Genomic DNA, 264,663 nt, shown 5'->3' with positions numbered 1-264,663 from the left:
TGAGTAGGGACATGATAAACGGTGTTGCATAAGCCGTAACTAGATTTCAGAGTCACTTGGACGTTAGGTAATTCAAAAAAAAAAAATTGACAAAACAACAATAAAAGTTAAGTAGAAGGTTTTGTCCACTTCCATATTGTAGTGGTTAGCGCGGAGAGGGTCAAAATGAATATTAGTGATTTTTCAGTCTAATATTTATTTAATATCACCCTGAAGGACTGGCACCTGAAGCGCAAGGTTGATCACCTCTTGTATTTAACGATCAAGATAACACTGCTTCTATATGATACAGTGCCCTATGCACCATTGAGTGCGGAAAAGGTTAGGAAGAGAAGGTTATCTTTCCTTTGGGTACAGCGTCAGATTGCCTGGCACATCTCGCTCGGGACCGCATAGCCATCGAATGCACTTTTAATATTAACGAGGATAATTAATATTTTGAGAAATTATATTATAAAGGATATTATTAGCTAAAAGCCTTTTTCACTAAAACTAATGATAAAGTTATTTAGAAAAATATTTAGTATTTTTTTTTTAACCGGAGTGTTACTTTTATTTATTATATAGCTGAGCGGTTAAAAAATTACTGACATATAGAACTACGCCAGTCAGGAACACATAATTATATTATATTTAACAAACTATGCAAAATATTAATGCAAAGGAAAATGTTTAATTGCATCTGTTATTATAATTCAATAAACGCTGTGATTACTGAGAAAACAATTTTTTGAATAAATTGACATTATACTGAATGTGAAAATATTTTAACTATTTTATTAAAAAAAATAATTCGGTAAAAACGGGATATTGATTTTATCGGTTTCGACTATTCCAAATTAGGTCTTGTATTATGTAGAAGAATATTAAAATGATTTCAACATTTTTTAATGGTGAAAAGTGGTATTCATGAGTGAAAAATTGTACGGAAGATCAAAAGCCGGGTTTATTTTCAAGACACGTTTCAATAACAATTATTCATCTGTACGATAATATTATTCCAATCAGATGTCCGCGTGTAATGTAATAAATATAGTAAATGGTTCATTACTTATTGAAGTTGGTTACGATTATAAAGGATTCAATACTACAATATGTAATTACTCATTGTTTTAACGTGTTATATTCAACTAAGAAAATAAACAAGAACGCTGAATGATATAAAATTATGATCGTAAGAATAGTTGCCATATATGTATAAATACGTACACACATGTACATATACACACACACACACACACACACACACATATATATATATATATATATATATATATATATATATATATATATATATATATATATATATATATATATATATATATATATATATAATATTAATTTCTGAATAAAACATCTTGATATACTCCCAAGAAATATCATACAAATATTGTAGAATATATAAATGTAATGAAAAAAAACCTTATTATGCATGAGAAAATAATATTGTATTTTTTGTTGTTTTTGTTTTGAGGTCAAGGGATCTTGCATCCCTTATGTCACCGCGACCATATTAGGTCTATTGTGACCTCCCTCTATATTACAGCTCACTCCCAAGAACTACGCGAGTCATATAACTCACGACCTGTCTTGGTGGTAGGAGCTTCACCTTTTTGGAGCCCAGTAGAGGTCCTCCAAGGATTTGACTTCGTTTGCGAGCGAGTATTGTATTACATATTTAATTAAATTTTAAAACATGTTGAAATAAATCCATTCTCAAGCAATTAGCTTTTTGTTTGGAAAGGCACTGCGTAACTAGAAAAATATTTTTTTAAAAAACTAGAAATGTCTCTTAATAAAGTAATAATTTCTGTAACAATATTAAAACAATATGTACGTACACAAGTCTGTAAAGATAAATAAAATATTTAATTTAATTTGAATGTATTTATGCTGATTATTATGAAGATATATGATTTTTAGTTTCGGCGCTGCAGAACGGCGTTTATTCATATAAAACGTAACGTGAATGGTCCTTGTGTTAAATTTTTAAGTGTGCTGTTAGTAAATTTTCATATTAATTTGACAATGGGTCTATTTATCTCTTCAAAAAACGATCTGAAATATCATACTTTGCGTCGTTTCGATGCGGATGCTGCCATAAATGGTCCATCGTCTGTAAATAGGCGTCGGAATATGTATTTTTAAAAATAATATTCAAGATGAAAAAATAAACCGAGATTTGAATTATTGTTAAAAATATGTATTTTTAAAAATAATATTCAAGATGAAAAAATAAACCGAGATTTGAAAATCAAAATTCTCAAAAAACATTTTTTCGTTGTTCTACTGTACTTACCAAGTCGTTAATTGCGACAGTAAATAAAAATATGGTGCAATTTTTTTTGTAATTTAAAATAAATTGACATTCTTTTTTTACAGGTGTCGACGAATGTACAAAAATGTGAGACGTACAACATTTTATTAGGTTGGAATGTTAAACGTTGTAAAAACAAATAAGAATTAATTGTTAATGTACAGCTGTAAATAAAGATATGTAAACATAACCTCTAGTATTTTCTTGTTGTTGACATCTCATCAAAGAAGAAGAAGAACATGGAAGTCTGGGCATTTACGGGGCTGACGATCGTCGTAGGCTGGTTTAAATGATCACTCTACACACGTGTAATATTCACCTATTCTACCCATTATTGACAACCACACTACTCAAATTCTTGGAAATTCTATATACATGAACCAATTTTGAAACATTGTTCTTGAATCACTAGAACTTAACTAAAGACATCTATTGGTGAGATGAAAAGAAGCTTTTTACTGAGCAGAAACCCTTTTATTAGTATTTGAGGTCCGAATCCTGGATTAAAATCACACACATGAGAAACGCCAGAAAATATCATTTTCATTTTTATTATTTAAGCTTATAATTTGACCAGTTAATTTTTGAGATGTCAAAAAATAATATGAAAAATAACTCCTATAATTGGAGATAATCCAGATTTGTGAACAAGTATTTGGACACACTCAAAATGTTGACATACTATTTTTACAGGTGTCGCCGAATGTACAAAAATGTGTGACGTACAACATTTTATTAGGTTGGAATGTTAAACGTTGTAAAAACAAATAAGAATTAATTATTAATATACAGCTGCAAATAAAGATATGTAAACATAACTTCTCGTAAAATCATTGTGAATACAGAATTTATATGTTTTTGGAATGCGTTTAATATTGTGCATTGTTTAGTACCTACGTGTTGTTGGCTGAAATGTCAATACAGTTACCTACCTGTAGATAGTAGGGATATTTACATATACAAGTCACTAACCTTTAAAGACGTAAGGTTGTTTACTGTTTATACTATGTAACTAACTAACTAACCGTCGCAGGAGTAGGCAGAGAGAACAGAACGCCGCACCAATCTGACTTAGCAAACAATCATCGCCTGTTCTACATACATTCATCCATCTCCACATACATACCGACCGATCATTCCAATACCTGACTTTCAAGTATTTGAAGTACTTGATCATGCCAAGTCTTCCACTGTCTTCCTTTGGTTTTATAACCAACTACATTTGTCCGCCTCCATAGTGTAATGGTCAGCTCGCTCGGTTACCGTTCTGGAGGTCCCAGGTTCAATTCCCAGAGGAATATAAAATAAATATAAGTGATTTTTGCACTCTAATATTTATTCAATATTACCCTGGTTGGACTGGTACCTGAAACGGAGGGCTGATCACTTTTCCTTCATGTTTTAACGATCAATATAACACCGGGTTTGTATGATGCAGTGCCCTATGCACCATCGGGTGAGAATGAGGGTTTGAAGAAGAATGAAGACATTTGTCTCATAAATTTGTTTTAATATTCATTCATCACTCATTCTATACATATGCCCAAAGCATCTCAACACACCTTTCTTGATTGTATCGATAATGCTATCTCAGCCTTGCATTCTTTCCTTAAATCCTATCATACAACGTTTTTCTGCACATTTATCTGAGAGAACGCATTTCGAATGTATTCAAATAACTTTCATCTTTCTTTAATGAACGATGTGCTTTATGGAATATAAAAAAATATAATCAATTAATCAATATTGCATATTCGTACTCGTATAATCTTGATTTTTTTCAAACTTATATATGTTCAGGGTTGAGATCTGTCAATATTTCCACAATGGTCTTGGGGGGATAAATTACAGATTTGATTTATTTCAAAATATTTGTGGATGCGAAACTGATTGTAATATTTTTTTTGTTCTATCCTTCATTCGGAGATTTAAAAAAAATAGTTATATGTCCCAATATTGCACAGTAAAAAAATGGTAGAAAAGCGAAATGTGTGAAAAATAAAAAAATAAAAAATAAATAATGACAATTTAAAACATTTTCAAAACGATTTCTCAGTTTCGTCAGTTGTGACTCGAGGATTTGAATAAACCTATACAAACTGTATTGTACAAAGTAGTAATTGATTACTATGATTATACTTATGCAAGTTATACGGAGCATGCAAAATTTAACAAAACATACCATACAAGGAATGTATCATTTTTCAAATATTGAGTGAGGCAAAGAAGCCTATTAATGGCTCTTAACGGAGGTTGGTTCAGTTAGTATTGATTTTCATCTAAACCATTCATCATATCAAGATAATTATTGATTTTATGCCACATAATGCTCAGTTTTTTTTAAATGGATATTTAACACTTTAAGATTTGAAAAAAGGTTAATCTGTTATGACCTGCGCAGACGATGCTATACTTATACAAAATAGAGGAAGACCAGCAAAAAAATATATTGTTCTCCTTACCATACAATTATATGTACAAGATTGCAATATTAAGTTCAAAGCTAGATGTGTCACGTTCTCCATAAACCCAGTGAAGTGCTAGCTTCTTCACGATATAACCAATAACACCAATAAAGCAAGTTGGGTAATTTATGTACCTAGGGTGGATCTGTTCGGCTACCAAAACCTCCGAAAGGAAATCAAAGGCTAAGTATAAGAAACAGCTAACTCTGGATATTTAAATATGGATATTTATAAAAGAATAAATAAATTAAGGCAACGGAGTAAAATAAAAAATTGTCATGTGTTCGGCGCATAATGAAGTAAGGAATTCAAACACGGGCGGAGACACGGAGGACTAAATTATTACTTATGTTCTAGGTTATAAATATCGAGAGTTCCATATCAAGAAACACAAAAAAGGACAGAGTTAGAATCAAAGAAATACTAGCAAATTGTGAAGTACAGGATAGAGTCAGATAAGGGATAGAAATAATAAAAAAAACTGGGATGTACATGTGCAAAAAAATGAGGAATGAAAGGCTCGAAGAATCAGTGAAGCACCTCAAACTCGTCCACCGCCTTACGGGACGTCTCGCCAAGAGATAGAAGGATAATTGGGAAACCTTCTTCGAGGAGGCACTATCGTCTGAGGACGCAACAGACAACCCTCTCTAAACCAAGAAGAAGTAGACAAATAAGAGACTAAAATAATATTTTAACTAGTAAATGGTGTTACACAAAGCAAACAATCGATGATAAGGAGTGTTTTTTTTAAATATTTTTTAAATTAGTTGTTGGTCTAGTAAAAACCGTAAAATTGTAAATTTTGAAATACTCAAACATTTTTATTTGGTTGATTATATGGTAAAATAACATGTTTCCAAATTTGTGAAAAGCTATAATATTGAGATAGATTACATTAAATTAGGAAAAAAAATATCCAAAAAAATGTAAATAAGTTTCGAAGACATGTGCGTGCGTTAACTCAACTAGCAGAAGCTATCAGACAAATCATTATTGCCGATCGACATATTATTTTTGCAGCTTTTATTAACATTTAAAATTTTTTATGCTTAAAGTTTCAATACATCATGCCTTTTCAATGATTTTTCTTACTCGAAACAACGAAACGAAAACACGATTGAGATAACGTTACATTTTATTCAGTACTCTAACAACACAATAACAGGTGCGGATAAGGGAAAAGGTGAGAGCTTGTTTACAGTCATGTATCTGTAAAGTGGTGTGCATTCATCGATTAAATAATACCAAAATATTGATTGCTTATGTCCTCCCTAGTTGAAGCATATGGAAGAACTATTTATGTTGACAGAGTTATCAACGTACGAAAACTTACAAGTAAAATTTTAATAAATGTATTATGTTATGCTTATAAAATTTTGATGAATAACCATTTAATTTGACAGAGTTATAAACAGCAAAACTTACAGGTTCAATTTGAATGCATATGTATTGTTTTGTATTAAAAAAATTTGGAATCAAAATAATTATGCGAAAAAATTTACGATGAAATTTTCGTAGCGCTGGCTTATTAGAAAAATAATATAAATATCATCATTGTAAAAAGATTTCAATTGGCAATGATATCGTTAATTGTTTTTACATAACTAAATATTAAAAGTAAATATCAACAAAAATAAATAATATTGTGCGGGAAATACGTCATAAAAGGAAATAGAACAAAAAACATTTGTGACGTCTCTAATATGCATATCGAGTACAAAAACAACTTACCAAAAAAAACTTATTACGATCAACACAAAATACAGCACTCCGTCAGGGATAGTTCAGTGAGAAATAAGGAAACGACTTCGTAAAGGGAAGAGCGAGAGTGCGAGCGGCTTGATAAGAGTGCATCGACTATACTATACACAGCCGTAACATAAACAAAGTGCATTTTCCAAACAAAAACGTATTTTTATTATCACAACACGAACTAGCGTTTGTACTCAAACTGTCAACCTTGTACACCGACAATGTTATTTCACCGAACTAAATTAATTCCGGACCACTTAGCGACACTAGAGCGACACTCGCTACGCAGACGACCTCAGCGGTACTGTCGATCGCGCGAACGTTTGTCATGCTTATATGAAAATACGACCGCAGTCGGTTTTCTTTGCGATATTTTAGTAGTGAAACGAATTTTCACACGTGCGTTTGCGTAATTCGCAACGTTTTATTACGAGTAGGGAACTCAATCTCGAAGGTCTCTTGCAGTCTTGGGATTTTGGTAATATGAAAATTCAAACCCGAATTCCCGCGACTGAGCAAGGACGATTTCAGCATTACTTTTTTTCTCTTTAACAAAATGCTAATTTACAACGTTTTGAGTGTGTGCAAAACAATTAAACCAGCCTATGATGGTCGTCAGCCCCGTAAATTCCCAGACTTCCATATTCTTCTTCATCTTTGATGAGATGTCAAAAAAGAATATGAAATGCTAATTTTGTTAAAATTATCTTCTTGTAACCCACATCCGCACCCAACGATGCATAGGGCACTGCATCGTATTGACGCAGTGCATCTTCATGTAAGTCTTGATTGTTACTTACATGAAGGCAAGATGATTACTCCTGCGCTTCAGGGACCAGTCCAGGGTAATATTAAATAAATATTAAGGTAATATTAAATAAATATTAAATCACGAATATTTTTTTTACGCCCCGCCCTGGGAATCGATCCCAGAACTTCCAGCACGGTAGCTAAACACCCTAACCATTACCCACAGAGGTGGATTAAATAATAATGGCAAGCGTACAAATATTTTATAAACGAAATTCAAAACTTTTATTACTAACGATTTACTTACTAAAAAAGTGCTAATATGATATTAAAATAAATGACGAAACATTCACCTTTGTTACTTCATTGGTGTATTAGAGTCATAAGAAATTATTTAAATTTTGTTTTTGTAAGTATCTTTCTTCTTCTTCATCTTGTAGGCCTTGTGGCCTGTTTTTAAGAGGGATTAGCCTCCTGCGATGTCGATTCCCAGCTATCGATCCATCTCTTTGGTGGTCAGCCCGGTATTTAATTATTAAAATTACAAATGTCTCAAAATTAACAACAGAAATAGTAGACATGTCATCGCTCACCTGTGTCGTAAGTTACGACTAGCAACTGACATTTTTCCAAATAGAAACACTTAGAAACTAAGAGTACATGTATCACCGTTCAATCGGTATCGAGTATTCAAATATTTTTTCTACGTTTTCTTAAGTTAAATGTTAGTTTATTTGACTATAGAAATATGGATAAATAAAGACAAAATAAACGCTGAATAAATAGACCATCTAAATCTAACGCGTGATCTTGCTATGGACATCTTGTTATGGACGCGTGATCTTGTTATTTTTTCCCCAATTCATTCACAGTGAAGCGCCCTTGAGGTAGTATTTTACGAAAATGGCGCTATATGTATAAATTATCCAAATTTATTATTATTATTACCTTGTTATTTTCTGGTTTTAATTTGAATAAGTAATGTTAATTTTCCCTATTATGGCATTTCGTAATGTGGAGTGTTTTGATTCAACATGTAAAAAGCGTGCATAAAAAAAATTCCCGTTTACCCGGAAAATCCCGAGGTTCTATGAACCACGTGGCTTAAAAACCTCCGGGATGTCGGGATAGCATTACCAAATTACTAGCGATAAGACATATCTCGAAGGTATTTCTTTCACTTTTTCATTTTCTTGGTTTGACACGATGGGATTTACGTATCAGTAAATCGTTAAAAGAAAAAAAAAAAAAAAAATATATATATGTATATATATATATATATATATATATATATATATATATATATATATAAATATATATATATATATATATATAAATATATATATATATATATATATATATATATATATATATATATATATATATATATATGTATATATATATATATAAATATATATATATATATATATATATATATATATATATATATATATATATATATATATATATATATATATATATATATATATATTTATATATATATATATATATATATATATATATATATATATATATATATATATATATATATATATATATATATATATATATAAATACATATATATTTTTTTTGTAAATAAATTATCTGGTCAAATTATAAGCTAAAATGATAAAAATGAAAATAATATTTTCTGGCGTTTCTCATGTGTGTGAACGCAATCCAGGATTCGGACCTCACATACAAATAAAAGAGTTTCTGTTCAATAAAAAGCTTCTTTTCATCTCACCAATAGATGTCTCTAGTGAAGTTCAAGTGATTTAAGAATAATGTTTCAAAATTGTAAATTATATATCATAACATCAAAGATGAAGAAAAATATGAAAGTCTGGGCATTTACGGGGCTGACTACCGTCATAGGCTGGTTTAAGTGATCACTTTATACACGTGTAACATTCACCAATTCTACTCATTATTGACAACCACACTACTCAAATTGTTGGAAGTTATATATATATATATATATATATATATATATATATATATATATATATATATATATATATATATATATATATATATATATATATATATATATATATATATATATATATGTATATATATATATATATATATATATATATATGTATATATATATATATATATATATATATATATATATATATATATATATATATATATATATATATATATATATATATATATATATATATATATATATATATATATATATATAACTTCCAACAATTTGAGTAGTGTGGTTGTCAATAATGAGTAGAATTGGTGAATGTTACACGTGTATAAAGTGATCACTTAAACCAGCCTATGACGGTAGTCAGCCCCGTAAATGCCCAGACTTTCATATTTTTCTTCATCTTTGATGAGATGTCAAAAAATAATATGAAAATAATTAATTTGGCACAGGTACAATACTTTTCTAACTGAAAAACAAAGACTGTTTGTCTACTTGTTTTACAACTTAAAGAATTAAATACTTTGCAAGATTAAATTTTGCTGTATGCTGATTTGCCTGATTTCCATAATCACATAAATACATATATGTGTTACATTACTTTTTGACACATCAACACAGACGAAGAAGAATATGAAGGTCCGGGCATTTACAGGGCTTACGATCGCCATAGGTTGTTTCAAATGATTACTTATACACGTGTAGAATATGGAAGTCCGGGTAGTTACAGGGCTTACGACCGTCATAGCTTGGTTCAAGTGATCACTTTACACACGTGTAACATTAAATTAAATTACAATTCTACCCATGATCAACAACCACACTATCCAGATTCTTGGAACTTCTAAATATATTGATTAAACTCGAAATACAGTCCTTGAATTCAATAGACTTCACTAGAGACATCTGTGGTGGGGTGAGGCAAGCTTTTTATTAAGCAGAAACTCTTACATTAGTATGTGAGGTCCGAATTCTGGATTATATTCGCTTACTTGAGAAACGCAAGAAGTTATACATTCATAATATGTATGTATTTACCGCTGGTGAAAAGATGCACAAATAAAGAAAAAAACATTAGAATATAAAGGATGAAAATAGACTGAACACAATTGAAATTCGCTTCCTGAAGCGAATGTGCGGAAAATCATTGAACAGTTTTTTTGAAAAATGAAAAATATTTTTGTTTTTATTATTTACACAATTTTTCGATATCCTACTATTTCTGTGAGCCCAGCGGCTCATTATTACAAATAGGTATCAAATTATTGTAGAGTGGGTCCGAACCGAGAAACTCTGACTTAAGAGTCCGCGACACTAACCACGGGACCGCAACCCGACGACAGTTGAAAACGAAGATATTAGAATGGAATGTAAGGCTGAACTAGACATGATTGAAAATATTATGAGGAGTTTTTCAAGGTGGTATGGACATGTGGAGCGAATGGATGGCGAGAGAATGACCAAGAAAGTATATGTGACGAATGTGAGCGGGAGAACAGAACGAGGACGGCCGAAAAAGACTTGGCACGATCAGATCAACCAGAACCTAAAATCTGTTGGTGTCAAAGTCTGCGTATTCGGAGGGCATATATGACTAGATGTATGGATGTGAAGGAGTGTATGTCGGGACAGAAGAGTGTGGCGTTCCATCCTCTCTGCCTACTCCTGCGGGGAAACGGCGTAATAATAGTAATAGATAATACTAACAGACATAATAGATACTAGCTGAACTCGGTCATGGTTACTAATTGTGAAGTGGAATACGTATAATATTATGACGGTATTTTAGACTCGTACGAAGACTAGGAAAGTCGCCAAATTATACTTCTACAAATGCCAGATCTATGATAGTATGCAAGTCTCATAAAGATGAAAGATAATAAATAATCTAGAATCTAAAGCAATTTGCCTGCAAAAATAACAAAAAATAAACACTTACATCCAAAATCACGATTTATTATCAAAATAATAGTGACCACTTTCAAGAAAACATTTTATAATTAAGTAAGTATTTCAAATTTATCAGATTTTTAATGCATTTTTCGCTCAAGTTAGAAGTGGATAAGTTTATATTTGAAAAAGAAAATTGTGTTTTTGAATGTTTTATATAGTTTTAATTTATGATTTTATAAACCATTAATTTTAATTCATAAAATAAACTATAAAAAAGATTAACCATTTTGAAGTTAAAGATAATGTTATAAAAAGTTAGTTTCTAAATAAATATTTTAAAAACATTTTTAGATTAAGCTGTACTGTTTATGAGAGTTTTTATGTTAATTCTTTCGCGAGTGTTTTTGCCTAAAATTTTCACTCATGAATTACAAGAAATTATAGTAACTTTAAACATAAAGAGTAAATCCACTCATAAGTAGGCATAGGCTATGAAACTTATAAAGTTGAAGCCTGAGTAGGGACATGATAAACGGTGTTGCATAAGCCGTAGATATTTCAGAGTCACTTGGACGTTAGGTAATTTAAGGTTGATTCTTTGAGTTTCACCTCTTCGTAAATAAAACGTGAACAATATTATTTTAGATAATAAATAAAAATATAAGAAATATGAACAAAAAATCATTCATACATCATATCAAATCGTACTTTTTAAACTATAATTTCAAGCAATTATTCTGGTTATGCATGTATCCATTAAATTATTATATAGTTAGTTATGTACATGCATAAAAACCTATATACATAATGCAAAGAAAAGGTATTTAAAGTTAATAAAATAGAAAAATATTCACCAATAATTTATTTGTTTAAATGTTTCCTTATTTAAAATATGAAAATAACGGCCAGCAATGGTCAGCACGCTCGGCTACCGTTCTGGAGGTCCCGGGTTCGATTCCCAGAGGGGGGGGTCAAATAAATATAAATGATTTTTTCACTGTCATATTTATTCAATATTATCCTGGACTGTTAACTGAAGCGGAGGGCGGAGGGCTGATGAGGAGGAAAGGTTCCTTCATGTGTAAAACGATCAAGATAACACTGCGTTTATATGAAGCAGTGCCCTATGCACCATTGGGTGCGGATAAGGTTTTAAAAAAAATATAAATAACTGATTTGGAAATTCAGAGTAAAATAAATTTCATCATAATTTTACGTATTCACATAAACATAGAAATTCCTTGTGTCAGTTTTCGCGAGGCGGTCTATTTTTAATACCACTAAAAAACATCCGAGCTGAGAGCAAAATACAATCTATTATTGGATAAAAATAGACAGATAAGTAATTTACTACGCGAAAAATATGAACAGGTAGCTACTTGTTCAAACATAAATATTACGATGATCACGTTAAACAGTGAAAATAGATACATCAAATAAATAAAACGTTCAGAGGGCAAACCAATAAATATACCTACATTATAAATTCAATAAAAAGTGAATCGAGTGTTTTTGCAAAGAATTTTCACTCATTAATTACATGAAATTATAGTAACTTTAAACATAAAGAGTAAACCCACCTACAAGAAGGAATAGACTATAAAATATTAAGGAGGAATAGACTATAAAGTTGAAGCCTATATAATAATAAACGGTGTTGCACAAGCCGCAACTAGATTTCAGAGTCACTTAGACGTTAGGTAACTCAAGTACGCGGCGTTCAGAGGGCATCGATTACATACGGAAGTTAAAGTTTTTACTGCGCAGTAAAAATTATCTGCACCGCGTCCATGTAAGTCGTCATTTTTAACATGAATACATCGGGATTTATATTGCAAACGAATTAAGGATTTCAAACCCAAATTTTTAATCAGTATTGTCAGGAAGTTTATGGTTTTAAAAATTCAATTGATGCACATCCGTTTGTTTGTCTGTTGTTATTTTTTTATTTAGTTTCGGTTTGTTTGTTTTTATACCTAATAGAATAATGTTAAAGTCTTTTAAACTAAATAGATATTAACTATCACGTGTAATTTATGCCTAGACGTTACTTAAATCACGTACACGATAACCCTTTTACTGCCAGATAAAATTCATTGCGTGTTTAAAAACAAAAAAAAAAATATTTAAAGGCTCTATAAATTTATTTTCTCGAAATTTATAAATAAAATTCATAAAATCATTTAAAACCTGACAATGTTTTGAGTTAAGTAACATAAATACATGTTTTCATTATCTACTTTGAACTTGCGACCCATAACATGCATTATTATCTGCAATAACTAGTAATTATTAGTTCTGGCTTATGAAAAGTACCAAGGGATATGCAAGTGCGTAGTTTCGTAATGCACAAAAATATGCGTGTATTGCATTAATTTAATGCAAGAACATGTAAACGTATTGAGTCGCACAAATCAAGGTAAAGGATGATTGAGGCATATTTTTTTAAACCCAAAACTATTCTCAAGATATGTCGATATAAATAAATCAAATAAACTCATTAAATAACATATAAAAAGTCAATGGAAGCCACACCATAATAATAAGCTAGGGGTCTTGTTTTTTCTTACTTATCGACTAACTTGTTATGTTTCAAATAACGTCGAAACCCTACAAACATAAAAAAAATCATTGTATTTTACCAAATTCTTAAAACATTAAATTTAATGAAAGTTTATGGCCCTGGAGGTGGACTCTGTAATGTGGTCCAAAATGTATGCAAGGATAAGAAAACTCGCATGCCCATAGCCCGAAAAATATTAATAAATCAGAAGGTACCTAAGTATCGCGATTGATGCGGAAATGTTACGACAAATTGAATATTTAAATACCTTATTTCAGTGTTTACTTCTTGCATTGAGTCAGATTGTGGTGTGTGGCAGTGTTGTTGGCTTCTGATCTGAGATCCTCGGTTCAATATCCAACTTAGCGACATTTTGATTATTATTTTCCACAAAAGTGTTCTCATTTACAACTTACTAGTATTTACAAGTAAGAACGCGCGCCACTGACTGCTGCTTACATATTTACGATATAACTTACGCTAAAATAACCGTAATGATTATTATCACATTTAATTTCATGTCGGTATGGATATTTAAAAATCGAATTCGATTAAAAAAAGATATATTGTTTTTTCTTTCGGTAAATTTAGTTCCGACAGATATTATCCAACAAACCGAAAACACAATATAATTCATTGTTTTGAAAAAACCCAGTTTACCGGTGAAAAACAATTTGGTATATTTATAAGCATGTATGTCAAATACAATCATACGTTTATCCACATATAAACTACATTTTCATCATAAAGTATGTATTGTTTCTGGGTAAATACTTTCGTGTTTTTCAAACTGCACCATGTATTAATTCTCTTGTTTACATATGTAACTGCGGTAGAAATTATACGGCCTTATTCGAGGATAATAACATAAAATCATATTCTTGTATAAATCACGCTGAGCAAACTACAATATAACACACATTATATTTATTCTTAAAAGATGGAGGTATTAGGTTAGTAAACATTAAACGCGGAAAATGTAAACATAGAACATCACAACATTATAAAAATTGTCACAAGGGCCGCAGATTGGGAGCACTGACCCGCGAATATAAATAAACACACTTTAGTTTAATTTAGTTACTAGAATGCGAGCATTTTTTAAGGAACAAAAATATTCGAAATCTATTAATTACAATCAAGACGTCACAAACCGTTTTCAAGTAGCTATCTATAGAAGAAAATAAAATTACACTCACACAATATGAAGAAAAACACATACCTATGGTAGATATACAGGTATATAGATGATTTTATTAACACCAACTCCACTGATTGATAACTGAGGTGCAATAAAATTAATTTAAAATTCACCTACCTACTTCATTTTCGGATACATAACTTTATTAAATATATATATATAAATATGTATATATATATATATATATATATATTGTATATATATATATATATATATATATATATATATATATATATATATATATATATATATATATATATATATATGTATATATATATATATATATATAAATATATATATGTACATATATTATTAAATTCATAAACATGTATTTATTTTGCAAACGGCAGTTTAACTAAATTCAGATTTTCCGGACTCTAACCCTGTTGTGTTAGCAGCCATATTGAATTTTTGTATGATTTGGTGCTTAAAATAATCCGTCCATTTTGAAATAAATTTTCAATTATTAAAATTTTCATCAAACATTTTTTACAACATGCAAAATTATCGTTTTTTTCTCAAAAGACAAAATACATATTAACTTGGAAAAAGAAGTGAAATATCTCGATTCTTTTCAACTTCAGTGTATACTTATATGTATATGATAATAAACTAAATTGCAGAATCAAATTTCCGATAATTTTGATAAGTACTCAGTTTTTTCTCTTTATATTCAATATTCCCGGGTTCCGGGTTCGATTCCCAGGGGGGTTTAATAAATATAAGTGATTTTTTTTTTTTCACTCTAATATTTATTCAATATTACACTGGACTGGTATCTGAAGTGGAGGGCTGATCACCTTTCCTTCATGTGCAATCGATCGAGATAACACCGCCTTTAAATGAAGCAGTGCCCTATGCACCATTGGGGTGCGGTAAGGGTTTTAAAAAAAAAAAAAAAATATTCAATATTAGTTTGAATACCATATACTAGCACAGAAGTTTCCAACCCCGTGCCCGCGGGCACCATGGCACCATAATATATTGACTTGTTAAAAATTACTAACTGCATTGATGTTTATTTTCTTGCCAAGCAAAAGTGACTTAAATGGCTCTCCTAAACATTCTACATATTGTTAGTTGGTCACTTTCTCCTGTACGACTACAATATGTTCATTTATATCTTAGATAAATTTTTTTGAGTGCCTAGTTTTATTAAATGACAGTACTTAAAAAAGTCGATTAAAAATAGGTGGTGTCCGCTGTAGAGTACAAAAAAGTTGGGAACCACTGTAGTAGCATATTAAATTTAAAAACTGTCCTTGAAATCATAATTTAGCAAAGACTGTCCCGAAATTAGAGTCCTGATATTCGCGATGAAATATCTGAGAATATAATTTGGCTGGATAAATTAAAAAAGAAAAAAAACAGCTATTAAGATTGAGAGATTTTCGAGGTATTTCTTGCTTTAGGATAAGATAAGCTGTTTACAACTGCATAATTAAGATATGTAAGAGAATTTTCAGTTAAAAAACTTTCTTCCCAGTAAATAAAAAAAATAATGATCGTATTTAATGTCGGGAGAAAAGAGCTATAAAGCATTTATTTTCATTTCAAAACTAAACGAAATATTTTGTGTAATAAGAAGAGTAATTTTTTTGGCATCTGTGAGTTCATCATTATCATTATTCAAGAGAAATATTTTCGAAAATTAAATGTATTTATAACACAAGACATTTTAACATAACACGTGTACATACATATGGGGACCCAAAAGTAATGGGACTTCCGATCTAGAAATAAAGTCCCCGTCGCAAATCTTCTCCCTACTTACCTACTTAATGATCGGTTTGTGAGTTTACATTTGTTGTCACAGTCTAGCGTTGGTGATGATAAGATATGGTCGGGTCAGATTTTGATATACATACTTTATAAATGGATATTCAACCACTGAAGATGAACTAGAACTATTTAGTGCATTGCCATCAGATCACCTATGTGCCTCCGTAGTGCAGTGGAAAGCGAGGTCCCAGGTTTGATTTCCAGGTGGGTTCAAAACAAATAACAGTGATTTTTCACTGTAATATTTGTTTAATATCACCCTGGATTGGTTTGTGCCTAAAACGCAGAGGTGGATCACCTTGTCGTTATGTAATTAATGATCATGAAAATATTGTGTCGATGAGATGCAGTGCTCTATGCACCATTAATTAGGTGGGGTCTAGGATTATAAGAAAATGATAAAATCTGAGAAAAAGTAACATAACATAACATAAAATATTAGAAGGTACTGAGTAAATAAGAATTGATTTTGGCAGGAAATTCGATAATGAAACTATTTTCAGCAAAGTTTCGATGAGGGTCTTACTGGCATTTAGCTGAGGAATTTCGGAAGTGATTCCAGCAATGGAAAAAAAATTGGTTTAATAGCAAAGATATTAAGAATATAGAATTTAAGGGTACTAAAACATTTTATGTATTGTTTTTTATAAATACCCTGAACTAAAAATGCCATTACTTTTGTGTCCCCCATGTATTTGTGATTTATAACCCGGTGCAATTGATGAAGTTATTTTTAAAAATTGTACTAGAAATACCTCATTTTGTACACAAGTGTCGGATTGTGGAGTAAATGGATGACGAGAGAATGACTAAGTGAGTATATTTAACATATGTGAACGGAAGAACAGAAGGACAGCCAAGAAAGTTTTGGCACTATCAAATATGAGAACCTGAAATGTGCTCGGATCAAAAGTCTACTTATGTAGAGGTTTATCTGGAGGTTTATTACTAGATTAAAACACTACTTTTTCTTCAAAATGCAAAAACAACACTTTCTACCCTGTAGCGGGTAAATATTAGGTTAAAAATATGCCACTTTTGCTGGGATATAGTACATTTTCTAGGCATTCCGAAAACATGCATAACTGAAAATTGAGGTTTTTTTTTATATATATGACGTTGTTGAAAGGAGTAAGCGATATGTGATATCTGTATAATTATTTGATTGTCGATTATATTATTGAGTTGATGATATAAATCATAATAAATATAATGCACTAAAAATAAATAAAGAAGAATATGGAAATCTGGGCATTTACGGGGCTGACGACCGTCATAGGCTGGTTTAAGTGATCACTTTACACACGTGTAACATTCACCAATTCTACCCATTATTGACAACCACACTACTCAAATTCTTGGAAGTTCTGTATATATGAACCAATTTAGAAACCTTGTTCTTGAATCACGAGAACTTCACTAGAGACATCTATTGGTGAGATGTAATGAGATGTAATGAGATGTAATGTAGATGATGTGAGATGTATCTATCGGTCGTCAGCCCCGTAAATGCCCAGACTTCCATATTCTTCTTCATATTTGATGAGATGTCAAAAAATAATATGAAAATAACTCCTGTAATTGGAGATAATTCAGATTTTGTGAACAAGTATTTGGACACACTCAAAATGTTGTAAAAATAAATAAAATATAATAACTACCTATATAAAATATCAAATGAACTTTTTATTATAACATGCACAACTGAAATTAACGATTTTTGATATATGACGTTTTTTGAAAGGAGTGAGCGATATGTCAGGAGAAATGAGTGTGGCATTTTAATTGCAGTCAGCAACGTGATGGTACAAGTTGTAGTTAGTTATAAAGGTGGGGACTGACGGGAGCATTTCATCGTCACGTCGCTCGAGGCGAGCATCCGACTATGGATGGAGCGCTCGGCTCTGTGTACTGACTGCCTGAATGCTCGCATCGTAACGTGTTACCTTACGACGAAATGGCTCCGGTCAGTCCCCACCTTAACAGTTTAGAATGGTAATAAAAAAATCATTAAATAATAAATTAACATTTATTACATTATATAATTTGTCATAATATAACAGAGAATATAATCAATAAATAAACTTAAAATGATGATCATAAATTCTTAGAAAAATAATGGTTAAACCCTTTATATAAATAGGTCAGTCTTTATTACGAAGCACAATACAATGTCATTAAGTAAGCATTATTGGTAAAATGCATGATGAAGAATAATCTATTGTATTCATTTAAAACACAATATTTAACATGAATAAAATCAAGCGGTATATTCATACAATACTTTGTTTTAGTAATTTGAAATGCATTAAAATAATGTAAAATAAAAGTACAGTGCAAAAAATGCATTAAGTTTAACTGTTAAATTAAATAATATTAATATAAATAATAAAACCCTTATCCGCACCCAATGGTGAATAGGGCACTGCGTCATATAAACGCAGTGTTATCTTGATCGTTTACACATGAAGGAAAGGTGATCAGCCCTCCGCTTCAGGTACCAGTCCAGGGTACGTAAATGAAATTTGATTCATGGTAATGTATAAAATTTTTTCAACACTTTTGTGTATCCAATGTCATTTTTCTGGATCCAATGTCAACATAAAAAAGAGTTTATGGTAGAAGAAATGTGTATAAAAATACTATGTTGCGAAACCTTTAATTCGCAGTGTTACTAGTTCTATAAATGCTAATTAGGAATAAGCTCTCAAGTATAAGGATGTGAGCAGAACATGATTATTTAGATAGAGTAATGTGAAATACTTCTACAATCTAATAGATGTATGTATTTATTTATTGAAAAATCAGGATCCTTAAGCTTTTAAGGTAATATTAACACATTAGTTACGGCAATGTTTTGATAAAACTGTATCTTGAGGCGGGCGACATTAGACAGCTGTCCGGAAATATAAAATATGTCAGTGAACTTCATATTTTGAACTTGAGGTTGAACTCGAAAACAATACAAAAACGGTTAAATGGTCTCTAACGTCTCAAAATAAAATCATGTTAGTCCACAAATCACAAAAGTAAAAAAAATGTTAAAAACACTAATAAAATATTAGAAAATAACAACACAGTTTAACAACCGCCGAAAACTCAAAATCTGCGAATAAAAAATGATTTATGGGCTTTCCCCACACGCGTTTATTGCTTTGTAAGTACCAAGTGCCGACTTAAGTTAAAAAATAAACTTTTTCTTCTAATAATAAATAAATATTTTATTGTTTATTATTGAAATGCTTTATTTTATACAAGGTTTCTGAAACGCACAAATATGTGCCACCACACAAGGTTTCTGAAACGCACAAATATGTGCACACCGTACACAATGTGTTAAAGTAAATTTTCTCAAAATACATTTTATAACATCTTCTTCATCTTGTTGTAGGCTTGTGGCCTGTTTTTACGAGGGATTAGCCTCCTGCGGTGTCGATTCCCAGCTATTGACCCATCTCTTTGGTGGTCTGCCCGGGAGTCGTCTACCATGGGGTTGGTCGTACAGTGCGATGTGGGGAGTCTGGATGATTCCATTCTTCTCACATGCGCATACCATTGTCTCCTTCGTAGCCTTCCCCACCTAACGACATCTTCGATCTCGCATATATCCCTGATCCTGGCGTTTCTTATTTTATCTCGAAGATTATATATATATATATTATGATTACGTATATATAAGAGTTAAAGTACCTTTCATTTAAATATTATTTGAGTTTGGATTCTGAACAGTAAATACTTAACTTGTAGGCAATCAAGTTCTAATTAATATTATTGAAAAAAAATATGATCGAAAATTAATCCAGTTGCCAAAACAAAGAGGCATTTTATAAAAATTTAATTTGTAATGTCGGTATTCTAATGTAATTTATAAAGTTGAATAAAGTAACTATACGAAGTACACAGATGTCATTACGAGTCTTATGAAAAAATAAATTTGACGGCCCTTGAATTATAAGTGTGAATGCCACATTTTCATCTATTCTACTTTGGGAATAATTTTGTTCGGACGAAATAGTTTCTCCATACATTCTGAGAGTTAAGTACCGGGGGTGTATTAATTTACACAATAAATAAGACTAAAATATCAATTTTGAAAGACTTTAAATACAATATCAAGCATTAATATGATTCTGTATTGTAGTATTCTATTTTAGTTACAAGCCAATAAAAATAAACTAAAAAAAATAAACAAGAATAAACATATAATTTGGTAGTATAACAAAAATAATAAATATATTATATCATGTAAAACCAATTATACCTACACATAATAATAGAGTTGCAATAGTTGAAACAATTGCAGGTAGGCATAAATCACGAATATGACATTAGAGGTAAGAAAATTATTATTACTATCATTGATAAAAAAATTGATCATAGTGTTTGCATTAAAATAATGCATCTAATATATAATTTTTCATATTTATTAATATAAGAATTACATAATTAATTTAATATGTATAAAAATAATACTGATTAAATTCAACAGATCAAAATCATATGAATCAAAAAGTGGATGCCGATCTAAAAAAACAAGTAAAAGGAAATACAGATTTCTTTTTAGAACAGAGTGTTGATTCCAAAGCGTAGATAACTCTTAAACTATTAGTACAGATAACTTTGACTTTCCTTCATTCCGCAATAAACAAATACTTATTTAAAAAAAATTGGTAATTTTAATTACCTGAAAAAAATGGATTGACGATTAGTTTAAGGATGCCTAAGTTGTTAGAAATAAAAGTTTAAAAGTTAAGATAAAGTTATCTACACGTCGTAGCTATTGCGTTGTCCATCCACTGCAATCGACCACCAGTACTGTGTGGTAAAAAGTACAAAGTGAGAGTCAAAATCTAAAATACCATTTTGCTAATTTGCTGCAAAAACATAACAATTTAAAAAAAATATTTTCAGGAGAGTAATTTTAAATTGCAACCTGTAATATAAAAACAAGGCAGCCATAATAAAACTTACATCCTCTTGGCAGAGAGATATGAATATAATGGTATATCAGTGTCGCAGTTAATATACACATAATTACCAGTCTCATTATAGCAAATGACCAAGTTATTAATGGCATTGGACAAAATAAATTATGAATATTGATTTGTACACAATAATTCATCAAGTGAATTTCAACTTGCCATTCCGATTATTAAATATTTAAAATTATTTTAAAATATTAAGAATTTAAAACAATATGTTTACATTTTGTGAGTCATGATGTAATACCGAGAGTAAGTAATCCGATACACATTGTAACATTGTGTGGTTTCGTTTAAAGCTTGGGTGAATTTAGCAGGAAGCGTGAGATGATGCGAAACAGTGTCTTTGTGAATAGGGCGACTAAATGAAGGTTAAACCCGGTCAAATACAGCAGCGCACGCTGTGCGGGCTCACAAGACAGGTCCATAAGTAGGGATAAACAGCTAAAATTGCTAGCTCTGCTAGAGTATGTTACTTCGATGTTTGTGACCGGCTTTACATCGCAGAGATTCAAAATCTGGAAGCTATTCCTCCTCCCCTGCTATCAGAATGAGAGGAGAGAGAGTCTCCAATCTGCTGGACGGCATTACACGTAGGATAAGGTTCTGGGGCAGCTGTTAGATCTGGACTCAAGCCGGTTAGTGCTTGGATAACAACATCTCCGAAGTGAGTATTATGATTTCCTAAAAACAAAAAACAAAATGCCCATGAATTAAAATGAGATGTCTCGCGAGCCGCTTTCCAATTTTTACTGACCCTAATTTGCTGAATCTAATTCAACATTGTTAACTTGAACAACTTTTCAGACAGACCCAATTCTATGAAGATTCTAATATCTATGGGTAGAGAGTATCTCCTAGTCTAGGACAGCATGCAGATAAATCATGGTTAGATCTCATTTGTCTACTGTTTTTTAATGCATTTTATTTTATTATTAATTAAAACATAGTTTACTTTTGTGTGACTTAAGTTTTGAGTCATTATTTTTGTTCATAAGTTTTGTATATCTGAATTTTGCGGCCTCTGTTCATACATCCTCCTCCCCCCCCCCTTATTAATCCGCATATTTTTTATTTCTTAAGAATATTATGAACATTGTCCTCTATGCTGACTAGGCTGTGAGCTTACAAAGAGTCCTCCAGGACTCTATAACTGCTGCGGGTGGGTTTAGAAAAAAAAAAGACAAATCGTTGTGGAAAACATTAGAAACATATCCTTCAAAATATGTAAATGGATAACTATTTGATAAATTATTTAAATAAATATTTTCGACATCTTTATATACATATGTAGATTTTAAAAAAAAATAAAGGAACAACCCGCAAAGCGTCTATTTAACATGCTTGTCTGCAGGTTGGATAGTAAGGATAGGGAAGGTAAACGTGAAAAATACATTACAAATACCCATAACAATTGAAAATAAAACTAACTAACTAACCATCACGCCGCTTCTCCGCAGGGGTACGCAGAGAGAATCGAACACCACACCACTCTGTCTTTGCAAACATTCTTCGCCTCTTCTACATTCATAAATCTCCTCATACATACCTGACGATTATTACGACTACTGACCTGGCCGCTTTCAAGTATTTGACATACCTGATTGTGCCACGTTTTCCTCGGTCTTCTTCTGCTTCTTTTTCCAGCTACATTCGCCTCATAAATTTGTTTTAACCATTCTTTCTTCGCTCTTACGTTCCACACGTCCAAACCATCTTAACACACCTTTCTTAATTTTTTATATAATGGTTATCTCAGCCTTACATTCTTTCCTTATTTCATCATTCGAAGATCTATCAAACATGGTTTTGCCACACATTCATCTGAGGGATCGCATTTCAACTGCATTCAGTCTGCTTTCATCCTTCTTTTGCCAACTCCATGCTTCGCTTCCATACATAAGGGTTAGAACCAGAACTCTGTAACTATTTGCAGTTTAAATTATCTTACTTTCAAATGCGAGTGTCTGGATGTTCAATAGCCGAAGCCGTGGATTTTCTAAAGCAGAAACTAGTTGGCTGGCTGAATGCTGACTCTGTTCCAGGAGTGATTCAATCACTTGGAGGGCACCCGACATCTCACCGCAGCTCAATACGATTCGCTGCCCTGTTGATTTCAAAGCAGTTTAATGTAGATAGGAACCATCATGAAAATAATGAATAAAGTTACAGGTCATTCTCCTTATCATCCATTGTTTACTTTGTAAAAAGCAAAAAGTAAACAATGGGTGAAAAAGAGAGTGTTTTATTACCATACCACAAAGTGATCAATGCTTTTAATACACAAAAAATAAAGTTACAGATATTCAAATCTGTTAAAAATGAAATTCTAAATTACAAATTTATAATGCAATTAGCAAATACAGATTTCAAAGGTTGCAGAATGCAGATTTTAGTTAACCTGTTAACCGGGCAGTCCGCTGTCCAATTACGCAACTTGTAACGGGCGCGAATACTGATTCACTCCGTGTCTTAAATTCATGTCGAGACATGTATGGATGACTAATACCTTTGTTGTTCGATAAATATACGTCCATATATATGGTATATTAAAAATATATTTCAAGGACGTATTCATATGTCCTACCCGTACCCGATATTGTTTACATTTGATATATTTATGCGTCCCGCCCGGTTAACAGGTTAATAAGTAAAAAAGTTTTGAAGGTTGAAAAGCAACATCACAACATGTATATTAGGAGTATCAAGAAATTATTAACAGGAAATTGACCTTACCGCATGTATAGTGCTGTGTTATGATAACAGGCAAAAAGCTGCTCATTAATTTTAAAGAAGGTACAGATGCTGGTTCATTCAAGATATAACCATCTGGAGAACGGCGTTGAGATCCAAGCAGCACATGCAATCCCCTAGAAATTAAAAAAAATATATACTACGCATGTTTTTAGAGATAGTGGGCTTTTATTTATATTGATAATATGTATCTATAAATTTAAGAATATAAAGGACGCTAGCTGAATGACATGTAAAAAAATGTTGTAAAATGGTAAATTTCATAAGATTCAATTGTACAATGATTAAAGAAAACACTTTGTTTTATACCACTTAGAAATAAAAAAAAAAACCTAAATTCTAATAATAATTTATTAAATAATATATTGTTTCAAAATTCTTCACCTTTGCTTTCCATTTTTCCTTTGTTTTCAAACTCCGTCCCTTGACTAACCCCTTCCCCTAACTTTCCCCTCTCCTTATTTATAGAACAATTTTATATTTTATATTTTAGTTATTATACAGACCTGAATGATGGAAGTTTAACTTCTGAAACATGTAGTTTATAATAAAACTCAAGTGGTAAAAAACGAAGTGTTTTCTTTAATCATTGTAACATGTCTTACCACAAAGTTAATGCCGAAACAATAAATAAAAGATTCAATTGTGTTGTCATAAAAAATGAGAAAGAATAACAAAACACCAAGTATATAGCCAATTGTCACAACACGTTTAACACGTTGACCGCCAACTACGAGATAACTCATAGATTGCGTTTGCTAGGATGCCGACTACGAGATATCTCATAGTGTGTTTACTTGTCATATTCGTCCACCTATGATAAAATTTGTAGTATATCAGTGCTAATATGGATAGATGGCGCATGGGAAAAGAACAAAAATCAATGCTGGCTTACATGAACAGAAAATATAATTATGTAATATAATTGAGTTTTTATTGATATAATATGATTTAAACCGGAATTCTATAAATTGTCGTAGCAGTCAATGTGTTAGATAATTATGTTTCAATTTAAAGATAAATATAATACACGAACCCCTGATGATTTTAAAAAATAAAATTCTGTATAAATGATCATAATAAAAATGGTTAATGTATTCACTATGAAACAATAATTCTAAAACAATGACATAACCTTGTGCAGTGTTCCCTTCCATGAACTATGAGCTCGAACATCAATAATACTTTATTATTATGATTTATTTCATTATTATGATAAAACTGATGTAAATAAACATTAAGAGTCTTAAATGGTTTGAGCACTGTTGAACATGTATTCACCATCAATGAGTAACAATCTTTCGGTTAGTTATTCATTTGTCTCAACAACAAACTTAATAATTTCAGAGTGATACAATAGATGTCACTAGTATATAGATTTGAGATGTTTTTAGAGAAATTTATTTATTTTATTGTAACTTATTTTACCAATGACTAGGTTCCATCACAAGTGACATTGTCAAATCTATTAAAAAATGTTAGCAGACAATCTGAATATAGTAAACAATGTGGTCGTCGTACGAATAGGCATTTGGTGGAACAGTCGTTCAATACAGTCTTTACATAATTGTTTATAAACGCCCTACAAGTTGCAGCAATGTTATATGTATTCATTTATAGAATTTGAGAAGCTGGTGAGAGAAAGATGACTATGTTACTAATACTTACGTTATTAGTGAAACATAGAAGTCATCCTTATCAATAATTGCAACATTTGAAGTTGGTGCAGAAGACAAATTGTTTCCTAATATTGTCTTAAGATTCTGAGCCCTCCTGTAAATATGAACATTAACTTATTATTTTAAGAAAAAGGTATTAATAGTAAATAATTTAAATTGTAGATGTGTAAATATAGAGAATCTTGCGCAAAGACCATACCTTATGATTAATTCTGGGTTGTTGTAACTTTCTGAAGTGCTATTTTCTCTCTGTGGGATTCTTAAATACTTAAACATTGTTGAAGATGTCTCCATGGAAGGCGTATAAATGATAAACTCCTCAATGGCTAAAAAAGACGCCTCGCTTGTGTGGATATCCGAATAGTTCCCATCTGGATAGTATGCTGAAAGAAAATATTGTTGAAATTAGTTTACAGACTAAGTTAGCCATACATGTTAAGGAATAGAGTTAGAAGATTTGATTTCATTGATTGATTCGGCAGTCACTTTGTGGAAATCTACCCATTTTTAATTAAATTTTTGAAACATTAAATAGAAGACTTGATTCTGGTTGTCATTCCATGGCTGTTCACACTGAGTATGAGGTTATAGGTTTGTTTAAAATGTGAAAAAAACATCATCAGATTTTTTTGTATGAATTAGAAGTCTGTCACAGTACCACAGGATAACAAGCTGAATCCAATTTATTTTAACACATTGTTGGCGGGTGGTTTCATCAACTCCGACCCTAATTAGTATGTTAATTAAAATCGGATACTAACACAAGTAACTACAAACCCAACTCCGATCAATACAATGTTTTTTTGATGTCTCGCGCTGTACCGAAAGTAAGCAAATAGAACACTCATAGGCGTCTCCCGCTCTCTACCGATAGTTTTGAAGTTTCCCGCAAACAATTCTGTTTTTTTTAGAAATGATGTAATTTTACCTGAAGCATTTCCGTCAGCAATTTTTTCTAAGTAAGATGCCAGTTGTGGGATAGTGAAATTGTGTCCAGGTTCAATGGATGGGAATAATTCTGTCGCATCCGTAGCTTCTATAGCTGCTACTAATGATGTCGGAACACTGAATCCAAATCTACAAAAATTAAAATCATTAATGACAATAAAACTACACTATGTTATAGAAAATCAAAGACCAAGTTTAAGGGTATGTTACCTGGCAAGCTGGATTGCAGGTTCTATAAGCTCACTCCATGCCATTCTACCAAACTTGTCGTGAATAAACGCCATTCCTTTAACAAGTTGAGGGATTTTCGATGGTACCATGGCTCTAGAAAAGTCTACAATAATCGGCGGGGGAGGATTGTTACCTATTGATCTTGAGTTTTTATAATTGTACATCATTATTACGCCTCCGCTAGAACAAAACAAAAATGTATAACAATAACAGAAGCCAAGAAGTATTCGGATGGATGTATTTGAATAAATGTGTCTGTGAAGAAAATTTTAATCGATTGTTGTTTATTAATGGTAGAGAGATGTCAGTCCTGCCACAAAAGATAATATATTTAAAAAAAAGTGAATGAAGATGTAATAAATACAATTCATCAGAAGTAGAAGAATGTACAATGTACATCAAGGGTGGCCAACCTCCGGCCCGCGGGCCGCATGCGGCCCGTCAGGTGTCTACTTGCGGCCCGCGGAGCAAACCACACATTTTTTCCTTTTTGGCGTCAAGTTGTAAAGACGTTGGACTAAAGAAGAGAAGAGTAACAGACGAACTGAGAAGTTTTTAAGACAAATGAACTATAAACTATTTTTTTGTGAATTTTAAAACAAAGCCAACATGCCTGATATGCAATGATTCTTGTCAATCTTGTTTGCTTTGAATAATAAAATAAATTTTGTTTTACAGCCCGGTAGGATATCTCATTTCTAAAATCTGGCCCGGCTACAGAAAATGTTGGCCACCCATGATGTACATGGATTAATATTTGGTTCTTCTGATATTCTATGTTTTGTAGGACTTGTAAAGGTATAAAAAAATTGATAAAATAGAACATACGCATCAAGGCCTGTAGTGTGCTGATTTATAACAGATAAACAAAAAGCAGCTGCAATTGCTGCATCAACAGCATTTCCACCATATTTGAGAGTATCTGTACCGATTCTGGAACATTCTTGACTATCGGTAGCCACCGACCCATGTGGAACAATCTTTAAAATAAAACACACAGAACTAATATAAAATGAACAATTTATCAAGATTTCATTGGTATCTCAACATGTATAATAAAGAATTTTAAAGAAAAGGAGTCTGGGTATTTACAGGGCTTGCAACCTGTTTTTGCTGGTAAAAATGATCACATATACACTAATACGGTGATCATTTAAACCGGTCAACGAGATTCTTAAGCTCTACAAATACTTCCTTATTTTCATCTCAATGCATATCTTCAACTATTTTGATTTGATAACAATTTGAATACGAAAATAAGTGGCGTATCACTACGAATTTGTGAATGATGAATTTAACACAGTCAAAATTTTCAATTTATATTTAGTAAAGTTCTACCAATACAAGATATTTGTACTGAATATAAAAATTTAAGGAGTTTATAAAACTGAACACGATATAATTGCATGCTCATTCGTTTAGTTATTATTCTTATGTAATTTACAAAAACCGGTCATACAGATTGTATTGTACCAGTGTTGATAATGTGTGTCTAGTTTGTGACGGGTTCTAAAGTATTTATTACGTTTTCTATAGATCCGTCATTTAATTTATATAAAGATTGATATATAATGTGTATTAAATAAAATATATCTCTTTATATTGCAAAAGTGTCACTTGTCATATTGGTGCCCTAAGAAGCTATCTCATTGTGTAGGAGCTAGCACTAGCACTAGCACTATGTGTCGCAAATTATGTATGATTATTAGTGAAATCATAAGAAAACTCACCTCAAAGTCTCCATAATAGATTTGAGTGGCCAATGCAACTGTTACGGCAATTGACAGAATACCGAAGGCTGCGATTATTAACCGTATTCCTCCAAATTTATGAGATAATCCAGATGAGTCATTAGGTCTTAATGGAATATCTTCACGCAATTCTCCTGCAATGAAATTTTTATTGCTTTGAATGCGGTTGAGTAAAACATAAATACACGTAAAAAAATAAAAGAAAGATCTGTATTTACAATGACTAAATCAACGAATGAAGTACCAAGGTATTATATTTAATGCTACATAATTGCTTAGTTTTATAACACCATTAGTTTAATACATAATATCTAAGAACATCAGTCGGAAAGATATTATGTGAGGTTAAGGGTCTAACAATTTAACTTTTCAAACAGCTCCAAATTGTTTGATTTTAAATAAAAATATTGAAGGATAATTGATTTATTGAAGGATAAACGTTGTACACAAAAATATTTACGGAGGAATATCACGATAACAGATAAATCGTAAGAAACTTACCAGGATTTGCAGGCTCGTCAGTTGACATTTCACTATTGTTGCTAATTGCTAATACCTATTTAAAACTTTATCAATTTGAATAAAGTATGTTATTCACTAAAATAAAAATACATCCTGTATAATAAACAATATTTCTACAAAAAAACTAACAGAAACTCATCACAAGAGAGAAATTTTGTTAACAAAAATGACAACTGCCGCACAAGCGGCATGTAGGTATTTCAAAACTTCAAACTTTAAAAACAATGTCTGCGTGTGCAAGATGGACACGAGTCATACTTCTTATGCTTGATGAACTACTTTCTATAGAATTTGACTCATAAGTAAAAAAGACAAACCTTGCATTGCTGTAATGGTTGGTAGATGTACCTTATGAAATACTTTTTATGTGAATACGTTGCTTTTATACTCCAATACCGTTCTAAAATAAGTTCGCGATATTATGTTCTTTCGTAGCGCAAAAGTGCAATACCGTTATAAGAGATAATTATTGTAAAATATTATTCAAACTGTGCTTCATAGTTCATGGACTGACATAATGATTAATACGATTCGTATTAGCAATTGAAAATAGCACTCTCATTCAAATTGTGCCGTTAAGAATAATTACATTGAAATTCACTTAATGATACTAATTTTCCATTTTTTATTCCACTTTTCAATATTGTCGATTGAGGTTTAGAAAAAAACACCTATTTATTCTTTTGTTGACTTCTGCAAAAAATATCAACAAATTCTCTATGTTTTCAGGCCTATGGTTGGATTTTAGGAATAAATGTTTAAACAAATATTAAATATGACTAACAAACTAACCATCACGCCGCTTTCTCGCAGGGGTAGGCAGAGAGAATAGAGCGCCATACCACCCTGTTTTTGCAAACATTCTTCGCCCCTTCCACATTCATGCATCTCCTCATACAATTCGACTCCTGACCCGAGATTGTGCCAAGTTTTCCTCGGTCTTCCTCTGCCTCTTTTTCCATCTACTTTAGCCTCACTCATACGTTCCATAAGTTCAAAACATCTCAATACACCTTTCTTAATTTTATCGAAAATGCTTATCTCAGCCTTGCATTCTTTCCTCGTTTCACCATTCGAACATCTATCAAAAATCGTTATGCCGCACATTCGTATGAGGGATCGCATTTCAACTGCATTAAGTCTGTTTTCATCCTTCTATTGCCAACTACATGCTTCAGGTTGGAATCAGGACTCCGTTGTGTACATGCTGAAAGTTTAAATGCCGAATTTCACCCTTTTTTTTAGTTTTCGAGATAAAGGCGTCGTCGTAAAAATATCGTTTTCCGTTTTCGATCCTCGAGGGATTGCGTTTCCGAAAATTGACAAGCGACATTTTGAAATGAAAATGTTGATCGTTCTAGATTCAGAGAGTACATATCTCACAAAATGCCTTTACATGTGGACTACGTAAAATACGATATTCCCGCGAGTGACGATAGGCTTACGATGCCGTTGACGAAATACGACGTCAAAGAAATCGATCGATGCGTTGGTTTTTCATCAACGTAGGTTAATTTTTGTGACATTTTCACATTGAATTATCCTGGATTGCGAAATCATCTAAACTAAAGTGAGACACAACTTAAGTATTGGAAAGACGGTTTAGAAACCATAAGAAGTAACTATTCTTGTGATGATGTTTTGAAAAAGAATGTCAGGTATAATCTCCTTGCACATAACGTTATTATTATTATGTATTTATCTGCTTTGCACAGTAGCTAGGTATATATATATATATATATATAAATATATATATATAAATATATATATATATATATATATATATATATATATATATATATATATATATATATATATATATATATATATATATATATATATATATATATATATATATATATGTGTGATTTCTCATTCAATATGTAATAAATACTACCCTGGACTGGAACTTAAAGCGCAAGGCTGGTTACATTTCCTTTATATTATATGTTATATGTGTTATGAAATATAATTTGTAATGGCACATATAATAATTAATATCAATAAATAAATGTTGGCGTGATTCACTATTACATTAAGAGAGTTAAAAACTATTTTTAATTATTTTTTTACGTAGTAAATACCACTATTTCTTAAAATCTACTGTGACACGTGTTTCGATGCATTCCGCATCATTTTCAAACACCGTATCATGCGGAATGCATCAAAACACGTGTCACAGTAGATTTTTAGAAATAGTGGTATTTACTAAGTAAAACATTAATTAAAAATGCATAGATTTTACCACAAAGTGACTGCCAAATCAATTTTTTAAAAAGTATTTTTAAAAAAAGGGAACAATTATTTATTTGTAAAATTTAATGCATGAGACTAGGTAAATAGACATAGAAAAAAAATGTAAAATTGAAAACGTTTAAAATTGTTTGATTTGTTTTATTTGTATTATTTTATTGTTAATTCTTATAAAAAATAACTAATCAATACGTTCCATTTGTTTAATCATTGCTCACTTGTATTTTAGGATATAAAGAACGGAAATATAGTTGTATCTGAGAGAAATTTATAATACGAAATCAGTTTAATTAATCAGTCTATTGAAATACACCGGAACTAATTGGGTAGATAAACATTATTGTATTACTCATACTGAGAATTGAAGTTCATAATTTCGTCACGTGTAAAATGAACGTCTGCATAGCATGTATAAATATATTGTAAAAGCCGAGTAAATGTCACAGAAAAAATAATTTAACAAGATTACTGTGGCATTAGAAGCCAAACAAGGACTGAGCTTTATATATAGCAAAATTCGTTCAGTGGTTCGATCAGTCGACATCATACTGTCACTCTAAATATTTACTGTGTTTTGTCGTGGTTTATTATAACAATTATTATAATAATAATCGAGTCTAATAATATCATTTACGTGTTACCGGAAAAGTTGCCAAAATGGTGTATAATTTCAAAGTGTTCAAAAAGTGCTCGCCTAATGGAAAACTCACCCTTTACTTGGGAAAGAGGGATTTTGTAGATTATATCTCGGCCGTGGAGCCTATCGGTGGGTTCATTTACTAATAATACATTAGATAAATTGGAAAAAAAGTAGTCCAAATCTGTTTCAATGGGATTGAAATGAATGAAAATATCAATATAACATCTAGATTTAAAAAAAATAGTAATGATCAAATGAAAATATTAGAAACTACATAGTTGCAAAACGTAACGTAAAAACTGCACTTTTTCTGATTAATTTAAAGAAATATTTTTTGGAATTGGATTTAAAATACCAAAGGTGTAAAAGTTATCTAAGGTTGTTGAAATAAATAATATTTCTGAATTTCATATATATTATTTTTTGTAATTAAATTTTATTAATATATATAATAAAACCCTTATCCGCACCCCAATGGTGCATAGGGCACTGCTTCATATAAACGCCGTGTTATCTTGATCGTTTACACACGAAGGAAATGTGATCAGCCCTCCGCTTCAGGTACCAGTCTATGGTAATATTGAATAAATATTACAGTGAAAAAATCACTTGTATTTATTTTACTCCCCTTAGGAATCGAACCCGGGACCTTCAGTACGGTAGCCGAGCGTGCTGACTATTACAGTACGGAGGCGGACAGTTAAATTTTATAAATTTTTATTCCTTGAGATATTTTTGAAAATCGTTGTTTATTATTGTATATTAAGATAAAGTGATTATAAGTAAAATATAAATGTATATATTTTCAAAAAGCATTGAGAACATCGAACCAGAAAAAATAAGTAAAATATGTCCCTAAGAGAAACTGGAGAAACCTCCGGAGAAACTCAGATTTGTGAACGAGTATTTGAACGCACTCAAAATATTACCCTTATCAATAACGGCGTGTGTGTAAGTGATAAATAAAAAGAATATACATCAATATTGACGGATTGAAAGTACAAGTATTGCGCCTAGTAATTTAATAGTCCGTCTCCGTGGTGTAATGGTAAGCGTGTTTAGCTACAGTGCTGGAGGTCCCAGGCTCAATTCCCAGGGGGGCGAGAATAAATATTAGTGATATTACTCTCTAATATTTATTTAATATTACTCTGGACTGGTCCCTGAAGCGCAGGAGATCACCTTGCCTTCATATAATTAACGAACAAGATAAAATTGCGCCAATACGATGCAGTGCCATATGCACTATTGGGTGCGGATAAGGGTTAGAAGAAGAAGAAGAATTTAATAATGTGTCGGGTTGTGGTCCCGTAGTTAGTGTCGCGGACTCTTTTAAGTCGTTCAGTTCCTCGGTTCGAACCCACTCTACCACAATTTGATACCTATTTCTAATAATGTGCCGCTTAGGCTCACAAAATAGTATGAAATTGAAATATTTGTGTAAATAAAAAACACATAAATATTCATCTTTTTAAATACAAAAAGTATATAATAAAATTGAAGTTTGAAATTCTGAGTTCGACATCTTCTTGTCTACATTTAGCTTTCTAGTAATATTACAGTTTCACATTTAACGTCAAATAAATAAGATTTTATTTTAATCAATACAGTTTGAAGGCAAAAGACAAACTCTAATAACGTAATTACAAGTTATACAGTGGTAATTAAATGAGAGTGTAGGGAAGTTGAAGTCTGGCTTTATTGTGCTAATGAAAGAGATATTTACCGAAACCTAATGCGAATGGAAAAATTTGATATCTCATAAATTTCCGAACAATTTTCTGTTTTCTTTTCGTTAAGGTATTACGTTACGGAAAAATAATACGTAATTTATGTTATTATGTTTCCTTATCATGAAATCCAGTGGTTAGACCTCTACTTTGTGAGCTTGTGGCCTGGTATAATTGGGAGTAATGTTTCCTTAATTAAGTATATCATTATTAAAATAAGATTGAATTCGATGACCTGAAAAAGTTTTCCAAAGACAGAGTGTTCATTTTTCAAGTAGAATACGGTGTTTCATAAGTTTTTTCCAAATACAAAATTTAAAGGTTGATTTCAATTATACTATCCACATTAATAAAAATGTAAATGTTAGTTTGTTCTTAATCTGAAATCTTCTAAAATAATTCACTTATCATTTTGAAATTTTCACATAATGTTGCATTCAAATAAGTGCGTATACCTATATTTTTATGTGAAAGGTGTTTTTACCTGTGACGGGTAAAACATATAAAAAAAAACAGTAATATGACCGCAATGGCAGAGCCATCTGTTGAGCGTAACAGCAATATACGCAGTGCTTAACATTGGTCATGGCTGAGAGCTTGTTTCTTAACACCTGCTAAAATATTGTGTTCCTACAATCATTGTGAAATTAAACATGTTAGAAATACGTACTTTCTTTTCATTTAAGTTAACTAAGCTACAGGAACACGTAACCGGTAGTATAATAGAAGATTTAACGTAAAACTAAATTTCCTAAAAATACAATTTTAATATTTGAATATAATAACTTTATTAAATTCTTATTACTGAAACGAATTTATTACAAACAATATACAATAATTCATACTGGTTATAAGTATTTGAAAATTTTACGCGTGTAAAGTACTACACACATATGATATAAACCAACATGGGGATGTATAATTAAATTAATATGTAACGATAATAAGTAAGGTGTTTAAATTATGAAATTACCATAGCTGTGAGTACCTACTAAATAAAAATTTTAATATTTATTTATTATAATGTTTGCAATTGGTCACCAGATGGCGTCCTTTTGTTGGACGAAGAGTATACCAAGGGTCGTAAGGTGTTTGGGCAGGTCATTTGCACATTCCGGTATGGCCGCGAGGAGGACGAGGTCATGGGGCTGAACTTCCACAAAGAGCTGTTCCTGGCCTCCGAGCAACTATATCCGCCAGCTGAAAAGCGGACTGAAAACCTTACCAAACTGCAGGTGATATCCTATTTTTCACTCAAAACATGTATAGGTTCTGATAAATTATAGCATATTGCCAGTGTGGTACTTGCGTTGTATTTTTTATCATCCTCATGATTTCATTCTTCGAATGTCATTACCATCTGACCAAGATATAATCAACACTGACTAAATACATAGAATACATGGCAGTAATGACTGAAGCAACACTGGTTGCCTCAGTCAATACTGCTATGTATTCTCCTATTTCTACACACACACTACAAACATATAGTAGAAGTCCTTCATCCTTATCTTCTTCTCTGTGTTCTATCACATATCGCACACTCCTTTCAAGAACATCAAAAATCAAAAATCGACAATTTTCGGTTGTTCATGTTTTCGGAATGCCCAGAAATTGTACTATATCCCAGCAAAAGGGGCATATTTTTAACTTAATATTTAGCCGCTACAGAGCAGAAAATGTTGTTTTTGCATTTTGAAGAAAAGGTATTGTTTAATTATTTTTTTAAATATATGAAATATTTTTAAAATGGAGAAAAAACCTTCAGGTTTAACCTAAAAAGATCTGTTGCACAGAAAAAAAGTTCAATAAGTGGTTTGATAATTATTTTTAATACATTGTGTTATTTTTTTAAACTTTAAAAACGTTCTCCTGAAAAATCAAGTTTTTTGATTTATGACGTTCTTGAAAAGAGTGAGCGATATACACTACTCAAGATCCATAAATCAAGGGACAGGATCTTGCCTTCATTTAAATGATACATTCACACCGCAATTCGATGCGGTACTCTATGTATCATATTATTTATTTAAACTTCATGTACAGAAAATAAATATGTATATTGGTGAGCTTATTGCTTAAAAGCAATATCTTCCTACCAACCAAAACAGACTAGAGATATTGATTAAAAAACGTTTGGTACCTTTAATACTATATGTAGCTGTTTGCAATCAGAGGGTAGATAGTGCTTAAACATAAAAAAGATAAATTAAAAATTACTACTTTCTATTTTATTAAATATTTATGAAAATAACAAATTGATGATAACAAGGAAGGCAAAGGAAAAGGGAAGTTAAGGGAAGGAGGTAGAGGGTATTAGCTATTATTAAAGAGATATTAGGGTGTGAATAGGAGTTAACAAAAGTATGTAAAATATTTTTAATAAAAATTGTATGTCATAATATCTTTAATACTAAGTTAGAATTATTTAACATTATATCCAGTCAATTAAAAAAAACTAATCTTAAGTTAGTAAGATGACCCAGATATTTTCATATAGTCGTTAAGCAAGATTGGTGAACGTTGTTTGATATGTTAGTTGCTAATGTGACTATTTGTATTGGACTTTGACATGTTTTTACAGGAGCGTTTGATGAAAAAGTTGGGTCCTAATGCTGTCCCATTCACCTTCCAATTGCCAGCTGGTTCTCCTGGCTCAGTCACCCTGCAGCCTGGCATTGAGGACGAGGGAGAACCCTGCGGCGTCCAGTACTACGTAAAGGTGTTTGTTGGAGAGAGCGAAATCGACAGGACCCACAGGAGGTGAGAATATAGAGTTAGTGATCATCATCCAGGATTCGGACCTCACATACAATTAATAGAGTTTCTTTCATCTCACCAATAGATGTCTCTAGTGAAATTCTAGTGATTCAAGCACAATGTTTAAAATTTGGATCATATATATGGTTATTTACTAGATAAATGATAGTTTTTACTGGACAGGTGGTGTCCTCACCTTTTATTGAGACCTTTTATATTTTTGGAATGAGTTTTCGTTACAAGATAAAATATCAACAGGATTTGTTAACATGTACTTCCAAGAATTTGAGTAGTGTGGTTGTCAGTCATAGGTAGAATTGGTGAACGTAACGTGTTTAAAATGATCACTTAAACCAGCCTATGACGGTCGTAAGCCCCGTAAATGCCCAGACTTCCATATTATTTTTCATCTACGTTGAGATGTCAATAAATTATATAAAGGACAAAGTGTGTTTTTAGAAGGAATTTCTCGAACAAAAGACTTTCCTTCGATATAATGATGTTTTTTGAAAATTTTTGAGCATTTGTGAAAACATTATAAAAAGTGTTGATTTTTATTCGTTTTTAAATGAACTATTCAATTCAGAAGTTAAGACGTCGCGTTGGTGCCACCTTTATTATTTAAAGTCGAAACACGATTGGGGGTAAAACGTTACTAACATTTTTATCAAGCTAGACGCAAGGGTCAAACTAGTGTAATTTAGGTCAAATATATGAAAATGAACATTGTCTTACAGTATAAACTTCGGGTTGTCGTGGCTTAGTATTTTCTTTTTTATGTAAACTCTACACTTATGAATTATATATTTCTGAAAATTTGTTATTATCTTTCACCATTGTTTATGCTCACAATTGTATTCAAACAACTTAAGACTAAAGGTTAGAATTCCTACGCTTTCGAAGCACTGTAATCATTTTTAAAACATATAATTATATAAATATATTTTAAGATAAATATATTTAAATAGTTTTTACTAAAATAAATACGTATAAAAATATTGCGTTGCCATTCCCTTTGACCTAAAAGACCTAAAAATCATATAAATTGTCTTTATATTATCCACTGACACTTCGTGATGGAATTGCATTTTTAATTTATTATTAGATTAAAACCAATATTTTTAGCTTTTCCACTTTTTTATTTGACCAGCGACCGGGTTTCGTTGTTACCGACATCATCAGACCAGTCTGATGATGTCGGTAACGACGAAACCCGGTCGCTGGTCAAATAAAAAAGTGGAAAAGCTAAAAATATTGGTTTTAATCTAATAATTAAAAAAAATATATAAATTGTCGTCTCTTTCGACATCGACATATGTACATATATAATCCATACCACAAAAAAATAGCAAATGTCAAAAAATTATACTTTAAAAAATCGAGAATAATTAGTATTTTTATCATATTTTCTCTGTAAAGCCTTCATGATTCTAAAATAAACTCACTTCCTAAGTAAAATCAAGAATTAAAATCAAACACCTAAGTAATTTCACTGCTAACTTAGAATCAATGAAATGTATAAACTCATTCCTCTAGCGAGATAGCGAGTTTTATTTGCCTAGAGTTTTCACTCATGAATTACATGAAATTATAGTAACTTTAAATATAAAGAGTAAATCCACTATAAAACTTAAAAAGTTGAATCCTGAGTAGGGTTATGATAAGCGGTGTTGCATAAGCCGTAGCTAGATTTCGGAGCCACTTATACGTTAGGTAATTAAAAAAAAATCTTTAATAAAATAAAAGATTTGTATAATAGTTACGTAAGCTATAATTTTTCTTCGTTTCGGTGATTTATCGATTGTTTGCTTTGACCTGGAAGAGCGAACTGAAACATATTATTTTTGCATGCTTATTGCCAAGTATATCCATCTGTCCGCTATAAATCAGCGATTGTTGAACCTCTTACTCGATCCCCGCAAATAACCTTTTGTTTGCACAACTTCATAACAGGGCGTGGTAGATTGCGTGACCCGTTTCGTAGAGCAAGGTTCATACGGTGCCTACCATAATAGATTGATGATTCTTTTATCATTGATTAATGGAAATCTAAATTTCAGTTTCGCTGCCATTGAATTATGTAATGTAGTTTCAGTTCTTAGTATTAATCAATACAAGAACAAAGGTTTTACTGTTGTTTTGTCCGTCGATAAATTTATGTAATAATCAACAAGTAAAATAAGTTTTTAATTTTTTATTATTATTTATTTGGCAGTCACCCAGTGAAAGGATGTTTCTGCCAGTTATAAACAAAAAATAATAGAAAATAATAATAATATTAAAAACAGAATTTCATAGTTTAAATGCGTTTATTTACAACATTTTGAGTGTGTCCAAATACTTGTTCACAAAATCTGGATTATCTCCAATTACAGGAGTTATTTTTGAGTAGTGTGGTTGTCAATAATGGGTAGAATTGGTGAATGTTACACGTGTGTAAAGTGATCACTTAAACCAGCCTATGACGGTCGTCAGCCCCGTAAATGCCCAGACTTCCATATTCTTCTTCATCTTTGATGAGATGTCAAAAAATAATATAAATGCGTTTAACTTAATAATTTATAAATTATGCCCGTAATTCTAAAATTAGGTTCAGAAAGAAGGGTGGATACTGGATTGAAGGGTAGGGAGATGGATTCCTGCCCTTATTAAGCTATTTAGAAAGTTCTCTTTCTCTGTTGTCAGCGGGCACTGAAAAAACGTATGGTTTGCATCCCCTATATCTTGTCCACATTCGCAATATGGTGATGTAACGCACTTAATCTTATAGAGATGCCAAGGCAGTGAGCAGTGCAAATAAGTTATTTTAACTACATGTTTATCCAGAAACATAGATGAAGAAGTACATTGGGATGAGAATATTTGTGATCTATGATTGTCTGGTTTAAGTGATCACTTTATAAACTGTGTAACATTTACCCTTCAACACACGAATGGCAGCCACCTTACTCAAATTTAAACTGTGTATAAACCATATTGTCCGCCCCCTTAGTGTAATGGTCAGCACGCTGGGCTACCGTACTGGAGGTCCCGGGTTCGATTCCCAGGAGGGGTAAAAAAAAGGTGATATTTTCACTATAATATTTATTCAATATTACACTGGACTGGTACCTGAATTATGGTTTATATGATGCAGTGCCCTATGCACCATCGGGTGCGGATACGGGTTCGAAGATAAACCATATATCTCTTATATGCATGTGAGACTCTTCCAAATTATTTCACACACTAGGAAACGCCTGAAAATATAATATTTGAGTTAACACATATACTTTTTAGACCAGTTATCTTATTCACTTTACTTTAAATATGACCGTATCTTTATTTACAAATTCTGGATTTTATCCCGACCACAAACTTAAAAAAAAAGTATTTATTTATTGTTTAAGTTTATTCTGATAAAAGCTCTAGGGCATTATTTGCAACTTATAAACAGTTGAAATTAGAATATTGTTGTTGTCAGTCGTGGATAGAATATTAAATGCCATACACTGCATATAGTGATCACTAAAACAACCGATTGCAACATTCACATTCCCATTTCAATACAAATCTTCATCTATTCTACATCGAGATATCAATAAATCGTGATAAAAATGTATTGTTCACCCTATGGATAATATATCAATATTTTAAGTTGAGAGATCTCAAGTTGAAATAACTATAATATAAAAAAAATCTATTTAGTGGGTCTAACCTGTAATTTGTAAACAAAGATTTGGACGCACTCAAAGTTATGAGAATATATTTATGTATCTATTCAACTTATATTATTTATTTAAATTTGACTTCATTTTTCACTGAATTTTTTTAATTGAAACTGACTTTTCAACAGGAGCACCGTCGCTTTGGGGATTCGTAAAATCCAGTATGCCCCGAGCAAACAAGGAAACCAACCTTGCACTGTTGTTCGCAAGGACTTCCTGTTGAGTCCTGGAGAATTGGAACTAGAAATGACCCTGGATAAACAAGTAAGTTGACGAAAATTTTGATCATGTATTTCTCGCCATAACATTAACCATCATTTTTACTGTTAAGATAGTAATTATTGGCTACAGATGAACCTTTTTAAAAGAAGCAGCCTTTCCGTAATGTCACCTTCTCACTACGTCCACGGTTACCAGGTTGCAATTCTGAAAGTACCGAGTGATCAGCCATATGAATTCGTGAAGTCATTCGTGTGTTTGTAGCGATTATAAATGTGAATATAATAACAATAATAAATAACTAAATTTGCTGATTGATTATTATTTTTGGTTAGTTATACCTTCACGGGGAACAGATAGCAGTGAACATCTGTGTCAGGAACCACAGTAATAAGCCCGTGAAGAAGTTGAAGGCTTCAATACATCAAGGAGTAGACGTGGTCTTGTTCCAGAATGGACAGTACAGAAATGTTGTCTCCAGTGTTGAAACTCAGTAAGTATTGTGCAGTATCTACAGTAAGCTAGGGATAATAGAACGAGATAATGATAAAAGGGATTATTTTAGTGATATTTTGTTTCTGGAAAACGGTGATATCCAAGGTAAAAAATAATGTATTACATAAAACAATTCTCGCTGTTAATATTTCGCTCTTTATAGCTCTTTATTCTACTCTATTTACTAAACCACTTTTCCCGGATAGTGCTAAGTGCTAACCAACGGAAGATATTATCTAATATCCCGTCTCTAATAACGTAAAATACTAAAATTACCTTCGTCAATATTTAATCTCGCTTTCAAAATCTAATCTAATAGTTATGATTAAGATTAAAATATTATTTTCAGAGATGGATGTCCTATTCAGCCTGGATCTAATCTCCAGAAAGTTCTGTTCCTGAAGCCCGTCTTGGGGAGCAACAGGGATAGACGTGGAATAGCTCTTGATGGGCAATTGAAGCGTCAGGACACAAGTTTGGCCTCCACAACCTTGTGAGTATTTTTAAAAATACATATTTTTGATTTTTATTTGTTAATTTGGCGTTTAATTTGTAGGAATCCGTTTTAATTTATGTTTTAATTGTCAAATCAAATACAGATTTCTTGAGTCTACTTAGTTTTATTTTATTGTTAAAAAACAAAAAATTAAACAATTGTCACAATATTAATCAAAGACTCAAAACATCTGTGTTCGATTAAACAATTCATACATAAATATTTTTGAATTTGAATAGAAATTTTATTCTAAAATTCCTTCACAGATTTAGATTATTTTACATTATTTTAGAGCAGAGTTACGAAAAAATGAAATATCGAAGGTATAAGAAACCTAACAGAGACATAAAAGCACCGGCTTTTTTTTGCGATAGCGTGGTTTCATATAATATTGTTTTATTACTATGAGTCGCAATGATTTATTATGCTGTAACCCTTAAATTACACTTGTAACTTAAATGATATCGCTCAAGAACGTTACTAATAATAAAAATAGAAGAATTTAGTATTTTTCAAATTAAATTCAATAAAAATCCAGTGCTTTAAATTGAACAATAAATCACTTATATGAGACCGCTTTTCGAGTTTATTAACGTAAACACGACTAGTTTCGAGTACAGGTGAAAATACAAAAATAATGTTTTTCTTTGTATTTTCACCTGTTGAGAACATTCGGAGTTTCTGAAACAAGTCTGTTTACATTAACTAACTCAAAAAGTGGTCTTGTACAAGAGATTTATATTGAAATTTTTAAATCATCATGTATTCCACAAAGTTAATGCCAAATAAATACATAGTGTAAAATCCAGTGACTCCGTAAAAAATACAAATATTTTAATGTTATACTTGTTATGCAAAAAATTATTTATACTACACTCTTATTAAATTTAAACTAAATTCACAATGCAGTTTCATAAAAGGATGAAGCCGCCAAAGTGCAATGGAAAATTTTACGATTTTTTTCTTTGTTCTCAAGTATATTATGTATATTATTAAAAAAATCTATAAAGAAATAACGGAGACATAAAGAAATCTGTATTTATTTTGATTTGCAAGAGAAGCGAAGAGTTCATTATCAAGTGTCACGTCATTAGTTATTTTCAATAAAAAAATACTAAACAAGTTTCCCTAAATCTAAACAATGAACTAAAATACAAACATTGTTACGTGGACTATACTCACCCTGTTCGCGAATTGAGTACCGCACGCGGAGAAGTGACCCTTGTGGGAATTTTTACGCACCTGCTACATAATATGTGTTTTACGCACTAGTTTTAACGCCCGCCGGCGCCGTTGCTACCAACTTTACAAAGCCACATATTTGCGTGATGATGCAATATGTTACCAATTACTAAAACGGTATATTTTGATAAGCGATTTTTTTCAAATGAAAATGGTAAATGTAATGCTTGATATTCCGGATTGATATAAATATAAACCAAATTCAAAAAACCTTTTTAGTATATTAAATCCAAATTTCCACCATAGTGAAAATAGCCCAAAAAACGTTACGTACGTCCTCGCTTAAACGTAATTTTATATATTTTTATTAATTATATTTCAGTTGATTTAATTTTGAATAATTAAAACGTATTATTTTGCACATTGAAAGCGATATTTTTGATTGAAAGAGATATGTACTTGACGTGCTTCATTAACAGAGTTTTTAATTACATCAACGTTATGCTCATTCCAAAATAATATGAATTCATTTCCTTTTTGAAATATGTCACGTAAATTTGATTAACAGTACGCAGCATAATATTTTTATTTTAAACACGATGGCCTTAATTAAAAAACTAGCTATAAAATAAAATGTGCAAAATAATATTGGAATGATATTTATAAAGAAGAAAATTATACTTTTGTTTGATTCAGAAAATCCCCAAAGAGTTATTCATGAATAATTATCTGTACCCGGACACGCATTGCTATGACTTATTCGGTTAAATGGAAAATAAATAATATAAAAAGCACATATTATTTTATTTGACGATCTTATGAAGCAATGAAATTATTAAAAATCTATGAAGCAACAATGCAATCGAAAAGATAGAAAATGCTTAATGACGGTAACTGTCAAGATGCACGCTATCTACAACGACCAACGTTAAGTAGTTTGTTGCTGTAATTTTTTTCAGATGGCGTTGTCATTGCAGCAAAAAAGTTGTTGAAAAATGTCGTAAAAACACCTGTCGCAGGAAAAACACCTGTCACAAGTGTCTATAACCACACGCGTATTTCAATGCGAATTGAATTTCTTAAGGAGATTTTTGATTTTGAACAAATGAAAATTTACGTTTACTTTTATAAAGATGAGTCCGTCCCAGTCCGCCTCCGTAGTGTAATGGTCAACACGCTCGGCTACCGTTCTGGAGGTCCCGGGTTCGATTCCCAAGGGGGGTAAAATAAATATAAGTGATTTTTTCACTGTCATATTTATTCAATATTACCTTGGACTGGTACCTGAAGCGGAGGGCTGATCACCTTTCCTTCATGTGTAAACGATCAAGATAACATTGCGTTTATATGACGCAGTGCCCTATGCACCATTGGGGTGCGGATAAGGGTTTTATTATTATTATTATTTATAAAGATGAAAAAAAAAACATTCTTTTCTTTAAAAATTTTTTTTTTAGAAATAACTTACAAATGGCACTATTTTTTTAATGATTTGAATGCAAAACGAAAGTAAGTGCCACAATACGTAATTTTTATTTTATTTTCATCGAATTGAAAATAAATCAGAAATTAAATTTTTTATGTCCTTGTGTATTATTCAAAGCATTATAAATCACTAATATTTTATTATTTTGTAAATATATTTTTTTATGTGAAAAATTGTTCCATAAACGTTTTTACGGTTTCGATTTATTAATTTTTATTAAAAAAGCTTTACAGCTGATTTTGAAACTAAGCTCCACGCACGGTGAAAGTAAAAAATAAAATTCTGTCATACCACAATACAATTTGGTTAGGATATATTATTTTATCATCAGACAGTGTTCGCAAGTGGGACTCAGATGGAGCGTGATGTGCGATTATGTACGCGTACCTAAGTAGTATCTGCGAAGCCTGACAATATACCATCATCTTTATTTTCATCTGCAATACAAGGCTCCCTCAATATCCTGGAAATTTGTGTAGGGAGGGATGTACACAACATTACACCTACGATATTTGTGGCTGTCATTACGTCACAAGATAACGATTCAGCGATTTAGCAAAGATGATGACGAAACTCGAGCCATAATCATTTACTCACCCTTTTGGAATGAAAATTCCGCTTATTTTTGGAAAAGCATCAAATGAAAATTTAATACTGTCAAGATTTTGTTTATATCTCAACGTAGTAGTGAAAGGGTTTATTGAGATGGAAGTATGAAGGTCTGCTTATTTACAAGACTTACATCCTGTTATTATTGGCTGGTCGTAAGACTTATAAATAAAGGGAAAGAATCTCATATCAATAATAATGGTTTCTGCCAACATACTAATTTCAACCATATTTATTTATTTATCTTTATTCTAAACCTTAAAGTAAAGAGTGGAAGCCTCTAAGGTTCATACATGATTTAAAATGCAACGAAAATATATTACATAATTTTTTTTAAACCCTTATCCGTACCCCAATGGTGCATTGGGCACTGCATTATATAAACACAATGTTATATAATGCAGTGCCCAATGTTGATCGTCAACACACAAAGGAAAGGTGATCAGCCCTCCGCTTCAGGTACCAGTCCAGTGTGATATTGAATAAATATTAGAGTGAAAAAATCACTTATATTTATTTGACCCCTCCCTGGGAATCGAACTCGGGACCTCCAGAACGGTAGCCGAGTGTGCTGACCATTACACTACGGAGGCTGACATACATAATTATTTAAATATTACGGATATTACATAATTAATTAAACTTTAATCGGTATATTTTCCAATCAAACGACATCTTACAATATGTAAATTTCCGTTAGTAAGGACTTAAAGCTGTATATAAAAGACATTGATTTAGCCAATTTGTAGTACAGAGGGCGTCATGATTTGGATGAATTTCCGAATAAAGATGTCGCCTATAAAGTTTTCACAGAATATGTGAATGCTGTCACATGAAGAATTTATAAATTTTTTCTAAATTTTAATTGTCAATTATGGGTAAAATGGTGAGTATTACACAGTGTATAAAGTGATCACGTAAACTATCCAAATACCCTGATTTCCATATTATCATCTCAATAAAAAAAACATTTCGTCTATGTTGATAGATAAATAAATTCTTGATACCAATACCTGTATCTACGGGACCAAATGGGTTAGTTGTGAAAAAATATTTGAACATGTATTATTTTTACCCAATTCATATTTATCGGAAAGGTCTAGTACGTTTTGCTTTAAAATAAATATAAATGAGTACATCATAAATATTGGAAAAATAATAACGGTCGCAGTGGTAAGGGATGTTTATTTGGGGCGCAGAATAAACAGTTTTACTTTAGAAGGAATTCCTAATTCACCACAGTAAATGGAATGTCCTTTGTTTAGGCGTACTTATCTCTTGTGCGGTCTCCGTGATGCGGCACTTTTAATGCTGTCTTCCCTCCACGGCGACCTACTCACAAAGTACCCGGCTCACCTACTCATAGTGGCGCCATTCCTAAGATGCCATTTTAATTTCTTAGTTTTACTATGCCCTCTCTGCCGCCGCATATTTCAGTAATTGCTGCCGACTGCTCAGAGGAGGGACTCGATCTGATAATGGCAGTCTGAAAAATATTTCCCTTATATTTTTTCATTCAAATCTCGCTAAAATATTTCGTTAATCGCGTCATCTGCTTGCTTTCATGGTGATTTTCAAATTTCCCAGAGAAAAAATTCCTTTAATTTTCATCCATCGAATTTCTTGCTTCCTTTTTAAAAATACCATTTAAAATATTGTGAGGGTTGTAATATCAAAACCATCCAAGTCCATCTAAGTTTTTATGATGAAATGAGACAAAAAAATACTTTAACATAAAATAATTTAGATGTTTATTTTATGAATTTGTATATGTTAAATAAGAATTCTCACTTTTATAAAAAACGAATCAGTTTTGAAATCAGCGTGTTTCCACCGGATGACTTTTCGAACTCGCATATAAATTGATTCTTGTAATGTAACATTTATGTTTGAAAAATAAAATTATTGTGGATGCTCAATTGTGAGCAGGAGACTGATTATAACACTTTGTACAAATTGATTACTTTAGCCAGCCAACAATATACATCATGAGAACTGAAAATATCGAACTTACATAGTCTTCCCAAATGAATTATTCATCTTTGTTGAGATATGTATTATAAGTATCATTGAAAACGAAATTGATCATGTGTTTATATATTTTTTGGATTAAAACTTGTTATCCTGATTTATGTAAGTACCTTCGAAAAGAGTATGAAATTTAAATATATGTGTAAATATATAATAGAAATACAAATATTAATACTTTTCTCAGAAAATATATTTGGAATTTTATATCTCAAAATGTTTAGTAAAATTGTCCCGTTTCGGAATTGCTAAAAAATCTACATACATATTCCAACAAAAGCACAAATAAAACTTTAAGTGCCATTGAAATATCTATTAAAAGCAAGTTTTTCTTATCAAATAAAGGTATAACAAGTTTTCCATCACTCCTCCATAAATTTTCCAAACAAAGGATTCTGTGAGTAAGTTACGTCACATTTGTCTTCATAGTTAGATCCTGGATCTTGAAGTAAAAGAGGGTCGCGGTGTTCCTTCGTCAATCATGACCGGAACTGTCAATAGTGGGTGGCGAGTATTCAATTTCTCCTTACGCTCATTGACAGCTCTCAGTTTATACTCGTTGGAAAAATGGCGATTTATTTATAATAGAAAATGTTTGCCCAAGGTTAATGGATCCTGAGCAGAGAGACGCTTTCGGCATCATCGTGAGTTACACGGTAAAGGTGAAACTATACTTGGGAGCTCTCAACGGAGAACTTGCAGCGGAACTTCCCTTCATTCTCATGCACCCAAAGGTAAATATTTATACGTGTACAAATTATATAGGAAATACACAGATTAATCAGTTCTCTGATTATACCGAGCGTAACTCGGCTAAGGATTTAGTATTGCATTTGACGAGCCCGAGCACTGCTCGGGTAAATCGTATTTTGACTCGTCGGTCCTGCTTTGCCAGAGTCAAATATTGACCCATGTGTTTTTATTGAATGACCCGAGCGGTGTTCGGACAGTCTTATTTCGACTTGTTGACGATTTCTTGCACCGGCAAATTTTCTCGCCAAAATTCGTCAGTTAAGTGATCAATCACCCAATACAATAGACCCACATCTGTATTTTGTTGTAATTTGAGATTCTTTGTTTTTATCATAAAGTCTAAAAAATATACTGTTTTATTTGAAAGTGCTGGAATAAAACAAAATACTACATTTTTAAACTTTTTACAAATTCTAAATCTTTAACCTAGGACATAATATTTTAACGACAGATACGATTGTAGTTATTTTGTTATGTTTTAAGTTAAATTTGATTCAGCGTCTTTCCTATACGTAAACGTTTGTATTTGATAAAGGTACCTGTAATATGTGATTTTAAAAAGATATACTCACTTCAATTTAATTCATAAGTTATTTATCTCAACAGTTACATGAAATGTAAAATTTAACGTTTAGCAATTTAGTTTATCCTGACAGTGACAAAAGTTCCAGGCATTGCACTAATGAAGGGGGAAGGTGGATATGCCACTAACAGACTTTAATATGTATACTGAAATTATAAATGGCAATTAACCTCACATTAATTAAACTTGCATTATACTGTAGTATATTTAGACTTTATTTTTACCCAATTTTTATTTTGATAACGGACCAAAGAGTGTGGGTGATATGAATATATAAATTATGTACACTTGAAAACGATTAAAATATATTTTAGCTTTTGAAAAACCAATTTACGGGGTTGAATTACAAATTTTTATTTTTCTTTATTATTATACCACTTTTCCTCAAAGTTTCAAATATTTTTGTGTAGGACCAAAGTAAAATTAAATTGATTTTATGCTTCCGTTTTTCTTTGAAAGTTGATACTCGTATTATGTATTATACGTACATAAACTTTTATGTAATACATTTTTCCCACATGCCACATAGTCACACGTTCTTACCAATTAAAGAGGATATTAATATCGCTTTTAAAAGTAATTAGCTTCATTGAAGGCAATGTAATATTACATAATAATAATTTATTAGGTAAAGAATTACTCATTCGAAAAATTGTGATTACAGATTCCATTATAACATTACAAAGATTCATTTAATACAACTCTGATTAAATACAATCTAATTATAAGTGATGTAGGTAGGTATATTATTAAGATTACAGGAAAAAGATCAGATTTTCATACGTGTAATATTTTGTGAAGTAATGTCCCGTAATATTTCCAGCCTGACAAGGGAAAGCTCATCCACGCTGACAGCCAAGCGGAAGTTGAAATGTTCCGACAGGACACCATCTGCCACCAAGAGAGTATCGACGCTTACTAAATCCCTCCCCGAGGAGATCGTGTACCCAATTTCCTTGAAAATGACCATAAGCGAGGGACTATTCTTGTACATCTTCGTTAATATTAAAAATATCACACATAAATTAAACATAAACGACAACTCACATAAAATAAAGCTTTATCCGATTAACCCATTAGTGGAGACAATATTTGCAAAAGTCATTGTCACGTTGGACGATGTGACACGTTGTCTGTACACGTCATTACCATTATCAATTTTGTTACAACGAATAAAAAAGTCTTTAATTTATTTGTAGGTACTAATGCATACACACCATCGGACTTGATAAGTACAAGTTATAGATTCTAAAATAATATCATATTTAAAATATTTTATTTGTCACATTGTCAACAAAATATTGAAAATATCGTCTACTAAGGGTTAACTGGGTCCTTAATATATTTTGTTTCTCAAGACTTAAACGGACTCTTTTAAACATATTAGTATTACCAAGTAACAAAAGCTAGTACGATAACGGATATGCAAGCCAGACACAGATGCCAGGGGATGATAGAAGGATAGAGGTGAAAAAAATAATCTTGCTAAATGTGGCTGATTTTGTTACAGTTGATCCTTGCCAATATGCTAGTACTTTGCATATTTTGATAAATAAAACATAAAATACTCAAATTATAAAAAAGAACCTCTTATAAATGCTTGAAATTATTTTTTTCAAATTTCCCAACGGCCAGCAATCTGTTTACTTAACATCAATTTATTGTACCAGAATCGAATTGCTTATATTTTTCAATCAAGAAATAATCATTAAATCACATATCTCTCTGCATGTTTATCATATTATATTAATAACTATTATGTTCTGTAGTAAAAAGCTTTGCCTATATGTATATATATATATATATATATATATATATATATATATATATATATATATATATATATATATATATATATATATATATATATACACATATAACCATACTTTTTTCTAATATTCTATTCCCATATTATTATCAAAACATGGCTAGTAAATCGAGAGAGCACCTTCGTCATATTTTTAGAAAGATTTTTTCAGATCTCATTGTTGGCAGAATTTGATTAACGTGCTTTGCGTGTAAGGAGCTGTCAGCTTTTATGATTGGACTACCAAACTGTTCGGAACAATAACCGTAATCAAATACACGGGGATAAGCATAATATAGCCTTTAAAAATAATAAAACAAGGGTATTGCAATTTCCGAACATGTCGAGTCAGGAAAATGGCGAACTAGTATGTATACATTTTGTATCTGCAACCTTGTCTCGCGTTTCGTGCATAATAATATATGATTATATATCTAATATGGAAATTATATTTCGTTTCGTATAATTATTTTGTAATCTTCTTTATTATATTAGCCCGGCTAAATATTTTGCTGAAAATAATAATTTAATTTTAACTAAAGGTATAATAAATCATATATAATTTAATTATCCTTCGTAAATATTATTCATACACCGCTTAGAGTTAGTAAAATACTAGTATAGTGAAATCTCGACTCATTTAGGCGAGGGTATTCATTAGAGCTGAAGGTCTACATATTACATTTAATAAAAAAGTTTTATAAAAGATTGTCTATATTTTATTGCTTTTGTTACATATTCAAAATCGTTTAGAGACAAAACAAGTGTGTTTCTAACATTTTAAATTATAATATGGCTTTAAAATTTTATTTGTTCACAGACAATTAAAGAAACAGTGCGATAGTTTTCCCACAAATGTGAGGATGAATCTAAGGAATTTTTCTAAATCGAGGTTTTACTATAAAAGTAAAGTATTGCACCAAAAAATTATTCTGTTGTAAGCAGTCCCTGTATTCTAATGATATAATATATTATGTGGATTTAATGCTGTGTTTTTTGCAATTTATTTCATTCTTGTATTATCTCGTTTTTTTGTATATAACTATAATAAACACTACTCACAGAATTAAATGAAAAAAAATATCATTAATTATTAATATTTCAATACAATAATGTGAAAAGATTTAAAAATGTCACTTTTTTGTGAATAAAATTACTTTCTGCATTCAATTGTTTTTATTATTTTTTACATAGAAATTAGTATTATTATTCCACTGCATTCTTAACTTTTTTCATAGGTTTTGTGAATCGCAAGTGTGAGTGCGAGTGTGAGTGCGAGTGTGAGTGCGAGTGTGAGTGTGAGTGTGAGTGTGAGAGTGAGTGTGAGTGTGAGAGTGAGTTTCAGTGTGAGTGAGTATGTGTGTGTGTGTGTGCGTGTGTGTATTAAATGCAATAATGAATATGAAATATCGTAGGATTGGGTTTAAACCAGACTAGGGTAGAGTGAATTTTACCGGAATTAGTTCCACGAGAAGTAGAATGTAAACGGAGCTTTGGAAAGTTGGAACTTTGACACAGCTCACTCATGAAAAGTTAAAGCCCGCAAACAAACTTTCCTCTTATCTGCGGAACAAACATTTCTTCATAAAATTTTATTCCTTCACAAACATTTCTTCATAAAAAATAATGGTGTCGCTTTTTACTTTCCCCAACATGAGGAAGTTTAGTAATGACGGAGAAGTGGGGAACACTTAAATGCTATCGAACAAATATGGGAAAAGTCCCAACGGGAAGCTGGAAGAGAGGAAATCTGAGTGATTGACTCCTCCATCCCGAGGGTAAACTTAAAATGGGGATTTACTAGTATTATCGCTTTCATTGGTACAATTCTTAAAACAGGCATGACAATTGATTTTCAAAAGAACAAAATTCCTCCAAACGCACCTTTGTCTTGTTATTCGATAGTCATCTGATGCCTCAAACTGTTGAGCTGTCATGCATAGTGCGATCATTATTAGCCATCGATATTTTGAAACAATTTATTGATAATTATCCGGGAATTTAAAAGAGGTTAATGATCAAAAAACATAATTATGGTTAAAGCGTATTGTTTACAATATACGTAGCTATAATCATCCATTTTGTCGGATAACATAACGTCTAGCATAAAGCGACGTAATTTTATATTATCAATAGAAATAAAGATACACCACACCATAGATCATTCGTGAAAAATTGCAGAAGTAAGTAAGGAAAAATACCAAAGTACCTACTCACAAGTGATTTTCAATTCATATTCTTGTTAATAATATAATAATAATCCTAACAAATGTAAATATAAACGAACGAAGAACACTTTGTAAGAGTTTTTCACTAAATTCGATGAATTTCATGAATAAAATTGAGGAGCACATTTAAATAAGCTCTTTTCAACGTCCAAGGAAAGTTTTAACGTAATTCGCGAGATGGTGATTATGAGGATCTGTATTTTTATTTAGTAAGTATACTTTAGGAGTTAGTAAGGCATTTGTCCCAGACAACATACCAGATGTATTTTATAGTGTTCGACAATTTCTGTATTTTAGATACCAAACATTAAAAAATAATTACTGACAGTGATTCACTAATAAGCTGAAAATAAAGTTTACATTTTCGATGCCAATCATTGAATCGATCTTTACTTATCCCTTTCTGGAAAACCAAAACAGTGTTTTTTCAATCTGAAAGCAGAAAATTAATAGACAATTGGTGATATAAATAAATATATTTTTCAAAACGTAGAGTGCACAAGAAAGAGTAGAGTAATTAACAAAGGCAAAATAGTAAACAAAATGGTTGGTTAGAAGCAGAGAAAAACCAAGTAAAACTTGACGTTATCAAGGATTTCAAATATTTGAATATAGTCAGGTCAGGACTTGGAAAAATTAGCGTGTATGTATGAGGAGATGCATTTTATATATTTTTTTAAATTTAAATTTTTTTTATTTGTATACATTTATTTAAATCACAATTTATACATATTTAGAACATTTTTTTGCAGAGACCCACCAAGCCACCTTGTGTGTCTTGTCGGTGGAGTTCTTTTACAATACATTTTTATTGTTTTTTTACGATTTTAACCTAATATAGACACAAAAAAGAGAAAAAAATTAAGAATATAAACATTTTACAAATTTTCATAAAATTAACTCTTGACCATTTACCAATTCCTTTATTTTGCCTTTGTTCCATATTTTATTTCGACCTCTAACATCCGTCGGCAACAAATTATGCATGAATGTGGAAGATGCGAAGATTGTTTGGAAATACAGATTGGTGTGGCGTTCTATTCTCTCTGCCTACTCCTGCGGGGAAGCGGCGTGATGGTTAGTTGATTGGTAAGTTTTAATAAAATAAATTGAAAAGTTTTTAAAAACAGGTGGAACATTGCCACAAAATACTCGAAAAAAATTCGAACAAAAATTTCAAGTAAAATGCGTATTCCCACGAACGCTCAAAGTTGACCGGTATCTAGGGTCCAGGTAAACGATATTGTCGCATTTGTTACCTTTCCACATGTGTACAATACATATTGTACAAACTAAATTCCCGTTAAATATTGTACGCATTAAAGGGTGTCGAAAACGTGAAATAATTTATAATTATTTATTATTTAGCAGACCAGTTTCCATTTCCTATATTTAGCCGGGCGTTAAGTTGAAAGTACATTCGAGCCGAGCAATGAAAATAATAATGGTTTTAAAGACCGTTTACCGTTACCGTCCGACCCTTATAAATACCTATTATAGCCACGAGACCCGGATTCTGACAGAAGGGGTGAGATCAGGTTAAATGCTGTAACGTGGAGTTTTCTAACCTTTTTTGGCCAAACGCCCCCCAGGAGCGTCTTAGGATAACTCAAAATCCCTCTGGTATGAAATTGGCTATTTTTATTTCTTATTACACACCAAACTACAAAAAAAAATACAAATATGTCATCTTTGACAACAAAGACTATTTGCATTGACGATATTTCAGTATTATTTAAAAAATTAAACACTTGCATAATACCACTTATTGAGTTTTATTTCATTACACACGACTAGTTTAAAAAACTACAATTGTTTTTATCGACGGGTGATTACAAAAACTAACCAGCAAAAAAAAACTCTTCAGAGGTATACATGTAGGTGTCCACCTCCAAAGTCTAATTGTCAGCACGATTGACTACCGTCCGCACCTTACAGTACCACTTGGAGGTCCCTGATTCGACATAAATATTAATAATATAAATATAAGTGATTTTTCATTATAATATTTATTCAATATTATTCAGGACTGGTACCTGAATCGGAGGGCTGATAACCATTCCTGCGTGTGTTGACGGTCAAGATAACACTGCGTTTACATAAAGCGGTGCCCTATGCACCATCGGGTGCGGATGAAGGTTTGAAGATGAAGAAGATATGTAGAGGTGGGTGGGGTAATAAATAGAGGGGGGTTAAGTGGCTGGACTTTTTGTAATGGGGATCAATAAAAAAGATATATCAATATTTTAATATTATTCTATTTAAACAATGACAGTTCTCGGATCTATGATGTTCATGTGTATACAAGAGCTCTCACAAGCTGTCTTTATTAAGTTGATTATGTTGAGATATCTTGCAAAGTAAAGCTTATTAATTATTGTACATTAAAGTGAAACTTGAAGAACCTTACTTCCCGTTTGATATTTTCTGTTTGTTTGTCATTCTTCGCCCACGCCTTCGTAAAATTAAGGTGGCAAACATTAAGAAATCCACCTAAAAAAAATATGCCATCCGAGGAAAAAAGAAGAGAATTTAATCGGCTTGTAAGATGGCTAATTTGAAAAATAATTTCCTAATTTACGTAAAACTGTTCATTAGGTAATTCGAAATAACACGCATATTAAATATCATGTATTTTAAATTAGCACAGAGTGGCGTCCGCCTGCGTGGTGTAATGGTGAGCGTGTTTACCTACGGTGCTGGACGTCCCAGGTTTGATTCCTAGGGGGAGGGTGAATATAAATTTTAGTGATTTTTCAATATAATATTTATTTAATTTTACCTAGGAATGGTCCCTGAAGTGCAGGAGTGATCACCTTGCCTTCATCTGTTAACGATCAAGATAACACTGGCTCTATATGATGCAGTGTCCAATGAACCATTGGGTTCGTATAAAGATTTGAAGAAGAATCCAAAGTGAGATGTAATAGTCATAATATACTGCAATCCTAGAAGTCGACTAAATACTAAATGATTCTTGATTTTTCCAAACGATATGAAATTTTCGTTATTTAATAAGACCCAAATTTGCATGTTCATTATTAACACTTTCAAAATCTTTGATCATATGGTAATTAACCTGCAATTAAAACACATTTAAAACATGCAAAAAAGCATGATCAGTAAGTAAAAAAACCGATAACTTTCATTGTTTATTTACAACTTCAAACTCTTTGTTATAAACATTTAAAGTACAGTAATGATATAAAAAGTTAATATAAAATAAATATCACATTGAATAAAAAAACATTAATATATGAATAATAATACTTTGGAAAAAAACATATGAGATAAGAATGTAGCTCAAAATAATAATACCTTCGTTTGAATACATAAAAATTGCATTTAAATATGACGTTTTTATGGGTTATGTTTATAAATGTATTCCAATGGTTCACGATAAATTACATATGTGTGATATGCCCCAAGTATAACAGAGATATGCATTGATATGAAATTGTGGATTTTTTAACATTTGTCAAAGGATATGCAGTAAGTCTTTGTTATTTTTATTTTGATAATTTCATATTTTGATATGTGAATAAATTACGTCTTAAAAATATGTTGTATTAAAAAAATAAAATAAAAATTTTCTACAATGTATGAAGTGAAATGTAGTTATGATACATTACATACATATATTAGACATTAGTACTTACATTTTTAATATTTTTAGTGCTTTGTTAGTCTTAAAATCTAAAATTCTTATATAAACATTAGTGATAAAATATTTACATAGATACCCATCAGAAGAGTTAAGCATTTCATTTACAATTAATTTACCAATTTAATACTAAATTTTTAGCTCATTGCATCATACTATATTATGAAGTTATTTAATATCACACATGATATTTATAAATTCAATTGTAGAAAAATCTACATATCATTTTAATAAAATTTATAATATAACAACAATTAACTCTGTACGTAATTTAATAGATAATTACACTGATAATGGACACATTAGAAAAATTACTGATATTAATAATTATAAATCTTTTTTTAAATAATTAAAATCGTTTTAATTGTTCGCGTTGAAGGAAAAGTTTAATGTTACAAAACCAGAGTTGAATCACGCATTTCTAAAACGTTACATGTTTACACATTGGAAAATTTTATGGTATGTTTTTCCTGTATAAAAATTATACTAAAATCTATATAATTTTATTTCGGTTGACCTTGCCATTCAATAATTTTTGGTAAAATGGATTTAAATCAAATGTACATGAAGTTGAATATATCTAAACACCTTTAATTGTACTCATTCACAAAATTTTTAATGTGTGTCCAAATACTTGTTCAAATATCAGGGTTTTCTCCACTTGAGTTATTTTCATATTTTGACATATTTGTTGGAGAATAAAGAAGTCTAGATATTAACAGGGCTTATGATCTGTTATTAACCTGAAATCACCTGAAGTAAAGGGGTCTGCAAATAAAAGCTTTCTAGAACCAACATAGATGGCTGTTGAGAACTCACCGTGTCGTGAGATTGATCATATATCTAGGAGTTCCAAAAATTTGAGTAGTGTAGTTGTCAATTATAGGTAGAGCAGTAAATATTGCATTTGTGTAGAGTGTTCAGTTAACCAGCTTATGACAGGTTATAAGGCCTATTAATACCCACATTTTCATACTCTTCTTCATCTATTCTTAATAATATTTATTGCATCTCTGAGATTGATTAAAGAATTGCATTTTATCCAGTTAATTTTAAAACAATCTGCGTTCTCGCAGAGTATTTGAAAATAAAATAAAAAGATTATAACAAATTAATATCAATTTTGAACTATTGACGTAAGGTTATTTTTCAAAAATTACCAACGACTAGTGTCTTGCGACCATATATGTATTCACCCATGTAATACTTTTAAAAAAGTTTTTTTGTGGTTAAATGCATGATTATATTGCATGCAGAAGGAGCAAATAACATTAAAAATGTACATGCAACGTTTTGAAATACTAAGCTCAATAATTGTGATGTAACATGTTCATTAATAAGTTCAACAAAGTTGTAATAAACTAGCATGTGCGCTTTTACGATTGCACCACTCGACGAATGGTGAAATATGTTCACAAAACATTATAATTGTAGACTAGTCAAAGGTTAATAATACACTCGTATTATTAAGGTTGATTGTGACTGCGAAGTGGTCACTTTGCGTACTGCACTCGCGTAAAACTTTAAATTGGATTTATCATTGTTTTAATTGCTTCTTTGGTAAAAAATAAAAACATGAAAATAAAACTGTTTTCAGTTATAATTATTCTTAAAAAATTAAACACTTGTATAATACCGCTTAATGAGTTTTATTTCATTACACAATACTAATTTCGAAAGCTCCAGTAGCTTTCATAGATAGAGGTGAACTAGTAAAACTAACGAGTAACAAAAAAAATCAGGTATGTATAGAGGTTGGTAGGGTAATAAATAGAGGCGGAGGGGGAGTTAACGAACTTGATTTTTTGTAAAAAAAATGATTATAATGGTGACGTATTTTGATAAAGCAAATTATTAATTGACGTTTATCAGAATTTAATTTTTATGTATTTCTAAATATTCATTAAAATTGTTCATGATTTAACCCTTGTTTGTAACTGAGTGTAATAATTTAAGTGTGGTTTCTATTATGTGATTCGTGAATTCTGAAAAATAATTACTATGTAGTTACATACTTCGCGACGATGTTTTCTGATCCAAATTTTTAAAATTCTCATAGTTTTTATTTTATTATTGTATATCCTTTATGCCATATGTTGGTGAAAAAAATTAATGATAGGTAATTAAATTATTGATTAATTTACAAAGTGTTTAATTTAAAAAAAATAATCAACATGCCATTCCACAAAGTTAATGCCGAATAAATAAATGATATAACACTGTGTTCAGTTATTACTGTTTATACACACGATTCAGGCAGTCTGGTGTCGAGGAGTTTTTCCTTGAAGGCCTGAAGGTTCAGGCAGGAGTCCTGGGAGTACGGGACCCCCGCACTGGAGGGCCGCAGGGGTAGCGGGGGCAGGTCGCCGGCCACCCTGAGGGTGGGGAGCTCCTGGTAAGGGGCTGCGGTCAGCTTCTCTGTGGACTTGTGCCCGCCATCAGTATCCCAGGTTCGAGCGTATAAAGAGACAGGTTCTACAAATAAAAGATATGTTATATTCCAAATTTTAGGTACGCGCATTCTCTTATACATATATCACGAAATATGATGATACAGGGTCATCGAAAAATAATGCCAACATTCAAAATAACTGTTTTGAAAAAACTAAACGAAACGGTAGTCACGAGTTAGTGTTTATTAAAGTGGTATTACACAAAGTGAACAATGATTGACAATGAGAGTGTTATATTGCTATACTACAGAGTTAAAAATGTTTTTTTTTTAATACACATAATATAAATCAATGATTTTATTTTAAACCATAAAGATTTCTATTTTTTTATTATTCAATATATATATATATATATATATATATATATATATATATATATATATATATATATATATATATATATATATATATATATATATATATATATATATATATATATATATATATATATATATATATATATATATATATATATATATATATATATATATATATATATATATATATATATATATGTATATATATATATATATATATATATATATATATATATATATATATATATATATATAAATATATATATATATATATATATATATATATATATATAAATATATATATATATATATATATATATATATATATATATATATATATATATATATATATATATATATATATATATATATATATATATATATATATATACGATTTCTTGCCACGTACGTGCAACCATTTTAAGAGTCTGAAGATAGCGGCAGAAATTCACTCCCGCAGGTGATCCAAATCCCGAATCTTTTCTTCGTACACAATGTTTTTAGTATACCCCCAGAAAAAGTTATCCAAAGGGGTACGGTTAGGACTTCTTGGAGGCCAGGCAATGGGGGCTCCTCTACCAATCTATCCGTTGGGAAAGCGTACTTTCAATGCACCGCGTACTTTGCATGCGCATATTAAGATCATACTACCTTTAAAACAAAACTTACGTTCACGAGCTAACGTTACTACAAAATACTCGTTAAACATTAGGAATTTTGATGCTTTAACTTGTTGGCATTATTTTTCGATGATCTTGTACATTCATTTGATTTTGTTTTGGTAGATATATTATGTGACCCGATCATATTTTCGAAAAAAGACTCCAAATATACCTTAAAATATAATTCAAAATAAACGTTAACGTACATAATAAAAAAAAAATATTTGGAAAATAAATATATGTTAACGTATTATCCGTATTTACTGCGACGCGGTTATAAATCCAACGCCTGAAAGTGCGACAGTGCAATCTTTGCTTTTAAAGCAAACTGCATGTAAACTTTTCACGATACGACGGGCGATGACGTAAATTTTGGTATTGAGACGTCAAATCATGCAGTATAAAGGTAGTGAACGGATGTTACGCATGTATTGTTTTCCTTAACGTTTCTATATTTAAGTTCTCTAAATCATAAAAATAGAGTGCTAAAAGGGTATTAATTTAAAATGCAAATTTGCAACAAATCGCTTATACAGCAATGGATAAAAAAGTACCGTGTTTGAAATAATAATTTATCTTATCCAGGTCGTTAAAAAAAGCTCCCAAAAATTAAGTCCATAAAATAAATCAAGTGGCGTGCAGCCCCTTCCCTCGCGTTGTATGTATCCTCATTCCAACTAACGGGCTCGAAGATAAGTGGAGCTAATCAATGAAACAATGTGTTCTCTCGGATTAATAAACAAGAATGAATGTTTACTGCGCACTTTTTTTCTCGGGGATATAATTTTACTCGTTAATAATCCCCTTCGCGAAAAAGGCGCCGGAATCCAGTTTAAGGTTTGTTTACCCGAAAAATGAAAGCAAATAAATGAAATGTAAGCACAACCCATGGCCCGGTGGCTAGTCGGAAATACTGATCATTTCTCATACGTGTCCTTCTGGACAGGTATTTGGCCTTTAAGCACTTTATTTGTTTTATTTTTTTTAATCGGGATAACGCAAGATTTACGATACCTCAGATCAGAGAGAAGATTTGTATTTTTTAATTTTGTTTTAGTCATTGTTAAAAAGCGAAATGGAGTCAGGTAAATGTAATTGTTTACGGCGTGTGGGGATGAAGGGACACCTTTAATATTTTTCAAGTAATTAAAAAAGTTATTTATTACTATTCGAAAAAGTAACCGGATTTTTTACGTTGTATCAAAGCCACGATTCTTTTGATCTCATTTTTTATCTCACGTTTCGTTTGTGGGTTTATCGATATATGTAAATTTATGCCATCAGTTTCACATCGTAGTAAGAAGAAAAAATATTTAAAAAACAAATTAAAATAAAAAATAGAAATAAATCAAGCTCTGTTGATTAGTATGCGGACTGTAAAATAAAAACCCATATTTTACAAAAATTATATTTTTACTAAAATACAAAACCTACACAAAATCTTTCTTATCAAGTTATTTGTTTTTTATGGATATCTTAAATCAGTTGATGAAGTTAAACAAAAATATTTTTTTCTGGGTTTCCGGGCCAACGACCCATCATTGGCTTGTTTAACTAATCATATTTCAAATAAGCTATTTGTCAAAACATTGGATAATGCTGTTTTTGACACCAATGCTGATATTCGGTAGCAGTTTTTATTATTATTAAAAGTGAAATTTTGACAGCACAATAAATGTTAGATCGGAATATTTATCTCGTCTATGTAAAATGTGAAATACGAGTCTGGAGTACGTACTCATATGATAGTTGTGTGAGAATTTTGTCTTTGAACTTTGATCGCAATAAAGACATCATTCCACTGGCTGTGAGGCATGTCGTACCATTTTGTTGACTATTTTCTTAGCGGTTTCGCGAAAAGTAAGCTATACTCCGACAATTCCCCAAACAATCTACAAGCTCAAAGACAAAACTCGACGCGTAATTCGAGAGATTGTCCCCAGGTATTCGAATATCATTGAAAATATTGACGTAATGGTGGCTGTGTGCAAAAACAGATATGATGTCTAACTTATTAAAAAAAATGCAAATGTACTCTTAATTTTGTAACAATGAATATAGAGAGAAAACCCTTATCCGCAACACAATGGTGCATAGGGCACTGCGTCATAAAAACGCAGTGTTATCTTGATCGTTTACACATGAAGGAAAGGTGATCAGCCTTCCGCTTCAGATACCAAACCAGGGTAGTATCGAATAAATATTATAGTGAAAAAATCACTTATATTTATTTAACCCTCCTGGGAATCGAGCCCGGGACCTCCAGAACGGTAGCTGCGCGTGCTGACCATTTCACTACGGTGGCGGACAATGAATATAAATAAAATATTATTTTGTTGACATCTCAACATAGATGAAGAAGACGGTAACCCTGAGCCACTAACGGGTAACCCTGATCCCGATGATAACGGCTACGTTGACCATATCTACACAAAGTACCTTCCCGAGAATCACTGGATGGTGTACGGATGGAGACAGTTATTAAACAACTATACATCTGATAACTTTTCTACGCATTTGAAAAAAAAACTACTTCACATTTCTTTTTTTTTTTGACACCTCAACAAAGATGCAGAGGAATATGAAAGACTGGGCATTTACGGGGCTTACGACCGTCATAGGCTGATTTAAGTGATCATTTTACACGTGTAATATTCACCAATTATACCCATTACTGACAAACATTCTACTTAAATTCTTGGAAGTGCTATATATTCATATTCGATCAAATAAATCTAAATATTCATGTTCAATTTCGAAACATAGTGCTTAAATCACTAGAATTTCACTAGAGACATCTATTGGTGGAAACACTTTCATTTGTATGTGAGGTCCGAATCCTGTATTATAAACACATACATAAAAACTCTAGAAAACATCCTTTTCATTTTATTATTCACCTTATAATTTGACAAGTTAATTTACTTACAACATTATATTTATTTACAATAAATATAATTATGTTTTTTCGACACGCAAGTTAAAATTGAAAAAAAATCTGAAAAGATGTTTTGTAACTGGGGATCAATTTCATTTATTTTTTTTGACATCTCATCAAAGTTGAAGAAGAATATGGAAGGCAAAGAATAGTCATAGGCTGATTTAAGTGATCACTTTACACACGTGTAACATTCACCAATTATACCCATTATTGACAACCACACTACTCAAATTCTTGGAAGTTCTATATATATGAACCAACTTTGAAACATAATTCTTGAATCACTAGAACTTCACTAGAAGTTCTAGTACCTAATTCAAGAATAATGTTTAAAGTGATCACTTAAACCAGCCTATGACGGTCGTCAGCCCCGTAAATGCCCTGATTTTCATATTCTTATTCATCTTGATGAGATGTCAAAAAATAATATGAAAATAACTCCTGTAATAATCCAGATTTTGTGAACAAGTATTTGAACACACTCAATGTTGCGGTACAATATATTTATAGGGAAAAATGTACTCGATTGAACTTTCTTGCACTGAGTTAAACCCCCCAAAGAGAAGATTACATACCTACCCCGAGTAGCTACTTATGCAAAATGATAAAGAGACTTCTGAGAAAATCTAGTGTCTTGTAATTTAACAGGTAAAGTGGTTAAATTTCACGAACTCCATTAGGAGAGGTGGACACGTGAGAGAGCAGTCTCGCGGGAGTTTAATTACAACTCATCAGCGGAAAGTATTTGGTTAAACCTATGAAACGGATATGAAAATCCTTAACGTCTCGAAGAAAAAATTAACCAGCTTAACCAAATTACTTCAAAAGTTGTAATGAAATCAGAGAGTGAGGCTTCTCGAGACCGAACTTTACCTCTATTCCCTCAAGCCGAATTTTTCAGCAAAGTTTTAAGGATTCATTTTCATTTATTACGGGTACTATGTAATTTAAAAAGATAAAAGATCTCTGTTCACGTAAGAAAGGCAAATTAAGAAGAACAGGGCAATGATGTGGAATAATTTTGGAATAAAAGTGCTAGTACAAAATAATTTAATCATAAATGAAAGAGTTTAAGCGCTAAGCGAAAGCTGCAAAGTTCGTTAAACTCACTACGGAAAAATGATTTTTTTCAGTATTTGAAGCCGATACGCGTATCCTGATAATTTAACGTAATAATTATAAAACAACATTTTGAGTGTGTCCGAATTCTTGTTCACAAATCTGACTTCACATGCAATTGAAAGAGTTTCTGCTTAATAAAAAGCTTCCTTCACCTCACAATATATGTCTTTAGTGAAGTTCTAGTGATTCAAGCACAATGTTTTGAAACTTGATCATATATATGGAACTTCCAAGAATTTGAGTAGAGTGGTTGTCAATCATGGGTAGAATTGGTAAATATTACACGTGTGTAAAGTGATCACTTAAACCAGCCTATGACGGTCGTAAGCCCCGTAAATGCCCCGACTTCCGTATTCTTCTTCATATATGTTGAGATGTCAAAAATAATATGATTAAAAACAATTTATCTAATTTACTAAAATCTAATTAACAACCAAATAAATTTTACATATAGTCTATTGTTTGATTCGACATCGGTTAAGCACGATTCGTCAGTATCCAATTCGAACCCCGCCCACTCCTTTCATCCTACGAGTATATAAGTTGATTCGATTACAGGTCTAATTTTATTGCACGTTTAACCTCGGCTCGTAACGCATGTCTGTATTGAAAACTATAGTGCATGTCTTCGGGTCGACCAAAAATCGCATGTGTTAGACATTTTATGTAGTTTTGAGTGTGTAAATGGTGCTATGGTGGTGAAGAGTAGTATTGTATGCATGTTGCATGCTGTGTTAGTGATTGTCCTGACGAAGAGACGGGTATATCTCGAAACCGGTAGACGTAAAAATCTCGGTGAGTGGTTATATACTAATTTTATTAACATTTTTGTAAAAAAATAAATAAGTAAAAACAATTTAACTGTGGATAGAGCACAATATTACTAGATTTTTGAATGCAAACTTTATTGTTATTATTAGTGTTTTGTGGTGTATGTGTTGTTATGGAGTATGGTGTTGTGTGGTTTGTATAGTATAAAGTGATGTGTTTGCGCCGCGAGGACGCAATGGCCCACTCATATCTCGGTACCAGTTCGGCCCACACACGAGCAAGTGCCTTATCGCCCTGCAGATAAAATCACCCGCGCTGGCTTTATTATGACGCAATGAATGCCATTTTCACCACCTCTTCCATAAAAAAGTAAAGGTAGGTTATATGACAGCGGGGCGTACAAAAGCCTCGCTCGCGCGACCGTCGGAATTTATTACCGGCCCGAGCTAGAACAATAGGCGGTTTGCCGTGAAAAAATATGAAAATACGTGTTAGGCGAGGCGTTCGGGCCAAATTATTCCACGTCGTACACTACAAGTACCTCGATTCGTTACGAATGTCGCATAAAACTCGGCTAACTTTACACAAGTATAGACGATTAACGTGCATTCAAATTTATTTTTAAATACTGCGACCAAATAGCGAGAACCACTGACCAGCCATATTCGAAATTACTTACTGAAAAATACTTATCAACTGCGAGTCACCCTTGAATATAGTTAAAATGATAATCACCTTTTTTATAAATGAAAAAAACTTTCTATGCATTTCTAAAAGTAAACTTCATAATGAATGTTTATGTTATGCTTTGTTTATATATGATATTTTAAAATATCAAAATATTTTAAAATATTTTAAAATATTTTAAAATATCAATTTGATAATTTAAAATATCAACTGGCATTTCACTTGACATAAAACTGTTTCGATTTTTTAAGTCATGAGGCTTTTTTCACAGAATAAAGTAGTTCCAATAATTAAAGCAGTGATAAGCGTTGAAATTATTTTTTAATTCACCATCGAGATATATTTATCATTGGCTTCAAATAAATATTTCAATTGCTTTTATATTTTGTATTGCACTGAATGTACAACAATGTTTATAACACATCTATAAAATGTATTTTTTGATATAAAATACTCTTTTGAATTCTAATTATTTTGCATAATCAGGGCTCTGTCTTGAAATAAATACAACATTTAATAAAAAAAACTTTTTTTCTGTTTCATTTGAATACAAATAATTTATGTATTCTTTAGTTTTTTTTGAAATGTAATGTATTTTTGTTAAAAGCACAAGTGTTTCAGTTTCATATTTTATTGAAAAATGTCTCAAAATGTGGCACAGTGGGTTCGAACCCAAAAACTCAAATACCACAATCCGATGCAATAACGCTGATGACAATGATACTTTGCAAAAGATGATATATAAATGAACAAGTTAACCATAAAATTTGTTATTTAATTACAACACCTGACTAACTAGGGTTGGTCCCCATTCTTAGTTAGTGAAAAAAAATCAAAAGAAACCATATATTGATTTTGTACCAATATTATTAAGATAATATAACTATCATTATAACAATATAACTATCATTTTTAGGTGACTGCCAATATTCATCAAAGTTCCTGCGACCAACAACACAAAGAAACGAAGTCAAAAGCTTTTAAGCTTGACATTACTCAGCTCTTCCTAATTGGTCAAACATACGGTTAAATTTGATTTAATAATATAATTAAATAGTCTTTGAACATAATACCTGTTCACCATAAAGCAATCAAATCTTCATTGGCGTTTCGAATAAGGTGACAAAACTATAGGCTTCGTACGGATATAACGATTAACGTTGAAAATAATATTTTCATCCACAGTTGTAGCAAAACATAGTAAGTTTAAATAAGACGTTAATGAGAAAAAAATGCTATAAAAGTACACGTGGACTTTTCAAGCAAAAATCATAAGAATTTCGCGATGGGTTCATTTTTATGATCGATGCGTCTTTTCCGTGTCTAGAATCGCACGTAAACGAATAATTTTCATTCCCAATATATATTTAAAAAATACATATTTTAATCATGAATTTTGTTCAAGATATAAAAAAAATTGACATTTCACTTAAAAGTTTTTCCATCGTGTTTTTCATATCTTCATAATGTTGGTAATTTTTTTTTGGCGATAAAAATATTTTCTACTAATAAATAATTGATTTCGAATATCAATGAGGTCACTATAATGTATTTATTTTCCTGAGAAAATGGAAAAGTTAACCGGTGCAAAATAAAATTTTATACATATTTATTTGTAAAAAAGATAACGTAACTTAGATGTTGTGTGCTATTCACTATGATTGACAGATACATAAAGTACATATGTATATATGTATCGGTAAATATGGAAATTGCTTTAATTTGCGTACAATGTGTACCACACACCTCAATCTTCTCGATATTAGGTGTAGGAATATTCTAGGTTAAGGTTAGTCGATTCCTTTTCAGCCATTATTGTGGAGGATAATCTGTACGGTTTCGTTTGTTTCCCCTTTTGGTTCGGAGCCTAGAAATCGTCAGTATAAATTCGAAAAACCACTCCGATCATCCGTCACGCCATCAGCCAGAGGCGGCATTGCCCTTTATGCCGAATTCCTTCATAAATCTTCGTAATTAATTATATTTCTTTTATGGTTCATTCCTTCTAAATCAAATTTCAAATACAGTCGTCCATTTGCGAGCATACCGGATAATGTTGACCCTGATATAGGCATCGATTCCAAACGGAAAATAATACTTTAATTACGTAGTGTAGATAAACTTTAACTTTACTTTTATTAGAAAAAAATATCTTGTAGACACATAAGCCGCTTCATATGCAAGCATTAAGAAAGAGGTTCAATTACCGTATGTAGCTGGTATAAGATCAGGGTCTCTATCGTCCCCTGCGTCAGGAGGGACTGCCTTGGGGGCCGGCGGCGGCCAGCGCTTCTCCTGGACCGGGGCTGCGGGGGCTCCCGCGCCTCGGGCACGCCGCGCCCTGAACACGATCAGGCCCCCCAGGACGACCAGAGACAGGACACCCCCGGCAAGGGCCCCCCAGCCGGCGGATAGGCGCATGGAACTGTGAACTGCTGAACAAAAGAAACCATCACTTTTATTTTAAATATCATCACAATTCAATGTTTTCCTAGACTTTGTATCTTTGTTTTAAGAATTAATTTACTTGTAAAAAACACAAAAATTACACACATTATGTAAAACACATACACACCCTTTTACATACATATACAAACACACACTCACCCCAACCACAAACATTACTTTCATTCATCACTAATTATAATAAGAATAACATTATCGGTGGATTTTTGTAATTGGCTGTAGATTTATTAATTGTTATTGTATATTGTATTGTTTTGGCTGTAAAAATCTCAAATAAATAAATAAATAAAAACAACAATATTTAACAATATAGCATTGGATATGAACATATTGGATACAAAAACTTTTGTAAAATTGATACATAAAGAAAACTGTCATATCTTATTAAACCATATCCACTCTGTATGTGGAGCATATGGGGTTCACAAACTGTCTCCAGGCATTTCTGTCAGCTGCCAGCTCCTTTGCATCCTACCAAGTCAGATCCGAGTCCGGAAGTTCTGACGAGAACTGCCGACTAATTGTTAGCGGTGGTCGTCCTGGGCGGCGCAAATCTGATGCCTTGTAAAAGAGGCAAGCTTGATTAAGGTTCTCGGGGGGCATGCGGAGTATATGGCCAAGCCAACTGAATCGTCGTTTCTTGATGACAGTATATCTTAATAAGCGTTTATAATTTGGTAAAATTTCATAAACGAGTAATTTTTGTAAATTTTCTGATATTTCATGAAAAGAATTTTATTATATGTTTAAGATTTTCTAACATAAAACAAATTGAAATTATATATATTATTACATAATTTAATAATACGAAAAAGATGTGAAGAAGAAATGGAAAAAAAAAAATAGAAAACCCCTGAAATTTTTAATGTAGTTTTAGTACTTATTTGATCGGTTATTTTGTTTACAATATTCAAAATATTGTCAAATATTCGTACTTAAGTACTAACGTAGTAAGGTAGTAATAAAAGTTGTGAATTGAAGCAGTAATCCAAAGAACATTCCAAAATTTGGAATTCAATCATTCGGAACCACAAAAAATATTTTGAAAGGAAAAATAGTATTGAAAATACAAGAATATTCTGCTCACGAAATTAATCCAGGGTATGAACTTTTGAATGTTGTGACAGAATATGACGAAAATTAAATATTGTTTTGGCGTGAGCGATGTAATATTATATTTTTGAATAAATATTTAAACAAACAATAATTGTTTTAAGAAAAAAGCACTATGCTTACCATACAATAAATATTATTACGAAAAAGAAAAATACAGGTTAATTTCCAGAAGAAAATTGAATCCAGGGCATGGACTTTTTAATGTTGTGACAGAATATGGCAAAAATTAAATATGGTTTTGGCGTGAGCGATTTATTAATATATTTTTGATTAAATGTTTTAACAAACAATAAATATTTTAAGTAAAAAACACAAAATGCTTACTACACAATCAATAATATTAAAAAAATGAAATTACAGGTTGATTTTCAGAAGAAAATTGAATCCAGGGCATGGACTTTTTAATGTTGTGACAGAATACGACGAAAATTAAATATGGTGTTGGCGTGAGCGATGTAATAATGTATTTTTGATTACATGTTTAAGAGAAAAACACTACGCTTATAAATAAATAATATTATGAAAAACAAAATAACAGGTTGATTTCCAGAAGAAAAAAAAAATAGAAATAATGTTTGTCAAACAGAACGATAAAATTCTTTCTCTGACGAAGGTAGAGGATTGTCTTTAAATGCGGAAAAATAAAGGTATTTTACCTGTTGTAAATATATTATTATCCTGAGTAACCCCTAAGGTGGTATAATCGTGAGGAAGTAATGGATTGTAAGAAGGATAAGGAGATTGTCCTTATTGGAAACCTTTGTGTGGAGTACACCCTCCACAACAGTTTGGGGTTTGTTTATTAGGGATGAACGAAATGGGGAACAGTATTATTGTATCGCTTTTCCTAATATTCACTCCCTCGAACAGGGTATTATTATTCTATTGATTATTACCTTCATGTATTTTACAAAATTAATTCTAGCTTTGTTTATATTATTATTAAGTAAAATTTTGTCTGCCTCCGTAGTGAAATGGTCAGCACGCTCGGCTACCGTTCTGAAGGTCCCGGGTTCGATTCCTAAGTGGGGTAAAATAAATATAAGTGATTTTTTCACTGTAATATTTATTCAATATTACTCTGGACTGGTACCTGAAGGGGGGGACTGATCACCTTTCCTTCATGTGTAAACGATTAAGATAACACTGCGTTTATATGACGCAGTGCCCTATGCACCATTGGGGTGCGGATAAGGGTTTTAATTTTAATTTTAAAAAGATTTACTACGTTGTTGTTTTTTTTTATTATCTAGAGCGTATAAAAAAAATAACCAGTCAATTTAATATTAAAGTCACTCAACTTCGAATTTTCATAAAGAATTGAAAAATTTTCGTGTTATCTTTAAGGCTCAGTCGTTAAGGCGCAAATTAATTTTCTCTAAATCCACGTGACATTTTACGTAATTGTTTTTTTATTCTTCTTAAAACACCGTTTTTGCATTGTAAAAATAAGTTTTTCTTCGCAAAAATTATAGGTTTTTGAAAAGAAAAGTCTTATTTAAAGGTAAGGTGTTACAAAAAGTATAAAAAAAATCGAATAAACATTATTTTAAAAAAAATTGGGCGTGAGCAGACATGTGACCTTTCCGGTGATATCCGGTGGAATGAATGCGACTTAACAAGTGCTGGGACTTAATGAAACTATTATTTTGATATTGGTTTGCTGATTTGCTTGTCACAAAATGTATCAGCTATGATAAAAGGCTAAAGTACCTAATAAGGTAACTATCGACCAGAGAGGGTAGCAAAGCGATTGGTGCTATACCTAGATTGTGGGAATAAGATAAGGATGAATAAGCACTTGATATATAGATATTACCCTATTAGACGTCGGAGAATCCTAGAAAAATGTCATTTTGTAGTAAATGAGATTTAAAAATTAAAACCACACATGTATAAAGGTTTGACGTGTTCAAAAAACATATTTTTTAAACGCATGCTTTTGAGCATGTTTCAAGTGTTCACATTTCCTACAGCAATTTTTGTCTCTTCTCTTGAATTCTTTTTACGTACATTACCTTCTCTCATAAAATATATCGACATGCCCGCGTCAAATTATCTTACACGATATTTGGTAAAAACAGGATATATGTCTTCACGTTTTGTATATGTGCACATACAAAAAATAATATCATGTTATTTTTTATAGCTTCAAAAATGATTCAATAAAGAAAAATTAACGATATGAATTTTTATTTCCCTTTATTATATTATATTTACGCTTGAGGTAAATCTGTATATTTTAGTTAAAATGTGAATCTTGGTGAAGCAATTACTTTCTCGTTCATATTTTGCAATGATTTTTTAATCCTTATAACTATAATTATTAGCATTATATACTGTTATACAAGCGATTAAATATTAAACAAAATGCTTAAAATGTTCTGAAATGTAAATCGTGAAAAATATTTGGAATATCATATGGAAGATAGTTTCGTATGGAATCGATGCCTATCAGGGCTAAAATAAAATAGAAACATATAAAATATAGAAAAAAATATATCGAATAGAAGTTATCTACATGACTAAGTTAACCTATAGGGTATTTTTTGAGTTTTTTTTTCAAACTGGGTATATTGTTTCTACAGACTGTCAATTTGACAGTTGACAGTTGATTTGTAGTCATTACGTTTTGATCATCTCACCATATATAGACTGAATGACCATTTTGCGAATCGTAGCTCGGTGAATGGGCCGAAAACAATATTCAGCTTGATCTTCCTATTCATCGCAAAAATTTGTTACGAGGTACATTCTTGGTTAAATGTCAATAAGCAGAATTGCTAAATTTGAAGTGGAGAAAACCCAGAAAAGCTTTTGCCACTGTTTGGTGTGCTTTATGGGCAGGTGGAATTGGCCCATATTTTTTTAAAGACGATATTGTCATAATGTTACGGTCAAAGGAGAACGATACAGAACCATGATTATTGACTTCTTCGTATTTCAGTTGAGTGGCATTGTAATGAAAGAGATGTGGTTTCAACAAGATGACGCAACATGCCATACGGCGGATGTCACCATCAATTTATATCGGAAAATTTGAATTTGTAAAATTTAAAAAAAAACACTCTCTATTTACTATACTCGTAGTATGGAATCCTAGACAACAATCCTCAACAGAGTTGTTGCGATTACTCTGCGTGTGTGCGGCTTAAGTTGTTCAAACGGAAATATTCAAACGTAAAAATAATCCGCTTACGATCTGTCGGCAGAAACACATATATACATCAAAACATCCATGAATCTAGTTTCTGGTATAAAAGGAAATACTGTTTTACGAATTAAATACAATTTAGGTCGAATAAATTTAGGTCGGTCAAATAAAAAAAAAAACAAAGAGATTCTGACCTGTTTAAAAATAAAAGTGTGCATACTGCCAGTGAATACAAGTACACTAGAGACTATGGCTCTGACAAAGAGAAATGCAGAGAAGCTCAAGTTCACACAGCGATCCATGGAAAGATCTATCCATGCCTGATGGATAAAATAAAAAATGAAGATACCAGGAACAGAACAAAAATAGTATTATGGATCGTGCGGCAAGACTCAAATGACAATGGGCAGGCCATATTGCAAGACAGGATCTCAGAAGATGGACCCTAAAATTTTTACGATGGAGACCTTGGGAAAACAAAAGATACGTCGGAAGACCCCAAATGAGATGGTCCGACAACATAGTCGCTGTGGGTGGTAGAAACTGGCTGCAAGCGGCAACCGACCGAAGGAACTGGAAAGATACGGAAGAGGACTTTGTATATCTAGCAGAGGAGGACAGAGATCTCATGAACAAGAAAAAGAAGAAGAAGAAGAAGAAGATGAAGAAGAAGAAGGGAAAATAAAAGAGTTCCTTCTCTCCAGTTATTAGTTATAACGATATTTAAGTCATTTAAAAACCGAATTCAAGTATTTCAAATACTTGAAAGTGATTGGGTCAGGAGGCGGAATAATCGGCGTGTATGTTTTAGGTGAATGTGGAATACTAATTGGTGTGAGGTTCTATTTTCTCTGCGTACCCCCGCGGAGAAGCAGCATGATGGTTAGTTAGTTCAAAGTCTCAATAAAAACATTAAACAAAGACAACACTATCTATAATAGGGATAAATACATAAAAAATACTTTTTAATCAAATTTCAAATGAAAAAGACATTTTATTACTTATCTCATGTTTAAATATGAAATGTTTTTTTACTCTTAAAGATGGGTTTAAATCGTTTTTAAAACTCCAGTGTCTGGATTTAAGTACGCTTTGAAACTCGAGAAAGTCAATAAAGTATATTTTTCTTTGCTCGGAGTTTAGCTATAGCATAGTAAAGAGTTTTTGATTGGTCGAAATAAGCAACATGGCTGCTATTCGCTAAGCTGAAGAATCAGAAAGGAATAATTTTATTTTATAATTTAAGTTTTGCACATTTTATGTATATTTAGTATATCTATCTTTTTATTCTTTTCAGCCATTCTACACTGGTGGATCCATGTTTTTCCATGATTCTCTTTCTTGGGCAGCTCTTGTCCAATTATGTCATCAGCCCATCTTTTTTGGGGACGACCTACTCCTCTTTTTTCGTCCCGGGGTCTACATTTTAGGATTCTGGATGTCCATTTGACGGTTCCCTGCCTAGCCACATGACCTGCCCCTTGTCACCTTAAATTTGCAATACGATCCAATATATCGCCAATTTTTCTTCGGCATCTGATCCAAATGTAGAAATTAGATTCCGAACAAATATATCCATACTTGTAAATAATAAACATATTTCCGGCATCATGTCATTTATGGCAATATCAGTACCAAACCTCATGTAGTGAAATAGCCAAAATTGTTGGAGAGAGGAAATAATACAAAGATAAAAAACTGTGTTATATAATATGATAGCCATTTATTTTTCTTGTTACTCTCATCCATACTTAATGGTGGATAGGGCACTGCAGCAAGTTGGTGCCATGTTAAGTTGATCGTTAATTATATGTAGACAAGGTGATTAGTCTTGCCCTTCAGGTACTAGTCCAGATTAATATGAAATATAAAGTAAAAAATAATTATAAATATTAAAGATTATGATAAATATTAAAGTAAAAGAACATTACTTTTTGTTGCTTTTAAAAGTTTATAAAAATAAATATGTTTTTGTTGTTGTTATCTATAGTTTAAGGATAAACAGTTAATGTTTAAGTTTGTAAAAGTGATATTGTTGTTATTATTTTGTTGTTCAAGGATATAAAATAAATGGTGATTCTGTAATTTTTTAAATGTTGTTATTTACCATTTACATAGTTCAAGGATATATTAATATCGATGTTTAAATATCTAAAAAAGATTTTTTTTGTTGTTATTTAATTGATGTTAGAGTAAGTAAAAATAACCGAACTTTTGTTGTTATTATTTATAGTTTAAAGATATAAAATAAACATAAGGGCTGATAAGGATCTACGCACATTGATTGGGTTGCGTAAATTGGACTTAAATATTAATCAGATTTGAATTTTGAAGGTAATGAATACGTAGTTACGTCGAGTGTTACTGATTTTATGAGCCCTGTTAAAACTGCCGGCAATACGAGGCACAAATATGAAAATGAGCTCGTTTTACAGATTTTTCCGTTTTTATTTCGATGTTAATCAAATTTTAACGAACTATAAGGAAGGAGTTTTATACGAATGCCAGAAGGGTGTAATTTCCAACGGGTGTAAAATAATATATTTGTCGTAAAAGTGAACAGCCTCCGACGGGTGTAACAGTTCGTCCCAGGCCGAATTTTAAATGAAGGTAATTCGACGAGATTTATTACTGAAGGCATTATTATGGATTTGTCCGCGTTGCAGAAACCGTTACATTTCAAACCAGTGGCGGATTAGGGTCCAGAAAGATTAATCACCTTTATATTTATTTATATGAAAATGTACGTTATGCATCAAAAGGTGTAAAAATACCTTCGTTTAAAAACTTTGATTGTCATTTTGTTTTTTGTATATCAGTATAAATAGCGTATATTTGTCTAACTTATTATTACCTATCATTATTATTATTATTGACCTAATTAAAAAATCAAGGTCGAATTTGAAACGTGTTTATTCGTTTGCTTGAGGAGTATTTACCATACATTAATAGCAAAGGGCTGGTTACTGTTCTAGCGATGGAACAAATCTTAAGTTACGAAATATTTGCCTATTGCCCTGTTTATTTTGCAACAAACGTACGTACAATATATTTAAAAAAAAAGTTAAAAAAAATATATATTTAAATTTTAATCCGTGAAATAGAAGCGAATGAAATTTTTCTTAATTATCATGATTTTGGGTCAATGAATTCGATATTTTTTGATAAAAGGCATAATATTCGATTGCTTCATTCTTATCTCTGGTATATTAAATAAATTCCAATTTGTTTGATTGTGAAATGAGAAAATGCTGTTTTATATCAATTTGCAATCTAAAATACTAAAAAGAAAAATGCTGACCAAGAAATAGACAACACTTTGGCAAATTTGTAAATGTGAAGTTAGACTTGTTTGATTTTCTTTCATTCGTTGCAGTAACTGAAACTATTCCTAGTTTTCGCGAAACAACTGTTAACTTTCCGTGGTTACACAGTTTGGGAAACTCCCGTTAAGGGAATAGTAATTCAATTTACTTTATAAGTATTTTGTTCTAATTAAGTTATTCTTGTTATACATAATGCACCACTTTATTGTACTTGATAAATAAGTGTTTAAAGCCAAATATAAATACATTTGGCCATTTGGCGTACTCTCAAATATAAAGAGTTAGTAAGCAACCGGTTGCGCAAGAAGCCACACGTGTTGTCTGCTTACATTTTTTTAGAGTACATACTGGATTTTGAACATACTCACCTTTCAATATTTTTTTTCAAAACCGTGCGTTTATTTCGAAAAAAACTGATTTTTTCAATCCAAAAACGGTGTTTTAAGCAAAATTGAAAGCTGTCCCACCGCATGCCCATATCTGATACAGAAACATCTAGACTTCCTGACAGATCTGCTCTTGCTAAGCATTTTTTTTGTTGAACTAAGGTGCGAAATTTATTGAAAATGTGAAACAACATAAAATTGTATCACGATTTTACTGTGAATTAACATTTAAAAGCTTTCAATATACCTGTCTCTGTCAATCTAAATAAATACAAGATTGTAAATCCGTCACCAAATTTTCTAGAAGTATCTAGTAAAAGGGTAAGTATTTAGTTCAATTAGTCAGCTAGATCCGACTCCGACCCGACGCTGGCCGGTACACAGACGCTTACAACCCCGACCAGCACAGCAGACAGACACGGAACAGTGCACAGACACTTACAGAGAATGGTCAGTCATCGCATTTCCACTCAACCATTATTTATCGACATTTTTTAAGCAAAATTTTTTAAGCAAAAAATTATGTTACGTTAATTGTTACCTGGGTTTAAAGAAAAGTAAATTGCGGGCTATTGATAATGCCACCTTTAATACTAAGATTCGCCACTGCTTGCCATTTGATCTGCAGGTTGGGTAACAAAGGTTGTTATTCATCACGCAATTATCAATCTTTAATCAGAATTCTGTTTAACAATTATCGCTCGTGAAGATAATTTGATACAAGTAATTCAGAATAAACGAGCTAATTTCCTTTGCGATCCTTTAATCAAATCTTCATATATTTAGACCCGAATATCCGCACACCGATTATCCGGACATCCGGTTATTCGGGGTTGTAATTTATGTAGCAATTATGCGTGCGCGTGCTAACGTAGCTTTACAGGTATTATAAATAAGATTGATTTTATTATTGATTTATGATCAATCATATCATATCATTTTATGATCAATCATTTTATTATGATTGAATTTCTGTACAATTTTCAAGTCTTCATAGGTAAACAGAAACGGAAGGTATTTGTGGAAATACTTTAAAGCGGGTAAGACCCGAATACAAACTAAACTAACTGACTAACTAACCATCACGCCGCTTTTCCACAGGGATAGGCAGAATAAAGAACGCCACACCACTCTGTCTTTGCGAACATTCTTCGCCTATTATTTCGACTCATAACCTGACCGCTTTCAAGTATTTGACATACTTGATCATGCCAAGTTTTTCTCCATCTTCCTCTGCTTCTTTTTCTTAGTACATTCGCCTTATAAATTTGTTTTACCGTTCTTTTCTCACTCATTCGTTCCACATATCCAAACCATCTCAACACACCTTTCTTAATTTTATCGATAATGCTTATTTCAGCTTTGCATTCCTTCCTTATTTCGCCATTAGAAAATCAATCACTTATCGTTTTGCCGCACATTCGTCTACTACTACTTAAACAACTTAAAGTATTACTTTAAATATGAAATAACAAAATTTAAGAACATCATATTGAAATTTCATTTTGACTTCATATCATTATAACCATATAAAACTTGTTATATCGCTAAAATAAATGACGCGTCAACTTTAAACGATCGTAAGTTTTTATGATTTTTTACAAGTTGTCATTGGCATTGCTGCAGCTTATAATATGTTATGTAAAGTATTCTATTGATCAATTCCTGCGTTTCTTTTTCTAAAGGCTGTTCATTTATTCACATGTTTTGGTTTGGTGATTGTGATGGGCAAAGATCTTCAAATTACTGTTTCATTGATGTTACCTTGATTGCAATTTGTTGATCGTATAATGTGTTCTTATTATATGGTGAACGTTACAAATAATATAAATTAATTACTGAATCCAGCTAACAACATACCGTTATACCTATAGTAGTGTACTTTTAGCTAACTCTATTAACCCATGATTACTAAGCTATCCTAAGAGTGACGTTGTTAATAAATATTCGTAAAAATATGAGATCTAAATAAAACATAAATAAATAAGATAATCTTCAACTTTACTGTTTTAGAAGCAAAAATAACATTATTTAGGTTTCTGAAATCACGTTTCGCTGAATTTTTAAAGGTATATTAGGAAAGCGCTGTGAAGCAGGCGGCGCGAGAATGAAGCAAACATTTTTTTTACAGGAATCGCCATTTCGCCATCGTAATTTTTACGATAGTGCAGTATTCAACGGTTAAAATAGTTTATCTTTTTAGTTCGTTCGCGATTATTGATACGAAACAGAATAAGATTGATGCTGTATTTTCTTGTTTGAAATGCAATTGAATGAAATTATGAAAATTTTTACTTTTCCACTATCTTTCATTAAAGTAAATATCAACATATTTTCATGATCTTCTTCCTCTGTTTGTATCATGTGAGGTCCCCTTGGCGTCGACTATCACTTGAGAGTAAATGTCCTTGTCCCGAGCAGCTGGAAACAGCGCCTTGAAGGTCCTGATCCCCGTCCAATCTCGTATATTCCGGAGCAAGGAGATCTGTCTTCTGCCCACACCTCCTCAACCCTCTATTTTGCCTTTTATGATTAGATGCAATCACTCATACTTCTGTCCTCTCAGCACATGCCCCAAATAAGACACCTTCCGAACCTTGATATCAGTCAGAAACTGTATCCGTGCTTTTGATCTTAAGAGCACATTTTTGTTGCTGACCATATCGGTCCATTGAACGCGTAGCACTCAATGTAGCCACATTGCAAATGCCTCCAGTCAGTTCATAGTACTGACTTTGAGGGTTCACGTGATTTTCTTGTCAATCGGGTTTAAGTTGAGGATAAAATCAGAAAGCTCTTTGTTAGAAGTCTACCATTTCACTACCGATACGTACACACAACATACACGTGTAAAAATATTTGATGGCTAAATTTATGAAAATGTAAAAATGTATAAAATTTTTATGTGTGAGATAATAATACATAACAATGGTGGTTACGTAGAGGTTATGTCAGCAAGTTTGTTGTTGACGATGAAATCGAGATACAGTGGGATGATTCGGTCATAAAAATACGAAAAATAAGTTTATTACTCGCGATTCTGCTATAAAGTAACATTGTAGCTAATATTCATTTCGATATATTCTGATAAAGGTATTATCTTCATCTTTAAAAAAATAATGATGTTGTGACATTATATGTACATATTATCCTTAAAATATTTACACCCAAAAAACTTATAAAATGATTTTTTTTTTTTATTATTAGATTAAAACCAATATTTTTAGCTTTTCCACTTTTTTATTTGACCAGCGACCGGGTTTCGTCGTTACCGACATCATCCGACTGGTTAAAATTAAAAATGCAATTCCATCACGAAGTGTCAGTGGATAATATAAATCTATTATAAAATGAATATTATATGTTGAATGCATGTAAATTTAAAGGTATTTTACATTATCGCATTACCACAGCATACGCGGGAATTAAGTTGTGACAGAGTACAAACCCAACCATCCGTAATAAAGGAAAGGATAGGATTGTTAACCTATATGCTAAATTTAAAACCCGAAATCCGTAAGAACCCATTCCCTTTGTGACAACAAGTTTGACTAAATGATTTTCTTCGGGTAGTTTAAATGAGGAAAAACAATCCATGAATACTTATGTGTATAAAAGAACATAAATATAACTTTTCTAAAAACCCATCTTCACTTCTTGTAACCAAATTATTTTCTAGCCATGGTATCCTGAAGAAGACAAGGTATTTGTCAAAATTCGCGAGAAATATGGTACCGAAATTAAACTTTTCCAAGTTTTTGATTACAAATTCTGTATTTGGTCCATTTAGGGGTATTTTACATCAAGATTTTTTTATTGACATCTCTACAAAGATGAAGAAGAATATGGAAGTCTGGGCATTTAAAGGGCTAACGAAGGTCGTAAGCCCTGTAAATGCCCAATCCGGTTTAAAGATACGACAGTGAAATGACATGGTCATAGGCTGGCAAGTGGACGCTTGGTGAAATTTTGAGTTGTGTGGTTGTCAATCATGGGTTGAATGATAAATGTTGCATGTGTATAAAGTGAACTTATTTAAACTTAAATTTAAACGTAAATTTTTAAATTTTAATTTTTGTATAATAAAATTATAACATAAAATTCTTAACATCAATAAATAATTAAATTGCTTAAAACAAAGATTGTATTTGTTAGTCGTTAGAGTTTTTGATAGGTAACGATTGTTAGTATTTAAAAGCTGGAACGAATAAAAAGTATTCAGTTCAATCAACTTTAAAATATAGCTGTATTGTTTATCAGTAAATTAAAAATTTTCTGACCTAAAGTTAATTGTATCAAAAGCAATTAGGGAAAAGTACAAAGGATATATATATATATATATATATATATATATATATATATATATATATATATATATATATATATATATATATATATATATATATATATATATATATATATATATATATATATATTATGGTTAATTGATTCAAACTATGATTATGCAATCAATTATACATCCAATACTTATAATTGAAAATAATTAAGGACAAAATACATATTTTTTTATTCTATTTCATCGATGTTTGTTTTATCAGATCTCTATGTTATAAGCAAAGTGTTATTAAAAAAAACCTTTCAGATTTTTGTATTAAACTATCAAGAGAAACCTTTGTCCAATAAAGTGTCAGAAAAATATTCAACATCTCGTTGTTTTTAATAGAACTTTCACGAATCTCATAAATATCGATATTTTATCCTACACAGTGGAAAATGTTTAAAATTGGGTCGTCATTTATTGCAAATTTATTATGGTAAGTTTTTGCAATACATCCAGTAAAAATATTTGAAATGAAACAGTTCCTGAATCGGGTTTTAATGAAAAAAGGTATGTCAAACAAAACGAAAAAACTCAAATGCACGTGAAATCGATTTTAACAAATAAATGAAATTGCGATTTCAATGAATGTCTGGTATTGAAACGCCAAGTATTCCAATAAAAACATTATTTTTCTTTTTAAATACACACATCATTTTTCTAAACCTAGATTATTTTTCGAACGAACTTTTTTTCGTGAGAACATATTTTTCCAATATTAAACATATTTTTTAATTGAGGGCGTCAAAGAACTTATTTAGTATTTAATTCATGGTAACTAAATGTGTTTACCTCTATGGTACTGAGTTGAGCATGTCAATTCTTTAATAAAATTCATGTTCAAGAATCTACGAGATGAAAATCGTTTTTTTACCTTATATTATTATATTAATCTTAAGTGAAGTGTAAAAGTCATTGATATTTCTAAAATTCATTTAAACTAATATTTGTAATGCGAATAAAAAAAAACTTTCTTGTATGTTTAGCATTTTGTATTTGGGTGTATCGCAGTGAAAATAGATTTTTATTTAACGGTAGACTATCACCCGAATGATATTTTTATAAGAAAGTAGAAAAAATCAAGTACCGTGAATGTAATTAATTCAATTTACTGCATTCAAAAATCCCTTCTATAAATTGAAAAAAATATTCATACTCTAAATACATTTATATTAAATGGAAAATTTATAGGTTTTTATCTCCCTCTCCAAACACATGAGCTTAGTCTCTCTATTAGCGAAAACAGCGTAACTAATATAAATATATGTTAAAAGTATACATGTCTAGCAAATGAATGAAATAATAATATTTTGTAACTATGTTAAATAAAATAAAATGTAACCGACATTTGATTCACGGGTCTCTAGTTTATTGTAATTTTTAATGTTCTACTTTTACAAGCATACTCGTATTATTCGCTAGTTAATAGTTTTTACAATAAAAAAACAATCAAAATAATACATGCCAATATTATTCAACTTTTATTTGCAATGAGGTTCAAAAATGTTAAAATAGTAATTAAAAAAAAACAATAAAATGAAGTCATTTTCATTTTTGTTGAATGAGTTTTAATTCTCAAAATTATTTTCAATGATTGGTTGGAAAAAAAATTGTCATATATTTTATTTATTGATTAGGTAGTCACTTTGTGGTAATATCTATTCATTTTAGAGAAGTCTTAAATGCATATTAAAACGATTCTAATGGATAATACCGTCCTAACTTCTCATTGATTATATTATGTTGGTAGTTGTGTAGTGCTGCACAGCACCCAAAGGTATAAATAATTGCAAATGTGTAGGTAAGCATTAATGCATTCGGTATATATCTAGCCTCTGTGCAGTACGTGGAAATTCGGAACTTCATTAATGATTGCTTCAGCACGCCGAATGCAGAATTGGGGGCAGTAATGCATCTAGTCACCGGGAAATGGGCACATCAGCACTTAGATGGAATCGATTGGAGCCGACCGACGCCGACGCCGCCAGAGCTCACTGAAAGCCCGCTGCAGAGCTTACGCTGAAGTTTCACCACTTACCAACTTACCCCGACCCCTTATGTGCGCGACCAATGAGCCTTGCTTTCTTAATCCCTCTAAAGATCACTTGTGCTTCTACATTCTATTTAGAAAATCTTACGAAATCCAACAAAACTTTTGCTTTCTAAAAAATATATATTTTAAATTCATATTTATCATATACTCGTATTTATAGATTTGGAGTTTAAGCTTTTAAAGTAGAGTAAAATAATTTGACTCACCTTATATCAAATGGCAACACTGTTTTAAAAAGCTAATTGATTAAAATACGTTAATTACCTTATAAGTTCTTATCATTTATACTACATCTTACGAACGTTTACACATTTATTTTTAGACAGTGTTTATATGTTTTTTTTTAATTTGCCACGACTGTGAATAGATAAAAATGACCTATTTACAGGTGTACTGCTCCGTGGTGTAATGGTTAGTTATTTATTTATTAATTATTATTATTTATCGTGTTGAAGGTTCAGGTTCTGGGTGGAGGGGGGGGGGGTGGTAAGAAGAAATATTAGTGATTTTGCACTCTAATATTTATTTCATATTACCCTGGACTGGTCCCTGAAGCGCAGGAGTGATGACATTACTTTCATGTAATAAACAATCATATAAAAAAAATTATTGCAGTGCTCTATGCATCATTAAGTGAGGCCAAGGGTCATTGGGTGCGGATAAAGGTTAGAAGAAGAAGAAAATATACAGGTTTTTTAAAAGTTTAATAAGGTTAAAATTTATTGTTAATGGGACACGCGTGACGTCACACGTTTAAGTGGATTTATTATTTGCATTTTTTCTTCACACATTGTAAAGATGTTACGCATTTCGAACATCCAACATCATAATTTTACACGTCAAGTGAATTTTATTATGAAGTTAGTTTTCATTTTGTTTTAAATTTAATGAACTCATTTCCGGATAATGGAAATTGGATGGATACGAATATTGCATCAGCAAAATCTATTAAAATGATAATCTAAATATCTTTTACAGATGCATCCATATTAATATGGCGATTCATTGCCCGACATAATATTAATGACTAAGCAAATAAAAAGTTCATTTGATATTTTATAAAGGCAGTTGTTATACTTTATTTATTTTCAGTGCATTACATTTAATATGATTTATATCTACAACTTTTTTATGAAACCATAATAATAAAATCGACAATCAAATAATTATAACGATATCACATATCGCTCACTCCTTTCAACAACGTCATACATAAAAAAGTCAATTTTCAGTTGTGCATGTTTTTGGAATGCCCAGAAAATGTACTTAATGTAATGTTGAAGGGAAAAGGCAAAGAATACAAGAAAAGGGTGAAATGATGGATAGTAAGGATTCAAAGGATAGATAAATAATGTTTGAGACGTTTCATAAGGTTATTAGAGATGAAGGATTTATCACGTGCAGATGAAATTCATTCAGACTTTGGAGCATTGAATGGGAAAATAAATATTGAAGTATGAAGTATGTTATTGTGTGGTGAGGTGTGGAATGTTTATTCTTCTAAAAATGGCTCCAGAGTATCTTAAGGAGCTGTGTATTCCAGATGAATTGGTTGATAGACGTCTCACGCTTCGATCGGATACAATATCTGCAATGGGCAAAGTGATCTTACCAGCTCGCAACCAACGCACTAAATTTGGCGAGCGTGCCTTTGCTGTTGCAGGACCGACGGCGTGGAATGCTCTTCCACCAATGGTTAGAAATAGTGAGAGTGAGATGATCTTTAGAAAAAGACTAAAAACACATTTGTTTGCTAAATCATTTCCACCATAATATTTTCCCCAATTCATTCACGGTGAAGCACCCTTGAAGTATTATTTTACGAAAATGGCGCTATATAAGTTATCCAAATTTATTATTATTATTTAAGGGAAAAATGATTGAAGCGTATTTATTTTACTAACGCATTGATAACTGTTAAGGATTTCAAAAGCTCCAAATTTTCAATGATATGTTTTTTTACAGTGGTAGTAGGGAAAAATAGGCGTATCTATAAATGAATTAAGGTTGAGTATATAAAAGCGTACAAGAATAGTTTACAATATAATTATTTATCGTCGATGGGATAAAGGATTGAGTATTTCGGAGGTTGGGATAGATATAATAAAGAGCTAGAAAGGACAAACAAAGAAAATCGATAAATCGACATTTTATTGGTTACCAATTGGGAAGTACGGGTTCACGTTCGCTAGAATAGGGATAGAAATTCAGTTGGTGTCGCTAAGAAGGGTTTTAATGGAAATATTTGGGATCAAAGGAGGGACACTGCGGATATTATAATAAAGCTAGGATGCGGTTAGATAGGACTCGCTCCTTGATCCAAAATTCATAAAATATTTCTCCAAGGACTTAGCACGCAGTTAACCTGGTGAAATTTAATATGCCCATGTGCACTGAAACACGATAGAGATAATAAATGAAAAGCTTAAAAACCTCGCAATCAAATATCATATGGACCGTAAAGGATGAAATATGATATGGCTTCGGAATTGTGAAATATTACATAAAACTATTTTGATACACATGATTGTAACTTTATGTGTATTTAACAGTGAGGATAAGTATTTTATAATTAATATTTTAAAAATAATAAAAATGAACTTAAGCGCCAAATCCGAATGTCGGATTATATCTAATAAAATAATTTTAGATAATACGTAACTTTTAATCGTAGTCATACCCACTAATGTTCGGATAAACCAAAAAAATGCGATCCATTAAAAAAAAATGCTTTGTCGGGGTATAAAATCATATGGTGTACAAATGAAAGATACAAGATATATGTATATCGAGGTATGGATTGCCTATTAAAGAGCTTAAAAAAACAGTCGGTATATTAATCTTTGAAGCAATTATTTAGTGGAATAAAATTCGAGTACAGATGTAGGTGAAATAAACTACTCATTTGTTGATTCCATTATATAAAAAGTTCGTGTTTCGCCGTGAAACTAATTAAAAGTTTCTAAGAGAAAAGTTTTCTGATATTTAAAAAAAATGTTATAAATCGTTTATTTTGTAAACCTATCATTTTATTTGTCAAAAAATAACTCATGCTATTATAATTTAAATGACATAATAAGTTTTAAAAATATAATTCTAATTTATGCTTACATAGTTTATTTTTATGACTTCTGCATTGGGATTTTGCTTTATGTATTTTAAATCCGTAATATTTTGAGGAAGTCCAATTTCATTTCACAAATTTTGAGATTGCTTTAGTTAGAAGTTATTTATATTAAGATTTTAAAAAGAATCATGCTAACAAAAAGCATAAACACAGCTATAAACGACCTCCTCATTCTTCATCATCTGTGTTGAGAAATCAATAAAAATACATATCTTGACATTTATGTTTATTTATTACAATATAATTTAATATAATTTTTAATCAGTCTGAAGATAGCTATAAAACTAACTAACTAACCATCACGCCGCTTCCCCGCAGAGGTAGGCAGAGAGAATAGAGCGCCACACCACTCTGTCCTTGCAAACATTCTTCGCCTCTTCCACGTTCATGCATCTCCTCATACATACCCGCCGATTGTTACGACTCCTAACCTGACCACTTTCAAGTATTTGGCATACCTGATCGTGCCATTTTTTTCTCGGTCTTCCTCTGCTTCTTTTCCCACTAACATTCGCCTAATAAATTTGTTTTACCGTTCTTTCCTCACTCATTCGTTCTACATGTCCAAACCATCTCAACACACCTTTCTTAATTTTATCGATAATGCTTATCTCAGCTTTGCATTCCTTCCTTATTTCACTATTCGCACATCTATCATACATCGATAGCTATCAGAAGGCGAAAGCGCCAATTATAAAGTGAAGGTTGGAGACAAATGTCAAACAAATTTTATTTAAATTTTTAAAAGTAGTACAATTGAATTAAAAGAAAGCTTTTGACAAAAGTTAATTTAGATGCAAGATAATAAAACGATTTATTCTATGTACATTAAGCACGATAAAAGGTTTTGATGGTCACAGTGTTAAAATGGAATGTTAAAACGTTGTATAAATAGAGCCTTAAGAAGAAAATTGAAAACAGATTTTGACTTACCTAATGTATTTCTTTTTGTGACAACTGTTTTTATTTTAACTACTTTAATTATTTTTATTATTTTTATAGTAAAACGTAAAGTATTTTTCATGTAAAACAATTTACACGAAATGAAGTAATGAAATATTTTTATTTTTAAGAGTTTCACCAAACAAATACAATATTATCAAAAAATAATCATCTTTATTTACTTCTATGATTTGTAAGATATCAAAAAATTATAAAGTTTTTACTTCTACCATAAGGCCGTTTCTCCGCAGGGGTAGGCTGAGATGATGGAACGCCAAACCCTTCTGTCCTGACATGCACTCCTCGCTTCTTTTACATTTATACCTCTAGTCATACATACATGCCCTCCGATTACCCAGACTTTTGACTTAAAATTTTTTATGGAAAAAAAAACGAACCATGTGACATAAGAGGCACTAGAACTTTAAAGGCTTCAGTATGTTAAAGTTCTTTAGTACATAGTAATTTATGAAATATTTTGAAATAATTGTGCAATAATGACGATGTTGTAATGCAGTGTACGGAATAATAGGCATCAAAGTATTACGTCTGTCTAATATGACGTCTATAGAGTAGATTAATTGGGACGTGTGAGAGACATTATACTCCTATAACAATGGAATAGTGCTACCAGGAGTTTAGAAGGTGGTAGGTTGAATATACCGCAGTTCTGCGCTACAAGTAAGTGTAAGGGTATTGTGTGCAAGTACTTCCCGTACAGACTCAAGTAATGTATCGCAATCCTAGAAATTCGCTATGAATTTCAACAATATGTACAACAAATTGTACATATTATAACTAAGTAAGAGCTCTTTGACAAAGGAGGTTATTAATTTAGCATTATTAACTCAAAAATATCCAAAATATTATTTGTGACATCTCAACATAGCTATGATTAGCTCAAATTATAAGCTAAGACAAAATAATGTTTTTAAATGTTTCTCAAGTATGTGAATATGATCCAGGATTCGGACCTCACATCCAAATGAAAGAGTCTCTATTAATTAAAGCTTTCCTCATCACAACATAGATGTCACTAGTGAACTTGAGCAAATTATGTTACTATCTATAAGTTTAAGTACTATATCTATAAGTTTTATGAATTGGGTTTTATGAGTAGAATTGGTGAATGTTACACGTGTGTAAAGACATCATTTAAACCAGCATATGACGGTTGTAAGCCCTGTAAAAGTCCAGACTTCCATATGGTTCTACATCTATGTTGAGATATCAAAAATAATGTTAAAATAACTTCTAATTGGAGATAATCCAGATTTGTGAACAAGTATTTGGATATACTCAAAATGTTGTAAATATCTAAAACGTATGTACCTATTATAAAAACATTTTTCTTTCAGAAAATTAATGTTTTGGTATTTAATATCGTCATGACTCACTCTCAAGCATAATCTAAATTATCATATTTTTATATTATTATTGTTTATTTACATTGTATATAATAACACAATTACAAAGAAAAATTACTGGAGTTTAATTTGATGACAGTTAATTCATGAAAAACAACTTGACAATAGAAGCAGGAAAGCCTGTAGAAAGAAGTAGGCATAATAAGGTAGATTAATTTCTCGGCAGAAAATATTTCCATGCCAGTATTATTAAAATGAGTTTTGTATATCCCACCGAAAATTTCCTTCAATATTGAAATTAAATACATTAATAAAAAATCAACTAAAAAGCCTATTGGTCTTATTGTAGGCTGTCGTTTTGAGATGTTATTGATTGGTCATTAAAAACGTTTCAGCACGGATATCATTAGTTAGGCCAGCTACAAAGGAATTCATTGAGAATAGAAGATATCATTTTTCAGATATTTGATATAAAGAATTGAGATATTGATTAAATCCACGATATAAAAGGTTATTATTATTACTGTAGAAAATAGTACTGATATTTTATAACAGTATCAAACTTGAGAACGTCTTTTAAAAAAAGAATATATATACATATATTAAATTATCAGTTTTATTATGGTACAATCAGGTATGCCAAATACTTGAAAGTGGTCATGTTAGGAGTTGTAACAATCGGCGGGTATGTATTAGGAGATGCATGAACGTGGAAGAGGTGAAGAATATTTGCAAAGACAGAGTGGTGTGGAGTTCTATTCTCTCTGCCTACCCCTGCGGGGAAGCAGCGTGATGGTTAGTTAGTTATCAATTTACTTTCTTGCGAAAAAATATAAATTACAATACTCTCCTTACCATCCATTGTTTACTTCGTGTAATACCACTTTTTTAAAACACTCATTTGTGACTACCGGTTTCGGAAAATTATTCTATCATCAGGTCATTCAAATTAAAATAAAATTATAACATCAAAATTATTAAAATTAAAATAAAATTATTACGATTAGACATTTTTAATTTTTTTTTTTCAAAAGATAGAAAAAAAATACACATGTCAAATCGTAATAATTTTATTTTAATTTTAATGACCTGATGATAGGATAATTTTCCGAAACCGGTAGTCACAAATAAGTGTTTAAAAAATGTGGTATTACACAAAGTAAACAATGGATGGTAAGGAGAGTGTTTTATTACCATACCACAAAGTTTTCAATGCTATTAATATACAAAATAAAATATAAATTAATTTAATACTACAATATCATCTGATGTATAAACATTTCAATGTAAACTATGGATATAAATTTAAATATCTTTTGATATCATATTGAAATAATAAATGAATAATGTATTTCGATATTATTCAGCATTATTTTTGTTTAAAAAAATGAATCGCAAAAAAGATTCTCTAAGGGAATAAAAAAATATAAATATACAAAGCGTCTTATTTCAAAAGAGGTTGACTTGAATAATAACTATTTTTCGACAAACGTATTCCTATTACATGTCTTTAAAATAGCTTTGAAATCAATATTTGATGTTTAAAAGCACCGAAACATAAAATTAAATGTATTTTACGTAAGGTTTTATTTTGAAAGGATTTATTTTCCAAACTATGTTATAGGTTTTATTTACTTTTGCAAAAACGAGGGGAGAAAAATAATGATTTATTTTCGGTGTACTTCAGAATATACAAGTGGAAACCATTAACACAGAAACAATGAAGTGTACAAGTAATTAGTAATATTTGATGGTAGTTTCAAAGGTCTCCTTTAAAGTTGAGAGAAAACTCGAGCGACTTTCCCAAAATTCTTGGAAATCTAGAATTGACTAGACAACAGCTAGAATTGACACGAGTTTTTCAACACTAATTGGTCAGATGTTGTTAATCAATGTTTGAGACAAAATATTGCGTAATGATACAAACCTATGTTTGTAATATAAATACGAAATAAAATATGAATCATAATATCAGTTGATTCTTGCGTAACGTTTATAAATACAAAGTTAAATCAAAGGAGCATTACGAAATTGTTAATAAATGTCTTCAATTAAATAATACAAACGGTTTGTTTGCGTCGAAACTTATTATAAGTCAACTCCCGATGTGTAATGATAAGGAAATTGGGTAACTGTGCTTCGGTACCGGGTTCGGTTCTCAGGGGATTTAAAACAAGTTTTTTTTCGTCCATGAGATTTATGATAATCTCAACTATACGTTTATTGGATTTTTGACATCTCAACGTAGGTGAAGAAAACTATGGACGAGCGGGTATTTATAGGGCTTATGACCTGTCATAGGTTGGTTACAGGGATATTAAAAGCTTTTAAATAATAATTGACAGTAAAATCGAGATACAATTTTGTTTCACATTTTCTAAAAATTTTGCAACTTCGTTAATAAAACAAAAATAAAAAAAATGTTTTGGAAGATAAAGTCTGTAAGGAAACTTAGATGCTTCTCTATCAAATCTGGGAATGCGGTGGGACAGCTTTTAATAAAGAAAAATTAGGGTTAATAATTGTACGGTTTGAAAATCTATGATGAGAATGATGAAGATGCCTGAATGTATGAAGAATGAAATGAGCCTGAAGGAATTTAAAAATAAATGTTTTTTTTTACTGTAAGAAGATGTTAATATAAGAGTTTGTTTTTCATAATAATAAAGTAAGTGTAAAAAAACAGTTTTTATTAAATGTAATATAAGATAACAAAAGAAATAAATAAAAAATAGATTTTGCATGAAAGTTCCACCAAGCTCGCTGCTGGCAAGGTGGCCCAAGGCTGTAATGTCTGTTGGCACCAACCTGCTTGTTTCTCGGCGTCTCCCAGCCGCAGCCCCGTGAGGGTGGCGGGAGGACTGCGCCCCTTGGCGTTGACAGCATACACCTCCAGACGCAGGGCTGCGCCCCCGTCGCCCCCCAGCGCGGGGTATTCGCCGAGCGACTCCAGCGCCTCCAGAGGCCACTGGAACACTGCCACCTGACTGCTCATATTGAAGCTGTGAAGTAAGATTTAACAATATCATTTATTGTATTCATAGTACTATTCTTGCATATTTTTCGAGCATTTCAAATACTTGAAAGTGGTCAGGTCATTTATGAGGAGATGCAATGAATGTGGAAGAAGCGAAGATTGTTTACATATTGAAGCTGTGAAATGAGATTTAACAATCATATAATATACTGTTTTTATGAAACACTCTCTTTATCATCCATTGTTAACATTGTGTAATACCACTTTTATAAACGCTCATTCGTGAGTACCGGTTTAGAAAAATCATTCCATCGTCAGGTCATTAAAATAAAATTATTACGATTTGACATTTGTATTAAAAAAAACATGTGACTAGTCCAACGCTTCAGGTACCAGTAATAATATAAAATACGTATTTAAGTTAAGAATTTAATTTAAGAAGTTAATGATTTCAAAACACATATTTATACGTAGGTCTTCCTAGTGTAGTTTTTAACGCATTTCATTATTTGTTAAAATTCAAAAGAATAAAAAGATTAACATTAAAATATGTAATTAAAATGTAAAGTAAAGTTTCTTTTAAAATCAATAAAAATATTTTATTATAACTTATTTATAATGTCTACCGGTTTCGAAGCTAACCGCTTCTTTATCAAGACTGATTAATCAGCATTAATCAGTCTTGATAAATAGGTTCGAAACCGGTAGGCATTATAATTAAGTTATAATAAAATAATTATAGTGATTTTAAAACAAATCTACAATTTAATTATAAAAGGGAAAATCACAAAGTTAGTGCTTCAAATATAAAATATAATAAAATGTGTTTTGACATAAATTATTAAGTAGGTATTTATATTTCTCATAAGGTAAAATGTATAGGAAACTGGAATCTTAAAAAAATATGAGATTTATTGAGAAGATGATATACCTTAATTAATAAAAATAAAGTTTTCATAAATGAGAGCCTTAAGTTTCATACGTGCTTTGGTCTTAATTAAACGGAATAAACAATGTTAGGATTAGCCGCACATTAATTCGTCCAGGGGTCCGAAGCAACTCCGTGTAGATCTTGAGGCAGCCTCGACTGAAACCATTTTAATCTAATTAAATCCCTCCTTAACGCTAGTTGCACGAAAGAACTAAGGACGGGCGCATTGCAGCTGAAGATAATTCAGCTCCAACTTCTCAACCGAAAAACTTTACGGCGAAAGCTCTATACATTTATTTTGTATTGCTTCGTTATGAATATTGGACGACAGCGAGAATGCTCACAAGTTCTGCGAGGCATAATTCCGAGCGACTGGTTCCGTCCCGAATTGCTGTCGGAAGCGATTGAAGACCTTATTTACTAGAAGTACTATTGTCTATGGAATCTACACAAGACAGTTAAATGCATCAGATATTATTAAATAATTACTACAGTATGGCATTGTTGGATAGGGGAACATACAACAACGCCTTGAACCCTATTAAAACAGTTTAGAGAATAAGAATTAAAGTAATTTTAAGAAGAAAAAAACCTATTCAACGAAATTATTGTTTTCAATATTCAAGGTCGCAAAAGTAGAAACTGTTTAAAAAAAACTGCAATTCTCCAACTATTTAAGGGTAAAAATTACCTAAATCTAAATAAAAGTTCATCTTTGAGGTATAAACACGACTTTACAATACCTAAATGCGATGCCAAACAATCCAACAGAACTTTAAATATTTGGAAACTTAGTATTTCAACAACCTTCCCACAGACATTAAAAATATTGAAGACTTTAAAATTCTAAAATGCTAAAAAACAAATTGAATGAATTTTATATATATTATGTTAATGTAAGAAAAAAAATCAATAAAAATGAATTGTAAATTGTAAAATAAGTGTAAGTACCTCTCCAAGCATAAGAGCTCAGTCCCTTTTTTGGAGAGAACTGCGTTTTTAATTTTAAGATTGTTAAAAATATTAAATTAAAAATATTAAGAATATTGAATAAATAAAAAAAACTTATTTCCAACATTTTGAGTGTGTTCCAAATACTTGTTCACAAATCTTAATTATCTCCAATCCAGATTTGTGATCGAGTATTTGAACATACTCAAAATGTAGTAAATACCATAAATAAATTGGTCAGATTATAAGCTAAAATAAAAAGGATATTTTCTAGCGTTTCTCATATACGTGAATATAATCCAGAAGTCGGACCTATGTAGGTACCTACTCTTGTATAAAAACTTTGTTTAATTTAGAAATTTCATTACTTTTTGCAATATAAAAGTTTTTAATATTTATTTAATAGTCTATGTTCTTGGCGTAATGGAACAGTCTTAAAACAGAACAAATGACAGCGAATTATGAATGTTTTAAACGTTTATGAGTTTAATATAAATCAAGAATAATATAAATAAATTCCTGTTTAATCTGAATCATAACAAACGATCTCGTTCAAAGCTTTTGATGCGACTTGAATAAATTATTATTATTTTCGTAGACCGAATAATTAATATTATAACAAGTCACTCAAGTTTATAATAATTTTAGAGATGTTTTTAGACCTCCCCTGGATTATTTCAAAGTATGAAATAGAATAAAAATTAATTGTATTGAAATGATGAAATGGAAATGGGAGTAATGTTATAATTTATTTGTACCTACAGCGAATTGCTCACGAAATCACTCCAGAAATGTTTCACGACAGAGTAGATTCCAATTTTCATTACATAAGTACTCGACATTTAATTAAAACTCATTCTTCCGTGAACAGTTTTATTGTTGCTCAAAAGGGATGAAATCTGCTTTTTCGAGAGGTCCTACTCACTTGCCTCCACTTTTAATCTCTTCACGAGATATTTTCTACTTACAAAAATACTGCAATTCTCCATCCGAGAGTATAAGAATTCTAACGAAGTATTTTAATATAATATTGTATGAAAACTGAAAAAAACGATATTTAACGTAATTAACGTTGATTATGAAGGTGCTCTGAATAAAAATAATTTTAAAGTAAACTATCAAGATAAGCTAAAAAAGGTGTATTAATCACTAAGATTTTTAAAAGTTGAAACATAAATGACGTCACGAAAGGTAAAGACGTCACGCGAGGTTCTCGAGTCAAACTAGTATTTAATAATTTTAGTAACATAAAAATCACTTAGATTTAGTGAGTTGGATTCGATATTGATTTTCCTAAACGCAGCTATGCAGCATTGAAATAAAAAAAAAAACGTTACCCTTTCTTGCAAGACAAATATTTTTGTTCGTAACCTGGGATGTTTTTAATCCGAGGTTCTACATTCTTGGTACTGCCATAACTAAAGATTAATGGTTACATTGAACAAAAAAAACTTTTATTAACAAAAATGTTTTCGAGAAGGTAATCTAAAGAAAACTGTCTCCACCTATTTCCTCCTTTCTTCAATCATACTATTCGATTACCGTATTTGATTTTTATTAGGTACATGTAAGAACTCTATATTGTTTGTAATAACCCGTTAAAGATTTCCTTATACGTAAAGTAGTATAATATTTATTATATATTATATAAGAGAGGAATATACCTGTTTTTTGGGTCAATTTGGACCATAAATTAATTTTAAAACTATTGGTTTCTTAAACGTAATGACTTACTTTGCATGCACATGTTTTTTACCGTTATCGTATTTTACTATTTTAATGTACAATACTGTGGGTTAAATGTTTTACTTTACTTTTGCGTACATCTTAAAATTTTGAATTTGTATTTACTATGTATATCTTACATACATGGTTAGTGCGCTCGGTTACCGTACTGGAAGTCCCGGGTTCGATTCCCAGGATGATAAGAGTTAAATAAATGTAAGATTTAATCACTCTTACATTTTTCAATGTTACCCTAAACCGGTACCTGAAGCAGATGTGTTAACGATCAAGATAATACTGCGTTTATATGATGCAGTGCCCTATGCACCATCGGGTGCGGATGATGGTTTGAAGAATGGAGAATGAATGTATACCTTACATATACTAATCATTCATATTTTGTCATGTTGTATAAATTGGTTACGGCAGTAAATAATAGACAGTAAATAAGACGATGGTTTGGCAGAAGCACCAAATCTCTGTTCCGAACTGCAGCATCAAAATTGAAGATAGCCATGATGATCGCCGATCTTTGTTAGAAGTGGCACAGAAAGAAGAAGTAAATAAATAAATAAATATTACATGAACGTGGGTATGCTTATTTTCCTCCGAGTAGAAACTGCTGTGAAAACGTTTAAATAAAACAAATGGATCTGGAAAGGGGACATCGATTTCCTCCAGAGCATTCGGGTGTTCGCACATGTTTTGCCGTTACTTTAGTTAGTAGGGATGTTTATGTTGATACCGAAGTTACGCTACCGGTATAGCTAGTATGTTCTTCTAATCCACTTGGTATGGTTTCAGGGAAAATTTATACCGAAGCGATGTAAAGATACACGTTATATTTGCATTCTGCGGAGATACCATATTTATTTGCAAAACGTACAACATAATACATGGTTGCTTTCGGCATGAACTTGCTTTAATCGCGATTCGAGCAGCAACCTTGCTCAATTTATGGTATGGAAACATTTTCATTTATGCTACAATGGGCCCCATAGGGAGCATTCAAAGTCTGTAGCCGTCAAGTTTTTATTTTTATTTTACAAGGAGAATGAGTAAAAAGTCTGTATTAATAATGCCCGGAGCTATTCAAAAACTTAACTGATTAAAAAGTAAAATCTGAGATTTATAAAGGCACTTATGTAATCATACATTAATAATTTACTAGCTGTACCCGGCCACGCTTTGCTGTTGCTCACCGTGGTTAAATGGAAATGAAAGAAGATAGAAAGCACAACATTTTAACAGTTGCTTACGTTCAACAGATTGAGCTGCCACTGCAGTAAAGGTATTTAAAAACACAAAGTAACTGTCAACGGTATTTAAAAACACAAGCGTATTTGAATGCGACGTTGTGTCTAATCAAATCGGTGAATAACTGCAGTAGATTTAAAATTTTGAATAAACGAAAATTTACAATTTTATTTATTTATCCGATATGCAAACGCTGAAAGTTGTATTTTATTTATAAAAGTGTAAAATTTTGTCAGTATCATAATTTAAGTTTATAGTTATACTAAGATTTTTGAAAACGGTCTTATAAAAATAATATATTCTTTTTTGACATCTCACCAAAGACGAAGAAGAACATGGAAGTCTTAGCATTTACAGGGCTGACGACCGTTATAAGTTGGTTTTAGTGATCACTTTACACACGTGTAACATTCACCAATTCTACCCATTATTCACAACCACACTTCTCAAATTAATGGAAGTTCTATAAATATATAAACCAATTTTGAAACATTATTCTTGAATCACTAGAACTTCACTAGAGACATCTATTGGTGAGATGAAAAGAAGCTTTTTATTGAGCAGAAACCCTTTTATTAGTTTTCCCGTAAATGCCCAGACTTCCATATTCTTCTTCATCTTTGATGAGATGTCAAAAAATAATATGAAAATAACTCCTGTAATTGGAGATAATCCAGATTTTGTGAACAAGTATTTGGACACACTCAAAATGTTGTTCATAAAAAAACGTTTATTGAAAATCTGTCTGCAGATAGGAAAGATATAGAAATACCCAGAAAGCAAAGCATCTCGTTTATTACTTCCAAATCCATATGGATGTTCAATAATGGGTAAAATAGTGTATGACACACATGTACATAAAGTAATTATTCGGGTCAGCTAAAAACAAGTCGTAAACTTATACTTCCATATTCCCTTCATTTAACAAAATACTCGAAGATCGCGTGTGTTGAGATATCTATACGTTTTATACAACGTTCTCGTATTTTGATTTTTAATTTCTTTTGCGGAAATCGAACTCTCGACCGAATGCACCTAGTATCATGTGATCCTGATGGTTGATGGCGTTTCGACAATCTCGATAGTAAATCCTATTGAAAAATTGAAGTTAACATTTCAACTTAAGATTATTATTTTTTACTTCTTAAATTTAAATTAAAATTAAAATTTAAGATTTTTTTTTCAACATTTTAAGTGTGTCCAAATACTTGTTCAAAAAATCTGGATTATCTCCAATTACAGGAGTTATTTTCATATTATTTTTTGACATCTCATCAAAGATGAAGAAGAATATGGAAGTCTGGGCATTCACGGGGATGACGACCGTCATAGGCTGGTTTAAGTGATCACTTTACACACGTGTAAAATTCACCAATTCTACCCATTATTGACAACCACACTACTCAAATTCTTGGAAGTTCTATATATATGAACAAATTTAGAAACCTTGTTCTTGAATCACTAGAACTTCACTAGAGAATTTGAGTAGTGTGGTTGTCAATAATGGGTAGAATTGGTGAATGTTACACGTGTGTAAAGTGATCACTTAAACCAACCTATGACGGTTGTCAGCCCCGTAAATGTCCAGACTTCCATATTCTTCTTCATCTTTGATGAGATGTCAAAAAAAAAAAATTCTTAAATAAAATTATATATTTTACATAAACTTGTTTTTATTCAAAATCTAAGGAGGTATTTTTTGAAAACCAAAAACTTAAGAAAAGCTTCGCCGTAAACTTTGTAAAAAGGAATATGATTTGTGATTGTTTTGTTTGAACGTCTGGCTTACCTGTCGAAGGTCGAAGTTCGACTAAATTCACTTAACCCAAAGATGGGGGTTAAATTATTAGAAAGGTCATGACACGGGTCCAACTCGTCAAGTATTCCGTTATAAAATACTTAACTAAGTTTGTGATGAACTGGAAAGGAAACTTTTAAGTAGCGCCATTTTGTTACAATATTTTTTTATTCAAGTACTGAAGGCACATTCTGTACAGCATGAAATATAATATATACACAGGGTGGCTGGAAAATTTTGTAAATTAAAAACGATCCAACTCATAATATACATATGTATGTGAATAATAATAATATAAAATCTTTATTTAATCTTTATTCAATAAAAAAAATATTATTTTCGAAATAGGACCATAGTTGTTATGCTATACTCTGAATATATTTGTTTGTAATAAACATACTCATGAACGTGTCTAAAATGTAATTTTTCCATCTTTTTGTTATTTTTCTATTATTTTTTTTAATATGTGACTTTTACTTTATTTAAACCTAGTATATGTAAGAACTCATTCAATTGCTAGTCTTGCTCTTAAAGATTTACAACGTTTGAAAATGTGTAATATGCGTGATATTTAGTGACATTTACTGCAAGAAAAATTAAATAAAAGGAATTTTTTTTTGTTGTTAAAATTGAACTAAATTATTTCAGTTTTTATTTGTTCTACTTTGTTTTTTTGATAAAATCATAATTTTAATTTTTAACATTTTTTGAATTTTTATTTTAGTTTGAGAGTATTTTAAAGTAATTTTATTAACTCTTATGCTTACTTTGAAAAGAAATAAAGTTAGGAAATGGGCTTAGGGTTCAAAATATATACGCAATCATCGAGCGTTGGAGAAAGATTCTCCGATGTTGCTTTTTTTAATTTCATATCCTGGAAGCGAGGCGAGTTTCTTTGTGGAAAACAACATTTAAAGTTTTGGTCCCACCGTTTAGTTTCAAGATCCAGTGAACTGAGAGGATAGATATATGTAGTACATATTCTACTTTTACGACAGACTTTTTTTGTTATTCGATTATATAAACAAATGCGTTATAAAATATATATGTCGCTTTACGAAGAGTGCATATATTCAGTAGGTATTTGCAATGTGAATATTCTTAATGCATTAAAGATTTTAAAAATTATTTTTATATCCTATTATTGGGCGCAAAAAAATATATATATTAATAACCTCATAATATTTTTCGTTCACCATGTATAATTTTATGATTACGAAAATTAAGGAAAGGCAAAGCCAAATTTCTTATTGTTATTTTTACTTTCGTGAGAACTCTCTTGTTTTATGTATAAGTTAACGATACTATTAATAAAGTTTTATCTGACGATTTATTTTATTATTTTACGTTAGTATTTACAAAACCCTAAAAAATACAATCAACTCAGATTTTTTTTTTGTAAAAAGAAAATGTCTGTATTTATCATCCATGTACGTTTTTATTTTTACTTGAAATATTGTGAACTGACATTTAGAACTTTTGTAACCGACTTAAATATTATCATCTGTTACAACCAGAAACTATAGTACAAGTATTTACTCGAGGTCGAGAGAAGTGTAATGAAAATACGTAACACGAAAGCACTCTAAAGCTTTCTGGCATGCAGAGGAGTGAACGATACCAACTTCCTTCACACACTGATGCATGTGACACGAGGGGATAATTGGTTTCTAAACTGCTTGTATAAAATCTCGCATCATTTTTGGATGAGAAGCGTTTGGTTTAAACTTTAAATAAATATAACAGTTATATGGAAATGGGTATCTGACTTACATAGAATGGGGATTTGATCCGCTATAGACCTCCAGGACGAAGAACTGTGGTAAACCTCCATCGTATCCTGGTTCACAAGATACTTCGCCAGTATTGTTGCTGAGAGAACAGTTCGTCAAAGGCTGTGGTCGTCCTATTTAGAAATAAAGAAACAAAACATAGAATGTAATTGTATTTAGTTTTTAAATAGTAAAATTAAATTTATTTGAAATCACATATTACATAGAGACGTCGATTTCAAGACTGCCTTATCTAAAAAGCGTTCTTTTTATAGTATATAAGCTATGAGGTACAAAATGGATAATAGTGTAATGTTAAATTTAATTAAATACCGTAGAAATAAACATGTTGAGAATTCCTTTGAATTTTTCCACGATCGACGAGAAATTAAATCTAAATTGGAATTTATTACGTTATTTCCATCATTTCGCTAATCGTTCGCTATATGGAAAAAACTCATACAAAAATGAACAGTTCATAATGTGGTTTTAACCGGGTTTTTAATCAAAATTCAGGATTTTAATTAAAAAAAGGGATATTCGAAGTAATGTTTAAATCGATGTTTCGTCTATTTCAGCGGAATAAAACAAGTCGGAAGTAATAATGCAATATGGAACGTTACGCTATCACGCTAATAACCGTAAACTATTACCGCTATCGAACATAAAACGTTTGCGGTGTATATTCCGGGCGGAATTACAGAACTATTGGCAGAACACACCCAGCAGACAACGGATGTGCAATTATTATTGCGCGGGCAATTAAGGATTATAAGTGTTGAGCGCAGTATTTAAAATATTGAAAAATAACGCCGGATCCCACAAAAGCACGCAAATACGGCGCTCATTAGCTTACCAAAGCTTTTTCCAAATATGCGCCATTTGCCAACTACGGCATTGTGATCGTAATGGACGCGCCGAGTGGATGCGGTGCTTTGGACATTCTATTTTTAAATTATGTATTGTGCAAAATTACTGGGCTATACATTTATTTAATGCCGAGGTCTTTAAAGTACAAGTACAATGGGGAAAGAAAATAAAAATGATTTATTTACGAAATAACGAAAGAAGGCCATTGTTCGAGCTGAATAAAATTAATTGAAATTATATTCACTCTATTTACACCGAGATCTTTTCAGATGTCTCGATAAAAAAATCCCAGGAAATATCTCACAACATACTACAATGAGATTTAATACAATTTAGCCCTCCCATTTAGAGATTTTTTAAACCAATGACTTTAAGCGTAATTTATTATTGGCTACTTAAACCTACCCGGTGTATCAATTTCACTGTTTACAAATAGTATTTGGACGTATTTTTAGGACGCCAATGAGATTACAGAAGTCACGTGGAAAAAGATCAAACATTAATAATTAATTTAAAATAACTGCATGATATTTTAAATTCATAATTTATGTTTTATATTTTTCCACGTAACTTATGTAATCACATTGGCGTCCTAAAAATTCAAACGCAAAAACTCGAAATATAATTTAATTATATGTATAAATAAACTGCTACATACCTGTTGGGGGACTTAACTGGAATCATTAAACACAGTACGCAGGTTTGTGTAGAAAATGATAAATGATGCTAAAAGCCATTAGCGCGAAATGAATTAATATTTATTTAGAAATTTAACAGTGTTTATTTTTTATGATGATTTCACTCATAATTTACGCAGTTGAATACTTACGCAAAATGGTAATTATCATTTTGTTTTCAGGGGACTTTTGGTAAAAGACGTATGCCTTTTGCCATGGAACGACTATGAATAGTGCGCATGACACAAGAAAGCGCGTGTTATTTAGGCTGAGATCTCTAACGTTCAAAATCAGAGGCCGGCCGCGCTAGGGGTCAAACGTGTTTCTGCGCACATATTTTTAAGAATAAAATTGGAACTTGGCTTTTTAAAAAAGATATTTGGAATTTTTTTTAAATACTCTTAACCTTCAATATCTCTTCTTAAAACTATTTATGAATAAAAAAAAAACTTAATTTTCTTCACAAAAACGGCGTTTTAAGCAAAAAAATCAATTACGTCAAATGTTACCTGGATTGAAAGAGTATTAAGTAGCGATTTAATGTAAATCGGGCCTTAAAAATGACGTACGCACACCTTGTTCTGCGGTCAAGCCTGTAGCAATATTTTTAATTATTTTCGTACCGAGCATACAACCTTTCGTGCGGCTTGACCCTACCGATGCTTGCACAGCAATAGTCGTGCGGTTAAACCAGTACGTGTAAAGGCAACAAAAAAGTAAGAAAAGTGTGTTTCATATCTCACCTGCCGCTACAATCTGGAAGATGCAGGGAACCACTTGGTGTCCCACGTCATTGATCGCCGTGCAAGACAAGGTCCCGAAATCCAAGTCCGTGACGGGAGTATACCTGAAACAAAACCCCCTTAAGAACTCCGCTCACGTTCCCATAACTTGATTGGAAAATAAAGCCAACGAAATTCTCAATTTATCAAATATGAAACGAAATACACACGCCACTTTTGAAATATAAAAAAGGCTAAACATTTTATTTCGTATAAAAAAATCAACGTGTATTTCGAATTCGCTTAAATGGAAAGTAAAATAAGCGAAACATTTGTGAAAAGCGACGATAAAAGAGTCTGTATCGAATTGGCTTTTAAAAAGAAAACCATTTTGGATTTTCAATACTCAATCAGCCGACAAATTAAATTTCATATTATTTGTGTTGTATAAATGTTGAGAATTCCAATATACGTATTTATTGTGTACTTTTTCTTCAGAATTGATAAAGCATTTGACAAATAAATTTGAATTTATTGACTTCACATACTTTTGAAATTGTTTATTTTGAAATTGTTTATGTAAAATATATGCAAAATGGATGTATGATTACGGACAGAATGATGAACGTTACACAAATGTATAAAATGATCACTTCAGCTAGCCAAATTGTAATGTCGTTTCATATGATTCGCTCATATATCTATATATATATATATATATATATATATATATATATATATATATATATATATATATATATATATATATATATATATATAAATATATATATATATATATATATATATATATATATATATACATATATATATATATATTTATATATATATATATATATATATATATATATATATATATATATATATATATATATATATATATATATATATATATATATATGTATATATATATATATATATATATATATATATATATATATATATATATATATATATATATATATAAATAAAAATCTTTTGTCCGCCTCCGTAGTGTAATGGTCAGCACGCTCGGCTACCGTTCTGGTGGTCCCGGGTTCGATTCCCAAGAGGGGTAAAATAAATATAAGTGATTTTTTCACTGTCATATTTATTCAATATTACCCTGGACTGGTACCTGAAGCGGAGGGCTGATCACCTTTCCTTCATGTGTAAACGATCAAGATAACACTGCGTTTATATGAAACAGTGCCCTATGCACCATTGGGGTGCGGATAAGGGTTTTATTTTTATTTATATATATAAATACATACATAAGTTAAATATTCATTAACAAAAGACTCGGTCTCGATGTTAACGAGGAAAAAACAAGTTACGTATAATACACATCGATATGAAACATGATTTTTTTTTCTGTTTTGTGGAAAAAATGATATTCAATCTTTTTGATTGATTGAACGGTGATTTATCAATCTGTTTACATACTGCAGCTGTCTAGTTCACAAATGTCAAATATGATTGAGGTACGACGCCATTTGCAAAAATTATAACATCTTCGGATAGGGTCATGAATTTCGTGCCACCTTATATCGTAGTCGTACAGGAGAAAGTGACCAACTAACAAAACGTAAAATGTTCAGGAGGGCCATTTAAGTCACTTTTGCTAGGCAAGAAAATAAACATCAATGCAGTTAGTCATTTTTACCAAGTCAATTTATTATACTTCCAAGTTTGAAATCCTTTGGGATTGTTTTCAGGGCAATATTAAGCTAGTAAGATATCAAATAGTCAATGATCACGTTATTGTAAAAAATGCACTTGGTCACTTTCTCCTCTATGACTACGATATATTGTAATGAGACGTTCAATGTTCAACCCTTTTGGCACTAAAAATGATATAACAATAAAATAAAACTCATAACATTGCAAAGTCCGATCGAGGTGACGCAGAAGGGATCAAGTAGCAAATTACCTGAGTATACTGGCGCTGCCGTTGGAGGTGAAGCGATCGGCTCCGACGTCCAGCGTCTCGCCCGAGTTGTTGAACTTCCACTTGAACGCCCTAGCTGGAGGATCGGCGTCCACGTCACACAGGACCAGCACCCTCTCCCCGCGCGCCGCGCCCACCGCCATCACCCCCGCGCCGCCCTTGATGCATATCGGGGCGACTGGACAAAAAACGATTTATTTCTTTATGATATAGATTTGTAGGATTACCAGAGATATTGGAAGGATGACATTTATTAAACGTGTATCATTTAATTTGTTCTTGTAGGTTTATTGGTAACGCTTGTGAGGTAGTATTTTACAAAAATGGCCAAATTTAGTATATTTTTATTATTATTACTATATACAATTAAAATCAGAAGTATTTAAAAAAAACATTTTTTTAAATTTCATAAATTGATTGGGCAGTCATTTATATAGTATCAGTTGATGTTACATGTTACAGTTACAGATAATTAATCAGGTTATATGATTTTATCCATTTTTAATTTAAGTTTTATTTTATTTGTGGTAATAATATCTATCCACTTTTAATTTAAGTTTCACTTGGTAAATACCGCTAAATCTATTTTGACATGTGTTTTCGAGCGTTCATGTAGATTTGTTCAATCACATACGTTGTTTTAATGACAATTATTTCTTAATTTCTGTTTAGCTTATTTATACTCGTATTTGAACATTTATTTTATTATCAAGTCCCATAAATTGATTTCCTTGTTTTATATTTCACCAAAAAGCATGACGGTACCTACAGAAAGGTTTTAAAAATAAATTCGAAATACACAGTCAGTCCATTTTTTACGTAATTAATCGCAGACTCCAATTATTAGCGTTCATTGTTCAAAAGAAAAACAAAAATGGTCGCTGAATTTATGGCATAGCGACCGGTAACGATAATAAATTTTTCAGAAGAAATTTATAAAAATTTTAATTTGCAAAAAATAAAAATAATAGATCAAAACACTCTCTCGGAGAGAAGCTAAGTGGCCTTCAACATCACGACTGTATTAATCAAAATTTTGGTTAAAAATACCGCGAGATTAAATGAAGTGACATTGCCGGGGCCCTCATCTGCTCTAGGTGGCAGGTCCCATTCCACGCAATACCCACAGGAGCGGACGGGGGGGACCACCTTCCTTTTTAGAAATTAGAATTTTTAAATTACGGACCTTAAACACGACCCGTTTGACGTTGAAATACAAGTGTCATGGTTGCTTAACAAATTTCATAAAATTTTAGTAGGTACTATAGAGAAGATGCCGGCAGGCGCCGACAAAGAAACTGATTATTCAAATATTTACGTTTACTTCCACCGAATTCAACATGGATGGTGGAATTTCCAACAATCATAATCGGTTTTCGTTAATCGAAAATATTCATAAACGAAAAATCGAGATGGATTTTGCAAATTTTAAAACATACTCCTTGTTAATGTTGTTTGAATTTTTAATAATTTAATTTTGTATTAATAATACGTGATAGATTTTTATCTTATCAAAACATCCATGAAAGGAAATTTGATCATCAGATTTGCAGGTTTATGGAAGTTTTAAAGTTTTTAATACATATGTATATCGCAGTATGTTTGAAGTGTGCTGCAATATAAACATTTAAAAAAATGTCTTAAATATGAATTTATTATTCAATGGTGCAAAAGGCACCGCATTGTTTTGTCCCAATGCTTACTTGATCATCAATAATACATAAATTATATTAATTTCTCTATGACCAAATAAATAAATACATATGTGAAGACAAAGTATTTTCCTGCATTCTTACTTCTAGGATGCAGTGGGATGATATTGATATTAAAAGGATGACATAAGTGAAGAACTCAGGGTGAACGACATTACTAGAAAGAAAACGAAATGGAGGATGAAAAAAGTATCAAAATGAGAATGGTAGCAATAGCATGGTTACCCGGGGTAGAAAAGCCGTACTCGCACAAGCTTGTGTAAGCTAATATGGACGAGTCCTTTGAGGGATGAACCTAATAAATTTGCGTTATTCTGATGAGCTAATGAAAATAAAGGTAAGTTCTCTTTTAGTTATTTTTTTCGTTTTTCTAATCGTTAATTATGTTGCTACCCAGTGTTTTATATCGTTGACTCTGTATTAGAATTTCTTGGCTCGATCCACCTAACACAACTTGATTTTAATTTCAATTGATAGTATAAAATATGAATATTTATGAAATAAAATATAAAGTCCTACTTTATATTATGATAAATCATAAAAGCGCGCCTCCATAGTATCATGGTAAGTGCGTTTAGCTACCATGCTGGAGACTTCGGGTTCGATTATCAAGGGGATCAAAATAAATATATTGTAAAATAACAACTATTTTTTCCCACATTTATTTATTTGACCAGTGACCGGGTTTCGTCGTTACCGACATCATCAGACCGGTACTGACATCATCACCAGTCTGATGATGTCGGTAATGACGGTGCCCGCGATGGTTACATAAAATAAATGCGGGAAAACTATAAACTTATTTTTTTTTAATATAAAATGCAGTTCTACCAAGAAATGTCAGTAAAAACTTAAATCTAACGAAGTAAATATACCTACTCATAATTGCTTTTTTACTCTGATATTTATTTGCTATCATCCTGGACTGATCGATGGGTCAACTTAACATTGGACCAATTTTATATAGTGCCCTATACACCATTGGATGCAGATACGGTGCAGATACCCCCAGCAGTGAAGATTATAATAAGAACACAAAAACCTCTTTACAACATTTTGAGTGTGTCCAAATAAAAAGCTTCTTTACATCTCACCAATGGATGTCTCTAGTGAAGTTCTAGTGATTCAAGAACAATGTTTCAAAATTGGTTCATATATATAGAACTTATGAAATATGATCGAATATGAATATATAGAACTTCCAAGAATTTGAGTAGTATGGTTGTCAATAATGCGTAGAATTGGTGAATGTTACACGTGTGTAAAGTGGTCACTAAAAACCAGCCTATGACGGTCGTCAGCCCCGTAAATGCCCAGACTTCCATATTCTTCTTCATCTTTGATGAGATGACAAAAATAATACAAAAACCTCTCTTTATAACAAATAAACGTTTAAATTAAATAAATTTTATCAATTAAAAGTACCGCGGAATTTTCGGTTACTAGTGTCCCGCGTAGGGTGGTCGGCAATGAGGGGCTGCTTGAGGGTGAAGTGCTTCATATTTCACAATTTTTATTCGGGGAAATAAATCAAGCGTTCACAGCGGGGCCGAGAGGGGGAGGATGAACCCCGAAATAACACCGGTGTTCTCCGGTTATGAAATTTCATCGATTGAAAAATACATAATCCGATTTCGCGGGCCAGCGGGACGCGCGTTTGTCAACGGATAAAATTAAAGAATCGCGTGTTTTGGGCTGCCATAGTGAACTTATGGCTGTGTACGAAAATTGTAAGAAATTTTATCTTTGAAGCAATAAAATATGAGCAGCCATTGTTAACATTTATTTAACTTTTACAGAGAAAAAATATTCTGGGAAGGTTCCGTTTTATTTCAATTCACCGAATATTTCAGTATTGAGCGGCCGTTTTATATCTATTGTACTTTTAAATTTCACGATTATTTCTTCTTCAAAAACAAGTTAGTTTTTATATTTTCTATTGATGTAAACGACTCACGACAAAGTTATTTTTCTCCTCCTGAAAAACCTCTATGAAGTTTTGGGATGATTATCATTATATTGTGCACTAGTTATACATGGCCACGCGATGCTGTGGCTCAGTCTAGTTAAATAGAAAAAAATGTGCATATCAAAGTGTGCGTATTTAAACGCAACATTGTGACACAATTTCATAGTTATCGGTAAATGACTTAAGGAAATTTAAGTTGGTGAACAAAAGAGCATTGACATTTTTATAGTAAAGATTATTTGGAAAAAATCGTGTGAAGTTTGAAAAATGAAAGTATTACGTAAGTAACTAACGAATAATCACGCCGCTTCCCCGCAGTAGTAGGTGGTGAAAATAGCACGCTACACATTTTTTTTGTAAACATTATTCCCCTCTTTCACATTCATGCATGTCCTCACGAGTTTATCAAGTCCTTCTCAAAACTGACGTAATATCGTCATATTAGTTTTCTCTGTCACACCCATTTTTACAAGTGGACACTTCTTAAATAAGAAAGTAAGGAACACATTTTTTATATTTACACTAATATTTTTTTAGATGCACACCTGCTGCTACAGGATTAAAATACTGAAAGATTATATGTTTTATTTTGAAAAAAGGAGTATTTTACAATATAAAGGAAAATAAATTAACTGTGAGACAAAAAAAAACTGGAATGATTGCAATATATACATTGGTTACAGTACAGTTCACTGCACATTATCATTGCCTATTTATAAAAAGAAGAGTAGAAATAGCCATTTCAATTACTTTCCGATACTTGCCTCTCCGTTCCAATTCTATCAAAATTAATCAGAACAACGAGTAAAAGTAATGGTACCGAAAAAAATATATTACAAAGTTTCATTTTACGGTATATTAAAAAGTTGGAGCCTAATAATTGTTTACTCGGCCGAGTGTGTACTTGCTTTGGCAGTTAAGTAATTCGAAGAAAGTTTGCTTTTGTGGGTAAAACTTTGTTCTGCCGTAGGAATCCAAAAAACTTCTTAAGGGAATGAAAATTGCAAGAACGAAAGACAAAATAATTAATGTAAAATTAGGTTTGTTTGAATGAAACATTACGGCGAAGTTTTAAACTGAGATAAATAAAACCCATTAGATACGTAATAAGTACTAATTTCAATTAAGCGTAATGAATATTAATTGTTGAACATAGGACTTTCTTTTGACGACGTCATTTAATTTTTAATAATGAAATGGTCGATTAGAGGATGAACGTTATTAATAATTTTCCTTGTTATTATACCCAATATGCGCTCCCTCAGACGAATGTGTGGAAAATCATTGTATGACAGAACTAAAAACGACGATATAAGAAAGGAATGTAAGGCTGAACGAGGAATAATTGAAAAGATAATGAAGAATTCTTTGCGGTGGTATGGACCTGTGGAGCGAATGGATAACGAGAGAATGACTAAGAAAATATATGTGGCGAATGTGAGAGGAAAAACAGAACGCGGACGACCGAAAAAGACTTGGCACGATCAGATCAATCAGAACCTAAAATCTGGAGGTGTCAAAAGTCTGCGTAATCGGAGGGCATGTATGACTAGATGTATAGATGTGAAGGAGGCGAGGAGTTTATGTCAGGACAGAAGAGTGTGGCGTTCCATCCTCTCTGCCTACCCCTGCGGGGAAACGGCGTGATGGTAGTAGTAGTAGTTATACTCAATATTAGATATGGGATTAATAGTTTACTGCTATTATTTCTGTTGCCCGATTGAAATGGTATTCGTCACTTTTTCTCGGTTTATGTATATATTTTCAGGTAAAACAACGAGTTATTTTAAGGAAATCGTTATTTAATTTTAACGCCCGTGCTTTTTCCTTTTGAATTCTGTGACATTTTTACGGGGTTTTCAATTTGTCCTTGGCATGATTAGCTTTAAGGGATCGAATAAAACCTAATTGAAGAATGACTTATTTTAAAGAAGTCCTTGTTTGATTCTTTGTTCTGATATTATTATTTATTTTTAGGCATTTTAATGGTGTTTAAAAAAAATTTAAAGTAAAAAAAGAGTCTAACAAAGACGGTGCAAAGTATTAAATACATATTAGGATATCCCTCTCTGTCAGGCAGTATTCACCAATTGCTAGGTGAAGCTCTTTATCAGTGCCTTTGACAGGTTGTAAGTCCTGTAAATACCTTTTATAAATTCTTCTTTTCTAAATTCTTCTTCAACTATGTTGAGTTGTCAAAAATTCTTATCAGTGCCTGCCGCTTCTTGTGATTCCAGGACTACCTCAACCTCTTCTTCCGCCATATTGGCAATATTAGCTGGTCAGTGCGGTGAGTCATAACATCGGAAATTTTATCTCATGTCTGCTATCCTCTCCGAACACCTATTGACGCAATATTTCATTTATTGTTTCGGCATTAACTTTGTGGTAAAACATGTTACAATGATTAAAGAAAACTCTTAGTTTTTTACCACTTGAGTTTTATTATAGACTACATCAAATAGATATTGCAAATCACATAATAGATACTAATCACTCATTTCATTCTCATAAATTAAAATTATTACACCTTGTTCCCTATAAAGGCAAAATTATGAATTATCTTGAAAATATAGAAATCCAAAAAAATCGAAATTCTAATAATAATTCATTGAATAATATATTGTTTCAAAATTCTTCACCTTTGCTTTCCATTTTTCCTTTGTTTTCAAACTCCGTCCCTTGACTAACCCCTTCCCCTTACTTTCCCCTCTCCTTATTTATAGAACAATTTTATATTTTATATTTTAGTTACTATACAGACCTGAATGATGGAAGTTTAACTTCTGAAACATGTTGTCTATACTAAAACTCAAGTGGTAAAAAACGAAGTGTTTTCTTTAATCATTATTGACGCAATGTTATGAACATTTTTCTCCTTCATATTTTTGATTTGAAACTGATGCTGATCATGGAGCGTTATATCACTCTTTGGTTTTTGACGCATTTCTCTTGAATCTTGATCCCTATACAAGCTAGATTTTTAAAATCACGTATGAAGTGGCTTAATTTGAAAAAATTTTTGTTGAGGAATACCAGAATAATCTTTTTTATTTGTATAAAAAAGTTTTATCTCTAGATCCGGAAGCTCACGGCTTATCTGCGTTAACGGTAAGACTACCATTGTCATAGAAGACTTATTATTTCTAATTTCATCAAAAAAGTTACCTCGTTAAAAGTTTTTTTTGCATAACGTTCTCCGGATATTATATTACTTTAGAATAACTTCTTTTACTTTTGCTTGATAATATTAAAAAGTTTATTCTATTTTATCTCAAATGAAGTAAAAAATCGTTTTATTATTTCTTTGTATTTCTTTCTTCATACAGCTAATTTTATTTTATTTTAATTTAGCTGTTATTTGTAAATAATAATCGGAAATAATAATATCGCTGACAAACCACATCAGCTGACTTGGTGGGTCTCCTTAAAATAAATCAATTTCCTGAATATTATTTATCACAACTGTAAAAAACGTAAATTAAAAATATGAATAGTAAAAAAAAAACATATGTAGGTTTTTTACAATTAATATTTTTACATTTGAAGGTTGTAGTTTGAAAAGTGAACGTTATGAATGTTGTTGTAAATATAATACTTTAAATGGTCAGACATCCATATTCCTATTTCAATAGACTAATTTATCTATTTTAGATATCAATAAAAACCTTATAATGAATGATAAAATCACACCGTCCAACAAAGGCATTTATTATATCATCACCCAAGGGCCAGTTCTAGTTTTGTATTTCCACTAAGTGCAAAGAAGACAACTTTGAAAAGATAAAAAAAAACTTTATTTATACTTATTTTAAGAAAAGAGGCCATGAAAATGTGGATAGTGTAGAAAGTTGACAGGGTGAATGACAAAAGGAAGAAGTATGAAGAAAAGTAAAAAATTCAGTTTTATTAAATGAAGAAAAGTTACACATGATGAGACAAGACATCTCCTGGAATAATGATGAGAAATAAAACCCTGAAGAAGCAAAGACAGAAAGAAAAAGTCTTAGGTTTCACAACTTAAAGGAGTGGACGAAGGGACCTTTTAAGATATACGTATATGATGACAAAAGCTTGAGTTGCATCACTAGATAAAGAAAAAAGCCGTATCTGTTTTGTATATATCATATAACCATAATGTACCCATATCGATAAAACAAAACGACTATGATTGACAGTAATTATAAATATAATGTCCGTTGAATCGAAAATCTGTTTTGATTTCATACACACTAGTCGAAATTATTTCACCCACACCTTCATTACTAAACTTTATATTATATTTTGTTTAATTATTTAAAGTAGAAAAATACTTCAGAATGCTTTGAGTATTTCCAAATATTTGTTCTAGGTATCATATAGGAGTTATTTTTAAATTGACATCTACATGAATAAAAATATGGAAATTTTTACTGGTCAGACTTCCATATTCTTCATCCATATTGATATATTAAAAGAAAAAATGACAAATCAATTCATACTGAAAAAAGTTACAAATAGTTACTCGCATGTAGATTCTCGCGAGATTCAGGCAACACTGTATTAAGATTTAGTTTTTTAAAAGGAAACTGATGTAGTGAATCAATTCATACTGAAAATAGTTTTAAAATGTTATATACTTACTCGCATGCAGATTCTCGCGAGATTCGGGCAAGAGTGTCTTGAGATTTAGTTTTTAAAAAGAAAACTGATACTACAAACATCCTTAAAATAGTTATGAATTTAACTTTTCATAACTATTTTAAGGATGTTTGTAGTATCAGTTTCCTTTTTAAAAACCAAATCTCAAGACACTCTTGCCCGAATCTCGCGAGAATCTGCATGCGAGTAAGTATATAACTTTTAAAAACTATTTTCAGTATGAATTGATTCACTACATCAGTTTCCTTTTAAAAAACTAAATCTGAATACACTATTGCCCGAATCTCGCGAGAATCTACATGCGAGTAACTATTTGTAACCTTTTTCAGTATGAATTGATGTGTCTTTTTCTCTTTTAATATATCAATATGGATGAAGAATATGGAAGTCTGACATGTACAAATTTCCATATTTTTATTCATATAGATGTCAATTTAAAAATAACTCCTATATGATACCTAGAACAAATATTAGGAAATACTCAAAGCATTCTGAAGTATTACTCGCACGCAGATTCTGGTAAAAGTTTCATAAGATTCAGTTTTTAAAAAGGATTCTGTTGTGGTGAATGTGTTCATTACACGCGTTCGGAGTAAGATGAGATCTATATTGTTTTCCTAACAGGTAAACACGGTGTAAAGTGTTACGAACGTGATATGCAAACAATAAACAATCGAGCAAATAAACACTCGTGCTAGTAGAGGTGTGCGTGCTTCAGCTCTAAAATTTGATTTCAGGGAAATTTTACCGCGAGAGCTATTTCAGGAAAATAATAATATCACTTTCATATTGAAAGTGAAGTTTGAAAGCCAAAGCTCATGTTAATTTTAGTGGAAACATTTTCAAGTTGGTATGTACTTTAATTGAAATTCGTCAAATTTTGCGAGCGGTTTGCATTGTTTAGTGAATATAGGCAGTGACTAGGATTTTACTAATTTAGATGCTTTCTACATATAATTTATCAATTTATTTTTCATATATTAGGAATTAAAAACAATATCATAAATTTACAACATTTTGAGTGTGTCCAAATACTTGTTCACAAAATCTGGATTATCTCCAATTACAGGAGTTATTTTCATATTATTTTTTGACATCTCAACAAAGATGAAGAAGAATATGGAAGTCTGGGCATTTACATTCATTTCTAATCACTTAAACAAGCTTATGACGGTCATCAGACCCGTAAATCCCCAGACTTCCATATTCTTCTTTATCTTTGATGAGATGTCAAAAAATAATATGAATATCATAAATTATAAAACAACCTTTTTTAAAGGTGTGTCAACTTGATATTAAACATATATCGCTCACTCCTTTCAAGAACGTCATAAATCAAAAAACCTGATTTTTCAGGAGAACGTTTTTAAAGTTTAAAAATATAACACAATGTATTAAAAATAAATATCAAGCCTGTTATTGAACTTTTTAGTGTGTAACATATCTTTTTAGGTAAAACCTGAAGGTTTTTTCTCCATTTGAAAAATATTAAGGATATTTAAAAAAAATATTAAATAATACCTTTTCTTAAAAATGAAAAAACAACATTTTCTGCCCTGTAGCGGGTAAATATTAAGTTAAAAATATGCTTCTTTTGCTGGGGTAAACTACATTTTCTGGGCATTCCGAAAACATGCACAGTTGAAAATTGACGATTTTCGATTTATGACGTTCTTGAAAGGAGTGAGCGATATGTGAACGTTACACAAGTGTATAAAGTGATAACTTACGCCAACCAAATGCCAGGTCGCAAGTCCTGGGAAGCTCAGACTTCCATCTTCTTTCATAAAATGGGAAGAATGATACATGTTTCATATCAAGTTGAGACACCCTTCAAAACTTATATCTCATCCGTGGGGTGAATAATCCAGAACCAATATGATAATAATATTTTTAAGCAACACTCCTCTAAGAAGTAGTTAAAAGCTTTATTATATTATATAAATATGATTTTAAAATATTGCGTTGAGATGATTTGGATATGTGAAATGAATGGGTGAGGAAGGAGAGGTAAAACCAACAATTGTAGTTAAAAATAGAAGCAGAACAGGACCGATGAAAACTTGGCATGACTTTGTATTTTAAATACTTGAAAGTGGTTAGGTCAAGAGTCGGAATAATAGGCGGGGATGTATGAGGAAATTCATGCAAATGGAAGAGGGTAAGAAATATTTGCAAAGACAGAATTCTCTCTGCCTACCCCTGCGAGGAAGTGGCGGGATAGTAAGTTAGTTATTTGCGAGATGAAGAAAGTAAAACATCTCGGATATTATAATTACGACCGAGCGATTTGTTACATCTGCTATTAGGCTGATTCACTAAACTTTGGTATAAATTAAACCGAGAAAAAAAGAGAATTAACATCCTACTATCAAATCAAGCCATATAATGAATAGAATATATTGAGTACACGCTGAAAATAACTTTTCTATATATTTTATTTCAGGTATTTATATAATTTTCAGTACTTACTGACTCTGTACATGGACATTATGGCATATGTATATATAATTAATTATTATTATTATTTTTTTTTGACATCTCATCAAAGATGAAGAAGAATATGGAAGTCTGGGCATTTACGGGGCTAACGACCGTCATAGGCTGGTTTAAGTGATCACTTTACACACGTGTAACATTCACCAATTCTACCCATTATTGACAACCACACCACTCAAATTCTTGGAAGTTCTGTATATATGAACCAATTTAGAAACTTTGTTCTTGAATCGCTAGAACTTCACTAGAGACATCTATTGGTGAGATATAAATCGAATATAATAGATGTCTCTAGTGAAGTTCTAGTGATTCAAGAACAAGGTTTCTAAATTCGTTCATATATATAGAACTTCCGAGATTTTGAGTAGTGTGGTTGTCAATAATGGGTCGAATTGGTGAATGTTACACGTGTGTAAAGTGATCACTTAAACCAGCCTATGACGGTCGTCAGCCCCGTAAATGCCCAGACTTCCATATTCTTCTTCATCTTTGATGAGATGTTAAAAAATAGTATGAAAATAACTCCTGTAATTGGAGATAATCCAGATTTTGTGAACGAGTATTTGGACACACTCAAAATGTTGTAATGAATAGAATATATTGAGTACACGCTGAAAATAACTTTTCTATATATTTTATTTCAGGTATTTATATAATTTTCAGTACTTACTGACTCTGTACATGGACATTATGGCATATGTATACATAATTAATTATACTGATCGAACGATTTGAAGTAGTTAAACATGTTGTAAATATAACGCATTCATGCTTAGTAAGCATTTACATGTGCGAATGTGACTAGCTCAACGAAACACGCAAGCAATTCATAGGGAAATTAGAAAAAGCAATATTATTTGATGAACGGCTGTACCTACGTATATAACAAAATGCAAAAATTTAAAGCAATATACCTGTTACTGTATAGCAACTGTAAGGTAAGGTTATTATACCAAATACATTTGGTTTCGTTATTGGTATTTTGTCCGCCTCCGTAGTGTAATGGTCAGCACGCTCGGCTACCGTTCTGGAGGTCCCGGGTTCGATTCCCAAGGGGGGTAAAATAAAATATAAGTGATTTATTATTATATTTATTCAATATTACCATGGACTGGTACCTGAAGCGGAGGGCTGATCACCTTTCCTTCATATGTAAACGATCAAGATAACACTGCGTTTATATGACACAGTGCCCTATGCACCATTGGGGTGCGTATAAGGGTTTTATTATTATTATATTATTATTGGTATTATCTCAGCAGATAAACATATATATTTAAATAAGTACATGCGAGCATTTATGGGGCTTGCGGCTTGTCATTATCTGGTTTGAGAGATCACATTACACACTGTATAACATTCACCAGTCTATCCATGTTTGAACAACTGCGTAACTCAAATATCAAATTTTGTTCAGGTACCCTTTGAGAGGTGCGTTTCACATGTCAAATACAATATATGTCTTGATAACTACGCATTGTGGGATTAAATGAAGTGCTTGTGTAGTAATATTTGCACGCGCTCTAAATATTGTTACTGAAAGGTTATTTCTTGTGATTTATCTACAATAAAAAGTATAAATATCTATACCAATTTTAATTTTACATTCAAAAAAATATTAAGTTTATTTTTTTCTCTTTGAAGAAATCTGTTTAAATGATTATTCTTACATTTTTAACTTCTCAACAAAGGTGAAAAAGAATATGGAAGTCTGGATATTTACAGGGCTTTTGAAGTGGCTGGTTAAATGTTCACTTTATACATATGCAACATTCACCATTCAACCCACGGTTGACAACAACACTAGTAAGTTTTTTGAAACTCCTACATATATCATTAATCTCATGACATTATGCATGTGAGTTCCCTAGAGCCATTTATGGTTATGGTCCTGCATCAGGATCTTTCCTACCGGATAATTTTACTTGCTAAATGCTTGCCTAATGGATTATTTTGAATAAAAGCTTTTTAGGTCATAAGCCCTGTTAATACCCAGACTTCCATAGTCTTCTTCATCTACGTTGAGGTGAGGAAAATGTAAAAATAACTCGTAGTGGAGTAACTCAGATTTGTAAACAAGTATTTGGACACACTCAAAATGCTGGGAAGATGAAATATGTTTTCAAGTATTATTTTGGGTTTTATTATTAAATTGGCGTTTGATTGGTAGATTGCCATAATTTATATTTTAAATATTAAAATCAAACACTGATTGTTAGGGTCTAGTAAGTTGTATATTTTATAAAATAAATTAAATAAAAAAAAAATCGTGACAATTGTTTCGCCTTCTTAGGGCATTATCAAACTACAGTAGTTTGATATTACCCTTACAAGGCAAGCAGTTGTCAGGAAAGCTATTTTTTTATTTTTATGTTTGAAAAAATATATGCAACATAGTAGACTCCAAATATCAGTGTTTGATTTTATTGTTTAGAATAATATTTTGGGTCCGATATAATTGCATAATTTGGACTTGTATGATTAATAAAACAAAAAAAAATTCTTAGAAGTTCCTGATTGGCCCACACTAGATTGTACCTCCTATTCTCAACCGTCCGCCTCCGTAGTGTAATGGTCAGCACGCTCGGCTACCATTCTGGAGGTCCCGGGTTCGATTCCCAAGGTGGGTAAAATAAATATAAGTGATTTTTTCACTGTAATATTTATTCAATATTACCATGGACTGGTACCTGAAGCGGAGGGCTAATCACCTTTCCTTCATGTGTAAAAAACGATCAAGATAACACTGCGTTTATATGAAACAGTGCCCTATGCACCATTGGGGTGCGGATAAGGGTTTTATTATTATTATTCTCAACACAGATTTAAATAAAAACATATTTATTTAGGTAAAAGAAACAACAATCCACTCAATAATCTATAAACCTTGTACATAATAAAAACGGAAACAACTTTTTAGGAAAAATGTTTCCTAAAACTTGTTTCCGTTTTCGCCTGGGGAGAAGTGTTACTAGATACTTACATTTGACACGGAGCATGAATTGGTTACTGACAGTTTCTCCTTCTGAGTTAGTAGCGGAGCATGAGTATCTTCCAGCACTGTGCCTCGCCACCCGCTGTAGTACTAAACTCTGGTTACTGCGAACAACGCGGGCTGATACATTGTGGTTCAAGATGACACCCTGTAACAAATTTATTATTAAAATAATACATTAACTATTATAAATTCTTCTTGGCAAAAGAAGGATGAAAGTAGACTGAATGCAGTCGAAATGCGATCTCTCAGAAGAATGTGCGACAAAACGATGTATGATAGATGTACGAATAGTGAAATAAGGAAGGAATGCAAAGCTGAGATAAGCATTATCGATAAAATTAAGAAAGGTGTGTTGAGATGGTTTGGACATGTAGAACGAATGAGTGAGGAAAGAACGGTAAAACAAATTTATGAGGCGAAAGTTAGCGGGAAAAGAAGCAAAGGAAGACCGAGAAAAACATGGCACGATCAGGTATGCCAAATACTTGAAAGTGGTCAGGTTAGGAGTCGTAACAATCGGCGGGTATGTATGAGGAGATGCATGAACGTGGAAGAGGCAAAGAATGTTTGCAAGGACAGAGTGGTGTGGCGCTCTATTCTCTCTGCCTACCCCTGCGGGGAAGCGGCGTGATGGTTAGTTAGTTAGTTTTTAATTCTTCTTCTAATCCTTATCCACACCCAATGGTGAATAGGGCACTGCATCGTATTGACTCAGTAATATCTATTTATTTAACTACAGAATAGAAATAAGTACATTGGCGGACTTATTGCTAAAAAGCAAAATCTTCCAACCAACCAAAAACAGACTTGTGATATTGCTCAAAACGTTTGATATCATATATAGCTGTTTGCAATCAGAGGTAGATAGTACTTGAACATTAAAAAAAACATAAATTACAAATTGATGATAATAAGGAAGGCAAAGGAAAAAGGGAGTTTAGGGAAGGAGGTAGAGGGAAAAACTAAGGGAGAAGGACCTGTTTTCTTGATCGTTAACAGATGAAGGCAAGGTGATCACACCTACGCTTCAGGGACTATAGTCCAGGGTAATATTAAATAAATATTAGAGTGTAAAATCTTTAATATTTATTTTCAACCCCCTGGGAATCGAACCTGGGACCTCCAGCACGGTAGCTAAACACGCTTACCATTACGCCACGGAGGCGGATCAATAAATTACCGAAACTTAAAGACACTTAATGGGGGTGGACAGCAACAAATATGATTTAAGAGTTGAAAAAATTAAAACTTTTTCTCATTTGAAGATTTTAAGTCTTTTGCCCAAGAAAAGGTGAATTTTCATAAATTTCGTGTGGTAAGGTGGTGAAAATATTATCAGTAAAAGATTGCTAGTTCTTTAATTTTGGTTAATTCTAAACATAAGTTACTAGGTAGCTCAGAGTGACTGGTTTCTAGTAGAGACAAATCTAGAATGATGCTTGCCAGACTTTGCGGGCACGGTCATGACATCGGCTATGTTGTTGTCACCACTGCGTCAACAATTTACCCACATTTCTTGCAATTAATAATGTCTAATGCAAGCTAAGTCAACAAAACGTATTTAAAATATCAATTTAAGTAGGTACTGAGGAGTTTTACGTGGTTTCCTCCCAGCAATGAGCAAATGCTGAGAAGTTCCTGATTGGCCCACACTAGATTATCCCTGTTTCCAAGACAGATTCAAATGAAAACATATTTAATTAGCTAGAAGAAACAAAAATCCACTAAATGATCTATAAACCTTGTACATTAAAAGTAAGGTAAATAATAAATGCAATTCCCATCCAAAAAAATAATTATAATAATAGTGGGCCGTTTAAGTCTAAAAAAGTATGAAAAAGGAAAAATGTGTGTTTATTAAAAATAATAAAAAAGGCTGCGAAAATGATAAGAAGTACATTGTAATTAGGATTTAAAAAAAGGCTACTAATAGTGCGTAGGTTGTAACCGCTTTACTTACTATGTTAATAAATTAAATAAATATAAATGGATATAGCGAGATAATGTATAATGATATGTAGATAACTATATCCGACACGAAGGGTCCTGAAAAGGGCTTAGTAAGCACGCCGGCAATGGGAGCTAGGCGCAACATCACCATTAATTTGACTGTCCGAAGTTCTGACTCCCAAGTCGCACGTTCAACTCGCATTTTTCACATGAACCACAACACGTTGCACGCAAAGGAACTCAATGTAATGTATCTCATATACAGTATCTTTAACAAGCAACTAAGTAAAATCCAATTCATACATGCCGTGCACAAACTAATATCTACAAAATACATGACGTTGACACTCGAGAGAGAATCACGCACAATATCACCTTCTTTCTCCTTTATACTATTTGAGTTAAAAAATCTGGATTCGATTCGTAATCATAAATCTCCCGAATAAAACTTTTTCTGTCTTTTCAAAAGCTGACATTTGATGACTCATAGTTATCGTTTTAATAAATTAATAATTCCGAGTGATCCCTGTACTTTAAATGTTTTATGAAATAAGTAAATACGAGAATTATACGTGTTCACAAAGAAGACGTACGCCTTACGTCATTTTGAGTAATGATTGTTTTATTATTCCGTCTAGCAGTGACAGCATTATATAAAACGCATAAACACATACGTAACGCATAAACACAAAGAGGAATGTCTTCCGAAAGTACCGACGTAATATATGAAGATGTTTAATAATGTGAAGTACGAAATGTGTTTATCATTTTAATTAATACGCGCATATTAATTAATATCATAAACAAGTTTCAAAGCGTAATAAAACTTTAACGGTTTGTCATATTATGCGTAGAAGCGTAGCGCTAAAATCAAGTTGTAATACACGAGACGACGGAAACCGCACACTTAGGAGATTGCGAGTTCGGCTTTCTGGATATTGTGAAACGGCTTTATCAGCATCTTCGATATCGGGAATATAAGGGTATCAATATAAACCGCAAAATCTTAGGTCAAAATATTCGAGATCCGCCCTATTGGATTTGATTAGACGGCGGGAGAGGCGTATCTACGTAGCAAAAGCAATTTCCTCGCGCATGTTCCGCCGCCGACGGTTCTGGGGACGGCTCCGGCAATCGGAGAAAAACCCCCCGAAACATTATGTGGGCACATTCTTTTGCCGTGACAATTTCGCGAGGGAAGCGGGGCATACTGTGTAAAGAGGAAATGAAGAAACGGAAATGGACTCTTTTGTATAGTATACAAATTGTACAAAGGCAAAAAACGCCGGCGGGTATTCAATGCCGCACTAAGTGTGTACTGTGTATAGTGTGTGTGTACCCACCGCCCCGCTGGCCCGCGTACGTGTGCGCCGTGCGGCCGTACACAGACGCGACTCGCGTAAAGGTGCGGGCTAATCCCGGATTCTCGCACGACTCGGAAATTTCTACGTCGGGCTTTTAATTTTTGATGAGGCGTTTTTCGCTCAGATTTTTTGACTTCGCTCGAGAGATTTGGCAGCATATTTTTTCATTTCATACTTCGAGAAGGATCGAGTAAGAACATTTGGTCTCGAATACGAAACTCTGATTTGAATAAATATGGGGAATTATAAATGGTTAAAAATAATTTGGAAAATGTCCACGTAAAAAATGTATGTTATCCACATGTTATGAATTAGAATTTCTTTGAAGATGTGACATTAAAACAATGTTTTTTTTTATACATCTCTCAAGATAAATAGCTGTTGTAGAAACCTCTAACGAATAACAGGAAAATCTAGAATAACAATACATTTGTCTAATCAAACGTCAGCTTCGCAAGAAAACGTAGACGCTACAGAGACAATCTTACACAGCTTTCACATTAAATAAATTAAATTGTAGTTTTCCCCCGCGACAATATCTGAGGACTCGGTTGTCAGTTCAAGATTGAGAAAGCTTATGAGAATAATTGGTTCCGACCGGGAAAACGTTTTGTAATGAACGTACTACTAGGTACTCCCTCTACAGAATATGGTACACAATACACGTCGCCTTGGTGGGCAACCACACTGGCTCCTTTGTATGGCCCTGGCTCACTTTGGTGAAACCCGCGCAAAAGAGTATTGCAAAAACCAAAACATTTATATTACGACGGTGTGTTTGATTGATACCTTTTTACGAGGGTTCTTTAAAATGTAAAATTCCGCTTACTTTAGCCTTGCCCCGATGCTTTATGCCTTCCTGGCTTTAAAATTAGGTCTCTTTGTCCACAAAATAATTATTTTCTTATATCTGTAATAAATTGTAGGTTTTTAATTAATTCACCTATTACGTCAACATAACAAAGCTTTCATTATAATTTTCATCGTAAGTATAATACGAAAATCACATCCTATACATAATGTATTATATTTATATAATTCTCCTATTAAATTATTATTCAAACAAAATTCTTGCAAAATTTAATTAATCTATATTGAGGGTGATCCAAAGAACGTAATATTATATTTCTATCATCTTTAGGAAAGTGAATATTTTAATATTCAATATAATTAATTTAAAAAAATTTTATTGGCTTTTTAAAAAAAAATTAATAATGATATAATGTAAAATGAAATTAGTACTCAAGCATACTAAATATTCCAATTTAAATTAATTTATTAGTCGATTAATATCGGAAACTGTTATTTTTTAACATCTCATCAAAGATGAAGAAGAATATGGAAGTCTAGGGATTTACGGGGCTGACAACCGTCATAGGCTGGTTTAAGTGATCACTTAACACGCGTGTAACATTCACCTATTCTATCCATTATTAACAACCACAATTCTCAAATTCTTGGAAGTTCTATATATATATGAACCAATTTTGAAATATTGTTCTTGAATCACTAGAACTTCACTAGAGACATCTATTAGTGAGATGAAAAGAAGCTTTTTATTGAGCAGAAACTCTTTTATTAGTGTGTGAGGTCTGTTAAAGTTTCAGGTAGGCACCGTGGCGTAGTTGGGTAGACGCTCTACTGCGAAACTGACTTCGCGAATTCGATTCACGCCAATTGCAAAATGAATTCAAGAAAGATTTATTTCCGATTGGTCTGGGTGTTTGTGATTCATTTACCCTCCTTATTCTTACTATCCTACATGCAGAAGAGCCTCTTATTCTGAAAAAGGTTATTCCTGAAAAATAAAAAAGTAATGTTTTTTTTTTCAGAAAAAATATAAATTTATGCTCGAGAATTGAAATTTCACTTTCTTATTGTGAACACCTTTATAAAATTTAGAAAAGTGTGAAGAGATGTTTGGGCATGTGAATCGAATAAGTGAAGAATAAATAGTAAAACAAAATTATGAGGTGAATGTGTTTAGTGATATAAGCAGAGGAAGACTGAGGAAAACTTGGCATGATTAAGTATTTTAAATACTTCAAAGTGACCATATCAGAAGTCGGAATATGGTGCGAATGTATAATAAAATGTAACGCGTATATGTAGAAGAGGCGAAGATTATTTGCAAAGATAGATTGATGAGTCGTTCTATTCTCTCTGCCTACCCCTACGAGGAAGCGGCGTGATGGTTAGTTAGTTATGATGCACATTACTTACTACTTCAGCAAGAATTTTGGTAACAGTGTATTTGAAATTTTCTTTATTATTTTAAAATAGATTGTGCATCTCCTAGCTATTAATGAACATAAATGTGAACTAGAAGTTTCATCATGGGTTTTATTTACTCATTTGATTATATTTTGACATGCATTTACATAATTCATTGGTACAGATGTTACTCTATTGAATGAATTATTTTTAAATTGAATGGATATAGAAAAAAGAATTTACTGCATTGGAAGACACAATTACACATTTTTCCCATTGCAACTGAGTGCTATATCGTGTTAGTAAACCTTCTACCTACAGTGCAGCGTTCTGCATGCTTTATATAGATTGATACTTTTTAAATGTTTTAAACACACACGTAAATTGTCACATACACACACATATTCGATGACTCGCCCATTCGAGTTGAAAATCTTATCCTCATCTCATCATGTCTTGAAATATTTTTCTCCTGACTTGACCACTTTCGAGTATTTGAAACACTTGGTCATGTTAAATTTTTTTTCAGTCTTCCTCTGCTTTTATTTTCAACCATATTCGCCTCGCGTGTTTATTTAACCGTTCTTTTTTCACTCATTCTCATCTTTCTGAACCAATTATATCAACTTCAGCATATGGCAAATTGAAGATTTTTGACTAATCTCTTTATCTCAACTCGAGCTGGATGTGAAATGGCTGTATGCATAACACAACCTTTGTTGTGAAATTATTTCGTACTTCTGAATAGAGTATCATGTTTATCGTTTTCAATAATATAGCACATTTTTAAATCAATAAAAACAGCCGTCTCTTAAGACGCACGAAGTACTTAAAAATTAATATTATTTTTCATTTTGCGGCGCCTAAATTCAATAAAAAAAGGTATTGTGGAATACCGAAGACTTCAAATAAAAACAAGGGAAACATTGAATTATCAATTTGTATCATTTCTATTATACTCAGGTTACAAATTTATTCTAACGAACGTAATATTAAATAATGAAACATTCGCAAATTCTATCTTAAATATTGTTTTTGTATATAAAATCGATACTCTTGTGAAAATGCTTTTAACGTTTTTCTTTTGTTAAAGAGAACCTCTTGAAAATGAAAATTATTTTATTTTTTGTTTTATTTTCTTTCAAACTAACAAAAAGAGAAGGTAAATAAAAATTTGTTATGAAAATAAAAACTTTTACTCACTTTACTTTAAAAAAAAGTTTTTTTTTAAAAATATTTTATTTATTTTTAATTCTGTTACAATATCATCCTGATACTTTGTATTGCTGAGTGTTAGATTTATACAACTTTATCTCTGTTTTGTATCTGATCACATAATAATTAAATAAAGACGCTGTTTGAAAAATAAGAGATTACTTCAAATAACAGGATCTCAAGGTTTTTTGTACCCCCTAGAATATCTCTCCAGAACCTTCAATTTAAATCGATGAATAAAATTGTCTTTGTGACATAAATATGTCACTTAGCTAGTTAAAGTATACATACAACAAGCAAACAATTTGGTGTTTTGAATAATAGTAATCACTTAACAATTCTACAGTCAAAATAAATCAAAACTCATTTTATTTGTATATGTATTTTTCGAACAAAAATAAATATGATATAATGATGATATTTTATTCAAAAGATTACGCCATGTGCCGTACTGTTGAATATAATATCATGAAAAATAATGTAGAGATTGAAAATATTATTTTGGACAGTTGTATTAATGATTCGTCATTTTTTACCACTACATTTTTGTACCAAAACTCCTTATTAGGGGTAATTTAACCAAACAGAACGTGGAGGTAATGGTCTCGACTTAGTTCTGACCAGTGAGGAAATTTGTTCCTTCAGTAAAAGGCCAATCAATCATATTCTGGGTGAAACGTTTCACAACACGGCTATCGTAAGTATACGGTACCTAGTATAAATGTCATGGTGATATTCTTCGTAAAAGGAAAATATTAATAGGAAAGTACACTGGAAACTGGACAGTGTATTTCCTTGTGAATTAAGTGAAGAGAATTCACAATTTTATATCTATACATAATATGATACTACTAGATCAATACGTTAAATAAATGAATAATACATCAAAGAATCAGCAGGTTTTATTGTTTGATATCTAGAAAAGCATTAGTGTTCAAATACAGTAGATTACATACTTACTATTTGTTTTACGAAGAAAAGCCTCGAGAATTCACAATTTTATATATCGGTTCAAATTAAAAATGATTTATTTTCCATCGTATCTTAAATATTAGAAAACGCATTTTGTGATAGTTTATTTTAATGTCGTTCAGAAAAATGTCATGTTGGTATATTTTTAAAAACTGGTTTGATGTATGGAGTGTGGTTTCTAATTAAAATACCAAGGTTATAAATATTTATTTTTAAAGCACCCTAGTGAAGAATTGAATTTATTTTTACGGTTTATTTTTCTACACATAAATGTCAAGGTCCTTCAGATACCAGAGGGCTCCTTCAGGCAGGTTTTCTCTTTTAGAAAAACGAACATTTATTCATATGTTCATCTTTATCTGCAAGGGATATTTCCTATAATGTTGTATGTCAGATGAAAATAAATTCGTTACGTTTGATATATCGGAGTACTACCCCATTAATTCAAAATAATGTAAATTTGTAAATTTTGATTTATTGATGTATATATGAACATAAATTATTACTAAAAATACTAAAGTGTCCTTTTTTTTCTCACGAACACGTCGCTACATTTATTTAAAAGAATATTTTTGTTTTTCAAGTAGCGAATCTGACGTTTTTTTGGGCATATTTTTTGAGGTGTGAGCATTATCACTGCACAGTTAAAATTTGCTATTACGTTGATAAAAACAAATACGTGTGAATTTTGTAGGAAAGTATTGTGTAGTAGAAAAATCAACAATAATTATAGTGTCATATAGTGTCATAATTATACATAGTATCAAATTAACGTTAACATCATAGTATCAAATAAACAAATTAACGTTAACAATTAACGTTAACAAAAAAAACTTAAAATAAAGCATTTCAATAATAAACAATAAAATATTTATTTATTATTAGAAGAAAAAGTTTATTTTTTAACGTACAATATTAATTATTAAGAAAAGGTAAAGGCAGTCTTTGTTATTTTAGTTGTGAAATTAATCGTTAAAAACAAAATTTAAAGTGCTGGTAAACACTAACTGTTATTAAATGAAAGCAGGTATACACATGTTTCAGCATTATACATATGTCGTAAAACTAGCGTTTGCTTTCAGAAATGACCTTGAAGTGGTTTCAAATATTACAGTCCCCGAAAACTGAGTGCTCAAAAAATCAATCTAGCTAAAAAGTACCAAGAAATAATGGAAAATAATTCAGATAAGAATCTCGCATTATGAAAACCGCTTGAAACACAAAAATTGCTAAAGTATGTCGTTACTTGCACCCGCGCAGCGCTCCACGCACCGTGTGTCGCATAGTCGACTGATTTTGCCTTTTTCTTTTTAAATTTTCTTTGAAATTAGTGTTCTATTTTGATGTTGGAACGGGAATTTTGGATTCTTTTTCATAAGGGTCTTTTAATTGATTTCACATGGAAAATATTCCTGGTGAATTCCTTTGATATATAATATTATTGGTAAACAATGCTGCATATATTAAAAAAATCATTTGTCGAGGTTTTTAAATGATAAAAATAAATATTTCACGGAAAATAATAAATATATTCGATTTTGTATAGTAAACAAAGTAAGGTAAGGGTTATTAAGCTTCATAGAATAAGAAATATAGGAAGAATTGTACGAAAACTAAAGTGAAATATAATATATTTAAAAAAACTACAATGCATAACTGTACTCGTACTAGTTCATAAGTAGAATGGGTTACATGAATATACTCAATCACAAGGGTATATGAGTACCTACATAATTAAATATAATCCTGTACTTAATAGCTATCATATAATTAAAATGTAACTTTGTTTTAAAACCACTATGAATATTTTATTTTAACTTAATTATAATGTCTACCGGTTTCGAAGCTAACCGCTTCTTTATCAAGACTGATGATAGTATTAATCAGTCTTTATAAAGAAGAATTAAATTATAATAACAAATTTAAAGTGATTTTAAAACGAAGTTATATTTTAATTATAAAATAAAAAATCACAAAGTTAGTTCTTCAAATATAAATTATATAATAGCTATCAATTGAATATGTATCCTTGAAACGTATATTTTTTTAAAATATATTTAGGATAAACAGGGGTACTTATTATCGAAACTCCTACAAATAAAGGCATTACTTATTACATACTAGCTGTATCCAGCAACGCGTTGCTGTGGCTCAGTTTAGTCAAATGAAAAACAAAGAAAAGTGAAAGTAGACATTCTTATATGTTTGATTTCGTAAAGCTTGAAGGTTTATAATATTTAAACAACCGTCAAGAATCACCCTGTCCGCCATGAGCTATGTCTACCATTGGTGGTGTAGATGTTACGTTCGACAGATGGCGCAGCCATTTCAGTCAAAAATTCCCCCGCATTCAAATGCAACGTTGCGTCGAAATGTCAAATCAATGGCTAAGAATTTAAAACAAACCACCATTTACATTTTTATTTATATACATAGATAGATAAAAACATGTGCGTGTTCAAAAGAAATATTTTGACAAAATTTCAAAGCAATCGGTGAAAACATCAGAAGATTCAAGATATTGAGTTAACGAATATTTACATTTTTATTCATTAATATGTGTATTACTAAACCATATCCGCTCCCTAGGTGGAGCATATGGAGTCCACAAACTGTCTCCAGGCTTTTCTGTCGGCTGCCAGCTCCCTTGCATCCTCCCAAGTCAGATCCGCGTCCCGAAGTTCTGACGAGAACTGCCGACGAATTGTCAGCCTGATGCCTTGTAAAAGAGGCAAGCTTGATTAAGGCTCTCGGGAGGCATGCGGAGTACACGGCCAAGCCAACTGAATCACCTTTTCTTGACGACAGTTGTGACCAAGATTTGCTGCGTCCTAAGCCTTATCTCTTCATTCCTCAAAAGTCAAACCACCGCACGCCTAAAATTCTCCGCAAACACCTATTCTCAAAGCTTAGTACACAGCTGCTCTGGGCCCTTGTAAGGTAATATGTGTATACGAGTATTATCTAATATTAAACAGATCACAATAAAAATTAAAGCACTCAATTTTTTTTGAAAGTCTATTACAGACGCAAAAAATTACCAGAATCATCAAAAGTGTTTTAATTTGAATTCCAGAAATACGTAATAAAATTTTACGAAATAAATGCCAATTCAATAAATAATTAATTTCAAGGAAACCATTGTATTCCCCTCCTTAACTTGAGCAATTATCTTATTCTTCTTATCGAATTTCTATATAATTTGAAAATCTCCAGCGAGATTTAATATTGTTCGCTTTCAATTTCACTAAACAGAATTATTAGGACGGCAACATTCTATGGAAATTAAATAAGGGAATTAAGTTACTAAACGTTGAACAAAATGAACTTATTGGGCTTGTAGATGGGTATTAGAATTACTTTTATGAATTAATAGATGACTCATATTTTTGTTAAATTATTATAATTAATCGTCTCGCCTCACCTACCATGCTGGAGGTCCCGGGTTCGATTTCCATAAAGGGGTGAAAATAAATATGTGAGTGATTTTACACCCTAATATTTAATTAATATCACCCTGGACTAGTCTTTGGAACGCAGGAGTGATCACCTTGCCTTCATGTAAGTAACGATCAAGATAACTCTGCGTCAATACGATGCAATGCCCTATGTACTATTGGGTGCGAATAAGGGTTAGAAGAAGAAGAAATATTTTAATCTCAAATTAATATAATAATCAATTTGTAACGTAACCGATTACACTTTCGAAATTATTTTTTTGACATATAGAAGACACTACAAAAATATTCATATACTTATCCAAAAATTAAAGTTGCAATAAATGAAAATAAAAATTGTAGTATTTCCAACACAATCGAAAATGTATTCATAAATCCAGTTTAAATTTTATATTGAAATGAAAAGTTATAATATTATAGATTGACAAAAGTATAACAAATAATAAAAAAATAAATAGCAACAATACAAATATGTATATTTATTTTATAATACTTGTTTATATCTTGATGTTACTGATGTATTAAATTTCCAAATATAAAAAAATACAATACAGTAATTTTAAATTCAAGCTTTTTTCTTCAAAAAATAAAGCTTTTTGTCGAGTATTATGTATAAATTATATAACATAAAGCTAAAATAAGGTTTAATATAAATATCATATTATGAAAAATGTTAAGTGTCTCAGCGACAATATTTTGTATAAACAAAGCACTGATTAAATCAGCCAAATATTTATTATTATTAAAAATAAAATGAATTGTTTATTCACTTCACATATTCTCATATTGTTAAAATAATAATTTATTTATTAAATTATCATCTCCCTGTATGTGCCGTATGTAAATTAATGGAAACGCAAGCTGAAATTAGGTGCTTCAAATTCAATAAATTAAACAACGAAAACATATTTTTATTTACTAACGAAGACAATTAATTGTAAAAAAAAACTTTGATTAGTCTACGTATATTATTTGATTGTGATGAAATTCAATATTGACTTTTATCCGGCTTATAAAAGTTAGATGATTGACAGTTTTTTTTTGCTAGGCATCCACAATTAAGTGATAAACTGATGATTACGAGTTCAACAATAATTAGAAATGAGAATTTATATCGAGATTTCACTGTATTGCCAGAAGATACCCAGAACGATTTTTATGAATATGCTCGTTTAATTTCATGAAAGTTAAATCATTAATGTTATTAACGAAGCTAGGAGATAATAACGAATTAGAGACACTTGACAGGAAGGCTTTCTGGGAAGCAAGACACTGTAAGAAAAGAGCTAATGAGAAAAGTTCAATAAAGCCCCAACCCTTCATTCTATTCGGCCCATAAACTTGAACAGCGTCCTAAACAATAATATGAATGGAAGGAAACAATAAACTTTACTTAGTACCGTTCCGGTTTATGCTGTTTGATAAGGCTATACATACTCCTATACAGTTGGTAGCCTTCAAATTAGAACCACTTTGAGTCATTTAAATAAAATACAATACAGAACTTCTAAAACTTCAGCTAGATATGAAAATTTAAGCTTTTCATTATAAATTCTAAGTCTTGTACGCCTTCTTATTATGGTGTTGCTTACCCTAGAATCAGAACGTTGCCTGTAGAACGCTGCATCAGTTCAATGCAGTATTATATGCACTACCGATGTGATTTATCGTTACTGTGGGAATTAAAAATTGTATAAATGTGAATGTAGAAATTCTATAATAGATAAAAAAAACTAGCTATCCATCACGCTGCTTCCCCATAGGGGTAGGCAGAAGTTAAAGAACGCGACATCTATCTGTCATTGCAAACAATCTTCGTTTCTTCCATATTCATGCGTCTCCTCATATGTATCCTCCGATTATTCCGACTTGATAGTGCCAACTTTTCTTCGGTCTTTTTTGCTTCTATTATCAACCACATTCGTCTCATAAACTTGTTGCACATTTTTTTTCACTCACACGTTTCACATGCCCGAACCATCTTATTTTTATTCTGTAATAGCAAAAAGTAAAAATTGATTTAAATTTTAAAAAGATAGATTTTACTACTAAGTGACTGACGAATTGAAAAAAAAAGATAAAATATTTATATAAGATTAGTTAATCACGTAATTCGTGAATAAAAACGTTGGTTTCCAATGTCAGTGTTAATTATGAAAAATAAACATATGTTTTTGTTATTGTTGGTAAATTCATGTATTATCTCCTGCCAAGGTTTCCACTACCATAACAGGAGTTTTTCATATTACCCTTAAGTTGGCCCATATTATGGTGGTAAAAACAGGGTTTGGAGGAAATTTCGAAAGATCTATAGTTAATAAACTAAGTTATTTAACTAAAGACTTACCTTTAATACCACACTCACTTGAAGATATCGTTAATCCTGGAATTTTCGTTACCTCCCTCAAAACGGAGGATATTGTTTTCTAATGATTCATAAATAAAAGTAATAGGTATGTCGTTAAAAGTGAATCATAAGGACATTTCATGAAAAATCAATAAGGAGATGTGACCAGATGACAATTATTTTTTCTCCGTTTATATTTCTATACAGCTTAAGTTTTTGATGTCAATTTTCATTATAGTAGTAGTTTAAAATGCGCAGCGAAATTTGTGCACTGACTGGCGTGATGAGCTTTTAGTGGTTGAATCCTAAAACCGCATTAAGTAATAAAGTTTTTTTACGGCAGCCGTTGTTTTTGAAAAAAAACATTGATTGTTCATGTCTTTTTTTCAGACTACAAATAAATTTCAAGCATGATAATTTCTTTATGTTATTAACGATCAAAATAAAAATCTATTTATTATTGAATACAAGTTTATTACAAACGCTTAAACGGGTGCCCGCTTCCATATTGTAGCGTTAAACGTGATTGGTTACAGTACTGGAGGTCCCGGGATCGATTTTTAGGAGAGTTAGAATAAAAGAGAGATTTTTCACACATTTATTTATTTTATACCACCCGAAGCGCAGAGCTGCTCAGTGATTGTTTTCATACGATTAACGGTCTAGATAACACTGCGTCGATGAGATTTATTGTTCTATGCACCATTGGGTGCAAATAAGAGTCAGAAAAGAAGTAATAAAGAAATCATCATGTTTTTGTTTTGAATAATATGTGGTCCTTATACAAGGGTCAGTTACTGTATATAGTAACCTGTACGCTGTGTGTGTATATGTTTACAGAACGTACGGGTATATACGTATATGTAACTCTGCGGTGGATTTTCACGTTACGGTGATATACGACCGAACTATGATGTACGTACAATAACTTTCTTCTACTCACATGAACTAACTAGGTAATAATTTAGGCAACCACTTTACTGAATCTTTAGTATCTTCTCGGTAAGGTACAATTTATACATGGCCTGTGAGGCAGATTCACGATGAAGTTTACACCGAAACATTCAAATAACTAGAACGAGGTATAATTATTAGAGTGATTTATAAAACTGCCCCACAGGATACAAACAACATTAAAAAGATTTACTGCTTTGTATTGCTTAACTTTATCAAAACAAGAAGAAATTTAAGGCTTAGAGAGAGAGAATATACATCGTAAGGTTTCTACAAATAGTAAAAGAATAATAAATAAAGTTTCTGAAATTTAAATATTAAATGTAAGTTATGTTGCAGTTATATAAACAAGCTTCATTGTTGATAATTATGTTTTGTTTTATTTGAGTGGCATGAAAAAGTTATAACAGTTTAGCATGAAATCTCTTAAAACGATTGATATATAAATTAATTTGAAAAAAATCACGGTGAAATAAATCATGTTAACATCCTTCTTTTTAAAACCTGCATATTAGTGCGATCCTTTTTCTAACCCTTATTCGCAACAAATGGTGCATATAGCACCGCATCGCATTGATACAATGTTAACTCCGTCGCTAATTACTTGCTGATTAAAAAGTGTCACCGAAATCAAGCTCTCACGAAAAATGTGCATTAAAAAATACTCTATATATTAGCACTTGACGAAATGTGATAAATGATATTTTTTTAATAAAATTTTTACTAAAATAAAGTTTCAATCAATATTAAAATTTCATTAATTTACTTGACATTTCTACTAATAACATTTTTATACTAGTTACGCTGAGTCTTTCCAAAAAATGACTTAGCTTTAAATTCACAAATAAAGAGTTTGTATTAAAATAAAAATATATGAAATAAAAAGGTTGCAATACCCCTTAAACGCATCAAAACCATAAAAAAACTAAAAATTGGGGTATTAATCTAATTCCAGAATTAAATGGAGCAAATATTATGGAAGTGATTTCACGTTTCATCCTTGATCGGGTCAACAAATAAAAGTACAAAGCGTTATGGATTATCCGGGTCATTAAATATTTTTTTTTGGATATTTACTGTTCCCAAATTATTTTGCAATATTATTTTGAAAAACACTATTTCAATTTTCATTATTTTTTATTGTTATTAAATGAATTATTTCTTAAAATTGATGTGAAAAAAATATTTTAGTAAATCTTCATAAAAACATAAAAATAACATTCTTCGCAGAAAAATATTGTAAATATAATAAATAACATATACGTATATCAAATGTTTATAAGATGAACAGCCATCTCACTTTTGATTGACATTGTCTCACAATAATTGTCTTATATTAATCCCATCATGGCAGCTGGCGTGTTATTAAATTATAGAGCTCCAAAACACTCGTGTATAGGTTCGTTAGCCTTTAATTCGCATGTATTGTCCCTTTACACGGCCTGGAATATAATTAAATAGATTATTTGCGCTGGGCTTTTCAATTTTTTCCAAATGAATCATGGCTGGGTTTATTCTCCATACCTGAAATTATTACGCAGTGTACTGTTCCCGATTCTCATGAATATTCAAACGCGTGCATCGAAATCAAACTATTTTTCGATCCGTTTTGAATAATTTGGGAATATTTTGAACAGACACTTTTAATAACCTATCGGTTTTGCCGGAGAGTCTGCTATTTGTCCGGATTTTATTTGACATACGGGTATGTATTGAAAGCTGCTGAAACGTTTGACACAGTTTATGCATATTAATAATGCACGATAGAGATCGACACTATCAAAAGTCTGCGGGGAATTTGTTGATATTTTTTGCACACGAATTCAAATATAAAATCATGCATGATGAAAAAAATCACTAACTTATAAAAGAACTCATAGAAGCGCTCTGATATATTGAGAATAGATAGACATTTTATTTTATTTTATTTTTGTTATTTTATAAACGGTTGTAGCTAATTTGTACGTAATTTATTATAAATTGAATATTTTATGTTAAAACATTATTTTCTCTTTTTAAGTATATTATTGGTTCAAAAAGTACTTATCCAAACAAGGATTTTTAAATATCAAACAAGAATTTATGCATAAACTTGAAATATTGTTATTATTAAATCTTTATAGTTATAAAAGTTACATTTTCCAGATATCGATAAAGTCCGCGAAATCATTTCCGAGGTTTTGCATTCGATGTATAGGAGTATTAAATATAGCAAAAGTATAGCAGATATGGTACAGATAAATAATTCGGGCAAGTTGTGTTATGAATGATTGAACTTGCATGTTGATTCTCCATTGTTTGTTTTTATAGATTGTTTTTTTTTTTCTTCTGAAAAATCTTCCAAAGAAGAACTAGAATTTCTAGTGTATCCCATATCAAGATCACTCGGATTTACAAAGCTTTTTTCCTAATCTAAACCATACGTGTAAGGGATTCAATAATAAGTAGGGTTAAATATTTCTTGAAGGTTATCAAGGATTCTGCATTTATCAAAGAGAAATAATATATTGTAGCCTCGAATAGCGTGGACAGAAAATGAACTACTCGAGAATGATGTGTTATGAAGAGAAATAGTAGTATTATAATGTGTTATGGAGAAAAATACTTAGTATTCTCTCCCGAGATAGGCGAAGTGATATATAATGATCAGAAAGGTAATAACAACATATTTTGATTTACTCAAGCTCAGAAGAATGTTACAAAGAAGTAAAAGGCATTGTTGGTTTTTGCACTAATTGAAGGGTAGCCATTTTAAATCAACGCAAGAGGGCATATTGAGAGTATCAAGACAACATATAATAAAGTGACAGAAATGTAAGTAAGGAATCGGAAACTCATAATTTTAAATAAACGGGGACTTGATACCAATTAGTACCATATTTCTTTGTGTTATATTATAATTTAAAGACATGTATAATATAAGTGCTACAAATAATATAAAACATTATTGTTTCGTTACTAACATTTTACCACATATGTATGTAGAAGTGTGTATTATACATAAAAGCTTCTCAGCCACATAACAGTCAAGAGCGATTAAATAAATGATAGTATTGGTACAAATGCTCTACTTACGTTGTGCATCCAGTGCAGCTTTCTCCAGGGTGGGTTGGAGTGCACGTGGCACTCGAAATACACGTCATCGCCCTCCTTTATGTCCCCAGCTGTGAGGGTGCTGCCCAGCTTCAAGCTCACTACCGGAGGATCTGTACAAAATGAACAAAATCATTTTACTAACGTTGTTAATGATTGTAATTAACTCAAGAATCTAAAAATAAAATGAGTTATAAAATGAACATTTAACACAGATCCGTAGACTCAACTGATAAACTATCGATATTTGGATGTTAGGTTAGATCACTCTATTAAGTTAAGTTTTACTTGATAAATACCATTATATTGGTTTTTACCAAGTAAAACTTCAATCGAAAAGTGATTGATAACCATAAAGTGACTGTCGAATCAATTAAAGGAGAATTCGCAATATTCAAATCCAAAATGCGGACGCCCGTGCAAGAGGTTGGTCGTACCTTCACGCTCATTACAAAAAAAATGTAATGAAAATTATATTAAAAAAAATATATATTTAAAAAATATTTTAACTCCTTGTTTTTTAATGACTTTTTTCTTTGACAAAACTTGAATTTTTCTTCAAATAATTTAATTGCATCAAATATTACAAGGATTTTAAGAAAATTAAGTTGCGATATATCGAATATTGGGTCTTAATGAAATTAGATTACTCTAATTGAGAAACAAATTTTGTTTATTTGGTCAAATTATTCCTTTGAAAAATTTCAGTCGTTAAGCAAGAGCAAAACCAATACATTAATATCTGTTATTTGTTATGTATATATGTTATATAAATATAACACATATACATTTATACAAAAAAAAATAGTACCAACGAGTCGTATTTGTATTCATAAGGGTATTACTTATTTTAAAAGGAATAACCTGCAAAGCTCTAATAGAGGTTTGTCTGCAGGCAAAATTTTCAATATGCTGATTTTATGAGGTATTTTAAATCCATTTAGCATTTTTTATATAAATACCATCAAATGAAAAATGTTTATCGAAAATACGAGTGACGTATTCATCTGGAATGAATTATTTTGAAGATGTTACTTACATACAACTTCTAGCTTCCAGGTAGTTTCTATAAAAATACCGAGAAGAGGATTCTCAGCTCTGCAAGTCAAAGGTTTTCCATCGTCTTCAGAAGTAGGTATGAAGCTCAGCTCGCTGATGGTAACATTTTCTTTCATTTCATCCTAAAAAAAAATGTAACAATAAAATTATGAAAGATGTTATTCTAAAATTTTGATTTATTTTGATGTATATTTTGTATATTGAAGCACTGTTAACTTTGTGATATGGTAATAAAATACTCTCCTTATAATTCATCGTCCACTTTACGTAATACTACTTAAAAACTCTACTTCACGACTACTGGTTCTGGAACAACTATTCTATCATCAGGTCAACTGTGGATTAAAGTAGTCTACAGTTGACTTAATGATGGAATGGTTATTCCTAAACTAGAAGTCGTGAAGTAAGTACGTTGTAATGTTATAAATTTACATATTTAAAATAAAATAAAATGAGAGCTAGTGTTACACGTTTAATTAGTCAGAAAGAAATTTGATTTGTGTTCTCCTTAAAAATCAGTCTCTATGAAAAAATAAAACTTTTCGTCCGTCGGTTGACTGTTGAAGTTAGTATCTTGTGGTTAAGTAACATATTACATAAAATAAAAGTTTCATCAACAATTTAAATTATTTTTAGTTTAAATCTAACCTATCATATGTAATCATAAATGAATGTAGGAAGCTCAAAATTTAGGGTGACCAACCCTCAAAGATTTCCCAAACAGAAGAGTGTGCTTCAGTAACATTTTTATGTTAAGAGGTAGGTCTTGTAAACTTACAAGGAAACTTTTTCAATAGTGCCTTAGAGTAAGTTTCCGTAGAAAAAATATTCTAAGCCAAAAGTTTTCTTTTCTCACCTAATCCCAATATTGAGACTGCGACAATAATAGTTCCAAAATGGAATACAGGAAGAAAACGCCTCAAGATGCGGGAAACTTATTAAACGTGTGACTGCTGAATAAGAAAATAAGTTTTTTTTTGCTTTGCGTTTACACACGAACAAACAAAGATTTAGCAGAGTATACTCAAAGCAGGTAAGCATAGTGGCTTTCAGAATCTCATTATGTAAGGACGTATTAGGAATTTATCATTTTGGTAATATCTACGATAAATACTGGTGGTATTTTTTTTGAGCGGGATAATTTCATTTGGTGATTTTCCGCACAAAATTATGTGATGAAAATAATTATTTTACTTGAGATTTAGAATTGTTTTAGATTTTAATTAACTAACTTTTACGGTCCGCCTCCGTAGTGTAATGGTCAGCACGCTCGGCTACCGTTCTGGAGGTCCCGGGTTCGATTCCCAAGGGGGGTAAAATAAATATAAGTGATTTTTTCCCTGTAATATTTATTCAATACTACCCTGGACTGGTACCTGAAGCGGAAGGCTGATCACCTTTGTTTCATGTGTAAACGATCAAGATAACACTGCGTTTATATGACGCAGTGCCCTATGCACCATTGGGTGCGGATAAGGGTTTTTTTAAAAACTTTTACGGTACTTAGCCGCAGGGGTAGGCAAAGAGAATAGAACGTCAAACCACCATGAATCTTTTCATGTATACACGCACATTATTCCGATTACATTTTCAAATAATTGACCACTTTCAGATATTTGAAATATTTAATCATGCCAAGTTTCTGCTTTTGCTTCTCTTTCTTACTAAATTCTCCTCATATATTTATTTTCCCTTTATTTGCTAACTTATTCGTTACACATGTCTAAACCATCTCGACAAATCATTACATAATTTGATCAATAATGCTTGTTATTTTTGCATTTGCTTTGCATTCACTTATTTCTTATTGTCATGCCGCACATTTATCTGAGTGATCGCATTATGACTGCATTTAATCTAATTTCATCATATATAAACATATTACATAGTCAAAAAGAGCTTCGGCACACTTTGTAAATGAAACAAATAAAATGGATGTAAATGTAGTTCGTATACTGATGATGAATGAAACACGTGTCACAATACATTTTAAGAAATAGTGGTGGCACTAACCGAGTGAAATTAAATAAAAATATTGTGTTTATGTTTTGACCACGCAATTAAGAAAACGGTTTTGTTGTTATTAAAAATAATTTTGAGATGGTAATCGCTTATTATTTTTATAAAATCGTACTTCATGAATCTGAAGACTAATAATTCTTTGTTCTTTTCGTAATACCATGCGATTACTTACAATACGTCATACTTGTTTTGACATCGTACAACTTTCATTACAGCGTATTATATTAAGTGAAAAACTCATATAAATTTCGTTTTTTACTTCCATTATTCCTAATCACGAAACCATAAACGAAAAACGGGGTTTATAATTACAAATTAGATTATTTTAAATACGTAGTTTACTCATGAGTTGTATCGTAAATTAATATTAATCATTTGGTCAAAGTAATTTTGAGTATAACGCAATAAAGCTTAATAACCTGATTCTATTATCCATTAGTTATTAAATAACAAAACTACCAATTAAAGGATAATTGGAGAAAGACAAAAAATAATCGTAATTCATCTACGATTAAATTACTCAAGACTGACAAGGAGCTATTAAATTAAAGTTGTTAGTTGTGTAAGTATAAAACCACTCAATGAGATTTTAGCGGGACAATCACACGCATTATTAGTAAACTAATATATGGTTCAACTATAGGAATTAAGTGATTTATATAAGTGATGCGGACCTGAGATCTGCAATTAGATATTCACTATATTACTTTAAGAATACAGAAACAGTATTCAAATATTTATTAAGTATTCAAGCATGTGTTTTGTACAACCATTAAATAATACTTAAAAAGTAACGTATTTTAATGCTTTTATTAGCTTTTTTGCTTGCCGTATTAGCAATCAGACTAGAAAGAGCAGAAGAGAAAATCATACACCCACATTCGTTCGTTATGTAGGAAAAAATGGATACCATATAACAATGAGGCGACTGAGGTTAGCAGCAGAGGAAGATAGAGGAAAATTTGATTAAATATTTTAAATGGAGTTATTAACGCATATGTATGAGGAGATGAATACACGTTGAAGAGGCGAAGATTGTTTGCAAAGACAGATTGGCTCTATTCTCTCTGCCCACCTCTGCGGAGAAGTGGCGTGATGTTTGGTTAGTCAATTCTTTGGATACGGCCATAAATAAAAATATATAAGATAGTTAAGCATATTTTTCTCTGAGCTTAATTGACAGTATTTGCAAACATCTAAACTTTAATAAACAAATATCTGACAACATTTTGAGTGCGTCCAAATACCTGTTCACAAATCTGGATTATCTCCAATTATAGGAGTTAATTTTCATATTATTTTTTGGCATATCATCAAAGATGAAGAAGAATATGAAAGTCTGGGCTTTTACGGGGCTGACGACCGTCATAGGCTGGTTTAAGTGATCACTTTACACACGTGTAACATTCACCAATTCTACCCATTATTGACACACTACTCAAATTCTTGGAAGTTCTATATATATGAGCCAATTCAGAAACATTGTTCTTGAATCACTAAATAACAATTAATTTAATTAAACTACTTGTCAGCTCCGTAAATGCCCAGACTTCCATATTCTTCTTCATCTTTGATGAGATGTCAAAAACTAATATGAAAATATCTGATAATCTGCATGGATTCATCGGTTTTTCGAAAACACATTTTAATGACGAATTACTCGCTATACGTACAATTTGTAATTTGAATGAGTTTTGCACGAATAATGAGATTCTAGTGTAATAACAGTTGCAAAAATCCGTAACAATCCGCATAGGAATTCATGTGCAGAAGGTCAGTATGCGACATTAGACTCTAATGTACTAATTGATTTATTTTTTGCTTATCAGGAAAGTATGCAAGTGATAGTTAATTCAGTAATAAAATGGTTTTATGTTCTAATCCATTCGTTTATTCGCCAGGAAAGACTTTCATTAATAAGACATCGTACCCTAATATTTCTTTGCAGCATCTTTATTAGTTACCTTTCTGCAAACTGGTGAGGTAAAGTAGCCTTTTATCGCTCTATATAAATTTTGTCCTCTGCGCCACATCGAGAATTTTTATTTATTTTTTCCATAATTTTTAACATAAATTTTTGCTGTTTCAAAATAAACCACCAACAGTCAATTTTTATTATAAAGATTAATTTGCTTATTTTTTTCTTCGACATTCTACTCGGCTGTCCAAATTTAAAACACAGTAAGGGATATTTTTTTTAAGTAGGTTTTTTTTTGCATTTTCGGACTAAGTAGAGTCTACTTAGTCCATAAATGCAAAAAAAACCTACTACAAAAAATGTCCCATACTTAATTTGAACAGCCGTACTATTATTATACAAAGAACATAGATTGGCAGCAGATTTTACTATTTTTAATTCGCTTCATTATTTTTTTACATGTACGGCAATGATCTAATTATGCAACGAAAAAATCCAAGAGGGCATTTGGAAATAAATAGCCTGTGACATATCGCTCACTCCTTTCAAGAACGTCATAAATAAAAAATTGTCAATTTTCAGTTGTGCATGTTTTCGGAATGCCCAGAAAATGTACTTTATTAAAGTGGCATCTTTTTAACTTAATACTTACCCGCTACAGGGCAGAAAGTGTTGTTTTTGCATTTTGAAGAAAAGGTATTGTTTAATTATTTTTTAAAAATTATACTAAATATTTTTCAAATGGAGAAAAAGCTTCAGGTTTTTCCAAAAAGATCTGTTGCACTGTAAAAAGTTCAAAAAGTGGATTGATATTTATTCTTAATACATTGTGTTATATTTTTAATCTTTAAAAACGTTGTCCTGAAAAATCAAGTTTTTTTATTTATGACGTCCTTGAAAGGAGTGAGCGATTTATATAATTAAGAGACTTTAATGTATATTAAATTAAAGTATGTAATGTTATTAACTGAAACGACCGTTTTAACGCATGTGGAAAGAGAAAAATAACTATGGACCTTTTTAAGTCTGAGTACAAATTATGGGTAGGTACTTGCGTAAATTCTTTAACAAATCTTTGCACACCCCTTGTACAAAATACAATAATTCAGCGCAAAATTAAAATGAAAAAAAAATACATAAAAACAAACTGACAAAACATGGACTTACAAAATCTAAATAAAATATGTTTATTTGGTTCAATAACATTCTTTCAAAATAATAATATTTTAAAAACAGAATGTGTTATGTTTTTCAAATTAACTTTCATTCCCACCCTCTCTATTCTACCTACAGTCGAGCCATTAAAATAAAAGCTTTGAGCGTTATTTCTTAATAAAATGTATATACCTGTTTTTAAACGAACGGATTCACGGAAAACAAATCACTGTTTGTACTGATTAAATATCATTCACGTGTAAAAACCGAGGCAAAGCTTCATAAATAAACAAAAACCTCCTAAATGCAATTTTAATAATGATTCACAAGACAAGGGTGTATTTTTATTTAAATGTAGATTATTAAATTTTGATAAGGGATAAATGTTATATTATTTAAAAGAATATATATTTTGGCGTTATTCATTTATCGTAGATGGTAACTTTAAAAACACATAATAACACAACTTTAACAACACTTCAGAAAACTGTGTATTACGTAAAATATTATACAAAGAGTCTTTCCAGAAGTTTGTTTCTTGAGTTCTAGCAGATAGATATTAGTTTACTTCGCTTTTAGGAAAAATTTTATTATCTTCTCTAACATATTGATTTTAAAACTACAGCTTGATTTTAGAAAATATTAAAGAAAGTTTGAAAAGGATAAGGAAATATATCGTTTGCTTTAAGGATGTTTGTTTCGCTTCATAGATAAATATTTATGCAGTAAGTTGCTTTAATTTGTTCTTAAGGGCGATAACAGGATCTGTTACCCTAATAACGAAGGAAATTTCATTGGGACAAAGCTTTTCCTTGAACGCCAATACGGACCGACTTTCAGCACCCATTAAACTTTTACGTAAAGATCGTAACGTCCCCCTTTTCGACAGAGTTTACGTTTCTTCCCCGCGAGAGAAAAGACGGAAAAAGAGTTAAGTGACTCGGCATACAGTTTGTCACTAGAGGCTTAATTAAGTTATTTTGAAACATGTCGTGCCTCGGTATAAACTCCAGAACTTCATGCCAGGGTTACATAACTGAGTAAACTCTAGAAGTTGTGTACAGTTTTATTTTATTTTTATTATAATTAAAAGAAGAGAACTAATGTTTTAACATTACATAAATCAAAACATTTTATGTTGAATTCTATCAAAAGTACGAGCACAGCTTTTCTTTTAAAATATTTTTTTGGAAAATAAAAAACCCTGAACTATTTATTTAAAATAAAATAAAATATTTTTATATCATTTGAAAAACTTAAATCTAAATCAACATTTTGTAAAAATATTTAGATTTTTTTTCTTTGTTATTTAAGTAATCTAATTCGTATTAAAAAAACGCATTAAAAATAATGATCGTGTCGGTCTTATTTTTAGGTATTGTGGGTATAATATTTAGTTAATTTTGTATAAATTATAGTCCTTTATAAATATAATTTATAAAAATAAAAATATATGAAAATCAAGTTTTTATCTGTGTACATCAATACTTAATTTATTTTATTCACTCCTTTTATTTCCTATAACTAAGCTTATGTGTTTAATATCTAACTAATATGATAAAATTTTATATTATGTAATTACAACTTGAGTACTTCTGAGGAGTAAATAAATAAGAAAAAAATAGGAATTAAATGCATTATAATATTTTAATATAAAATATATTTCATCGTTTTGAAATTTATTCTTTATCTTATTTTAAACGCTAAATTATTCTTTGATGATCGAAGAAACAATGACTATCAATATCTGTTGAGTAATTTTATCGATGGTAAAACCGTGACGTGGTGATTTTCCGCTACCACTATCGACATTTGAAGTTATCAGTGGAATGAAAATATAATCTCTGAGTGAAAAACCGTGACTCGATATCCGGTCGTAACATTAATCCAATCAGAGCAGTCGGTCGCGTACTGTGGAGTCGTAAAACAGAGGGATGGCCTTCGATTCTCTCGCCGGGGGTTGATTTTGTAGAAGAGATCGTTAGGGAGTCGTTGGGTATTGAGAAAACGCATCGTAGTACGTGAGACAGGGTTTAAATCGAGAAATCGCTAAAATTATAATTGAATGGATGTAAAGAAAACGGCCTAGTTGATCCCAAACCATTAAAATTTTACGAACGCTGATCTCTTAATGCGTTGAAGAATTAATATCCTATTTTTAGATAGAGGAGATATTTTCAAATATTATTTTTACCCTCACCCTCACTTAACGGTGCATAGGGCTGATTCATATAGAATCAGAGTTACCTTAATAGTTAATTATGTAAAGGCAAAGAGGTCAGTCGGGCGTCTAAACACCAGTCCAGGGTGATAATAAATGTATGTAGACAGAAAAGTCTCTAAGTCTAAAAATAATCATTATAAATATATTTACTGCTGGACAATATATTTATTATAATTTAAAAATGCAGTTACAAATATTTTCAATAGAGTATCGAAGACAATTATTTAATTACTTACGATCATAATATTTCATTAAAAGCTGCATATTTATCACAATGGAATATAAATGTAACATTGTAAAACTTTGAATCCTTGTTTACAAATCGATATTTCAAACACAATTTCAAAGTTATAATCATATTATTAAAAAGAAACACATGAAAGGCCCTTTTCTCGGGTTAAGGAAAATATTTATAGAGATACGAGACTACACGTTACACCCTCTTACATTAATATGAATGTTTAATCTGAATCCGCATTGCGAAGAAAAAGGGTGAAGCTTATGCAAATATAGGAGATGTTGAATCTTATAATTTATTAATACTTTTCGATCATAATCTTGTCAAACTTTCAGCACACATTTTCGTGTATTTTGGAAGTAAGTTAAGACTATTGAAAAAGCTTTTGGGAGTTTTTCCCGAAAAGTCCGGAATATTTTAAAATATTTGAAATTCAAATAACGGAGAGCTCGAGGAATTTGTCGTTATTTGAGTCTCGCTATGGTATTTATTTTGTTTTTATATTTAAACAAGGCATTTAAATACGCGGATGAAAATAATAACACGACGAGAATTCCTGTTTTCCTGCTACTTTCAAAAAGTTAAATCAGGATATCTGGGGATCCTTGTCTGAGTATTTTTCATGGATTTTCCTTTATTTGCCACGGGCGAGTAAACATAGACTTTATGGTTTGGAAGAAGATTTTTTTCAAGGATTTATTTATGACAAAGGGACAACATATTGACATTCATATGTTTTACAAAGTACCAATATTAACGTAGTAAGAGTGCGATTAATGCGTAACTCTTACATTTTAGCTTACCTTATTGGGATGGTATTTGTTATGATGTATTGGTTTTTTATTACATCCCAGCTTAAGATTTTTCAATTTCATAATTTGATTCGGCCGTCACTTTGTGGTAATATCTATCCATTTTTTAAATAAAAATTTCACTTGGAAATCACCAATTTATATTTTAATTAAATTTGACCATGTTTCAATACATTCCTCATCATATTCAAACACTTTGCTTAAAAATGATGGGAAATGCATTTAAACGTGTCATAATAGATTTTGATCAACAATAGTATTTTCTGAGTGAAATAAATATTTAATACTAAATAAAATAAAACAACTTTGTTTTAACCACTTTTTAATGGTACACTTTTTCCAACCGGTTTCGACAAGAAATCCTCAGGGTTTATGTACTACCTTGTTTTGGTATTGGAAGTTTTTGGTATCGTTAGGGAAGGGTAATTAACTATAACCTAACTATGAGTATTTTAATGTTTAAGAATTAGTACATAAACTCTGAGGATGACAAGGTTCTTGTCAAAACCGGTAATAAAAAGTGTACCAATAAAAAGTGGTTAAAACAAAGTTCTTTTATTTTACAAAGTTTATAAAATGCGCCACAAAATATCTGCAAAAAAATATTCAAGAAATAAAAATTATATGTTTTTTATATGAAATTATTAAATACTTTTCAAATTAAAGTTAGAAATACGCAATACCCGACCAAATTTATGCACTTATTGGCATGATTAGCTTTAAGCAATGCAAACGGTTATCAAAATTAATCATTTTATTTGAAATAATTTGTTACAAAATACTTATTTTAAAGAAGTCCTTATTTCATTCAATCGCCATTTGCTTTTAAAAAAACATGACGCGTAAAAACATTAAAAAAGTTGTTGCTTCTAACAAGGCCACTTAAACTTAGAATAAAACATTGTTTTTATTTACTTAACAAAATTATGTTTCTTTCTTGAAGCTAAGTATTTTATAGTTAATATATTTTTAAATCTAATTGTATTTTACAATTTGATATTTTAAACACCTTGAATTATTTAAAAATATTTTAAAATAGTTAACATTGAAATCAGTACTAAAATTGAGTGACCAAGAAGATGTTTTTTTTAGAAAAATAAAGTTTTTTTTCCATATACCTTATAAACATGTCTCCTAGTTCTCAATGGAAAATGTAATGGACACAAAATTGAAATTTTATATCAACGTAATTACCTATACAAATAACACTTTCACGCAGAAAATTAAAAAAGTTCAAAAGTAGAAATTATTTTTTTATGACGATTTTTATCAAATTACAGAAGTAATTAAACATGAATATATGTATGTATTTAGTAATCTAATATTTTTAAATCATCTAATGTTAAACGTGGAATATGCCTTCTTAAAATTTTGTCTTCTGTTAATGCAGGGGAGTATGTGGGAAAATCGAGAAAGACCGTTATATAGGAAGAAATAAAAAAAGTTCAAATAAAGTTCGCCCAGCGAATACTTAAGTATGCTTATTACCACCTTAATATCACCGCCTCTCGTTCCTCTAATGTGTAACTTTATTTTACATCATAAAAATCTGGGCTTTATTAGCCGCCACTTTGAGTAGCATCCGTAATCTTCCACATCTTATAGAAAACCCTGCCACGAACGATGTTTTTTTTTGTCGATTATTCCGAACATATATTTTTACAAATTAATTATAAAAATCACTTTTAAAACCTTATTATATATTCAATAAAATCAGTCAAGTCGGACAGTTAATATAAAATACAGCCGTTAAAACTGAAAAATTAAATAATAATTTATTAAATATAAACAGGAACTGAAAGATTAAAATAATAAACAAGAATAAAGTATTATTTTTTGACATCTCATCAAAAATGAAGAAGAATATGAAAGCCTAGGCATTTAGATGTCAAAAAATAATAATAGGAAAATGGCTCCTGTAATTGGAGATAATCCAGATTTTGTGAACAAGTATTTTGACACACTCAAAATGTTGTAAAAGAATAAAGTTGTCAGTGCTATGCCAAAGTTTCCAATAGGGGCGGTATTCTCCCCAAATGGGTACTAAAATGATTTTCTAGGATGCACTAGAGGCCCTAGGAGACAAATGAGAGGGTTGGTGAGACATAGGACATTCTGCCGATTTTATAAAAAAAACGTTTTTAACTATATTTTGCCATATTTGAGTGTATAAAACAAGGGATGAATGAACTTTTATATGTGAAATTATGGATTCATATATTTAAGTTTTGATTTTTTATGATTTGTATATAACTTTAATTTTCGTTCAAAAGTTATTTTGTAATTGTGTACTTATATATCTAGTGACAGATGTATTTGTCTTTTCGAACTCATATGAAGATCAAAGTTCAGTGAAAATCGGGCAAGTTTCGGTTTGCAAGAAGTCCCATACCTCCTAAAAAGAGTCCCTCTTGCTGACTACACAACTGGTCACCTCAATTCCCAATTTAACGAGTACCGTCTGAAATCTCACGTGTATAATATTTAAGACCACCGATTAATCTAAGTTATAAGGCATGCAAAACCTTTTACTGGCAGATACGACCGCGCAAAATAGCCTGATGCGAAGCGATCCGTTTTCTTGTTGGAACTTTTGTTCTATAAATAGGCGGGTAGATTTGCTCTCTGCTAACCTAATTACTTGCAAATAAATTACATCAATCTTCGTCAACCCAGACACAGGGAAATAATCATTGTGTAATTGCCGTTATGTGGTGTACATTTTACAATACACAGAATAAATAAGTTGGTATAATTCCATCTCGACATGCACCTGCTGCCGGCTCTAGGCGCGAGGCCCCCGCCACACCACCTAGCGAGTTTAATGGCTACCACTTAAATAATTCAAATACTTAACACCGAGTAGCGCTATTTACTCAAAATATTAAAATACCCCGTAGAGATGGATTTTGATACTTACTTGCTTTTTATTTTGGATGAAATAATATATCATAAGACGATAATCCCCATATTTTACAAGTTTGTTTTGTGATTTTCTGTGGATACATACACTTACTATTGTACGTAAATATGTCTGTGTTTGTGTATATCTGTGTAATCAAAGGATTAAAAATATAACTTTTTTAATATGTTTGGTTTACTTCGTATGTTTTACGCATTAAACTTTGGGTTAAATTATACAAAACAATACTTGTATAAAACCACTTTCGAGTTAGTTAATGTAAAATCGTCTAGTTTCGGGAGCTTTGGTAGTTCTCAAAACAATCCATGTTTAAAAATGTTTTATTTTTATAATCATCACATTATCCCACATATGAAAATTTAAATTTTGGACGTTATTTTTCTGTTGAATGTGCTTATTCTGTAAAACCTTGACTGGTGAATGTTAAAACATGAGATAGCTAAAAACGTTGCCGTTGTAAAAATATGGAATTTATTTTTTTATCAATGCAAACGTTTATCAATATTTTAAGTGTATTTAAATCTTTGCATTAATACTAGATTGAAGTCCACCAAAGGGTTGTTCTTGAGTCTAAAAAAATATTTATAAAATATTGTTTAAATTTATTAAACATAATTATGATTATGGATATCCGGTTATTTGAAGTTACACAATGTCAAAGATAAACATTGATATAATGACGGGAAATAAGCTCTGTAATAACCAAGCACACCTATATTTTTATCGAAGTAACATTTTCATATCTGTTGAGGTATCAACAAAAATACTAACAACAATTCTGACGCAGCATCCATGCAGTCTCGGATAAATAATCCCACAATGACTACAGCAAACACTAATGGAGAAGGAAAAAGTAAAAAAAAAAAAACAAATAAAGGAGGTTCATAAGTAAAATAAATGTTCATTCAAGTTAATGTGTGTAATATACCTTTTAAATAAACAAAAGTACGACGGCACGTGTATTTTTTTTTGTATTTTCTTAGAAATGATATTTATCTTTTAATAAAGGAAATAAAAGCATATTTAACATATGCTTTTAAATCTAGAAAATTCTTTGCAAACAAAATTAATATTATATTTTCATTTCAACAGAAACAAAACAACAACAAAAAATGTCAAGATAAATTACGTTTGGTGGTTCATTTTAAGATTATTTGTTCAAAGGTTGTGTAAATTTTATCTTAAAAACAATATTTTTTAACGAGTCAAAAGTAAACTATTTTGAGTGGTCAAGACTTGTTACAAATATATTTGCTTTATAAAGATATTTGGAATTTTCTTGAGAAAATTGAGATCCTTGTCAGACAACCTTCAAAGGTGGAGTAAATACAGTTTTTCTTACCGAGGTGACAAATTAAGGTTAGGTTCTCATTCGTTTCGGTTATAAGCTCTTTATTAATTATTTGTTCTAAGGTTGTGTAAATTTCTAAAAAACAAAACATTTCAACAAATCAAAAGGATACTAGTTTGAGTAGTCAAGGGTTGTTGCAAGTATATTTGATTAATTTTGGCATTTTTAAACGAATGTCAGAAACATTTATTTGAAAATGAGACGAAACAATTGTCACAAAATTGATTTTAATGAAGAGGCGAGGAATGTTTGCAAAGACAGAGTGGTGTGGCGTTCTATTCTCTCTGCCTACCCCTGCGGGGAAGCGGCGTGATGGTTAGTTAATCAGTTAATTTCATTTTAATGTGTTATTGTTCTTACAATAAAAAACTTAGACGCAAATAATCAGTTTTTAAATGGAGTTCTACAAATTAAACGCCAAATCCATTTATATATTTGCTTTATAAATGATATTTGGATCTTTTACGGCAAAATTGAGATCCTTATCAGACGACCTTCAAAGTGGGAGTAAATATAGTTTTTCTTGCCGAGGTGACAAAGTAAGGTTAGGTTCTCATTCGTCTCGGTTATAAGGTCCTTTGTATTTAAGTTGAAGAATCACGTGAGCACCGCAAACACTTTGGGTGAAAGTGCTAAACAATTTCTCGGAAAGAAGTAAACGAATTTCCCTTTCATTGACCGCAGCACGTAGAGAGAAAGGCGCGTGCGAGGGGGTGAAGAACAACTTGCTGGCGATTTTTATCGTGGGCCGTGCGTTGCGGGTCTACCCTTTGTATAAAAATGTGCCAATTTGTTTGCGCTGAGCCAGCTTCGCAAATCGTTAGTTTACACGTTTACAAGGGCGAAATAAAAATACTCCATTGAGTTACAAAGAAGGAGGCATTTTTCTTTCGCATGCCGAATGAAGTAGCCAAAACGACACCTATTTGCTATGTGCCACGGTGAAGTGTCGGAACATAAATCTCCCAGCTGTGGGAATGCCAAAATATGGACCTCTGATATTATATATCGCTGAGGCAGACACGAGTGTACAATATAAAAAACAGTACATTTTTGCGGTTCAATAAAAAACACATCGGTTTTATTTGTACGTCGAATATAATATTACATTTATTATGACTAATGGCTTGAAGATGAATTCTCTTGTTTATATTCTAGGTGGCAACTGAACGGAAAGTGTCGGGTTGTGGTCCCGTAGTTAGTTGCGCGGACTTTTGATGTGATATCTATTTTTATTGATAAATTTAAATAAGCCGCCTAGGCTCACAGAAATAGTAAAAAATTGAAATATTTTTTATAAAATAAGAAATATAAAAATAAATGTTTTTTTTCTTCATAAAAGTAAATGATAATCCGGAAATAAAAATGTAAGATTTTAGTGTGAAATGTTTTAAATCGCTTTAATCCGGAGGAATTATTATTATTATTATTTTTTTAAATGTTAAATTACTAACAAACTAACCATCATGCCGCTTCCCTGCAGAATGCCACATCAGCCGGTATTTGCAAACAATATTCGCCTTTTCCACATTGATGCATCTCTTTATACAACACACCTGTTGATCTTTCCGACTCCTGACCCGACCACCTTCAATTATTTGAAATATTCGACCATACCAATTTTTTATCGGTCTTCCTCTGTTTCTTTTTCCAACTACATACGCTTCAAAAATTTATTAACTGTTCTTTGTCACTCATTTGATTCACAAACACACCACTTCAAAACACATCTCTTAATTTTATCGATAAAGTTTATCTCACATTCTTTCCTTGTATCACCATTCAAACATCTATCATAGGTCGTTTTTCCGCATATTATTCTAAGAGGTCGCATTTCGACTGCATTAAGTCTTTTTTCATCCTTCTTTTGACAACCCCATGCTTCACTTCCATACATTAGGCCTAGAACCAAAACTCCGTTGTGTACTGCCAGTTTAGCTTTTGCTGATAGAAACATCAAGTGTTCTACATAAATATGTAATTTCATTAATAAATTTCATGCTGGAAAATGTTGACGTCAAAAAGTATTTGAAATACCGAGAATATTAATGGTAATCTCTGTTTAACCATTAATTTTATTTTATTTAGGAAAATTAACAGAGAACACGCAAAACTCTACATACAATATTACAACATAGCTGGGATAGTATTTTTTTATATATATCTAAAGCATGCAAGGTACAAAAATATTACACACTTGTATAAACACTGTAATATGCTAAAGAAAAATAAACAGGAACACTTTTAATTAGACAGGATATGAGGATTTCACAAAGTAAGGACATGTGAGGAAATTATCCTCTAGGGATTCCTACGCCAAAGCGATAGATTGCACAAGTTAGAATGAATACTTCTATCCAATCCCTAGAGCCAAGCCATTGATGCTGTTCTCTCTTTTCTCTCCTTTATGACATACTTTATATTACCTCATTCATATATCAGAAACGTCCTTCACCCCAAGCTTTTTCAGTGCGTATTCTACATCCCATCAAATATATTCTAATCCCAAAACCAAGAATCTGGAGCGTAGGAATGATAACTTAACATTAATATGATAAATGATTGAGTTAACACCGCGTTGATGCGATAGAGTGCTCTCCTTGAGAGGGGTTAAAGAAGAAGAAAGACAATATGAATATAATTTCCTTTTGAACACTAGAAAATTAAACAGTTGATTTTTGTTAAAGTATAAATCCGGGTCTACAAAACAATAAATGACTCATATTATTTTTTGACATCTCATCAAAGATGAAGAAGAATATGGAAGTCTAGGAATTTACGGGGCTGACGACCGTCATAGGCTGGTTTAAGTTATCACTTTACGCGCGTGTAACATTCACCAATTGTACCCATTATTGACAACCACATTACTCAAATTCTTGGAAGTTCTATTTATATATGTACCAATTTAGAAACGTTGTTCTCGAATCAATTGAATTTCACTATAGACATCTATTGGTGAGATAAAAAGAAATGCCCAAAACGCCCGTAAATGCCCAGACTTCTATATTCTTCTTTATCTTTGATGAGATGTCAAAAAATAGTATGAAAACTAACTCCCTTAATTGGAGATAATCCAGATTTGTGAACAAGTATTTGGACACGCTCAAAATGTTGTAAATAAATGACTCTACTGCGATCAGTGTTAAACGCTGCAGCGATACTGATTTTTGGAATTTCTAAATTCAGTCACATCACTCCACATTTTGAATAAACTGCAATGGTAACACTTTCACGAAAGGGTGGAGTATATACTCTATTTATTCATGTATAAATCAATACATATCATGACTCCTGAATATCTAAAACATCAGTGTATTTCGGACAAATTGGTTGATAGACGTTTCACGTTCCCACCGGCTACAACAAATGCTAAGGGTAAAGTAATTCCACCACCAATGAGAAACAGTTAGTAAGATGATCTTTACAAAAAAAATGAAAATCATTTGTTCGCTTAAACATTTCCGCAATATCTTAACCCCAATTTAATTACGTGCCCTCAAGGGTGTTCTTTACGAAAATGGCTCTATATTAACTTTCCAATTTTTTTATATTTTATTATTAAGTCTTGTTCACATATAAAATCAAAATCATCTTATTCGATCGGTTTTTAGGTGTTGGTTTTTAAATGAACGCTTTTGTTAGAAGATTTATTTGATTAATGAATTAATTTAATTCGTTTAAGTATTCTTTTATTACGAAATAAAAGAATACCTAAATGGGCAAATATTATTTAAAGAGATATTTGTAAAATTGTCACATCTCCAGTGAAGATTCTCGATGTTGGTTAATAGTATTAGGAGCGCAGATGTAAGAAGAGGTGTATTCTCTACTCCTCGTACAGCGAGGCTAGATTTATTGCGTTTCTTTCGCGGGGTCCTTTCTCACAAGGAAATTCTAAGCACACTCTTGCTCTCTTCGTAAATTAGATACGAGGAATATTTAAATGCAACTTAGAGGAAGACGTATGTTGTACGCAGATCGCTCCAGTTTGACAGAAAGATTTAAGGGTAATTGCGGGTTTCAGGTGAAAGTGTAGGCAGTGCGCTGAATTCCCTTTCAACTGGGAAGATTTATGAACGCAATAAACATTTTTCTGATTCGCTCTGACTGTATTGTAGGGAGAGGATAAATAAATCTATCAAATAATTAATCTTATTCGGGCTCTGCGGATTTCCGCACAAATATTGGTAGCAGAGTTCTGCGCATATTTGACAAAATATTTATGACGACTCTCCCGTATCGCCTAGCGCAGGAATCAACCTGATGTAGACGGAGAAAAAATAATTAACTTTTATAAATTTATTATTAAAGTTTTTATAATCAAATATTTTTTAGATTTTTTTATTTATGCTTCTGATAATAAACCCAATATGCGATCCTAAACTTTACTAAGAATGAAAAAATGGAAGTATTCAACTTAGTTGTTACTTTTTCTAACCTTTAACGACACTCAATTGTGCATAGGTCACTGCAAAATATTGACGTTTTATTATGTCAATCTTTACTTACACAAGGATAAGGTGATATTAACATGTCTAGGCTATTATAAAATAAGTAAAAATGAGAAACGTTTATATTGACCCTCACTGGGAATCGAACCCGGGGCCTCCAGTATGGTAGTTAAACGTGCTAATTATTACACTACGGAGGGAGAAATAAGGCATCTAAAACTCAATAAACAACACACCGCTCCTCCGCAGGAGTAGGCATAGGGAATAAAACGTCACACCAATCTGTCGTCGCAAACAGTCTTCGGCTCTTCCACATTCATGCATCTCCTCATATAAACGAGTTTATGACAATTATTCCGACTCCTGGCCTGATCACTTTCAAAAGCATCTACTACCCAAAAAATAAATTTTTTATTAATATAAAGCCTCCCTAGAAAAAATCTTAACATCGTAGTCATACAGGAGAAAGTGATCAAGTGCATTTTTTACAAAAACGTAATCATTGACCATTTTATATCTTACTAGCTTAAATCGCCCTGAAAAAATCCCAAAGGATTTCAAACTTGTAAGTTTAATATATTGACTTGCTAAAAATGACTAACTGTATTGATATTTATTTTCTTGCCAACCAAAAGTGCCTCAAATGGCCCTCCGGAACATTTTACGATTTGTTAGTTGGTCACTTTTTCCTGTACGACTACGATATGGTAAAAATACGTTACAAAAGTTGGAGAATTTAATTTGCTGGAATCGCTTATAAAATAATAAACCTCCTACGATACACGGAACAGGAAAACATAACAGTAAAGGAGGTCAGGTTTTACCGATACTTTTGAAATGTCAACTGTCTTACCTTGGTCTTTTTAAGCTGGCGTTTGCCCTTGAACCAGGAGATGGTAGCACTGGGTCTAGCGCCCGCCGATATACATGTCACGGCGTACCGTTTATCTGCCGCCATCGGTGAGTTCGGTTTTTCCATTTCCACCGTCAAAGGACGCACTGGAACGGAAAAAATACATAAAGTGTCTACGATTTTATCAAAATAACCTTTTTCGTAGAGTAAACATATTTTTCCCTCTAGATTCAGATTAAAGTAGGCATAAGAGAATTTATATTATTTCGACAAGCTTCTTACCCATTTAGTCCAGATAGTCAGAATTCTCTTGCGATTAACACTTGGATATCGTGTTTACAGTGAATAAAAATAAGATTTCATTGATTGATATGGCAGAAGCCTTGTGGTGATATCTCTCAATTTTAAAGTAAAATTTCACTTAACGTAAATACCTTTTTTTAAAATTTAAAATCTCGCAAGCGTTTATTTTAGATGCTTGTCTGCAGGTAGGATGGTAAGGATAGGGAAAGTAAATGTGAATAATACATCACAAACACCCAGACCAATTGAAAATAAATCTTTCTTGAATTCATTTTGCAATTGGCGAGAATCGAACCCGCGACGGCAGTTTCGCAGTCGAGCCCGACTACGCCACAGCGCCTACCTGAAATATATTATGATGTATTTCGATGTATTCCGCACTATTTTCAAACACCTATGATATTAATTTATTTTATTATGAATAAAATAATAAATACTTCTTGGTAAATTTTTATGGGTAGCCAAAATATTTAAAAAAATGATATTGGAAATATTCGTAAGAATACTTTTATGCAAAGAATATAAATTATCGTCATTCTATTACGGATCCATTTCACAAGTTGACTAACTAATATCTAACTTTCCATGTCCAGAACGAATGATGAATACATGAAGATATTTCTTCGGTTTATGTCCAGAATAAATGATGAATACATGAAGAAATATCTTACAATTCATATCTCGAACGAATGATGAATACATGAAGAAATATCTTACGGTTCATATCCAGAACAAATGATGAATACATGAAAAAATATCTAACGATTAATGTACAGAATGAATGGCGAATTCATGAAGAAATATCTTACAGTTCATGTCCCGAACAAATGATGAATATTAAAAAAAAAAATCTTACGGTTCATATCCAGAACGAATGATGAATACATGAAGAAATATCTACCGATTCATGTCCAGAACGAATGGTGAATACATGAAGAAATATCTTATGATTCATGTCCAGAACGAATGGTGAAAACATGAAGAAATATATAACGGTTCATATCCAGAACGAATGATGAATACACGAAAAAATATCTAACGATTCATGTCCAGAACGAATGGTGAATATATGAAGAAATATATTACGGTTCATATCTCGAACGAATGATGAATACACGAAGAAATATCTTACGGGTCATGTCTAGAACGAATGGTGAATACGTGAAGAAATTTCTAACAGTTTATGTCTACAACGATTGATGAATACATGAAGAAATATCTTACGGTTCATGTCCAGAACGAATGATGTTTCTTGCGGTTCCACGAGGATGTTATTGGTGGCCTGACAGGTGAAGGTAGACGCCAAGTCTTGTCTGCCGATGGCGGGCCAGGATAGTCTGTTCTCCGTCACGTCCCCCGTGCTGTGCTCGTACTCCACATCTACGAGCACCCTATTCACCAGCCATCGGACTGTCGGTGGCGGTCGACCTGCAAGAGAGTAAAAATATCTATTCAGTTTATAAATGTGTAAATGTGTGTTGCTCTCCTACCCTGGTAGAATTTATAAAATCCTTTACCAATTGTGAGTGTTCGCGTAATGGATTTTTGTCAGACAGGAGGAATATCTAATTTAACATACTCAACCTATAAAGGATTGTATTATACACGTTTTGTGTTTATAACAGCCGATATAATTAATATTTTCATTCATCATTTTCTTTTGGAAAATTCGCCTTCGAAAAATGTTATTTTCGTAAGTTGGCAATGAATGACGTCACAGAAACGATGGATTTATTTTAAGGTTAGTGTCATTGCTAAATTATTGGCGGCTCTATTTGTTGATGTCTATAGTCTACCCTCCCACTCCCCCCTCCCCTCATATTTGTATAACACAAATGGTAGTAGAGTGGTAAACAAACAATCCACACTACTACTATTACAGCTCTATAAACCATAGACAATAAACCATATGAAGTTATAAAACGTTCGATGACGAAAATTTGATGACATATGCGAACGCACGTTTTATTCAAATATCTAATGTTTAAACCTTCATATCTCCCTTCGTTCTCTACAGATTTCAATAAGAATGTCACTGATAGTCTTGTGATTTTTCATTTTAATTTATTAGTCAATAATCACACATCATGATATTTATCCCTTATATACTGGTTTTATGACAAAGAATTAATAATATGTTCTTTAAAAAAAAAGTGTATACATATGTCTAAATATAAAAAAAGGGTTGGATATGTAGTCGTACTGGAGCGATGTGTTGCAATTGCCATCGAATTGATCTTACATCATCTCTCCTCAATTTCTCCATATTATTTATGTAAACATATATGCCCCAGAACTACGAATATATGTTAATCTTTTTCTCATATGTACAAAGTTGTCAAAACATTTGAAAAAAACTTTTTTGTTAATGCTCAAAGATCAGAAGAAGCACTTGTCATTGCAAGTGAGATAAAATTACAAAAGAAACGATAATGAGGTCTTTAAATGGTAATCACACCTTGGTTAACAATAAAACAATTATTTTTATAGCCCGCAAAAAGTCAATTAGAGAGTCGGCGCCGGCGTCGGCTTCCCGGCTGAAAACTTTGTATTCTGATTGAGGACGGCTTCACAAGTACGGCGACATTTAGCGTCGTGAAAATTCAACGCGTCGCTTTCGTCCACAAATGCCCTTCTAGGCGGACCGTGTTCCCTGAATGTAAACGCTTCAAGGGCCCATTGTCTCGGCGAACAAAAAGTCACAAAAGAAGTGTAATGTTCGGCCATTACCTGGAGCGAGCCGAGACTTAGAATTGTGACACGAGCGCCGGTGTAAGAGTGAAAGCGTCTCTATGTGAGGAATTCGCAGAACGCTTTAGAGAAAGAACACCCCGTTATTTCGAGTACCACCATGAATTATGGTGATTTATTTAAAAAATGGGACGCATAACCCATTTTGTCCCCACGGGATGAACCGAAACAAACGACCCAATTATGTAAAACCCCTAAATAATTTATCGGATACGTAAAGGTGAATGTTAGCAATGTGTAATGAAAGCCCTCATTTTAAATTTTCATTGTTATGAGTATTCAAATCTCGACTTATTGTAAGTACTGTCGATTTAATTGTACTGCATGCTTAAAACTCTTTTATTTTATTACTTTTTTTATTAAAACATTTCTCAAGCTTTTGATATGTCAACGCTAACGCTTTTGAATCCTAGCAAGTACCTACATACGAGAACATTGTGTTGTTTTAGTGGTTCATATAATGGACAGTTGGAATTAAAGGAATGAACCAGAATATTAAAAAAAACAACTTATAAATTTTATAATTGATCGTTTTAAAGGTTATGATAAACTAAATTTTCAGTATGATTGAAATTTCATACAGGTACAAAGTCATCTAAAATAAAACCTACTAAATATTAGAAAGAAAAAATTGCAGATTATATTTTCATAGGATACCGTATTACTTGTTTGTTTAATGTGTCATTAAGAATACTCCATTACATAGTTCGTGACTATAACACAATATGAGGAAATGTTTCCACTGAAGTAAGCAGTTTTTTTTATACAAATAATGTAAGATAAAAATATTTTACTAGTTTTTTTCTTTATAAGCATCCAGGCAATTGAATTATGCACGCACATTTAATGAAATTAAACATTACAAATAAATAATTAATGAATTGTGTTTATGCGTATATTTATATACATATATTTTTTAAAAAATATGTACATATATAACTTATAAATAGGTACATGGATAGGTGCCGGTGTACTAAAGTGTGTAAACAAAACGCTGGGAACCTACTAACCGAAGAAAAATTAGGGTATTTCTGTAGGCGTAAATTAATGAGTGTGATAAGAAAGCAATCAGAATTAGGTTAACCCGTTCCCTGGTCTGGGGGTTCCCTAAGGGTAGGTACCGACATAAATATTTAAAGAATAATGTATAAGGGAGTGTGGAGTTATATATATCCTTATACCTACAGGCACATATGTGCATATTTTACATAGCATTGCCTTAGAAATTAATTTGCACCTCAATTTCCCTAACGAAGTAGATGTAAATTGGTATACATAAACCTATTAAATAATTTCTTTACAATTTGCCGTGTAATATTTCATTTGACATTTTGTTAAAGTTTTTTTTTCTTTACCTAAATGTTGTTTTTGTGTGCCAGAGTTAATACAGATGAATAAATATTAAAAACTTGAGCGTATGTATATATATATATATATATTATTTTTTGACATTTCATCAAAGATGAAGAAGAATATGGAAGTCTGGGCATTTACGGGGCTTACGACCGTCATAGGCTGGTTTGAGTGATCACTTTACACACGTGTAACATTCACCAATTCTACCCATTATTGACAACCACACTACTCAAATTCTTCGAAGTTCTATATATATGAACCAATTTAGAAACTTTGTTCTTGAATCACTAGAACCTCACTAGAGACATCTATTGGTGAGATGTAAAGAAGCTTTTTTATTAAGCAGAAACTCTTATATTAGTATGTGAGATCCGAATCCCGGATTATAATCACACACATGAGAAACGCCAGAAAATACCATTTTCATTTTTATTATTAAGCTTATAATTTGACCAGATAATTTATTTACAACATTTTGAGTGTGTCCAAATACTTGTTCACAAAATCTGGATTATCTCCAATTACAGGAGTTATTTTCATATTATTTTTTGACATTTCATCAAAGATGAAGAAGAATATGGAAGTCTGGGCATTTACGGGGCTTACGACCGTCATAGGCTGGTTTGAGTGATCACTTTACACACGTGTAACATTCACCAATTCTACCCATTATTGACAACCACACTACTCAAATTCTTCGAAGTTCTATATATATGAACCAATTTAGAAACTTTGTTCTTGAATCACTAGAACCTCACTAGAGACATCTATTGGTGAGATGTAAAGAAGCTTTTTTATTAAGCAGAAACTCTTATATTAGTATGTGAGATCCGAATCCCGGATTATAATCACACACATGAGAAACGCCAGAAAATACCATTTTCATTTTTATTATTAAGCTTATAATTTGACCAGATAATTTATTTACAACATTTTGAGTGTGTCCAAATACTTGTTCACAAAATCTGGATTATCTCCAATTACAGGAGTTATTTTCATATTATTTTTTGACATTTCATCAAAGATGAAGAAGAATATGGAAGTCTGGGCATTTACGGGGCTTACGACCGTCATAGGCTGGTTTGAGTGATCACTTTACACACGTGTAACATTCACCAATTCTACCCATTATTGACAACCACACTACTCAAATTCTTCGAAGTTCTATATATATGAACCAATTTAGAAACTTTGTTCTTGAATCACTAGAACCTCACTAGAGACATCTATTGGTGAGATGTAAAGAAGCTTTTTTATTAAGCAGAAACTCTTATATTAGTATGTGAGATCCGAATCCCGGATTATAATCACACACATGAGAAACGCCAGAAAATACCATTTTCATTTTTATTATTAAGCTTATAATTTGACCAGATAATTTATTTACAACATTTTGAGTGTGTCCAAAATATAAATAGATGTCTCTAGTGAGGTTCTAGTGATTCAAGAACAAAGTTTCTAAATTGGTTCATATATATAGAACTTCGAAGAATTTGAGTAGTGTGGTTGTCAATAATGGGTAGAATTGGTGAATGTTACACGTGTGTAAAGTGATCACTCAAACCAGCCTATGACGGTCGTAAGCCCCGTAAATGCCCAGACTTCCATATTCTTCTTCATCTTTGATGAAATGTCAAAAAATAATATGAAAATAACTCCTGTAATTGGAGATAATCCAGATTTTGTGAACAAGTATTTGGACACACTCAAAATGTTGTAAATAAATTATCTGGTCAAATTATAAGCTTAATAATAAAAATGAAAATGGTATTTTCTGGCGTTTCTCATGTGTGTGATTATAATCCGGGATTCGGATCTCACATACTAATATAAGAGTTTCTGCTTAATAAAAAAGCTTCTTTACATCTCACCAATAGATGTCTCTAGTGAGGTTCTAGTGATTCAAGAACAAAGTTTCTAAATTGGTTCATATATATAGAACTTCGAAGAATTTGAGAAGTGTGGTTGTCAATAATGGGTAGAATTGGTGAATGTTACACGTGTGTAAAGTGATCACTCAAACCAGCCTATGACGGTCGTAAGCCCCGTAAATGCCCAGACTTCCATATTCTTCTTCATCTTTGATGAAATGTCAAAAAATAATATGAAAATAACTCCTGTAATTGGAGATAATCCAGATTTTGTGAACAAGTATTTGGACACACTCAAAATGTTGTATATATATATATATATATATATATATATATATATATATATATATATATATATATATATATATATATATATATATATATATATATATATATATATATATATATATATATATATATATATATATATATATATATATATATATATATATATATATATATATATATATATATGTGTGAACACATTATTGCATTTAAAATAATTCTGCAACATCAATAAATAATGTCTCGTTTAGCTCAAACAAAAAAATAATCTAGTTATGCCCGCGATATTAATTTTAAAATTTTGTTCGTATTTCTTAAAAATATTCATTTAAATGCACAACTTAATTACTGTGATTCTGTTTTATGTGTATAATACGTTCATTTCGCTGCGGACAAAATATAATTGAATTGTAACAGAATTTTAATAGGCACTCTGTTTTCTGAACCTTATGACAAGCTGGTGGAAGACATTAAAATTTTGTGCATTTAACTTTACGACATTTTTTTATGGTCAAATAAAAAAAACTTTTTAGCAACGAGACATTGTTTTTTAAGTTTTTATATAAAATCTATGGATGAAGTAAAAAATATAAATATACAAAAAAGTAAATTCTTTAATCTTGAAAGTTTTAATATTTATGTATGTAAGTTTATTCATAAAATAAAATAAAAAAAACACGAAGAAAGAATACTCCATTGCTTTGAAATTTTCCCAGATCTATCTGATGATATTTAGGTCAAACGCACGTTGTTAAAATCCGCTAACTTACTATAAATATGTAAAAATACTGTAAATATGTATATTTGTGTATTAATATATCATAAATTCCTTGATGTTTTTTTCAGAGCGATTATATTTATAGATAATATCCATCTTGATTAAAAACAACTCTATTAAGGACAATAAATTATGTGATTTCGTGATATGTTTAAATAAAATATAATAAGAAAGTGTTTGGTTAAATTGAACAATATAAATATTTTTTACCATATCAGATACAGGATAATTTACCCTACGGATGAGATGTCAATATAAAGGTGTCTCAATTAGATTTGAAACATCTATCGTTACTCTTTATACGAAAGAAAACGAAGGTTTGAGCATCCCAGGGCTCACGACTTGCCGTTTGGCTGGCATTTTATAGAATTGTGTAACGTTCACCCTTCTACATTAAAAGAAGGCCAAAATATACTCCTAAAAAATATACGAAACTTATTCAGAATGTATCTCAAATATGTTGAAAAAATTAATAAATGCTTCACCATGTCCTTAAGTGGTGGCACTACAATCAGTCATACTCACAAACGTATCGTAAAACGTACCCACATGTGGAAGATTCTGAGACCATTGTATATATACAGGTTTCAAAAATAAATGCAGTATGGATGTTCAATAATGGACAGGATGTCAGCCAAATACCAGGTCGTAAGCCCTGAGATGCTCTGACTTCCAACTTCTTTCATATAAAGAGGACCAATACATGTTTTATAGCAAGTTAAGACACCTTTCAATTGAAATTTCACTACATAAACTATTGAAAGTAGGTACTCACTTATAAATTAATTTCTAATTTGAATATGTAGACAAGACATATCTCTTATATTGACAATCAAGTAATTATTCTCAAGTTTGCCAGCTTTTGTCACCCTTGAATGAGAGGAAATAGTGGAGTGAATAATTAATTACTTAATTTCCGTCTTACTAAATGAGAATCTCGATTATCTTACCCCCTTGCACTCTACAAGTCAGCAGCAAGTCGTCTCCCTCCTCCTTGGGTCCAATGCGCGAGCCTCCAACTTCTCTTCCAGATCTTTCCACTATGACGGGAACTCCAGGGGGAACTGAAAGAAACCGAGGATTTATATAAATTAGTCTAGATAATTTCTTGATCAGGGAAAAATGATATTTTATTATTTTAATGAAGGTAGATGATTTTTTTGGTCTTTAGCCTAGATAATTTTTTTTTCAGAACCAATCAGATACACACACACATATGGTTAAACATATTAATCAGATTATATGGTCAATGCTTACATTTAAATTCCTTTATATCTTGTTTTATTGTTTGGACATCTTGTTAGTTACTAAAATCCCCACATCGATGCTTATATATAACTTTCTTGTATTTTAGATATTTGGTTATTATATAAAATGGTACTACGTACATGCGTGTATTTTTACAATAAGACAAGTAAGAAAAAGCTAGTAAAATAAATAAAAAGTTATTTATTCTTCTGGAGCTTCTGTTTTGAACTTAAAGTATTTTGGATAATATGAACGGATTATATAGTCAGAATTTTAAAATGATTTTTTTTTGAAAGACTGTCAATAAATTAATCCAATTATCGAAATCGTTTATTCGATCACTTTCATTACACGTTGATGTATAACCCTGTACTGAAATACGTAGCGTTTTTTTTATTCTATTAAACACTCGATTTAAATTCTTATGATGATATATCAAGATATATTAATGAGCATCATCATTCTACTCATGATCTAACATCGGAAATCCAAAAGTGATCATTCAAGCCAGCCTGTGGCGGGTCGTATGCCCTGCGATGCTCCCAGATTACCTTCCTATAAAAAAATATGTTTTGTTTCTCTTGAGACACATTGAATTGAAAAAAAAAGTTTCATCGCAAATTTGAGTCTATTTGACGAATAAGAAAGATATTTTATAATTTTATAATGTTGTAAGTAAAACGACGCGATAATATAAAATAATAAGGATATATTATGATATAAGACAGTGAATTAATCGTGAAGCTTGAATATATATCCCAAACGCTAGGGGGTAGTATTCCCATAAAGCGAATTAAGTTCATTATCATGTACTCCCATATATATGAACGTGCAATAACATTTAAATAAGCTGTGCACTCACTCCTGAGTGGCATTAATATGACTAAGCACCGAGGTATGCAGCGTCCCTTCATTAGCTGGACTCCCCGCGTCATTAACCCGACATGACGTCATCACGGCTCCTAATACCGAGCCACTGCGCTTCCAGAAACGTGCGTCTGTTTGCTATACCGCTCTGAGTGTTACATAAATAATATAGAGAGAAGTACATGAATTTTCCTTTGAGTGAAAATTGCTTTTGTTCCGAGAGTAATGGCGGCGACGTGATATCTACAACCTTCCATTGTTTTATTTATATTACGGAGAGCTAACAGCTAACACATCGCCTTATTTTACATCGCTCGAACCATTTGTTCAACACGTAGTCATGTATCGGGGTAAACTGTACGAGCGAGCTTAATAGTGACAAATCATTAGCATTAAATCACCAGAAAAAGACCCGAAATCAAAACACCGCACCCCAATCCAGGGAATGAACTGGGTTCCGAGATGTCCCTAAAGTAGCTTCAAAGCGTCAGAAAAAGGAGCATTTTTTCCAACACAAATTCGGCCCAGAACATTATACTGTACAATAGGCACATTAATGCGTTTCGTCTGACTTGATAAAATTATGACGATAAGAGATGGAGAAAGCCCGAGGAGGGGATGACTGAAGATCTGATTATCTCGAGTAAGCGTTTAGTATTATTTGTGAACGTTAAAAAGTTACCTTTTGACATTTAAAAGCTTGAATAGACGTGTACATTAAAATAAAGTATGTTTACTCGCAAATACGATTGAATTCTTAAATTTTGATTCGGATAAATATCGTAGGAAGTCTCTCCATAAATATTTTAATGAATAATTTTATTTTAGTATCGTAGAGATAAAAATACTTTAAAAAGAAGTGTTGCAAGCACATTTTCGACCGTCATCCGAACTCAGTGATGCATAGGGCATATAAATACTAAACAGTATCATATTGATGCGTTGCGGATTCTTGGATCTAGGAAGGGAATAAATTTGATTGGAGACTTTTTTTTACAAAAAAAGTGTTAGTTATATTAGTATATTACCACTCACCGGATTTCAATCTGCCGGGTAAGAGACCCGTTTCTTCGTCAGGATAATAGTCCTGACAAAGAGATGGGTGCGTTTTATAACCGGTACAATACAAATATCTCAGAGTGGTTATAAACAAACATAAGTAACATTTTTTTTGTAAAAAAATAAATTAAAATGACTTTTGACTACAAAGTAAACGCTTTAAATAAAAAATGGATCATAGATAAATACCATTGATTGGATACGTTTAAAATAAGCGAAAGTTTCAGGTTAAATTAATGGTATACGGGAACAGAAATGGTGAATAAATAATTGGCGATATTAAATAAAAAAATAGCAAATCCCATAAATCTACATAAATATTAATATTTATAATATTTATTTATGTTTTATTATTAACATCTTTTGATTTTAGAAACTTCTTTTCATTTTCCGAATTTCATTCGTTCTTATTTGGTTCATTAAACGCGTTTACTTTTCAGTGCTTTTATCATTCCTTCTATTTCAGATGAGTTTGCAAAAACATACATTTTTATCCTTGTTCATACCGCAGCGTAAAAACCATTCCTTTGAGTCACGATAATGTTGAAACCAGAGGACTTCAATGGATATTTCGTTGCGCTTTGAGTATTAGTATAATTTGGCGTAAAAGCGAAAAAATCTCAGCTTGAGAAATTAGTACATACTGAGGATTGTGAATAATTTATGATCAAAACGTCCAGTGGCGTAGAGGAGATTTAATATGGCTGCCTCACTCCCGGTCTCGCGCAGCACCGGAAGTAGGTGGCAGCCACAATGGACAGCTGCAGCTAATTGGAAAACCTTACTCACAATTAATTTCGCGTGATTTTTTAAGCGTGGTAAAGATATATTTAAGACAATTCCGCTTTACGCGTTTAATTGAACATTAAAAGTCATTCGAATTTCGTCATTCAAATTCGTACAAATTTCATACAAATTTCGAAAAGTGAAATAAGGTAGAAATGCAAAACTGAGAAAAGCATTATCGATTAAATTAAGAAAGGTGTGTTGAGATGGTTTGGACATGTAGAACTAATAAAAGAGGAAAGAACGGTAAATTTAATTTATAAGGCGAATGTAATTGGAAAAAGGAGCAGAGGAAGACCGAGAAATACTTGAAAGTGGTCAGGTTAGGAGACGAAACAATCGGCGGGTATGTATGAGGCGATGCATGAACTTGGAAGAGGCGATGAATGTTTGCAAGGACAGAGTGGTGTGGCGTTCTATTCTCTCTGCCTACCCCTGCGGAAAAGCGGCGTGGTGGTTAGTTAGTTAGTTAAGTCAACTCAGGGCATCATAAGACTACATCCAAATACTACTTATTTCATCGATTTATAAAAAATAAATATGTAGAATGAATGCAGTCAAATGCAATCACTCATATGAATTTATGGCAGAGCGATGCATGATATAAGTCCAAATGTTGGAATAAATATGAATGCAAGGTTGAGATAAGCACTATCGATAAAATAAAGAAAAGTGTGCTGAGATGAGATGGGTATGTGAGACGAACGAGTGGAGAATGAACAGTGAAACAAATTTGTGAGGCAAATGTAGTTGATTATAGGAACATAGGAAATCTAAGAAAATTTTGGCAGAATCAAGTATGTCAAATGCTGAGCGTGGTCAGGTCAAGAGTCGGAATAATCGGCTGGTTTGCATGAGGTTTGTTATCTATGTAAGATTGTTTGCGAAGAAATATTGGTATAGCGTTCTATTCTCTCTGCCTACCTTTTTGGGGAAGCGGCGTGATGGATAATTAGTTTTATTTTATTTTTTATAAATAACATTTTCTAGGAATTTTATAACCTTGAGAACTTTTACTACCTTATAGGTGTATGAATCCCTCAAGGATAAACACACAATAGAAACAGAGTGTTGGGTTGTAGTACCATGGTTGGTATCGCAGACTCTTAAGTCAGAGTTTCACGGTTCGAACCCACTCTATCACAATTTGATACCTTTTATTAATAATAAACCGCTTAGGCTCACAGAAAAAGTATGAAATTGAAGTATTTTTTGTAAATAATAAACACACAAATATATCTCTTTTTTATTAAAAAAAAAGTACCTACATTAGCATTCTACATACTGCATCAATCAAAATGTGCTCTCCTACGTTATGAAACAATTTGTGTAGTTTGTATGTATATTTACGTATTTTTATGTTCCTATGTATGTGCATATCCGTAGATACATACATATAAACATACATTTGTATGTATGACAAGATGAAAATCGATGACCTCTTTCAATATCGTTACAATGCAGCACGGAGAGGGTAGTTTGGAAACATGTAAAAAGTTCCTGAAAGAAATCCTTCAAGTTACACTATAAATCAAGCTACAAAGATTTTTTTAAATTCTGTTGTTTAAGAAATATTTCCATAGAATAAAAGGCAAGAGAAAAAGAGATAAAGTCATGTAATGAAACAGATGGTATCCTAGCATATCTTACATATATTAAATCCTTCATACATTAAACGTTTCTGTCATATGCATGCTCATCAGAAATTAAAAGTCAAATATTTTGTTTGTATTTTTTGTTCACAAAGTCTTCATTTTCTTCGGCTTAGGAGATATTAATATCAAAAATCTTTTTATTCATATTTCAACAAAGATGAAGGAAAATAAGAAATTTTGGAAATTTGCAGGGCTCATGACTTGCCATAGGCTGGTTTTTGTTTGTATTGCACCTAACGAGAATATTTTCTGCACACTATCAATACAAAACACAAAAATTGTATAAAATTGTATTTAAATTTGATATTCCATCTTTTTAAATGATAACGAACTTTGATCGATAACGAAGGTAGGTAGGCGTATTAAAAAATAAAACTAAACGAAAACGTCCCTTTCGCGAACAAATAAATATCAAAGACATGGCAAAGCCCTTATATCCGGATGTTATCAAGTGATAATCTTGATTTGTTCTGACTTGTTGGGAATTCTCAAGCTGAATATTCTTAAAAGAAAATAAACATTTAAGTTGTAAGAGTCGTAGCAAAATGAATTCATGTTTTGCAATTCTTTTTCAGGCTTATTAGATCTCAATAAGAAAATGCCATTAAAACAATGAATAATTTAATGCTTTGTATGAAATTCAAATTCTGTTCAAAAAATTAGAATATGATAAACGGTTTATGTTAAGTAAAACGGCAAACAACTGATTTAATTTTAAAAGCAATTTTTTCCCTATGTATGTATTTCAGTATATTATTTTTTATTTCTATTCTTTATTTTTTTATTTCCATTTTAATGCTTTATTTTTTGACATCTCAATATTTTATTTTAGCATGTTGATGGTATAGTTAATATGCGCTTAGTTTTTTTTTGATGAAATTTAAATAATTTATTTATTGTAAGTTATCACAAACAACGCGGGAAAAGTGTCTCAAATGAAGACTAAGAACTAAAAGTAGACTAAGACTAGACTGTCTCTAAGAAGCATGTCTGGCAAGAGTCTACAAAACAGAATAAGATCGAAGATGTCGTTAGGTGGGGAAGGCAACGAAGGAGACAATCGTTTACGCATGTGAGGAGAATATAACCATCCAGACTTTCCCACATTGCACTATACGGCCAACCCCAAGGTAGATGACTTCCTGGCAGACCACTAAAGAGATGAATCAACAGCTGAAAATCGACATCGCAGGAGGTTAATCCCTCTTAAAAACATGCCACAAGGCCTACACCAAGCAGAAGAAGAAGAAGAAAAAAAAAGTTATCCCGAGTGAAGAATCAACTGTCTATAGAATTCGAATATAAAAAATGAAAAACTTAACAACACGGATAATCTTTACACTATTTCTTCGATATTTTTACTCCAGGTTACACTTCGTGAGTTGTATGCTTTCGATATTCTGTACCAAAATGAGCTTATAACACTGTCTCGGATAAAATAAAAGAATAACACTGTCTCGGTAATATTTTTAAGGGATGAGAACGAGATGATTTCGAATTTCAATATTTCTCATAAAAACGTGAAATTGGTAATTCAAGAAATACGGGATGCGTAATGTAAACATTTTGTTTAGTTAATGCGAAAAAGATACGCAAAAGAAAGAAACAATAATACAATCATCACGGCATAACGTACGAGAGCATGTGACTGAAAATAAATATTTCGAAACATACACGGAGTTTTATTTCGATAAAATGTGAATGTAACATGAGTTTTATTTATGCGTGGAAAAATAAAATCCTCCTTTGTGAAATTTGTATCTAGATTCTTACAAGACATTTGTATGTAACGGGAGATTTGTTTGCAGATGTACTGAAACAATAATACACATATTATCCCTTCACATGAATTTCAACAGTATAACTGTTAAACTCCTTTTTGACAAGAAATATACATGTATTTGAAAATATAAAAATGCTTATCTGATATTTAATACTAACACAGAAGAGGTATCTTAAGATATGCGTCCCTTATTGTTGAACTACCAATTTATTTTAACCAAAATATTTTAATTAGTTCAAATTGGTATTTAGTTAAATTCGGCAAGGTAGTTGGATCCATAAACATATTGCACAAACAGGCACTATAAACTACTTCAAAACAGCATTTCAAAAATCATTTTTCGTGATATCGATAATGCAGTTTTACAAAGAAAGCATATTAAATATTCAAATCAAACACAAATTTTTAGAGTCCACTAAATTGTATTTTGTTATTAAAAATGCATAAAAATAAATTTTGTTTAAATTATTTCGCCTTGTAATGGCATTTTAAAACTACTCTCAGAAGTTTGAAAATGCCATACAAAGCAAAACAATTGTCACAAATTTTATATTTGTGTGTTTTTAGTAATAAAATACAATTTGGTGGACTTTGTAAATCAGTATTTGATTTTGATAGTTAATACTTGGATATAAATTAAAATAGAGTTCTACAAATTAAACGCCAGATCCAAAAATATGGTATTTGTTTTACTGTCCCCTATATGCATCAATTAGTGTATGTCGTACTGGTGTTAACTGAATAGTTTAATGTTTAAAAATAGGGTGGGTGATTAGTCTTTAAAAATATATATTTTTTTTGTTGAGGTAAAATTTATTTGAAAGGCTACATATGGTCTAAGTGTACTGCTATATGAGAGAGAAAAGGGAGAAGTTTTAGTTTGTATATGCCTATGATAATAGTAACTCTATTATTTATTTTAATTGAAAGGTAATATGAATATCAGGTTATGATCAAATACACGTTGAGAGCTTACGTTTAAGAAACTTCTTTTAGGAAAAAATGCAATCTTTAAAGTTTCTTTAAATAATAGAAAACTGATGATGAGATTTTATAGAAAAAGTACAGACATTCCAGTTTGCAAACGGTACTCGTATGTAAAACATGGTTTAAGCGAATGTATTTGAGTCTTTCGTGAATAACGCCTGCTTAATGTATTTTGATAAATAAAATGACATGTAAATATATATATATATATATATATATATATATATATATATAATATATATATATATATATATATATATATATATATATATATATAATATATAAATATATATATAAATATATTATATATATATACATATATATATATATATATATATATATATATATATATATATATAAAATATATATATATAAATATATATATATAATATATATATATATATATATATATATATATATATATATATAATATATTATATATATATATATTATATATATATATATATATATATATATATATATATATATATATATATATATATATATATATATATATATATATATATATATATATATATATATATATATAATAATATATATATATATATATAATATTATATATAAAAATATATATTTACATATTTAAATTTATATAAATTTACAGTCAAGCAAAAATTAAAGAGTTTTCGGCACCTACTTCCTAAACTGCCTAAAGTACCCAATTGATTAATGTTCGTTAATAAATTTAAAAATAATTAATTCAGCACTCACCAATGACGGTCAGATTGAAACGGAAGCTGATCGTTTGAGAGTTCCGGTAGTCCACCCTGCAGCGGTATATGCCCTCGTCGTGGCGCTTCACGTCCTGCAGGACGAGCGAGGCCGGGGTGGGGGCGGGACGGAAGGTGGCGCGGGGGCCGAACACCCCCGGGGCCGACCAGTGCCGCCCCTCGGCCATGCCCACCCCGCGCACGTCGAAACTGCAACACGAGCTTAGGTTACACCAACACGCTCAAACGCAACATTCATCTCTGGGCAAAAGGGTCGGAAATGAACATTTCCGAAGGATCAAGGGTACTGGACAATTGAGTCGTCTTTGCTAGGAGGTGAGAAGCCTTGAATTATGGTTTGGCAATAAACGGAGGCCATTCGCAGTAGAAAACAAGGTCGAATTCACAATACTACAAAATAAGTTACAGCCTAGCTCTCTTAAAACACTCCCCTTATCATTCACCGTTTACTTTATTTAATGTTTATGTATATATATTTTTTTATATGGAATAAAAAAAGTTGGGTAAATGGGCCTATCTATGATATTCATTAATAACAAATGAATGATGATTAACGAATGAAGACTCATGTTATTTACAACATTTTGAGTGTGTCCAAATACTTGTTTACAAAATCTGGATAATCTCCAATTACAGGAGCTATTTTCATATTATTTTTTTCCAGACTTCCATATTCTTATTCATCTTTGATGAGATGTCAAAAAATAATACTCATAATATTGATTTCTGAAATCGTTAATGATATCACGAGTTTTAATTACAATATATGGTTTGTAAAGTAGTATATTCCTCCGATTTCGTTCATTGTTGTTCGTATCAGTCTAGACTTGTATGGGTTGGATGGGGATGGCAAAGCCATCGAATTTTCGTCTCGCACGTTTTACGTGAGATGTGACGGCTTGGAAAATCAATCAATCAAAGCATATGACTTTGAAACATGTTTCCATATAATAATGTCGAAAATCTTGAATAAGAATGAATACTTATAAAAAAAATCATATTAGATGTTTGAATATTTAGGTAAATCATATAGCGCTATTTTCATGAGATATCGTTTCAAGGGCGCTTACATTTTTCGTATTTACTTTATCTTATGCCATGTACTATAAATAAAGTTAATTTAAATATTAATGTTATTAAGTAATTAAATTCCACTGAAAAAATAATATCATAATATTATTTGATGCAAGGAGGGATTGAATTTAACAGTTTTCAAATACATTTGAGAGAAAATATGACAATAATTGCAAGTTCATATTAATTAACCCTCAAACTATTATTTATTGATTCGGCATTAAATTTGTGGAATGATATGTTGATTATTAAAAAAAAACACTTGTAATAAACCATTTAATGAGTTTCATTTTTATTTGTTTCGAAAACTTACAAATGTTTTCATCTTCAGGTGAAAAATAAAACTTACTATTTGGTTTTCGAAACTAGTTGTTTATAATAAAAATAAAATTCATACAGTGGTTTATTTCATATGTTTTATATTTTTAAAAAAACCCCTCAAACTGTAAAAACTGTTAAAAACCAACGCACTTTTTTCGCGTATTTTTCCATTGACTGAGATTAGTTATTACCAACATTTTGGTAGAGCACGGTCATTAATGATAAAAAGTCACCGTGAAAAAGGAAAAATGTAGGAAAATTATTTATTGATGATTTTTTAACTAATATTATTATGGTTAATAATCGCTTTTCATCATCGATTCAAAATTGAAATTAAGTTTATTGCGATGCTTGATAATAAATATTATATACGGAAATGGCGATAGGATATGATCCTTTAATTTTTTTAAATTTTGATTTTCATAATTGTTTATTAATATTTATAACTATATGTTCTTTACATTGCAATAAACTTTGCCATAAATTATTTATGATATTTATCGTTTTAAGCTGTACAATTTAAATAAATAAAAAGCATGTTATGGTACACAAGGTATTTTAAAAAGCACACATAATAATTCTAGATATCATTGCATTGATGAATAACGAAATATTATTTTATCCCTTCATACCCAGCTGGACATCGCAACATCAAAAGGCTGGATTGCATAATTAAAATTTGTGAAACGTCGATTTCAAACTAAACAAAACATGGATTTGATATTTTATTATAAGCTTACTGGGATTTATGCTTAATGAAAATAAACATTAATTTATTCGATGCATCAAATAGAGATATTACACGTTATTTAACGTTGTAAGGTTGAACTCATTAAAATGTATTATCAAAAAACAGGTTTCGTATTTATTTGGTAGGAAAATAAATAAATATAAATAGGTGATATACGAAATAATTTAAGGTAAAATTATGTGTTATAATTTTAGGATTATATATGTAGATGTACATATTGTAAAAATAATTTTTTTTGCCATGTTTTAAAAAAAAAAAGTTAATAATACAATTTTTACCGTCTTAACGATATATTCATTTTAAGAAAGATAATATCTTTCTATTTGTGAAGTAATATTATACACGTTAATAAAGAAAATGTTATACGTCAACATAGAGACAAAAAATACCCTTATTTGATTCATTGCAAATTATTTGATTTATTAAATTATTTTCGGAGGTACGGTTAAAAGTCAAATAGGTTTATATCGAATTGAGTAAAAATAAAATACAGATAACTTTACTTTTTATTATGAAAAATCCTAAATACATTGAGGCAGTAAATTTTAATTATTTAAGGCCCTTAAAGAGTCCATTAATACAATTATTATTCTTTAGTCCACTGTTTCATTAAAATTAAGTAACTTTTGCTTTGGGGTGTATTTCAACGTCTACTATATAACCCGACAATTTTCCGCGTAATTATATGATATTATCATACTTTGTAAGCTGGGAACGTATGATTAAGTATATAATATGTACTATTAAAATGTACCCCATTTTGTTGTTTACAGTTGATAAGTTATTCGAAACTCGATTAGACTTGATTGATATGTAAGTGTAATATAAATCGTAATATGTAGTTTTTTTTACCATTCTGCTTTAGTATTTTACTTTTTTCTTAATCTAGTAAGTAGGAAAATATGAAGACTGATGAAAAGAAAAAAATACATTCTTATCACAAGAAAATAGTTTCGTCTAGGTTTGTTTTCAATAATTTATTACCGCTGCGTGTAAAGTGGGTTTAAATAAACACAAAAAGACGTTTGTTGATAGTATACCATACTTAGTTATGTGTGTCTCTATATAGTATCACAACTAATAAAGTGTCTACTCAAGGAGCGGCAAGAAATGACTGGAGAAAAAAGTTGGGTGCGTTCATAACATTAATTAGTCCATTTACTAAATGTATGATTAAAATATCAGATATGTCTGTTTTTCCGTTAATTTTGGTGGAAATTAATATTGAAACTTCGTGTGTGGGAGCAAAATGAAACGCCTAAATAAATACGATGTGAGATATGAATCATTCATTACTTGATATTTCACCCATGACACCTGAAATACAAATATATTTTCGAGCACTTTGTATCTACTTATACAAAATTTATTTTTAGATTGAACTTATAATGTTTCATTCTATCTGAGATTTTACTTGGAGTCTAGAAATATTATTATTTTGTATCATTGTTTAACAATATTTACGTACAGAATTGATAAAAAAGGTGAAAACAGAGTATGTACATGTTTTGAAATCCTTGGAACGAATTTGTGAAAAATTGATAAATTTTAGTGTTAAAGGTAAAGAATTAAAAAAATAGTTATTTTCAAAAATCGGTGTTAAATCATACTGAAAACTTAATTCAGTATTATTAAACCGATCAAAAAACTTCCTAAAATAATTTGGCAATGTGGAGAAAATGGATGACAAGTAAATTACTTTTGACTAGGATAAGAATGGCTAAGAAAGACTAAATCAAAACTGAATCGTTTAGAACTTGTAATCTGCTTGTGTCTTTATGGGAAAAGGCATATCGCTCACTCCTTTCAAGAACATCATAAATCTAAAATCGTCAATTTTCAGTTGTGCATGTTTTCGGAATGCACATAAAATGTACTATATCCCAGCAAAAGAAACATATTTTTAACTTAATATTTACCCACTACAGGGCAGAAAGTGTTGTTTTCGCATTTTTAAGAAAAAGTTTTGTATAATTATTGTTTTTAACAAAGTAAATATTTTTTAAATGGAGAAAAAACCTTCAGGTTTTACCTAAAAAGATCTGTTGCACAGTTAAAGGTTTAATAAGTTGCTTGACATTTATTTTTAATACATTGTATTATATTTTTGAACTTTAAAAACGTTCTCCTGAAAAATCAAGTTTTTTTTTTATTTATGACGATATTGAAAGGAGTGAGCAATTTGTTAATAGGTGTATGAATTAAGATATAAAAATAATCACTTGAATGAAATCACTTTTTTTAGTTTATAAATATTAATACGGCTAGTTTCGAGAATTACATATATTATCCCTAAAAAAACGGTATTTATTGTATGTTTATCTGTCCATAAGTTCATTTATATTGTAGTTCTCAAAACAAGTCGTATTAACATTTATAATTTTTAAAAATGTGGTCAAAAACAGGTGTTTTCTTTTTATATTTCAATTATCATATTAATCTACGAAGTTAATGCCAAATCAATATATCATACATGTGTGGATTTTGAGTAAGCTTAGAGTGTATGTTAGGGCAAATGCTTATGGCGTCCAAGCAGTGTGATATTCCCCAGTATACCATGATCATAATAGCTACAAATTGTGAGTGTTTATGCATAACAGTATAAATAATTATTTATAAGAATAACTATAATTTCGAATATTTTAAATTGCATAATTTTCGTAAAACACTACCCTGTATATATGAATATTCTGTATATTTTTTTTATTGTTATTGAATTTCCATAAATAAAAATTAAAACGTTGTTAAGTTGACTAGTACATAAGTATTTTATAATAAATAACATTATTGGTTTTGTAAAATAAAATAACGGAAAAACGTTTTCAGATGGATGAAATATAAGATCGTTATGGGATTTCACAAGGAAAACCTACGTATGCATGTCTGAATACGACCTCCAAATAAATGTTTTCGATTACAGTACGACCACAGTTGATTAAGTTTCAGCACACAACTGAAAATATTTATTAGAGATCGAATTTTCGAAATGTTTGCCATAAAATAGAATGAAAAAAGGAATTTGTCATCCAGCGCGATGTCTAAGCCACCTGATCATAATACTAGAAGAAAAGCAATAGAAGAAAAGTCAATTTACCTAGCCTACAGGATGGTAGGTGACGATGTATGAAAGTAGTAGTAATAATATTAAACACCCTTTATTTTATTATTAAAATTCTAACTAATTTAAAACATGAAATATAAAAATATATTTACAACATTTTGAGTGTGTCCAAATACTTGTTCACAAAATCTGGATTATCTCCAATTACAGGAGTTATTTCATATTATTTTATTATTTTTAGTGATTCAAGAACAAGGTTTCTAAATTGGTTCATATATATAGAACTTCCAAGAATTTGAGTAGTGTGGTTGTCAATAATGGGTAGAATTGGTGAATGTTACACGTGTGTAAAGTGATCACTTAAACCAGCCGATGACGGTCGTCAGCCCCGTAAATGCCCAGACTTCCATATTCTTCTTCATCTTTGATGAGATGTCAAAAAATAATAGGAAAGTAAGAATGTAGTTATTTGAATCGCTTAAATATTTCCATAAGCATTTAAACAAAAATTAATCAAATTTATTTTACAAATTACTACTTTTGAAATTATATGATATTCATTGGTTTAACTTCTTGAATAGGATATTATATAAACATAAGCGGGTTAATTGCCATGAAACAATATAGCAATGTAGCTTCACCGCAGAATGATTCGTATTCCCAGGACAGATAGATAGGGTCACAAACGAAGAAGTTCTCAGAAGAGCTGGATCAGACAGAGAACTCTAGTCGAATACCGAGGTTCGTTAGTCATATCTGGGTCACGAATTTTGTGAAGAGAAATACCATCTTTTACATTTAATCTTGTTGGAAAAGATAGAAGGAAGCTGAAGAGCTGGATGAAAACAAACGTTGCGCAATAATCGTGACTGGACCGGGATAAGGGGTGAAGGAATTGTTCCGGATGGCGCAAGATCGCAAAACCTTTGCCAGAGTGATGGCCAATGTTGGGGGAATCTGACAGGGTACAAAAAGAAGAAGACTGTACTCCAACCAACTAAAAACAGACTAGTGATAAAAGTTTGAACCTTAAACAACTGTTGTAAATAAGGGGGTTGATAGTGCTTGCACATTTGTTTAAAAGAAATAACGCATTTATTACAGTATTATTGAAAACGTAATTTCAACATTTTATGTTATAAAAGTGTAAATTGATGAAAAACAAGGAAAACAGAGTTAATAGTATCAAGTACGGAGTTGAGGGTGGATGACTAAAGGAAAACTAAGGAAGAATGATATGATGGACAGTTAGAGTTCAAAGGATAGATATTTGTGTTTCATGCGTTTGTTGAAAGTTATTAGAGATGGTGAATTTTGCACACATAAAAGGAAGAAAAAAAAACTGTTAAATTATATCACTGTTGTTTTCATATATGATTTAAAGTACAATATTGAACGGAAAGAGAGTGCAATAATAAAAAAAAAATAAAAAATCAACTTTTTCCGTGATAATCATTATCAAGCGTTACATAATATGATCATGATCTATTATGACACGTTTATCAAAATAAACAATGAAAGCTATACCTAATTTTATATTTTTTGAGTGACCTTTCAGTGAGTCTAATGTTGGAGAAGCGTGTCCGAAATGAGACTCGGTAATAATGATGTCCATTATTTATCGTACTTATGTTTATCGAATGAGTATTCACTCAAAATTGCTAGCGATACGTAGAAAAAAAAATATTGTACATTAATAACCCGATATTAAATTGATTGGTTGTATAAAATAAAACAATAAAGCTAAATTATAGGTATTTATTTGTGTATCCATTTTTTTCCTTTGTTAATGTTAATTTCATTTCCTTTGTTTCAGATGTGACCATGAATTCTTGCGTCTGTTATGTTATTATCACGTATGTTACATTCATTACACAGCACCCCTAAAATTCTCACTTATTAAGCATCACGACGCTTTCTACAGGAGTATGCAGATAGAATAGAATGCTACTCTAATCTATCATTCCAAATAATTTTCCCCTATTCCACATTCTTGCATCTTCTCAAACTTATCCAACAATTATTCCATCAAATGTTTGAAATACATAATACTACAAAGTTTTCTTTGGACTTACTCTGCTCTAATTTCCAATTATACTTACCTCATTTTTTGTTTTACTTTTCTTCATTCACTCATTCGTTCTAGATGCCCAAACCATATCAACATGCCTTTTTAAATTTTATCGAAAATGCGATTATTCTATATTTATAGATTGTAGGTAATTGAAATTTTCAAACATAATTTTATCAAAAACGCAGGAACAAAATTCTATGAAAATTCTCTCAACAAACAGTTATTCGATGAAATTCCATAATGCTTGATTGAGGTCATAAATTTTAAATTATTAATATAACAACGAAGAACTACATGAATATTTCGTTTGAATAACGAAGCACGTAGCATAAACAATAACAATAAATTTTAACAATTCATTTTATTTTTTCTATCATACATTGGATTGTTCACCATACGAATGATATGATGCTATGATGTTTAAATGGAGTAAGCTTTATATACTACACAAATTTTTCATTTGACAGTGCCACAGTTAGCCATACTTACAAACCGATTGAATTTTTACCCACATGTGAGAGGGATCCAAGACACAATGAGTGGAGGATTAATAAAAATAAAAATAAATTATTCGAGTATCTCCAAGATGTCCATTAGGGCAGAATGGTGAAAGTTACAAAAGTGTGTAAAATGAGCAGTTAAGCCAGCCAAATACCAGGTCGCATGGTGATGCTCAGACTTCAATCTTCTTTCATATAAAACAGATAGATAATTTATTTATTGTAACTGCAGACAGTTGTGTTGTTGGGTAATATATCCAAAATAAAACATGGTTTGTTGGATTGAATTCTACATTTATTTTTGTATATAAACTAACATATTTGTGTGTAACACTAACTAAAAATATTTACAAATAATAGCAATAAAAATATTTACTAATAAATATTTTGTAATTTTGTAAATATTTTTAGTCAGTGTTTGATTATGTCCTAAGAAGACGAAACGCGTCACGTATTAACATATACATAAAAAATGTAGAATTCAATCCAACAAACCTTGTTTTATTTTGGATATATTACCCAACAATTAGATCGATATTTATTTTATATTGAGACATCTATGACAATTTTTAAAGTTGTGATTTTTTCAGACAGCTTTTTGGCAAGAAAAATAGCGCCTCACACCTATTCTTAGTTAAACCTTTAAGTAATTTGACTAAAGAAGACCGTGTCATACGAGATCACGCCATCCATTATGGTCCGTTGTAATGTGGAGTGGTGGTGGTGAAAAACTGATTATGATGGACACCTAATTCCCCAGTGCGTATATTTCCGACTTGTCATGAAAGAATTTAATTTATTTTTGCTCACCGCCTTTCGTGTCAAGCCTGTAATAGTCGGTAGAAGAAAATTATTTCGCCTTAAGTTCCGAAACCGGAAAATAAATGGTGACCACCCTCAAATACCAATTCCGATTACATTTACTGATTAACCTGACTATGAATAAAGGAAAAATATTTCAATTCAAATTGTTGAGGCTACGCTCGGCAAAGCTTACGTGTTTTAATCTTGGTCAGATTTTTTTGTCACTCCCAAAAATAAGAAATCGATTCCGAGAATTCGTAGCCGAGCGACCATGATGTAAGGGGTACTTATACTAACGCGCGACAACGTGTCATTATTGTCAAACATCGCACCAAAGTCACCTTGGAAAATAATATATTATGTCGTTCAATTATTCAAAACACTTGGAAATCATTTAACGCGCGTATTTCACAGCGTTACGCGTGTTTAATCAGCATTGTTTGGAGTCGAGCCTTCGGAGGGCTGTAAAGAAACCCTCACATATCGCGTGTTACTGTTAAATTAAATATTTTGACTTTTTTCAAGCAAAGTGTGCAAGGTAAATGAAATCAAGGAGGCCGTGGACAGCGGCGTACGGCGGTGTGCGTCGCGCCGCGTCGCGTGTCGCGCGTCGCGCGTCAGGCAGGGGTACCTACTCATATTATGCTGGCCTTCAACGGGGTGTAGCCAACCAAAGCAATAAAGGTTTTTTTTAGCTTTCACAAAAATCTCGCCGGAAAGAGAATCCCCAAAGGTCCGTTTAAATTTAATTAATTTTTGAAACCGAAATCCTTTTTAACATTGAAATTGTGATGCCGATTTGAATTTTAATTCAAATTATGGAGGTGGAAACTTGGTGCTATTTTGTAGCCTGGAATTAATGAATACAGCTTTTTAGAGACCATTTTTTGTTGTTGAAAAAAGTAGAATTCTTTCGACGTGGAAAGAGAATCAACACAAAGATACCATAAAAATTAATTTTATTCGGTTTAAATTAAATACTGCCCTTAATTTCCTTTATTATCTTTTGATGGATTTGCAATAAAAAATATGTTTGAATAAAAATAATAAGTAAAATTAACTCACATTTTGCGATAATCTGAGGATTAAAAAAATAGAGATAAAAAATATGTTCTCCCTGCCACTGCGTAGAAGCGGCTTGAAAATTATTTAGTTAGTTTTAAAATATATCTTCCAGTTTAATGATTTTCAAAATATCTAAAAAATTTTGTTGTAATATATTTCTCAAACATCATTCTGAAAAGACTTCAAATAGTACATAAAGAACTGCATCAGGTCAGCGCGTTAACTGAATCGCAAATTTTATGAAAGCATGGTAATTGGTCGCAAACTTTAATTTTGGACGGCTATTGGTAAAGAAACTGACATTTTGAATCTGGTCGTCGCGCGTCGATTCGTATTATGTAAAAGTTAATGTTACTGAAATATTTATTTTTACCGAATATGAGTGTCATATGATGAAAATCTAAAATACCTATAATACCCGTTGTAATATCACTTAAAAGCATTGAATTCATAAAAAAACTAAACGATTCAACTTATGTCATTATTGAAAATGTCATAACTTTACTTTTGTGTTAGCATTACCTTTCGGACAGTACAAATCGACAATTGCGAAAAAATGCCATGTCATTTTAAATAAAAGTCTAAAAGAAAATTTACAATTAGACACTGATCCATGGTAATATAAACGTGACATTTAAGAGCGACTGATAAACAAGTCTGTGATATGATACAAATGTGTGCTATGTAACTACGATAGATAGATGTTAGAAAAAACATATTATTTATTGTCTGTGGTGATCGAGTCAAATACAAAATTGAGTGAAAAATCCATTTTAATCTCCTAGAAATCGGGTCGATTTCAGTTAATAACTTTAAATTCAATTAGGATGAATAAAATTGGTTTAAAAAGAGAAATCCTGTCTTTTAAAAAAATAAATAATTGGTAAAAATCTTTGTGAACATTATGTCAAAATGTGATAAAGGTAAGTTCGATGGCTTTGCTACCCTAACGGACCCGATCAGATATGCCATATGCGACAAAATTGATCAGGCAATCTGACGCCGAACTCAAAGAAAAGTTAACCTTCAGCTTAATTTTATTATTATTTTGTGTATGAATAAACAATGTGATATTTTATATTACAGTAAAGCGCCCCTGAATGTGTTTTGCAGAAAAAAAGGGAGTATTAAATGCATGCGAAGTAATAATTATTATTAATATGTAGACGTATAAAAGATTTTTTAAAATATAATATTGTTGTTGTGATTCACTGTTAAAAATATTTTTTTTTAAAAATGAAACAGTTTTTTTCATAAAGAATAGTACATTTTTTAAATATGATTTTCAACACCCTGTAATAAATATTGATTTTATTATTTATTTTTTTCAATTGGAGAAATTGTGCTTGTGCCAAACGAACAGTTTGATTTATTTCAGCTTTGCATTCAAATAGTTTATGCTGTGATTAAGAACAGAGTTATTCAAATTATATACTAAAATATCCTGTTAATGCGTAAGGCTTCTAATAAAACCAGTAAATTTGATTCGCATTATCAATAAAACTATTTTTGTGGTGTTCATAAAAAAATGTATATAATTTAGGGATTGCGAGTGTATAAATATTATTTTGAGCATAAATACAACTTTCGCGTACAGTATTAAAAATTATAACCCCGTGACACGAACTGAAAGTAGGCAATGTTGCGTAGGTACTGAAATTACAAGGTCCGAACCTACACGAGAAAAGCGTGTCGACCAGCAGGCTTATTCTGACGAGCCATTACTCGAGGGATAATGTTGTGTTAAAAAAGCTTACTGTGAAAATATAACACAGGTGAATGACAAGCTTTCGCGAGACCAGAATCCGACAGTTAGGATCCGCAATCACCTTACTTGTACTTAAGAATGTGCGAGGTTTACTTTATACTCACACGTAACGTGCTGTGAGTACAGGTCACATCATGTTTATTTTGCCCGCATTCGGACCGCAGATATTTGTTACCGCATTCGATCCGATAGGATGATATGTTGAAAAATATTTACATTCCAATGCATGTTAAATATTAAATACATCATACAAATATCAAAATCTCGCAAAAATACATTGAAATATGTATGATAAACGGGGAAATTATCGATCCCTTCAGTTATTTGTGATATTGATTTCATGTGTAAATATTATCTGACATTAAACGCACAGAGGAATTTAACGTTTCCAATTTTCATATAAATGCTTTGAAAATTTGGGATTGATTTTTTGCTTTTGGGTTAATTTTATGCTCACTGCGAAAAATATTGTTTATACCATTTTTTAGTTTTATACTGGTTACTGTCGTAATCAGCTTTATTTTAAAACGAAAATGTTTGAATTGAAAATCATTTGTTATACTCCAATATATATTTAAATATATAAATAAATGTATATATCTATATATATATAAATATATATATATATATATATATATATATATATATATATATATATATATATATATATATATATATATATATATATATATATATATATATATATATATATATATATATATATATATATATATATATATATATATATATATATATATAAATATATACAATATTTCGAAAAGGCAATAGCATCAGCCTGATGATGTTGGTAATAAGGAAACGCTGTATCCGTTTAAATTGTCAATCATTTGTTATAGGTATAATACATATAAGAACGTTTTTATGTATAATATTATATATGCGTTCATATGATGAATTATTTTGTAGTAAATCATTACTAACGGCAAAATATGATTAACAGGTCTTTTAACTGCATGTGAGAAAAAATGTAAATTAAAAATATTAACTTTGAAGTACTCGTAGATTTCAAGATGAACTGAGTTTAAAAGTTTATTTTTTGACATGTTTTTATGATCGCAATATATTTCGTTAGTGCTCTTAAGATACGAATGAAGCATGATGTAAAATATTGAAATTGGCTTTAAAACGTTGATTGGTTAATCTTCGCTCACGCCACCCGCGCACCGTCCGCATGCCGAATCGGAAAATATAATCCCGAGGAACGGTTAAAGGCGAAACTGTGAGCCCTTTTAATGTACCTATAAACGACCCGTAAAGATTTCCTCGCTACGACGGCCCTTTTATAAATGTTGTAAAAATTTACATAACTACTTTTTAATTTCCATCGAAATGAGTTGTTACGGAATTGATTCAAACATTTCCCGTGAACTTAGTCGAAGTACCATTTTGTTTAATGCGGAGTATTAATCATAACTACTTTTGTGTCAACGGAATTTCCACGCCATGATTGCAAGTTGGCATGCACACAAATTGAATATTTGGTCACTAGTAACCAGGTTCGGGGAACGGAGGAACTAGTAACATTTTCATTTTATAAAGAAAACGTTCAACTTAGAAAAAACGTACAAATTTATAACACAATTATTATCCTGAGATCCTGTTTGAACGAGATCCTTTTGACCTCGCGCCCTCGAGTTTAGTACCTACGGGGTACGAGTGGACCTTTTCTTAACGTGTCAAGTAGTGGCCGTGTAGGTTGGCGGTAATGGCGGCCATTTGTGACCTACGTTGTTATTACTGGCAACACATTTTTTGATTTATGCCTCTGCTTGGTTTGCATCGAACGTTTTAAATTTTAAAATTGGAAAATGGGAAATTCGCGGTTCGAGACGATGAATCACGCTGCGGCTCGATGTAGGCATGTACTTGGTAACTAACACAAAAGTCACCTACATGGTTAACATAATGTCATAAAGAAAGTTATTTCAGCGAGTAATGGACTGAAACCAAATTAACATCATAAACGCATTATTCACAGATAAATAAATGCTGTATCATAAATACTTCAGAATGGATTAAATTAATGTTGAATTTTATTTTGTTGTTTGTTCGGAAAAGCTAATAGTTAGCTTTGAGAAAATGTGAAAAGGAGGAATTAAGAGATAAGGCGTAGGACGCAACAAATCTTGGTCAAGCTGTCGTCAAGAAAATTCGATTCAGTTGGCTTGGCCATGTAGCTCCCGAAAGCCTTAATCAAGCTTGCCTCTTCTACAAGGTATCAGGTTCGCGCCACCCAGGATGACCACTACTGACAATTCGTCGGCAATTATCTTCTGACTTGGGAAGATGCAAGGGAGCTGGCAGCTGGCAGAAAAGCCTGGAGACAGTTTGTGGACTCCATATCCTCCACACAGGGAGCGGAAATGATTTTTCACTTTCATATTTATTTGGTAACACTCTGGACTGTAACTTGAAGCGTAAGACTGATTACCTTGCTTTCAAATAATTAACGATCAAGATAAAACTGCTTTAATACGATTTAGTTCCCTATGTACTATTGGGTGCAGATAGCGTAATAAGGAGATCTTTTCAGAAAATGTGTCTTTTTAAATCAAGGATAATTAAAATAATTTCAAGTTTAGTAAAGAGGGATCGCAAATTAGTATTATAAATCTCTCTACTACGAATCTGTTAAATTAGATACAATCTTCAATGCAATTATCTGCTATCTTAATTTAATAAGATACAAAAAAATGTAAAGAAAAATTCGTAACGTACACATCTTTCTGGTAAAACATGAATAATTTATTATAACAATAAAAAAATTAAGAGTAGGAAAAAAATACGGTTATTTAAAAATACGTCTATGTGATTTCGATCATTTGTTATTCCAAAAGAAAGAGAACGTAACAGTAAAAATTTAAGAAAGTACTTTGTCACGGTGCGCTTAATATAATATGATATTTCTTTACTTATACTCTAAATAAATTCCGGTTGAAAATCTTGTATTCTTTGAGTAAATTGAAAGCTCTCAATTTATTCTTGACGCTTCACAATGTCCCGGTAAATTAAAAAAGTTTAGAAAAGATTAAAATCTATTATAATCAATGCAAGAAATCACGTTTCCCTGAGGAAATATGGAAAAGTAAAATGCGGAGGGAAAATATTTTCCTGAGCGCGTCTCCCGAGGCACAATTTGTTCAATCTATGATGCTTGATATACACTTTCCAAGATTTCATCAATTTAAAAGCCCGATACAGAAAAGACGATAAAGCCCCAATTTTAGCTAGGTCAGAAAGACGTTTTTTTTTGTTCCTTTGTAAGAAGTGCCGACCTACTGAAACTTAAATATATTGCCACTATCGATGGGGCTCTAAGTAACATCGGATGACTTTACACACAAAAGATAATATGTAAGAAAGACAACCGAGCCGAGAAAGTAGCGGAACATTTGGTAGCACTCGCGTCGAGTGAACTTATTGGACATACCCCGTTTTATTACGATCAGAGTTACTTCTTCAAACTTTTGAAAGGATCTGAATGAGGCTTTATGTTCAAAGGCAGCTGATTGCTTTTGTCACGATGGGCGAGCACAATTTTAAAATCTTTTGCTTTTTGTACTTCATAATTTTTCGTCTTAAGATTGCCGAGGGTTATTTTGTGAGATGTGGAATAATCTCGAAACGAACTGTTAGGGATAAAACGAAAGCCTGAAATTTTGCGGTTTCGAGTGATTTTGAGAAGAAATTTTCGAATGATTATCGTGCGCCCAGCATCAAAAGAGTTTTGTACTTTATTGAAAGTGGTATAGTAACATCCCGATATTAACAACGTACTTCCTAAATGCTTTATACTTATGAGATTAAAGCAGGGTTAAAATTTAAACATTACGTACGTGGCTTAAGAACTTTTAAATACTGTATTATTAAGGTAGAAATTCTACCAAAATAGAACAAAATTAATCATTATTATTTCATATCTACATTTAATTAAATAATATTCTTCTAATGAGCCATATTTCTTTAATCTTAAGGGTCTTTATATTACGTAACTAAAAATATCTCGACAAAATATAGCAAAGGGATGTTGGTCCAATTGAATTCAATTATCATTTTAAATATATGAATATACAATAAAAAAATATATATTACTGATCTTTATCAGCACTTAATTGATATAATGTTAAATTGATCGTTTATTATAAAATGGCAATGTGATCTATCCAACGCAACAGACACCAGTCCAGGATAAAGTTAAATAAACATTAGAAAACCTAACTAAATAAATAGGGATAGAGAAAACCATGATAGAAAGATATACGATGGATGAGGGTTTCAATGATAGATAAAAATATTGACACTCAGCATAGATGAAGAAGAATATAACAAGTCTGGGTATTTACAGGGCTTACAATATGTCTTAAGTGTGTTTAAGTGATCACATTTTACAAATATGTTGTACATTCACCATTGGACCCATGATTGACAACCACGCTATTGGTGGTAAAATATTGGAACTTGTTTATATAATTATATATATATATATATATATATATATATATATATATATGTATATATATATATATATATATATATATATATATATATATATATATATATAAATAAATATATATATATATATATATATATATATATATATATATATATATATATATATATATATATATATATATATATATATATATATATATATATATATATATATATATCCTTTAATTGACACGCGGTTTGATTTTAATGTGAGTTCTCGGTACCATCAATGGTTGAGTAAGCTTTTGAGTGAAGCAGTCTATGAAAGGTCGTAAGCTCTGTAAACCCCCAGATTTCCATATTCTTCTTCCTCTATGTAGAGATATCAATAAAATAATTCCTACGTGGACAAACTGAGGTTATTGAACAAAGATTTGGACACATTCAAAATATAGATAACACTTATAACGTTTCAGGGGTTTTTGAAAGTTTTCAGGGATGGCATAAAATATATTTCTATTATTACTGACGAAATAATATATTTGGTACGTTATATTAAGGTTAAATATTACTATAAGATGGTTTATTACTCCAGGTTTTTAATATTACTATAAGATGGAATATGATAGATATTAACACGCGTGTAACATCACACTTACCGTGTCGTTAGATAGCATCATAAAATCGCATACACGTTATAAGGAACATCGATTTTTTATGAGGTCATCAAATTTTCGGCAGTATACGGTATGGATAATGTAGGTAATATGTTTAATATTATTTTTGACATCCCAACATCGATGAAGAAGAATATGGAAATCTGGGCATTTACAGGGCTTACGACCGTCATAGGGTGGCTGAGGTGATCACTTTACACACGTGTAACATCAATTCTACCCATGATTGATAACCACACTGCTCAAATTATTGGAAGTTCTATATATATGATCAAATGAATATTCTAGTGATTCAAGTACAATGTTTGGAAATTGGATCATAAATATAGAACTTGAATAGTGTGGTTGTCAATCATGGGTAGAATTGGTGAATACACGTGTGTTAAGTTATCACTTTAGCCAGCCTCTGACGGTCGTAAGCCCCGTAAATGCCCAGACCTCCATATTCTTCTTTATCTTTGTTGAGAAGTCAAAAAAAATTCAAAGATAACTCTTATAATTGGAGATAATCCAGATTTGTTCACAAGTATTTGGACAGACACAAAATGTTGCAGGAAATTTGTATCTCATTCGGTTCTCTTGCATTTCTCGCCAGTGTGTGTAGGCCTGATAAGGGGTAGTTGGACAGGGGATGGTAGGGGTGGATGGTGGGTAGGGGGGGGGGTTGGCCGGCTTCCAACGGCGGCAGCTGCAACCCTCGACCGGCCGACCTGAACTAGGGGGCAATGGTTACTTTCCATAAAACATTGCAAGAATTAGACCACCTTATACGGGCCATACATAATACATCAGTTTATGTACATGCTCGTAAAATAATGTGATACAAAATTATGCAAATTTACATTTACAAATAATTTGTATAAACTCGATATTATTAATATTTAAAGCAAGGGTGGCCAACCCGCGGAGCATATCACACATTTTTTTCCCTTTCGTGTACACAAAACCACCAAAATAACATTCCATCGTGCGTAGTTCGTATCATATCCCATATATAGGAGTATTTCCGGTAGACATTAAAATCTCGGTGAGTGGTTATATACTAATATTGTTAACATTTTCGTTAAAAAATTCATAAGTTAATAATTTGTCGTAATTTTTTGATTTTTAATTATTGTTTTGCAGTTGTATTAGAATATATCTACTATTGAAATAGCCCAGCTATTAGGAATTCTTGGTTCTTAATTCGATTCACCAGTCTGTTATAAACCAATACTCATTTTCAAATCAGGGGAATTGAAAATTGGTTATAAATGGTCTACTTACTAAGTAACTTAAGGTAGGAAGAGAGAATTGCTACAGCTATCTGTCTTTGTCAACAAGCTGCGCTTCTTCCACATTCATACATCTCGTCATATATACCTGCCACTTTTTCCCTGACCTGACCACTTTCGAGTGTTTAAAACTCTTGTCCATACCAAGTTTTCCTCGGTGTCCCTCTGTTTAGTTACCAACCACATTCGCCTCATTTTTTTCAATTCTAGTGTAGTAGTATAATACTATTCTTAAATGGCTTATTTTAAGCAGTGACTTATTCTACTTATTCAAGCTCATAAGAGTACTGGTATACAATTTCGAGTATCAGCGAGTGTTTTTGCATAGAATTTTTACTCATGAATCACATGAAATTGTAGTTACTTTAAACATAAAGAGTAAATCCACTCACGGGTAGGAATAGGCTATGAAACTTAAAATGTTGAAGCCTGAGTAGGGTCATGATACGCGGGGTTGCATAAGCCGTAGCTAGATTTCAGAGTAACTTGGACGTTAGTTAATTCGAAAAAAAAAAACGAGTAACGCAACCTTTCATTCCTTTCTTCTTTTTAAAAGTTATTTCCTTCTGTTTTTCCTCTGATTTTTACCATATTTCTAGTAGCAGTATGTTCTTCAAATTGAAGTTCTCCTTTAGTTGTTTCATCTTTATTTAATTAAATTTATTCTACTCCTAGACCCAAGGAAATTAATAGTAAGAAGTTGAATCTATTTATTTCACGATAAAGTTATCACTGAGTTACCGATTGTATGCGGTGCCCTATGCACCGTTGGGTACCGATAGTCAGTATAAAAGAAGTAATTGGAGGTAAGTATAATGATTTAGAAAATTGTAAAACGAAGAAGAAGAAAAATCTTATTAAATGCGAAAATTGTAAAGTTTCAAAATTTATTTTTTGTCTTACTGCTTGATTTTGCCGTAAATAAGTTTCGAGTACATTATTATTAGAGCAGTCTGTTGTCGCGAGTTTGGTACGTATATCACTTGAATATTACTTAAATACTTATGCAGGCCCTGAACGGAAGGAAGTTCGGTGTAGCCGAGCATTCTGGTATTAATATGTACGTACAAAAGGAGCGCCGGGGACACTACTAAAGTTTTGTTCAAACTTTCCAAATATACGACAAAATACTTCTGAATCCTAAATACGGATAAAAGAATAGAAGGCGCAAAGTTTCCTTGGCTATTATTGATGGCTGGAACGTGGGTATCCATAAGTTTTAGAGTAGTGTAAAATGACTTTTATTTTATTTTGAATAAATTAAATCGCATAATTCAAACCAACGAATATTTCCACATTCTCATTTTTTTTCAAACCATTATCCGCATCTCAATGGTGCATAGGGCACTGCATTATATAAACACAGTGTTATCTTGATCATTAACACACGAAGGAAAGGTGATCAGCCCTTCGCTTTAGGTACCAGTCCATGGTAATATTAAATTATTATTTGAGTGAAAAAATCATTTATATTTATTTGACCCCCCTGGGAATCGAACCCGGGACCTCCAGAACGGTAGCCGAGCGTGCTGACCCTTACACTACGGAGCCGGACGACTCATTTTAGGGAGTTTCAAAACCAAATAATCATTCTTTTTTTTCATGATCCTTATCCACTCCCTATTTGGAGTTCACAAACTACCTCCAGCTCTTCTGTCAGCTGCCAGCTCCCTTGAATCCTCCCGAGTCAGATCCGAGTCCCGAAGTTCAAACGAGAACTGGAGACAAATTGTCAGGCGAGAGCGTTCTGTTCGGTGGGAAATTGAGGTCTTGTATATAGAAGAGGCAAGCTTGATTAAGGTTCTCGGGAGGCATGTGAAGTACATGGCTTCAATCAACTCAATCGCGTTTTCTTGACGACAGTTATGATCATGGATTGCTGCGTCCTGCGCTGTATTTCTTCATTTCTCACGAAGGCAAACTATCAGATCATCTTCTTCTTTTTGTGCTTGTGCCCTGTCAGGTCCTTCCAACGTTGGAGATCACTGTGGCAAAGGATCCGGGGTCCTGCGCTGTCCGAAACATGGAGTTGGAATATGTATGTGTGTGTTATGTTGCCCAAATAATTAATATTATATATTTTTTGGAATTAAACATTACAAAATATTGAAATAATTAAGTATTCACAAAGATTGATCAAGAACTGAATAATTTTGATAAAGGCTCTAACATTTTAATTAAACTTATTGTACTGTTATAATAAGCAAGTATTCCTTAACTCGTGGGTCGCATTCAAGTACTGGTGTTTATGTTTATGCCTTTAAAAATATAATTAAGAAAATGAAGTTTTTCATTAAAATACAGTCTATGTAGTTTTAGTGAAATGTAGACCAGACGTAACAACTAAACACTAAAGTTCTGAAGAGATTCCGCCTTCCAGAAATCAACAAATTGGTATAAAATTATCATAATTTAATTTAGAGTTTAAATATTATGAGCGTTCTCTTTACTCTTATCAGTATTCATTCTCGAGACCGGAGCAAGAAGCGGCAATGAAGATTTTACCTTCCATGATAAATGTTCCCGTCGTGTTTTGAGTTTCAACACAACTTAAACCAACATTTTAGTTGAAGTTGGCGGATATCTTTGCATATTTTATATTAAAGGGATGTGCTACAGGCTAAAGGATACAAAACATTGAGTAGCTAGCGAAATACTTAGGTTGAAATGTTGAGAAAACATTTTATTAAACTTAGAACAAATATTTGATAAGTACCATTAACTCACCTAGCCGTAAACGGGTGTATTATAATTTAATATAATACAAAATTATATATTTTTTTCATTTCAATGATAATGAAAAGTGAAAAGCATAGTTAAGATTCCCCTCATGTTTTTTTTCAAGTAAAACCCTCAGTCCTTTGTCGGATTGAAAAACGAATAACATGTCTGAAAACACAATTTTTTGCAAAAATAATTAAAAAAAGAATGAAATCGGTACCGTTCATGCTTAATTATTTTTTTAAAAACCGAAACACTAATTAACTTTAACTTTGAAAAATAATCGAATTTCTTTTTTTCAACAATATTATTGACTTACAACATATATTCGGCTGTATCATTTTATAAAAAAATCATAATAAATTGGAATGCAATATATGAAGACAAATACTTCACATATTTTTTTATATAAATATGAGTCTCGAATACATTGAAGGTATTTGGTAAAATTCTTTCACAAACAAATTGCATAGTATGATGTATATTGAAAAAAATATGTAATTTATATTTGAAGCACTAACATTATGATTTTACATTTTATAATTAAATAAAATCTAACTTTGTTTTAAATTCACCTTAAATATTTTATTATAACCAAGTTATAATGTCTCCAGGTTTCGAAGCTAACCACTTCTTTGTCAAGACTGATTAATATTAGTATTAATCAGTCTTGATAAAGAAGCAGTTAACTTCGAAACCGGTAGACATTATAACTAAATTATAATAAAATATATAAAGTGATTTTAAAACAAAGTTATAGTTAATTAAAAAAATACATACTTTGTATGATGATTGAATGTATCAAAATACATTTTTTTTAAACCACCAAAAAATATTAAAATATTCATTTTATTGTGCAGTTTTGTAATTAAAAGCATAAACTTATTTGCCTTTTTAAGAGGGGAAACGTTGTGGAAAAAGGAAATAATCAGCATATATATCACTCACTCCTTTTAACAACGTCCTATATAAAAAAAAATGATTTTTCAAGAGATTATTTTTAAAGTTTAAAATTTTGATAAAATGTATTAAATATATATTAGGCCACTTATAGAACTTTTTACTGTGCAACAGATCTTTTAACGTAAAACCTGAATGTTTTTTTCTCCATTTGAAAAATATTGATTATATTTAAAAAAAATAATTACACAATACCTTTTCTTCAAAATGCAAAAACAACACTTTTTGCCCTGTAGCGGATAAATATTATGTTAAAATATGCCGTTTTTGCTGAAATATAGTTCATTTTATTGGCATTCCGAAAACACCACTGAAAATTTACGATTTTTGATATATGACGTTGTTGAAAGTAGTGAAAGATTTGTCACATATAAGCAAAAACTGGGTATATACATGAAAATATAATCGTAAAAAGAAAAAGCTTACTGGAATTTGTGTAATGTGCGGAAAAATGGGACGTCCTATTGACGATAATCATAAAAGGACCGTAGAAAATCGAAATAGTGATAGACCTGAATGCTTTACGTTATTATATAGATATCTTCGTATGAACAAAAACTCATAAATTTATGAAAATATTTAATAAAAACTTTTTTTATTGAATATTGAAAGATAGTAACTTTCCAAAAAAAAATTTTTTTCTCGCCAATAGATGTCTCTAGTGAAATTCTAGTGATTCAAGAACAAGGTTTCCTAATTGGTTCATATATATAGAACTTCCAAGAATTTGATTAGTATGGTTGTCAATAACGGGTATAATTGGTGAATGTTACATGTGTGTAAAGTGATCACTTAAACCAGCCTATGACGGTTGTGTGCCCCGTAAATGCCCAGACTTCCATATTCTTCTTCATCTTTGATGAGATGTTAAAAAATATTATGAAAAATAACTCATATAATTGGAGATAATCCAGATTTGTGAACAAGTATTTGGACACAATCAAAATGTTGTTCCTAAATTATTTTTAATCTGCAATTCAGAGAAACAACTTCACTGTTTTTTTTTCTTCATAAATATTATAATTTTTGTGCATAATTTGTATCTTTATGTTTATAATCAGTATCTCGCAAGAATAAAATATGAAATAAATAAAATGAAATTGCAATAATTAAAAAAAAGTCTTTTATTCTGATTAAGTTAATTTCCCAATAAAATGTATAATTCATTTATGGTAGGTTCTTGCAACTAAATATATTTTTTTAACATTCCCGTTTTGATAAAATTATCTCGGAACTATCCCCCGTAGCGGTGTTCTGAGATTATAAACATATATTTTTTATATCTCTTTGTTCATCTTTAACATCGTATGTTTGAAAAGACTATTGAGATAAATAAAAAGATAAATTATTCATGTTTATAAAAAGGTAAGGTACAATAAATATGAACTTTAAGCACAGATAATATCTGTTATCCTTCCGCATCTATTTACAAGGTGGAGTATGATAATATAATATTGTTATATCTGGAAAGCTTTTACAGCCTCTGCTATCAAGTAACAACTCATGCGTGTCCTGCTAAGGTAGGTCTCGGTTCATTTAAAACTTAAAGTTGATAAATGAAGTCCTATGCGTAACAATAAAATTATAATAAAATAAATTATTACTCTCATTTGAATCTAATGCTTTAAAGATCTCATTTCACTCTCATAAATTAAAATTATTACACCTTGTTCCATATAAAGGCCAAATTATGAATTACCTTGAAAATTTAGAAATCCAAAAAAACCTAAATTCTAATAATAGTTTATTAAATAATATATTGTTTTAAAATTCTTCACCTTTGCTTTCCATTTTTCCTTTGTTTTCAAACTCCACCCCTTGACTAACCCCTTCCCCTTACTGTCCCCTATCCTTGTTTATAGAACAATTTTATATTTTATATTTTAGTTATTATACAGACCTGAATGATGGAAGTTTAACTTCTGAAACATGTAGTCTATAATAAAACTCAAGTGGTAAAAAACAAGTGTTTTCTTTAATCATTGTAACATGTCTTACCACAATGTTAATGCCGAAACAATAAATAAAATCTTCCGAGCTATGTTTACAGCCTAATAAATAGGAGGGAAATTTTGATATTCAGGTTGTTTTTATGTACAAAAAAATTTATTTGTAATAATTTTAAAAATATATATTTTATACGACGATATCCTGACAGAAGTTGTAATGTTGGTAATTTATCATTGTGAAAAATAGTAAAATTTATTTTGAGTCCCACTGTACGACCTTGCTCTTGTTGTGAGATTTTTCCGTGGGGTTGAGTAGTTGAGATGGAACGGAACTCGGAAGTGGAAATGAAATTCATTACAACACGAGATTCTCGTCGCTAAGTTGTCATTTGATACGAATTCTCGCTTATTATTTAGATTTGAGTGAGTCAGATATTTCTTAATATGTGCTCGCTCGAATTTGAAGAACAATTTCTAAGGAATTTATATGGATTCCAAAAGAATCTTGTAAACGCTTGTCTAGGTTCCATCATCATTAAAAACATGCCGTATTAAATTTGTAATCATTGTTATTTTATAATTGTGATGTTAATAACAAGAATTATAATAAAATGAGTATTTATTCTTTGTATTGCGTGGTTTTTCGACAAGCCTCAGAAAAAGAAAATAAATGTTGGAAAAAAAATTTGAGACATAATATTTAAGCTGTTTTGTTGTTTTAAGGTATGAGTCAAAATCCGTAATTCTTATGGTACTCCTTAGTTAACTTCGTGAAAAAGCACTTTGTTTAAGATACATTAAGTTTGTAGATAGATAAATACATTGCTTGTTATTTTATTGCTTGTTTTAATTGACGAAAACAAGATAAATAAATTATGATTATGCTTAAAGCATCCCATCAAATATCTTGAGATAATATCCATTGAGCAAATTAAATACTCTGAAATATTTCCCTTCATTTCAGGGCTGAGATTTAACAAGGAGGTTAATACTTTACCATATATACGTAATATAATGAAAAGTAATAATACACAGTATTATTTTTTGACATCTCATCAAAGATGAAGAAGAATATGGAAGTCTGGGCATTTACGGGGCTTACGACCGTCATAGGCTGGTTTAAGTGATCACTTTACACACGTGTAACATTCACCAATTCTACCCATTATTGACAACCACACTACTCAAATTCTTGGAAGTTCTATATATATGAACCAATTTAGAAACCTTGTTCATGAATCACTAGAACTTCACTAGAGATATCTATTGGTGAGATGTAAAGAAGCTTTTTATTAAGCAGAAACTCTTATATTAGTATGTGAGATCCGAATCCTGGATTTTAATCACACACATGAAATAATATGAAAATAACTACTGTAATTGGAGATAATTCAGATTTTGTGAACAAGTATTTGGACACACCCAAAATGTTGAATATACAGTATTTGTAAATATACTCAGACGACATTTTAATACAGTTTGTCGATTAGATGCATGTAGTCAGACAGTTAAAATCAATACCAAATAATAATATTCTTTTTTTGTACATTAAAAGCATTGTTAACATTATGGTTTGGTAATATAATACTGTATTATTGTATCAGTATTGTTGTATTAATAAATATTTAAAAGTAATTTTGTTGATAAATATATTGTAAAAATTTGATTGTTTAGTGAAATATTTATCAAACATGAGTTTTGGTTCGTAATTATTATTTTATCATAAAACTCTCCTCATCATTCATCGTTCACTTTGTGTAATACCACTATAATAAACACTCCTTCGTGATTGCCGGTTTTGGAATAATCATTCCATCATCAGTCTACATTTGACCTGATAAACCAGTAGTCACGAAGTAGTGTTTATTAAATTGGTATTACGCAAAGTGAACGAGGAATGATAATGACAGCATTAATAATATTCTTCTTACTGAATACAAATAAAGTTATCTTCACTTAGTGGTTATATTAACTTCCGCATGGAATTCCAGCCCAGGTAAGATTCGAAATCTTTCGGCTTCCGCTTGGACCCACACGTGCAATAAATATTTCAATTTGAATCTTATATCGGTGTTTGAGTGTCGCGCGAGCAAAGATAAAAGTCATTATTCATGCTTTCAAAGTCTCTTTCACTGTCTGCGGGGCATGTAAGGTAATACTAAATGAAATGCAATGCAATGCAAAGTAGTTTCTTGGAAATAAAGGATAATAATGTTGTTTGTAAGCTGAAAGCTAAACTCTTGGTACGGTAAGGTTTTCATCTTTGTTAATAAAGAATTCAAAGAAGTAGGAAGTATTATTAACATATTTTTATTGTTCACGTATAGCAAATGAATTCTAGTTTTATGTAGAAGATAGTGTGATTTCTAAGATAATTATTTTAGGTTTTCATATATTTTGTTTGATTACAAAATGTTATTCAATTTATTATTGTAATTTTTACTTTCGTCTACAGCCACCTTAAATAGACTAAGTGCTGCAGTGGAATGTAAATTGTCGATTATTTCACTACATTGATAGAAGAGGAAATAATTCTATGTCTTGTGTTGGGTTAAGATAATAATTTCCCTAACTTTGTAACCTAATAGACCACTTGTCATTTTTTTATAATCCGTAGACCCTCTATGCCTTATATTGAATTTTCCTTAATTTATTGACTACAAATGTATTTTGAGAGTTGCCGCACTGTTGTTTATTGATGAATCATACAAATCCGTGTCGCGTTTTTGCTACAAGTCGGAAAACTGTCATACGCTGGATAATGTAGCGTTGCCATTAAAAAAACTTTATTTTGAACGTAGCACAACGTAAAGCAGAAAAGTACTTATCTTAAGTATTTTCCATGTCAATTTTAAGTATTTAAAAAGATTATGTAATGATAATTTGCGTGCGGTATAATAAGACATTTACAGGGTGCCTAAATATTGAAGATTATTTGCCAAAATGGCATCCTCTCATTTGAACCCCATTTTATATCTAGTAGGAAAAGCCCCATTTCCGTTTTTCGCTGACATAAACCTCATTGAAGCAAACATAAACCTATTATAGGTCTATATAAAGCTCTCTGAAAAGCAATAGTTTAGATTATTTAACATTAGTTTACCATATGCTACTTTCAAAATATAGGTTCAAGGCGTTCAGGAATAATTTAATCACTTAAGTAGGAACATGAATTGATTTTAAAAAAAAAGTAATCGTACCTGTATAATGGGATTCCAGCGTCATCCCTGAACCAGAAAACCATGTGGACTTTGTCATGGTCCACTGAAGTGACGTCACACGGAAGCTCCGCTATTCTTCCTTCCACCGCTTGAATATCAAACGTTTTCACTGGAAAGAAAAATTCAAGTTTAGTTTAACAGCATCGAAGAAATTTCTTTTCGTTAAAAATGTGTTTTATTGCAGAAGATCAAATGAAAGGCAAATGGTGACTGATTCACTTTGCAAATTTTTGGTTGTTGTTGTTGGTAGTATCACGATACCTCCAATAATTAAATAAGAATCATTGATAAATCATCCGCTATATTATGAAACAACAATTTAACTTTTCCCACTTTTATTTTATTTGACCAGTTTTTCAGACCAGGTTTTCATGAATAATAAAATATGTGATATATAAAATGCAATTCCATTAAGAAATATCAAAATAAAACTTAAAAAGTTATCTTTCGAATTAAATAATGTATTATTAATTAAATGAATCTCTTCATGTTCAGATTATTAAAAAATAGTTATCTTTATAAGTTATTTCTTTAAACTTTTTCAAACGGTGCATAGGGCACTGCATCATGTCAACGTAATGTTGCAGTGATCTTTAATTATATAAAGGCAGGATGATTAGTCTTGCGCCACAGGTATCAATTCCGGGTGAAATTAAGTAAATATGTGTCGGGTTGTGGTCCCGTGGTTAGTGTCGCGGACTCTTAAGTCAGAGTATCTCGGTTCGAACCCACTCTACCACAATTTGATACCTATTTCTAATAATGAGCTGCTTAAGCTCACAGAATAAGCATGAAATTGAAATATTTGTGTAAATAATAAAAACACAAATTTATATTTTTATTAAATAAAATGTATTGTAGTGGAAAAACATATCAGTTTATTTTGGTCCCCTAGAAAACGAACCTGGGACCTAACTATTACACTATCTATGATGGCAAAATTTTGAAACAAATGATAAATAAGTTTGAAATTATATTATCATGTAAACAATTTGGTTCCGCAAAACAAGAATATTTTTTTTCTTGTAAAATGAACTCGTATTTTAAATGTACTTTTGATTTTGTGGCATGATATGTTTACAATATTATTAATAAAATAAACTCATTTATGTAATTTTGATTTAAAAAAATCATGATGTTAAAAAACAGTATTATAAGAATACAAACCAAATATTGTTGTTAAAATACTTTCTTACCAAGATAAAAATCTACTAAAAGTTTATATAAATGTCGCTTATTAAACATTTGCTTGGGAGATCTTTTATTACGAATCATACTAATTATACAAAAAAAAAAATATTTTACCGGAGGCAGTTTTAATTTGATAAGTAAAAGAAATATTAATTATTATTATTGAAATGAGAAAACGTGAATAAGCGTACACCGAAGTTATTATAAGGATATTAAGACGGCAGTTACAAGAACGGTCTGCGAACGGAGAAAAGGCTCAAGATAAAAATGACTACCATAAGCTGAAAAGCGTTTTTACAGGACACGACGTCGAGAGCGTTATCTTCCTTTATAGAGATTTTCTTCAGTAGTATCAAGGCTTAAAGACTGGCAACTTACTGAACAAATCTTCGAGAAGGGTACAAATTCAGACCCGGAGCAAAAAAGTTTGAGAAATATCAATTGTGCCGAAAACATTACGGTCAAAATTTTAATTATAAAAAATCAAGGGATTTATTTGATGCACACAAAATTCACATTCAAATTCAAATATATGAAATACTAGAATGGTATTTTTCAATGCAATTTATTATGTAAATTATTCAATAAAACCTTTTATTTGGTTGTTCACTTCTCTTACATTTTCAACATTTAGCTCCTTTACTTGAATGTTAGTAAATTCGTTTGAAAAGTCTTATTTTTCTTAGCGTTTTCCGCGCTCATTGTGCATAAGGCACTGCATGTTATAGACAGTAGCATAGACATAATAGCATATAGACAGTATAGCAGTGTTATGAAGTGAAGGAAAAGTGATCAGCCGTGTGCTCCAGATACCTTTCCAGGATAATATTAAATAAATATTAGAATGGAATTTTTGTTGTTGTTGATCTTCCTAAGAATCGATCCCGGGCCTTTCAGCACGGTGGCCTAGTGCGTTAAATGCATAGCGTTTGAAATATTGTTTGATGTCTTCGATGTGTTTGGAGATGGAGATTCTTAATGGTTTTAAAACGTAAACTAGGATAATATATTTATATTATTTTGTTATTAAAAATCTTCACACCATTTTCACAATATTAAAAAACCACCTTTTTATTATGTTTTAAAATGAAATCAAATTACATTTTAAGTAATAAAAAAATGCAGTCTTAAAAAAGTTGGAAAATTTTCGAAATTTGAAATATCGAAAAATACCATTAATGCTAGTTTTTTGTTGTTGAATACGTTTTGAAATTAACGTTCAAATGACTCTGGAATATAGCTATGACTTATACAACACCACTTATTATGACTTTAACTTTACAAATTTTAAAGCCTATTTGTAAGTGTGAGTCAGTTAACTCCATATGATCTAAATGACTATAATTTAACGTAATTCTGATTGAAAAATCCTATCCAAAAACACTCCTTATCTCGTTAAAACCATGTACTTATACAATTTTTTGAGCAAATATATTTTCTAAAAACACAAAATTTGATTGAAGATAACAATCCAATTATTTGTTCGACTTCCTTTGAACATACGATCAGTAGTTGTTATCAGTGCGATCTCATTGTTGTTGGTTCGCAAGCAAAACTTGCCACCAAGATGAAAGGCAAATGAAGGCTTTTAGCGTAAAGGCTGGAAAGTGCAGTCGGCGGGGACTAGTCTTTGGTTGCCGCTATCTGGGGGCTTTATGATGTAGCCGCAAGATGTCGGAGATGAGCGCCTTTGGCGAATATTACTTAATGATGATGATCCCTCGAGAGCCGAGGGAGGGCGGCAGGGCGGGAGGGCGGTAGGGCGGGGGAGTAATCAGGGGCGTGGCCTTTGATGAGGGCAAAAATAAAAAAAGGGGGATGAATATCTAAAATGAAAATGTCAAACGTTATTTGTTGCCTTTTACAGCAAAAATAAGAAAGGAAAGCAAAAATCGTGGCCCGCCTCATGAATATCTGAAAATTAATTTCAAACGATGTTTTGCGCATTTTAGACTGATATGAAAAATGTCATTTTTAAAAATTGTATGGTTCTGAATTATAATACAGACAAGCGTTGTGATATTGGATAGTTGCTCGACTGGGAAATTGGCGTCGTGGGTTCGATTCCAACTTATTCAAAAATAGATTTGAAAATGATTACTCTTCATTAGAATTTAGTTTTCAGTTAACATTTACATTTAGAAGTATAACATTTTAATCATTTATACATATGAAAAACTTTTACATTTCGATTCGCTGTGCCTCTCCAAAAAAGAAAATGAGCTCATGTGCTTGGTGAGAGAGACAAACACTCGTTGTTTAATGTTATATAATAAATGGTATAATAGTCTGTTTTTTTTGTATATTTTTTCAAGATTTATATGTAATGGGCTTTAATTTTTTTCTTAAGAATTTAACTTTTTTCTCAAGAATATCATCTTTTTTAAAAAATTTCTTTTGGAAGTATATTGAAATATTTAATTGCCAAATATTTGAAGTTTTGTTGAAATTGCTTAATGTTGCATTTGTGAGTAGAAAAATCGTTTGAGAATCTCGAAGAAAAACTTTTTTTAATTCAAATAATTGTCACCCTTTAGTATTTGAAAAATTGCGGTTTTCTTGGAGGAATTGTATTTTATATCATTAAACAACTATTTACTTGTTTCTTTATCAGACTAGTGATGACAGACTAGGAAATGATAAAATCCGGTCACTAGTCAAATAAAAAAAATAGAAAAAAATGATGTATATTTTTTTATTATATGTATGTTTATTACTTTTTGATTGATTATAAAACAACCAATGAAGGGTCAAAAAGCCTGTGAGTGCCTAAAATTCATGTAGTCTTCAAATCAATTTAAGGATTAAGTACAATCACTGTTAATTTAGTATTTCTGAGTAAATTGCTTGCTAGTTTCATGCAGACTTCTAGTTCATCTTCTAGGTTTTTAATCAAGACGATAGATTTATTTGAGACAAGATAAATCTAAGAATTTTTTCGAATTCTTCAAACAGTGGATTATACTAACGATAGATGTATAACCGTATTAAAATTGATATATGCTTAATCTCAAGTTTAGACATTTATTGTATTACAATTACACTAATGTGTAAAGGCAACTATCCGTAACTCAAGTTGCGGCTGTTTGGTGTAACACGGCTTAAAGCATTCTTTTATCTTGCCTCTATCATATACAATCACAGATTTTGATCTATCTCTTTCCTTTATCGAGATATTTGTTATCCAAACAGCCGCAAAATTGTATTAATTTGATACACGTTTAGGCAAAAAGCATCACTGTATGTTAACTATAAATTCGTTTATCTCAAAACTACTGTTTTTTACTTGCGGCTGTTTGCCTTTTCACATTAGTACATGACTTTTCATTTTGATTTCTGTAGGTTTTTTTTAAAACTATTTAACTAACTAACCACCACTTCCCCGCAGGGTAGACAGCGAGATTTGAACGCCACACTACTCTGTGATTGAAAACATTTTTCTTCTCTTCTACATTCATGCATCTCTTCATACAAACCTGCCGATTATTCTAACACCTGGCCAGACACTTTCAAGTATTTGAAATACTTGACCATGCATAGTTTTCTTCAATTTTTCTCTGGTTCTATTCTCAACTACATTCGCCTCATAAATTTTTAATAGTTTTCGTTTATTTTGTATTGTATATTTTTCTTCAAAATAATAACAAATAAATTTCAATTTGCTTCTTAATATTTACATATGTAAAAATCATATATTGAAACTGTTTATATTATTACATGATAAGATATCGTATTGTTTTGTTCTGAAATGTCGGTGACTTTTGGCTTGTAGCTCTAAGTACATGAACTGCAAATTCTAAAGATAATATCGGACTACCAACCGACTAAAGTTCTGAGTCTGAGAGTAAAGTTGCCGAGGTACGTTTCCTTCACGTCGAACTTTTAATCGTTCTTTGATCGTATCGATCATGTAATTCTACTAAAATATCACAACGACATTAACTTTATTTTCATGAACAAAACATTAAAAATGTAAATATTATCATGAAAAATTGCTTGAAAATTGAAGACGTTTGTTTTGAAAATTCATTTAAGAGTACGAAATAATCATAACATTTTACGAAAACTGAGTATTGAAATAAAAAAAATCGTCTACAACATAATACTCATATTTGTTTAATTTTGAAAAAGGTTTTTACTAACAAATTTAAGAGATAAAAGTGGTTGGTAAATTGGTAAAGCAGAAGATAACCGAGAGAAACTTGGTATGATAAAGTATTTAAAATAAATTACTTGAATGTGGTCATATCGAAATAATCAGCGGGTGTGTATGAGGAGATGCATGAATTGCAGGAGACGAGGATTGTTTACGAAGACATAATGGTGTGGCGTTCTATTCTCTGTGCCTACCTCTGCGATAGACTCATCTTAAAGAAGCGGTTACTTAGTCAGTTTTTTTAGGTTTTCATTGATATTTCCAAAGTGATTTTTTTTGAGATGTGAATTTGGAAGTCTAGGATTTACATGAATTAATTACGACCTAACATCCCTATTCTTAGTGATCACTTTATACACTGTGATACTTTCACCAATTATCCAAACGTAAGCTAATGTAAGCATGACGTCATGTTGACGATATTTTAAAGTTTTTTTATGTATGTGAAATTTGAGACTTAATAAATGTATAGTATTACAAAGAATTACTTGGTTTCATTTATTCAATTACTTTGTTAATACGATTTTGGTTTTAAAAACACAATTTTTTAGAAATTATTATTTATCCTTAGTAGAACAAATAATCTCTTAGTGGAACAAATAAAACATTTGTGAACAAAAATAAATACACTGGAAATATTGGTATAAAACTTAATATTCTTTGCGTAAAATATACATAAGTTTGTGTAAAAACAGTTCCAGATAGTAATTTAATCATTAAAGATAGCTTGATAATTTCTAAACAAGAATGTCGTTTGTAATGGGCAATTGTGTAGAATGATCCGAACTCAACTGCCTTTATTAAGCTTCTGCGGACAAAGGTACTAAGAGCAGAATTTGTTCAATTCAGACAATTGAATTAAAAAATAGACTTCCGCATAAGTGTTGTACTTTTGGTTCCCGAAATTGTGGCTTAAGACCAACACAACAATGGACCCCGGTGGCGATAATCGTTTGGAGCTGCTTCAAGAACCGCTCAACTATTTGTTTTGGCTACGAAACAATGCAGAGTTTGCAAAGCTCTTGTCCCCAGTGTAAAGTTTAAATGTTGTGATGCAGACTCTCGCATGTTTCAGAGAGTTCTATTAATGGCTTCACTCAACAATTTGTCCCGCAAAAACCGGACAAAGTCTTTACAATTCTATTTTCTTTATTTACATAATTGTACAAATTTGTGCAGCATCTGCATACATTTTCGATCAACATAAGTATGAAGATTTAAAAGCTGATGAAATAAATAAATTTCTTTCTCAAAATTCTATAAATATATTCTAAAATATATTTTATTTTATCATAATGAAATATGTTATTTCTAATAATTTTCTTCTTCTTTTAACCCTTATCTACACCCAATGGTGCATAGAGCACTGTATCGTATTAACTCAGTGTTATCTTGATCGTTTCTTACATGAAGACAAGATGATCACTCCTGCGCTTCAGGGACCAGTCCAGAGTAATATTAAATAAATATTAGGGTGTAATAACTTCAATAACACTTATTTTCACCCGAGACCTCCAGCACCGTAGCTAATCACGAATACCATTACACACGGAGGCGGACAATAATTGCACATTCATTTTCCCTGTTTCCTGATGAAAGAGGTAACATTAAATCATTAAAAAAAAATAATAATTATACCTCATTGTAAAATGATCCTTAATTAGACTAAGCTAAAATTTACAGTTTAAAGTGGGTCAAGTTTAAGAGTATTAGGTCTAATCGAAGAAATCCTATTAAAAAAAAAAAAAAACATTACATGGAATAATCATCAAAGTCTCTAATTTTGGAGGCTTTTTTGCAGGGTGGAGAAAGTGAATATCAATCTGAAAAATACATCACAAATACCCAGGCCATTTAAAAATAATTTTTCACCAGTTTTGCATTAGAGCTTCTACTAAACTACCCCAGGCGCCTGTTTTTTATTTAATATTATTAATTAACTCGTAAATATCGTATAAGGTATAGACATTTGGATTCGAATTATAATTTCACAAATTCCCGCTACAAATACAATATTTTTGCAAAATCTAATAAATTATCAACAATTTCTGACGATACCGTTTGTAAATTTTAAAAAGTTGATTAAAAAATACTTTATTAGTAAGAGAGTGGTCGCGAATATACATTCTCATTTAATCGCACGTTATTTAATAACGTCCTATTTGTATTGTGTTTTTCTCAAACAATATTTTTCATAGATCGCCATAGAAAATTGGTTAGGAGCTGGTGGATGTTGTCATTCATCACAATATGATGAATGACTTGATACTGTAGAATTCGATCGTGGATACTTCTAACACCCATTCTTTTGCGTCGCCACTTTGGCGAAATGTCTAGTAGTCAAGTAAAGTAAATGAATCCTTATCCTAGTAATGAGTTTAAAAACTATAAACATTTATGTGTACTAGTTATACCTACACCATGACAATTGTTATCTCATAATACATTTCATTGTAAAGCTCAGATTATAACAAAAGCTAAAGCTATAAATTAAACTACGTTTAACTCAAACAATAAACTACTTTCAAACGTAAAGGATTTTCATACTAAGAATTATAATTCAAAGTACCTGAAGAGGAAAATAAATTTATTTACCCGTGGGATACTCGTAGAACCTTTGGATTGTACATGTATGAGTAATATGAACTATTTTATTTTAAAAGCCAAGAATAAGTGAGATAAAATTCTTATTAAAGTTTGGTTATAAATAATGTGAAATTTAATTGAAAACTAAAACTAATAAAATGCAATTATATGTTCACAGCAACCTACAGCTTGCTTAAATTGATGGAGTTATGTCAGATACACGTTTCTCAAAACGCTATTATAATTTAATGGTCGAAATTGATCGTGGTGAAAGTTTTGAAATTATATAAACATCATTACTGAGAGAATACCAGGATAAAAAATGTTATGACAAACCTTCATTGAATCCTAAATATCATATTGAAATACAACATTTTGCAACTGCCAAAAACAACAGTTGCGAAGGTTGAAATTTGACATTAAATGTCAGAAATATATAATTTCTAGGCTCAAAACTGTATTTATCAAAACTTACAAATAATATTAAATCTTCAAACAGAGATAATTGAATTTATCTGTCTAGTACTCATAAATAAAGAATATAAATAAAAATAATAAAAAAATAAAATAAACTGAATTGAAAAAGTTTGTTTTTTTTTAAAGATAAAATAATTTTTTATTTAGATCAGCAAGTCGAGTTAATAATGAAATGTAAACTATAAAATTGTTTTGATGAAAGAGCCGGGATGGGAATACAAGCGCATAATATTTCAGTTTAATGACAAGGAGATGACAATTTCTTAAAATTTATGAATTTTGGGTTCTTACAATGCTCAACGGTGGAAACTCTGCTTCTTATACAAAAGTTTAGGCACTTAGAACAATGGAAGTTTCAGTTAGCATTCACTTGTATTTGAAGTCTATTGTTTAAGGAAAAGTATGTATGATTACTGAAATGAACTGTAAACATTTCGAGTAATTTAATTTGGGACCCTGAATGTGAAAAGTAATTCAATTTTCTTCTTCCCTTACCCTGAAATGATTGTCTGCAAATTGAATACTGTCCTTTATTTCTTTGAAAAGCAATATAAATATGTGTGTTTTTATATTATCGAATTCCGTTCCTCTTCAGAACTTCTTAGAAAAGAAATATCTAAAAGAATCTGAACATTTTCCTGTTCATATTTTTATGAGAATATAGCATATAAAATCTTTGTAAAATTAGACGTAGAACATGTTTCAATATTATGTAAAATGCACAGAGCCAATCTGCGAGAATTTATCTTTTGATGTTCTCATTATACCTAAATATAAGTTTCGCTGGCAAAATAATTCTTTCCTTCATACATTTTAAATATGAAAACCTCGAAGGTGAAATAAAATATTGTCTCTGATGAGAAATCATGTATCAAGTCACAGGTGTTGGAGGATTTTCGTTAAAAAGGAATTCTGGAAAAACCGTTTTTCCTTTACGAAATCTCAATTTTCCGGTGAACAGGTGTGGGTTAGCGTTCAAAGAACCTCCCTTTGTTTAGATCCATTTTATAAGTGTTAATAATGAATTCACCATTTATATTTTGTATTAACATGCCTTCTCAGGAGAACTCAATACCCTTAAGGAGAAAATTACAGGGTAACTCTAATTAACTGAAAACTGGAAATGTAAAACATTTATTTATAATTAATATAATGTTTGAATAATTTCAAGAAATGTTTGATGAACCGTAAAATAATATGTTATCTTCCCGCCTAACCTATTTCCATATAAGAGTCGAGGAATATATTCACATATTACATATACAATGTAAGAAAGTTTAAAAAAATGGGAGGTAATATTACATACACAATGTAAGAAAGTTTAAAAAAATGGGAAAGTTAAAAAAATGGGAGGTACCATTCATTTAATATTTAGGGTTAATTCGTCAAAATGTATTTTAAAACAGGAAGGGCATGTTTCAATAATTTCAATCCAACTATTTAATTGACGATAATATTATTGATGTTTGGCTTTCTAATACCTGAATTTATCTAATAGGGATTTACTTAAAACCGAACTTCAAAAGAATATACAAGAATAATAATGTCTAACAGAAAAAAATAGTTTGGCAAAGAAAGAATAATGATATAAAAAAAACATTAAAAAAAACGTAATTTTTATAAGAACAAAAGTTAGTGCGAAGCCCCTAAAAAACTCATGAAAAAAATCATTGAAAATCAATTCATAAATATTTTTCACGATTTATGAGCTTTGTTAAAAAAGCTATTTTTTCATGGTTTTGAGTCCCTCATAAATAAATTTCACTTTTGTAGCGGGTAGTCTACGATACACATTAATATTTTTTCTTGTAAAACGTGATGTAAACCAGAGAGGAAATAATGAATATTTGATTTGTACGGGGCCACGAGGGGTTGAGGTTTGGTGTGGAAGGAGAAAGGTCAAAGAGTGCGTGCAGAACCACGTGTCTTACCTTGTTTGTCCAGTAACGTGCAGCAGATCGGAATGCTGAGGTGACAGGAGACCGCTATAATCCAGGTAATAAACGCCGCACCGAAATGTTTGTTGGTTTTCTTCATGGTCCTCAGTATTATGGTGCCCTTGATTCACAATCACTGAACGGTGTGTCACACATCCTTTGAACAATTTCACATAACGTTACCACTTTATTTACAACACCAAAATTAATTTATCAGATTTTTATTAAAACTTCAAGTTTGTGTTTTGAATTATTCATTTCGCAAAAGAATGAACGGGCCGTGAAATTTACTCTGAAATTGTAACATTTTGTTTTATGATAAAATTTTCTCGATGATAATTTGTTTTGAAAAGCTTACAATTTAATAGAAAATATTGACCTTGGAAGTTGGTAAATTCACCCTTGTTATATTAATACTAATTACAAAGTTTTATTATTACGACTTCATAATTTATACACCATATTATATTATAATTTACTAACAGGGTATATTGTATAAAATATATACGTCATATGAACCTTAGAGGCCAGTATTCACTTCACTTTAAGGTTCGGAATAAATAAACAAAGAAGATAAAAGCAATATTTTTCGTAAACAAAATATATTTTGTTGCTTATGTTGATAGCGTCCTGAAGCAACATTTTTTAACATTACTTGAAAACAAATATGTTATGATTTCATCCATTAATCATTTACATATTTTAGGAAACGTAGACTAAACGTTATTATTATTATTATTATTCATTATTTACATGAATATAATATAAAAATTATTATATAAAGGTATTTTTTATAGATAGAGAGTGGACGCTAGATGATGGTATATATGTTACATTAAAATACCACATTTCTGCTTTAAATATTGCTTTAAGAGGTTATAACGATCAATTTTGATGGATATTGACAGATAAAAAAAAATGTAGTGGAATAAAAGTATGAAAATTGTCTTCAGCTATGTATTAGTTAAAAATAAATCGATGATAAAAATACCCCAAACCGGAAAAAAAATATTTCATTACATATATATACTTATAAAACAGAATACGTGGGATCGTTCATTAAGAATAATCAAACTTTAAAAAAAACAACAATTCATGTTACAGAAGGCAAAATGCCATTATGTATAAAAGAAAATACCAAACGGCTACGTTCGGTACCGCCAAGAATATTTCAACGACGATGTCACCATCTACTACAAACTTTATCACCACATTTCCAATTTTCACGTCCGCTTTAAAAAATCAACTTAACGATAGAAAAAGTTTTTTTGCGCTTTCTGTCTATTAAAATATCCCACTTTATTTTCGTGTTTTACCTTTATTTTTAAGCCAATATGAAATTTTAGAGTGTTCTAATTTTGTGATTTAAGAAAAAATCATTTGTGAGATTTCTCTGAACTGAATATGAGTAAAAAAGCAATTTAATAAGATATGAAATATCGTTTTAAAAAAAAGTATTTATCAAACCATAACACGTACTTCTTTACTTCGAAAATTCAACCAAAAATATGGGCGCGTCTTAAAGTTCGATCAGAGGAAACTCCAAAAAAATTAATAAAATATTCATACAAAATAAGACAGGAATCCCCACGGGAAGGTCAATTTTAGCTAGTACCTTTAGTAGCATTTGTGATTTCGTACGGTTAAATAAAGTATTTTCATATTTTTTAATTCATTCTTGAATTGTTACAGCCCTAAAAATTTTCAGGACACGTTTTATGGTTCGATGCTTCTTATCATTTGAAAAATACAGTAGTGAAATAAAACGAATTTTAATTAACAATATATAAAAGTAAGAGACGAAGGTAAGATACGCAGTTGACATGTGTATAGTGAAGAGCGGTACATATTAAGGTTTATAAATATATATTTTTAAACATGTTTCCACCATCTTTTGTGATAGTCATACATATATTAATTTAAAATGAACCCTTACCCTTTCAACAGATAAAGAGGTAATTTAAAATCGAATAACAGATGCAAGCTGAAAGGATGCTTTTATATTTCCCTTAGCTAAAAACAAACCCTCTCCGAAACAAAGCAAATATTTTCTCAGCCTTTGCTCGACGAGATAGCAATCTATGTGAGATTAACTGAAAAGTTCCGGGCGTGAAAAGCGATATTATCGCTACACTGAGGCAATGTTTACCTTCTCATAGGCTGTAGAGCTATGCCCGCTTTACTTTGCTAATGCTTTGAAAGAAGCTGACATCCCGGGAGCGCTGCTACAGCGAGGAATAGGGGACACTTGGAGATGGTTTATTGGCGCGGTGATAGCGTAATGGCTTTAGATCTTTCGATATTCGTAATTTTAATGTAAAGTGGATTCTCTTGTTTTTATACGGTAAGTGAATCCAGAAATATTGATGGATCAAGTGACAATTCCAAATTTTGACTGAAAATACAAAATTATATTCCAATGTAATAATATGTAAAAGAATAAAAATGTACCAGAAAACCGATATTAGCTGATGTAATATTTCATACAACAAGCTTTTTCAATTATCGAATTTTAAGTAAAAGTTTTAATATTGACAAAACCACTTTCTTGGTTTGGCATATAACTAAATAATAATTAAAAAAATTAAACATTTGTATAATACAACTTAATGACTATTTTTTTCACATAAGATTTGTTCAAAAAACAACAGTTGTTTTCGAAACTAGACGTGTTTAATGAAATAAAGCTCAATAAGTGGTTTAAATAAGTGTTTAATTTAAAAATAATTAACATGTTAATCCACAAAGTAAATGCCGAATCAATAAATAACTAAATAATCAAGAGATAAATTACTTTTGGTACAATATAATATTCAAGAAGCGTCTGAAACATTACTATCTATCCTTAGAACCCTGGCTGTCTATCATGTTATCCTTTCTTTATATCCTCTCCCTCTTCCCCCTAAAAACTTTATATATGCTTCCTTGATTTTATCGATTTGGAGTATAGTCGATATCCAATATTGTAATTGTACAATCACGAATACAGTATCTCTTGATAATTAGTATTTATTTTCTTCTCATTTACGTATACAAGAAGTGTCTATCATCTAATTTTTAACAGCTTTAAAAGTTACAAGCCGTATCCACTATTACATGTCCGTTTTTTCAGTACATTAAATATTTTTTTGTTTTTCACGGTAAGTAATTTTTCATAAGCATATTAAGTTGATAAAATTAACTTGTCATATTAAAGCTAAAATAGAAAATAAAACCGTTTTCCTAACTTTAAATCCATTTTAAACTTTAAAAGTTAATAATTGAAAAGATGGAAAATTACTTTTTCACTGGCTTGAATTGAATTGATTTGAACATAATCGAATCGTGTAGTGATCATTCATTTTTATGTTGGCTTTGAAATTTTTAGACGAAACTCCGACTCAAATACACACTTTTCAAAATACACGTAAACACTTTGGATAATGGATAAAAAAATATTCATTGCTGTATCAGCAAACAAATAAAATAAAGTCAAAGAAGTAAACAAACAAGAACGAGAGGTGCTTTTAAAAAAAATAATAACACAAGTTTATCGAAATAACAGAATTGATTCAACACCCAGATAAATCGTTCTTGAATTTATTTTGCACTTAGCGAGAATCGAACCCGCGACACCTGCTTCGCAGTCAAGTGTGTAGATGCCAACTAAATATTACCCACCTGTCTAAATTATAGTATATTAATTATATTGTAAAACTGACTTTCTTCTTAAATACGAGCAACTCGCTCTTTTAGTCCTTTAAAATCCTATAAAATAAACATGTACGTATCATAAAGTACATGTATAGACGATAAAGTTTATTAAATAAAAAATGTAATCCGTAGTATTTAACATATGTTACTTAATGATGATATTCGTATCGTGAAATATTCCGTCAATAATTTAGAAATTCAAACTAAATTGAATATTCAAGTATTGTATTCATATGTTGTTGTTATTTAGTCGATTTGAAAACAATCTATTTCCTCAATCAAATTACAATGATGTAAATTTAAATGAATGAAAATGTGGCAAACATGTTATTTATACCTGAAATAATTATAATCATAAAAAATTGTTTCGAAATTAATTTACTTTCTGGTAAAGCTGCATATTTCCGTCTAGAGTAATAATACAAAAAGGAAGTACTTCTGAAGTATGCTCCAATGATTCAATTTAAAATAGACACTAAAATTTACTCCAAATGAATCCACTTTACTGTATCTCCATAAAGGCTGTTTTGGCCTATTTTATACTAAGGTATTTAAATTTAACAGGTGAATCAAAATGGCATTAAAATGGTCGTAGGTTGGACAATTCGGGACTTAATTGGGGGCCGAACACAATTTGGGCTGATTGCCCGATGAAATGGGTATGGAAACATTTCACTCTACACAGTGTCCCGAAATACAACCACTATTTATTCATTGTTCTATCATTTAAATGAAAGAATCGTTAATTGATGTTTTAAATTAAAAAATCTTCAAAATTTATTTTGTAATACAGTTTGGAAAAGTTTTTTAAGTACTTCCTTATTTATTTTTTTTGTTGGCAAAAAACATTTATTTATTTAAACTTCATGTAAAGAAAATAAATAAGTACATTGACCGGCTTATTGCTAGAAAACAAAATCTTACAACTATCCAAAAACAGACAAGTGATATTGATAAAAATATATAGCTGTTGAATATATTATATATATTGATACCATATATATTGATACCATATATATCTGTTTGCAATCAGAGGGTAGATGTACTTGAACATTAAAAAAAAACATAAATTACAAATTGATGAAAATAAGGAAGGCAAAAATTATCATGAGAGTTTGAAAATAGATTTTTTTTGTGCCTTACTAAATTATGATTATTTATTAGTTTGAATTATTTTATGCCTTTATTACTCTAAGAGATGTCTGTATGACCGAATATCAACGTTGCAAAAACATTTGGGCTTGTCTAGTAAAATGAGTAGAAAAGTCGTATACGTTTAAACGCAGAAATTTTGTAAGCCTAGCGTCACGCCAGTCGAGTCGGAAAAACAAGACCTGATAATACGGTTGTGACAGTTGAAATAATAAAAAAAAATTAATAACTGACAATTTTTATGTTAGAAACTCGTCTGCATGGCGTACAGTAAATATGAGATGGTAGACATGAAAATTACATAAAAAATATCTATATCAATTAAAGATAAACTATTCGTGATTTTTGTTGTTGTAAACAAGTGATTACAATCAAATTATGTGAACTTTTTGAAATTTTGGTATTGAAAGTATTCTTTCGAAGTGTTTTATCAAAAATGTCAAAATATATAACATCAAAGATGTATCTACATAGCAAATTTCGTTATAAGGAATATCTTTGTTGTGTATTAATATTTATAGATTATTGTTTTTTATATATTTTAAATATAATTTTTAAAATATATAAAATAATATAAGTAAAGAACAAAGTTAAAATTGCAAACCTGATTATCAGAAATCTGTACCACAAAAATTCAACAATTTTACCCCCCAAATATCTGTGTATTTTTTTACTGAATAAATCTATTAAATACATATTCAAATATATTTACATAAAATATGACAACAGAAGTTTTTTCGTATTAAGGATTAATTTGGATATTTTTTTATTTTTATTTATTTTTGATTTTTAGCATTACATTTTAAAGAAGCACATTGTCATTCATTGTTGTTGAAGACATTGTTGAAGATTGAAATGAACACGTGGTATAATTATTATGTAAATTCAAATTATTTGCTTTACGTAAATTAAAATAAGTTTTGAACTAAGATTATATAAAATATAAATAAGATTTCAAAATTAAACTGCAAAGCTCTCTTGAAGAGATTTTTCACAAGAAAGTGTGATGGGAATTGGCCAATCTCCGAAAGATGTTAAAAAATATATATACATAAAAACATTTCTCCCAAAATAAATAGCAATTGCGATTTCTTCTACTGAATATCCAATGTTTTCTGAATGTGTATATTAGCGTGAAGACTTGAGCGAGAAAATCATTCGTTACCGAACACCCTGTAAATTGAAAGTGAGTTCCCAGGACGATTCGATCAGATTACCACGAGAGAAACGGGTTTAATTGATTGATTTTTGTTTCGTTTTGCGTAGTTACAAGTACCTTGAACTTAATTATTATTCTTGGCTTTAAAATTATTTTTGATTCAAATGGTAAATAAAATTAATTATTGATAAATACCAAGCAACGATTGAAGGAATTTCCACTGAATAAAGTTTGATTAAAAAAAATAATTAACGTAGATCAAACGTAGATATTCAAGTTGGAACACTTTCATAACTTAACATGAAATATTTTCATTTTACAAAATTGAAATAATTTATTTTTTCAAAACATAAAGACCATTCAAATGATCGAAATAAAAGCGTTTTTCTACAGCAGTGGGAAAAATTTGTTAAAAATGTAAGCGTTTGGGATTTATCGAATTTTTTATTTAAAATTATGCTCTATTTGTGATTTGAGATGAATTAAATTCAGTATATACGTATCTATGTATCTACATATAAATGTATGAAAACAGTGTGTAAAATTACAGATATCCAGTATAATAAATATTATGAAAGCATTACTATAAATAACAAATTAATGATTTTCAAATAAGTATTAAAAAGTTTCAAAGTGCGTAAAGATGTTATAAATATAAATTGTTGGGAAGACACCCGACTGCAAAATTGGGCTTTAGGCTTGATTCACGCCAATCGCAAAATAAATTCAAGACATATTTGTTTTTAATATGTATGGGTGGTTGTGGTGATTTTTTTTTACATTTACCTTCCTTGTCTTTACAATCATACACACTGAAAAGCCTCTAAAAGTAAAGTATTTGCGGGTTATTTTTTTAAACAATTGAAAAAAAATTTCACACATGGATCCAAGAACTATAGCGTAGGATTGATAACGTTGCCTTAAAGTAATTAACGAATAAGTAAATACTGTGTCATCCGATGCGGTGCCCTTTCCAACACATGAGTGAAATTAAGGGTAGAGGAAAATAATCTGTATATAATTTACATATTTTTGCAAAATATATATTTACAACAACTCGGCGATAAAAATTTGTTTTCACTTTAACCGGCTTTGTACATATTTGCAAAATATATGTATTAAATGTCGGCGGTATAAAATATTTTCACTACAACTAGGTTTGTATATACTTACTTACAAAATATGTTTATAATGTGTTGGTGCTGTGAAGGTTTCCGGGTTATTGAATTTTGCCTACACGATATGATTTCTTTATCAAATTTAGCCACAAATTGCGTTTCATGGAAGGTCGAAGCTCATAATGGCTTAGTTTTGGCGAGTTATAAGCTAATTTATTTTAATACCCTTCGTCTCTTCGTAAAAATTTCCCTTGAAGTTGGAAAAAATTATGATAGTTTTCTAAATTTTCAAGCTTGATCGCCGAAAAAAGCTTTTGAATTTTTAAATTAAGCGTCTTATTACAGTAATATACAGTAATTACATCTTCATACTTAGTCCGATTACCCAGAGTAGATGATGAGATAATTTAATAATATGTAATCATTTATGTAGCAATTTATCTACGTAAACATAATAATTTTATAATGAATAAACTCTCCGATCTAATAGATAACTAGCAGGCCGATAAAGTTTACTTAAATAAGTAAGATAATATTTGGTTCCTCAAATTGGTCTCGTCCGGAATTATAGTAAAATACTAGAGGTTCGTAACGTAATTTGAAAACGTGACGATAGGTGTTATTTCAACACTTTACGAGGGACTAAGTGCTATCAATTCGGATATTATCTGCTCCATAACGATTCCGATAGGTAATAGGCACCGGAATTGCTGTGTCACACTCACTTTTACGTTGGCAGAATAATAAAGAATCCGGAAAGAATTGAGTTATAGATGAAAATCGTAAAATACATAGAGGGTTAGTTTTTGTAGCGCCCGATCGTTTAGTGCCTAGGATCATCTTTAACGCCAAAAATCTGAATAATATTTCCACATGCGTGAGGAATATTTCAGATACAGACTCGATCCAGCGCTATCGCATTATGGAGACCATTTATCATAGTCGTTCTGTTTCTGATACCCCCTCGCTTACATATTACACTCACCACTCACCCTGCTCCTGAGGCTCACCGACTCCCGCGATCCAAGGCGTAAGGTTGCCCAAATGTCGGCGGTTATCGGTTATAAATTATTACGCACAAGTATAATTACTCGGGCAGTGGAAACGTGACAGGCCAATCTTTGTTTCAGAAAAATCGCTCCAAATCGCGCAGTCATATTTGCAATCTTGCGACAAGGTCTAACCAAAATGATTTCGGAAGATTAAACCAATAAAAAATCTGGCAGAAATAAGGTAATTTAGAATTTGCTACGTATTTTAATGTGATTTAAATACATAAAATATGATAATAATTTGGTTGAAATGCGAGAAAACGGTGAGTAAATAGCTTTTAGACACAAATAAAATAATTCTTCGATTAAGTGATTATTTTTTTCTTTTTTACACAGCTTTAGTATCTTAAATAGTAAGGAAAAATATTATTGCATAAATGAATTGTAAAAAAATCCGTAATTGACTGTGATCGTGTAAGTCAACAATCAAATTTCAATTTTCACTCAAAAGAAAAACTTACGTGATTAAAAGCATATTAACGTTTGTGTATTATTTCAGCATATTTAAATTTTCTTGATTTTGCAAACTCGTATTCATTTGAAATATACGTAAGAAGGTAGTATAATATTCCACGTATTATAATATTTTCAATTTCAAATACGAACATCTTACTGAAATATTCCTTTATATTTTATTATATTTGAAACGTTGAGCTACATATCATGAATTAATAATAATCGTGTTGAGTCAACGTAAGTTATTTTTGTTACGTATTTAAGGATTAATATATAATATTATTTACAATTTCTAGCATATTACGACAGACACTGATGGCAAATTTGTTGATGCGTGACTAATTTGTTGTCGTAAATAATTTATCAATTGAAATCGGACTTATATACAACCAGACGTTATCATCACGATCCAGCAAATAAATTAATTTGTCTTAGTATAATACAAGCATTTGTTTTTAATAATTTTTTTCTTTACCAAGTCTTAGAAAAAATACAAAAAGGAGTATTTATGTGATTTGTTTTCATTAATTCTTGACTTCTTAGTTTGTCATTTGTCAGCGTGTAAAATAAAAATTAAGAGAATGAATAATTTATGCATAACCATGGAAAATTTTCGTAATTAAAATGATAAAGCCTTGTTACAATTTTCAGCTATTCGTATTGTATTTTGACCCAAAAACTACCGGGATTCGTTCAAATGTATTGTTTCCAATTTGATTCTGGAAACTTATTTTTAGATTTATTACAACAAAGACTTAGTTTCGACCCTTGGAATAAGGGATGAAGGATTCATTTTATTTATTTCATAGTGGTTTCAAACACATATACAGTTGATACGTATCCCAGCACTATGAGACCATAAGTCACTGCGTTAAGTTGGGACAAACATAAACAAAGTGTAATCAAAACGAATTAAAAGTATTACAGATTGAAATGAAACAAAAATCGAATTGTAAATATAGGTTGAGAAACGTAAATCAAGTGTCAAAAATTTTGTAAAAGGCAGAAACAACTATAGCTTTGCGGCCCGCGTACCACATACCGTATTTGAGGACTAAAATTTCCTTAGTGGCACTTATGTAAATTCCTATAAATAGTTCTCGTTGACAAACGAGAACAACTGCCCGAATGAGCTCTCTAAATTTTGATAACTTTGGCATTTATGTGCTGAAAAAATAACATTCAAAGAGGAAAAATACTTATTCGCTGCTTGAATTCCATTGGATGAAACAGAAACAAGTGTTTAAAGTAATCTCTCAATCGTTCATTATTTTTTTCCCCTTCAACAAGATCAAGGTTCTCAAACTCTTGTCAAAGATGGTCTTCGTCTTAGTCGACTTAATATATTTGTTCAGGATATTAGACTTAATTGGCATGACCTATGAGTAATATGTCCGAGCAAAAGCGTACAGGCTTTAGATTGTATTAAAAATTCACATATTTTAAAAATACATTCGGACATTTAGCTAAGACCTCTTCTTATTTTCACACTACTACCATAAGATTATTATCAATTACTCTTTAACATAAATTAACCGATTATCGTGTACCTTAAATTAGTGGAATAGCGGCTAAGATGGTTACGTCGGAGGCATCGAAACAGATTAGAGGATTTATAATGCATGCAACGTGATCCCCTCAGCGTACCTTAGATATAACTGTCAGAGGATTGATATTTCTGAGTGAGCAGAAGACGTGATTTAGCTTTCTTAAATTGAAAATCATAATAAATTATATCAATAAGGAGACTTTATTTAATTTTTAACCGGTTACACAAATAATGTGTTTATTTAGAATGTATATATAGACTTAAGCGATAAAATAAACAAAATCGAGGAAAATGTCAAAGAATTAACACATAGAATTGGAATTCGCATAACGCATTTTGATAAGATTCAACCGAAATTGAACATTTCACAGTATACTATGTTAATTTTTAACATCAAAATGAGTGGTGAATTATATTTCAGTTAGATATTTTCGAAGGCTAAAATATTTTGATTTTGAATCGGCTTTTGTAAGTTTTATTTTATTTATTATTTTGCCTCCTAGGGAATCCTTTATATAGTAGTTTATAGTTGTATGAATGCTTTGATGGAGCTTTCGAATAAATACGAACTACTTTTATTATTTTTCATGTCTAAAAAATTCCACAAAACATGAAATCCGATTCTGAAGAGCTTTTTGTTGTTGTTATTGTATTGTTCGTATATAGCAAGTTTTGTTTTTAGCTAACGATTAAGCATTGTAAAATCTGATGGAGATATAACATCGGTATGTAACCTCAATTGACGTTATTCACCATTTAGGTGTATTTGATTTACTGCTGAGTTATTTAAACTAAAAAACAACTAAATGCGAAATAGCGTCCTTTATAAGATTAGTAAAAAAAAGCAGTCCTATAGTTTCTATTCTATAACAAACTTTTTATATTCCGTCGCAATACACTAAAAATTATGGCTACATATATAAATACATATAAATACATATATATATATATATATATATATATATATATATATATATATATATATATATATACATTTATATAAATATATATGTATATATATATATATATATATATATATATATATATATATATATATATATATATATATATATATATATATATATATATATATATATATATATATATATATATATATATATATATATATATATATATATATATATATATATATATTTAAAATAAAACATTTTTCATTTCAATAGAAATGAAACGTTTAAATATTCCTTACAACAGCATAATGCGAAGCGAGAGCTCGTATTAATCAAATATTTGCAGAATTTAAGGGCACGATACAAGTATACTCGTATTATAATAATTCCGTAAACGAGAGGTTGGTATTATATTGTGATCCTTTTTTATTTTTCGTACCCAAACAGACGGGAGTTATTCCCCATAAATCGTAGGAGTATTTTTTGGAGGGATTATCTTGTGTACATTACAGCTTTACTAGCTTGCCGCTACGTGGAATGTTGATCTAAAGAGTAGAATGGCGTGCTGTGTGCCATTTCTGGTGATGTTTTAAAACGTCAGAAAGATAACGGAACGGAAGCATGAATTTAAATGTGTAATTGCCGGCCCGAGCGGAATATGGGAAGCCTGCGAATATATGAAAAATATGTATTCATGTATGCATAGGTACTTCATCATAACAGAAGTTGGGCGAAAGCACCGAGCAAAGTGGGCCTTTAAATTGATGATATGCGTTATACAAAAATATGAACGGGATATGAAAAATACCCTCACGGGTGGATGACTTTCTTCTTGCTTCAAATAATAATTTCTGTCTTTGATAGTTTCTTTGAAGATTTAACAGTAGGGAAAATAATGCGTTCATTGTTTCCCTAGACGGAATTTGAATAGAATTTTATGAAAAGCCATTTCGGCGGAATATACGAGTAGTTATCGCGAATTGTTCCCAAACCTTTGGTACTGATGTAACATCTTCCTTTTGAATATAAATTTATATATTTTTTGTTTAAAATAAAAGAATTTATTGATTTTCAAAACACACTCACTAAATTATTTATACCATATATGTTTAAAAAAATCAATTGCAGTCATTTAATTTTATGCGTATAATATAAATTTATTATTTTCGATCCCGTACAATAAAAAAGAAGAAAAAAAAAGATATATTCCGCCGACTTCGAAATATTCCTACAATTTATTCTTCTCAAAATATCTTTGTTTTATAATTTAATACCTTAATATTTAATTAAAAATTTAACCAAATCAAATAAACAAATGAATAATATATGAACGAAAACCACAGAAAATAAAATAACTTTAAAGTTGTTATTTTAATCAAGTTATTAACACTTTGAGTTGTTTGTTTGAAATCAATTCCAGGAGCATAAAGCGGTATTATATCATTTAAATATAAATTTCTCGTCATACTTACTCCTGTCAAAACTTTAAACTCTATAATAACATAATTTAAATCCAGTTGCAGAGTTTTAAACCGGACGACAAAGTTTTCCAAATTATAAAGTCGGACACACGAACATTTATTCACAGGTGACCCTTCGAAACAGCCGCGATCCGGTGCAATTAAAAAATAGCTCTAGCGCGTGCCGACAACGTTCATTTTTATTGGTGATAACAAGCGTGATTTGTAATCGGATCACGCGTCAGTATTGGCAGTTTCAGCTCGCTGCGTACTCGCGCGTTTGGGAGGCTCCGCGGGCAGTGGGTCCGACCGCCACGGGGTAGTTCGCGATACTAGAGAGGGTGGCTTAAATCGAGGCCTTTAAGGCTGTATCGGCAGGCGCAGGCCCAGTGAGGCCTGTATGGAAGATGGCTCCGTATGCGGGGAAACTTTTCATTATTCATGTGATGGATCTTACGGTTTGATGATGACAAGTCGGCTCGCATGCTACCTTCTACGGTCTACGGTGCTCGCTAACCTCTAATGATTTATCATTTAGAGGGAATTTGGACCCGCATTGTTTTGAGGGTTAATGGACAGTTTGATGGCAACTAATTACCTCCGATATGAATAACTTAGTTTTACTTCAACACCAGCTATTTAGATGTAGTTTTATTGAGTGTATTATGAACCATTAAATGAATTATGATTACTCCAGTAAATCTTTTTTCTAACAAGTTACATGCGATTTAATGTTTTCAACGTTATATAAAACCAACTTTTTACCAATGTAGGTACATTTCGTTATAATTTTTATTCATAATAAATGTTGTTAAGTAATGAATTTTACGTCTCATTAAATATATGAATGAATGAAGCGTTTGCACACACGTACAAGATTAGAGTGAGTTTTAAATTTCGGATTTGAAATTACTATACATATTAATGATTGAAAAAACTTCTAACCAATTTATGACCAACTGTAGTAATGGAATCCCCTCAGCTTAATCGATATGTTCAAAAACATGTATGAGGCGTATTATCTAACAGTGAGGCAGATATTGTAAACTCATCTTGATCTCGACCACGTATATAATATTCAGCTTGTAATATACGTACGTATACAGTAAAACCTCTTTCTATCGTTCCTCGAATTATATTTTTCCCAGATGTGTCGTTTATTTATTTTACCCAAAATTAATTTCATACAAAAATAGATCGCATTGATCGTTTCTATCCACCGTTTTACAGCATTCATCGTTTGAATTATGCTACATATTTGAAATAATTTGTCTGTTTTTTTCTACATCCTTTTTAATTTTCTCAATTCATTATATTCGACGAAGACTATCGAAAGCTTGTGCGATGGATACAGCAGAAGAAGTCTGAAGATCCTTGGGTTCTGATCAACTTTGTATTTATTTATTAATAAATCCATTTATTTACATCTAAAACTTGTATTCTTGAAATTTCCACCTACTAATGCTTATGCAGATTGAGAGGACGGTATCTTTGCTCGATCGTGTCTCCTTGTGCATTGACTTCTTTATCCCGCATTCATTGTTTTCCCGCATTCATAGTTTATGTCAATAAGTCCCTTTAAAGACGATAGATAGAGGTTTCACTGTATTATATTTAGCATGTAATAGGTAATTGTGTCAGATTTCAAAAGAAACGTCGGGATCTCGATAGTATCGACTCGCCTATTGTTCTTGATGCTGCCGTTTGCCTCTCTACCGTTTAACGCTTGTATCGTAACCGCGGCATAAGATACTTATTTGAAATGTTATTGGGACACGGAATATTTGCCACCAAAACAAAAAAATTATAAAAAAAAATCTTTTCAACTTCCTAATTTAAAATGTGAAAAATCAACACCTTCTCAATTAACCATTATAATCTTGTCAAAAGATCTGATTCGCGAAATTTTCACAAAGAATAAAAATATTTCATATTTTTCAATTACGCCCAACCTTTTGAGAATATTCTCATTTTTATTTGTGTAAAATATTATTGTTCCTCATAAAAATACTGTGGCATTGTTTCATCTACTTTGATACCTCTTGACACAGCTCTCGAAATTCGTTAAAAAGTCTGACTGAAAAAAAACTCTGTTTTGCTCATTTATCATCATTCCCAGTGTATTTTTCAATCATCACGCATGACAAAGGGAGAAACGTTTTCCATTCAGATACGCGTATAGAGATTTATTTCTGACAAAAGTTTGAGTTTTGTTGTCCGAATACTCCGATCCAGAAATGAGTAACCAGTTTTTTTTCAAATCTAATTTTGAAAATTTAATTTTGATATTTTGATATTTAATCATATTAATATTTACATATTACCAATACTGGGAACGAAATGAATGCTGGGAACAAAGTGAATGGTGCACTGAAATCAGTTATAGCAAATAAAAACCTATCAGCGGAAGCTAAACTGGCAGTGCACAACGGAGTCCTGGTTCCAACTCTAATGTATGGAAGTGAAACATGGAGTTGGCAAAAGAAGGATGAAAGTAGACTGAATGCAGTCGAAATACGATCTCTAAGAAGAATGTGCGACAAATGATGATAAAAATGTGATAGATGTACGAATAGTGAAATAAGGAAGGAATGCAAAGCTGAGATAAGCATTATCGATAAAATTAGGAAAGGTGTGTTGAGATGGTTTGGACATGTAGAACAAATGAGTGAGGAAAGAACGGTAAAATAAATTTATGAGGCTAATGTTAGCGGGAAAAGAAACAAAGGAAGACCGAGAAAAACATGGCACGATCAGGTATGCCAAATACTTGAAAGTGGTCAGGTTAGGAGTCGTAACAATCGGCGGGTATGTATGAGGAGATGCATGAACGTGGAAGAGGCGAAGAATGTTTGCAAGGACGGAGTGGTGTGGCGCTCTATTCTCTCTGCCTACCCCTGCGGGGAAGCGGCGTGATGGTTAGTTAGTTAGTTAGTTAGTTTTGGAAATTGCTGTTTTACTTAATTAAAAAAATAAACAAAATTGAATGCTTTGAATACTTAAAATAAAAATATAACATCTCAACAATAAAAAACTTGCAATAGTAACGCAATCCCGGAATCAACCAAACACCAATATAAAATAATATTCAGTACCTTCAAAAATCTATTCAAACACTTATCTGTCACATGATCATCTGATAAATTATAAACTATTAATTATAATTATAAGTTCTTACCTTCAAAAAATGTCTCTAGCATTAAAGAAAACAAAAATAAATCTGCCTTTATAACCACTGAAGGTTCTGGTCAATTGCCATTTATTGAAATCTGCAATCAATTTTAATCAATAACTGGATCAAAAATACTGCGTTTAAAATCGTAATAATTTTATTTTAATGACCTGATGCGGGAATAATTTCGACCAAACCCGGTCGTCACAAATAAGCGTTTATAAAAGTGGTATTACATAAAGTAAACAATGAATGATGAGGTGAGTGTTTTATTATTATACCACAAAGTTATTAATGCTTTGAATAAAAAATAAGAAATAGTGGTATTTACTAAGTAAAACGTTACTTAAAAAAAATGCCGGGTGAAGTATCCGAAAGAATAGCGTTCAAGCTTTGGACACTGTTTAAGGTAATTTTTAATATGTCCCCAGTATGAACCTATACATTTTGAGTTTTTTATTCCTGAGACTAAAAATTCCAAATTTCAATGAGAAAACGCATAAATTTTCGGCAAACTGTCGGAGCCTAAACATTGACTGAATACAGACTGACAGCACGTTGGCGGTTACAGATTCCACCACTTGGTGACTTACGAATCTTTAATTCACACAGAATTCAATGAAATTTAATATTTTTTTTTTTTCAAATTTGATTGAGCCCCAAAACATTTTTTTTCTGAATCTCTAACACATAGATTTTTTAATAGCTATAACAGATTTAAAATCATCATTATTTTTTCCTTTGGATACATACGCAATTTGTTAAAACACGCTTGATACTTTTTTTAAATTAAATTTGTCATAACTACTACTGTAAATTAAAAATTTACAATAGAACCCCTCTCATGCGCCCTCGGATAGTCCAGTCGATCTGACCGTTTTCCTAACTTTTTATGACTTTTTTTGAGTAATTTTTTAAAGTAGGTTAATTATCTTTATTATAAGCAATATGTATGTATTATTGTATTGCTATTGTATTCATATATAAATGTAAATTTATCGTTTTGGTACAAATATTATTAAAAACATCCAACTGTTTACAAAAATATCAATTAATTTGCAATTCTTACATTGATATATTAGTGATTTTTCTTAGAAAAACGACTCCGTAGAAAAAGGTTAAAAATTATTATTAAAATTATTCTTACACATAGAATGCTATAACTGGCTTACGTTACAATTTGAATGCTAAAGGTTTACTATGAAAAACATTTCAATGCTTCCACTAGACAAAGCAAAAAGTAGGAAGAAACAATGAAATTATTAGAAAGTTTATAGCGTTAAAAAAGGTTAACGTTTCCTGTTCTCTACCCCATCCTGTCCGCCCACGCAACATATACGTAAATATTTTTGTATGCCTTGTGTATGTAAATATTTGAAATCATATTATATGAAGCGGGATTCGTCACCCTTTCACTCTTTGATGAGAAATCTCTGTGGATTGCAGGGGTTGTTCTCCACAGGCACTGGCCGCGGATTGGGGGTGAAATCGTGTATTTTTTTACCCAAATCATAAAACTCCGAATTAATTCATTATTTACATAATTTCGCAAGACCTTTCGATGCTTGTGACAGAAACAATATAAAATAAAATATCTATATATATATATATATATATATATATATATATATATATATATATATATATATATATATATATATATATATATATTATATATATATATATATATATATATACACATATATATATATAAATATATATATATATATATATATATATATATATATATATATATATGTATATATTTAAGAAGAAATATGTGATATTTTAAAAATGTAACATATTATTGCCTCAAAATGAGCCCAGCCGTGACCGAGGCCGAGCGCGTTGTGATTTGAACGCTTGAGATCAAGTCCTTAAGATGGAATTATTATGATTTATTAAGTACATTTTAATAAAGTTCAAAAACTAAATAAAAAATTAAGATAGGAAATCATTGGATAAATTGGAGATTTCTGATTTTTTACGAGAGGCGGGCGGAATAGATGCAAAGGGTCTACTTCAATATTCGCTCGGTCAAAGGTCGGTTAACGAAACGAAAATACTAATAAAAAACGTGACAATTATTCAAAAGAAATAAAATTTATATTCTACACAGGAAAATTGAAATGGAAAAATAATTTATTGAGATGGAATCATTTCAACAAATATGTATTTTTTTTTATCGAAAGAGGATTTTAAAATAGGAATTTAAATTTTTTAATAAGATTATAAAATAGGAAATAAGATTTTAAAGTTTTTCAATATTTTTCTGTTGGGATAAGATTAACCCTTTCCGGTCCTATGTCGAATGTCATTCGACATCGACTTTATTCCGGTGAGTCCTATGTCGAATGTCATTCGACATTTTTTTCTTCTTCAGTTTAGTGTTAAAATACAAGCAAACATATTTTTTCTCACTCGTATTTAGTGTAAAATGTAATAATAAGAGACAAGATTGCATACATTCAAAATAAAAATAAATTTTTAACAAGTGTAGTTAAGTGTAGTTTTATTTACAAAAAAACTTGGATGTATTGTTTAACCCTGTAATACTGTTAATCTATTGTGGACCTGGTGGAATTTTTAAATTTTTTTTTTATCTTGAACGATCTTTTTTTATTTGAATCTTGAACGTAACATAAATTCAAATCAAATTCGTCATAAGCAATATTTATTAATTTTAGTTATTTTTTTTTGTATGTAAATATTTTTTTTGTTTTTGTAGTTTTTATTCAATTTTTATTTTAAAAAAATAAGATATTACTGATATAAATAAAAATGTATACACCAATTTTTTCAATCCTGATTTTTTTGAAATTTTGATACTAAGTTCCATTCAAATACGCGCGTGTTTTTATTTGTAAATAAAAACCCAGTAACAGATAAAAAATCGTAAAGATTTTATTACCTTATCTGTTGAACGTCAAGATAAAACACGCTATATTGCTCATGGCGGACAGCGAGCTTCTTGATCAATAAGATTTTGAAATGTCCTAAATTGCATTGTAGTTTTATAGGTTTCAATATTTTCATTACTTCACAAGCATTGTGAAATTAATAATATCAGAGAATTGTGGACTTTGTTTTCTTTCTTTTCTGTTTAACCAGACTTAGTCATAGCAATGCATGCTAGGTACAGGTTGTTATATAAAATAATAAGATTTTAACTAGGGAGCCTTTAAATTTACGTATCTAATAAAGTGTTTATTTCGGTATACTCATTTGATATTTCAAAATGTACGCATAAAATTGTTTAATGTTTCTAGTACTTTTATATATTATTGCGATTTATAAATAAATAAGATTTTTGGTGTGAAGAATTTTGTTCAAATCTATAGACATGCCTTTCAGAAAAACAGGTATTGATAAATAGTATAAAATGATTATGAAATATTGTTAAATGTATTCCTGTAAAATATGACTATTTCTAACATAAAATTACCCCATTATTTAGAGAAACTCAAATACCCTCAGGATTTGTGGCCGTAATAACATCTAAATGTGGACCGGACCCCTAGGGAGAAAAATAAATTTGGCATATTAATAAACAGATTGACTTGGGTCCTCTGTCAGGGATGATGAATGCAGGTAGATGAGGGATGGGGGCGGAAGGTAGGAAATAAGTGGAGCCTTTGAAACACTCCAGGTGTGTGACCCTCCCAAACCCTTCTGGATAGTCTGGTCCATGTATAAATCTCAGCCTGGAAGAAATTCAATGCTTTTCGTTTAAACAGGAAAGGCTTTTTTGCAATACTCAAATAAGCGAGGTCGGCGTACATATTATATATTCTCTTTAGGGAGGCTTCTTATCAGGGTTTATTCGAGAAGTTTCGAGATTTCTGGGGATCGTTTAAACTCTTAACATTCTAATAAGAATATTTTTTGTATTAAAATTAGAAGAGAAGGGCCTTTGTTATGGTAAATAACTGGAAATTTGCTTTGAGGTGCGTATGGGTATGCTTTGTATGATTATATGAAGAAAATTTTCATATACCTGAAGCAGTTTTTTATTGTGTATAATACGTACAAAAAAATGTGCGTTGCTATTACAAGTACGGGTTTGGAAGTCCGATTGTCCTATTTTTTAGTTCTTCCTTTTCCTATCTATAATTAAATTTATTTTCCCATTCAGAATAATAATTTTCGTCCCAAATTCCTTCACATTCGTCCTCTTGATCCTTTAAAATATTTTCCATGTCTAGATCTCTTCTAATATAAGAATTTGGAGGGAAAAATTAAACACATTGCCTTCGTTTAATTTTAAAAAATTAAAACCCTCTTGGCAACGAAGCGCTACCGTATGCACTATCTGTGTGTGAAGGGTTAAAAAACTAGAAATTACAACTTTAAACTTTTATCAAAGGTACCATTTCATAATGTTTGATTGTTTAAATATCCTGCAAAAAATATTCAATTTTGTTAATTAATTTATTTAAGGTTTAAAAGATAAGTTTTATTTGGTATTTACTTTTGAAATGTATTCGTCTACGAAAAATTAATTAAATTAAATTGGTTTCAATTGAAATTAAATTGGTTTCAATTGAAATTAAATTGATTTCAATCGAAATTAAATTTTAATTGAAATTTTATTTAATAAAATTCCTACTTTGTTTTGAACCCTGTATTTGAATATTTTGTATTTTTTTCACAACTTGTTTCTACAAGTCTAATGCAATCTTTTGGAATGGATTTGCATAAAACATATAAACATTTATAGTAAGGTGAATAGGTAAGATAAGAAGTGGGTTTAAGGTTTGAAGTGAGAGGTATAGGAGGCGTTGAGTTTTAATTTTTATTTATTCTAAGAATTGGGAAAATATTTAAAATAGTGGTACTACTGAAATTCACTTTGTAATTAATAATGGTTCAACTTCGTTTAAACGCTTTTTTATTTGTTTTGTTGAAATAACATATTTTAACACCAATTTCTAAATTTAAACCACAGTTTTAAACTAAAATGTGATTTGAAAATTAGGAAGAAAATCGTTATTGAGACATCTTATAAGAAAAACCAACACTTCAATTTTTTTTCAAATGTACAAAAAAACTTATAAATAATAATGAAAGAAGTATTATAATTAACAAAATAATACCTTAGTAGGTATTTTAAGTAAACAAGTAAATAGAAACGTAAAATATCATTGACGGGTTCAGGTATTATATAATTTATTTGTGCCTTCACTAGTATTAATGATTTGGAAAGAAGACACTCCGATAGAAATTTTGTCGCTTCAGTTCTGGAAATAGACACGCTTGTTTTCAGAGAAATCGAAAAACTTTCTGAGCGCAAATAAAGAGCCAAACTCAAACAGAAGAAGACAGAACGAAGAGGAGATTCGGAATATACTACATGCGTGAGTTAGTATTACGCCTATCTTCACTTGTTTTTCTGAGCTTTTCGTTCAACGCCATGTTGTACGAGTGCGTGGGGATAAATGGTATTATTTCTAATTCAAAGGAACCCCATTATTTATGAGCTCTTGACGATCTCTAGGATAATATAGTTGAGTAAGGGAGTTCGTGAATAAATAAGCATCAAATCAATATTCGCCTCGAGATATCTCCAGGTGCTTTACTATATTCGACGATTGGTTTCATCATAAACGTTAATGACTTGAAGAATCCAAAGTTATGGCTTTTGAAACAGATGATGTAGAGATATGGGTGTGAAATAGAAGTAATATAAAATAGATTTCTTATATATTTGGGAAGTATGGTTTCTAGGAATTGAAATATTGATAAAGATGTACAAAAAAGAGTGAATACTGGAAACAAAGTATATGTTATTTATTAAACATCTGTAGTTTTCGAAACTAGTAGTGTGAAATAAAACCCAATTAGTGAACTATTATTTTTAAAATAAAACATTTATGAAATACCACTTATTGAATTTTATTTTATTACACATGACTTGTTTCGAAAATTATTGTAGTTTTCGAAACTAGCCGTGTGTAATGAAATAAAACGCAATAAGTAATATTATATATACAAATGTTAATTAAAATAAAAAACGAATCAAAATGTTATTCCACAATGTCGAATGAATAAATAATATAACAAAGTAATTAGCAATTTAAATATGATAATCATACGTATCTAGAGTTATCTGTAGCTTTAAATCAAAGTGGCAGCACTAATTTAGAAATATCCTTTTTGACTTGACTGCAATTAACGGCCGTTCCAATAAACGTTTGCCAAATTTACAGCCAAGACGTGTATCGTTTTAATAGTTTCACGAAATAATCTCTTAAGGTCTAATCTAGAGGGGACCGCACGTACTACGGGACATTCATTGCCGTTGGATTGGGTCGTTAAGTCGGTTGTTTATGGTTAAACAAAACATTATACGTCCGCCAGCTACCGCCCTTAGCGAGGGCGGGAAAGTCTTCATTAGATGCAAGATAAAGAAGGCTTCAAGAAATAAAAGGTTCCCTCACTACGAAGTATGTATTTTAAAATTCCGCTTTATCTTCATTAACGAGCTTCGGTTGCACTCGACAAGAATGCCAGACTTTAATCCTTCCTTGATGTGTTGCTGTGTATAAATGCATACGATCTTAATAAACACATATGCTGCTCTACGTACTTGCTGTTTTCATAATGGAATATATTAATTTTCACAATAATTAAATGGTATTTTTTTTGACATTTCAACATGGATGAAGAAGAATATGGAAGTCTGGGCATTTACGGGGTTTACGATCAAAGTAGTTCTAATAGAAACATCGATCGGAGGCCTCCAATATATAAATGACTCCCTCCAAATAGACCCTGCTCGGTTAGGTCTAAGAGTGAATGCTAAAAAGACGAATGTCATGTGCAACTCAGCCTGTCTGGACTGAGATCAACATCTTACTTGTGAGGGATGAGCGCTCGTTCGATTCGACACCTCGGAACACTCAGTGGAGGATGGTAGTGTCCAGAAGGAACTGAACGTACGGCTCGGAATGACATGAGCCATATTCAATAAAATGCGCAATATCTGGGACTTTGCGCTTTACTCGACAAAAACCAAGTGTCGTCTCTTTAACGTCTGCATCCTAACAGTGCTGCTATACGGATGTTAGTCGTGGCACCTTAATAAAGCTCAAATCAAGAAACTAGCAAGTTTTGAAAATTGGTGACTGAGGCAAATATTGGGTGTAAAGAGGTATGACTTCGTCAGGAATGACGATGTGAGGAGAATAACCCAATAGCCCCTCATACTGGAAGTCCTGAGGAGAAGGTGGACATGGTTGGGACATGTCCTTAGAATGCCACCTGAGAGCACTAACCCCTCATGTCTCTTCTTCCAACCCCGAGGATTCCAGTGCCCCGGAAAGCCGCTGACGACCATTCACTGACTATACTCAGCGGAACTTAGAGATACCGGACTGACTTGGGAGGAAGCCAAGGAGATGGTGCATGACAGAGTTACTTGTTATCCATATGCTCCACCTAGGGAGCGAACATGGATAAAGAAGAATTGAAAAAAAAAACCGTGTAAGGTACAAATCTCGACCTGTACCATTAGTGTTTTTTTCATTTTTAAAATTTATTGTTTCATTATTCTATTAAAAAAATATATTTATCGTGATATGTGTGTTAATTCTAAGAATAACAAAATTATAAACATAATATATATATTGAGTTTCATAGTATTAAAATCGGAAATTTAACGCTTTATTGAAAAAAATATTCATATGAATTGATCATTCATAAATAATTCGAGTTAGTTTACTTTTAGTCAATAATAAACCAATAAATATTACAGTATGAAATACTGATAATTTATTTGTGATGTTAGAATTTTACCAATACATAATTGACACGTACAAACATGTGGATTCATCTTTGAAAATTGTCCTAAAAGTTAGGTTAAAACACACGTTTATATAGGGTCCGCCAAATAACATTTTTTTTTTGAAAATGGGGCGCAAAACATCGAGTGTAGCTTCGGCTGTGTGGCACGTAGCGCCGTCCTGTTGAAACCAAATGTTGCCAATATCCTCCTCTTCAATTTTTGTGAACAAAAATCCGTTCAACATGGCCCGATAACGATCGCCATTGACTAACGGCCACTCCTTGCTCATTTTCAAAGAAAAATGGCCCAATTATGCCTCTGGACCAAAATCCGCACCAAACAGTGACTCGTTTTGGGTGTACCGGCTTTTCAATGTATGCGTGCGGGTTTTCTGTGCCCCAAATACGACAATTTTGCTTGTTTACATACCCGCCAAGATCAAAATGAGCTTCATCCGAAAAGATGATTTTTTTGGCAAAATCGGCATCTTCTGTAAGTCGAATGTCGCAATATTTTCCAGCGTTGTTTAAGCGTATACACAACCATATTCGCTTAGCGGAAGGATAAAACTAATTATCTGTCAAATCAGACATGAGCTAAGTGTTACCATTCACGAAATAAGCACTAGTTGAAAAAAAAACTTTAGATGGCGGACCCTATATTACCAATTCCACACCATTTAATTCCTTTGAAAATTCGATTCAAAATAAGCCTTTACTATAAATAGTAGAAACACGAGAGCTTCGTAAATAAACACAGTCATTTGTATTTTAATAGCTGCTAACGTAAATTGTTTTTGTACAATGAATGGTTTTGTTGTTTCATATAATTAGAACACCTGGATGCCGTTACGACTGGTCAGTTGTGATGAAGGTATTACGTTAAACATATTTATGTAAATACATAATGTTTAATATCTCATTTATTTGTTAGTCTGCGTATAATGCAGTTGAACAAAATGAGCAACTAGCCTCAAATTAAACATTTCCCACGAGTCGGTATAATACCTTCATTTTTATTATTTTCTCCGCTAGTGCTTAATGAAGAAAGCTTAATTTCTTTAACTTCTTAAAGAATAATTAATTGCTCTTCTATTGACCTTTCTCGGGGGGAGTATTCGCTCGACACCGAGCACCCTCTCTCTCCACTCACACAATATCTCGGAGCTTCTTTCTTCTGGAACGTCAGTCGGTCGTTAGCTGTTGCCCGACAACTGATGGGCGGGACACGAATTCATTAATAAAATAGAGTCCATAGAAATTAATCGAGTCTCTTTATTTGTATTTCATTAGTAAGAACTTGTCAGTATTTTCAAATGCTTGCAAATGGCACTATGCTAATTTGACAAAACTGTAGAATGGATGGATTACGATATCATTTTTAAAGAAATGTAACTAAGCTTATATAAAATATTACATCACAATTTATTATATAGTGAAACATGAATTCTTCCATAATTATTACAACAAAATTAAAACAACAAAAGAATGTGAGAAAAATAACAGATGATCTAATATTTATTAAAGATATTTAAACAAAAACCTGTTTGTGTTTGAGAAAATAATTGAAATATCTGCGCATTTACAGGGCTTACGACTTGCCATTGATTATTTGAGTGGTTATTTTATTCATAGTATGAACATTCCTACCATGATTTTACAATAACTCTCATATATTAAATTAATACTTGTATAAACTGTAAATTTTTTGTTTCGTGAATATATTCGTTCTTAATTTGAATACTACCATTTGTGTTTTTTTGTGAAGTTGATAAAACAGAACTTTTTATTAATGCTTGTGAGATTCTAAAGGATTCGCAAAGATTTACTAGGCCTATGGCATATTATGGGCTTGTTTCCATATTCCTTTCTGAAAAATTATTTAAATGGCTTTTTAGATATCTATAAAAATCTTGATAATAATTTCGAAAGATTAAATACGATATTTTTGTACAAAGAATTGAACCTTATCTAAATATTTGTCTCTTGGCTCGGCTTCGTTTAGCTGCCAACCAGAGCTTCTCCGTAATTTCAATTAGTTTTGGCCAGACATTTGCATCTAAATTCTGCATTTTTTGCGCATATAGAAATACAGTGAATGGTGTTAACTTTAAATGGTTAACAGTTATTTTTGACTAAAGTTCTAAAGTTAAGTCAAGCAAAAGTTTTAAAGTTTAGCAGTTATCTGTAAAAATGAATTTATTATAATCACTCCATCATGGAAACCGTAATACAGGTACGAGTTGCTAGAAAATAGATTTACAGGGTTTTTTTTATCGATCTTTATCATCATCATGTGACTCGTGCTTAGTGCTCTTGCTGTAGTATTTTCGTTTAATACCGCAGATACCTTGTGGCACATTTTATAAACTTTATAAAATAAAACATCTTAGTTTTTAACCACATTTTTTATTGATTCATTTTTTTTCCAACCAGTTATGACAAGAACCTCGTTATCTTTAGGGTTAAACATGTACTTTTTACTTACACTTACATGTATTATCCTGATGATGACAAGGTTCTTGTCGAAACCGGTTGAAGAAAAAATTTTACCGATAAAAATGTGGTTAAAATCGATGTTGTTTTTTTTTATAAAGTGTATTATTAATACAATGTTTTTAACAAAATACTACATTTATGTATACACAGTCGTATTTTTTTACAAATAATTTATATTTTGTTAGATTTGTGTAATTCACAGTATTTTGGAATATCTCGAATGAAAGAACTAGGAGCTTCGAACAGACAATGATTAATATGGCTGCCAAATTTACTGATAAACCTTTCATTAATTTCGAGCACTTTTGTAGAGAGCTCATTGTACTAAGGTAATTTAATATAAATATACAGATAATTTTTCGACTGAATAAGACTATGCAAACAAAAGGAGTAATTTGAGGAAAGATTTGTTCGGAGTGATGAGTGGCTCGTTGATAAATAACAGGAGGCAGTGTTTTGTTTCCAAATAATAACGTTGCCGAGTTAATTGCGAACTTTTCTCGAGAATTTGTGGGATTTCAAAACCGCGGGCCGCCTCATCCCGCGCTAGTGTCGGTAGCTAAGACTATATTTATCGCTAACTAACTCTATCTCCTGTCCAAGGCGGCGAGAGATTGAAAAAAATAAACAAACAAGAAAAGTCATTACGCCGAAGATTTTCACCTAAATACAACGCACGTTGGTACTTTGCCGTTAAATTGGGTAGACTGGCGTCCCTATCTCTTAATCTTTCTTAATGAAAAAAGTCCAATAAAGATATATTTATTCACTCTGTCGACAAATATCACGCCCTTCAGCTGACAAAAGAGTCATTTATTTTTAAAATAAAAAGGACTGTCGATGCTTTTGCTAAAAAATGCTTTATTCGAAAATTCCCTTGGTATCTTATTTGAAATTCTAATTATTAATAATGTCTTCAAAAGAGATATTTTTTAAAACATCAGCTAACGTGAGAGCACTACCGTAAAATTTCTAGAAATTAGAAGTTTTTGTAGATTTGTAAATCACTACATTAAAATACAGGCGATATGATGTAAAAATTAAATAAATAATTTTATAATTTTTATATTTATTTATGTTATTGTTAAAATCTCAACAATGGTTAAAAGAAAATGAAAGTTTGGACATTGAAAAGGCTTATTACGATCTATCATTGGCTGGATAGAGTTGTCACTTTATACACCGAATGGCATTCACCATTCTACCCATAATTGACAATGTACTACTACAACATTCGGAATAAATATTTATGATTGAATTGGAGAGATCTACTCCATGTTACTTCGTCGGCGATATCTATGGACGAAATAAGTAAGTTTTTACAAGCAAAAATCTTTATGAAATATATGAATGTAAAATTCTTCCTGAATTGGTTAACACACCTATATATAATATGATAATATGATGGAAATAACTCGTGTGTTTACCAAAGAAAAATTTGTGAACAAAAATTTGGACACTTAAACAAATTATTTTAATCAAGGCGTTATCGTTGCGTCAATATAAATGAAGAATTTAATTTAATTGGAATTTACAGCAAATATGTTAAAATTTGTAATTATTATTTTTAACCCTTATCCACACCCAATGGTGTATAGGGTACTGCGTCGTAGAGACGCAGTGTTATCTTGATCGTTAATTGCATGAAGGCAAGGTGATTAGCCATGCGTACCCCTTAGCCCTTCTTGTACCAGTCCAGGGTGATATTAAATAAATTTGAGAGAGAAAATCACATATTTATTCCCCCCCCCTCCTGAAAATCAAAACCGGGACCTCTAGCACGGTAGCCAAACGCGTTGACCACTGTACTACGGAGGTAAACACCTCTGTTAAAAAATAAATACGCTTACAGTAAGGTTAATAATTGGTGAATCAATTAAAACATTTTTTTGCACTCACTTTCAATAACAAAAAATATTAATAATATTCGTATATAACCACTCACCGAAATTTTTATGTCTACCGGTTTCGAGACGTACCCGTCTCTTCGTCAGGACAATCACTATTATATGTAGTATGCAAACAATACCAATGGTGATATGGTGGTGAAGGGTGGTATTGTTTGCATGCTGTAATAGTGATTGTCTTGACGAAGAGATGGGTACGTCTCGAAACCGGTAGACATAAAAATTTCGGTGAGTGGTTATATATTATACTAATATTATTAACATTTTTGTAAATAAATAAATAAGTAAAAATGACTAACCACACAGTCAATGCTTTAAACATTAATAATATTGAGAATATAACAAAAACTATGTTAAGTAATCCCGGAGCAATTATTTAAATGAACGAGTATGTTAGTTGAAAATAAAGTCGTGTTCGCATTTCACACAAGGGCAATTTCCATATAGGGGAGTTGGTAGAGGCGGGTTAGGGTGTCTAGAAGTTGCTGGTGGCGGCGGTGATGGGCGGATGGTGATTGTAACAAACGGCTTCCCGCTTCAGCCCTGGGGCTGCTGCCCTTGTTTCGTGCATTATGTCACCCTGGTTTCCAGCCCTTAAATCTCAAGTTCTCAGTCCTAGGACCTGCTTCCTGTGACTTGTCCCTCACGTGCTGGCTTTTCTCGTAGAAAACTTTTTAAATATCCTTCCCTCAACCCTGTTTGATTGTTTCAATTTATTTGTTTTCAAAGGGTTGTGAAACCAACATTATTTGTACCAAGTATATAGGAATAAAATCTCAAAGCGCTAAGTTATTTAAAAAAAGAAAAAAAAAACTTTAGGAACTGAGACTTTATTTTTATTCTCTTTTTCTTAGTCTTGTTTTTTAAAAGTGCACTAATTATTTTTAAAAACTAAACGGACATACATATCAGAGAGAGATAATTATCGGCAGTGCATTTCCACTTAGTAGTAAAGCAAAAAGTAGTAAGTATACAATACACTTGTCAGCCTGCTTAATTTTTTAAATTATTTTTTTTGTGACAAACATGCGAAATTGTATCAAATTAATCCTTTTGAATAGAAGCTCCTAAAAGGTTTTTTCATAGACAAATCAATTTCACTAAGAAAGCCTACGAAATACTCTCAATATTCTGCTTTATCGTGTTCTCTTACGCCTACGACGACGTACAAATATCGCAATATTTTTTTTTTGTACTCATTTAAAAAAATAATTTGTTTTTAATGATCCTTAACTGATTGTATTTTCACTTTTTGGTGAGAATATTTGTTTTTCTCAAAAAGCTTCGTGTTTACATAAATATTCTCAAAGATGGTCGTATATATACAAATAAATATTTAAAAAAAAATATTTTATACTTTAATCATCATGGTATTGAATAAAGTTAATGCCAAATAAAAGAAATAGTTATATATTTAGCCCTATTTACTTAGTCTATTGCTTCAAATGATTTTGTTTCTGACGACGATTTATGGATCTTAAAACACATCCTCATTCTTTCGAAATTAAATGTTGAAGATATAAAGTAGCTTAGATGTAAAAACTTATCATTTTCCTAGCCATAAATAAAGCGGGAATAAATAATCGATTTTCACTGTACTTAAAAGTTGGAAGAATGGACTCCGCGTGATGAAATTATCTTTACCGTATTATGTAAATGCATATTTGTAAATGGAGTATTGACTATTGAGTTTAACTGATCTCATTTAAAAAAAATCTATGTTAATTTTTGTAATTTCGTAAATAAATAATTACTAAATATACAACAATAAATAATTATTTATCACCAAAACGGCATATCATATAAAAGAAAGAAAATACTTTTTTTGTAACATAGGTACCGTATACTCTTTAAATTGCACGCGCTAGTATATTGCTCAAAGTGAGTGCGTTGCACAATAATAAAAGGGATATTTGCATAAATCCAATTAACTCCATTTGTAATAATTTATGTAGATCCATAAAAAAATATAAAGTATATATCATTTTTTAAAATTCGTGAAATTGTCTCTTTTGCAATATGTTTTTTGAAGTAATTTATTTTAAAAGGATTTTATGCGATCAGAGCAAGATATGAGAAATATTATATATTTTCCATCAACCTTCATATCGTCAAATTGTTACAAGAAATTTATATTTTATTTGAAAAACAAAGGAAAGTATTTCCTTCAAGTAGAATCTTTATTATTCCATCTAGGGAAAGGAGATAAGAACAGTTGTTCAATGCATATAAATATACAATTTTATATTTTACATATGTATGGAAACTTAACAATATTTTACTAGATACATCAATCCAAGTTTTCATCAACATCAAAGTAGTATTTTTTTCATTCAGAGGGATATATGCGACCACTTTTATTGTCAAAAATGAACTCAAATAAAAGAAGCAACCATAGATTTTAATCAACTCTTGTAAAAATAAAAATCATAAAGAATTATAAAAATAATTTTGGTGAAACCAAAAAATGACTCAGTTTATACGTATGACATTCTTAAATTGAAAATAATGCTATTATAATTTTTTATAGTCCACATAAACATTAAATAGTTCTTTTACCAAATAATTAACTTAGATTAATTGATTCCGTAGTCAATTTCAATTTTAATTTCTCTTGATAAATTCCACTAATTCAAAAATTCCAAAGTAATATGTGTTTTGATGCATTTTGCATAATTTTGAAACACAGTATCCGAAAATGATGCGGAACGGATGCTGACAGATTTAAAAAAAAAAGATTTTTTCAAGTAGAAATACTGTTAAAGTTATCTACTTTTTGCAGGTAACGAGTTATCGCTTCGGATATGCGCAACGGTAAAAAATAACAAATGATGTTGTGTTTTTCAAAAAGTCGAACCTTTAGATATAACTTTAAATAAAAAAGGTTCCACGAAATTAATACGATGTAAACGTAAAAACAATACATTTAATTATTTTAAAAATATAATAGATGAAGAAGAATATATAAGTCAAGGTGTATTCAAGGCTAACGATTGTCAAAGGCTTGATTAAGTGATCACTTTACTCACGTGTGACATCCACTAATTCAACCCAACTTTAAATTTGGAACTTCTAGATATATTGATCAAACTCGTAACACAGTATATACAAGTTAATAACAGTCATCTATTTTGGAATCCGGAAAGCTTTTTTTAAGCAGAGACTCTTTCCGTTCGTATATGCGGACCAAATCCTGGATATTATTCACATACTTGAGAAAAACCTGAAAATATGATTTTTGATACTTTTCAAAATTTAGCTTATTATTTGACTAGTTAATTTATTTACAACATTTTGAGTGTGTCCAAATACTTGTTTAAACATCTCGATTTGTAAATATGTAAGTATTTGGACACACTCAAAATATTGTATTTACCATATTTTAAACGTATATATTTGTATATGTATCTGTTCATGTTTCAATCGTACCAATTTTCTATAAAGATAGAATGATGGTAGATAATATTGGATAAATAGTTTTCATGACCCATGGGTTTATACAATATATGCAAGTAGTATACCATAGACACCAATAATGTGCTTTTTGGGACGAGGAACGCTTTAACAAAAGTGATTAATTTTCTTCCCAAATTTGGGCAGCATGTTAACAGCATAAGAACAAAGTAATCTTTTGATTTGTTCAACATGATCGAACTCGGTTCTCAAACCACACAGTTTGGGTTACTCAACACAACCCATAGATGGGCTGGAATATATTGCGCGTATTTGTAGTCATCGCTCTCTTGTGCATATATTGACTCCTTTCATAATTGAAAATTAAAGCACTGAGTGGCAATAAAAGAGTTTTGATTATATGAAACATAATTTTAAAAAAAGCTTTGGGAAAACATTAGTCTTTAGGGCCTTCCATACTGATTTTACCTATTAAATTTTATTGTTTGAACATATTAGGTAAGGAACAACATTTTTAGTCAGTCCAAATACTCGTTCACAGCTCTGGATTATCTCTTATAAGGAGTTATTTTTTTAAACATTATTTTATGACAAAAAATAATAAAAAAAACTCCTGATTAGAGATAATAATGAGATAAATAAAATATCTAGTTTTACCTACTAAATTTTGATATTTCAACATACTGCGTAAGGTACATGAAAGCTTTGTTTATTCCCACATTCTTCAATGATGGTGGGGGGAAGACGAAAACACCAATTCAATGGTGAAAATTTATTGGGCAGATTCACATTGTGCAACAAGAAAAACAAGACAGCGCCAGCGGTCGATTCCAGTATTAAGAATTTTGAATATACTTCTAGGGTAGAGAAGTTCAAGTTCGAAGCCAGATTTTGAGATGGAGCCAGTATGATAAGTCGATATTGTTGACTAACTGGATTGTGACACCCCCCCCCCTTTTATGTAATTTTGAGGGCTCGAATCGTATATTCCTCTCGCGTTCGTAAATTTTTCTTAAAATATGTAGTGCGGTGAAATCATAATTGACCCTGAGGACTCATTTCTTCGTTACTTTCAAGGCACGCCGTTATCATTTTGTGTTAATAACTTAACCGAACGCCGAGGGATGAATGATACCCCGAAATAATAGTAAAGGTTAAATTCCGGAGTCAGAATAGAGGAGCCTCATATAATATTACTATAGTATTGTGTTTCAGACTTATCGCTGTTTTCCGCTCCTTAGTAACCGTAGTTCCACGCCCACAATGTCAAGATATAGGGGTTACAATGTTATAAGGGTTGGGTTATACTTATTCAATGCTTCCGTGAGTGCTTATAAAAGCGAATAATTCAATATAACTTACAATTTAATTATAATACATACATCACAATGATATTCTCGTAACTCAGCCGTATGCACTTTTTTCAAATAAAGAAATTAAATACCAACACTATGAAAGATTATAAAATTTTTGCTTATGCCGTTAGTAACATTAATTGAGTAATCAGAAATGTAAAACATTATGACATCTCAGCATAGATGAAGAAGAGTGTGGAGGTCAGGATATTTACAGGGCTACTGATCTGTTGTAGGCTGGTTAACTGATCACTTTACATACCTGTGGCATTCACCATTCTACATATGATTGACAACTACACTCCTAAAATTTTTGGAATTCATACATGCTAAATATCATAATGATCAGGACGCTTTACGTTTTACGAGAATTAGAACGCCACGCCACTCTCCTCATACGTTCTCGCCAATTTCCACTCCTTACCTGACCGCTTTCAAGTATTTGACAAACCTGTAGGTGAAATTTTTCGCGACGAAAACTTCATTATATCTTGGAGACGTCCTCTGATAGGGTGGCCGAATTAAGGTATGAAAAACATGGTTTAGCCCCCAAAAGCAATTTTTTAATGATTCTTTATGTTAATAACAAAATATGATATTAATGAACTTGTAAATGCATAACTCTATTATACCCGCTTTTTTATCATTTATTTATTTTTATTTTATTTCATAGATACAAACATTTTTTAACCATATGTATTACGGCTCTTTAGGCATGGCTTGTATTGAGCCGAAATAGTTACACGTAAATACAATTTTTTTAAAATTTTTATTATTATTTGTTTTTATTTTTAATTTTTAGATTACATACATTACATACAATATATACAATAACAATTTACAGTATGAAGGTTTTACAATCAAATAATAACACCTAGACTTTAATTAATTCACTTTCTACCTTGTCCCTACCAACGAGAATCAACCATCGACGGACACTGTTCTTAAATACTTGATCTCCACTGGAATTCTTTATGGTTACGGGCAGAAAATTAAATATTTATTTATTAATGGGTGTTTGTCTTGAGTGTATCATATTCTTATTTGAAAGGTCTACATACATATATCGCTTTACGCAACGTTTTCAACTGTAGAGTAAAAAGTACCCTGTATTTTATAATTATATGAAACCTTTTGGGAAAAGTATTTTCGAATCAGCTTTGGGAATATTCTTCAACATTTTAGAACGATTGTGTAAATCGTTTCAAGGATCACCTTGGGCGTATAATATTCAACTACCAAACTGAGTTATGGGAATATTCCGGTCCTCTCCTTAACGAGGCGACTCTGAAGGTACACACTAGTCGAAGGGTTAGAACTCCTTACGGGATGGAGAGAGTCCTTACACAGGTAACATACCTAGATAGATTTATATATCATGGGCTGAGGACAAAAACGATAGGTTGATAAATGTATTTCTTAATTATGTGATGTATTTTATGAATTCCGAAAAAATTGTGATGCTATCGACATTCCTATTTTTTTGAAAACAAAAAAAAAATTAACAAAAAAAAACAATAAATCCTGGAACTATGCCACCTACAAAAAGTATTTAACTTACTAACTAATCAACACGCCATTTGTTTTACTATTTTTTCTTCACTGTTCTATGAAATAATTACCACGAATTTTTTTTTGCTAAAGAAATCATTGTTTAAAAAAAAAATCTTGAAATAAAATTTCTTTTATTAGCTGGTACGAATTTGAAAAAAAAAAATTGTATTACTATATTTTATTTTGAAATAATCATGTAAAATTTCGGCTACAGAAATCTCTATCCAAAAAAAAATATACAAATATTGGTTTTATTAGCCGGCAAATAATTTAGAATTTTTGCTTTATTTTATATTGGCATTAAAAAAATACAAAACATGCAGTAATTTTGTCATGTTTTCCAACATCTACACTATTTGAAAATCCTGCAAGATATACCAATAACATAATGATAATACATATACATATTTTAAAACCTCTCTTGTTAGTGTTTGTTGGGTTTGGGCCATTTTCGCTATCGGCATAAACAACATAATTTTGTAAACCAGATAAATTTTAGAATTCGTGCTAAACTCAGCGCATTTGGTTCCATAGAGAATACTTTTTTACTCGTGGTATGATATTGAAAATATTTCGTCTGCAGTACAGGATTTAGTGAACATAAATCATTAAAAAATAAATAAACACGTGTCGAGTTAAATTTCATTACACATGACTAGTTTTTGTAATCACCTGTCGAAGAAAACAACTGCAGTTTTCGAATCTACCCGTGTGTAATAAAATTTACCTTTTTTTTAGCAAAGAGAAATATTTTCATAATCAAAATGTAACTTTGTATTAAAATCAGTATAAATATTTTATTATAACTTAATTATAATGTCTACCGGTTTCGAATCTAACCGCTTCTTTATCAAGACTACCAATTAATTAATACTTGTACTTTTAAATTAGTGAAATATACACCATTGATTAAATAATCAAACATACATGTGGATAAATCAATCGAAGGTACGATGCCAGAAGTCCATAAAGTTGTTTTTTTCTTCCTCGTAACATAACAAGTAAAATGTCATGGAGTTTTATCGTTAACATGGGATAACGTTTCATTGTAATTTGGGATTAAAATATATGTTATATACTTAAGAAAAAAACGTTATAGTTATAAAATAGTTATAAAATGTTCAAATATTTTAAAATAACATTTTAAGTTACATAGATCTTTTATTTTATTTATAATTCTTAGATCGTATTTAAACTTCTATTTAGAGATTTATTAAGAAAAATGCAGTTAAATGCTTAAAAAAATATAAAAAATCTGAACCCATTTAATTAACGAACGAACAAAAAGTGTGTTTTTGTGTGATTAAAAAAAAATAACTTACATTCATACATTGGCATTTTACTCTCATTAGATTATTTTCATAACATTTACTGAACACCAATGTCTAGCTATATTTAATGTGTTAATATGAGGTATTTCATAAAACATATTTTTAAAAGCTCTCAGTATATTTAATACAAACACATCTTTGAATAAAATAAAAATTTCAGGTAACTTTAAATAGTTATAAATAAGGTTATAAATGAAGTTATGGTAGAAAGAGGTCAAAACGCGGAACTCAAGGTCCATGGCTTTGATTATGGAAACAAAACTTGACTCAAATTTGAAGATTTTTTATTGTTTTAATAAAATAAAATACACAATTAATAAACTTTTACAACATTTTGAGTATGTCCAAATACTTGTTCATAAATCGTATAGATTATATCCATTTAAAGAAGTTATTTTTTAAACTATTTAAAATTTCATCTCACCATAGATGTCTCTAGTGAAATTTTAGCGATTCAAGCACTTTGTTTCAAATTCAAACAATGTTTATTTAGAGGTTCTAAGAATTTGAAAAGAGTGGTTTCAATCATGGGTAGAATTGGTGAATGCTACACGTGTGTAAAGTGATGACTTAAACCAGCCTATGACGGTCGTCGGCTCCGTAAATGCCCAGACTTCTATATTCTTCTTCATCTATGTTGAGATGTAAAAAAAATTATAACTAACTTTTGTTGCAAACTGTACGTTTTTAACTATGTACTATAATTTTGATACGAGTAGTTGGCATACAAAATTAATCCGCTTAAGCTTTTAGTCTTAAACTTAGGTATAAAAAGGAACAATTGAAACATATGAAATGAACTCAATTTACATTTTAAATTAAAATTACTGAAACGTTATCGTCTGTATATTCATAAGAAATCATTAAACATTCATTCCTCGCTGTTCAGGGGGGTTACATTATACCAACATATTGAGGGTGGTAGAACCGCGAATAATCAAACGAAGGGCTAATTTGTCCTTTTCAATTAGAGAGTGACTTCTAAAATTAAATATTGACTGAAGGATTGAAAAAACGATAGCCTAAGGGATTGAGATCTTTATAATTCACTTAAATAAAGTTTAGTAAAATAAAAAAATATGAACAAATCTTATAATTCAAATTATTTTATTTATTTTTAATTGAAGTTTTACCAAGTAAATACCACTATTTCTTCAAATCGTTGTAACACGTGTTTCAATACATTCCGCATCATTTTCAAACACAAGATTAAAAAAAAAGGAGTTAGATTTTACCACAAAGTGACTACCGAGTCAATGAATGAAATTGTTATATTTACTCTGGAATTTACCTTTTATGTCAATAAAGAATATGTTGATAGTAAAAAAGAAACCTTATCATAAAAATGTAGTTTATAATTAAAAATTATTTGTAGCTTATATTATAAAATAAGTCGAAAAGAAGAACCTAAAAAAATACATGTACATTAAAATTTTATGAATAGATATGTACAAATTTGATATGCTTTCATATAGTTTCGAAATGTTCTTTAAAAATAAATCATATTACAAGAAAAAAAAATATGAATAAAGAACTCTTTTATCGCGAATTTGGAATTCGAATACTAACCAATTGAAGAAATTCTATTATGTATATTTTATGAAGCATTGATACAAGCTTTCCAAATATTTTCTTAAAATTATGAGAATTGTGAAAAATAAATATCTCGGCACAAAACTCCAATATTACGCATTTCAGTATGTTATTTTTTGCTTTGTTACTTATTTACCTGGTGATTTTTGTATCGAGAAAATTGAAAGAGGGGCTCGTAAAAGAGTCGCTATCGAAAAACGTTACTTGAAAATAAAGTGGGTGGAAAGCCGTGATCGATTTGTTTCACATTACCTCAGTGATCCAATCAAGTTGTCGTGTCAAAAGCGTTCCACTACTCGCACACACGCAACAGGATGAGCACGGCGCTTTAGAACTGCCTTCCAAGAAAGCACTCGCTCGGGAAAAGTATTTGTCTAACTTTTTTTGTGGGTCTTAATGCCAATGCTCGGTTTGTTGATTTTCCTGTTGTACTCAGATATCTATAATGTTATGACATGCCTACTGTCTACTGCGATCGTGTCATGAGCCCACACTCGAGTTTACCTCTCGGCTGAGTAAATATTGTTCAACCGATTATATTAAACCGCAGCCGCATTAGCCGAGTAATAATTTCAAACATTAAACGCAGTCCTAAGCAAACAGCCGATAGGATTTTAATGCGTTTAACCGTAATCTAAGGTTAACTACTTGTTTCGGTGAGGATTTAATGTTTATTAACCTAGATCTTTGATTAATTCAAGTACTTGGGGTTGTTCCGCGATGAATTCACTGCGGGAATAACTAATTAAGTAGCTTTAGATACTCTGGAGACGGCTTTCCGTATTCCGGCTGCAACTTTTGCCATCAGGCTGGCTTTATCGGTTAATTAATTTATTTTATGAACTTCTTAAAATAAACAGGTGCTACACATAAAGGAGAAAGAAATTCTCACAGGAAACGTATTTAATAAACATTATTAAAATAACTCCTATCTCATTTACCCCATATAACATATTTTACCCAAATAATCAAGTTAACTCAGCATTCTCTGGAACAATTTTTTTGTAGACTAGCAACATAAAATATGAATTCAGTGATTGCTTTAACCAATGAATAAATAATCTCTTTTCAATAATTAAAAATTTGATTCGCAATAATCCTATAGCAAGATTCTGTACGTTTCAAAATTTACGATGGATAGGACACTTGGAAATAATGCCAGATAATAGGGCTTCTGAAGTCATGAAAAAATGGCTGTCCCAACGGAATCGCTCTAGAGGCAGCCCTGTTAAGAGCTGGATGAACTGTGTGGAAGAAGACAGGAGTTGAACACTAAGTATCGAGATCTAGAGAATGACAAGAGATAGGACCCATTGGAGATCACTTATGAGGAAGACCAAATCCTACTTCTCGAAAATAAAAGAATGATTACTAAATTTAAAAAAGGGAAATCTTCAATTCTGTTTTTTTTTCTGATTAAGGTGTAGCTTTTACACATTTATCAGAATATAATTGAAAATATTTTATCAATAACTTCTCGAAACTAAAACACGTATTAAGATGAAAATTATATCAAATCCATGAATGACTGTGAAAAAATGTGCCTCAATCATTCATGTATAAAATAGATGAACGTTCATAACCGAAATATTTTTTAATACTCAAAATATCTTTATCCCTAATCTCTTGGTGATGTCATGTTGTAAATATTAGAGCGAATATTAAACGCGCTTGCCGAAAGTTTGTTCGAATAATGGAACAAGCTCAAATTATAATCGAATCCCGATCGATAAATAATTGATGGGTAAGTAAGTAGAAGTTTAAGTTTGATATTCTCGGCGTGGGATTGAAGGATCATGTGCTTCTGGCAATAGTTTTGTCTACATATATTATTAACAATATTGTAGTTTAACAAGGCGCTCGGTTCAATCTCCCCGGAGCGAGCCCAAACAAATAACAATTGCATTAAAACTCGTGGCACGCCTTGGGGAAGTGCGCCGCGTCTCGTAGGTTGTACGTCGCGACGCGTCGCCCGTCGCGCGCCGATTGGAGACCCTAGTAATTGGAGATTACCGCATTTACGGCACTTTGTGGGTTCCTCAATTCAAGAACTGTGTTTTGAATGCTCGGTTTAAGCTATTTGAACAAATACAACGCAGCACGGTCGGGGATTATGTTCAATTTGTACAATTTAGTTCCGTTGTGGGGAGATTGCAGTAAGTATTCTTTCCTACGAGTAAACCAACACGAACTTAAAACTAAATAGCACTCATTATATTTATAGATTTGGCGTTTAAAGTGAAACAATTGTCACAAACAACGAAACTGTTTTAGAGGAAACAATAATCACATAATAGATTTTTTTGGGGTTTTGTTTACCAATAAAATACTACTTAGTTTACTCAAAAAATCAGTGTTTGATTTAAAATTATATACATAAATTTAATAGTTCTCAGTAAATTAATGAAGAGGAGAGAATAAAACATAACAATTTTCTGTCTTTGTAAACAACATTCGTCTCTTCCACATTCATGCATTTCTACATACATATCCACCGACTATTTCAACTGCTGACCTGACCACTATCAAGTATTTGAAATACTTGATGATGCCAAGTTTTTTTCTCCTTTTTAACTCTCCTTTGGAATTAGTTGTACAATTTTTTTAACCGATTCATACTCAGTGAAGTTTGAATTTTCTCTGCTACAAACTTTAACCACGTATTCTTCTGCTTTTCATCTAGTTATTTTTAATCGTCATTTCACCGCATTTTTTCCTTCCTGACACCACTATACCACACATTTCCTTGCAGATTCACACACTTCCTACTAAATGTTTCCTCATCATTTGCGTTTTCTTTTAATATATTCATCCCTGCCATCATTTGTAGTTATTTAACTCTAACTTAATAGCTTTATTAATAAATCAATAGTATATATATAATTCAAAATACTCGTGTAATAAAACCTGTTAATTTTAAGGAATAACGTAGAAAGTCTCGAATGGAAATGAATTTTTGATTTATATTTATAAATAACATTAAAACTCTTCCTCATGTATTTAAAGATATGGTATATGTTACATACGAAAACATATACGGTTAAGTTAGGTATAATAATAATTATTTTATTAACTTCTAAGAGACTTCTTACTTCGCGTTGACATTTAATTACAATTGTTTGTATCATATTTCTGAAAGTTAAGGGAATTCTTTCCGTTGTTATATTATACACTCATGTGTTTATACGTTAGGTGGAAGTTCTACAAACTTTCTCGGCGAAGTTAATTATTTTGTTAGGAAAATAAGAACCTCAGGTTTTATGACACACATTGTATTTTTTGTTTTCAAATATATACTAATGATTTACTTTTTTCTATTTTCTAACCTTTATGGATACAAAATAAAGTATAGAGTACTGCGTCGAATAAAAATATGTTATCTTAATCGTTAAAAATAAATATTTAAGTGGAAAATTACTTGTTTATTTTAAAATATATGTTTATTAATCGAAACCCAAACATTCAGCGGAGTGGCCAGACGTGCTGACCATTACTCTAACGGGCAATTTACTATGACATATTTTCATAGTATTGGTTGAAATAATATAAATATACATAAAAAATGCCACCAGTGTACATACTTATTTAGGAAAAAGTTCACACAAATAAACATTTTTTCTTGAATGTTTTTCGCAGATACTTTGTGGCACATTTTATAAACTTTATAAAATAAAACAACTTGGTTGGATAAAGTGTACCAAGAAAAAGTGGTAAAAAAAAAGTTGTTTTATTTTATGAAGTTTAAATAAATATTTACTAATGATGAAAACGCGTCGAGGCTAACTTTATACACACACATGTATGTATTTATTTTGATAATTTTTTTTTATTTGTAAGAAAATTAGGACAAAAATATTTAAATAAAAATATTTTCAACCCGGTACTTACTACAAAAATTGATTAATGATACTTCATTTAGGTAAGGTAATTTTTCAGAAAATAAAATATTTTGTTTGAGTAAAAAAATAATTACTTTTTTAAAATAACGAATGTAAGATCTTTGAAAAAAAACTAGAAAGGTCTTTTTAGGAACACTTTGTTAAGTTTTTTTCTTTTGTAAAGCGTTTGATAAATAATATTCGCTTTGTATGCGGTGAATTTCTACGAGATTTATCCATTAATCCCCAATTATCGACGACAAATTGATACAGATTTCTGTTTTTTCGTAGAGGCTTTCAGCAATTCCATTCTTTCAAGAGGCACCGGGATTAATTACAATGGAGTAAGTTGGTTTCTACTGCGAGCCGCAATTGGGTTTCGAAAAGGCCGAATCAAAGGCCGCGGGGAGATTTGAATCGGGGGTGAGTATTGGGTAGGCTTGGCCTGAAAGCTTTTCAAAGGATTTAACCAGCGATTAGTGTTTCAAATGCTATAAAGTGGGGAAAATCTAAAAGAATAATGATCCGAGTCACAGGCGTCAGTAAAAATTTAACCCTTTTCAAGCCGTGTTTCACAAAGAGTAAGAGAGAGGGACAAGTTAATTTTTAATGCAATTCCTTACTAATTTATGGATATATTTCATTCCTTTAATGTTCTTTAAAAGTAACAGGTATTGAACCGCAAAATAAGTATTTAAAAAAAATAAAATTTTAATGATAATAACATGCTCTAAGAATAAAAATGAAATGAATGTTATATGTCCTGTAACCACACACACAATAATAATCTGTAATAACTAGCTTTAGCGTTCTTCTTGTGTTCAGTATTGAACACAGGTCTTCCTTATGGTCTTCCACAGTTCTCTGTTGGATGCGACTCTTTTCCAGTGCAGGCCCTCCACATTCCTCATGTCATAGGACCATCTTGTCTGGGGCCTACCCACGCTACTGTGTCCTGTTCTAGGCCTCCAGTCAAGCACCTTTTTTCCTTGATAATCTTAATCTGTAAGAAGGTAAACTATGATGTTCTGAATAATAATATAACATTTATTATGTTTCAAAATTCCGAATTTAATTTTGTAAACCCAGACTTTACAGTGTAGATTAGGAAAACAAAAAAAAAAATTAACTGTTCGACAACAATCAACCTTCTTAGACCAATACAAAAATTTATCCATGGCGTATATATATTGTATACTGTGCTGGAGTTCCCGAGTTCGATTCCCAGGGGGGGTTGAAAATAAATATTAGTGATTTTACACTCTAACATTTATTTAATATTACCCTGGACTGGTTCCTGAAGCGCAGGAGTGATACCTTGTCGTCATGTAAGAAAATATCAAGATAACATTACGTCGATACGATTCAGTGTCCTATGCACCATTGGGTTCGGAAAAGGGATAGAAGTAGAAGATATTCTTTTTAAATATATTTTTACTTTTATTGGGTTTGAGTGCTTGCAATCGATTAGGGATGTGTTGGAAATATAGATAGAAAAGGAAAAAAAAAGGTGTGAGGAAGATGAGTATAAGAGGATAGGATGACCAACAAAATGTAGGTATATACTCGTTTATGGCTGAACGAAGGAGGGTGTACAAGAAAAGAGAACGTCCGAGAAATGTATGGAAGGGGCATGTTAGTCAACTATTGACAGAGAATGCGGTAACAAGTAAGTGATTAGGAGTTGTACGATTTACGTCGTGCGTTCTTATGTCTTCAGTTTAACTTGTTATGGTTTTTGCCTTGCTATATATGTTTTGTCCGCCTCCGTAGTGTAACGGTCAGCACGCTCGGCTACCGTTCTGGAGGTCTCGGGTTCGATTCCCAAGGGGGGTAAAATAAATATAAGAGATTTTTTCACTCTTATATTTATTCAATATTACCCTGGACTGGTACCTGAAGCGGAGGGCTGATCACCTTTCCTTCATGTGTAAAACGATCAAGGTAACACTGTTTATTTGACGCAGTACCCTATGCACCATTGGGGTGCGGATAAGGGTTTTATTATTATTATTATTATTATTGTGTAATACTACTTTAATAAACACTTATTTAACTTTAAGTCCACTTTTAAAATATGACCATTGTGATTCATTTGTCATCTTTCTCTTTTTCAAATTTTATTTTTGTATGAAGCTACAGATGCTTTCAACCTCGGGTCTGAATATAAACTAAAGCATAATTAATATCTGCACTGCGTCATGTCTTACCACAAAGTGAATACCGAAATAATAAATAAAATTGATTTATTAATTTTTTGACATCTCATCAAAGATGAAGAAGAATATGGAAGTCTGAGAATTTACAGGGGCTGACGACCGTCATAGGCTGGTTTAAGTGATCACTTTACACACGTGTAACATTCATCAATTCTACCCATTATTGACAACCACACTACTCAAATTCTTGGAAGGTGTATATATGAACCAATTTAGAAACCTTGTTCTTGAATCACTATAACTTCACTAGAGACATCTATTGGTGAGATGTAAAGAAGCTTTTTACTAAGGAGAAACTCTTATATTAGAACGTGAGGTCCAAATCCTGGATTATAATCACACACATGAGAAACGCCAGAAAATTCCATTTTCATTTTTATTATTAAGCTTATAATTTGACCAGATAATTTATTTTCAACATTTTGATTTATTAACACCATTTTATCTTCAATAATTTATCTTTTGTTCCATGGATAAAATAATTGAAAAAACGAGTAGCCACGCATTGTCAATAACCTAATACGTAATACAACAATGAAATGTTATTAAATTGATTATTATTATAAAGCTCGCGTAAACCTGAGCTAGTGATTTATTTTGAAGTACAAAGTAATTTCCTAGACAATGAAGCGTGAGTTGCTCATTGTGAGTCTGTAGCCTGTATATACTACACAATATACGGCATTGTAGTCTGTAGCGCAATTAGGGGTGCGCAGAACGCAACACACTTTCTTACTAAGCAGCCCAAGGAGATGGTAAGAGTTCAATCAAACAACAATTCCTTATGTCTGTGATTTATATCACAACTTCCACACTATTATTCAAGTACAACCGGTAATATAAATCAATGTTGAACAAACATATTGCGGGGGACGGAATTTATAATGAATACCTACAGCTAGTGAAAAAGATACAGTTCTACTAGTAAATTCGTAACAATACAGGGGCGTAGAAAATACACGTATATTTTTCTCGACTGTTACAGTAATAAGTTAAATTATATAAATAATACTCTTGATAAAGAAACGGTTAGCTTCGAAACCAGTAGACATTATAATTAAGTTATAATAAAATATTTATAGTGATTTTAAAACAAAATTACATTTTAATTATAAAATAATATTATTTTTAAAATCTCAATAAAGATGATGAAAAATATGGAAGTCTGGGCGTTTATGGGGTTTACGACCGTCATAGGTCGGTTTAAGTGATAACTGTACTCACGTCTTTTAACAGACTTACATATTCTTATTCATCTATGTTGAGATGTCAAAAAAAAATAATATAAAAAATGACTCCTAATTGGAGGTAATCCAAATTTGTGAACAAGTATTTGGACACTCTCAAAAGTTTTACATGAAGCTTAAAACTATCAACTCATTTACTTTTTTTAGTTTAAACGATCGTCATGTAAAAAGGAAAAATTAAATATGTTTTAGATTGACACAAAAGAAATTTGTTAAATAAAGGGATACAAAATACATATCTTTATAAATAAATAAAAAAATATATCATTCATTCGTTCAAACCCTTATCCGCACCACAATGGTTTATAGGGCACTGCATCATATAAACGCAGTGTTATCTTTATCGTGAACGCATGAAGGAAATGAATATCGTGAACGCATGAGGGATCAGCCCTCCGCTTCAGGTACCAGTCCAGGGTAATATTGAATAAATATTAGAGTGAATATCACTTCTTTATGAACAGTGGTTTAAGACCTATCTTTGTTTAGTTTAAGACATATTTTTTTGCATATGAATGTTACGCAGTGTATATGGTGATTTTTTAAATTAACCAAAGTCAGGTCGTAAGCCTTGTAAATGCCTAGATTTCCATATTCTTCTTCATCTTTTTTGAGATAGCAATACGAAAATGAGACGTTAATATTTTTTGAATTGGGAAAGTTAAGGTGCAAAAAGAATTCAAAATCTTATGCGTTATCATTAAATATAAATCGGAGAAGACAGAGTTTCCGACTTGTCATTGCTGGTTTGGGTGATCACTTTATGCACATAAAAGATACGCAGGTTATGAAGTAATCTTTTGTACTAGGCAATGAAACGCCGTAAGCCTTGTCAATACCCAGACTTCCACATTCTTCTTCATCTTTGTTTAGATATCAATAAAAAAAGACGTTAGTGTATTCATCCAGGTAAAGTAAAGGTGAAAACACAATTCAAAATCTTATGCGTAATCATAAAATATAAATCGCAGTAGAATAAGCCAAATGAAGCTCAAATGAAAAAGTAGTAGCGGAAGTGGGTGGATATTTGTCTCACTCCGTCACTGCTAAAGAGCGTTGTTTATTGTAGGGGGGCGGAAAATGTAGATTCATCACACGTGCCGCCCATGTATTTATGATTTAAGTTTGGATCGTGAACAAACTTGGGGCGTCGGACCTTTTTTGTTGAACAGCAAAAACAAATCTTTTAAATAGTGACAAATACCGCGGGCGCTGTGAAAAAACCGTCCCGTTTTACGAGTGCGTTGAGCCATGAATACCAACTAAAGAAATCATTTTTTTTCCATTAAGAGGGTTTTTTTGCCAATCGTTTCAAACGTACAATTGCTCAATACTTCGACTGGCCAAGAGTTTTATTTCGATAGAATGAAATAATCTTTCGTAATACAACTATGCGTAATACAGTTTTAGTAGAACAATAATATTTAAACAAGATTAATTGCAATAGTGCCTCCGTAGTGTAATGGTCAGAACGATCGGCTACCGTACCGGAGGTCCCGGGTTCGATTCCCAGGGGGGACATATAAATATAAGTGGTTTTTTCACTCTTATATTTATTCAATATTACCTTGGACTGGTACCGAAAGCGGAGGGCGTATCACCTTTCCCTCATGTGTTAACGATGAAGACAACACTACGTTTATATGATGCAGTGCCCTATGCACCAGAGGGGTGCGGATAAGGGTTTGAATGAATGAAAATGAATTACAAAAGATGATCAGTTGATATCTGTCCGCCTCCGTAGTGTAATGGTCAGCACGCTTGGCTACCGTTCTGGAGGTCCCGGGTTCGATTCCCAAGGGGGGTAAAATAAATATAAGTAATTTTTTCACTGTAATATTTATTCAATATTACCATGGTACCTGAAGCGGAGGGCTGATCACCTTTCCTTCACGTGTAAAACGATCATGATAACATTGTGTTTATAAGACACAGTGCCCTATGCACCATTGGGGTGCGGATAAAGGTTTTTAATAAAATAATGATATCTTAACCGTCACACAAACCTTCCAGTTTTACGAGTACGTTGAGCCATAAATACCAAGTTAAGAAATATTTTTTTTTCCATTAAGAGGGTTTTTTTTACCAATCGTTTCAAACGTACACTGGCCAAGTGCTTTTTTTCGATAGAAGAAAATAATTTTTCGTAATATATATTTAGTAGAACAATAATATTAAAACGAGATTAATTAGATGATGGGTGGATATCTAATTTAAATAACAATTGACTTTCAACAACAAAATTCACTAATTTGAATGTTTAATTAAATTTTGTATCTAAAATCTGTAGAACTGAAACAAATGTATTTTTGTTGGAAATAAAAGGTTTCCACGAAAGAGAAAGGAAATAATTTATTCTTTTCCCAGAAGATAAATACATTAAAAATACAAAATTAGCATGAACATTTATTTTCATCCTTTTTCAAATTCATTTTCCGCGTATTATTCCCATTAACCAATTCCCCTATTTTTAACCTCTATCATTACATATTCTTTTCAACAAAATAAAATGATAAAATACGGTTCAAAAGCCAAATTATTAAAATTCTACAAACATTTATGTTTGAACTAGGTCGACAAAGACTTTTTTCTAATCAATTTTTTTTTCGTATTTCAATTAAAAGCACATCTTACAATTTTTTTTGACTTGATACTAGTAACTTAAAAAAAATTATAACCAAAAATAAAAATTTGTTCTTAATCTCAAATATCTTCGCGTTATTGAAATAATAAAAGGAAGCGGTGTTTATGAAATTTACTGTGGAGACTGCGATACAAAAATATATTGGCCAAACTGCGAGAAATCTAAAAATTAAAATCAAAGAACATCGCCGTGGTAATTATTTTTCAGAATTTGCGAATCACATAGTAGAAACTAATCACTCACATGACTGACGTACACTTAAATTATTACACTCAGTTACAAACAAATGTCAATTCATGATTAATTAAGAAAATTAAGAAATAAATAAAATGTTTAATTTTGATAAACCGTTCATAAATAATATGCTTTTTCAAAATACGTCACCATTTTTATCTTTGTTTCCATTTATAAAAAGCCCAGTTGCTTACCCTCACCCCCTCTATTTATTACCCTACCAACCTTTATATTTACCAATTTTTTTTTTGCTAGATAGTTTTAATTTTCACCTGTAGATGAAAACATCGAAGTTTTAGTAACTGGTCGTGTGTAATGGAATAAAATTCAATTAGTGGTAGTATACAAGTGTTACATAAAAAAAATCATCTAATCATTCTACAAAGTTATTGCCGAATCAATAATATATATATTTTATTTGATCATTCACTGGGATTAGTCATAACCGACATAAACAGACTGGTAATCATCTAACATCACCAGTCTGATTGTGTCAGTTATGATAAAACCTAGTCACTTAAATAAAATAAAGGTGGAAAAAGTCTGGTAGGGAAAAAATGCTTTGTTTAAATATATAAATTACAGTTCCACCAAAAACTTAAGTAAAAAACTTTAATCCTTTAACTTTTTGGTTTAAACTAACTGTTATATCTTATATAGGTGTTTTGTCTTGAGATAAAGCATTAATCATTTTAAATTTTGAAAGAAAAAATATAAAGAACATCAGAATATTCTGGACGATTTGTAAACACATCGTAACACAGTGAAAATAGTTATTTGTTACAAACGTACGAACGGCAGTATATCTATCAAATTCATCCCCACGAGATATTATGAGAAAACAATACTCGTACATTGAATAAAAGCAACATAAAAATCCACTGTCTATTTTGATATCGAAAACGTTAGGTAGGATTTTCATCCCATACGTTTTTGTCATACAATAAAAGGAACTCTTCAAAGTAAAATATTCTGCTTGAGTGGTATGTACATATGTAAGTGAGTCAGGAATATAGTAATGAAACATGGACTTGAGTACATTCTATTGCTTGAGCGCTAATCCCATGCCCTCTTACGGTGGAAGTTCAAAGTACTAAGCCACCAAGCTTAAGTGATCAGATGTTGACTTGAGGTCGGGATAAAGCTCAACATCCTTACTGATTACAAATTTAATTTGTTCAGCCATTTCAATGCTTAAGACGGGAAAATTGATTTTTAACTACTGTCCGAAAAATCCTAGAAGCAATACGTAACTGCGGATTTATGTTAAGGTTTTATTACTGAATCTGCTTTTCTGACATGTTGTACAATAACTTGAATCGTGGGCTTAGTACTTAATATTAGATAATTCAATGTTCAATATTTAGATAAAATGGCGATCTTAGTTTTTACTTCCCTTTTTTATCTCTTTTTTTTTCTTTTGTCCGCCTCCGTAGTGTAATGGTCAGCACGCTCGGCTACCGTTCTGGAGGTCCCGGGTTCGATTCCCAAGGGGGGTAAAATAAATATAAGTGATTTTTTCACTGTAATATTTATTCAATATTACCCTGGATTGGTACCTGAAGCGGACGGCTGATCACCTTTCCTTCATGTGTAAACGATCAAGATAACACTGATACTACGGAGGCGGACAAAATATTCTGCTTGAGTAGTTATTATACTTAAGTAAAATAAACCGTGATAAAAACATTCAAAGATTTTGATCGCAAAATAAATCTAAATGAATTATTCAATAAACAAATTGTTAAAAAATTGTTTAACTGCGTCGTTTAATTTGAAAATACACAAAATAAACTAGATATATTTTTCATTTTAATACTACGTCAAAATTTATATCCGTGACGCATTTAAAAGATTTTCCAAGAAGAAAACTGCGTATAGTATTTAAAGATCTGATATATTTTTGTGGAAACAATTTGAAAAAGGCTTTACTGTTTTTCGGAGAAAGCATTAGTATTAAAATAAAGACGCTAAGAAAACAGTTTTCCGATGAAGAGACACTTAATATTTCAAGGTATTGAGAAAAATAATAAAATAAAGTCTGAATAAAGACATAATGCGTTTTACAGGGACGATAAAACCATTCGCCTTTGAACATTTTTCCCTATGAAAATTTTCATACTGGCAAAAGGATGCTTTGAATGTAAACAAACATAATTGTGATGGCTGGATCACGTTTGGGTCTAAGCAAATAAGTAAACAATTCCAACATTGGATTTTCCAAAATACGATTCAACAGACATGTAAATGTTGAAACCTTTTTCTTGTCGCTGGCTGTAGGCGAAGGACGACAAAATCCAAACGATGAAAGGCTTGTTTATCATTTATTGTGTAAATTTGGCGGAATACGTTCAAACGATTTTAATTGATTTAAAAAAAATACACGAATGTACTAAAAAATCAAAAGATAAAGCTGAGGACTGATGAAACGAAAACACGAATTAATTGGTTCGGGTATAAACAAAACAGAATTATACATTTTCCTTGAAATTTCGGAACGTCTGCTTAAAGTAAAATGGCTAAAATCGAGGACGACACTCGTTTTATTTAGGTGATTCAGTTAGTAAAACAATTGCTTACAGACCAAGCGATCAAGTTGGGGGTGGGATAGGGTAGTAGAGGGTTGAAACATTGCATTAGTGACAGTTTTGCATACAAAAAATACATTTCCTCCGGAAGAGGAAAGAACATGTGCAGTTCTGATTTTTGTTACTCTTTTCTTGTTTCACTCGTAGTAAATGCAACGTTGAAATTCACACTAGATTCTCGAATTCTCTCTTTAATTAATTAAAAGTACGTAAAAACTCTTTAATTAAAAGGACGTTTTTTTCGTTTTTGTATGATTATAAAAATAATTTAAACGATATAATAAAACTTTTGATGTAATAAGGTCACCCTATTAGTTAGATCGACGCCGTGTTAACTTAATGGTCAGTTCACTTCAGTTACTTTAATCTAGCAGTGAAAAAAATATTAGATACAGATGATGTGATTATTAAAGCTAAGAAGATAAAACCTTACTAGAGATAAAAAAAATTTTAAGAAGTTATAGTAGAGAAAAATGAAAAATTTCTAAGGCACTCGGAGTTGCCTACCCTACAGACGAGATTTGAATAATAATAAATGAAATGAATTGTATTTATTTATTTTATTATATATATTTATAAAATGATATTTTCTTTTATAAATATTTTTTTTAATAAAGGTTTTAATTTTGATCAGCAACTTTTAACAAAACAATTTTTAGCAATAAATTAACACGAATTTAAAGTTTTAATTTTCACCTGTAGAGAAACTAGTCGTGTATAAAAATAAAACTCATAAAGTGGTTGATTACAAGTGTTTGATTAAAAAAATTAAAATAAACACAAAACTGTTTATTTATAAAAAACTTCAAAATGAGAAAAAAATAATTAGTAAAAAATTTATAAAGTAAATTGTTTAATTTCAATATTATTATAATTATAATTATAATTTAACATTGTTTTAAAATCACTATAACTATTTTATTAAAACTTCCTGTCAACCGCATTTGAAGAGGTTAGCTTCGAAACAGGTAGACATTATAATTAAATTAAATTAATAATAAAATATTTAAAGTGATTTTAAAACAAATTTACATTTTAATTTTAAAATGGAAAGTCACAAAGATAGTGCTTCAAATATAAATTATATTATTATAATTATTATTTTAGTTTCGATGACTCCATCAATATGCCGTGTTGAATAACCTGAAATCGTGTTTTCATAATCAACTGGTGTAATTCTAGCAAATTCACGTCGAAATTAAATTAGTTTCCTGACACCAGAGATTCCAATCAAGGGTCAAAGTAACCGCTTTGATGCACTTCATCCACCGTCCAGACTTATTCCAAGTTCTCTCCCAGGGTGCTAGAAGGCAGAGGTGGTAATTATACTAAATGCTTCCGAACTTTGTACTGGTGGCTACTACACAACTTAAGATAGCGTACAAGCACTTACCACTTTTCGGACCTGAAAAGACGATCTAAAAATTTTGCGTTAAACATTTTATTTAGGTACTCGTGGATTTTATTTAATAAATATAATAAAATATTTTATTAATATTTTGAATATTTAAAGCAATTTCAACTTTGTATTAAAAAAGTGAACGATGAATGATTGGGAAATATTATTTTAACTTAAATGTGAATCAAATATGAAACAAAATATGAATATTTATAAAAAAAAATTGTGACAATAGTAAATAGCAAAACAAATAAACCATTTTTAATGTTAAATTTTTAATAATATTCTCTCTTTAATTCTTTTCATTTAACAATGTTCGGGTTACTCTTAAAAGAGCCTCCTATAGAGCCTCTAGTATTTGAATTGTAAGTAAAGTAAAAGTAATAATGTTTAATTGTTATTCAACGCTGGTATGACAAAATATTCAAACAGAATGTAACCAAAAAATATCTCGTGTACTTTGTTTTATTCCTTATCTCACATCTAAAATAAATCTCAGAATAATTCGTTTCTACAATGTAAGCAATAATATTCGTCATAAAAATCTTTGCCGAATCCATGCTCATGTCCTTTACATAGATTGCAAAGTATTGATTGTCGTGTCAATATTAGATTTAAAAACATAAACATCAAAACAAAATACAATTTTTCGAATTAGGTCTAGAAAAAGCTCATTTTACAAGAAAATAGAATTTTTTACACCATCGCTAAATAATTTATATTATTATTAAACTCATGGTTTTATTATTGTCCACTTCCGTAGTGTAGTAGATACAGTATTTATCTACGTTCTGGAGATACCGAGTTCAATTCCTAAGAGGATCGACCTAAATATTAGGGATTTTTAACTCAAATATTCTATAAATATCACTCTGGACAGCTCCTTGAAGCACAAGACAATACCAAAGATCATGGCAAAACCCTCCAAGCGGCTAGTGATATTAACCTTGAGGGTCCATGCCTCGACACCATAAAATATAACTGACCACACATAACATTTGATCATTCTTTGTCTGAGCTTCAGATTTATATTATCGTCACAGAGAAGATTTTTCATTTTCTTATTGACAATATTAGTTACAATAATTATTTATATTTCATTTTATAAACATAGCATTGTGGGTAAACAACTGATACAAGATTGAACTGTATAATATCTCAAGAAACCGCTCTGAAGGACGGATTGATATAATATTAATGTATAGTACGTTTCCAAAGTTTCCGCCGACTCATTAGCAACACTTTGATTCGTCTTATTGCTTGAAATATGATCACGAGAGAAACATTTGAAGGCAAATCAATTGGAAATATGATATTAGCAACACACAGACGTCAATAATAACAATGTTTCCAGAACGAAGAATTCTCCAATCAAGTTGATAAATAAGAATCACAGAATATCTTGGGGTAAAGTGTATGGAAAAGTTTTAGGGGTAAAATGATCCACATCGAAACTTGCAAGACTGTGTAGTGATTCAACAAATTTGTTTGTCGTACTTTCTGTTAACTGAAACCGCTACAGAAATCATTAAATTTGAAAGTAAACCTTAAACGTGAATAATATAACTTCCCAAATAGTAATAATTAACGAATTGCTGTGTGAATTGGAAATCAATACAAGTTCTAAATTATCACAGGTTAGATGGTTTTGATTATTTTCTTTGCATTGCACACATATCGCACTGATGCAAGGTATCACGATTGTAATTAACATTTAGGAGTTGTAATCAGACATTGAGTACAACATTTAATGTATTTTCATTACTAATAAAACTGAAAAAAAGTAATACACGTAAAAACATCCTTATTTTCTTTTCAAAAAATAAAATGAAGTTTATCTTTTTAATATATTGATTAAAAACAAAAAACCTAATTTAGATTATTAAACGTAGTTGTTTATTATGCAAAAAGCCTAGATTCGCTTCCTAGGGGATCAAAATAAATTTAATAGGTGTCTCATCTTGATATAAAAACCTCCATCGTTCCTCTTTATTTGAAAGAAGATCAAACCCACATGTGTGAGGTTCTGAGACTACTGCATTAATTAACGATTGCATTAATTCTGGACGTTCAATAATAATCAGAATGGTAAACGCTAGGTACACAAGTGTACCTATAAAGTAATCACTTTAGCCAGCCAAATGCCAGGTCGTAGGCCCTGCAATAGTCAGACTTCCATCTTATTTCAGATAAAGAGGAACAATGTTTCATATCAATTCTAGAAACCTTTAAATTGACATCTCATATAAAGGGTAAATAATCTACTATCTGATATAATAAATGATATTAATAAAGCTCAGAATAAATTTAAAGAATATTACTTTAAATATTTAATTATTTCCTCATCGGTACTTATATCGTAGGACAGATCACAAAGCCTTTATAATATTCACGATGACGTTACCATTATGAAGATTTGATGTTACGCACTATGCTTCACTAAAACCGGTGAATCGGAAGAATAAGATAGTATTTATACTTAAATATTATATTTGAACAACTGAAAATACAAATAATTTTGTTTCGCACTCAGGTTTATCTGGGTTAAACAACATAAGGACGCGACGGCTAGGTGATCAGTCGCACGCTTCGTGTCCCAATTTAGGGTAGCATTTTAAATACAGTTGTTTTACGTTGATCCAACCGGAAATTAATCCCGAGCCTCATGCATGCCAGTCTATGCTAACCGCAACATTATGACGTCAGAGAAAATAAACTAGAAAACGTGCATACAAAAAACGGTAGCGTATTTGTAACTAAATACATGTTGGTCATGAATTGTAACACAGCGCCAACAACTACAATAGATACGAATGAACATTTTTTAAAGAATGATTAAAAAAAATCTTATCACAAGTAATGTAGTAACGTAAATATAATAAATTATTTTAACATAAGAGTTGAAAAAAATAAAATATAATACATTGTAGTACAAAATTGTATTGGTTTTACTTTGACATTTGATACCATCCAATAAAATTTCAATATCTTTAACGAATCATTAAAGTGTGAAGATACTTAAGTCCCATATATACCTCGTATATTCTTATTTATTTATAAGGATATAAATAAGAAGGACGCATTAATCTTATATGTGACATACCACAATGCTTTGGATGCAATAAAAACATCAAAAGTGCAGCAATGAATTATGCGTACCTACTTATGAATGCTTCCTAATTAATATTAGGAAGCGAAAATTCGGTCGGAAACAAATAAATATTCTGAGTGACATCAGCTGTCAAGAAACAGATTTTGTGTCTGGTTGTGGTCCCGTGGTTAGTGTCGCGGACTCAGAGTCAGAGTTTCTCGGTTCAAACCCACTCGACAACAATTTAATACATATTTCTAATAATGAGCCGCTTAGGTTCACAGAAAAAGTATAAAATTCAAATATTCGTGTAAATAATAAACATATAAAAATATTTCTCTTTGAATATTTTTATGACAATGCCCAGACTCCGATATTCTTCATCATCTTTGATGAGATGTCAAAAAAATAATAAACAAAATCTTTTGAAATATTGGTTTTTGTATTTAAGATTTAAGAATAATTTTTTTCTTTCTTTAAATTAAAAAATATATATATACAAAAAACAACATTGTTTTAACCACTTTTTATTGGTTAAAACATTGGTTATTTCAATGTTTTAGAATTAGTACATAAACCCTGATGATGACAAGGTTTTTGTCGAAAAGACTTGTCGTTGGTAAAAGTGTACCAAAATTGTTTTATTTTATAAAGTTTATAAAATGTACCATAAAGTATCTGCGAATAATATTCAAGAAATAATAAATAAAAAAATAGTTGTGGTAGAAATAAAATGATTTTGAATATTAAAACTAAGGCTGAAGGCTTCGCCATACTAACGACACCCAACTCGAGTCAATATATTCATCGACTTTGTTAAAAATGTCTTTTGATTCGCAAATTTCTTGAATAGCCTAAATTAAAGTCGAATAAATCATGGTTTAAACGTAATTAAATACATAAAATAATGGCTTTAGTCCATAAAAATGAATTCTACCGCGGATCCTTGAAATAATTTCAATCTCAAGATGGCTATTTTATTACTCTCGAATCTTCCCTTTGAACATTTTATCGCTTTAAGTTGTCTCAGAATAGTCAATAATGAAAAAGTTCTTAATTTAGGACTTGGTAAAAATAAATTTGGGAGCCTAAAGCCTAGTCCACCGGTCTTATGTCGAATGCAAATTTAGGCTAAGAATAAAGAAAAAATATATTTTAATATTATTTACTTACATACCTTCTTTACTTTGTGTGTTGTTCTGGGTTCTTCTTCACTCATATGGGCGGTGTCTTATGAGATTAGAGTCTTGACTCTTGTTTTATTAGCCAGTCCACCGCCTCTGAGGTCGCCTCGTGGATATCCTAAAAGTCACCACCAAAACCTTTAAGCCGGCAGTCATGCGCCATGTGTCTTATAGTCTGCTCAGCTCATACTCACTATCAGGATTGTTTCTTTACCCCCACCTCCAGAGCAAGAAGTTGCAGCAATCCTGCTACGTTCTTACTCTGTTCTGCTGTACTCATACCCTTCGCGGATGATCAAAACCCGGTACTCCAACTATTAGTTCAAAAGTAGTTTTTAGTTTCCTAAAATTTATTCTAATTTTAAAATTCTGTGCGCATATTTAAAAGTGGAAAATGGACGGAAAGAATCTTGGCTTGGAGACCTCGAACGACCAAGAGAAGTTTAGGGCGACCACAGTTTAGATGAGAGGATGACCTGGACCAGCATGCTGGCACGACCTAGATGCAGACTGCACACGACAGGTCAATATGGAAACAAATAGAAGAGACCTTTGTTTAGGAGGGACGAAAATGGTCTAAAGAAAAAAAATTAGATGAGAAGATTATATAATGCACGGGTATTTTTAGTATTTACCCCTTACATGTTTAATCGGCAACAATATCACTTTGAAAAAAATGCCATAATATGCACATGAAATTAGTTTTGTTTTATCAATTGCGTAGTACGTTGTTTATCGATGAAAATAGCCTACTGTTAAACTAAAAACTGCCAATGCAAGTGGGTCACATATATTTAAAAATAAAAACTGTATAATTCATAAACTACAAAAAAATGCCCGTACTGTAATTTTTTATGCTTATGTATATTTAAACTTTTTATTATGTATTCGAGATGAGAAGAATGTGGCATTTTATCGCACTGTTCAAATATAAGACCCCGAACCGCAGCCTAAAAGTTATTGCTTAAGTTTTTAGGACCATAATTTTATATTTTGTTGATTTTTTATACTTATTTTTATATGTTTAAGAATAACTGCTTTTTGAACATGAGGGTTACGATTAATTTCAATATCATTTTGCTATTAGGCAACTTTAAAGGAAAACTGTAGGTAGTTTTTGAGCTTACTGCATTATGGATTTGACTTCAAGGGAATCGTATAGATTAGCAACTAGCAACTAACATAAGCTGGTTCGACTACCAGTATATAACCCCAAGTACCTTAGCCATTATTGGTATTCTCTCCCTTTCTTGACAAATGACTTTTATCCTGAGCTACTTTACCAACGACATCTCGGCTGTCCAAATTTAAAACACAGTAAGGGACATTTTTTTGTAGTAGGTTTTTTTTTGCATTTTTGGACTAAGTAGAGTCTACTTAGTCCATAAATGCAAAAAAACCTACTACAAAAAATGTCCCTTACTGTGTTTTAAATTTGGACAGCCAATCTATGTCTCAACATGTACATTTAACTCTAAATCAAAAAATATAAGTTGACATTTGAGTGCAAAAAGAAGCCAGATGATAACAATTGGATATATTGTACATATATTTTTTACATTAAAGGTAATAAAATGGTTGATATTTAAACATAAGATTTTAATAATGTATCAAAGGATTTAAAAAATGGCAGATAATAAAATGACAGAAAATAAAAGACATATCAAGAATGATATTTAGAACATTTATGTACAATCTCGTGACAATGACATTGATGACAAACTGCTTTAAATTCTGTTTATCGGGACTGTCTTATTATATCTTGCTATTTTGTGTTTTAAAAAAAGAACAATACCATATAATCTAAAAAAATAAAATGTGTATTTAAATATTTTTAATGTATCAAGAATTGGAAAAGAATTAAGAGCTGATATTCAGAATATATCGACGTGCCCTACGTAAAGTGCTCCAACTACATTTTTGTCAATTTTGAGATATTTGGGATATGTTATCAACTGACCGTTATCTGCAAATATAAACAAAAAAAAAATATATAAAATAAACTACGCCTCGTTTTTACTCCTAAAACGGTAACTACTTAATTTTGACAAAGCGTAAAGTTTAATACATTATTTTTATCGT

At 31.1% G+C, this 264,663-nt stretch overlaps 4 protein-coding genes across 5 annotated transcripts in view; 1 reads left to right on the top strand and 3 right to left on the bottom strand.

The window, feature by feature from the left end:
• LOC148307902 (uncharacterized) overlaps positions 1-6,846 on the bottom strand; it is a 26,505-nt gene extending 19,659 nt beyond the window's left edge. The window contains exon 1 of the mRNA XM_088262630.1: positions 6,517-6,846. The gene's annotated coding sequence lies outside the window, so the exon portion shown is untranslated. The remainder of the gene's footprint in view (positions 1-6,516) is intronic.
• A 15,188-nt stretch (positions 6,847-22,034) lies between these two features.
• On the bottom strand, positions 22,035-29,785 carry LOC148307901 (glutathione hydrolase 7-like). Of its 2 annotated transcripts, none has more exons than XM_088262629.1 (10): positions 29,525-29,785; positions 29,003-29,157; positions 28,101-28,252; positions 27,252-27,452; positions 27,022-27,170; positions 26,293-26,476; positions 26,083-26,187; positions 24,397-24,530; positions 23,612-23,767; positions 22,035-22,344 (listed from the first exon to the last, which is right to left on the bottom strand). In XM_088262629.1, exons 1-10 carry the CDS (start codon positions 29,550-29,552, stop codon positions 22,172-22,174), a joined length of 1,437 nt encoding a protein of 478 aa, XP_088118755.1. In that variant the 5' UTR covers positions 29,553-29,785; the 3' UTR covers positions 22,035-22,171. The 2 variants fall into 2 exon arrangements, 1 of the variants encoding a protein (XP_088118755.1); XR_015837767.1 differs by lacking the exon at positions 22,035-22,344 and adding an exon at positions 22,852-22,899 and having other exon boundaries at positions 23,073-23,767.
• A 2,544-nt stretch (positions 29,786-32,329) lies between these two features.
• Positions 32,330-50,069, top strand: Arr1 (arrestin 1). Its single transcript, XM_088262582.1, has 8 exons — positions 32,330-32,564; positions 35,213-35,403; positions 36,753-36,931; positions 40,764-40,899; positions 41,190-41,347; positions 41,699-41,842; positions 47,755-47,884; positions 49,310-50,069. Exons 1-8 carry the CDS (start codon positions 32,456-32,458, stop codon positions 49,406-49,408), a joined length of 1,146 nt encoding a protein of 381 aa, XP_088118708.1. The 5' UTR covers positions 32,330-32,455; the 3' UTR covers positions 49,409-50,069.
• A 5,700-nt stretch (positions 50,070-55,769) lies between these two features.
• Positions 55,770-207,114, bottom strand: LOC148307899 (neural cell adhesion molecule 2-like). The gene is made up of 15 exons (XM_088262593.1): positions 206,932-207,114; positions 196,570-196,699; positions 169,899-170,107; positions 161,732-161,845; positions 154,965-155,168; positions 153,438-153,583; positions 135,468-135,609; positions 134,411-134,541; positions 116,847-117,006; positions 103,025-103,220; positions 101,116-101,219; positions 98,827-98,959; positions 90,223-90,416; positions 67,346-67,573; positions 55,770-58,660 (listed from the first exon to the last, which is right to left on the bottom strand). The coding sequence occupies exons 1-15, from the start codon at positions 207,035-207,037 to the stop codon at positions 58,425-58,427; spliced, it is 2,433 nt and encodes an 810-aa protein (XP_088118719.1). The 5' UTR covers positions 207,038-207,114; the 3' UTR covers positions 55,770-58,424.
• Positions 207,115-264,663: the final 57,549 nt, after the last annotated feature.

Source organism: Brachycentrus maculatus, unplaced genomic scaffold (assembly GCF_059751285.1).
Source record: "Brachycentrus maculatus isolate JH-2025_06_01 unplaced genomic scaffold, ASM5975128v1 h1tg000185l, whole genome shotgun sequence".
In the NCBI taxonomy this organism is placed as follows: Eukaryota; Metazoa; Arthropoda; class Insecta; order Trichoptera; family Brachycentridae; genus Brachycentrus; species Brachycentrus maculatus.
The sequence above is the reverse complement of the archived record's forward strand: the minus strand, read 5'-3'. Positions and strand labels throughout refer to the sequence as shown.

What these genes read in the sequence shown, in the direction of transcription:
- LOC148307901 (XM_088262629.1), bottom strand. Translation starts at nt 29,552, where the DNA reads ATGTCAACTGACGAGCCTGCAAATCCTG. An exon ending in TGACGAGCCTGCAAATCCTG is followed by an intron (nt 29,158 to 29,524) that starts GTAAGTTTCTTA and finishes ATTTCATTGCAG; the next exon opens with GAGAATTGCGTGAAGATATT. An exon ending in AACCCAGAATTAATCATAAG is followed by an intron (nt 26,188 to 26,292) that starts GTATGGTCTTTG and finishes TCATATTTACAG; the next exon opens with GAGGGCTCAGAATCTTAAGA.
- Arr1 (XM_088262582.1), top strand. Translation starts at nt 32,456, where the DNA reads ATGGTGTATAATTTCAAAGTGTTCAAAAAGTGCTCGCCTAATGGAAAA. An exon ending in AAAACCTTACCAAACTGCAG is followed by an intron (nt 35,404 to 36,752) that starts GTGATATCCTAT and finishes ATGTTTTTACAG; the next exon opens with GAGCGTTTGATGAAAAAGTT. An exon ending in ATCGACAGGACCCACAGGAG is followed by an intron (nt 36,932 to 40,763) that starts GTGAGAATATAG and finishes ACTTTTCAACAG; the next exon opens with GAGCACCGTCGCTTTGGGGA.
- LOC148307899 (XM_088262593.1), bottom strand. Translation starts at nt 207,037, where the DNA reads ATGAAGAAAACCAACAAACATTTCGGTGCGGCGTTTATTACCTGGATT. An exon ending in CACGTTACTGGACAAACAAG is followed by an intron (nt 196,700 to 206,931) that starts GTAAGACACGTG and finishes TTTTCTTTCCAG; the next exon opens with TGAAAACGTTTGATATTCAA. An exon ending in GCTGGAATCCCATTATACAG is followed by an intron (nt 170,108 to 196,569) that starts GTACGATTACTT and finishes CTCGTGTTGCAG; the next exon opens with TTTCGACGTGCGCGGGGTGG.